Here is a 288,358-nt window from a genome sequence, read left to right on the forward strand (position 1 = left end):
CGATCAGACTGTGTTCCTTGCTGCTCCGCTGCTGCCAAGCGACCGGATCATATCCTGTTTCTACTTCGAGTAGCGCTGGTCCACCTGACGGCGATCCCCTGATGCCGGTGTTATCGATGACAGAAGGGTGCTGCCGGTCTTCTCGCGCAGCAGAAGCAATGACGACAAGGCTATCCGGTTGATCTGTGGTGACAAGATCAGGCAAAATCAGACTGTGTTCTTTGCTGCTCCACTGCTGCCAAGCGACCGCATCATATCCTGTCTCTACTTCGTGTAGCGCTGGTCCACCTGACGGCGATCCCCTGATGCCGGTGTTATCGATGGCACATGGGTGCTGCCGGTCTTCTCTCGCGTCAAGTCGTGCAGCAGAAGCATTGACGACAAGGCTATCCGGTTGATCTGCGGTGACATGATCAGGCACGATCCTACTGTGTGTTTGGCTGCTCTTCGGCTACCAAGTGAAGGGATCATATCCTGTCTCTACTTCGTGTAGCGTTGGTCCACCTGACGGCGATCCCCTGATGCCGGTGTTATCGATGACACATTGGTGCTACCGGTCTTCTCGCGCGCCAACACGCGCAGCAGAAGCATTGACGACAAGGCTATGCGGTTGATCTGCTGTGACAAGATCAGGCACAATCAGACTGTGTTCTTTGCTCCTCCGCTGCTGCCAAGCGACCGGATCATATCCTGTCTCTACTTCGTGTAGCGCTGGACCACCTGATAATGATCCCCTGATGCTGGTGTTATCGATGACAGGTGAGTGCTGCCGGTCTTCTCGCGCGTCAACTCGCGCAGCAGAAGCATTGACGACAAGCCTATACGGTTGAAATACGGTGACAAGATCAGGCACGATCAGACTGTGTTCTTTGCTGCTCCGCTGCTGCCAAGCGCCCGGATCATATCCTGTCTCTACTTCGTGTAGCGCTGGTCCACCTGACGGCGATCTCCTGATGCCGGTGTTATCGATGACACATGGGTGCTACCGGTCTTCTCGCGCGTCAATGCGTGCAGCAGCAGCATTGAAGACAAGGCTATCTTGTTGATCTGCGGTGACAAGATCAGGCACGATCAGACTGTGTTCTTTGCTGCTCCGCTGCTGCCAAGCGACCGGATCATATCCTGTCTCTACTTCGTGTAGCGCTGGTACACCTGACGGCGATCCCCTGATGCCGGTGTTGTCGATGACAGAGGGGTGCTGCCGGTCTTCTCGCGCAGCAGAAGCAATGACGACAAGGCTATCCTGTTGAACTGTGGTAACAAGATAAGGCGCGATCAGACTGGGTTCTTTGCTGTTCCGCTGCTGCCAAGCGACCGGATCATATCCTGTCTCTACTTCGTGTAGCGCTGGTCCACCTGACGGCGATCCCCTGATGCCGGTGTTATCGATGACAGAAGGGTGCTGCCGGTCTTCTCGCGCAGCAGAAGCAATGACGACAAGGCTATCCGGTTGATCTGTGGTGACAAGATCAGGCAAAATCAGACTGTGTTCTTTGCTGCTCCACTGCTGCCAAGCGACCGCATCATATCCTGTCTCTACTTCGTGTAGCGCTGGTCCACCTGACGGCGATCCCCTGATGCCGGTGGTATCGATGGCACATGGGTGCTGCCGGTCTTCTCTCGCGTCAAGTCGTGCAGCAGAAGCATTGACGACAAGGCTATCCGGTTGATCTGCGGTGACATGATCAGGCACGATCCTACTGTGTGTTTGGCTGCTCTTCGGCTACCAAGTGAAGGGATCATATCCTGTCTCTACTTCGTGTAGCGTTGGTCCACCTGACGGCGATCCCCTGATGCCGGTGTTATCGATGACACATTGGTGCTACCGGTCTTCTCGCGCGCCAACACGCGCAGCAGAAGCATTGACGACAAGGCTATGCGGTTGATCTGCTGTGACAAGATCAGGCACAATCAGACTGTGTTCTTTGCTCCTCCGCTGCTGCCAAGCGACCGGATCATATCCTGTCTCTACTTCGTGTAGCGCTGGACCACCTAATAATGATCCCCTGATGCTGGTGTTATCGATGACAGGTGAGTGCTGCCGGTCTTCTCGCGCGTCAACTCGCGCAGCAGAAGCATTGACGACAAGCCTATACGGTTGAAATACGGTGACAAGATCAGGCACGATCAGACTGTGTTCTTTGCTGCTCCGCTGCTGCCAAGCGCCCGGATCATATCCTGTCTCTACTTCGTGTAGCGCTGGTCCACCTGACGGCGATCTCCTGATGCCGGTGTTATCGATGACACATGGGTGCTACCGGTCTTCTCGCGCGTCAATGCGTGCAGCAGCAGCATTGAAGACAAGGCTATCTTGTTGATCTGCGGTGACAAGATCAGGCACGATCAGACTGTGTTCTTTGCTGCTCCGCTGCTGCCAAGCGACCGGATCATATCCTGTCTCTACTTCGTGTAGCGCTGGTACACCTGACGGCGATCCCCTGATGCCGGTGTTGTCGATGACAGAGGGGTGCTGCCGGTCTTCTCGCGCAGCAGAAGCAATGACGACAAGGCTATCCTGTTGAACTGTGGTAACAAGATAAGGCGCGATCAGACTGGGTTCTTTGCTGTTCCGCTGCTGCCAAGCGACCGGATCATATCCTGTCTCTACTTCGTGTAGCGCTGGTCCACCTGACGGCGATCCCCTGATGCCGGTGTTATCGATGACACATGGGTGCTGCCGGACTTCGCTCGCGTCAACTCGTGCAGCACAAGCATTGACGGCAAGGCTATCCGGTTGATCTGCGGTGACATGACCAGGCACGATCCTACTGTGTGTTTGGCTGCTCCTCGGCTACCAAGCGAACGGATCATATCCTGTCTCTACTTCGTGTAGCGTTGGTCCACCTGGCGGCGATCCCCTGATGTGGTTTTATCGATGACAGATGGGTGCTACCGGTCTTCTCGCGCGTACACTCGTGCAGCAGAAGCATTGACGACAAGGCTATCCGGTTGATCTGCGGTGACAAGATCAGGCACGATCAGACTGTGTTCTTTGCTGCTCCGCTGCTGCCAAGTGACCGGATCATATCCTGTCTCTACTTCATGTAGCGCTGGTCCACCTGACGGCGATCCCCTGATGCCGGTGTTATCGATGACACAAGGGTGCTGCCGGTTTTCTCGCGCGTCAACTGGTGCAGCAGAAGCATTGACGTCAAGGCTATCCGGCTGATCTGCGGTGACAAGATCAGGCACGATCCTACTGTGTGTTTTGCTGCTCCTCGGCTGCCAAGCGGACGGATCATATCCGGTCTCTACTTCGTGTAGCGCTGGTCCACCTGACGGCGATCCCCTGATGTCGGTGTTATCGATGACACATGGGTGCTACCGGTCTTCTCGCGCGTCAACGCGTGTAGCAGAAGCATTGACGACAAGGCTGTCTTGTGATCTGCGGTGATTAGATCAGGGACAATCAAACTGTGTTTTTTGCTGCTCCGCTGCTGCCAAGCGACCGGATCATATCCTGTCTCTACTTCGTGTAGCGCTGGTCCGCCTGACGGCGATCTCCTGATGCCGGTGTTATCGATGACAGATGGGTACTGCCGGTCTTCTCGCGCGTCAACTCGTGCATCTGAAGCATTGTCGAGAAGGCTATCCGGTTGATCTGCGGTGAAAATATCAGGCACGATCAGACTGTGTTCTTTGCAGCTCTGTTGCTGCCAAGCGACCGAATAATATCCTGTCTCTACTTCGCATAGCGCTGGTTCGCCTGACGGATATCCCCTGATGCCGGTGTTATCGATGACAGATGGGTGCTGCCGGTCTTCTCGCGCGTAAACTGGCGCAGCAGAAGCAATGACGACAAGGTTATCCGGTTGATCTGCGGTGACAAGATCAGGCACGATCAGACTGTGTTCCTTGCTGCTCCGCTGCTGCCAAGCGACCGGATCATATCCTGTTTCTACTTCGTGTAGGGCTGGTCCACCTGACGGCGATCCCCTGATGCCGGTGTTATCGATGACAGATGGGTGCTGCCGGTCTTCTCGCGCAGCAGAAGCAATGACGACAAGGCTATCCGGTTGATCTGTGGTGACAAGATCAGGCACGATCAGACTGTGTTCTTTGCTGCTCCACTGCTGCCAAGCGACCGCATCATATCCTGTCTCTACTTCGTGTAGCGCTGGTCCACCTGACGGCGATCCCCTGATGCCGGTGTTATCGATGGCACATGGGTGCTGCCGGTCTTCTCGCGCGTCAACTCGCGCAGCAGAAGCATTGACGACAAGGCTACACGGTTGAAATACGGTGACAAGATCAGGCACGATCAGACTGTGTTCTTTGCTGCTCCGCTGCTGCCAAGCGCCCGGATCATATCCTGTCTCTACTTCGTGTAGCGCTGGACCACCTGATAATGATCCCCTGATGCTGGTGTTATCGATGACAGGTGAGTGCTGCCGGTCTTCTCGCGCGTCAACTCGCGCAGCAGAAGCATTGACGACAAGGCTACACGGTTGAAATACGGTGACAAGATCAGGCACGATCAGACTGTGTTCTTTGCTGCTCCGCTGCTGCCAAGCGCCCGGATCATATCCTGTCTCTACTTCGTGTTGCGCTGGTCCACCTGACGGCGATCTCCTGATGCCGGTGCTATCGATGACACATGGGTGCTATCGGTCTTCTCGCGCGTCAATGCGTGCAGCAGCAGCAGCATTGAAGACAAGGCTATCTTGTTGATCTGCGGTGACAAGATCAGGCACGATCAGACTGTGTTCTTTGCTGCTCCGCTGCTGTCAAGCGACCGGATCATATCCTGTCTCTACTTCGTGTAGCGCTGGTACACCTGACGGCGATCCCCTGATGCCGGTGTTATCGATGACACATGGGTGCTACGGGTCTTCTCGCGCGTCAGCGCGTGCAGCAGAAGCATTGGCAACAAGGCTATATTGTAGATCTGCTGTGACAGGAGCAGGCACGATCAGACTGTGTCCTTTGCTACTCCCCTGCTCCGCTGCTGCCAAGCGACCGGATCATATCCTGTCTCTACTTCGTGTAGCGCTGGTCCGCCTGTCGGCAATCCCCTGATGCCGGTGTTATCGATGACACATGGGTGCTGCCGGACTTCGCTCGCGTCAACTCGTGCAGACAAAGTATTGACGGCAAGGCTATCCGGTTGATCTGCGGTGACATGACCAGGCACGATCCTACTGTGTGTTTGGCTGCTCCTCGGCTACCAAGCGAACGGATCATATCCTGTCTCTACTTCGTGTAGCGTTGGTCCACCTCACCGCGATCCCCTGATGCCGGTGTTATCGATGACAAATGGGTGCTACCGGTCTTCTCGCCCGCCAAATCACGCAGCAGAAGCATTGACGACAAGACTATCAGGTTTATCTGCGGGGACAAGATCAGGCACGATCAAACTGTGTTCCTTGCTGCTCCGCTGCTGCAAAGCGACCAGATCATATCCTGTCTCTACTTCGTGCAGCGCTGATCCACCTGGCGGCGATCCCCTGATGTGGTTTTATCGATGACAGATGGGTGCTACCGGTCTTCTCGCGCGTACACTCGTGCAGCAGAAGCATTGACGACAAGGCTATCCGGTTGATCTGCGATGACAAGATCAGGCACGATCAGACTGTGTTCTTTGCTGCTCCGCTGCTGCCAAGTGACCGGATCATATCCTGTCTCTACTTCGTGTAGCGCTGGTCCACCTGACGGCGATCCCCTGATGCCGGTGTTATCGATGACACAAGGGTGCTGCCGGTCTTCTCTCGCGTCAACTGGTGCAGCAGAAGCATTGACGTCAAGGCTATCCGGCTGATCTGCGGTGACAAGATCAGGCACGATCCTACTGTGTGTTTTGCTGCTCCTCGGCTGCCAAGCGGACGGATCATATCCGGTCTCTACTTCGTGTAACGCTGGTCCTCCTGACGGCGATCCCCTGATGTCGGTGTTATCGATGACACATGGGTGCCACCGGTCTTCTCGCGCGTCAACGCGTGTAGCAGAAGCATTGACGACAAGGCTATCTTGTGATCTGCGGTGATAAGATCAGGGACAATCAAACTGTGTTCTTTGCTGCTCCGCTGCTGCCAAGCGAACGGATCATGTCCTGTCTCTACTTCGTGTAGCGCTGGTTCGCCTGACGGCGATCCCCTGATGCCGGTGTTGTCGTTGACAGATGGATGCTGCCGGTCTTCTCGGGCGTCAACGCGTGCAGCAGAAGCATTGACAATAAAGCTATATTGTTGATCTGCGGTGACAAGAGCAAGCACGATCAGACTGTGTTCTTTGCTGCTGCGCTGCTGCCAAGCGACCGGATCATATCCTGTCTCTACTTCACGTAGCGCTGGTGCGCCTGACGGCGATCCCCTGATGCCGGTGTTATCGTTGACAGATGGGTACTGCCGGTCTTCTCGCGCGTCAACGCGTGCAGCAGAAGCATAGAAAACAAAGCTATATTGTTGATCTGCGGTGACAAGAACTGGTACGATCAGACTGCGTTCTTTGCTGCTCCGCTGCTGCCAAGCGACCGGATCATATCCTGTGTCTGCTTCGTGTAGCGCTGGTTCGCCTGACGGCGATCCCCTGATGCCGGTGTTGCTGTTGACATATTGGTGCTGCCGGTCTTCTCGGGCGTCAACGCGTGCAGCAGAAGCATTCACGCCAAAGCTATCATGTTGATCTGCGGTGACAAGATCAGGGACGATCAAACTGTGTTCTTTGCTGCTCCTCTGCTGCCTAGCGACCGGATCATATCCTGTCTCTACTTCGTGTAGCGCTGGTCCGCCTGACGGCGATCCCCTGATGCCGGTGTTATCGATGACAGATGGGTGCTGCCGGTCTGCTCGCGCAGCAGAAGCAATGACGACAAGGCTACCCGGTTGATCTGTGGTGACAAGATCAGGCACGATCAGACTGTGTTCTTTGCTGCTCCGCTGCTGCCAAGCGACCGCATCATATCCTGTATCTACTTCGTGTAGCGCTGGTCCACCTGACGGCGATCCCCTGATGCCGGTGTTATCGATGGCACATGGGTGCTACCGGTCTTCTCGCGCGCCAACTCGCGCAGCAGAAGCATTGACGTCAAGGCTATCCAGTTGATTTGCAGGGACAAGATCAGGCACGATCAAACTGTGTTGCTTGCTGCTCCGCTGCTGCAAAGCGACCAGATCATATCCTGTCTCTACTTCGTGCAGCGCTGGTCCACCTGGCGGCGATCCCCTGATGTGGTTTTATCGATGAGAGATGGGTGCTTCCGGTCTTCTCGCGCGTACACTCGTGCAGCAGAAGCATTGACGACAAGGCTATCCGGTTGATCTGCGGTGACAAGATCCGACACGATCAGGCTGTGTTCATTGCTGCTCCGCTGCTGCCAAGCGACCGGATCATATCCTGTCTCTACTTCGTGTAGCGCTGGACCACCTGACAGCGATCCCCTGATGCTGGTGTTATCGATGACAGATGGGTGCTGCCGGTCCTCTCGCGCGTCAACTCGTGCAGCAGAAGCATTCACGCCAATGCTATCATGTTCATCTGCGGTGACAAGATCAGGCACGGTCAGACTGTGTTCTTTGCTCCTCCGGTGCTGCCAAGCTGCCGGATCATATCCTGTCTCTACTTCGTGTAGCGCTGGACCACCTGACAGCGATCCCCTGATGTGGTTTTATCGATTACAGATGGGCGCTACCGGCCTTCTCGCGCGTACACTCGTGCAGCAGATGCATTGACGTCAAGGCTATCCAGTTGATCTGCGGTGACAAGGTCAGGCACGATCAGACTGTGTTCTTTGGTGCTCCGCTGCTGCCAAGCGACCGGATCATATCCTGTCTCTACTTCTTCTAGCGCTGGACCACCTGACAGCGATCCCCTGATGCTTTTGTTATCGATGACAGATGGGTGCTGCCGGTCTTCTCGCGCGTCAACTCGTGCAGCAGAAGCATTCACGACAAGGCTAACTTGTTGATCTGCGGTGACAAGATCGGACACGATCAGACTGTGTTCTTTGCTGCTCCGCTGCTGCCAAGCGACCGGATCATATCCTGTCTGTACTTCGTGTAGCGCTGGCCCACCTGTCGGCGATCCCCTGATGCCGGTGTTATCGATGACACAAGGGTGCTGCCGGTCTTCTCGCGCGTCAACTGGTGCAGCAGAAGCATTGACGTCAAGGCTATCTTGTGATCTGCGGTGATAAGATCAGGGACGATCAAACTGTGTTCTTTGCTGCTCCGCTGCTGCCAAGCGACCGGATCATATCCTGTGTCTGCTTCGTGTAGCGCTGGTTCGCCTGACGGCGATCCCCTGATGCCGGTGTTGTTGTTGACATATGGGTGCTGCCGGTCTGCTCGGGCGTCAACGCGTGCAGCAGAAGCATTCACGCCAAAGCTATCATGTTGATCTGCGGTGACAAGATCAGGGACGATCAAACTGTGTTCTTTGCTGCTGCTCTGCTGCCTAGCGACCGGATCATATCCTGTCTCTACTTCGTGTAGCGCTGGTCCGCCTGACGGCGATCCCCTGATGCCGGTGTTATCGATGACAGATGGGTACTGCCGGTCTTCTCGCGCGTCAACTCGTGCAGCTGAAGGATTGTCGAGAAGGCTATCCGGTTGATCTGCGGTGAAAATATCAGGCACGATCAGACTGTGTTCTGTGCAGCTCTGCTGCTGCCAAGCGACCGAATAATATCCTGTCTCTACTTCGCGTAGCGCTGGTTCGCCTGGCGGCGATTCCCTGATGCCGGTGTTGTCGTTGACAGATGGGTGCTGCCGGTCTTCTCGGGCGCCAACGCGTGCAGCAGAAGCATTGACAACAAAGCTATATTGTTCATCTGCGGTGACAAGAGCAGGCACCATCATACTGTGTTCTTTGCTGCTCCGCTGCTGCGAAGCGACCGGATCATATCCTGTCTGTACTTCACGTAGCGCTGTTCCGCCTGACGGCGATCCCCTGATGCCGGTGTTATCGTTGACAGATGGGTACTGCCGGTCTTCTCGCGCGTCAACGCGTGCAGCAGAAGCATTGACAACAAAAGCTATATCGTTGATCTGCGGTGACAAGAGCAGGCACGATCAGACTGCGTTCTTTGCTGCTCCGCTGCTGCCAAGCGACCGGATCATATCCTGTCTCTACTTCGTGTAGCGCTGGTCCACCTGACGGCGATTCCCTGATGACGATGTTATCGATGACAGATGGGTGCTGCCGGTCTTCTCGCACGCCAACGCGTGCTGCAGAAGCATTGACGACAAGGCTATCTTGTGATCTGCGGTGATAAGATCAGGGACGATCAAACTGTGTTCTTTGCTGCTCCTCTGCTGCCAAGCGACCGGATCATATCCTGTCTCTACTTCGTGTAGCGCTGGTACGCCTGACTGCGATCCCCTGATGCTGGTGTTATCGATGACAGATGGGTACTGCCGGTCTTCTCGCGCGTCAACTCGTGCAGCTGAAGCACTGTCGAGAAGGCTATCCGGTGGATCTGCGGTGAAAATATCAGGCACGATCAGACTGTGTATTTTTTGCAGCTCTGCTGCTGCCAAGAGACCGAATAATATTCTGTCTCTACTTCGCGTAGCGCTGGTTCGCCTGACGGCGATCCCCTGATGCCGGTGTTGTCGTTGACAGATCGGTGCTGCCGGTCTTCTCGGGCGTCAACGCGTGCAGCAGAAGCATTGACAACAAAGCTATATAATTGATCTGCGGTGACAAGAGCAGGCACGATCATACTGTGTTCTTTCCTGCTCCGCTGCTGCCAAGCGACCGGATCATATCCTGTCTCTACTTCACGTAGCGCTGGTCCGCCTGACGGCGATCCCCTGATGCCGGTGTTATCGTTGACAGATGGGTACTGCCGGTCTTCTCGTGCGTCAACGCGTGCAGCAGAAGCATTGACAACAAAAGCTATATTGTTGATCTGCGGTGACAAGAGCAGGCACGATCAGACTGTGTTCTTTGCTGTTCCGCTGCTGCCAAGCGACCGGATCATATCCTGTCTCTACTTCGTGTAGCGCTGGTCCACCTGACGGCGATCCCCTGATGCCGGTGTTATCGATGACACATGGGTGCTGCCGGTCTTCTCTCACGTCAACTCGTGGAGCAGAAGCATTGACGACAAGGCTATCCGGTTGATCTGCGGTGACATGATCAGGCACGATCCTACTGTGTGTTTGGCTGCTCCTCGGCTACCAAGCGAACGGATCATATCCTGTCTCTACATCGTGTAGCGTTGGTCCACCTGACGGTGATCCCCTGATGCCGGTGTTATCGATGACAAATGGGTTCTACCGGTCTTCTCGCGCGCCAAATCGCGCAGCAGAAGCATTGACGACAAATCTATCAGGTTTATCTGCGGGGACAACATCAGGCACGATCAAACTGTGTTCCTTGCTGCTCCGCTGCTGCAAAGCGACCAGATCATATCCTGTCTCTACTTCGTGCAGCGCTGGTCCACCTGGCGGCGATCCCCTGATGTGGTTTTATCGATGACAGATGGGTGCTACCGGTCTTCTCGCGCGTCAACTCGTGCAGCAGAAGCATTCACGACAAGGCTATCTTGTTGATCTGCGGTGGCAAGATCAGGCACGATCAGACTGTGCTGTTTGCTGCTCCGCTGTTGCCAAGCGACCGGATCATATCCTGTCTCTACTTCGTGTAGCGCTGGTCCACCTGACGGCGATGCCCTGATGCCGGTGTTATCGATGACACAAGGGTGCTGCCGGTCTTCTCGCGCGTCAACGCGTGTAGCCGAAGCATTGACGACAAGGCTATCTTGTGATCTGCGGTGATAGGATCAGGGACAATCAAACTGTGTTCTTTGCTGCTCCGCTGCTGCCAAGCGACCGGATCATGTCCTGTCTCTACTTCGTGTAGCGCTGGTCCGCCTGACGGCGATCCCCTGATGCCGGTGTTATCGATGACAGATGGGTACTGCCGGTCTTCCGCGCGTCAACTCGTGCATCTGAAGCAAAGACGACATGGCTATCCGGTTGATCTGCGGTGAAAATATCAGGCACGATCAGACTGTGTTCTTTTCAGCTCTGCTGCTGCCAAGCGACCGAATAATATCCTGCCTCTACATCGCGTAGCGCTGGTTCGCTTGACGGCGATCCCCTGATGCCGGTGTTGTCGTTGACAGATGGATGCTGCCGGTCTTCTCGGGCGTCAACGCGTGCAGCAGAAGCATTGACAATAAAGCTATATTGTTGATCTGCGGTGACAAGAGCAGGCACGATCAGACTGCGTTCTTTGCTGCTCCGCTGCTGCCAAGCGACCGGATCATATCCTGTCTCTACTTAGTGTAGCGCTGGTCCGCCTGACGGATATCCCCTGATGCCGGTGTTATCGATGACAGATGGGTGCTGCCGGTCTTCTCGCGCGTAAACTCGCGCAGCAGAAGCAAAGACGACATGGCTATCCGGTTGATCTGCGGTGACAAGATCAGGCACGATCAGACTGTGTTCTTTGCTGCTCCGCTGCTGCCAAGCGACCGGATCATATCCTGTTTCTACTTCGTGTAGCGCTGGTCCACCTGACGGCGATCCCCTGATGCCGGTGTTATAGATGACAGATGGGTGCTGCCGGTCTTCTCGCGCAGCAAAAGCAATGACGACAAGGCTATCCGGTTGATCTGTGGTGACAAGATCAGGCACGATCAGACTGTGTTCTTTGCTGCTCCGCTGCTGCCAAGCGACCGCATCATATCCTGTCTCTACTTCGTGTAGCGCTGGTCCACCTGACGGCGATCCCCTGATGCCGGTGTTATCGATGGCACATGGGTGCTGCCGGACTTCTCTCGCGTCAACTCGTGCAGCAGAAGCATTGACGAGAAGGCTATCCAGTTGATCTGCGGTGACATGATCAGGCACGATCCTACTGTGTGTTTGGCTGCTCCTCGGCTACCAAGCGAACGGATCATATCCTGTCTTTACTTCGTGTAGCGTTGGTCCACCTGACGGCGATCTCCTGATGCCGGTGTTATCGATGACACATGGGTGCTACCGGTCTTCTCGCGCGCCAACTCGCGCAGCAGAAGCATTGACGACAAGGCTATCCGGTTGATCTGCGGTGACAAGGTCAGGCACGATCCGACTGTGTTCTTTGGTGCTCCGCTGCTGCCAAGCGACCGGATCATATCCTGTCTCTACTTCGTGTAGCGCTGGACCACCTGACAGCGATCCCCTGATGCTGGTGTTATCGATGACAGATGGGTGCTGCCGGTCTTCTCGCGCGTCAACTCGTGCAGTAGAAGCATTCACGACAAGGCTATCTTGTTGATCTGCGGTGACAAGATCAGGCACGATCAGACTGTGTTCTTTGCTGCTCCGCTGCTGCCAAGCGACCGGATCATATCCTGTCTCTACTTCGTGTAGCGCTGGTCCATCTGACGGCGATCCCCTGATGCCGGTGTTATCGATGACACAAGGGTGGTGCCGGTCTTCTCGCGCGTCAACTGGTGCAGCAGAAGCATTGACGTCAAGGTTATCCGGCTGATCTGCGGTGACAAGATAAGGCACGATCCTACTGTGTGTTTTGCTGCTCCTCGGCTGCCAAGCGGACGGATCATATCCGGTCTCTACTTCGTGTAGCGCTGGACCACCTGACGGCGATCCCCTGATGTCGGTGTTATCGATGACACATGGGTGCTACCGGTCTTCTCGCGCGTCAACGCGTGCAGCAGAAGCATTGACGACAAGGCTATCTTGTGATCTGCGGTGATAAGATCAGGGACGATCAAACTGTGTTCTTTGCTGCTCCGCTGCTGCCAAGCGACCGGATCATATTCTGTGTCTGCTTCGTGTAGCGCTGGTTCGCCTGACGGCGATCCCCTGATGCCGGTGTTGTTGTTGACATATGGGTGCTGCCGGTCTTCTCGGGCGTCAACGCGTGCAGCAGAAGCATTGACGACAAAGCTATATTGTTGATCTGCGGTGACAAGAGCAGGCACGATCAGACTGTGTTCTTTGCTGCTCCGCTGCTGCCAAGCGGCCGGATAGTATCCTGTCTCTACTTCACGTAGCGCTGGTACGCCTGACGGCGATCCCCTGATGCCAGTGTTATCGTTGACAGATGGGTGCTGCCGGTCTACCCGCGCGTCAACTCGTGCGGCAGAAGCATTGACGACAAGGCTATCCGATTGATCTTTGGTGTCAAGATCAGGCACGATTAAACTGTGTTCTATGCTGCTCCGCTGCTGCCAAGCGACCGGATCATATCCTGTCTCTACTTTGTGTGCGCTGGACCACCTGACAGCGATCCTCTGATGTGGTTTTATCGATGACAGATGAGTGCTACCGGTCTTCTCGCGCGTACACTCGTGCGGCAGAAGCATTGACGACAAGGCTATCCGGTTGATCTGCGGTGACAAGATCAGGCACTATCAGGCTGTGTTCTTTGGTGCTCCGCTGCTGCCAAGCGACCGGATCATATCCTGTCTCTACTTCGTGTAGCGCTGGACTACCTGACAGCGATCCCCTGATGCTGGTGTTATCGATGACAGATGGGTGCTGCCGGTCTTCTCGCGCGTCAACTCGTGCAGCAGAAGCATTGACGTCAAGGCTATCCGGCTGATCTGCGGTGACAAGATCAGGCACGATCCTACTGCGTGTTTGCTGCTACTTGGCTGCCAAGCGACCGGATCATATCCTGTCTATACTTCGTGTAGCGCTGGTCCACCTCACGGCGATCCCCTGATGTCGGTGTTATCGATGACACTTGGGTGCTACCGGTCTTCTCGCGCGTCAACGCGTGCAGCAGAAGCATTGACGACCAGGCTATCTTGTGATCTGCGGTGATAAGATCAGGGACGATCAAACTGTGTTCTTTGCTGCTCCTCTGCTGCCAAGCGACCGGATCATATCCAGTCTCTACTTCGTGTAGCGCTGGTCCGCCTGACGGCGATCCCCTGATGCCGATGTTATCGATGACAGATGGGTACTGCCGGTCTTCTCGCGCGTCAACTCGTGCAGCTGAAGCATTGTCGAGAAGGCTATCAGGTTGATCTGCGGTGAAAATATCAGGCACGATCAGACTGTGTTCTTTGCAGCTCTGCTGCTGCCCAGCGACCGAATAATATCCTGTCTCTACTTCGCGTAGCGATGGTTCGCCTGACGGCGATCCCCTGATGCCGGTGTTGTCGTTGACAGATGGGTGCTGCCGGTCTTCTCGCGCGTAAACTCGCGCAGCAGAAGCAATGACGACATGGCTATCCGGTTGATCTGCGGTGACAAGATCAGGCACGATCAGACTGTGTTTTTGCTGCTCCGCTGCTGCCAAGCGACCGGATCATATCCTGTTTCCACTTCGTGTAGCGCTGGTCCACCTGACGGCGATCCCCTGATGCCGGTGTTATCGATGACAGATGGGTGCTGCCGGTCTTCTCGCGCAGCAAAAGCAATGACGACAAGGCTATCCGGTTGACCTGTGGTGACAAGATCAGGCACGATCAGACTGTGTTCTTTGCTGCTCCGCTGCTGCCAAGCGACCGCATCATATCCTGTCTCTACTTCGTGTAGCGCTGGTCTACCTGACGGCGATCCCCTGATGCCGGTGTTATCGATGACACTTGGGTGCTGCCGGTCTTCTCTCGCGTCAACTCGTGCAGCAGAAGCATTGACGACAAGGCTATCCGGTTGATCTGCGCTGACATGATCAGGCACGATCCTACTGTTTGTTTGGCTGCTTCTCGGCTACCAAGCGAACGGATCATATCCTGTCTCTACTTCGTGTAGCGTTGGTCCACCTGACGGCGATCCCCTGATGCCGGTGTTATCGATGACACATGGGTGCTACCGGTCTTCTCGCGCGCCAACTCGCGCAGCAGAAGCATTGACGACAAGGCTATCCAGTTGATCTGCGGTGAAAATATCAGGCACGATCAGACTGTGTTCTTTGCAGCTCTGCTGCTGCCCAGCGACCGAATAATATCCTGTCTCTACTTCGCGTAGCGCTGGTTCGCCTGACGGCGATCCCCTGATGCCGGTGTTGTCGTTGACAGATGGGTGCTGCCGGTCTTCTCGCGCGTAAACTCGCGCAGCAGAAGCAATGACGACATGGCTATCCGGTTGATCTGCGGTGACAAGATCAGGCACGATCAGACTGTGTTTTTGCTGCTCCGCTGCTGCCAAGCGACCGGATCATATCCTGTTTATACTTCGTGTAGCGCTGGTCCACCTGACGGCGATCCCCTGATGCCGGTGTTATCGATGACAGATGGGTGCTGCCGGTCTTCTCGCGCAGCAAAAGCAATGACGACAAGGCTATCCGGTTGACCTGTGGTGACAAGATCAGGCACGATCAGACTGTGTTCTTTGCTGCTCCGCTGCTGCCAAGCGACCGCATCATATCCTGTCTCTACTTCGTGTAGCGCTGGTCTACCTGACGGCGATCCCCTGATGCCGGTGTTATCGATGACACTTGGGTGCTGCCGGTCTTCTCTCGCGTCAACTCGTGCAGCAGAAGCATTGACGACAAGGCTATCCGGTTGATCTGCGCTGACATGATCAGGCACGATCCTACTGTTTGTTTGGCTGCTTCTCGGCTACCAAGCGAACGGATCATATCCTGTCTCTACTTCGTGTAGCGTTGGTCCACCTGACGGCGATCCCCTGATGCCGGTGTTATCGACGACACATGGGTGCTACCGGTCTTCTCGCGCGCCAACTCGCGCAGCAGAAGCATTGACGACAAGGCTATCCAGTTGATTTGCAGGGACAAGATCAGGCACGATCAAACTGTGTTTCTTGCTGCTCCGCTGCTGCAAAGCGACCAGATCATATCCTGTCTCTACTTCGTGTAGCGCTGGACCACCTGACAGCGATCCCCTGATGCTGGTGTTATCGATGACAGATGGGTGCTGCCGGTCTTCTCGCGCGTCAACTCGTGCTGCAGAAGCATTCACGCCAAGGCTCTCATGTTGATCTGCGGTGACAAGATCAGGCACGATCAGACTGTGTTCTTTGCTCCTCCGCTGCTGCCAAGCGACCGGATCATATCCTGTCTCTACTTCGTGTAGCGCTGGACCACCTGACAGCGATCCCCTGATGTGGTTTTATCGATGACAGATGGGTGCTACCGGTATTCTCGCGCGTACACCCGTGCTGCAGAAGCATTGACGACAAGGCTATCCGGTTGATCTGCGGTGACAAGGTCAGGCACGATCAGACTGTGTTCTTTGGTGCTCCGATGCTGCTAAGCGACCGGATCATATCCTGTCTCTACTTCGTGTAGCGCTGGACCACCTGACAGCGATCCCCTGATGCTGGTGCTATCGATGAAAGATGGGTGCTGCCGGTCTTCTCGCGCGTCAACTCGTGCAGCAGAAGCATTCACGACAAGGCTATCTTGTTGATCTGCGGTGACAAGATCAGGCACGATCAGACTGTGTTCTTTGCTGCTCCGCTGCTGCCAAGCGACCGGATCATATCCTGTCTCTACTTCGTGTAGCGCTGGTCCACCTGACGGCGATCCCCTGATGCCGGTGTTATCGATGACACAAGGGTGCTGCCGGTCTTCTCGCGCGTCAACGCGTGCAGCAGAAGCATTGACGACAAGGCTATCTTGTGATCTGCGGTGATAAGATCAGGGACGATCAAACTGTGTTCTTTGCTGCTCCGCTGCTGCCAAGCCACCGAATCCTATCCTGTGTCTGCTTCGTGTAGCTCTGGTTCGCCTGACGGCGATCCCCTGATGCCGGTGTTGTTGTTGACATATGGGTGCTGCCGGGCTTCTCGGGCGTCAACGCGTGCAGCAGAAGCATTGACAACAAAGCTATATTGTGAGATCTGCGGTGACAAGAGCAGGCACGATCAGACTGTGTTCTTTGCTGCTCCGCTGCTGCCAAGCGACCGGATAGTATCCTGTCTCTACTTCACGTAGCGCTGGTCCGCCTGACGGCGATCCCCTGATGCCAGTGTTATCGTTGACAGATGGGTACTGCCGGTCTGCTCGCGCGTCAACGCGTGCAGCAAAAGCATTGACAACAAAGCTATATTGTTGATCTGCGGTGACAAGAGCAGGCACGATCAGACTGCGTTCTTTGCTGCTCCGCTGCTGCCAAGCGACCGGATCATATCTGTCTCTACTTAGTGTAGCGCTGGTCAGCCTAACGGCGATCCCCTGATGCCGGTGTTATCGTTGACAGATGGGTGCTGCCGGTCTTCTCGCGCGTCAACGCGTGCAGCTGAAGCATTGACGACCAGGCTATCTTGTGATCTGCGGTGATAAGATCAGGGATGATCAAACTGTGTTCTTTGCTGCTCCTCTGCTGCCAAGCGACCGCATCATATCCTGTCTCTACTTCATGTAGCGCTGGTCAACCTGACGGCGATCCCCTGATGCCGGTGTTATCGATGACACTTGGGTGCTGCCGGTCTTCTCTCGCGTCAACTCGTGCAGCAGAAGCATTGACGACAAGGCTATCCGGTTGATCTGCGCTGACATGATCAGGCACGATCCTACTGTTTGTTTGGCTGCTTCTCGGCTACCAGCGAACGGATCATATCCTGTCTCTACTTCGTGTAGCGTTGGTCCACCTGACGGCGATCCCCTGATGCCGGTGTTATCGATGACACATGGGTGCTACCGGTCTTCTCGCGCGCCAACTCGCGCAGCAGAAGCATTGACGACAAGGCTATCCAGTTGATTTGCAGGGACAAGATCAGGGACGATCAAACTGTGTTCTTTGCTGCTCCTCTGCTGCCAAGCGACCGGATCATATCCAGTCTCTACTTCGTGTAGCGCTGGTCCGCCTGACGCGATCCCCTGATGCCGATGTTATCGATGACAGATGGGTACTGCCGGTCTTCTCGCGCGTCAACTCGTGCAGCTGAAGCATTGTCGAGAAGACTATCCGGTTGATCTGCGGTGAAAATATCAGGCACGATCAGACTGTGTTCTTTGCAGCTCTGCTGCTGCCCAGCGACCGAATAATATCCTGTCTCTACTTCGCGTAGCGCTGGTTCGCCTGACGGCGATCCCCTGATGCCGGTGTTGTCGTTGACAGATGGGTGCTGCCGGTCTTCTCGCGCGTAAACTCGCGCAGCAGAAGCAATGACGACATGGCTATCCCGGTTGATCTGCGGTGACAAGATCAGGCACGATCAGACTGTGTTTTTGCTGCTCCGCTGCTGCCAAGCGACCGGATCATATCCTGTTTAAACTTCGTGTAGCGCTGGTCCACCTGACGGCGATCCCCTGATGCCGGTGTTATCGATGACAGATGGGTGCTGCCGGTCTTCTCGCGCAGCAAAAGCAATGACGACAAGGCTATCCGGTTGACCTGTGGTGACAAGATCAAGGCACGATCAGACTGTGTTCTTTGCTGCTCCGCTGCTGCCAAGCGACCGCATCATATCCTGTCTCTACTTCGTGTAGCGCTGGTCTACCTGACGGGCGATCCCCTGATGCCGGTGTTATCGATGACACTTGGGTGCTGCCGGTCTTCTCTCGCGTCAACTCGTGCAGCAGAAGCATTGACGACAAGGCTATCCGGTTGATCTGCGCTGACATGATCAGGCACGATCCTACTGTTTGTTTGGCTGCTTCTCGGCTACCAAGCGAACGGATCATATCCTGTCTCTACTTCGTGTAGCGTTGGTCCACCTGACGGCGATCCCCTGATGCCGGTGTTATCGACGACACATGGGTGCTACCGGTCTTCTCGCGCGCCAACTCGCGCAGCAGAAGCATTGACGGACAAGGCTATCCAGTTGATTTGCAGGGACAAGATCAGGCACGATCAAACATGTGTTTCTTGCTGCTCCGCTGCTGCAAAGCGACCAGATCATATAGATCATATCCTGTCTCTACTTCGTGTAGCGCTGGACCACCTGACAGCGATCCCCTGATGCTGGTGTTATCGATGACAGATGGGTGCTGCCGGTCTTCTCGCGCGTCAACTCGTGCTGCAGAAGCATTCACCGCAAGGCTCTCATGTTGATCTGCGGTGACAAGATCAGCACGATCAGACTGTGGTTCTTTGCTCCTCCGCTGCTGCCAAGCGACCGGATCATATCCTGTCTCTACTTCGTGTAGCGCTGGACACCTGACAGCGATCCCCTGATGTGGTTTTATCGATGACAGATGGGTGCTACCGGTATTCTCGCGCGTACACCCGTGCTGCAGAAGCATTGACGACAAGGCTATCCGGTTGATCTGCGGGTGACAAGGTCAGGCACGATCAGACTGTGTTCTTTGGTGCTCCGATGCTGCTAAGCGACCGGATCATATCCTGTCTCTACTTCGTGTAGCGCTGGACCACCTGACAGCGATCCCCTGATGCTGGTGCTATCGATGAAAGATGGGTGCTGCCGGTCTTCTCGTCGCGTCAACTCGTGCAGCAGAAGCATTCACGACAAGGCTATCTTGTTGATCTGCGGTGACAAGATCAGCACGATCAGACTGTGTTCTTTGCTGCTCCGCTGCTGCCAAGCGACCGGATCATATCCTGTCTCTACTTCGTGTAGCGCTGGTCACCTGACGGCGATCCCTGATGCCGGTGTTATCGATGACACAAGGGTGCTGCCGGTCTTCTCGCGCGTCAACGCGTGTGCAGCAGAAGCATTGACGACAAGGCTATCTTGTGATCTGCGGTGATAAGATCAGGGACGATCAAACTGTGTTCTTTGCTGCTCCGCTGCTGCCAAGCCACCGAATCATATCCTGTGTCTGCTTCGTGTAGCTCTGGTTCGCCTGACGGCGATCCCCTGATGCGCGGGTTGTTGTTGACATATGGGTGCTGCCGGGCTTCTCGGGCGTCAACGCGTGCAGCAGAAGCATTGACAACAAAGCTATATTGTGAGATCTGCGGTGACAAGAGCAGGCACGATCAGACTGTGTTCTTTGCTGCTCCGCTGCTGCCAAGCGACCGGATAGTATCCTGTCTCTACTTCACGTAGCGCTGGTCCGCCTGACGGCGATCCCCTGATGCCAGTGTTATCGTTGACAGATGGGTACTGCCGGTCTGCTCGCGCGTCAACGCGTGCAGCAAAAGCATTGACAACAAAGCTATATTGTTGATCTGCGGTGACAAGAGCAGGCACGATCAGACTGCGTTCTTTGCTGCTCCGCTGCTGCCAAGCGACCGGATCATATCCTGTCTCTACTTAGTGTAGCGCTGGTCAGCCTAACGGCGATCCCCTGATGCCGGTGTTATCGTTGACAGATGGGTGCTGCCGGTCTTCTCGCGCGTCAACGCGTGCAGCTGAAGCATTGACGACCAGGCTATCTTGTGATCTGCGGTGATAAGATCAGGGATGATCAAACTGTGTTCTTTGCTGCTCCTCTGCTGCCAAGCGACCGCATCATATCCTGTCTCTACTTCATGTAGCGCTGGTCAACCTGACGGCGATCCCCTGATGCCGGTGTTATCGATGACACTTGGGTGCTGCCGGTCTTCTCTCGCGTCAACTCGTGCAGCAGAAGCATTGACGACAAGGCTATCCGGTTGATCTGCGCTGACATGATCAGGCACGATCCTACTGTTTGTTTGGCTGCTTCTCGGCTACCAAGCGAACGGATCATATCCTGTCTCTACTTCGTGTAGCGTTGGTCCACCTGACGGCGATCCCCTGATGCCGGTGTTATCGATGACACATGGGTGCTACGGTCTTCTCGCGCGCCAACTCGCGCAGCAGAAGCATTGACGACAAGGCTATCCAGTTGATTTGCAGGGACAAGATCAGGGACGATCAAACTGTGTTCTTTGCTGCTCCTCTGCTGCCAAGCGACCGGATCATATCCAGTCTCTACTTCGTGTAGCGCTGGTCCGCCTGACGGCGATCCCCTGATGCCGATGTTATCGATGACAGATGGGTACTGCCGGTCTTCTCGCGCGTCAACTCGTGCAGCTGAAGCATTGTCGAGAAGGCTATCCGGTTGATCTGCGGTGAAAATATCAGGCACGATCAGACTGTGTTCTTTGCAGCTCTGCTGCTGCCCAGCGACCGAATAATATCCTGTCTCTACTTCGCGTAGCGCTGGTTCGCCTGACGGCGATCCCCTGATGCCGGTGTTGTCGTTGACAGATGGGTGCTGCCGGTCTTCTCGCGCGTAAACTCGCGCAGCAGAAGCAATGACGACATGGCTATCCGGTTGATCTGCGGTGCCAAGATCAGGCACGATCAGACTGTGTTTTTGCTGCTCCGCTGCTGCCAAGCGACCGGATCATATCCTGTTTATACTTCGTGTAGCGCTGGTCCACCTGACGGCGATCCCCTGATGCCGGTGTTATCGATGACAGATGGGTGCTGCCGGTCTTCTCGCGCAGCAAAAGCAATGACGACAAGGCTATCCGGTTGACCTGTGGTGACAAGATCAGGCACGATCAGACTGTGTTCTTTGCTGCTCCGCTGCTGCCAAGCGACCGCATCATATCCTGTCTCTACTTCGTGTAGCGCTGGTCTACCTGACGGCGATCCCCTGATGCCGGTGTTATCGATGACACTTGGGTGCTGCCGGTCTTCTCGCGTCAACTCGTGCTGCAGAAGCATTGACGACAAGGCTATCCGGTTGATCTGCGCTGACATGATCAGGCACGATCCTACTGTTTGTTTGGCTGCTTCTCGGCTACCAAGCGAACGGATCATATCCTGTCTCTACTTCGTGTAGCGTTGGTCCACCTGACGGCGATCCCCTGATGCCGGTGTTATCGACGACACATGGGTGCTACCGGTCTTCTCGCGCGCCATCTCGCGCAGCAGAAGCATTGACGACAAGGCTATCCAGTTGATTTGCAGGGACAAGATCAGGCACGATCAAACTGTGTTTCTTGCTGCTCCGCTGCTGCAAAGCGACCAGATCATATCCTGTCTCTACTTCGTGTAGCGCTGGACCACCTGACAGCGATCCCCTGATGCTGGTGTTATCGATGACAGATGGGTGCTGCCGGTCTTCTCGCGCGTCAACTCGTGCTGCAGAAGCATTCACGCCAAGGCTCTCATGTTGATCTGCGGTGACAAGATCAGGCACGATCAGACTGTGTTCTTTGCTCCTCCGCTGCTGCCAAGCGACCGGATCATATCCTGTCTCTACTTCGTGTAGCGCTGGACCACCTGACAGCGATCCCCTGATGTGGTTTTATCGATGACAGATGGGTGCTACCGGTATTCTCGCGCGTACACCCGTGCTGCAGAAGCATTGACGACAAGGCTATCCGGTTGATCTGCGGTGACAAGGTCAGGCACGATCAGACTGTGTTCTTTGGTGCTCCGATGCTGCTAAGCGACGGATCATATCCTGTCTCTACTTCGTGTAGCGCTGGACCACCTGACAGCGATCCCCTGATGCTGGTGCTATCGATGACAGATGGGTGCTGCCGGTCTTCTCGCGCGTCAACTCGTGCAGCAGAAGCATTCACGACAAGGCTATCTTGTTGATCTGCGGTGACAAGATCAGGCACGATCAGACTGTGTTCTTTGCTGCTCCGCTGCTGCCAAGCGACCGGATCATATCCTGTCTCTACTTCGTGTAGCGCTGGTCCACCTGACGGCGATCCCCTGATGCCGGTGTTATCGATGACACAAGGGTGCTGCCGGTCTTCTCGCGCGTCAACGCGTGCAGCAGAAGCATTGACGACAAGGCTATCTTGTGATCTGCGGTGATAAGATCAGGGACGATCAAACTGTGTTCTTTGCTGCTCCGCTGCTGCCAAGCCACCGGATCATATCCTGTGTCTGCTTCGTGTAGCTCTGGTTCGCCTGACGGCGATCCCCTGATGCCGGTGTTGTTGTTGACATATGGGTGCTGCCGGGCTTCTCGGGCGTCAACGCGTGCAGCAGAAGCATTGACAACAAAGCTATATTGTGAGATCTGCGGTGACAAGAGCAGGCACGATCAGACTGTGTTCTTTGCTGCTCCGCTGCTGCCAAGCGACCGGATAGTATCCTGTCTCTACTTCACGTAGCGCTGGTCCGCCTGACGGCGATCCCCTGATGCCAGTGTTATCGTTGACAGATGGGAACTGCCGGGTCTGCTCGCGCGTCAACGCGTGCAGCAAAAGCATTGACAACAAAGCTATATTGTTGATCTGCGGTGACAAGAGCAGGCACGATCAGACTGTCTTCTTTGCTGCTCCGCTGCTGCCAAGCGACCGGATTATTCTTGTCTCCACTTCGCGTAGCGCTGGTTCGCCTGACGGCGATCCCCTGATGCCGGTGTTATCGTTGACAGATGGGTGCTGCCGGTCTACCCGCGCGTCAACTCGTGCAGCAGAAGCGTTGACGACAAGGCTATCCGGTTGATCTGTGGTGACAAGATCAGGCACGATCAGGCTGTGTTCTTTGGTGCTCCGCTGCTGCCAAGCGACCGGATAATATCCGGTCTCTACTTCGTGTAGCGCTGGACTATCTGACAGCGATCCCCTGATGCTGGTGTTATCGATGACAGATGGGTGCTGCCGGTCTTCTCGCGCGTCAACTCGTGCAGCAGAAGCATTGACGTCAAGGCTATCCGGCTGATCTGCGGTGACAAGATCAGGCACGATCCTACTGTGTGTTTTGCGGCTACTTGGCTGCCAAGCGGACGGATCATATCCGGTCTCTACTTCGTGTAGCGCTGGTCCACCTGACGGCGATTCCCTGATGCCGGTGTTATCGATGACACATGGGTGCTACCGGTCTTCTCGCGCGTCAATGCGTGCAGCAGCAGCATTGAAGACAAGGCTATCTTGTTGATCTGCGGGTGACAAGATCAGGCACGATCAGACTGTGTTCTTTGCTGCTCCGCTGCTGCCAAGCGACCGGATCATATCCTGTCTCTACTTCGTGTAGCGCTGATACACCTGACGGCGATCCCTGATGCCGGTGTTGTCGATGACAGAGGGGTGCTGCCGGTCTTCTCGCGCAGCAGAAGCAATGACGACAAGGCTATCCTGTTGAACTGTGGTAACAAGATAAGGCGCGATCAGACTGGGTTCTTTGCTGTTCCGCTGCTGCCAAGCGACCGGATCATATCCTGTCTCTACTTCGTGTAGCGCTGGTCCACCTGACGGCGATCCCCTGATGCCGGTGTTATCGATGACACATGGGTGCTGCCGGACTTCGCTCGCGTCAACTCGTGCAGCACAAGCATTGACGGCAAGGCTATCCGGTTGATCTGCGGTGACATGACCAGGCACGATCCTACTGTGTGTTTGGCTGCTCCTCGGCTACCAAGCGAACGGATCATATCCTGTCTCTACTTCGTGTAGCGTTGGTCCACCTGGCGGCGATCCCCTGATGTGGTTTTATCGATGACAGATGGGTGCTACCGGTCTTCTCGCGCGTACACTCGTGCAGCAGAAGCATTGACGACAAGGCTATCCGGTTGATCTGCGGTGACAAGATCAGGCACGATCAGTCTGTGTTCTTTGCTGCTCCGCTGCTGCCAAGTGACCGGATCATATCCTGTCTCTACTTCATGTAGCGCTGGTCCACCTGACGGCGATCCCCTGATGCCGGTGTTATCGATGACACAAGGGTGCTGCCGGTCTTCTCGCACGTCAACTGGTGCAGCAGAAGCATTGACGTCAAGGCTATCCGGCTGATCTGCGGTGACAAGATCAGGCACCATCCTACTGTGTGTTTTGCTGCTCCTCGGCTGCCAAGCGGACGGATCATATCCGGTCTCTACTTCGTGTAGCGCTGGTCCACCTGACGGCGATCCCCTGATGTCGGTGTTATCGATGACACATGGGTGCTACCGGTCTTCTCGCGCGTCAACGCGTGTAGCAGAAGCATTGACGACAAGGCTGTCTTGTGATCTGCGGTGATTAGATCAGGGACAATCAACTGTGTTTTTTGCTGCTCCGCTGCTGCCAAGCGACCGGATCATGTCCTGTCTCTACTTCGTGTAGCGCTGGTCCGCCTGACGGCGATCCCCTGATGCCGGTGTTATCGATGACAGATGGGTACTGCCGGTCTTCCGCGCGTCAACTCGTGCATCTGAAGCAAAGACGACATGGCTATCCGGTTGATCTGCGGTGAAAATATCAGGCACGATCAGACTGTGTTCTTTTCAGCTCTGCTGCTGCCAAGCGACCGAATAATATCCTGCCTCTACATCGCGTAGCGCTGGTTCGCCTGACGGCGATCCCTGATGCCGGTGTTGTCGTTGACAGATGGATGCTGCCGGTCTTCTCGGGCGTCAACGCGTGCAGCAGAAGCATTGACAATAAAGCTATATTGTTGATCTGCGGTGAAAAGAGCAGGCACGATCAGACTGCGTTCTTTGCTGCTCCGCTGCTGCCAAGCGACCGGATTATATCCTGTCTCTACTTAGTGTAGCGCTGGTCCGCCTGACGGATATCCCCTGATGCCGGTGTTATCGATGACAGATGGGTGCTGCCGGTCTTCTCGCGCGTAAACTCGCGCAGCAGAAGCAAAGACGACATGGCTATCCGGTTGATCTGCGGTGACAAGATCAGGCACGATCAGACTGTGTTCTTTGCTGCTCCGCTGCTGCCAAGCGACCGGATCATATCCTGTTTCTACTTCGTGTAGCGCTGGTCCACCTGACGGCGATCCCCTGATGCCGGTGTTATAGATGACAGATGGGTGCTGCCGGTCTTCTCGCGCAGCAAAAGCAATGACGACAAGGCTATCCGGTTGATCTGTGGTGACAAGATCAGGCACGATCAGACTGTGTTCTTTGCTGCTCCGCTGCTGCCAAGCGACCGCATCATATCCTGTCTCTACTTCGTGTAGCGCTGGTCCACCTGACGGCGATCCCCTGATGCCGGTGTTATCGATGGCACATGGGTGCTGCCGGACTTCTCTCGCGTCAACTCGTGCAGCAGAAGCATTGACGAGAAGGCTATCCAGTTGATCTGCGGTGACATGATCAGGCACGATCCTACTGTGTGTTTGGCTGCTCCTCGGCTACCAAGCGAACGGATCATATCCTGTCTTTACTTCGTGTAGCGTTGGTCCACCTGACGGCGATCTCCTGATGCCGGTGTTATCGATGACACATGGGTGCTACCGGTCTTCTCGCGCGCCAACTCGCGCAGCAGAAGCATTGACGACAAGGCTATCCGGTTGATCTGCGGTGACAAGGTCAGGCACGATCCGACTGTGTTCTTTGGTGCTCCGCTGCTGCCAAGCGACCGGATCATATCCTGTCTCTACTTCGTGTAGCGCTGGACCACCTGACAGCGATCCCCTGATGCTGGTGTTATCGATGACAGATGGGTGCTGCCGGTCTTCTCGCGCGTCAACTCGTGCAGCAGAAGCATTCACGACAAGGCTATCTTGTTGATCTGCGGTGACAAGATCAGGCACGATCAGACTGTGTTCTTTGCTGCTCCGCTGCTGCCAAGCGACCGGATCATATCCTGTCTCTACTTCGTGTAGCGCTGGTCCATCTGACGGCGATCCCCTGATGCCGGTGTTATCGATGACACAAGGGTGGTGCCGGTCTTCTCGCGCGTCAACTGGTGCAGCAGAAGCATTGACGTCAAGGTTATCCGGCTGATCTGCGGTGACAAGATAAGGCACGATCCTACTGTGTGTTTTGCTGCTCCTCGGCTGCCAAGCGGACGGATCATATCCGGTCTCTACTTCGTGTAGCGCTGGTCCACCTGACGGCGATCCCCTGATGTCGGTGTTATCGATGACACATGGGTGCTACCGGTCTTCTCGCGCGTCAACGCGTGCAGCAGAAGCATTGACGACAAGGCTATCTTGTGATCTGCGGTGATAAGATCAGGGACGATCAAACTGTGTTCTTTGCTGCTCCGCTGCTGCCAAGCGACCGGATCATATTCTGTGTCTGCTTCGTGTAGCGCTGGTTCGCCTGACGGCGATCCCCTGATGCCGGTGTTGTTGTTGACATATGGGTGCTGCCGGTCTTCTCGGGCGTCAACGCGTGCAGCAGAAGCATTGACGACAAAGCTATATTGTTGATCTGCGGTGACAAGAGCAGGCACGATCAGACTGTGTTCTTTGCTGCTCCGCTGCTGCCAAGCGGCCGGATAGTATCCTGTCTCTACTTCACGTAGCGCTGGTACGCCTGACGGCGATCCCCTGATGCCAGTGTTATCGTTGACATGTGGGTGCTGCCGGTCTACCCGCGCGTCAACTCGTGCGGCAGAAGCATTGACGACAAGGCTATCCGATTGATCTTTGGTGTCAAGATCAGGCACGATTAAACTGTGTTCTATGCTGCTCCGCTGCTGCCAAGCGACCGGATCATATCCTGTCTCTACTTTGTGTGCGCTGGACCACCTGACAGCGATCCTCTGATGTGGTTTTATCGATGACAGATGAGTGCTACCGGTCTTCTCGCGCGTACACTCGTGCGGCAGAAGCATTGACGACAAGGCTATCCGGTTGATCTGCGGTGACAAGATCAGGCACGATCAGGCTGTGTTCTTTGGTGCTCCGCTGCTGCCAAGCGACCGGATCATATCCTGTCTCTACTTCGTGTAGCGCTGGACTACCTGACAGCGATCCCCTGATGCTGGTGTTATCGATGACAGATGGGTGCTGCCGGTCTTCTCGCGCGTCAACTCGTGCAGCAGAAGCATTGACGTCAAGGCTATCCGGCTGATCTGCGGTGACAAGATCAGGCACGATCCTACTGCCTGTTTTGCTGCTACTTGGCTGCCAAGCGACCGGATCATATCCTGTCTATACTTCGTGTAGCGCTGGTCCACCTCACGGCGATCCCCTGATGTCGGTGTTATCGATGACACTTGGGTGCTACCGGTCTTCTCGCGCGTCAACGCGTGCAGCAGAAGCATTGACGACCAGGCTATCTTGTGATCTGCGGTGATAAGATCAGGGACGATCAAACTGTGTTCTTTGCAGCTCTGCTGCTGCCCAGCGACCGAATAATATCCTGTCTCTACTTCGCGTAGCGCTGGTTCGCCTGACAGCGATCCCCTGATGCCGGTGTTGTCGTTGACAGATGGGTGCTGCCGGTCTTCTCGCGCGTAAACTCGCGCAGCAGAAGCAATGACGACATGGCTATCCGGTTGGTCTGCGGTGACAAGATCAGGCACGATCAGACTGTGTTTTTGCTGCTCCGCTGCTGCCAAGCGACCGGATCATATCCTGTTTCTACTTCGTGTAGCGCTGGTCCACCTGACGGCGATCCCCTGATGCCGGTGTTATCGATGACAGATGGGTGCTGCCGGTCTTCTGGCGCAGCAAAAGCAATGACGACAAGGCTATCCGGTTGACCTGTGGTGACAAGATCAGGCACGATCAGACTGTGTTCTTTGCTGCTCCGCTGCTGCCACGCGACCGCATCATATCCTGTCTCTACTTTGTGTAGCGCTGGTCCACCTGGCGGCGATCCCCTGATGCTGGTTTTATCGGTGGCAGATGGGTGCTGCCGGTCTTTTCGCGCGTCAACTCATGCAGCAGAAGCACTGACGACAAAGCTATCCGGTTGATTAGCGGTGACAAGATCAGGCACGACCAGACTGTTTTTTGCTGCTCCGCTGCTGCCAAGCGACCGCATCATATCCTGTCTCTACTTCGTGTAGCGCTGGTCTACCTGACGGCGATCCCCTGATGCCGGTGTTATCGATGACACTTGGGTGCTGCCGGTCTTCTCTCGCGTCAACTCGTGCAGCAGAAGCATTGACGACAAGGCTATCCGGTTGATCTGCGCTGACATGATCAGGCACGATCCTACTGTTTGTTTGGCTGCTTCTCGGCTACCAAGCGAACGGATCATATCCTGTCTCTACTTCGTGTAGCGTTGGTCCACCTGACGGCGATCCCCTGATGCCGGTGTTATCGATGACACATGGGTGCTACCGGTCTTCTCGCGCGCTACCTCGCGCAGCAGAAGCATTGACGACAAGGCTATCCAGTTGATTTGCAGGGACAAGATCAGGGACGATCAAACTGTGTTCTTTGCTGCTCCTCTGCTGCCAAGCGACCGGATCATATCCAGTCTCTACTTCGTGTAGCGCTGGTCCGCCTGACGGCGATCCCCTGATGCCGATGTTATCGATGACAGATGGGTACTGCCGGTCTTCTCGCGCGTCAACTCGTGCAGCTGAAGCATTGTCGAGAAGGCTATCCGGTTGATCTGCGGTGAAAATATCAGGCACGATCAGACTGTGTTCTTTGCAGCTCTGCTGCTGCCCAGCGACCGAATAATATCCTGTCTCTACTTCGCGTAGCGCTGGTTCGCCTGACGGCGATCCCCTGATGCCGGTGTTGTCGTTGACAGATGGGTGCTGCCGGTCTTCTCGCGCGTAAACTCGCGCTGCAGAAGCAATGACGACATGGCTATCCGGTTGATCTGCGGTGACAAGATCAGGCACGATCAGACTGTGTTTTTGCTGCTCTGCTGCTGCCAAGCGACCGGATCATATCCTGTTTATACTTCGTGTAGCGCTGGTCCACCTGACGGCGATCCCCTGATGCCGGTGTTATCCATGACAGATGGGTGCTGCCGGTCTTCTCGCGCAGCAAAAGCAATGACGACAAGGCTATCCGGTTGACCTGTGGTGACAAGATCAGGCACGATCAGACTGTGTTCTTTGCTGCTCCGCTGCTGCCAAGCGACCGCATCATATCCTGTCTCTACTTCGTGTAGCGCTGGTCTACCTGACGGCGATCCCCTGATGCCGGTGTTATCGATGACACTTGGGTGCTGCCGGTCTTCTCTCGCGTCAACTCGTGCAGCAGAAGCATTGACGACAAGGCTATCCGGTTGATCTGCGCTGACATGATCAGGCACGATCCTACTGTTTGTTTGGCTGCTTCTCGGCTACCAAGCGAACGGATCATATCCTGTCTCTACTTCGTGTAGCGTTGGTCCACCTGACGGCGATCCCCTGATGCCGGTGTTATCGACGACACATGGGTGCTACCGGTCTTCTCGCGCGCCAACTCGCGCAGCAGAAGCATTGACGACAAGGCTATCCAGTTGATTTGCAGGGACAAGATCAGGCACGATCAAACTGTGTTTCTTGCTGCTCCGCTGCTGCAAAGCGACCAGATCATATCCTGTCTCTACTTCGTGTAGCGCTGGACCACCTGACAGCGATCCCCTGATGCTGGTGTTATCGATGACAGATGGGTGCTGCCGGTCTTCTCGCGCGTCAACTCGTGCTGCAGAAGCATTCACGCCAAGGCTCTCATGTTGATCTGCGGTGACAAGATCAGGCACGATCAGACTGTGTTCTTTGCTCCTCCGCTGCTGCCAAGCGACCGGATCATATCCTGTCTCTACTTCGTGTAGCGCTGGACCACCTGACAGCGATCCCCTGATGTGGTTTTATCGATGACAGATGGGTGCTACCGGTATTCTCGCGCGTACACCCGTGCTGCAGAAGCATTGACGACAAGGCTATCCGGTTGATCTGCGGTGACAAGGTCAGGCACGATCAGACTGTGTTCTTTGGTGCTCCGATGCTGCTAAGCGACCGGATCATATCCTGTCTCTACTTCGTGTAGCGCTGGACCACCTGACAGCGATCCCCTGATGCTGGTGCTATCGATGACAGATGGGTGCTGCCGGTCTTCTCGCGCGTCAACTCGTGCAGCGGAAGCATTCACGACAAGGCTATCTTGTTGATCTGCGGTGACAAGATCAGGCACGATCAGACTGTGTTCTTTGCTGCTCCGCTGCTGCCAAGCGACCGGATCATATCCTGTCTCTACTTCGTGTAGCGCTGGTCCACCTGACGGCGATCCCCTGATGCCGGTGTTATCGATGACACAAGGGTGCTGCCGGTCTTCTCGCGCGTCAACGCGTGCAGCAGAAGCATTGACGACAAGGCTATCTTGTGATCTGCGGTGATAAGATCAGGGACGATCAAACTGTGTTCTTTGCTGCTCCGCTGCTGCCAAGCCACCGGATCATATCCTGTGTCTGCTTCGTGTAGCTCTGGTTCGCCTGACGGCGATCCCCTGATGCCGGTGTTGTTGTTGACATATGGGTGCTGCCGGGCTTCTCGGGCGTCAACGCGTGCAGCAGAAGCATTGACAACAAAGCTATATTGTGAGATCTGCGGTGACAAGAGCAGGCACGATGAGACTGTGTTCTTTGCTGCTCCGCTGCTGCCAAGCGACCGGATAGTATCCTGTCTCTACTTCACGTAGCGCTGGTCCGCCTGACGGCGATCCCCTGATGCCAGTGTTATCGTTGACAGATGGGTACTGCCGGTCTGCTCGCGCGCCAACGCGTGCAGCAAAAGCATTGACAACAAAGCTATATTGTTGATCTGCGGTGACAAGAGCAGGCACGATCAGACTGCGTTCTTTGCTGCTCCGCTGCTGCCAAGCGACCGGATCATATCCTGTCTCTACTTAGTGTAGCGCTGGTCAGCCTAACGGCGATCCCCTGATGCCGGTGTTATCGTTGACAGATGGGTGCTGCCGGTCTTCTCGCGCGTCAACGCGTGTAGCAGAAGCATTGACAACAAAGATATATTGTTGATCTGCGGTGACAAGAGCAGGCACGATCAGACTGTCTTCTTTGCTGCTCCGCTGCTGCCAAGCGACCGGATTATTCTTGTCTCCACTTCGCGTAGCGCTGGTTCGCCTGACGGCGATCCCCTGATGCCGGTGTTATCGTTGACAGATGGGTGCTGCCGGTCTACCCGCGCGTCAACTCGTGCAGCAGAAGCGTTGACGACAAGGCTATCCGGTTGATCTTTGGTGTCAAGATCAGGCACGATCAAACTGTGTTCTATGGTGCTCCGCTGCTGCCAAGCGACCGGATCATATCCTGTCTCTACTTCGTGTAGCGCTGGACCACCTGACAGCGATCCTCTGATGTGGTTTATCGATGACAGATGGGTGCTACCGGTCTTCTCGCGCGTACACTCGTGCAGCAGAAGCATTGACGACAAGGCTATCCGGTTGATCTGTGGTGACAAGATCAGGCACGATCAGGCTGTGTTCTTTGGTGCTCCGCTGCTGCCAAGCGACCGGATAATATCCGGTCTCTACTTCGTGTAGCGCTGGACTATCTGACAGCGATCCCCTGATGCTGGTGTTATCGATGACAGATGGGTGCTGCCGGTCTTCTCGCGCGTCAACTCGTGCAGCAGAAGCATTGACGTCAAGGCTATCCGGCTGATCTGCGGTGACAAGATCAGGCACGATCCTACTGTGTGTTTTGCGGCTACTTGGCTGCCAAGCGGACGGATCATATCCGGTCTCTACTTCGTGTAGCGCTGGTCCACCTGACGGCGATTCCCTGATGCCGGTGTTATCGATGACACATGGGTGCTACCGGTCTTCTCGCGCGTCAATGCGTGCAGCAGCAGCATTGAAGACAAGGCTATCTTGTTGATCTGCGGTGACAAGATCAGGCACGATCAGACTGTGTTCTTTGCTGCTCCGCTGCTGCCAAGCGACCGGATCATATCCTGTCTCTACTTCGTGTAGCGCTGGTACACCTGACGGCGATCCCCTGATGCCGGTGTTGTCGATGACAGAGGGGTGCTGCCGGTCTTCTCGCGCAGCAGAAGCAATGACGACAAGGCTATCCTGTTGAACTGTGGTAACAAGATAAGGCGCGATCAGACTGGGTTTTTTGCTGTTCCGCTGCTGCCAAGCGACCGGATCATATCCTGTCTCTACTTCGTGTAGCGCTGGTCCACCTGACGGCGATCCCCTGATGCCGGTGTTATCGATGACACATGGGTGCTGCCGGACTTCGCTCGCGTCAACTCGTGCAGCACAAGCATTGACGGCAAGGCTATCCGGTTGATCTGCGGTGACATGACCAGGCACGATCCTACTGTGTGTTTGGCTGCTCCTCGGCTACCAAGCGAACGGATCATATCCTGTCTCTACTTCGTGTAGCGTTGGTCCACCTGGCGGCGATCCCCTGATGTGGTTTTATCGATGACAGATGGGTGCTACCGGTCTTCTCGCGCGTACACTCGTGCAGCAGAAGCATTGACGACAAGGCTATCCGGTTGATCTGCGGTGACAAGATCAGGCACGATCAGACTGTGTTCTTTGCTGCTCCGCTGCTGCCAAGTGACCGGATCATATCCTGTCTCTACTTCATGTAGCGCTGGTCCACCTGACGGCGATCCCCTGATGCCGGTGTTATCGATGACACAAGGGTGCTGCCGGTCTTCTCGCGCGTCAACTGGTGCAGCAGAAGCATTGACGTCAAGGCTATCCGGCTGATCTGCGGTGACAAGATCAGGCACGATCCTACTGTGTGTTTTGCTGCTCCTCGGCTGCCAAGCGGACGGATCATATCCGGTCTCTACTTCGTGTAGCGCTGGTCCACCTGACGGCGATCCCCTGATGTCGGTGTTATCGATGACACATGGGTGCTACCGGTCTTCTCGCGCGTCAACGCGTGTAGCAGAAGCATTGACGACAAGGCTGTCTTGTGATCTGCGGTGATTAGATGAGGGACAATCAAACTGTGTTTTTTGCTGCTCCGCTGCTGCCAAGCGACCGGATCATATCCTGTCTCTACTTCGTGTAGCGCTGGTCCGCCTGACGGCGATCTCCTGATGCCGGTGTTATCGATGACAGATGGGTACTGCCGGTCTTCTCGCGCGTCAACTCGTGCATCTGAAGCATTGTCGAGAAGGCTATCCGGTTGATCTGCGGTGAAAATATCAGGCACGATCAGACTGTGTTCTTTGCAGCTCTGTTGCTGCCAAGCGACCGAATAATATCCTGTCTCTACTTCGCATAGCGCTGGTTCGCCTGACGGATATCCCCTGATGCCGGTGTTATCGATGACAGATGGGTGCTGCCGGTCTTCTCGCGCGTAAACTGGCGCAGCAGAAGCAATGACGACAAGGTTATCTGGTTGATCTGCGGTGACAAGATCAGGCACGATCAGACTGTGTTCCTTGCTGCTCCGCTGCTGCCAAGCGACCGGATCATATCCTGTTTCTACTTCGTGTAGGGCTGGTCCACCTGACGGCGATCCCCTGATGCCGGTGTTATCGATGACAGATGGGTGCTGCCGGTCTTCTCGCGCAGCAGAAGCAATGACGACAAGGCTATCCGGTTGATCTGTGGTGACAAGATCAGGCACGATCAGACTGTGTTCTTTGCTGCTCCACTGCTGCCAAGCGACCGCATCATATCCTGTCTCTACTTCGTGTAGCGCTGGTCCACCTGACGGCGATCCCCTGATGCCGGTGTTATCGATGGCACATGGGTGCTGCCGGTCTTCTCGCGCGTCAACTCGCGCAGCAGAAGCATTGACGACAAGGCTACACGGTTGAAATACGGTGACAAGATCAGGCACGATCAGACTGTGTTCTTTGCTGCTCCGCTGCTGCCAAGCGCCCGGATAATATCCTGTCTCTACTTCGTGTAGCGCTGGACCACCTGATAATGATCCCCTGATGCTGGTGTTATCGATGACAGGTGAGTGCTGCCGGTCTTCTCGCGCGTCAACTCGCGCAGCAGAAGCATTGACGACAAGGCTACACGGTTGAAATACGGTGACAAGATCAGGCACGATCAGACTGTGTTCTTTGCTGCTCCGCTGCTGCCAAGCGCCCGGATCATATCCTGTCTCTACTTCGTGTAGCGCTGGTCCACCTGACGGCGATCTCCTGATGCCGGTGCTATCGATGACACATGGGTGCTACCGGTCTTCTCGCGCGTCAATGCGTGCAGCAGCAGCATTGAAGACAAGGCTATCTTGTTGATCTGCGGTGACAAGATCAGGCACGATCAGACTGTGTTCTTTGCTGCTCCGCTGCTGTCAAGCGACCGGATCATATCCTGTCTCTACTTCGTGTAGCGCTGGTACACCTGACGGCGATCCCCTGATGCCGGTGTTATCGATGACACATGGGTGCTACGGGTCTTCTCGCGCGTCAGCGCGTGCAGCAGAAGCATTGGCAACAAGGCTATATTGTAGATCTGCTGTGACAGGAGCAGGCACGATCAGACTGTGTCCTTTGCTACTCCGCTGCTCCGCTGCTGCCAAGCGACCGGATCATATCCTGTCTCTACTTCGTGTAGCGCTGGTCCGCCTGTCGGCAATCCCCTGATGCCGGTGTTATCGATGACAGATGTGTGCTGCCGGTCTTCTCGCGCGTAAACTCGCGCAGCAGAAGCAATGACGACAAGGCTATCCGGTTGATCTGCGGTGACAAGATCAGGCACGATCATACTGTGTTCTTTGCTGCTCCGCTGCTGCCAAGCGACCGGATCATATCCTGTCTCTACTTAGTGTAGCGCTGGTCAGCCTAACGGCGATCCCCTGATGCCGGTGTTATCGTTGACAGATGGGTGCTGCCGGTCTTCTCGCGCGTCAACGCGTGTAGCAGAAGCATTGACAACAAAGATATATTGTTGATCTGCGGTGACAAGAGCAGGCACGATCAGACTGTCTTCTTTGCTGCTCCGCTGCTGCCAAGCGACCGGATTATTCTTGTCTCCACTTCGCGTAGCGCTGGTTCGCCTGACGGCGATCCCCTGATGCCGGTGTTATCGTTGACAGATGGGTGCTGCCGGTCTACCCGCGCGTCAACTCGTGCAGCAGAAGCGTTGACGACAAGGCTATCCGGTTGATCTTTGGTGTCAAGATCAGGCACGATCAAACTGTGTTCTATGGTGCTCCGCTGCTGCCAAGCGACCGGATCATATCCTGTCTCTACTTCGTGTAGCGCTGGACCACCTGACAGCGATCCTCTGATGTGGTTTATCGATGACAGATGGGTGCTACCGGTCTTCTCGCGCGTACACTCGTGCAGCAGAAGCATTGACGACAAGGCTATCCGGTTGATCTGTGGTGACAAGATCAGGCACGATCAGGCTGTGTTCTTTGGTGCTCCGCTGCTGCCAAGCGACCGGATAATATCCGGTCTCTACTTCGTGTAGCGCTGGACTATCTGACAGCGATCCCCTGATGCTGGTGTTATCGATGACAGATGGGTGCTGCCGGTCTTCTCGCGCGTCAACTCGTGCAGCAGAAGCATTGACGTCAAGGCTATCCGGCTGATCTGCGGTGACAAGATCAGGCACGATCCTACTGTGTGTTTTGCGGCTACTTGGCTGCCAAGCGGACGGATCATATCCGGTCTCTACTTCGTGTAGCGCTGGTCCACCTGACGGCGATTCCCTGATGCCGGTGTTATCGATGACACATGGGTGCTACCGGTCTTCTCGCGCGTCAATGCGTGCAGCAGCAGCATTGAAGACAAGGCTATCTTGTTGATCTGCGGTGACAAGATCAGGCACGATCAGACTGTGTTCTTTGCTGCTCCGCTGCTGCCAAGCGACCGGATCATATCCTGTCTCTACTTCGTGTAGCGCTGGTACACCTGACGGCGATCCCCTGATGCCGGTGTTGTCGATGACAGAGGGGTGCTGCCGGTCTTCTCGCGCAGCAGAAGCAATGACGACAAGGCTATCCTGTTGAACTGTGGTAACAAGATAAGGCGCGATCAGACTGGGTTCTTTGCTGTTCCGCTGCTGCCAAGCGACCGGATCATATCCTGTCTCTACTTCGTGTAGCGCTGGTCCACCTGACGGCGATCCCCTGATGCCGGTGTTATCGATGACACATGGGTGCTGCCGGACTTCGCTCGCGTCAACTCGTGCAGCACAAGCATTGACGGCAAGGCTATCCGGTTGATCTGCGGTGACATGACCAGGCACGATCCTACTGTGTGTTTGGCTGCTCCTCGGCTACCAAGCGAACGGATCATATCCTGTCTCTACTTCGTGTAGCGTTGGTCCACCTGGCGGCGATCCCCTGATGTGGTTTTATCGATGACAGATGGGTGCTACCGGTCTTCTCGCGCGTACACTCGTGCAGCAGAAGCATTGACGACAAGGCTATCCGGTTGATCTGCGGTGACAAGATCAGGCACGATCAGACTGTGTTCTTTGCTGCTCCGCTGCTGCCAAGTGACCGGATCATATCCTGTCTCTACTTCATGTAGCGCTGGTCCACCTGACGGCGATCCCCTGATGCCGGTGTTATCGATGACACAAGGGTGCTGCCGGTCTTCTCGCGCGTCAACTGGTGCAGCAGAAGCATTGACGTCAAGGCTATCCGGCTGATCTGCGGTGACAAGATCAGGCACGATCCTACTGTGTGTTTTGCTGCTCCTCGGCTGCCAAGCGGACGGATCATATCCGGTCTCTACTTCGTGTAGCGCTGGTCCACCTGACGGCGATCCCCTGATGTCGGTGTTATCGATGACACATGGGTGCTACCGGTCTTCTCGCGCGTCAACGCGTGTAGCAGAAGCATTGACGACAAGGCTGTCTTGTGATCTGCGGTGATTAGATGAGGGACAATCAAACTGTGTTTTTTGCTGCTCCGCTGCTGCCAAGCGACCGGATCATATCCTGTCTCTACTTCGTGTAGCGCTGGTCCGCCTGACGGCGATCTCCTGATGCCGGTGTTATCGATGACAGATGGGTACTGCCGGTCTTCTCGCGCGTCAACTCGTGCATCTGAAGCATTGTCGAGAAGGCTATCCGGTTGATCTGCGGTGAAAATATCAGGCACGATCAGACTGTGTTCTTTGCAGCTCTGTTGCTGCCAAGCGACCGAATAATATCCTGTCTCTACTTCGCATAGCGCTGGTTCGCCTGACGGATATCCCCTGATGCCGGTGTTATCGATGACAGATGGGTGCTGCCGGTCTTCTCGCGCGTAAACTGGCGCAGCAGAAGCAATGACGACAAGGTTATCTGGTTGATCTGCGGTGACAAGATCAGGCACGATCAGACTGTGTTCCTTGCTGCTCCGCTGCTGCCAAGCGACCGGATCATATCCTGTTTCTACTTCGTGTAGGGCTGGTCCACCTGACGGCGATCCCCTGATGCCGGTGTTATCGATGACAGATGGGTGCTGCCGGTCTTCTCGCGCAGCAGAAGCAATGACGACAAGGCTATCCGGTTGATCTGTGGTGACAAGATCAGGCACGATCAGACTGTGTTCTTTGCTGCTCCACTGCTGCCAAGCGACCGCATCATATCCTGTCTCTACTTCGTGTAGCGCTGGTCCACCTGACGGCGATCCCCTGATGCCGGTGTTATCGATGGCACATGGGTGCTGCCGGTCTTCTCGCGCGTCAACTCGCGCAGCAGAAGCATTGACGACAAGGCTACACGGTTGAAATACGGTGACAAGATCAGGCACGATCAGACTGTGTTCTTTGCTGCTCCGCTGCTGCCAAGCGCCCGGATAATATCCTGTCTCTACTTCGTGTAGCGCTGGACCACCTGATAATGATCCCCTGATGCTGGTGTTATCGATGACAGGTGAGTGCTGCCGGTCTTCTCGCGCGTCAACTCGCGCAGCAGAAGCATTGACGACAAGGCTACACGGTTGAAATACGGTGACAAGATCAGGCACGATCAGACTGTGTTCTTTGCTGCTCCGCTGCTGCCAAGCGCCCGGATCATATCCTGTCTCTACTTCGTGTAGCGCTGGTCCACCTGACGGCGATCTCCTGATGCCGGTGCTATCGATGACACATGGGTGCTACCGGTCTTCTCGCGCGTCAATGCGTGCAGCAGCAGCATTGAAGACAAGGCTATCTTGTTGATCTGCGGTGACAAGATCAGGCACGATCAGACTGTGTTCTTTGCTGCTCCGCTGCTGTCAAGCGACCGGATCATATCCTGTCTCTACTTCGTGTAGCGCTGGTACACCTGACGGCGATCCCCTGATGCCGGTGTTATCGATGACACATGGGTGCTACGGGTCTTCTCGCGCGTCAGCGCGTGCAGCAGAAGCATTGGCAACAAGGCTATATTGTAGATCTGCTGTGACAGGAGCAGGCACGATCAGACTGTGTCCTTTGCTACTCCGCTGCTCCGCTGCTGCCAAGCGACCGGATCATATCCTGTCTCTACTTCGTGTAGCGCTGGTCCGCCTGTCGGCAATCCCCTGATGCCGGTGTTATCGATGACAGATGTGTGCTGCCGGTCTTCTCGCGCGTAAACTCGCGCAGCAGAAGCAATGACGACAAGGCTATCCGGTTGATCTGCGGTGACAAGATCAGGCACGATCATACTGTGTTCTTTGCTGCTCCGCTGCTGCCAAGCGACCGGATCATATCCTGTCTCTACTTCGTGTAGCGCTGGTCCACCTGACGGCGATCCCCTGATGCCGGTGTCATCGATGACAGAGGGGTGCTGCCGGTCTTCTCGCGCAGCAGAAGCAATGACGACAAGGCTATCCTGTTGATCTGTGGTAACAAGATAAGGCGCGATCAGACTGTGTTCTTTGCTGTTCCGCTGCTGCCAAGCGACCGGATCATATCCTGTCTCTACTTCGTGTAGCGCTGGTCCACCTGACGGCGATCCCCTGATGCCGGTGTTATCGATGACACATGGGTGCTGCCGGACTTCGCTCGCGTCAACTCGTGCAGCAGAAGCATTGACGGCAAGGCTATCCGGTTGATCTGCGGTGACATGACCAGGCACGATCCTACTGTGTGTTTGGCTGCTCCTCGGCTACCAAGCGAACGGATCATATCCTGTCTCTGCTTCGTGTAGCGTTGGTCCACCTCACCGCGATCCCCTGATGCCGGTGTTATCGATGACAAATGCGTGCTACCGGTCTTCTCGCGCGCCAAATTACGCAGCAGAAGCATTGACGACAAGACTATCAGGTTTATCTGCGGGGACAAGATCAGGCACGATCAAACTGTGTTCCTTGCTGCTCCGCTGCTGCAAAGCGACCGGATCATATCCTGTCTCTACTTCGTGTAGCGCTGGTCCACCTGACGGCGATCCCCTGATGCCGGTGTTATCGATGACACAAGGGTGCTGCCGGTCTTCTCTCGCGTCAACTGGTGCAGCAGAAGCATTGACGTCAAGGCTATCCGGCTGATCTGCGGTGACAAGATCAGGCACGATCCTACTGTGTGTTTTGCTGCTCCTCGGCTGCCAAGCGGACGGATCATATCCGGTCTCTACTTCGTGTAACGCTGGTCCTCCTGACGGCGATCCCCTGATGTCGGTGTTATCGATGACACATGGGTGCCACCGGTCTTCTCGCGCGTCAACGCGTGTAGCAGAAGCATTGACGACAAGGCTATCTTGTGATCTGCGGTGATAAGATCAGGGACAATCAAACTGTGTTCTTTGCTGCTCCGCTGCTGCCAAGCGACCGGATCATGTCCTGTCTCTACTTCGTGTAGCGCTGGTTCGCCTGACGGCGATCCCCTGATGCCGGTGTTGTCGTTGACAGATGGATGCTGCCGGTCTTCTCGGGCGTCAACGCGTGCAGCAGAAGCATTGACAATAAAGCTATATTGTTGATCTGCGGTGACAAGAGCAAGCACGATCAGACTGTGTTCTTTGCTGCTGCGCTGCTGCCAAGCGACCGGATCATATCCTGTCTCTACTTCACGTAGCGCTGGTGCGCCTGACGGCGATCCCCTGATGCCGGTGTTATCGTTGACAGATGGGTACTGCCGGTCTTCTCGCGCGTCAACGCGTGCAGCAGAAGCATAGAAAACAAAGCTATATTGTTGATCTGCGGTGACAAGAACTGGTACGATCAGACTGCGTTCTTTGCTGCTCTGCTGCTTCCAAGCGACCGGATCATTTCCTGTCTCTACTTAGTGTAACGCTGGTCCGCCTGACGGATATCCCCTGATGCCGGTGTTATCGATGACAGATGGGTGCTGCCGGTCTTCTCGCGCGTAAACTCGCGCAGCAGAAGCAATGACGACATGGCTATCCGGATGATCTGCGGTGACAAGATCAGGCACGATCAGACTGTGTTCTTTGCTGCTCCGCTGCTGCCAAGCGACCGGATCATATCCTGTTTCTACTTCGTGTAGCGCTGGTCCACCTGACGGCGATCCCCTGATGCCGGTGTTATCGATGACAGATGCGTGCTGCCGGTCTGCTCGCGCAGCAGAAGCAATGACGACAAGGCTACCCGGTTGATCTGTGGTGACAAGATCAGGCACGATCAGACTGTGTTCTTTGCTGCTCCGCTGCTGCCAAGCGACCGCATCATATCCTGTCTCTACTTCGTGTAGCGCTGGTCGATCCCCTGATGCCGGTGTTATCGATGGCACATGGGTGCTACCGGTCTTCTCGCGCGCCAACTCTCGCAGCAGAAGCATTGACGACAAGGCTATCCAGTTGATTTGCAGGGACAAGATCAGGCACGATCAAACTGTGTTGCTTGCTGCTCCGCTGCTGCAAAGCGACCAGATCATATCCTGTCTCTACTTCGTGCAGCGCTGGTCCACCTGGCGGCGATCCCCTAATGTGGTTTTATCGATGAGAGATGGGTGCTACCGGTCTTCTCGCGCGTACACTCGTGCAGCACAAGCATTGACGACAAGGCTATCCGGTTGATCTGCGGTGACAAGATCCGGCACGATCAGGCTGTGTTCTTTGCTGCTCCGCTGCTGCCAAGCGACCGGATCATATCCTGTCTCTACTTCGTGTAGCGCTGGAAAACCTGACAGTGATCCCCTGATGCTGGTGTTATCGATGACAGGTGAGTGCTGCCGGTCTTCTCGCTCGTCAACGCGTGCAGCAGAAGCATTCACGCCAAGGCTATCATGTTGATCTGCGGTGACAAGATCCGGCACGATCAGACTGTGTTCTTTGCTTCTCCGGTGCTGCCAAGCGACCGGATTATATCCTGTCTCTACTTCGTGTAGCGCTGGACCACCTGACAGCGATCCCCTGATGTGGTTTTATCGATGACAGATGGGCGCTACCGGTCTTCTCGCGCCTAAACTCGTGCAGCAGATGCATTGACGTCAAGGCTATCCGGTTGATCTGCGGTGACAAGGTCAGGCACGATCAGACTGTGTTCTTTGGTGCTCCGCTGCTGCCAAGCGACCGGATCATATCCTGTCTCTACTTCGTCTAGCGCTGGACCACCTGACAGCGATCCCCTGATGCTTTTGTTATCGATGACAGATGGGTGCTGCCGGTCTTCTCGCGCGTCAACTCGTGCAGCAGAAGCATTCACGACAAGGCTATCTTGTTGATCTGCGGTGACAAGATCAGACACGATCAGACTGTGTTCTTTGCTGCTCCGCTGCTGCCAAGCGACCGGATCATATCCTGTCTGTACTTCGTGAAGCGCTGGCCCACCTGTCGGCGATCCCCTGATGCCGGTGTTATCGATGACACAAGGGTGCTGCCGGTCTTCTCGCGCGTCAACTGGTGCAGCAGAAGCATTGACGTCAAGGCTATCCGGCTGATCTGCGGTGACAAGATAAGGCACGATCCTACTGTGTGTTTTGCTGCTCCTCGGCTGCCAAGCGGACGGATCATATCCGGTCTCTACTTCGTGTAGCGCTGGTCCACCTGACGGCGATCCCCTGATGTCGGTGTTATCGATGACACATGGGTGCTACCGGTCTTCTCGCGCGTCAACGCGTGCAGCAGAAGCATTGACGACAAGGCTATCTTGTGATTTGCGGTGATAAGATCAGGGACGATCAAACTGTGTTCTTTGCTGCTCCGCTGCTGCCAAGCGACCGGATCATATCCTGTGTCTGCTTCGTGTAGCGCTGGTTCGCCTGACGGCGATCCCCTGATGCCGGTGTTGCTGTTGACATATGGGTGCTGCCGGTCTTCTCGGGCGTCAACGCGTGCAGCAGAAGCATTCACGCCAAAGCTATCATGTTGATCTGCGGTGACAAGATCAGGGACGATCAAACTGTGTTCTTTGCTGCTCCTCTGCTGCCTAGCGACCGGATCATATCCTGTCTCTACTTCGTGTAGCGCTGGTCCGCCTGACGGCGATCCCCTGATGCCGGTGTTATCGATGACAGATGGGTGCTGCCGGTCTGCTCGCGCAGCAGAAGCAATGACGACAAGGCTACCCGGTTGATCTGTGGTGACAAGATCAGGCACGATCAGACTGTGTTCTTTGCTGCTCCGCTGCTGCCAAGCGACCGCATCATATCCTGTATCTACTTCGTGTAGCGCTGGTCCACCTGACGGCGATCCCCTGATGCCGGTGTTATCGATGGCACATGGGTGCTACCGGTCTTCTCGCGCGCCAACTCGCGCAGCAGAAGCATTGACGTCAAGGCTATCCAGTTGATTTGCAGGGACAAGATCAGGCACGATCAAACTGTGTTGCTTGCTGCTCCGCTGCTGCAAAGCGACCAGATCATATCCTGTCTCTACTTCGTGCAGCGCTGGTCCACCTGGCGGCGATCCCCTGATGTGGTTTTATCGATGAGAGATGGGTGCTTCCGGTCTTCTCGCGCGTACACTCGTGCAGCAGAAGCATTGACGACAAGGCTATCCGGTTGATCTGCGGTGACAAGATCCGACACGATCAGGCTGTGTTCATTGCTGCTCCGCTGCTGCCAAGCGACCGGATCATATCCTGTCTCTACTTCGTGTAGCGCTGGACCACCTGACAGCGATCCCCTGATGCTGGTGTTATCGATGACAGATGGGTGCTGCCGGTCCTCTCGCGCGTCAACTCGTGCAGCAGAAGCATTCACGCCAATGCTATCATGTTCATCTGCGGTGACAAGATCAGGCACGGTCAGACTGTGTTCTTTGCTCCTCCGGTGCTGCCAAGCGACCGGATCATATCCTGTCTCTACTTCGTGTAGCGCTGGACCACCTGACAGCGATCCCCTGATGTGGTTTTATCGATTACAGATGGGCGCTACCGGTCTTCTCGCGCGTACACTCGTGCAGCAGATGCATTGACGTCAAGGCTATCCGGTTGATCTGCGGTGACAAGGTCAGGCACGATCAGACTGTGTTCTTTGGTGCTCCGCTGCTGCCAAGCGACCGGATCATATCCTGTCTCTACTTCGTGTAGCGCTGGTCCACCTGGCGGCGATCCCCTGATGCTGGTGTTATCGATGACAGGTGAGTGCTGCCGGTCTTCTCGCTCGTCAACGCGTGCAGCAGAAGCATTGAAGACAAGGCTATCCTGTTGATTTGCGGTGACAAGATCAGGCACGATCAGTCTGTGTTCTTTGTTGCTCCGCTACTGCCAAGCGACCGGATCAAATCCTGTCATTACTTCGCGTAGCGCTGGGCCAACTGGTGGTGATCCCCGGATGCCTGTGTTATCGATGACAGATGGCTGCTGCCGGTCTTCTCGCCCGTCAATGCTTGCAGCAGAAGCATTGACGACCAGGCTGTCTTGATAATCTGCGGTGACAAGATCAGGCACGATCAGACTGCGTTCTTTGCTGCTCCGCTGCTGCCAAGCGACCGGATCGTATCCTGTCTCTACTTCGTGTAGCTCAGGTCCATCTGGCGGCGATCCCCAGATGCCGGTGTTATCGATGGCACATGGGTGCTGCCGGTCTTCTCTCGCGTCAACTCGTGCAGCAGAAGCATTGACGAGAAGGCTATCCAGTTGATCTGCGGTGACAGGATCAGGCACGATCCTACTGTGTGTTTGGCTGCTCCTCGGCTACCAAGCGAACGGATCATATCCTGTCTTTACTTCGTGTAGCGTTGGTCCACCTGACGGCGATCTCCTGCTGCCGGTGTTATCGATGACACATGGGTGCTACCGGTCTTCTCGCGCGCCAACTCGCGCAGCAGAAGCATTGACGACAAGGCTATTCGGTTGATCTGCGGTGACAAGGTCAGGCACGATCCGACTGTGTTCTTTGGTGCTCCGCTGCTGCCAAGCGACCGGATCATATCCTGTCTCTACTTCGTGTAGCGCTGGACCACCTGACAGCGATCCCCTGATGCTGGTGTTATCGATGACAGATGGGTGCTGCCGGTCTTCTCGCGCGTCAACTCGTGCAGCAGAAGCATTCACGACAAGGCTATCTTGTTGATCTGCGGTGACAAGATCAGGCACGATCAGACTGTGTTCTTTGCTGCTCCGCTGCTGCCAAGCGACCGGATCATATCCTGTCTCTACTTCGTGTAGCGCTGGTCCATCTGACGGCGATCCCCTGATGCCGGTGTTATCGATGACACAAGGGTGGTGCCGGTCTTCTCGCGCGTCAACTGGTGCAGCAGAAGCATTGACGTCAAGGTTATCCGGCTGATCTGCGGTGACAAGATAAGGCACGATCCTACTGTGTGTTTTGCTGCTCCTCGGCTGCCAAGCGGACGGATCATATCCGGTCTCTACTTCGTGTAGCGCTGGTCCACCTGACGGCGATCCCCTGATGTCGGTGTTATCGATGACACATGGGTGCTACCGGTCTTCTCGCGCGTCAACGCGTGCAGCAGAAGCATTGACGACAAGGCTATCTTGTGATCTGCGGTGATAAGATCAGGGACGATCAAACTGTGTTCTTTGCTGCTCCGCTGCTGCCAAGCGACCGGATCATATTCTGTGTCTGCTTCGTGTAGCGCTGGTTCGCCTGACGGCGATCCCCTGATGCCGGTGTTGTTGTTGACATATGGGTGCTGCCGGTCTTCTCGGGCGTCAACGCGTGCAGCAGAAGCATTGACGACAAAGCTATATTGTTGATCTGCGGTGACAAGAGCAGGCACGATCAGACTGTGTTCTTTGCTGCTCCGCTGCTGCCAAGCGGCCGGATAGTATCCTGTCTCTACTTCACGTAGCGCTGGTACGCCTGACGGCGATCCCCTGATGCCAGTGTTATCGTTGACAGATGGGTGCTGCCGGTCTACCCGCGCGTCAACTCGTGCGGCAGAAGCATTGACGACAAGGCTATCCGATTGATCTTTGGTGTCAAGATCAGGCACGATTAAACTGTGTTCTATGCTGCTCCGCTGCTGCCAAGCGACCGGATCATATCCTGTCTCTACTTTGTGTGCGCTGGACCACCTGACAGCGATCCTCTGATGTGGTTTTATCGATGACAGATGAGTGCTACCGGTCTTCTCGCGCGTACACTCGTGCGGCAGAAGCATTGACGACAAGGCTATCCGGTTGATCTGCGGTGACAAGATCAGGCACGATCAGGCTGTGTTCTTTGGTGCTCCGCTGCTGCCAAGCGACCGGATCATATCCTGTCTCTACTTCGTGTAGCGCTGGACTACCTGACAGCGATCCCCTGATGCTGGTGTTATCGATGACAGATGGGTGCTGCCGGTCTTCTCGCGCGTCAACTCGTGCAGCAGAAGCATTGACGTCAAGGCTATCCGGCTGATCTGCGGTGACAAGATCAGGCACGATCCTACTGCGTGTTTTGCTGCTACTTGGCTGCCAAGCGACCGGATCATATCCTGTCTATACTTCGTGTAGCGCTGGTCCACCTCACGGCGATCCCCTGATGTCGGTGTTATCGATGACACTTGGGTGCTACCGGTCTTCTCGCGCGTCAACGCGTGCAGCAGAAGCATTGACGACCAGGCTATCTTGTGATCTGCGGTGATAAGATCAGGGACGATCAAACTGTGTTCTTTGCTGCTCCTCTGCTGCCAAGCGACCGGATCATATCCAGTCTCTACTTCGTGTAGCGCTGGTCCGCCTGACGGCGATCCCCTGATGCCGATGTTATCGATGACAGATGGGTACTGCCGGTCTTCTCGCGCGTCAACTCGTGCAGCTGAAGCATTGTCGAGAAGGCTATCAGGTTGATCTGCGGTGAAAATATCAGGCACGATCAGACTGTGTTCTTTGCAGCTCTGCTGCTGCCCAGCGACCGAATAATATCCTGTCTCTACTTCGCGTAGCGATGGTTCGCCTGACGGCGATCCCCTGATGCCGGTGTTGTCGTTGACAGATGGGTGCTGCCGGTCTTCTCGCGCGTAAACTCGCGCAGCAGAAGCAATGACGACATGGCTATCCGGTTGATCTGCGGTGACAAGATCAGGCACGATCAGACTGTGTTTTTGCTGCTCCGCTGCTGCCAAGCGACCGGATCATATCCTGTTTCTACTTCGTGTAGCGCTGGTCCACCTGACGGCGATCCCCTGATGCCGGTGTTATCGATGACAGATGGGTGCTGCCGGTCTTCTGGCGCAGCAAAAGCAATGACGACAAGGCTATCCGGTTGACCTGTGGTGACGAGATCAGGCACGATCAGACTGTGTTCTTTGCTGCTCCGCTGCTGCCAAGCGACCGCATCATATCCTGTCTCTACTTTGTGTAGCGCTGGTCCACCTGGCGGCGATCCCCTGATGCTGGTTTTATCGGTGGCAGATGGGTGCTGCCGGTTTTTTCGCGCGTCAACTCATGCAGCAGAAGCACTGACGACAAAGCTATCCGGTTGATTAGCGGTGACAAGATCAGGCACGACCAGACTGTTTTTTGCTGCTCCGCTGCTGCCAAGCGACCGCATCATATCCTGTCTCTACTTCGTGTAGCGCTGGTCTACCTGACGGCGATCCCCTGATGCCGGTGTTATCGATGACACTTGGGTGCTGCCGGCCTTCTCTCGCGTCAACTCGTGCAGCAGAAGCATTGACGACAAGGCTATCCGGTTGATCTGCGCTGACATGATCAGGCACGATCCTACTGTTTGTTTGGCTGCTTCTCGGCTACCAAGCGAACGGATCATATCCTGTCTCTACTTCGTGTAGCGTTGGTCCACCTGACGGCGATCCCCTGATGCCGGTGTTATCGATGACACATGGGTGCTACCGGTCTTCTCGCGCGCCAACTCGCGCAGCAGAAGCATTGACGACAAGGCTATCCAGTTGATTTGCAGGGACAAGATCAGGGACGATCAAACTGTGTTCTTTGCTGCTCCTCTGCTGCCAAGCGACCGGATCATATCCAGTCTCTACTTCGTGTAGCGCTGGTCCGCCTGACGGCGATCCCCTGATGCCGATGTTATCGATGACAGATGGGTACTGCCGGTCTTCTCGCGCGTCAACTCGTGCAGCTGAAGCATTGTCGAGAAGGCTCTCCGGTTGATCTGCGGTGAAAATATCAGGAACGATCACACTGTGTTCTTTGCAGCTCTGCTGCTGCCCAGCGACCGAATAATATCCTGTCTCTACTTCGCGTAGCGCTGGTTCGCCTGACGGCGATCCCCTGATGCCGGTGTTGTCGTTGACAGATGGGTGCTGCCGGTCTTCTCGCGCGTAAACTCGTGCAGCAGAACCATTGACGACAAGGCTATCCTGTTGATCTGCGGTGACAAGATCAGGCACGATCAGACTGCGTTCTTTGCTGCTCCACTGCTGCCAAGCGACCGGATCGTATCCTGTCTCTACTTCGTGTAGCTCTGGTCCAACTGGCGGCGATCCCCTGATGCCGGTGTTATCGATGACAGATGGCTGCTGCCGGTCTTCTCGCCCGTCAATGCGTGCAGCAGAAGCATTGACGACCAGGCTATCCTGTTGATCTGCGGTGACAAGATCAGGCACGATCAGACTGCGTTCTTTGCTGCTCCGCTGCTGCCAAGCGACCGGATCGTATCCTGTCTCTACTCCGTGTAGCTCTGGTCCACCTGGCGGCGATCCCCTGATGCCGGTGTTATCGATGACAGATGGGTGCTGCCGGTCTTCTCGCCCGTCAACGCGTGCAGCAGAAGCATCGACGACCAGGCTATCCTGTTGATCTGCGGTGACAAGGTCACGTACAATCAGACTGCGTTCTTTGCTGCTCCGCTGCTGCCAAGCGACCGGATCGTATCCTGTCTCTACTTCGTGTAGCTCTGGTTCAACTGGCGGCGATCCCCTGATGCCGGTGTTATCGATGACAGATGGCTGCTTCCGGTCTTCTCGCCCGTCAATGCTTGCAGCAGAAGCATTGACGACCAGGCTATCTTGATAATCTGCGGTGACAAGATCAGGCACGATCAGACTGCGTTCTTTGCTGCTCCGCTGCTGCCAAGCGACCGGATCGTATCCTGTCTCTACTTCGTGTAGCTCAGGTCCATCTGGCGGCGATCCCCAGATGTGGTTTTATCGATTACAGATGGGCGCTACCGGTCTTCTCGCGCGTACACTCGTGCAGCAGATGCATTGACGTCAAGGCTATCCGGCTGATCTGCGGTGACAAGGTCAGGCACGATCAGACTGTGTTCTTTGGTGCTCCGCTGCTGCCAAGCGACCGGATCATATCCTGTCTCTACTTCGTGTAGCGCTGGTCCACCTGGCGGCGATCCCCTGATGCTGGTGTTATCGATGACAGGTGAGTGCTGCCGGTCTTCTCGCTCGTCAACGCGTGCAGCAGAAGCATTGAAGACAAGGCTATCCTGTTGATCTGCGGTGACAAGATCAGGCACGATCAGTCTGTGTTCTTTGTTGCTCCGCTACTGCCAAGCGACCGGATCAAATCCTGTCATTACTTCGCGTAGCGCTGGGCCAACTGGTGGTGATCCCCGGATGCCTGTGTTATCGATGACAGATGGGTGCTACCGGTATTATCGCGCGGCTACACGTGCAGCAGAACCATCGACGACAAGGCTATCCTGTTGATCTGCGGTGACAAGATCAGGCACGATCAGACTGTTTTCTTTGCTGCTCCGCTACTGCTAAGCGACCGGATCTTATCCTGTCTCTACGTCGTGTAGCCCTGGTCCACCTGGCGGCGATCCCCTGATGCCGGTGTTATCGATGACAGATGGGTGCTGCCGGTCTTCTCGCTCGTCAACGCGTGCAGTAGAAGCATTGAAGACAAGGCTATCCTATTGATATGCGGTGACAAGATCAGGCACGATCAGACTGTTCTCTTTGCTGCTCCGCTACTGCCAAGCGACCGGATCATATCCTGTCTCTACTTCGTGTAGCGCTGGTCCAACTGGTGGTGACCCCCGGATGCCTGTGTTATCGATTACAGATGGGTGCTACCGGTATTATCGCGCGGCTACTCGTGCAGCAGAACCATTGACGACAAGGCTATCCTGTTGATCTGCGGTGACAAGATCAGGCACGATCAGACTGAGTTCCTTGCTTCTCCGCTACTGCTAAGTGACCGGATCTTATCCTCTCTCTACTTCGTGTAGCCCTGGTCCACCTGGCGGCGATCCCCTGATGCCGGTGTTATCGATGACAGATGGCTGCTGCCGGTCTTCTCGCGCGTCAAGTCATGCAGCAGAAGCATTTACGACAAGGCTAACCTGTTGATCTGCGGTGACAAGATCAGGCACGATCAGACTGTGTTCTTTGCTACTCCGCTACTGCCAAGCCACCGGATCATATCCTGTCCCTACTTCGTGAAGGGCTGGTCCAACTGGCGGCGATCACCTGATGCCGGTGTTATCGATAACAGATGGGTTCTGCCGGTCTTCTCGCGCGTCAACTCGCGCAGCAGAATCATTGACGACAAGGCTATCCGTTTGATCTGTGGTGACAAGATCAGGCACGATCAAACTGTATTGTTTGGTGCTCCGCTGCTGTCAAGCGACCGGATAATATCATGCCTCTGCTTCGTGTAGCGCTGGCCCACCTGGCGGCGATCCCCTGATGCCGGCGTTATCGATGACAGATGGTAGCTGCCGGTCTTCTCGCGCGTCAACTTGCGCAGCAGAAGCATTGACGACAAGGCTATCCGGTTGATCTGCGGTGGCAAAAGCAGGCACGATCAAACTGTGTTCTTTGCTGCTCCGCTGCTGCCAAGCGACCGGATCATATCCTGTCTCTACTTCGTGTAGCGCTGGTCCGCCTGACGGCGATCCCCTGATGTCGGTGTCATCGATGACAGATGGGTACTGCCGGTCTTCTCGCGCGTCAACTTGTGCATCAGAAGCATTGACGACAAGGCTATCCGGTTGATCTGCGGTGACAAGATCAGGCACGATCAGACTGTGTTCTTTGCTGCTCCGCTGCTGCCAAGTGACCGGATCATATCCTGTCTCTACTTCGCGTAGCGCTGGTTCGCCTGACGGCGATCCCCTGATGCCGGTGTTATCGATGACAGATGGGTACTGCCGGTCCTCTCGCGCGTCAACTTGCGCAGCAGAAGCATTGACGACAAGGCTATTCGGTTGATTTGCGGTGACAAGATCAGGCACGATCAGACTGTGTTCTTTGCTGCTCCGCTGCTGCCAAGCGACCAGATCATATCCTGTCTCTATTTCGTGTAGCACTGGTCCACCTCATGGCGATCTCCTGATGCCGGTATTATCGATGACACATGAGTGCTGCCGGTCTTCTCGCGCGTCAACTTGTGCAGCAGAAGCATTCACGACAAGGGTATCCGGTTGATATGCGGTGACAAGATCAGGCACGATCAAACGGTGTTCTTTGCTGCTGTGCTGCAGCCAAGCAACCGGATGATATCCTGTCTCCAATTCGTGTAGGGCTGTTCCAATTGACGGCGTTCCCCTGGTGCCGGTGTTATCAATGACACACGGGTGCTGCCGGTCTTCTCGCGCGTTAACTCGTGAAGCAGAAGCGTTGACGACAAGGCTATCTTGTTGATCTGCGGTGACAGTATCAGGCACGATCAGACTGTGTATTTTGCCGTTCCGCTGCTGCCAAGCGACCGGATCATATCCTGTCTCTACTTCATGTAGCGCTGCTCCACCTGATTGCGATCCCCTGATGCCGGTGTTATCGATGACAGATCGGTGCTGCCGGTCTTGCGCGTCAACTCGTGCAGCAGGAGCTTGAATGACAAGGCTATCCGGTTGATTTGCGGTGACAAGATCAGGCACGATCAAACTGTGTTCTTTGCTGCTCCGCTGCTGCCAAGCGACCGGATCATATCCTGTCTCTACTTCGTGTGGCGCTGCTCCACCTGACGGCGATCCCCTGATGCCGGTGTTAACGATGACACATGGGTGCTACCGGTCTTCTCGCGCACCAACTCGCGCAGCAGAAGCATTGACGACAAGGCTATGCGGATGATCTGCGGTGACAAGATCAGGCACGATCAAACTGTGTTCCTTGCTGCGCCGCTGCTGCCAAGCGCCCGGATCATATCCTGTCTCTACTTCGTGTAGCGCTGGTCCACCTGGCGGCGATCCCCTGATGCTGGTGTTATCGATGACAGGTGAGTGCTGCCGGTCTTTTCGCTCGTCAACGCGTGCAGCAGAAGCATTGAAGACAAGGCTATCCTGTTGATCTGCGGTGACAAGATCAGGCACGATCAGTCTGTGTTCTTTGTTGCTCCGCTACTGCCAAGCGACCGGATCAAATCCTGTCTCTACTTCGTGTAGCGCTGGTCCAACTGGTGGTGATCCCCGGATGCCTGTGTTATCGATGACAGATGGGTGCTACCGGTATTATCGCGCGGCTACACGTGCAGCAGAACCATCGACGACAAGGCTATCCTGTTGATCTGCGGTGACAAGATCAGGCACGATCAGACTGTTTTCTTTGCTGCTCCGCTACTGCTAAGCGACCGGATCTTATCCTGTCTCTACGTCGTGTAGCCCTGGTCCACCTGGCGGCGATCCCCTGATGCCGGTGTTATCGATTACAGATGGCTGCTGCCGGTCTTCTCGCGCGTCAACTCATGCAGCAGAAGCATTGACGACAAGGCTAACCTGTTGATCTGCGGTGACAAGATCAGGCATGATCAGAGTGTGTTCTTTGCTACTCCGCTACTGCCAAGCGACCGGATCATATCCTGTCCCTACTTCGTGACGAGCTGTTCCAACTGGCGGCGATCCCGTGATGCCGGTGTTATTAATGACAGTTGGATATTGCCGGTCTTCTCGCGCGTCAATGGGTGCAGCAGAACCATTTACGACAAGGTTATCCGGTTAATCTGCGGTGGCAAGATCAGACACGATCAAACAGTGTTCTTTGCTGCTCCGCTGCTGTAAAGCGACCGGATAATATCCTGCCTCTGCTTCGTGTAGCGCTGGTCCAACTGGCGGCGATCTCCTGATGCCGGTGTTATCGATGACAGATGGGTGCTGCCGGTCTTCTCGCGCGTCAACTCGCTCAGCAGAATCATTGACGACAAGGCTATCCGTTTGATCTGTGGTGACAAGATCAGGCACGATCAAACTGTATTGTTTGTGGCTCCGCTGCTGTCAAGCGACCGGATAATATCATGCCTCTGCTTCGTGTAGCGCTGGCCCACCTGGCGACGATCCCCTGATGCCGGTGTTATTGATGACAGATGGGTGGTGCCGGTCTTCTCGCGCGTCAATTCGCGCAGAAGGAGCATTGACGACAAGGCTATCCGGTTGATCTGCGGTGGCAAGATCAGACACGATCAAACTGTGTTCTTTGCTGCTCCGCTGCTGTCAAGCGACCGGATAATATCCTGCCTCTGCTTCGTGTAGCGCTGGTCCAACTGGCGGCGACCACCTGATGCGGGTGTTATCGATAGCAGATGGGTGTTGCCGGTCTTCTCGCGCGTCAACTCGCGCAGCAGAATCATTGACGACAAGGCTATCCGTTTGATCTGTGGTGACAAGATCAGGCACGATCAAACTGTATTGTTTGCGGCTCCGCTGCTGTCAAGCGACCGGATAATATCATGCCTCTGCTTCGTGTAGCGCTGGCCCACCTGGCGACGATCCCCTGATGCCGGTGTTATCGATGACAGATGGGTGCTGCCGGTCTTCTCGCGCGTCAATTCGCGCAGAAGAAGCATTGACGACAAGGCTATCCGGTTGATCTACGATGACAAGAGCAGGCATGATCAGACTGTGCTCTTTGCTGCTCCGCTGCTGCCAAGCGACCGGATCCTATCCTGTCTCTACATCGTGTAGCGCTGGTCCGCCTGACGGCGATCCCCTCATGTCGGTGTCATCGATGAGAGATGGGTACTGCCGGTCTTCTCTCGCGTCAACTTGTGCATCACAAGCATTGACGACAAGGCTATCCGGTTGATCTGCGGTGACAAGATCAGGCACGATCAGACTTTGTTCTATTTGCTGCTCCGCTGCTGCCAAGCGAACGGATGATATCCAGTCTCTACTTCGTGTAGCGCTGGTCCGCTTGGCGGCGATCCCTTGATGCCGGTGTTATCGATGACACATTGGTGCTGCCGGTCTTTGAGCGCGTCAATTCGTGCAGCAGAAGCATTCACGACAAGGCTATCCGGTTGATTTGCGGTGACAAGATCAGGCACGATCAAACTGTGTTCCTCGCTGCTCCACTGCTGCCAAGCGACCGGATCATATCCTGTCTCTACTTCGTGTAGCGCTGGTCCACCTGGCGGCGATCCCCTGATGTCGGTGTTATCGATGACACATTGGTGCTACCGGTCTTCTCGTGCGTCAACGCGTGCAGCAGAAGCATTGACGACAAGGCTATCTTGTGATCTGCGGTTACAAGATCAGGCACGATCAGACTGTGTTCTTTGCTGCTCCGCTGCTGCCAAGCGTCCGGATCATATCCTGTCTCTACTTCGTGTAGCGCTGGTCCGCCTGACGGCGATCCCCTAATGTCGGTGTTATCGATGACAGATGGGTACTGCCGGTCTTCTCGCGCGTCAACTTGCGCAGCAGAAGAATTGACGACAAGGCTATCAGGTTGATCTGTGGTGACAAGATCAGGCACGATCAGACTGTGTTCTTTGCTGCTCCGCTGCTGCCAAGTGACCGGACCATATCCTGTCTCTACTTCGTGTAGCGCTGGTCCGCCTGACGGCGATCCCCTGATGTCGGTGTTATCGATGACAGATGGGTATTGCCGGTCTTCTCGCGCGTCAACTTGCGCAGCAGAAGCATTGACGAAAAGGCTATCCGGTTGATCTGCGGTGACAAGATCAGGCACGAAAAAACGGTGTTCCTTGCTGCTCCGCTGCTGCCAAGCGACCGGATCATATCCTGCCTCTACTGCCTGTAGCGGTGGTCCACCTGGCGGCGATCCCCTGATGCTGGTGTAATCGATGACAGGTGAGTGCTGCCGGTCTTCTCACGCGTCTACTCGCGCAGCAGAAGCATTGACGACAAGGCTATACGGTTGATATACGGTGACAAGATCATGCACGATCAAACTGTGTTCCTTGCTGCTCCGCTGCTGCCAAGCAACCGGATCATATCCTGTCTCTACTTCGTGTAGCGCTGATCCACCTGGCGGCGATCCCCTGATTGTGGTGTTATCGATGACAGGTGTGTGCTGCCGGTCTTCTCGCGCGTCAACTCGCGCAGCAGAAGCATTGACGACAAGGCTATACGGTTGATATACGGTGACAAGATCAGGCACGATCAGACTGTGTTCTTTGCTGCTCCGCTGCTGCCTAGCGCCCGGATCATATCCTGCCTCTACTTCGTGTATCGCTGGTCCACCTGACGGCGATCCCCTGATGCCGGTGTTATCGATGACACATGGGTGCTACGGGTCTTCTCGCGCGTCAACGCGTGCAGCAGAAGCATTGGCAACAAGGCTATATTGTAGATCTGCGGTGACAGGAGCAGGCACGATCAGACTGTGTTCTTTGCTGCTCCGCTGCTGCCAAGCGACCGGATCATATCCTGTCTCTACTTCGTGTAGCGCTAGTCCGCCTGACGGCAATCCCCTGATGCCGGTGTTATCGATGACAGATGTGTGCAGCCGGTCTTCTCGCGCGTAAACTCGCGCAGCAGAAGCAATGACGACAAGGCTATCCGGTTGATCTGCGGTGACAAGATCAGGCACGATCAGACTGTGTTCTTTGCTGCTCCGCTGCTGCCAAGCGACCGGATCATATCCTGTCTCTACTTCGTGTAGCGCTGGTCCACCAGACGGCGATCCCCTGATGCCGATGTTATCGATGACAGATGGGTGCTGCCGGTCTTCTCGCGCAGCAGAAGCAATGACGAAAAGGCTATCCTCTTGATCTGTGGTAACAAGATCAGGCACTATCAGACTGTGTTCTTTGCTGTTCCGCTGCTGCCAAGCGACCGGATCATATCCTGACTCTACTTCGTGTAGCGCTGGTCCACCTGACGGCGATCCCCTGATGTCGGTGTTATCGATGACACATTGGTGCTACCGGTCTTTACGCGCGTCAATTCGTGCAGCAGAAGCATTCACGACAAGGCTATCCGGTTGATCTGCGGTGACAGTATCAGGCACGATCAGACTGTGTTCTTTGCTTCTCCGCTGCTGCCAAGCGACCGGATCATATCCTGTCTTTACTTCGTGTAGCGCTGCTCCACCTGACGGCGATCCCCTGATGTCGGTGTTATCGATGACACATGGGTGCTACCGGTCTTCTCGCGCGCCAACTCGCAGCAGAAGCATTGACGACAAGGCTATGAGGTTGATCTGCGGTGACAAGATCAGGCACGAAAAAACGGTGTTCCTTGCTGCTCCGCTGCTGCCAAGCGACCGGATCATATCCTGTCTCTACTGCGTGTAGCGCTGGTCCACCTGGCGGCGATCCCCTGATGCTGGTGTAATCGATGACAGGTGAGTGCTGCCGGTCTTCTCACGCGTCTACTCGCGCAGCAGAAGCATTGACGACAAGGCTATACGGTTGATATACGGTGACAAGATCATGCACGATCAAACTGCGTTCCTTTCTGCTCCGCTGCTGCCAAGCGCCCGGATCATATCCTGTCTCTACTTCGTGTAGCGCTGGTCCACCTGACGGCGATCTCCTGATGCCGGTGTTATCGATGACACATGGGTGCTACCGGTCTTCTCGCGCGCCAAATCGCGAAGCAGAAGCATTGACGACAAGACTATCAGGTTTATCTGCGGGGACAAGATCAGGCACGATCAAACTGTGTTCCTTGCTGCTCCGCTGCTGCAAAGCGACCAGATCATATCCTGTCTCTACTTCGTGCAGCGCTGGTCCACCTGGCGGTGATCCCCTGATGTGGTTTTATCGATGACAGATGGGTCCTACCGGTCTTCTCGCGCGTACACTCGTGCAGCAGAAGCTTTGACGACAAGGCTATCCGGTTGATCTGCGGTGACAAGATCCGACACGATCCGACTGTGTCCTTTGCTGCTCCGCTGCTGCCAAGCGACCGGATCATATCCTGTCTCTACTTCGTGTAGCGCTGGACCAACTGACAGCGATCCCCTGATGCTGGTGTTATCGATGACAGATTGGTGCTGCCGGTCTTCTCGCGCGTCAACTCGTGCAGGAGAAGCATTCACGACAAGGCTATCTTGTTGATCTGCGGTGACAAGATCGGGCACGATCAGACTGTGTTCTTTGCTGCTCCGCTGCTGCCAAGCGACCGGATCATATCCTGTCTCTACTTCATGTAGCGCTGGTTCACCTGACGGCGATCCCCTGATGCCGGTGTTATCGATGACAAGGGTGCTGCCGGTTTTCTCGCGCGTCAACTGGTGCAGCAGAAGCATTGACGTCAAGGCTATCCGGCTGATCTGCGGTGACAAGATCAGGCACGATCCTACTGTGTGTTTTGCTGCTCCTCGGCTGCCAAGCGGACGGATCATATCCGGTCTCTACTTCGTGTAGCGCTGGTCCACCTGACGGCGATCCCCTGATGTCGGTATTATCGATGACACATGGGTGCTACCGGTCTTCTCGCGCGTCAACGCGTGTAGCAGAAGCATTGACGACAAGGCTGTCTTGTGATCTGCGGTGATAAGATCAGGGGCAATCAAACTGTGTTTTTTGCTGCTCCGCTGCTGCCAAGCGACCGGATCATATCCTGTCTCTACTTCGTGTAGCGCTGGTCCGCCTGACGGCGATCTCCTGATGCCGGTGTTATCGATGACACATGGGTACTGCCGGTCTTCTCGCGCGGCAACTCGTGCATCTGACGCATTGTCGAGAAGGCTATCCGGTTGATCTGCGGTGAAAATATCAGGCACGATCAGACTGTGTTCTTTGCAGCTCTGTTGCTGCCAAGCGACCGAATAATATCCTGTCTCTACTTCGCATAGCGCTGGTTCGCCTGACGGATATCCCCTGATGCCGGTGTTATCGATGACAGATGGGTGCTGCCGGTCTTCTCGCGCATAAACTCGCGCAGCAGAAGCAATGACGACAAGGTTACCCGGTTGATCTGCGGTGACAAGATCAGGCACGATCAGACTGTGTTCCTTGCTGCTCCGCTGCTGCCAAGCGACCGGATCATATCCTGTTTCTACTTCGTGTAGCGCTGGTCCACCTGACGGCGACTCCTGATGCCGGTGTTATCGATGACAGAAGGGTGCTGCCGGTCTTCTCGCGCAGCAGAAGCAATGACGACAAGGCTATCCGGTTGATCTGTGGTGACAAGATCAGGCACGATCAGACTGTGTTCTTTGCTGCTCCACTGCTGCCAAGCGACCGCATCATATCCTGTCTCTACTTCGTGTAGCGCTGGTCCACCTGACGGCGATCCCCTGATGCCGGTGTTATCGATGGCACATGGGTGCTGCCGGTCTTCTCTCGCGTCAAGTCGTGCAGCAGAAGCATTGACGACAAGGCTATCCGGTTGATCTGCGGTGACATGATCAGGCACGATCCTACTGTGTGTTTGGCTGCTCTTCGGCTACCAAGTGAAGGGATCATATCCTGTCTCTACTTCGTGTAGCGTTGGTCCACCTGACGGCGATCCCCTGATCCCGGTGTTATCGACGACACATTGGTGCTACCGGTCTTCTCGCGCGCCAACACGCGCAGCAGAAGCATTGACGACGTGACAAGATCAGGCACAATCAGACTGTGTTCTTTGCTCCTCCGCTGCTGCCAAGCGACCGGATCATATCCTGTCTCTACTTCGTGTAGCGCTGGACCACCTGATAATGATCCCCTGATGCTGGTGTTATCGATGACAGGTGAGTGCTGCCGGTCTTCTCGCGCGTCAACTCGCGCAGCAGAAGCATTGACGACAAGCCTATACGGTTGAAATACGGTGACAAGATCAGGCACGATCAGACTGTGTTCTTTGCTGCTCCGCTGCTGCCAAGCGCCCGGATCATATCCTGTCTCTACTTCGTGTAGCGCTGGTCCACCTGACGGCGATCTCCTGATGCCGGTGTTATTGATGACACATGGGTGCTACCGGTCTTCTCGCGCGTCAATGCGTGCAGCAGCAGCATTGAAGACAAGGCTATCTTGTTGATCTGCGGTGACAAGATCAGGCACGATCAGACTGTGTTCTTTGCTGCTCCGCTGCTGCCAAGCGACCGGATCATATCCTGTCTCTACTTCGTGTAGCGCTGGTACACCTGACGGCGATCCCCTGATGCCGGTGTTGTCGATGACAGAGGGGTGCTGCCGGTCTTCTCGCGCAGCAGAAGCAATGACGACAAGGCTATCCTGTTGAACTGTGGTAACAAGGGAAGGCGCGATCAGACTGGGTTCTTTGCTGTTCCGCTGCTGCCAAGCGACCGGATCATATCCTGTCTCTACTTCGTGTAGCGCTGGTCCACCTGACGGCGATCCCCTGATGCCGGTGTTATCGATGACACATGGGTGCTGCCGGACTTCGCTCGCGTCAACTCGTGCAGCACAAGCATTGACGGCAAGGCTATCCGGTTGATCTGCGGTGACATGACCAGGCACGATCCTACTGTGTGTTTGGCTGCTCCTCGGCTACCAAGCGAACGGATCATATCCTGTCTCTACTTCGTGTAGCGTTGGTCCACCTGGCGGCGATCCCCTGATGTGGTTTTATCGATGACAAATGGGTGCTACCGGTCTTCTCGCGCGTACACTCGTGCAGCAGAAGCATTGACGACAAGGCTATCCGGTTGATCTGCGGTGACAAGATCAGGCACGATCAGACTGTGTTCTTTGCTGCTCCGCTGCTGCCAAGTGACCGGATCATATCCTGTCTCTACTTCATGTAGCGCTGGTCCACCTGACGGCGATCCCCTGATGCCGGTGTTATCGATGACACAAGGGTGCTGCCGGTCTTCTCGCGCGTCAACTGGTGCAGCAGAAGCATTGACGTCAAGGCTATCCGGCTGATCTGCGGTGACAAGATCAGGCACGATCCTACTGTGTGTTTTGCTGCTCCTCGGCTGCCAAGCGGACGGATCATATCCGGTCTCTACTTCGTGTAGCGCTGGTCCACCTGACGGCGATCCCCTGATGTCGGTGTTATCGATGACACATGGGTGCTACCGGTCTTCTCGCGCGTCAACGCGTGTAGCAGAAGCATTGACGACGAGGCTGTCTTGTGATCTGCGGTGATTAGATCAGGGACAATCAAACTGTGTTTTTTGCTGCTCCGCTGCTGCCAAGCGACCGGATCATATCCTGTCTCTACTTCGTGTAGCGCTGGTCCGCCTGACGGCGATCTCCTGATGCCGGTGTTATCGATGACAGATGGGTACTGCCGGTCTTCTCGCGCGTCAACTCGTGCATCTGAAGCATTGTCGAGAAGGCTATCCGGTTGATCTGCGGTGAAAATATCTGGCACGATCAGACTGTGTTCTTTGCAGCTCTGTTGCTGCCAAGCGACCGAATAATATCCTGTCTCTACTTCGCATAGCGCTGGTTCGCCTGACGGATATCCCCTGATGCCGGTGTTATCGATGACAGATGGGTGCTGCCGGTCTTCTCGCGCGTAAACTGGCGCAGCAGAAGCAATGACGACAAGGTTATCCGGTTGATCTGCGGTGACAAGATCAGGCACGATCAGACTGTGTTCCTTGCTGCTCCGCTGCTGCCAAGCGACCGGATCATATCCTGTTTCTACTTCGTGTAGGGCTGGTTTACCTGACGGCGATCCCCTGATGCCGGTGTTATCGATGACAGATGGGTGCTGCCGGTCTTCTCGCGCAGCAGAAGCAATGACGACAAGGCTATCCGGTTGATCTGTGGTGACAAGATCAGGCACGATCAGACTGTGTTCTTTGCTGCTCCACTGCTGCCAAGCGACCGCATCATATCCTGTCTCTACTTCGTGTAGCGCTGGTCCACTTGACGGCGATCCCCTGATGCCGGTGTTATCGATGGCACATGGGTGCTGCCGGTCTTCTCGCGCGTCAACTCGCGCAGCAGAAGCATTGACGACAAGGCTACACGGTTGAAATACGGTGACAAGATCAGGCACGATCAGACTGTGTTCTTTGCTGCTCCGCTGCTGCCAAGCGACCGGATCATATCCTGTTTCTACTTCGTGTAGCGCTGGTCCACGTGACGGCGACTCCTGATGCCGGTGTTATCGATGACAGAAGGGTGCTGCCGGTCTTCTCGCGCAGCAGAAGCAATGACGACAAGGCTATCCGGTTGATCTGTGGTGACAAGATCAGGCACGATCAGACTGTGTTCTTTGCTGCTCCACTGCTGCCAAGCGACCGCATCATATCCTGTCTCTACTTCGTGTAGCGCTGGTCCACCTGACGGCGATCCCCTGATGCCGGTGTTATCGATGGCACATGGGTGCTGCCGGTCTTCTCTCGCGTCAAGTCGTGCAGCAGAAGCATTGACGACAAGGCTATCCGGTTGATCTGCGGTGACATGATCAGGCACGATCCTACTGTGTGTTTGGCTGCTCTTCGGCTACCAAGTGAAGGGATCATATCCTGTCTCTACTTCGTGTAGCGTTGGTCCACCTGACGGCGATCCCCTGATGCCGGTGTTATCGATGACACATTGGTGCTACCGGTCTTCTCGCGCGCCAACACGCGCAGCAGAAGCATTGACGACAAGGCTATGCGGTTGATCTGCTGTGACAAGATCAGGCACAATCAGACTGTGTTCTTTGCTCCTCCGCTGCTGCCGAGCGACCGGATCATATCCTGTCTCTACTTCGTGTAGCGCTGGACCACCTGATAATGATCCCCTGATGCTGGTGTTATCGATGACAGGTGAGTGCTTCCGGTCTTCTCGCGCGTCAACTCGCGCAGCAGAAGCATTGACGACAAGCCTATACGGTTGAAATACGGTGACAAGATCAGGCACGATCAGACTGTGTTCTTTGCTGCTCCGCTGCTGCCAAGCGCCCGGATCATATCCTGTCTCTACTTCGTGTAGCGCTGGTCCACCTGACGGCGATCTCCTGATGCCGGTGTTATCGATGACACATGGGTGCTACCGGTCTTCTCGCGCGTCAATGCGTGCAGCAGCAGCATTGAAGACAAGGCTATCTTGTTGATCTGCGGTGACAAGATCAGGCACGATCAGACTGTGTTCTTTGCTGCTCCGCTGCTGCCAAGCGACCGGATCATATCCTGTCTCTACTTCGTGTAGCGCTGGTACACCTGACGGCGATCCCCTGATGCCGGTGTTGTCGATGACAGAGGGGTGCTGCCGGTCTTCTCGCGCAGCAGAAGCAATGACGACAAGGCTATCCTGTTGAACTGTGGTAACAAGATAAGGCGCGATCAGACTTGGTTCTTTGCTGTTCCGCTGCTGCCAAGCGACCGGATCATATCCTGTCTCTACTTCGTGTAGCGCTGGTCCACCTGACGGCGATCCCCTGATGCCGGTGTTATCGATGACACAAGGGTGCTGCCGGTCTTCTCGCGGGTCAACTGGTGCAGCAGAAGCATTGACGTCAAGGCTATCCGGCTGATCTGCGGTGACAAGAACAGGCACGATCCTACTGTGTGTTTTGCTGCTCCTCGGCTGCCAAGCGGACGGATCATATCCGGTCTCTACTTCGTGTAGCGCTGGTCCACCTGACGGCGATCCCCTGATGTCGGTGTTATCGATGACACATGGGTGCTACCGGTCTTCTCGCGCGTCAACGCGTGTAGCAGAAGCATTGACGACAAGGCTGTCTTGTGATCTGCGGTGATTAGATCAGGGACAATCAAACTGTGTTTTTTTGCTGCTCCGCTGCTGCCAAGCGACCGGATCATATCCTGTCTCTACTTCGTGTAGCGCTGGTCCGCCTGACGGCGATCTCCTGATGCCGGTGTTATCGATGACAGATGGGTACTGCCGGTCTTCTCGCGCGTCAACTCGTGCATCTGAAGCATTGTCGAGAAGGCTATCCGGTTGATCTGCGGTGAAAATATCAGGCACGATCAGACTGTGTTCTTTGCAGCTCTGTTGCTGCCAAGCGACCGAATAATATCCTGTCTCTACTTCGCATAGCGCTGGTTCGCCTGGCGGATATCCCCTGATGCCGGTGTTATCGATGACAGATGGGTGCTGCCGGTCTTCTCGCGCGTAAACTGGCGCAGCAGAAGCAATGACGACAAGGTTATCCGGTTGATCTGCGGTGACAAGATCAGGCACGATCGGACTGTGTTCCTTGCTGCTCCGCTGCTGCCAAGCGACCGGATCATATCCTGTTTCTACTTCGTGTAGGGCTGGTCCACCTGACGGCGATCCCCTTATGCCGGTGTTATCGATGACAGATGGGTGCTGCCGGTCTTCTCGCGCAGCAGAAGCATTGACGACAAGGCTACACGGTTGAAATACGGTGACAAGATCAGGCACGATCAGACTGTGTTCTTTGCTGCTCCGCTGCTGCCAAGCGCCCGGATCATATCCTGTCTCTACTTCGTGTAGCGCTGGACCACCTGATAATGATCCCCTGATGCTGGTGTTATCGATGACAGGTGAGTGCTGCCGGTCTTCTCGCGCGTCAATGCGTGCAGCAGCAGCATTGATGACAAGGCTATCTTGTTGATCTGCGGTGACAAGATCAGGCACGATCAGACTGTGTTCTTTGCTGCTCCGCTGCTGTCAAGCGACCGGATCATATCCTGTCTCTACTTCGTTTAGCGCTGGTACACCTGACGTCGATCCCCTGATGCCGGTGTTATCGATGACACATGGGTGCTACGGGTCTTCTCGCGCGTCAGCGCGTGCAGCAGAAGCATTGGCAACAAGGCTATATTGTAGATCTGCTGTGACAGGAGCAGGCACGATCAGACTGTGTCCTTTGCTACTCCGCTGCTCCGCTGCTGCCAAGCGACCGGATCATATCCTGTCTCTACTTCGTGTAGCGCTGGTCCGCCTGTCGGCAATCCCCTGATGCCGGTGTTATCGATGACAGATCTGTGCTGCCGGTCTTCTCGCGCGTAAACTCGCGCAGCAGAAGCAATGACGACAAGGCTATCCGGTTGATCTGCGGTGACAAGATCAGGCACGATCATACTGTGTTCTTTGCTGCTCCGCTGCTGCCAAGCGACCGGATCATATCCTGTCTCTACTTCGTGTAGCGCTGGTCCACCTGACGGCGATCCCCTGATGCCGGTGTTATCGATGACACATGGGTGCTGCCGGACTTCGCTCGCGTCAACTCGTGCAGCAGAAGCATTGACGGCAAGGCTATCCGGTTGATCTGCGGTGACATGACCAGGCACGATCCTACTGTGTGTTTGGCTGCTCCTCGGCTACGAAGCGAACGGATCATATCCTGTCTCTACTTCGTGTAGCGTTGGTCCACCTCACCGCGATCCCCTGATGCCGGTGTTATCGATGACAAATGGGTGCTACCGGTCTTCTCGCGCGCCAAATCACGCAGCAGAAGCATTGACGACAAGACTATCAGGTTTATCTGCGGGGACAAGATCAGGCACGATCAAACTGTGTTCCTTGCTGCTCCGCTGCTGCAAAGCGACCAGATCATATCCTGTCTCTACTTCGTGCAGCGCTGATCCACCTGGCGGCGATCCCCTGATGTGGTTTTATCGATGACAGATGGGTGCTACCGGTCTTCTCGCGCGTACACTCGTGCAGCAGAAGCATTGACGACAAGGCTATCCGGTTGATCTGCGGTGACAAGATCAGGCACGATCAGACTGTGTTCTTTGCTGCTCCGCTGCTGCCAAGTGACCGGATCATATCCTGTCTCTACTTCGTGTAGCGCTGGTCCACCTGACGGCGATCCCCTGATGCCGGTGTTATCGATGACACAAGGGTGCTGCCGGTCTTCTCTCGCGTCAACTGGTGCAGCAGAAGCATTGACGTCAAGGCTATCCGGCTGATCTGCGGTGACAAGCTCAGGCACGATCCTACTGTGTGTTTTGCTGCTCCTCGGCTGCCAAGCGGACGGATCATATCCGGTCTCTACTTCGTGTAACGCTGGTCCTCCTGACGGCGATCCCCTGATGTCGGTGTTATCGATGACACATGGGTGCCACCGGTCTTCTCGCGCGTCAACGCGTGTAGCAGAAGCATTGACGACAAGGCTAACTTGTGATCTGCGGTGATAAGATCAGGGACAATCAAACTGTGTTCTTTGCTGCTCCGCTGCTGCCAAGCGACCGGATCATGTCCTGTCTCTACTTCGTGTAGCGCTGGTTCGCCTGACGGCGATCCCCTGATGCCGGTGTTGTCGTTGACAGATGGATGCTGCCGGTCTTCTCGGGCGTCAACGCGTGCAGCAGAAGCATTGACAATAAAGCTATATTGTTGATCTGCGGTGACAAGAGCAAGCACGATCAGACTGTGTTCTTTGCTGCTGCGCTGCTGCCAAGCGACCGGATCATATCCTGTCTCTACTTCACGTAGCGCTGGTGCGCCTGACGGCGATCCCCTGATGCCGGTGTTATCGTTGAGAGATAGGTACTGCCGGTCTTCTCGCGCGTCAACGCGTGCAGCAGAAGCATAGAAAACAAAGCTATATTGTTGATCTGCGGTGACAAGAACTGGTACGATCAGACTGCGTTCTTTGCTGCTCTGCTGCTTCCAAGCGACCGGATCATTTCCTGTCTCTACTTAGTGTAACGCTGGTCCGCCTGACGGATATCCCCTGATGCCGGTGTTATCGATGACAGATGGGTGCTGCCGGTCTTCTCGCGCGTAAACTCGCGCAGCAGAAGCAATGACGACATGGCTATCCGGATGATCTGCGGTGACAAGATCAGGCACGATCAGACTGTGTTCTTTGCTGCTCCGCTGCTGCCAAGCGACCGGATCATATCCTGTTTCTACTTCGTGTAGCGCTGGTCCACCTGACGGCGATCCCCTGATGCCGGTGTTATCTATGACAGATGCGTGCTGCCGGTCTGCTCGCGCAGCAGAAGCAATGACGACAAGGCTACCCGGTTGATCTGTGGTGACAAGATCAGGCACGATCAGACTGTGTTCTTTGCTGCTCCGCTGCTGCCAAGCGACCGCATCATATCCTGTCTCTACTTCGTGTAGCGCTGGTCCACCTGACGGCGATCCCCTGATGCCGGTGTTATCGATGGCACATGGGTGCTACCGGTCTTCTCGCGCGCCAACTCGCGCAGCAGAAGCATTGACGACAAGGCTATCCAGTTGATTTGCAGGGACAAGATCAGGCACGATCAAACTGTGTTGCTTGCTGCTCCGCTGCTGCAAAGCGACCAGATCATATCCTGTCTCTACTTCGTGCAGCGCTGGTCCACCTGGCGGCGATCCCCTGATGTGGTTTTATCGATGAGAGATGGGTGCTTCCGGTCTTCTCGCGCGTACACTCGTGCAGCAGAAGCATTGACGACAAGGCTATCCGGTTGATCTGCGGTGACAAGATCCGACACGATCAGGCTGTGTTCATTGCTGCTCCGCTGCTGCCAAGCGACCGGATCATATCCTGTCTCTACTTCGTGTAGCGCTGGACCACCTGACAGCGATCCCCTGATGCTGGTGTTATCGATGACAGATGGGTGCTGCCGGTCCTCTCGCGCGTCAACTCGTGCAGCAGAAGCATTCACGCCAATGCTATCATGTTCATCTGCGGTGACAAGATCAGGCACGGTCAGACTGTGTTCTTTGCTCCTCCGGTGCTGCCAAGCGACCGGATCATATCCTGTCTCTACTTCGTGTAGCGCTGGACCACCTGACAGCGATCCCCTGATGTGGTTTTATCGATTACAGATGGGCGCTACCGGTCTTCTCGCGCGTACACTCGTGCAGCAGATGCATTGACGTCAAGGCTATCCGGTTGATCTGCGGTGACAAGGTCAGGCACGATCAGACTGTGTTCTTTGGTGCTCCGCTGCTGCCAAGCGACCGGATCATATCCTGTCTCTACTTCGTCTAGCGCTGGACCACCTGACAGCGATCCCCTGATGCTTTTGTTATCGATGACAGATGGGTGCTGCCGGTCTTCTCGCGCGTCAACTCGTGCAGCAGAAGCATTCACGACAAGGCTAACTTGTTGATCTGCGGTGACAAGATCGGACACGATCAGACTGTGTTCTTTGCTGCTCCGCTGCTGCCAAGCGACCGGATCATATCCTGTCTGTACTTCGTGTAGCGCTGGCCCACCTGTCGGCGATCCCCTGATGCCGGTGTTATCGATGACACAAGGGTGCTGCCGGTCTTCTCGCGCGTCAACTGGTGCAGCAGAAGCATTGACGTCAAGGCTATCCGGCTGATCTGCGGTGACAAGATAAGGCACGAACCTACTGTGTGTTTTGCTGCTCCTCGGCTGCCAAGCGGACGGATCATATCCGGTCTCTACTTCGTGTAGCGCTGGTCCACCTGACGGCGATCCCCTGATGCCGGTGTTGTCGTTGACAGATGGGTGCTGCCGGTCTTCTCGGGCGTCAACGCGTGCAGCAGAAGCATTGACAACAAAGCTATATAATTGATCTGCGGTGACAAGAGCAGGCACGATCATACTGTGTTCTTTCCTGCTCCGCTGCTGCCAAGCGACCGGATCATATCCTGTGTCTGCTTCGTGTAGCGCTGGTTCGCCTAACGGCGATCCCCTGATGCCGGTGTTGTTGTTGACATATGGGTGCTGCCGGTCTGCTCGGGCGTCAACGCGTGCAGCAGAAGCATTCACGCCAAAGCTATCATGTTGATCTGCGGTGACAAGATCAGGGACGATCAAACTGTGTTCTTTGCTGCTGCTCTGCTGCCTAGCGACCGGATCATATCCTGTCTCTACTTCGTGTAGCGCTGGTCCGCCTGACGGCGATCCCCTGATGCCGGTGTTATCGATGACAGATGGGTACTGCCGGTCTTCTCGCGCGTCAACTCGTGCAGCTGAAGGATTGTCGAGAAGGCTATCCGGTTGATCTGCGGTGAAAATATCAGGCACGATCAGACTGTGTTCTGTGCAGCTCTGCTGCTGCCAAGCGACCGAATAATATCCTGTCTCTACTTCGCGTAGCGCTGGTTCGCCTGGCGGCGATTCCCTGATGCCGGTGTTGTCGTTGACAGATGGGTGCTGCCGGTCTTCTCGGGCGCCAACGCGTGCAGCAGAAGCATTGACAACAAAGCTATATTGTTCATCTGCGGTGACAAGAGCAGGCACCATCATACTGTGTTCTTTGCTGCTCCGCTGCTGCGAAGCGACCGGATCATATCCTGTCTGTACTTCACGTAGCGCTGGTCCGCCTGACGGCGATCCCCTGATGCCGGTGTTATCGTTGACAGATGGGTACTGCCGGTCTTCTCGCGCGTCAACGCGTGCAGCAGAAGCATTGACAACAAAAGCTATATCGTTGATCTGCGGTGACAAGAGCAGGCACGATCAGACTGCGTTCTTTGCTGCTCCGCTGCTGCCAAGCGACCGGATCATATCCTGTCTCTACTTCGTGTAGCGCTGGTCCACCTGACGGCGATTCCCTGATGACGATGTTATCGATGACAGATGGGTGCTGCCGGTCTTCTCGCGCGCCAACGCGTGCAGCAGAAGCATTGACGACAAGGCTGTCTTGTGATCTGCGGTGATAAGATCAGGGACGATCAAACTGTGTTCTTTGCTGCTCCTCTGCTGCCAAGCGACCGGATCATATCCTGTCTCTACTTCGTGTAGCGCTGGTACGCCTGACTGCGATCCCCTGATGCTGGTGTTATCGATGACAGATGGGTACTGCCGGTCTTCTCGCGCGTCAACTCGTGCAGCTGAAGCACTGTCGAGAAGGCTATCCGGTGGATCTGCGGTGAAAATATCAGGCACGATCAGACTGTGTATTTTTTGCAGCTCTGCTGCTGCCAAGAGACCGAATAATATTCTGTCTCTACTTCGCGTAGCGCTGGTTCGCCTGACGGCGATCCCCTGATGCCGGTGTTGTCGTTGACAGATGGGTGCTGCCGGTCTTCTCGGGCGTCAACGCGTGCAGCAGAAGCATTGACAACAAAGCTATATAATTGATCTGCGGTGACAAGAGCAGGCACGATCATACTGTGTTCTTTCCTGCTCCGCTGCCGCCAAGCGACCGGATCATATCCTGTCTCTACTTCACGTAGCGCTGGTCCGCCTGACGGCGATCCCCTGATGCCGGTGTTATCGTTGACAGATGGGTACTGCCGGTCTTCTCGTGCGTCAACGCGTGCAGCAGAAGCATTGACAACAAAAGCTATATTGTTGATCTGCGGTGACAAGAGCAGGCACGATCAGACTGTGTTCTTTGCTGTTCCGCTGCTGCCAAGCGACCGGATCATATCCTGTCTCTACTTCGTGTAGCGCTGGTCCACCTGACGGCGATCCCCTGATGCCGGTGTTATCGATGACACATGGGTGCTGCCGGTCTTCTCTCACGTCAACTCGTGGAGCAGAAGCATTGACGACAAGGCTATCCGGTTGATCTGCGGTGACATGATCAGGCACGATCCTACTGTGTGTTTGTCTGCTCCTCGGCTACCAAGCGAACGGATCATATCCTGTCTCTACATCGTGTAGCGTTGGTCCACCTGACGGTGATCCCCTGATGCCGGTGTTATCGATGACAAATGGGTTCTACCGGTCTTCTCGCGTGCCAAATCGCGCAGCAAAAGCATTGACGACAAGTCTATCAGGTTTATCTGCGGGGACAAGATCAGGCACGATCAAACTGTGTTCCTTGCTGCTCCGCTGCTGCAAAGCGACCAGATCATATCCTGTCTCTACTTCGTGCAGCGCTGGTCCACCTGGCGGCGATCCCCTGATGTGGTTTTATCGATGACAGATGGGTGCTACCGGTCTTCTCGCGCGTCAACTCGTGCAGCAGAAGCATTCACGACAAGGCTATCTTGTTGATCTGCGGTGGCAAGATCAGGCACGATCAGACTGTGCTGTTTGCTGCTCCGCTGTTGCCAAGCGACCGGATCATATCCTGTCTCTACTTCGTGTAGCGCTGGTCCACCTGACGGCGATGCCCTGATGCCGGTGTTATCGATGACACAAGGGTGCTGCCGGTTTTCTCGCGCGTCAACGCGTGTAGCCGAAGCATTGACGACAAGGCTATCTTGTGATCTGCGGTGATAGGATCAGGGACAATCAAACTGTGTTCTTTGCTGCTCCGCTGCTGCCAAGCGACCGGATCATGTCCTGTCTCTACTTCGTGTAGCGCTGGTCCGCCTGACGGCGATCCCCTGATGCCGGTGTTATCGATGACAGATGGGTACTGCCGGTCTTCCGCGCGTCAACTCGTGCATCTGAAGCAAAGACGACATGGCTATCCGGTTGATCTGCGGTGAAAATATCAGGCACGATCAGACTGTGTTCTTTTCAGCTCTGCTGCTGCCAAGCGACCGAATAATATCCTGCCTCTACATCGCGTAGCGCTGGTTCGCCTGACGGCGATCCCCTGATGCCGGTGTTGTCGTTGACAGATGGATGCTGCCGGTCTTCTCGGGCGTCAACGCGTGCAGCAGAAGCATTGACAATAAAGCTATATTGTTGATCTGCGGTGACAAGAGCAGGCACGATCAGACTGCGTTCTTTGCTGCTCCGCTGCTGCCAAGCGACCGGATCATATCCTGTCTCTACTTAGTGTAGCGCTGGTCCGCCTGACGGATATCCCCTGATGCCGGTGTTATCGATGACAGATGGGTGCTGCCGGTCTTCTCGCGCGTAAACTCGCGCAGCAGAAGCAAAGACGACATGGCTATCCGGTTGATCTGCGGTGACAAGATCAGGCACGATCAGACTGTGTTCTTTGCTGCTCCGCTGCTGCCAAGCGACCGGATCATATCCTGTTTCTACTTCGTGTAGCGCTGGTCCACCTGACGGCGATCCCCTGATGCCGGTGTTATAGATGACAGATGGGTGCTGCCGGTCTTCTCGCGCAGCAAAAGCAATGACGACAAGGCTATCCGGTTGATCTGTGGTGACAAGATCAGGCACGATCAGACTGTGTTCTTTGCTGCTCCGCTGCTGCCAAGCGACCGCATCATATCCTGTCTCTACTTCGTGTAGCGCTGGTCCACCTGACGGCGATCCCCTGATGCCGGTGTTATCGATGGCACATGGGTGCTGCCGGACTTCTCTCGCGTAAACTCGCGCAGCAGAAGCAATGACGACATGGCTATCCGGATGATCTGCGGTGACAAGATCAGGCACGATCAGACTGTGTTCTTTGCTGCTCCGCTGCTGCCAAGCGACCGGATCATATCCTGTTTCTACTTCGTGTAGCGCTGGTCCACCTGACGGCGATCCCCTGATGCCGGTGTTATCTATGACAGATGCGTGCTGCCGGTCTGCTCGCGCAGCAGAAGCAATGACGACAAGGCTACCCGGTTGATCTGTGGTGACAAGATCAGGCACGATCAGACTGTGTTCTTTGCTGCTCCGCTGCTGCCAAGCGACCGCATCATATCCTGTCTCTACTTCGTGTAGCGCTGGTCCACCTGACGGCGATCCCCTGATGCCGGTGTTATCGATGGCACATGGGTGCTACCGGTCTTCTCGCGCGCCAACTCGCGCAGCAGAAGCATTGACGACAAGGCTATCCAGTTGATTTGCAGGGACAAGATCAGGCACGATCAAACTGTGTTGCTTGCTGCTCCGCTGCTGCAAAGCGACCAGATCATATCCTGTCTCTACTTCGTGCAGCGCTGGTCCACCTGGCGGCGATCCCCTGATGTGGTTTTATCGATGAGAGATGGGTGCTTCCGGTCTTCTCGCGCGTACACTCGTGCAGCAGAAGCATTGACGACAAGGCTATCCGGTTGATCTGCGGTGACAAGATCCGACACGATCAGGCTGTGTTCATTGCTGCTCCGCTGCTGCCAAGCGACCGGATCATATCCTGTCTCTACTTCGTGTAGCGCTGGACCACCTGACAGCGATCCCCTGATGCTGGTGTTATCGATGACAGATGGGTGCTGCCGGTCCTCTCGCGCGTCAACTCGTGCAGCAGAAGCATTCACGCCAATGCTATCATGTTCATCTGCGGTGACAAGATCAGGCACGGTCAGACTGTGTTCTTTGCTCCTCCGGTGCTGCCAAGCGACCGGATCATATCCTGTCTCTACTTCGTGTAGCGCTGGACCACCTGACAGCGATCCCCTGATGTGGTTTTATCGATTACAGATGGGCGCTACCGGTCTTCTCGCGCGTACACTCGTGCAGCAGATGCATTGACGTCAAGGCTATCCGGTTGATCTGCGGTGACAAGGTCAGGCACGATCAGACTGTGTTCTTTGGTGCTCCGCTGCTGCCAAGCGACCGGATCATATCCTGTCTCTACTTCGTCTAGCGCTGGACCACCTGACAGCGATCCCCTGATGCTTTTGTTATCGATGACAGATGGGTGCTGCCGGTCTTCTCGCGCGTCAACTCGTGCAGCAGAAGCATTCACGACAAGGCTAACTTGTTGATCTGCGGTGACAAGATCGGACACGATCAGACTGTGTTCTTTGCTGCTCCGCTGCTGCCAAGCGACCGGATCATATCCTGTCTGTACTTCGTGTAGCGCTGGCCCACCTGTCGGCGATCCCCTGATGCCGGTGTTATCGATGACACAAGGGTGCTGCCGGTCTTCTCGCGCGTCAACTGGTGCAGCAGAAGCATTGACGTCAAGGCTATCCGTCTGATCTGCGGTGACAAGATAAGGCACGAACCTACTGTGTGTTTTGCTGCTCCTCGGCTGCCAAGCGGACGGATCATATCCGGTCTCTACTTCGTGTAGCGCTGGTCCACCTGACGGCGATCCCCTGATGCCGGTGTTGTCGTTGACAGATGGGTGCTGCCGGTCTTCTCGGGCGTCAACGCGTGCAGCAGAAGCATTGACAACAAAGCTATATAATTGATCTGCGGTGACAAGAGCAGGCACGATCATACTGTGTTCTTTCCTGCTCCGCTGCTGCCAAGCGACCGGATCATATCCTGTGTCTGCTTCGTGTAGCGCTGGTTCGCCTAACGGCGATCCCCTGATGCCGGTGTTGTTGTTGACATATGGGTGCTGCCGGTCTGCTCGGGCGTCAACGCGTGCAGCAGAAGCATTCACGCCAAAGCTATCATGTTGATCTGCGGTGACAAGATCAGGGACGATCAAACTGTGTTCTTTGCTGCTGCTCTGCTGCCTAGCGACCGGATCATATCCTGTCTCTACTTCGTGTAGCGCTGGTCCGCCTGACGGCGATCCCCTGATGCCGGTGTTATCGATGACAGATGGGTACTGCCGGTCTTCTCGCGCGTCAACTCGTGCAGCTGAAGGATTGTCGAGAAGGCTATCCGGTTGATCTGCGGTGAAAATATCAGGCACGATCAGACTGTGTTCTGTGCAGCTCTGCTGCTGCCAAGCGACCGAATAATATCCTGTCTCTACTTCGCGTAGCGCTGGTTCGCCTGGCGGCGATTCCCTGATGCCGGTGTTGTCGTTGACAGATGGGTGCTGCCGGTCTTCTCGGGCGCCAACGCGTGCAGCAGAAGCATTGACAACAAAGCTATATTGTTCATCTGCGGTGACAAGAGCAGGCACCATCATACTGTGTTCTTTGCTGCTCCGCTGCTGCGAAGCGACCGGATCATATCCTGTCTGTACTTCACGTAGCGCTGGTCCGCCTGACGGCGATCCCCTGATGCCGGTGTTATCGTTGACAGATGGGTACTGCCGGTCTTCTCGCGCGTCAACGCGTGCAGCAGAAGCATTGACAACAAAAGCTATATCGTTGATCTGCGGTGACAAGAGCAGGCACGATCAGACTGCGTTCTTTGCTGCTCCGCTGCTGCCAAGCGACCGGATCATATCCTGTCTCTACTTCGTGTAGCGCTGGTCCACCTGACGGCGATTCCCTGATGACGATGTTATCGATGACAGATGGGTGCTGCCGGTCTTCTCGCGCGCCAACGCGTGCAGCAGAAGCATTGACGACAAGGCTGTCTTGTGATCTGCGGTGATAAGATCAGGGACGATCAAACTGTGTTCTTTGCTGCTCCTCTGCTGCCAAGCGACCGGATCATATCCTGTCTCTACTTCGTGTAGCGCTGGTACGCCTGACTGCGATCCCCTGATGCTGGTGTTATCGATGACAGATGGGTACTGCCGGTCTTCTCGCGCGTCAACTCGTGCAGCTGAAGCACTGTCGAGAAGGCTATCCGGTGGATCTGCGGTGAAAATATCAGGCACGATCAGACTGTGTATTTTTTGCAGCTCTGCTGCTGCCAAGAGACCGAATAATATTCTGTCTCTACTTCGCGTAGCGCTGGTTCGCCTGACGGCGATCCCCTGATGCCGGTGTTGTCGTTGACAGATGGGTGCTGCCGGTCTTCTCGGGCGTCAACGCGTGCAGCAGAAGCATTGACAACAAAGCTATATAATTGATCTGCGGTGACAAGAGCAGGCACGATCATACTGTGTTCTTTCCTGCTCCGCTGCTGCCAAGCGACCGGATCATATCCTGTCTCTACTTCACGTAGCGCTGGTCCGCCTGACGGCGATCCCCTGATGCCGGTGTTATCGTTGACAGATGGGTACTGCCGGTCTTCTCGTGCGTCAACGCGTGCAGCAGAAGCATTGACAACAAAAGCTATATTGTTGATCTGCGGTGACAAGAGCAGGCACGATCAGACTGTGTTCTTTGCTGTTCCGCTGCTGCCAAGCGACCGGATCATATCCTGTCTCTACTTCGTGTAGCGCTGGTCCACCTGACGGCGATCCCCTGATGCCGGTGTTATCGATGACACATGGGTGCTGCCGGTCTTCTCTCACGTCAACTCGTGGAGCAGAAGCATTGACGACAAGGCTATCCGGTTGATCTGCGGTGACATGATCAGGCACGATCCTACTGTGTGTTTGTCTGCTCCTCGGCTACCAAGCGAACGGATCATATCCTGTCTCTACATCGTGTAGCGTTGGTCCACCTGACGGTGATCCCCTGATGCCGGTGTTATCGATGACAAATGGGTTCTACCGGTCTTCTCGCGTGCCAAATCGCGCAGCAAAAGCATTGACGACAAGTCTATCAGGTTTATCTGCGGGGACAAGATCAGGCACGATCAAACTGTGTTCCTTGCTGCTCCGCTGCTGCAAAGCGACCAGATCATATCCTGTCTCTACTTCGTGCAGCGCTGGTCCACCTGGCGGCGATCCCCTGATGTGGTTTTATCGATGACAGATGGGTGCTACCGGTCTTCTCGCGCGTCAACTCGTGCAGCAGAAGCATTCACGACAAGGCTATCTTGTTGATCTGCGGTGGCAAGATCAGGCACGATCAGACTGTGCTGTTTGCTGCTCCGCTGTTGCCAAGCGACCGGATCATATCCTGTCTCTACTTCGTGTAGCGCTGGTCCACCTGACGGCGATGCCCTGATGCCGGTGTTATCGATGACACAAGGGTGCTGCCGGTTTTCTCGCGCGTCAACGCGTGTAGCCGAAGCATTGACGACAAGGCTATCTTGTGATCTGCGGTGATAGGATCAGGGACAATCAAACTGTGTTCTTTGCTGCTCCGCTGCTGCCAAGCGACCGGATCATGTCCTGTCTCTACTTCGTGTAGCGCTGGTCCGCCTGACGGCGATCCCCTGATGCCGGTGTTATCGATGACAGATGGGTACTGCCGGTCTTCCGCGCGTCAACTCGTGCATCTGAAGCAAAGACGACATGGCTATCCGGTTGATCTGCGGTGAAAATATCAGGCACGATCAGACTGTGTTCTTTTCAGCTCTGCTGCTGCCAAGCGACCGAATAATATCCTGCCTCTACATCGCGTAGCGCTGGTTCGCCTGACGGCGATCCCCTGATGCCGGTGTTGTCGTTGACAGATGGATGCTGCCGGTCTTCTCGGGCGTCAACGCGTGCAGCAGAAGCATTGACAATAAAGCTATATTGTTGATCTGCGGTGACAAGAGCAGGCACGATCAGACTGCGTTCTTTGCTGCTCCGCTGCTGCCAAGCGACCGGATCATATCCTGTCTCTACTTAGTGTAGCGCTGGTCCGCCTGACGGATATCCCCTGATGCCGGTGTTATCGATGACAGATGGGTGCTGCCGGTCTTCTCGCGCGTAAACTCGCGCAGCAGAAGCAAAGACGACATGGCTATCCGGTTGATCTGCGGTGACAAGATCAGGCACGATCAGACTGTGTTCTTTGCTGCTCCGCTGCTGCCAAGCGACCGGATCATATCCTGTTTCTACTTCGTGTAGCGCTGGTCCACCTGACGGCGATCCCCTGATGCCGGTGTTATAGATGACAGATGGGTGCTGCCGGTCTTCTCGCGCAGCAAAAGCAATGACGACAAGGCTATCCGGTTGATCTGTGGTGACAAGATCAGGCACGATCAGACTGTGTTCTTTGCTGCTCCGCTGCTGCCAAGCGACCGCATCATATCCTGTCTCTACTTCGTGTAGCGCTGGTCCACCTGACGGCGATCCCCTGATGCCGGTGTTATCGATGGCACATGGGTGCTGCCGGACTTCTCTCGCGTAAACTCGCGCAGCAGAAGCAATGACGACATGGCTATCCGGATGATCTGCGGTGACAAGATCAGGCACGATCAGACTGTGTTCTTTGCTGCTCCGCTGCTGCCAAGCGACCGGATCATATCCTGTTTCTACTTCGTGTAGCGCTGGTCCACCTGACGGCGATCCCCTGATGCCGGTGTTATCTATGACAGATGCGTGCTGCCGGTCTGCTCGCGCAGCAGAAGCAATGACGACAAGGCTACCCGGTTGATCTGTGGTGACAAGATCAGGCACGATCAGACTGTGTTCTTTGCTGCTCCGCTGCTGCCAAGCGACCGCATCATATCCTGTCTCTACTTCGTGTAGCGCTGGTCCACCTGACGGCGATCCCCTGATGCCGGTGTTATCGATGGCACATGGGTGCTACCGGTCTTCTCGCGCGCCAACTCGCGCAGCAGAAGCATTGACGACAAGGCTATCCAGTTGATTTGCAGGGACAAGATCAGGCACGATCAAACTGTGTTGCTTGCTGCTCCGCTGCTGCAAAGCGACCAGATCATATCCTGTCTCTACTTCGTGCAGCGCTGGTCCACCTGGCGGCGATCCCCTGATGTGGTTTTATCGATGAGAGATGGGTGCTTCCGGTCTTCTCGCGCGTACACTCGTGCAGCAGAAGCATTGACGACAAGGCTATCCGGTTGATCTGCGGTGACAAGATCCGACACGATCAGGCTGTGTTCATTGCTGCTCCGCTGCTGCCAAGCGACCGGATCATATCCTGTCTCTACTTCGTGTAGCGCTGGACCACCTGACAGCGATCCCCTGATGCTGGTGTTATCGATGACAGATGGGTGCTGCCGGTCCTCTCGCGCGTCAACTCGTGCAGCAGAAGCATTCACGCCAATGCTATCATGTTCATCTGCGGTGACAAGATCAGGCACGGTCAGACTGTGTTCTTTGCTCCTCCGGTGCTGCCAAGCGACCGGATCATATCCTGTCTCTACTTCGTGTAGCGCTGGACCACCTGACAGCGATCCCCTGATGTGGTTTTATCGATTACAGATGGGCGCTACCGGTCTTCTCGCGCGTACACTCGTGCAGCAGATGCATTGACGTCAAGGCTATCCGGTTGATCTGCGGTGACAAGGTCAGGCACGATCAGACTGTGTTCTTTGGTGCTCCGCTGCTGCCAAGCGACCGGATCATATCCTGTCTCTACTTCGTCTAGCGCTGGACCACCTGACAGCGATCCCCTGATGCTTTTGTTATCGATGACAGATGGGTGCTGCCGGTCTTCTCGCGCGTCAACTCGTGCAGCAGAAGCATTCACGACAAGGCTAACTTGTTGATCTGCGGTGACAAGATCGGACACGATCAGACTGTGTTCTTTGCTGCTCCGCTGCTGCCAAGCGACCGGATCATATCCTGTCTGTACTTCGTGTAGCGCTGGCCCACCTGTCGGCGATCCCCTGATGCCGGTGTTATCGATGACACAAGGGTGCTGCCGGTCTTCTCGCGCGTCAACTGGTGCAGCAGAAGCATTGACGTCAAGGCTATCCGTCTGATCTGCGGTGACAAGATAAGGCACGAACCTACTGTGTGTTTTGCTGCTCCTCGGCTGCCAAGCGGACGGATCATATCCGGTCTCTACTTCGTGTAGCGCTGGTCCACCTGACGGCGATCCCCTGATGCCGGTGTTGTCGTTGACAGATGGGTGCTGCCGGTCTTCTCGGGCGTCAACGCGTGCAGCAGAAGCATTGACAACAAAGCTATATAATTGATCTGCGGTGACAAGAGCAGGCACGATCATACTGTGTTCTTTCCTGCTCCGCTGCTGCCAAGCGACCGGATCATATCCTGTGTCTGCTTCGTGTAGCGCTGGTTCGCCTAACGGCGATCCCCTGATGCCGGTGTTGTTGTTGACATATGGGTGCTGCCGGTCTGCTCGGGCGTCAACGCGTGCAGCAGAAGCATTCACGCCAAAGCTATCATGTTGATCTGCGGTGACAAGATCAGGGACGATCAAACTGTGTTCTTTGCTGCTGCTCTGCTGCCTAGCGACCGGATCATATCCTGTCTCTACTTCGTGTAGCGCTGGTCCGCCTGACGGCGATCCCCTGATGCCGGTGTTATCGATGACAGATGGGTACTGCCGGTCTTCTCGCGCGTCAACTCGTGCAGCTGAAGGATTGTCGAGAAGGCTATCCGGTTGATCTGCGGTGAAAATATCAGGCACGATCAGACTGTGTTCTGTGCAGCTCTGCTGCTGCCAAGCGACCGAATAATATCCTGTCTCTACTTCGCGTAGCGCTGGTTCGCCTGGCGGCGATTCCCTGATGCCGGTGTTGTCGTTGACAGATGGGTGCTGCCGGTCTTCTCGGGCGCCAACGCGTGCAGCAGAAGCATTGACAACAAAGCTATATTGTTCATCTGCGGTGACAAGAGCAGGCACCATCATACTGTGTTCTTTGCTGCTCCGCTGCTGCGAAGCGACCGGATCATATCCTGTCTGTACTTCACGTAGCGCTGGTCCGCCTGACGGCGATCCCCTGATGCCGGTGTTATCGTTGACAGATGGGTACTGCCGGTCTTCTCGCGCGTCAACGCGTGCAGCAGAAGCATTGACAACAAAAGCTATATCGTTGATCTGCGGTGACAAGAGCAGGCACGATCAGACTGCGTTCTTTGCTGCTCCGCTGCTGCCAAGCGACCGGATCATATCCTGTCTCTACTTCGTGTAGCGCTGGTCCACCTGACGGCGATTCCCTGATGACGATGTTATCGATGACAGATGGGTGCTGCCGGTCTTCTCGCGCGCCAACGCGTGCAGCAGAAGCATTGACGACAAGGCTGTCTTGTGATCTGCGGTGATAAGATCAGGGACGATCAAACTGTGTTCTTTGCTGCTCCTCTGCTGCCAAGCGACCGGATCATATCCTGTCTCTACTTCGTGTAGCGCTGGTACGCCTGACTGCGATCCCCTGATGCTGGTGTTATCGATGACAGATGGGTACTGCCGGTCTTCTCGCGCGTCAACTCGTGCAGCTGAAGCACTGTCGAGAAGGCTATCCGGTGGATCTGCGGTGAAAATATCAGGCACGATCAGACTGTGTATTTTTTGCAGCTCTGCTGCTGCCAAGAGACCGAATAATATTCTGTCTCTACTTCGCGTAGCGCTGGTTCGCCTGACGGCGATCCCCTGATGCCGGTGTTGTCGTTGACAGATGGGTGCTGCCGGTCTTCTCGGGCGTCAACGCGTGCAGCAGAAGCATTGACAACAAAGCTATATAATTGATCTGCGGTGACAAGAGCAGGCACGATCATACTGTGTTCTTTCCTGCTCCGCTGCTGCCAAGCGACCGGATCATATCCTGTCTCTACTTCACGTAGCGCTGGTCCGCCTGACGGCGATCCCCTGATGCCGGTGTTATCGTTGACAGATGGGTACTGCCGGTCTTCTCGTGCGTCAACGCGTGCAGCAGAAGCATTGACAACAAAAGCTATATTGTTGATCTGCGGTGACAAGAGCAGGCACGATCAGACTGTGTTCTTTGCTGTTCCGCTGCTGCCAAGCGACCGGATCATATCCTGTCTCTACTTCGTGTAGCGCTGGTCCACCTGACGGCGATCCCCTGATGCCGGTGTTATCGATGACACATGGGTGCTGCCGGTCTTCTCTCACGTCAACTCGTGGAGCAGAAGCATTGACGACAAGGCTATCCGGTTGATCTGCGGTGACATGATCAGGCACGATCCTACTGTGTGTTTGTCTGCTCCTCGGCTACCAAGCGAACGGATCATATCCTGTCTCTACATCGTGTAGCGTTGGTCCACCTGACGGTGATCCCCTGATGCCGGTGTTATCGATGACAAATGGGTTCTACCGGTCTTCTCGCGTGCCAAATCGCGCAGCAAAAGCATTGACGACAAGTCTATCAGGTTTATCTGCGGGGACAAGATCAGGCACGATCAAACTGTGTTCCTTGCTGCTCCGCTGCTGCAAAGCGACCAGATCATATCCTGTCTCTACTTCGTGCAGCGCTGGTCCACCTGGCGGCGATCCCCTGATGTGGTTTTATCGATGACAGATGGGTGCTACCGGTCTTCTCGCGCGTCAACTCGTGCAGCAGAAGCATTCACGACAAGGCTATCTTGTTGATCTGCGGTGGCAAGATCAGGCACGATCAGACTGTGCTGTTTGCTGCTCCGCTGTTGCCAAGCGACCGGATCATATCCTGTCTCTACTTCGTGTAGCGCTGGTCCACCTGACGGCGATGCCCTGATGCCGGTGTTATCGATGACACAAGGGTGCTGCCGGTTTTCTCGCGCGTCAACGCGTGTAGCCGAAGCATTGACGACAAGGCTATCTTGTGATCTGCGGTGATAGGATCAGGGACAATCAAACTGTGTTCTTTGCTGCTCCGCTGCTGCCAAGCGACCGGATCATGTCCTGTCTCTACTTCGTGTAGCGCTGGTCCGCCTGACGGCGATCCCCTGATGCCGGTGTTATCGATGACAGATGGGTACTGCCGGTCTTCCGCGCGTCAACTCGTGCATCTGAAGCAAAGACGACATGGCTATCCGGTTGATCTGCGGTGAAAATATCAGGCACGATCAGACTGTGTTCTTTTCAGCTCTGCTGCTGCCAAGCGACCGAATAATATCCTGCCTCTACATCGCGTAGCGCTGGTTCGCCTGACGGCGATCCCCTGATGCCGGTGTTGTCGTTGACAGATGGATGCTGCCGGTCTTCTCGGGCGTCAACGCGTGCAGCAGAAGCATTGACAATAAAGCTATATTGTTGATCTGCGGTGACAAGAGCAGGCACGATCAGACTGCGTTCTTTGCTGCTCCGCTGCTGCCAAGCGACCGGATCATATCCTGTCTCTACTTAGTGTAGCGCTGGTCCGCCTGACGGATATCCCCTGATGCCGGTGTTATCGATGACAGATGGGTGCTGCCGGTCTTCTCGCGCGTAAACTCGCGCAGCAGAAGCAAAGACGACATGGCTATCCGGTTGATCTGCGGTGACAAGATCAGGCACGATCAGACTGTGTTCTTTGCTGCTCCGCTGCTGCCAAGCGACCGGATCATATCCTGTTTCTACTTCGTGTAGCGCTGGTCCACCTGACGGCGATCCCCTGATGCCGGTGTTATAGATGACAGATGGGTGCTGCCGGTCTTCTCGCGCAGCAAAAGCAATGACGACAAGGCTATCCGGTTGATCTGTGGTGACAAGATCAGGCACGATCAGACTGTGTTCTTTGCTGCTCCGCTGCTGCCAAGCGACCGCATCATATCCTGTCTCTACTTCGTGTAGCGCTGGTCCACCTGACGGCGATCCCCTGATGCCGGTGTTATCGATGGCACATGGGTGCTGCCGGACTTCTCTCGCGTCAACTCGTGCAGCAGAAGCATTGAGGAGAAGGCTATCCAGTTGATCTGCGGTGACATGATCAGGCACGATCCTACTGTGTGTTTGGCTGCTCCTCGGCTACCAAGCGAACGGATCATATCCTGTCTTTACTTCGTGTAGCGTTGGTCCACCTGACGGCGATCTCCTGATGCCGGTGTTATCGATGACACATGGGTGATACCGGTCTTCTCGCGCGCCAACTCGCGCAGCAGAAGCATTGACGACAAGGCTATCCGGTTGATCTGCGGTGACAAGGTCAGGCACGATCCGACTGTGTTCTTTGGTGCTCCGCTGCTGCCAAGCGACCGGATCATATCCTGTCTTTACTTCGTGTAGCGTTGGTCCACCTGACGGCGATCCCCTGATGTCGGTGTTATCGATGACACATGGGTGCTACCGGTCTTCTCGCGCGTCAACGCGTGCAGCAGAAGCATTGACGACAAGGCTATCTTGTGATTTGCGGTGATAAGATCAGGGACGATCAAACTGTGTTCTTTGCTGCTCCGCTGCTGCCAAGCGACCGGATCATATCCTGTGTCTGCTTCGTGTAGCGCTGGTTCGCCTGACGGCGATCCCCTGATGCCGGTGTTGCTGTTGACATATGGGTGCTGCCGGTCTTCTCGGGCGTCAACGCGTGCAGCAGAAGCATTCACGCCAAAGCTATCATGTTGATCTGCGGTGACAAGATCAGGGACGATCAAACTGTGTTCTTTGCTGCTCCTCTGCTGCCTAGCGACCGGATCATATCCTGTCTCTACTTCGTGTAGCGCTGGTCCGCCTGACGGCGATCCCCTGATGCCGGTGTTATCGATGACAGATGGGTGCTGCCGGTCTGCTCGCGCAGCAGAAGCAATGACGACAAGGCTACCCGGTTGATCTGTGGTGACAAGATCAGGCACGATCAGACTGTGTTCTTTGCTGCTCCGCTGCTGCCAAGCGACCGCATCATATCCTGTATCTACTTCGTGTAGCGCTGGTCCACCTGACGGCGATCCCCTGATGCCGGTGTTATCGATGGCACATGGGTGCTACCGGTCTTCTCGCGCGCCAACTCGCGCAGCAGAAGCATTGAAGTCAAGGCTATCCAGTTGATTTGCAGGGACAAGATCAGGCACGATCAAACTGTGTTGCTTGCTGCTCCGCTGCTGCAAAGCGACCAGATCATATCCTGTCTCTACTTCGTGCAGCGCTGGTCCACCTGGCGGCGATCCCCTGATGTGGTTTTATCGATGAGAGATGGGTGCTTCCGGTCTTCTCGCGCGTACACTCGTGCAGCAGAAGCATTGACGACAAGGCTATCCGGTTGATCTGCGGTGACAAGATCCGACACGATCAGGCTGTGTTCATTGCTGCTCCGCTGCTGCCAAGCGACCGGATCATATCCTGTCTCTACTTCGTGTAGCGCTGGACCACCTGACAGCGATCCCCTGATGCTGGTGTTATCGATGACAGATGGGTGCTGCCGGTCCTCTCGCGCGTCAACTCGTGCAGCAGAAGCATTCACGCCAATGCTATCATGTTCATCTGCGGTGACAAGATCAGGCACGGTCAGACTGTGTTCTTTGCTCCTCCGGTGCTGCCAAGCGACCGGATCATATCCTGTCTCTACTTCGTGTAGCGCTGGACCACCTGACAGCGATCCCCTGATGTGGTTTTATCGATTACAGATGGGCGCTACCGGTCTTCTCGCGCGTACACTCGTGCAGCAGATGCATTGACGTCAAGGCTATCCGGTTGATCTGCGGTGACAAGGTCAGGCACGATCAGACTGTGTTCTTTGGTGCTCCGCTGCTGCCAAGCGACCGGATCATATCCTGTCTCTACTTCGTCTAGCGCTGGACCACCTGACAGCGATCCCCTGATGCTTTTGTTATCGATGACAGATGGGTGCTGCCGGTCTTCTCGCGCGTCAACTCGTGCAGCAGAAGCATTCACGACAAGGCTAACTTGTTGATCTGCGGTGACAAGATCGGACACGATCAGACTGTGTTCTTTGCTGCTCCGCTGCTGCCAAGCGACCGGATCATATCCGGTCTCTACTTCGTGTAGCGCTGGTCCACCTGACGGCGATCCCCTGATGTCGGTGTTATCGATGACACATGGGTGCTACCGGTCTTCTCGCGCGTCAACGCGTGCAGCAGAAGCATTGACGACAAGGCTATCTTGTGATCTGCGGTGATAAGATCAGGGACGATCAAACTGTGTTCTTTGCTGCTCCGCTGCTGCCAAGCGACCGGATCATATCCTGTGTCTGCTTCGTGTAGCGCTGGTTCGCCTAACGGCGATCCCCTGATGCCGGTGTTGTTGTTGACATATGGGTGCTGCCGGTCTGCTCGGGCGTCAACGCGTGCAGCAGAAGCATTCACGCCAAAGCTATCATGTTGATCTGCGGTGACAAGATCAGGGACGATCAAACTGTGTTCTTTGCTGCTGCTCTGCTGCCTAGCGACCGGATCATATCCTGTCTCTACTTCGTGTAGCGCTGGTCCGCCTGACGGCGATCCCCTGATGCCGGTGTTATCGATGACAGATGGGTACTGCCGGTCTTCTCGCGCGTCAACTCGTGCAGCTGAAGGATTGTCGAGAAGGCTATCCGGTTGATCTGCGGTGAAAATATCAGGCACGATCAGACTGTGTTCTGTGCAGCTCTGCTGCTGCCAAGCGACCGAATAATATCCTGTCTCTACTTCGCGTAGCGCTGGTTCGCCTGGCGGCGATTCCCTGATGCCGGTGTTGTCGTTGACAGATGGGTGCTGCCGGTCTTCTCGGGCGCCAACGCGTGCAGCAGAAGCATTGACAACAAAGCTATATTGTTCATCTGCGGTGACAAGAGCAGGCACCATCATACTGTGTTCTTTGCTGCTCCGCTGCTGCGAAGCGACCGGATCATATCCTGTCTGTACTTCACGTAGCGCTGGTCCGCCTGACGGCGATCCCCTGATGCCGGTGTTATCGTTGACAGATGGGTACTGCCGGTCTTCTCGCGCGTCAACGCGTGCAGCAGAAGCATTGACAACAAAAGCTATATCGTTGATCTGCGGTGACAAGAGCAGGCACGATCAGACTGCGTTCTTTGCTGCTCCGCTGCTGCCAAGCGACCGGATCATATCCTGTCTCTACTTCGTGTAGCGCTGGTCCACCTGACGGCGATTCCCTGATGACGATGTTATCGATGACAGATGGGTGCTGCCGGTCTTCTCGCGCGCCAACGCGTGCAGCAGAAGCATTGACGACAAGGCTATCTTGTGATCTGCGGTGATAAGATCAGGGACGATCAAACTGTGTTCTTTGCTGCTCCTCTGCTGCCAAGCGACCGGATCATATCCTGTCTCTACTTCGTGTAGCGCTGGTACGCCTGACTGCGATCCCCTGATGCTGGTGTTATCGATGACAGATGGGTACTGCCGGTCTTCTCGCGCGTCAACTCGTGCAGCTGAAGCACTGTCGAGAAGGCTATCCGGTGGATCTGCGGTGAAAATATCAGGCACGATCAGACTGTGTATTTTTTGCAGCTCTGCTGCTGCCAAGAGACCGAATAATATTCTGTCTCTACTTCGCGTAGCGCTGGTTCGCCTGACGGCGATCCCCTGATGCCGGTGTTGTCGTTGACAGATGGGTGCTGCCGGTCTTCTCGGGCGTCAACGCGTGCAGCAGAAGCATTGACAACAAAGCTATATAATTGATCTGCGGTGACAAGAGCAGGCACGATCATACTGTGTTCTTTCCTGCTCCGCTGCTGCCAAGCGACCGGATCATATCCTGTCTCTACTTCACGTAGCGCTGGTCCGCCTGACGGCGATCCCCTGATGCCGGTGTTATCGTTGACAGATGGGTACTGCCGGTCTTCTCGTGCGTCAACGCGTGCAGCAGAAGCATTGACAACAAAAGCTATATTGTTGATCTGCGGTGACAAGAGCAGGCACGATCAGACTGTGTTCTTTGCTGTTCCGCTGCTGCCAAGCGACCGGATCATATCCTGTCTCTACTTCGTGTAGCGCTGGTCCACCTGACGGCGATCCCCTGATGCCGGTGTTATCGATGACACATGGGTGCTGCCGGTCTTCTCTCACGTCAACTCGTGGAGCAGAAGCATTGACGACAAGGCTATCCGGTTGATCTGCGGTGACATGATCAGGCACGATCAGACTGTGCTGTTTGCTGCTCCGCTGTTGCCAAGCGACCGGATCAAATCCTGTCTCTACTTCGTGTAGCGCTGGTCCACCTGACGGCGATGCCCTGATGCCGGTGTTATCGATGACACAAGGGTGCTGCCGGTTTTCTCGCGCGTCAACGCGTGTAGCCGAAGCATTGACGACAAGGCTATCTTGTGATCTGCGGTGATAGGATCAGGGACAATCAAACTGTGTTCTTTGCTGCTCCGCTGCTGCCAAGCGACCGGATCATGTCCTGTCTCTACTTCGTGTAGCGCTGGTCCGCCTGACGGCGATCCCCTGATGCCGGTGTTATCGATGACAGATGGGTACTGCCGGTCTTCCGCGCGTCAACTCGTGCATCTGAAGCAAAGACGACATGGCTATCCGGTTGATCTGCGGTGAAAATATCAGGCACGATCAGACTGTGTTCTTTTCAGCTCTGCTGCTGCCAAGCGACCGAATAATATCCTGCCTCTACATCGCGTAGCGCTGGTTCGCCTGACGGCGATCCCCTGATGCCGGTGTTGTCGTTGACAGATGGATGCTGCCGGTCTTCTCGGGCGTCAACGCGTGCAGCAGAAGCATTGACAATAAAGCTATATTGTTGATCTGCGGTGACAAGAGCAGGCACGATCAGACTGCGTTCTTTGCTGCTCCGCTGCTGCCAAGCGACCGGATCATATCCTGTCTCTACTTAGTGTAGCGCTGGTCCGCCTGACGGATATCCCCTGATGCCGGTGTTATCGATGACAGATGGGTGCTGCCGGTCTTCTCGCGCGTAAACTCGCGCAGCAGAAGCAAAGACGACATGGCTATCCGGTTGATCTGCGGTGACAAGATCAGGCACGATCAGACTGTGTTCTTTGCTGCTCCGCTGCTGCCAAGCGACCGGATCATATCCTGTTTCTACTTCGTGTAGCGCTGGTCCACCTGACGGCGATCCCCTGATGCCGGTGTTATAGATGACAGATGGGTGCTGCCGGTCTTCTCGCGCAGCAAAAGCAATGACGACAAGGCTATCCGGTTGATCTGTGGTGACAAGATCAGGCACGATCAGACTGTGTTCTTTGCTGCTCCGCTGCTGCCAAGCGACCGCATCATATCCTGTCTCTACTTCGTGTAGCGCTGGTCCACCTGACGGCGATCCCCTGATGCCGGTGTTATCGATGGCACATGGGTGCTGCCGGACTTCTCTCGCGTCAACTCGTGCAGCAGAAGCATTGAGGAGAAGGCTATCCAGTTGATCTGCGGTGACATGATCAGGCACGATCCTACTGTGTGTTTGGCTGCTCCTCGGCTACCAAGCGAACGGATCATATCCTGTCTTTACTTCGTGTAGCGTTGGTCCACCTGACGGCGATCTCCTGATGCCGGTGTTATCGATGACACATGGGTGATACCGGTCTTCTCGCGCGCCAACTCGCGCAGCAGAAGCATTGACGACAAGGCTATCCGGTTGATCTGCGGTGACAAGGTCAGGCACGATCCGACTGTGTTCTTTGGTGCTCCGCTGCTGCCAAGCGACCGGATCATATCCTGTCTCTACTTCGTGTAGCGCTGGACCACCTGACAGCGATCCCCTGATGCTGGTGTTATCGATGACAGATGGGTGCTGCCGGTCTTCTCGCGCGTCAACTCGTGCAGCAGAAGCATTCACGACAAGGCTATCTTGTTGATCTGCGGTGACAAGATCAGGCACGATCAGACTGTGTTCTTTGCTGCTCCGCTGCTGCCAAGCGACCGAATCATATCCTGTCTCTACTTCGTGTAGCGCTGGTCCATCTGACGGCGATCCCCTGATGCCGGTGTTATCGATGACACAAGGGTGGTGCCGGTCTTCTCGCGCGTCAACTGGTGCAGCAGAAGCATTGACGTCAAGGTTATCCGGCTGATCTGCGGTGACAAGATAAGGCACGATCCTACTGTGTGTTTTGCTGCTCCTCGGCTGCCAAGCGGACGGATCATATCCGGTCTCTACTTCGTGTAGCTCTGGTCCACCTGACGGCGATCCCCTGATGTCGGTGTTATCGATGACACATGGGTGCTACCGGTCTTCTCGCGCGTCAACGCGTGCAGCAGAAGCATTGACGACAAGGCTATCTTGTGATATGCGGTGATAAGATCAGGGACGATCAAACTGTGTTCTTTGCTGCTCCGCTGCTGCCAAGCGACCGGATCATATTCTGTGTCTGCTTCGTGTAGCGCTGGTTCGCCTGACGGCGATCCCCTGATGCCGGTGTTGTTGTTGACATATGGGTGCTGCCGGTCTTCTCGGGCGTCAACGCGTGCAGCAGAAGCATTGACGACAAAGCTATATTGTTGATCTGCGGTGACAAGAGCAGGCACGATCAGACTGTGTTCTTTGCTGCTCCGCTGCTGCCAAGCGGCCGGATAGTATCCTGTCTCTACTTCACGTAGCGCTGGTACGCCTGACGGCGATCCCCTGATGCCAGTGTTATCGTTGACAGATGGGTGCTGCCGGTCTACCCACGCGTCAACTCGTGCGGCAGAAGCATTGACGACAAGGCTATCCGATTGATCTTTGGTGTCAAGATCAGGCACGATTAAACTGTGTTCTATGCTGCTCCGCTGCTGCCAAGCGACCGGATCATATCCTGTCTCTACATTGTGTGCGCTGGACCACCTGACAGCGATCCTCTGATGTGGTTTTATCGATGACAGATGAGTGCTACCGGTCTTCTCGCGCGTACACTCGTGCGGCAGAAGCATTGACGACAAGGCTATCCGGTTGATCTGCGGTGACAAGATCAGGCACGATCAGGCTGTGTTCTTTGGTGCTCCGCTGCTGCCAAGCGACCGGATCATATCCTGTCTCTACTTCGTGTAGCGCTGGACTACCTGACAGCGATCCCCTGAAGCTGGTGTTATCGATGACAGATGGGTGCTGCCGGTCTTCTCGCGCGTCAACTCGTGCAGCAGAAGCATTGACGTCAAGGCTATCCGGCTGATCTGCGGTGACAAGATCAGGCACGATCCTACTGCGTGTTTTGCTGCTACTTGGCTGCCAAGCGACCGGATCATATCCTGTCTATACTTCGTGTAGCGCTGGTCCACCTCACGGCGATCCCCTGATGTCGGTGTTATCGATGACACTTGGGTGCTACTGGTCTTCTCGCGCGTCAACGCGTGCAGCAGAAGCATTGACGACCAGGCTATCTTGTGATCTGCGGTGATAAGATCAGGGACGATCAAACTGTGTTCTTTGCTGCTCCTCTGCTGCCAAGCGACCGGATCATATCCAGTCTCTACTTCGTGTAGCGCTGGTCCGCCTGACGGCGATCCCCTGATGCCGATGTTATCGATGACAGATGGGTACTGCCGGTCTTCTCGCGCGTCAACTCGTGCAGCTGAAGCATTGTCGAGAAGGCTATCAGGTTGATCTGCGGTGAAAATATCAGGCACGATCAGACTGTGTTCTTTGCAGCTCTGCTGCTGCCCAGCGACCGAATAATATCCTGTCTCTACTTCGCGTAGCGCTGGTTCGCCTGACGGCGATCCCCTGATGCCGGTGTTGTCGTTGACAGATGGGTGCTGTCGGTCTTCTCGCGCGTAAACTCGCGCAGCAGAAGCAATGACGACATGGCTATCCGGTTGATCTGCGGTGACAAGATCAGGCACGATCAGACTGTGTTTTTGCTGCTCCGCTGCTGCCAAGCGACCGGATCATATCCTGTTTCTACTTCGTGTAGCGCTGGTCCACCTGACGGCGATCCCCTAATGCCGGTGTTATCGATGACAGATGGGTGCTGCCGGTCTTCTGGCGCAGCAAAAGCAATGACGACAAGGCTATCCGGTTGACCTGTGGTGACAAGATCAGGCACGATCAGACTGTGTTCTTTGCTGCTCCGCTGCTGCCAAGCGACCGCATCATATCCTGTCTCTACTTCGTGTAGCGCTGGTCCACCTGACGGCGATCCCCTGATGCCGGTGTTATCGATGACACATGGGTGCTGCCGGTCTTCTCTCACGTCAACTCGTGGAGCAGAAGCATTGACGACAAGGCTATCCGGTTGATCTGCGGTGACATGATCAGGCACGATCCTACTGTGTGTTTGTCTGCTCCTCGGCTACCAAGCGAACGGATCATATCCTGTCTTTACATCGTGTAGCGTTGGTCCACCTGACGGTGATCCCCTGATGCCGGTGTTATCGATGACAAATGGGTTCTACCGGTCTTCTCGCGTGCCAAATCGCGCAGCAGAAGCATTGACGACAAGTCTATCAGGTTTATCTGCGGGGACAAGATCAGGCACGATCAAACTGTGTTCCTTGCTGCTCCGCTGCTGCAAAGCGACCAGATCATATCCTGTCTCTACTTCGTGCAGCGCTGGTCCACCTGGCGGCGATCCCCTGATGTGGTTTTATCGATGACAGATGGGTGCTACCGGTCTTCTCGCGCGTCAACTCGTGCAGCAGAAGCATTCACGACAAGGCTATCTTGTTGATCTGCGGTGGCAAGATCAGGCACGATCAGACTGTGCTGTTTGCTGCTCCGCTGTTGCCAAGCGACCGGATCATATCCTGTCTCTACTTCGTGTAGCGCTGGTCCACCTGACGGCGATGCCCTGATGCCGGTGTTATCGATGACACAAGGGTGCTGCCGGTTTTCTCGCGCGTCAACGCGTGTAGCCGAAGCATTGACGACAAGGCTATCTTGTGATCTGCGGTGATAGGATCAGGGACAATCAAACTGTGTTCTTTGCTGCTCCGCTGCTGCCAAGCGACCGGATCATGTCCTGTCTCTACTTCGTGTAGCGCTGGTCCGCCTGACGGCGATCCCCTGATGCCGGTGTTATCGATGACAGATGGGTACTGCCGGTCTTCCGCGCGTCAACTCGTGCATCTGAAGCAAAGACGACATGGCTATCCGGTTGATCTGCGGTGAAAATATCAGGCACGATCAGACTGTGTTCTTTTCAGCTCTGCTGCTGCCAAGCGACCGAATAATATCCTGCCTCTACATCGCGTAGCGCTGGTTCGCCTGACGGCGATCCCCTGATGCCGGTGTTGTCGTTGACAGATGGATGCTGCCGGTCTTCTCGGGCGTCAACGCGTGCAGCAGAAGCATTGACAATAAAGCTATATTGTTGATCTGCGGTGACAAGAGCAGGCACGATCAGACTGCGTTCTTTGCTGCTCCGCTGCTGCCAAGCGACCGGATCATATCCTGTCTCTACTTAGTGTAGCGCTGGTCCGCCTGACGGATATCCCCTGATGCCGGTGTTATCGATGACAGATGGGTGCTGCCGGTCTTCTCGCGCGTAAACTCGCGCAGCAGAAGCAAAGACGACATGGCTATCCGGTTGATCTGCGGTGACAAGATCAGGCACGATCAGACTGTGTTCTTTGCTGCTCCGCTGCTGCCAAGCGACCGGATCATATCCTGTTTCTACTTCGTGTAGCGCTGGTCCACCTGACGGCGATCCCCTGATGCCGGTGTTATAGATGACAGATGGGTGCTGCCGGTCTTCTCGCGCAGCAAAAGCAATGACGACAAGGCTATCCGGTTGATCTGTGGTGACAAGATCAGGCATGATCAGACTGTGTTCTTTGCTGCTCCGCTGCTGCCAAGCGACCGCATCATATCCTGTCTCTACTTCGTGTAGCGCTGGTCCACCTGACGGCGATCCCCTGATGCCGGTGTTATCGATGGCACATGGGTGCTGCCGGACTTCTCTCGCGTCAACTCGTGCAGCAGAAGCATTGAGGAGAAGGCTATCCAGTTGATCTGCGGTGACATGATCAGGCACGATCCTACTGTGTGTTTGGCTGCTCCTCGGCTACCAAGCGAACGGATCATATCCTGTCTTTACTTCGTGTAGCGTTGGTCCACCTGACGGCGATCTCCTGATGCCGGTGTTATCGATGACACATGGGTGATACCGGTCTTCTCGCGCGCCAACTCGCGCAGCAGAAGCATTGACGACAAGGCTATCCGGTTGATCTGCGGTGACAAGGTCAGGCACGATCCGACTGTGTTCTTTGGTGCTCCGCTGCTGCCAAGCGACCGGATCATATCCTGTCTCTACTTCGTGTAGCGCTGGACCACCTGACAGCGATCCCCTGATGCTGGTGTTATCGATGACAGATGGGTGCTGCCGGTCTTCTCGCGCGTCAACTCGTGCAGCAGAAGCATTCACGACAAGGCTATCTTGTTGATCTGCGGTGACAAGATCAGGCACGATCAGACTGTGTTCTTTGCTGCTCCGCTGCTGCCAAGCGACCGGATCATATCCTGTCTCTACTTCGTGTAGCGCTGGTCCATCTGACGGCGATCCCCTGATGCCGGTGTTATCGATGACACAAGGGTGGTGCCGGTCTTCTCGCGCGTCAACTGGTGCAGCAGAAGCATTGACGTCAAGGTTATCCGGCTGATCTGCGGTGACAAGATAAGGCACGATCCTACTGTGTGTTTTGCTGCTCCTCGGCTGCCAAGCGGACGGATCATATCCGGTCTCTACTTCGTGTAGCTCTGGTCCACCTGACGGCGATCCCCTGATGTCGGTGTTATCGATGACACATGGGTGCTACCGGTCTTCTCGCGCGTCAACGCGTGCAGCAGAAGCATTGACGACAAGGCTATCTTGTGATCTGCGGTGATAAGATCAGGGACGATCAAACTGTGTTCTTTGCTGCTCCGCTGCTGCCAAGCGACCGGATCATATTCTGTGTCTGCTTCGTGTAGCGCTGGTTCGCCTGACGGCGATCCCCTGATGCCGGTGTTGTTGTTGACATATGGGTGCTGCCGGTCTTCTCGGGCGTCAACGCGTGCAGCAGAAGCATTGACGACAAAGCTATATTGTTGATCTGCGGTGACAAGAGCAGGCACGATCAGACTGTGTTCTTTGCTGCTCCGCTGCTGCCAAGCGGCCGGATAGTATCCTGTCTCTACTTCACGTAGCGCTGGTACGCCTGACGGCGATCCCCTGATGCCAGTGTTATCGTTGACAGATGGGTGCTGCCGGTCTACCCACGCGTCAACTCGTGCGGCAGAAGCATTGACGACAAGGCTATCCGATTGATCTTTGGTGTCAAGATCAGGCACGATTAAACTGTGTTCTATGCTGCTCCGCTGCTGCCAAGCGACCGGATCATATCCTGTCTCTACATTGTGTGCGCTGGACCACCTGACAGCGATCCTCTGATGTGGTTTTATCGATGACAGATGAGTGCTACCGGTCTTCTCGCGCGTACACTCGTGCGGCAGAAGCATTGACGACAAGGCTATCCGGTTGATCTGCGGTGACAAGATCAGGCACGATCAGGCTGTGTTCTTTGGTGCTCCGCTGCTGCCAAGCGACCGGATCATATCCTGTCTCTACTTCGTGTAGCGCTGGACTACCTGACAGCGATCCCCTGAAGCTGGTGTTATCGATGACAGATGGGTGCTGCCGGTCTTCTCGCGCGTCAACTCGTGCAGCAGAAGCATTGACGTCAAGGCTATCCGGCTGATCTGCGGTGACAAGATCAGGCACGATCCTACTGCGTGTTTTGCTGCTACTTGGCTGCCAAGCGACCGGATCATATCCTGTCTATACTTCGTGTAGCGCTGGTCCACCTCACGGCGATCCCCTGATGTCGGTGTTATCGATGACACTTGGGTGCTACTGGTCTTCTCGCGCGTCAACGCGTGCAGCAGAAGCATTGACGACCAGGCTATCTTGTGATCTGCGGTGATAAGATCAGGGACGATCAAACTGTGTTCTTTGCTGCTCCTCTGCTGCCAAGCGACCGGATCATATCCAGTCTCTACTTCGTGTAGCGCTGGTCCGCCTGACGGCGATCCCCTGATGCCGATGTTATCGATGACAGATGGGTACTGCCGGTCTTCTCGCGCGTCAACTCGTGCAGCTGAAGCATTGTCGAGAAGGCTATCAGGTTGATCTGCGGTGAAAATATCAGGCACGATCAGACTGTGTTCTTTGCAGCTCTGCTGCTGCCCAGCGACCGAATAATATCCTGTCTCTACTTCGCGTAGCGCTGGTTCGCCTGACGGCGATCCCCTGATGCCGGTGTTGTCGTTGACAGATGGGTGCTGTCGGTCTTCTCGCGCGTAAACTCGCGCAGCAGAAGCAATGACGACATGGCTATCCGGTTGATCTGCGGTGACAAGATCAGGCACGATCAGACTGTGTTTTTGCTGCTCCGCTGCTGCCAAGCGACCGGATCATATCCTGTTTCTACTTCGTGTAGCGCTGGTCCACCTGACGGCGATCCCCTAATGCCGGTGTTATCGATGACAGATGGGTGCTGCCGGTCTTCTGGCGCAGCAAAAGCAATGACGACAAGGCTATCCGGTTGACCTGTGGTGACAAGATCAGGCACGATCAGACTGTGTTCTTTGCTGCTCCGCTGCTGCCAAGCGACCGCATCATATCCTGTCTCTACTTTGTGTAGCGCTGGTCCACCTGGCGGCGATCCCCTGATGCTGGTTTTATCGGTGGCAGATGGGTGCTGCCGGTCTTTTCGCGCGTCAACTCATGCAGCAGAAGCACTGACGACAAAGCTATCCGGTTGATTAGCGGTGACAAGATCAGGCACGACCAGACTGTTTTTTGCTGCTCCGCTGCTGCCAAGCGACCGCATCATATCCTGTCTCTACTTCGTGTAGCGCTGGTCTACCTGACGGCGATCCCCTGATGCCGGTGTTATCGATGACACTTCGGTGCTGCCGGTCTTCTCTCGCGTCAACTCGTGCAGCAGAAGCATTGACGACAAGGCTATCCGGTTGATCTGCGCTGACATGATCAGGCACGATCCTACTGTTTGTTTGGCTGCTTCTCGGCTACCAAGCGAACGGATCATATCCTGTCTCTACTTCGTGTAGCGTTGGTCCACCTGACGGCGATCCCCTGATGCCGGTGTTATCGATGACACATGGGTGCTACCGGTCTTCTCGCGCGTCAACGCGTGCAGCAGAAGCATTGACGACAAGGCTATCTTGTGATCTGCGGTGATAAGATCAGGGACGATCAAAATGTGTTCTTTGCTGCTCCGCTGCTGCCAAGCGACCGGATCATATTCTGTGTCTGCTTCGTGTAGCGCTGGTTCGCCTGACGGCGATCCCCTGATGCCGGTGTTGTTGTTGACATATGGGTGCTGCCGGTCTTCTCGGGCGTCAACGCGTGCAGCAGAAGCATTGACGACAAAGCTATATTGTTGATCTGCGGTGACAAGAGCAGGCACGATCAGACTGTGTTCTTTGCTGCTCCGCTGCTGCCAAGCGGCCGGATAGTATCCTGTCTCTACTTCACGTAGCGCTGGTACGCCTGACGGCGATCCCCTGATGCCAGTGTTATCGTTGACAGATGGGTGCTGCCGGTCTACCCGCGCGTCAACTCGTGCGGCAGAAGCATTGACGACAAGGCTATCCGATTGATCTTTGGTGTCAAGATCAGGCACGATTAAACTGTGTTCTATGCTGCTCCGCTGCTGCCAAGCGACCGGATCATATCCTGTCTCTACTTTGTGTGCGCTGGACCACCTGACAGCGATCCTCTGATGTGGTTTTATCGATGACAGATGAGTGCTACCGGTCTTCTCGCGCGTACACTCGTGCGGCAGAAGCATTGACGACAAGGCTATCCGGTTGATCTGCGGTGACAAGATCAGGCACGATCAGGCTGTGTTCTTTGGTGCTCCGCTGCTGCCAAGCGACCGGATCATATCCTGTCTCTACTTCGTGTAGCGCTGGACTACCTGACAGCGATCCCCTGATGCTGGTGTTATCGATGACAGATGGGTGCTGCCGGTCTTCTCGCGCGTCAACTCGTGCAGCAGAAGCATTGACGTCAAGGCTATCCGGCTGATCTGCGGTGACAAGATCAGGCACGATCCTACTGCGTGTTTTGCTGCTACTTGGCTGCCAAGCGACCGGATCATATCCTGTCTATACTTCGTGTAGCGCTGGTCCACCTCACGGCGATCCCCTGATGTCGGTGTTATCGATGACACTTGGGTGCTACCGGTCTTCTCGCGCGTCAACGCGTGCAGCAGAAGCATTGACGACCAGGCTATCTTGTGATCTGCGGTGATAAGATCAGGGACGATCAAACTGTGTTCTTTGCTGCTCCTCTGCTGCCAAGCGACCGGATCATATCCAGTCTCTACTTCGTGTAGCGCTGGTCCGCCTGGCGGCGATCCCCTGATGCCGATGTTATCGATGACAGATTGGTACTGCCGGTCTTCTCGCGCGTCAACTCGTGCAGCTGAAGCATTGTCGAGAAGGCTATCAGGTTGATCTGCGGTGAAAATATCAGGCACGATCAGACTGTGTTCTTTGCAGCTCTGCTGCTGCCCAGCGACCGAATAATATCCTGTCTCTACTTCGCGTAGCGCTGGTTCGCCTGACGGCGATCCCCTGATGCCGGTGTTGTCGTTGACAGATGGGTGCTGCCGGTCTTCTCGCGCGTAAACTCGCGCAGCAGAAGCAATGACGACATGGCTATCCGGTTGATCTGCGGTGACAAGATCAGGCACGATCAGACTGTGTTTTTGCTGCTCCGCTGCTGCCAAGCGACCGGATCATATCCTGTTTCTACTTCGTGTAGCGCTGGTCCACCTGACGGCGATCCCCTGATGCCGGTGTTATCGATGACAGATGGGTGCTGCCGGTCTTCTGGCGCAGCAAAAGCAATGACGACAAGGCTATCCGGTTGACCTGTGGTGACAAGATCAGGCACGATCAGACTGTGTTCTTTGCTGCTCCGCTGCTGCCAAGCGACCGCATCATATCCTGTCTCTACTTTGTGTAGCGCTGGTCCACCTGGCGGCGATCCCCTGATGCTGGTTTTATCGGTGGCAGATGGGTGCTGCCGGTCTTTTCGCGCGTCAACTCATGCAGCAGAAGCACTGACGACAAAGCTATCCGGTTGATTAGCGGTGACAAGATCAGGCACGACCAGACTGTTTTTTGCTGCTCCGCTGCTGCCAAGCGACCGCATCATATCCTGTCTCTACTTCGTGTAGCGCTGGTCTACCTGACGGCGATCCCCTGATGCCGGTGTTATCGATGACACTTGGGTGCTGCCGGTCTTCTCTCGCGTCAACTCGTGCAGCAGAAGCATTGACGACAAGGCTATCCGGTTGATCTGCGCTGACATGATCAGGCACGATCCTACTGTTTGTTTGGCTGCTTCTCGGCTACCAAGCGAACGGATCATATCCTGTCTCTACTTCGTGTAGCGTTGGTCCACCTGACGGCGATCCCCTGATGCCGGTGTTATCGATGACACATGGGTGCTACCGGTCTTCTCGCGCGCCAACTCGCGCAGCAGAAGCATTGACGACAAGGCTATCCAGTTGATTTGCAGGGACAAGATCAGGGACGATCAAACTGTGTTCTTTGCTGCTCCTCTGCTGCCAAGCGACCGGATCATATCCAGTCTCTACTTCGTGTAGCGCTGGTCCGCCTGACGGCGATCCCCTGATGCCGATGTTATCGATGACAGATGGGTACTGCCGGTCTTCTCGCGCGTCAACTCGTGCAGCTGAAGCATTGTCGAGAAGGCTATCCGGTTGATCTGCGGTGAAAATATCAGGCACGATCAGACTGTGTTCTTTGCAGCTCTGCTGCTGCCCAGCGACCGAATAATATCCTGTCTCTACTTCGCGTAGCGCTGGTTCGCCTGACGGCGATCCCCTGATGCCGGTGTTGTCGTTGACAGATGGGTGCTGCCGGTCTTCTCGCGCGTAAACTCGCGCAGCAGAAGCAATGACGACATGGCTATCCGGTTGATCTGCGGTGACAAGATCAGGCACGATCAGACTGTGTTTTTGCTGCTCCGCTGCTGCCAAGCGACCGGATCATATCCTGTTTATACTTCGTGTAGCGCTGGTCCACCTGACGGCGATCCCCTGATGCCGGTGTTATCGATGACAGATGGGTGCTGCCGGTCTTCTCGCGCAGCAAAAGCAATGACGACAAGGCTATCCGGTTGACCTGTGGTGACAAGATCAGGCACGATCAGACTGTGTTCTTTGCTGCTCCGCTGCTGCCAAGCGACCGCATCATATCCTGTCTCTACTTCGTGTAGCGCTGGACTACCTGACGGCGATCCCCTGATGCCGGTGTTATCGATGACACTTGGGTGCTGCCGGTCTTCTCTCGCGTCAACTCGTGCAGCAGAAGCATTGACGACAAGGCTATTCGGTTGATCTGCGCTGACATGATCAGGCACGATCCTACTGTTTGTTTGGCTGCTTCTCGGCTACCAAGCGAACGGATCATATCCTGTCTCTACTTCGTGTAGCGTTGGTCCACCTGACGGCGATCCCCTGATGCCGGTGTTATCGACGACACATGGGTGCTACCGGTCTTCTCGCGCGCCAACTCGCGCAGCAGAAGCATTGACGACAAGGCTATCCAGTTGATTTGCAGGGACAAGATCAGGCACGATCAAACTGTGTTTCTTGCTGCTCCGCTGCTGCAAAGCGACCAGATCATATCCTGTCTCTACTTCGTGTAGCGCTGGACTACCTGACAGCGATCCCCTGATGCGGGTGTTATCGATGACAGATGGGTGCTGCCGGTCTTCTCGCGCGTCAACTCGTGCTGCAGAAGCATTCACGCCAAGGCTCTCATGTTGATCTGCGGTGACAAGATCAGGCACGATCAGACTGTGTTCTTTGCTCCTCCGCTGCTGCCAAGCGACCGGATCATATCCTGTCTCTACTTCGTGTAGCGCTGGACCACCTGACAGCGATCCCCTGATGTGGTTTTATCGATGACAGATGGGTGCTACCGGTATTCTCGCGCGTACACCCGTGCTGCAGAAGCATTGACGACAAGGCTATCCGGTTGATCTGCGGTGACAAGGTCAGGCACGATCAGACTGTGTTCTTTGGTGCTCCGATGCTGCTAAGCGACCGGATCATATCCTGTCTCTACTTCGTGTAGCGCTGGACCACCTGACAGCGATCCCCTGATGCTGGTGCTATCGATGACAGATGGGTGCTGCCGGTCTTCTCGCGCGTCAACTCGTGCAGCAGAAGCATTCACGACAAGGCTATCTTGTTGATCTGCGGTGACAAGATCAGGCACGATCAGACTGTGTTCTTTGCTGCTCCGCTGCTGCCAAGCGACCGGATCATATCCTGTCTCTACTTCGTGTAGCGCTGGTCCACCTGACGGCGATCCCCTGATGCCGGTGTTATCGATGACACAAGGGTGCTGCCGGTCTTCTCGCGCGTCAACGCGTGCAGCAGAAGCATTGACGACAAGGCTATCTTGTGATCTGCGGTGATAAGATCAGGGACGATCAAACTGTGTTCTTTGCTGCTCCGCTGCTGCCAAGCCACCGGATCATATCCTGTGTCTGCTTCGTGTAGCTCTGGTTCGCCTGACGGCGATCCCCTGATGCCGGTGTTGTTGTTGACATATGGGTGCTGCCGGGTTTCTCGGGCGTCAACGCGTGCAGCAGAAGCATTGACAACAAAGCTATATTGTGAGATCTGCGGTGACAAGAGCAGGCACGATCAGACTGTGTTCTTTGCTGCTCCGCTGCTGCCAAGCGACCGGATAGTATCCTGTCTCTACTTCACGTAGCGCTGGTCCGCCTGACGGCGATCCCCTGATGCCAGTGTTATCGTTGACAGATGGGTACTGCCGGTCTGCTCGCGCGTCAACGCGTGCAGCAAAAGCATTGACAACAAAGCTATATTGTTGATCTGCGGTGACAAGAGCAGGCACGATCAGACTGCGTTCTTTGCTGCTCCGCTGCTGCCAAGCGACCGGATCATATCCTGTCTCTACTTAGTGTAGCGCTGGTCAGCCTAACGGCGAACCCCTGATGCCGGTGTTATCGTTGACAGATGGGTGCTGCCGGTCTTCTCGCGCGTCAACGCGTGTAGCAGAAGCATTGACAACAAAGATATATTGTTGATCTGCGGTGACAAGAGCAGGCACGATCAGACTGTCTTCTTTGCTGCTCCGCTGCTGCCAAGCGACCGGATTATTCTTGTCTCCACTTCGCGTAGCGCTGGTTCGCCTGACGGCGATCCCCTGATGCCGGTGTTATCGTTGACAGATGGGTGCTGCCGGTCTACCCGCGCGTCAACTCGTGCAGCAGAAGCGTTGACGACAAGGCTATCCGGTTGATCTTTGGTGTCAAGATCAGGCACGATCAAACTGTGTTCTATGCTGCTCCGCTGCTGCCAAGTGACCGGATCATATCCTGTCTCTACTTCGTGTAGCGCTGGACCACCTGACAGCGATCCTCTGATGTGGTTTTATCGATGACAGATGGGTGCTACCGGTCTTCTCGCGCGTACACTCGTGCAGCAGAAGCATTGACGACAAGGCTATCCGGTTGATCTGTGGTGACAAGATCAGGCACGATCAGGCTGTGTTCTTTGGTGCTCCGCTGCTGCCAAGCGACCGGATAATATCCGGTCTCTACTTCGTGTAGCGCTGGACTATCTGACAGCGATCCCCTGATGCTGGTGTTATCGATGACAGATGGGTGCTGCCGCTCTTCTCGCGCGTCAACTCGTGCAGCAGAAGCATTGACGTCAAGGCTATACGGCTGATCTGCGGTGACAAGATCAGGCACGATCATACTGTGTGTTTTGCGGCTACTTGGCTGCCAAGCGGACGGATCATATCCGGTCTCTACTTCGTGTAGCGCTGGTCCACCTGACGGCGATTCCCTGATGCCGGTGTTATCGATGACACATGGGTGCTACCGGTCTTCTCGCGCGTCAATGCGTGCAGCAGCAGCATTGAAGACAAGGCTATCTTGTTGATCTGCGGTGACAAGATCAGGCACGATCAGACTGTGTTCTTTGCTGCTCCGCTGCTGCCAAGCGACCGGATCATATCCTGTCTCTACTTCGTGTAGCGCTGGTACACCTGACGGCGATCCCCTGATGCCGGTGTTGTCGATGACAGAGGGGTGCTGCCGGTCTTCTCGCGCAGCAGAAGCAATGACGACAAGGCTATCCTGTTGAACTGTGGTAACAAGATAAGGCGCGATCAGACTGGGTTCTTTGCTGTTCCGCTGCTGCCAAGCGACCGGATCATATCCTGTCTCTACTTCGTGTAGCGCTGGTCCACCTGACGGCGATCCCCTGATGCCGGTGTTATCGATGACACATGGGTGCTGCCGGACTTCGCTCGCGTCAACTCGTGCAGCACAAGCATTGACGGCAAGGCTATCCGGTTGATCTGCGGTGACATGACCAGGCACGATCCTACTGTGTGTTTGGCTGCTCCTCGGCTACCAAGCGAACGGATCATATCCTGTCTCTACTTCGTGTAGCGTTGGTCCACCTGGCGGCGATCCCCTGATGTGGTTTTATCGATGACAGATGGGTGCTACCGCTCCTCTCGCGCGTACACTCGTGCAGCAGAAGCATTGACGACAAGGCTATCCGGTTGATCTGCGGTGACAAGATCAGGCACGATCAGACTGTGTTCTTTGCTGCTCCGCTGCTGCCAAGTGACCGGATCATATCCTGTCTCTACTTCATGTAGCGCTGGTCCACCTGACGGCGATCCCCTGATGCCGGTGTTATCGATGACACAAGGGTGCTGCCGGTCTTCTCGCGCGTCAACTGGTGCAGCAGAAGCATTGACGTCTAGGCTATCCGGCTGATCTGCGGTGACAAGATCAGGCACGATCCTACTGTGTGTTTTGCTGCTCCTCGGCTGCCAAGCGGACGGATCATATCCGGTCTCTACTTCGTGTAGCGCTGGTCCACCTGACGGCGATCCCCTGATGTCGGTGTTATCGATGACACATGGGTGCTACCGGTCTTCTCGCGCGTCAACGCGTGTAGCAGAAGCATTGACGACAAGGCTGTCTTGTGATCTGCGGTGATTAGATCAGGGACAATCAAACTGTGTTTTTTGCTGCTCTGCTGCTGCCAAGCGACCGGATCATATCCTGTCTCTACTTCGTGTAGCGCTGGTCCGCCTGACGGCGATCTCCTGATGCCGGTGTTATCGATGACAGATGGGTACTGCCGGTCTTCTCGCGCGTCAACTCGTGCATCTGAAGCATTGTCGAGAAGGCTATCCGGTTGATCTGCGGTGAAAATATCAGGCACGATCAGACTGTGTTCTTTGCAGCTCTGTTGCTGCCAAGCGACCGAATAATATCCTGTCTCTACTTCGCATAGCGCTGGTTCGCCTGACGGATATCCCCTGATGCCGGTGTTATCGATGACAGATGGGTGCTGCCGGTCTTCTTGCGCGTAAACTGGCGCAGCAGAAGCAATGACGACAATGTTATCCGGTTGATCTGCGGTGACAAGATCAGGCACGATCAGACTGTGTTCCTTGCTGCTCCGCTGCTGCCAAGCGACCGGATCATATCCTGTTTCTACTTCGTGTAGGGCTGGTCCACCTGACGGCGATCCCCTGATGCCGGTGTTATCGATGACAGATGGGTGCTGCCGGTCTTCTCGCGCAGCAGAAGCAATGACGACAAGGCTATCCGGTTGATCTGTGGTGACAAGATCAGGCACGATCAGACTGTGTTCTTTGCTGCTCCACTGCTGCCAAGCGACCGCATCATATCCTGTCTCTACTTCGTGTAGCGCTGGTCCACCTGACGGCGATCCCCTGATGCCGGTGTTATCGATGGCACATGGGTGCTGCCGGTCTTCTCGCGCGTCAACTCGCGCAGCAGAAGCATTGACGACAAGGCTACACGGTTGAAATACGGTGACAAGATCAGGCACGATCAGACTGTGTTCTTTGCTGCTCCGCTGCTGCCAAGCGCCCGGATCATATCCTGTCTCTACTTCGTGTAGCGCTGGACCACCTGATAATGATCCCCTGATGCTGGTGTTATCGATGACAGGTGAGTGCTGCCGGTCTTCTCGCGCGTCAACTCGCGCAGCAGAAGCATTGACGACAAGGCTACACGGTTGAAATACGGTGACAAGATCAGGCACGATCAGACTGTGTTCTTTGCTGCTCCGCTGCTGCCAAGCGCCCGGATCATATCCTGTCTCTACTTCGTGTAGCGCTGGTCCACCTGACGGCGATCTCCTGATGCCGGTGCTATCGATGACACATGGGTGCTACCGGTCTTCTCGCGCGTCAATGCGTGCAGCAGCAGCATTGAAGACAAGGCTATCTTGTTGATCTGCGGTGACAAGATCAGGCACGATCAGACTGTGTTCTTTGCTGCTCCTCTGCTGTCAAGCGACCGGATCATATCCTGTCTCTACTTCGTGTAGCGCTGGTACACCTGACGGCGATCCCCTGATGCCGGTGTTATCGATGACACATGGGTGCTACGGGTCTTCTCGCGCGTCAGCGCGTGCAGCAGAAGCATTGGCAACAAGGCTATATTGTAGATCTGCTGCGACAGGAGCAGGCACGATCAGACTGTGTCCTTTGCTACTCCGCTGCTCCGCTGCTGCCAAGCGACCGGATCATATCCTGTCTCTACTTCGTGTAGCGCTGGTCCACCTGACGGCGATCCCCTGATGCCGGTGTTATCGATGACACATGGGTGCTGCCGGACTTCGCTCGCGTCAACTCGTGCAGCAGAAGCATTGACGGCAAGGCTATCCGGTTGATCTGCGGTGACATGACCAGGCACGATCCTACTGTGTGTTTGGCTGCTCCTCGGCTACCAAGCGAACGGATCATATCCTGTCTCTACTTCGTGTAGCGTTGGTCCACCTCACCGCGATCCCCTGATGCCGGTGTTATCGATGACAAATGGGTGCTACCGGTCTTCTCGCGCGCCAAATCACGCAGCAGAAGCATTGACGACAAGACTATCAGGTTTATCTGCGGGGACAAGATCAGGCACGATCAAACTGTGTTCCTTGCTGCTCCGCTGCTGCAAAGCGACCAGATCATATCCTGTCTCTACTTCGTGCAGCGCTGATCCACCTGGCGGCGATCCCCTGATGTGGTTTTATCGATGACAGATGGGTGCTACCGGTCTTCTCGCGCGTACACTCGTGCAGCAGAAGCATTGACGACAAGGCTATCCGGTTGATCTGCGGTGACAAGATCAGGCACGATCAGACTGTGTTCTTTGCTGCTCCGCTGCTGCCAAGTGACCGGATCATATCCTGTCTCTACTTCGTGTAGCGCTGGTTCGCCTGACGGCGATCCCCTGATGTCGGTGTTATCGATGACACATGGGTGCCACCGGTCTTCTCGCGCGTCAACGCGTGTAGCAGAAGCATTGACGACAAGGCTATCTTGTGATCTGCGGTGATAAGATCAGGGACAATCAAACTGTGTTCTTTGCTGCTCCGCTGCTGCCAAGCGACCGGATCATGTCCTGTCTCTACTTCGTGTAGCGCTGGTTCGCCTGACGGCGATCCCCTGATGCCGGTGTTGTAGTTGACAGATGGATGCTGCCGGTCTTCTCGGGCGTCAACGCGTGCAGCAGAAGCATTGACAATAAAGCTATATTGTTGATCTGCGGTGACAAGAGCAAGCACGATCAGACTGTGTTCTTTGCTGCTGCGCTGCTGCCAAGCGACCGGATCATATCCTGTCTCTACTTCACGTAGCGCTGGTGCGCCTGACGGCGATCCCCTGATGCCGGTGTTATCGTTGACAGATGGGTACTGCCGGTCTTCTCGCGCGTCAACGCGTGCAGCAGAAGCATAGAAAACAAAGCTATATTGTTGATCTGCGGTGACAAGAACTGGTACGATCAGACTGCGTTCTTTGCTGCTCCGCTGCTGCCAAGCGACCGGATCATATCCTGTTTCTACTTCGTGTAGCGCTGGTCCACCTGACGGCGATCCCCTGATGCCGGTGTTATCGATGACAGATGCGTGCTGCCGGTCTGCTCGCGCAGCAGAAGCAATGACGACAAGGCTACCCGGTTGATCTGTGGTGACAAGATCAGGCACGATCAGACTGTGTTCTTTGCTGCTCCGCTGCTGCCAAGCGACCGCATCATATCCTGTCTCTACTTCGTGTAGCGCTGGTCCACCTGACGGCGATCCCCTGATGCCGGTGTTATCGATGGCACATGGGTGCTACCGGTCTTCTCGCGCGCCAACTCGCGCAGCAGAAGCATTGACGACAAGGCTATCCAGTTGATTTGCAGGGACAAGATCAGGCACGATCAAACTGTGTTGCTTGCTGCTCCGCTGCTGCAAAGCGACCAGATCATATCCTGTCTCTACTTCGTGCAGCGCTGGTCCACCTGGCGGCGATCCCCTAATGTGGTTTTATCGATGAGAGATGGGTGCTACCGGTCTTCTCGCGCGTACACTCGTGCAGCAGAAGCATTGACGACAAGGCTATCCGGTTGATCTGCGGTGACAAGATCCGACACGATCAGGCTGTGTTCTTTGCTGCTCCGCTGCTGCCAAGCGACCGGATCATATCCTGTCTCTACTTCGTGTAGCGCTGGAAAACCTGACAGTGATCCCCTGATGCTGGTGTTATCGATGACAGATGGGTGCTGCCGGTCTTCTCGCGCGTCAACTCGTGCAGCAGAAGCATTCAGGCCAAGGCTATCATGTTGATCTGCGGTGACAAGATCCGGCACGATCAGACTGTGTTCTTTGCTCCTCCGGTGCTGCCAAGCGACCGGATTATATCCTGTCTCTACTTCGTGTAGCGCTGGACCACCTGACAGCGATCCCCTGATGTGGTTTTATCGATGACAGATGGGCGCTACCGGTCTTCTCGCGCCTAAACTCGTGCAGCAGATGCATTGACGACAAGGCTATCTTGTGATCTGCGGTGACAAGATAAGGCACGAACCTACTGTGTGTTTTGCTGCTCCTCGGCTGCCAAGCGGACGGATCATATCCGGTCTCTACTTCGTGTAGCGCTGGTCCACCTGACGGCGATCCCCTGATGTCGGTGTTATCGATGACACATGGGTGCTACCGGTCTTCTCGCGCGTCAACGCGTGCAGCAGAAGCATTGACGACAAGGCTATCTTGTGATCTGCGGTGATAAGATCAGGGACGATCAAACTGTGTTCTTTGCTGCTGCTCTGCTGCCAAGCGACCGAATAATATCCTGTCTCTACTTCGCGTAGCGCTGGTTCGCCTGGCGGCGATTCCCTGATGCCGGTGTTGTCGTTGACAGATGGGTGCTGCCGGTCTTCTCGGGCGCCAACGCGTGCAGCAGATGCATTGACGACAAGGCTATCTTGTGATCTGCGGTGACAAGATAAGGCACGAACCTACTATGTGTTTTGCTGCTCCTCGGCTGCCAAGCGGACGGATCATATCCGGTCTCTACTTCGTGTAGCGCTGGTCCACCTGACGGCGATCCCCTGATGTCGGTGTTATCGATGACACATGGGTGCTACCGGTCTTCTCGCGCGTCAACGCGTGCAGCAGAAGCATTGACGACAAGGCTATCTTGTGATCTGCGGTGATAAGATCAGGGACGATCAAACTGTGTTCTTTGCTGCTGCTCTGCTGCCAAGCGACCGAATAATATCCTGTCTCTGCTTCGCGTAGCGCTGGTTCGCCTGGCGGCGATTCCCTGATGCCGGTGTTGTCGTTGACAGATGGGTGCTGCCGGTCTTCTCGGGCGCCAACGCGTGCAGCAGAAGCATTGACAACAAAGCTATATTGTTCATCTGCGGTGACAAGAGCAGGCACCATCATACTGTGTTCTTTGCTGCTCCGCTGCTGCGAAGCGACCGGATTATATCCTGTCTGTACTTCACGTAGCGCTGGTCCGCCTGACGGCGATCCCCTGATGCCGGTGTTATCGTTGACAGATGGGTACTGCCGGTCTTCTCGCGCGTCAACGCGTGCAGCAGAAGCATTGACAACAAAAGCTATATCGTTGATCTGCGGTGACAAGAGCAGGCACGATCAGACTGCGTTCTTTGCTGCTCCGCTGCTGCTAAGCGACCGGATCATATCCTGTCTCTACTTCGTGTAGCGCTGGTCCACCTGACGGCGATTCCCTGATGACGATGTTATCGATGACAGATGGGTGCTGCCGGTCTTCTCGCGCGCCAACGCGTGCAGCAGAAGCATTGACGACAAGGCTATCTTGTGATCTGCGGTGATAAGATCAGGGACGATCAAACTGTGTTCTTTGCTGCTCCTCTGCTGCCAAGCGACCGGATCATATCCTGTCTCTACTTCGTGTAGCGCTGGTACGCCTGACTGCGATCCCCTGATGCTGGTGTTATCGATGACAGATGGGTACTGCCGGTCTTCTCGCGCGTCAACTCGTGCAGCTGAAGCACTGTCTAGAAGGCTATCCGGTGGATCTGCGGTGAAAATATCAGGCACGATCAGACTGTATTTTTTGCAGCTCTGCTGCTGCCAAGAGACCGAATAATATTCTGTCTCTACTTCGCGTAGCGCTGGTTCGCCTGACGGCGATCCCCTGATGCCGGTGTTGTCGTTGACAGATGGGTGCTACCGGTCTTCTCGCGCGTCAACTCGTGCAGCAGAAGCATTCACGACAAGGCTATCTTGTTGATCTGCGGTGGCAAGATCAGGCACGATCAGACTGTGCTGTTTGCTGCTCCGCTGTTGCCAAGCGACCGGATCATATCCTGTCTCTACTTCGTGTAGCGCTGGTCCACCTGACGGCGATGCCCTGATGCCGGTGTTATCGATGACACAAGGGTGCTGCCGGTCTTCTCGCGCGTCAACGCGTGTAGCCGAAGCATTGACGACAAGGCTATCTTGTGATCTGCGGTGATAGGATCAGGGACAATCAAACTGTGTTCTTTGCTGCTCCGCTGCTGCCAAGCGACCGGATCATGTCCTGTCTCTACTTCGTGTAGCGCTGGTCCGCCTCACGGCGATCCCCTGATGCCGGTGTTATCGATGACAGATGGGTACTGCCGGTCTTCCGCGCGTCAACTCGTGCATCTGAAGCAAAGACGACATGGCTATCCGGTTGATCTGCGGTGAAAATATCAGGCACGATCAGACTGTGTTCTTTTCAGCTCTGCTGCTGCCAAGCGACCGAATAATATCCTGCCTCTACATCGCGTAGCGCTGGTTCGCCTGACGGCGATCCCCTGATGACGGTGTTGTCGTTGACAGATGGATGCTGCCGGTCTTCTCGGGCGTCAACGCGTGCAGCAGAAGCATTGACAATAAAGCTATATTGTTGATCTGCGGTGACAAGAGCAGGCACGATCAGACTGCGTTCTTTGCTGCTCCGCTGCTGCCAAGCGACCGGATCATATCCTGCTCTACTTAGTGTAGCGCTGGTCCGCCTGACGGATATCCCCTGATGCCGGTGTTATCGATGACAGATGGGTGCTGCCGGTCTTCTCGCGCGTAAACTCGCGCAGCAGAAGCAAAGACGACATGGCTATCCGGTTGATCTGCGGTGACAAGATCAGGCACGATCAGACTGTGTTCTTTGCTGCTCCGCTGCTGCCAAGCGACCGGATCATATCCTGTTTCTACTTCGTGTAGCGCTGGTCCACCTGACGGCGATCCCCTGATGCCGGTGTTATAGATGACAGATGGGTGCTGCCGGTCTTCTCGCGCAGCAAAAGCAATGACGACAAGGCTATCCGGTTGATCTGTGGTGACAAGATCAGGCACGATCAGACTGTGTTCTTTGCTGCTCCGCTGCTGCCAAGCGACCGCATCATATCCTGTCTCTACTTCGTGTAGCGCTGGTCCACCTGACGGCGATCCCCTGATGCCGGTGTTATCGATGGCACATGGGTGCTGCCGGACTTCTCTCGCGTCAACTCGTGCAGCAGAAGCATTGACGACAAGGCTATCCAGTTGATCTGCGGTGACATGATCAGGCACGATCCTACTGTGTGTTTGGCTGCTCCTCGGCTACCAAGCGAACGGATCATATCCTGTCTTTACTTCGTGTAGCGTTGGTCCACCTGACGGCGATCTCCTGATGCCGGTGTTATCGATGACACATGGGTGCTACCGGTCTTCTCGCGCGCCAACTCGCGCAGCAGAAGCATTGACGACAAGGCTATCCGGTTGATCTGCGGTGACAAGGTCAGGCACGATCCGACTGTGTTCTTTGGTGCTCCGCTGCTGCCAAGCGACCGGATCATATCCTGTCTCTACTTCGTGTAGCGCTGGACCACCTGACAGCGATCCCCTGATGCTGGTGTTATCGATGACAGATGGGTGCTGCCGGTCTTCTCGCGCGTCAACTCGTGCAGCAGAAGCATTCACGACAAGGCTATCTTGTTGATCTGCGGTGACAAGATCAGGCACGATCAGACTGTGTTCTTTGCTGCTCCGCTGCTGCCAAGCGACCGGATCATATCCTGTCTCTACTTCGTGTAGCGCTGGTCCATCTGACGGCGATCCCCTGATGCCGGTGTTATCGATGACACAAGGGTGGTGCCGGTCTTCTCGCGCGTCAACGCGTGCAGCAGAAGCATTGACGACCAGGCTATCTTGTGATCTGCGGTGATAAGATCAGGGACGATCAAACTGTGTTCTTTGCTGCTCCTCTGCTGCCAAGCGACCGGATCATATCCAGTCTCTACTTCGTGTAGCGCTGGTCCGCCTGACGGCGATCCCCTGATGCCGATGTTATCGATGACAGATGGGTACTGCCGGTCTTCTCGCGCGTCAACTCGTGCAGCTGAAGCATTGTCGAGAAGGCTATCAGGTTGATCTGCGGTGAAAATATCAGGCACGATCAGACTGTGTTCTTTGCAGCTCTGCTGCTGCCCAGCGACCGAATAATATCCTGTCTCTACTTCGCGTAGCGCTAGTTCGCCTGACGGCGATCCCCTGATGCCGGTGTTGTCGTTGACAGATGGGTGCTGCCGGTCTTCTCGCGCGTAAACTCGCGCAGCAGAAGCAATGACGACATGGCTATCCGGTTGATCTGCGGTGACAAGATCAGGCACGATCAGACTGTGTTTTTGCTGCTCCGCTGCTGCCAAGCGACCGGATCATATCCTGTTTCTACTTCGTGTAGCGCTGGTCCACCTGACGGCGATCCCCTGATGCCGGTGTTATCGATGACAGATGGGTGCTGCCGGTCTTCTGGCGCAGCAAAAGCAATGACGACAAGGCTATCCGGTTGACCTGTGGTGACAAGATCAGGCACGATCAGACTGTGTTCTTTGCTGCTCCGCTGCTGCCAAGCGACCGCATCATATCCTGTCTCTACTTTGTGTAGCGCTGGTCCACCTGGCGGCGATCCCCTGATGCTGGTTTTATCGGTGGCAGATGGGTGCTGCCGGTCTTTTCGCGCGTCAACTCATGCAGCAGAAGCACTGACGACAAAGCTATCCGGTTGATTAGCGGTGACAAGATCAGGCACGACCAGACTGTTTTTTGCTGCTCCGCTGCTGCCAAGCGACCGCATCATATCCTGTCTCTACTTCGTGTAGCGCTGGTCTACCTGACGGCGATCCCCTGATGCCGGTGTTATCGATGACACTTGGGTGCTGCCGGTCTTCTCTCGCGTCAACTCGTGCAGCAGAAGCATTGACGACAAGGCTATCCGGTTGATCTGCGCTGACATGATCAGGCACGATCCTACTGTTTGTTTGGCTGCTTCTCGGCTACCAAGCGAACGGATCATATCCTGTCTCTACTTCGTGTAGCGTTGGTCCACCTGACGGCGATCCCCTGATGCCGGTGTTATCGATGACACATGGGTGCTACCGGTCTTCTCGCGCGCCAACTCGCGCAGCAGAAGCATTGACGACAAGGCTATCCAGTTGATTTGCAGGGACAAGATCAGGGACGATCAAACTGTGTTCTTTGCTCCTCCGCTGCTGCCAAGCGACCGGATCATATCCTGTCTCTACTTCGTGTAGCGCTGGACCACCTGACAGCGATCCCCTGATGTGGTTTTATCGATGACAGATGGGTGCTACCGGTATTCTCGCGCGTACACCCGTGCTGCAGAAGCATTGACGACAAGGCTATCCGGTTGATCTGCGGTGACAAGGTCAGGCACGATCAGACTGTGTTCTTTGGTGCTCCGATGCTGCTAAGCGACCGGATCATATCCTGTCTCTACTTCGTGTAGCGCTGGACCACCTGACAGCGATCCCCTGATGCTGGTGCTATCGATGACAGATGGGTGCTGCCGGTCTTCTCGCGCGTCAACTCGTGCAGCAGAAGCATTCACGACAAGGCTATTTTGTTGATCTGCGGTGACAAGATCAGGCACGATGAGACTGTGTTCTTTGCTGCTCCGCTGCTGCCAAGCGACCGGATCATATCCTGTCTCTACTTCGTGTAGCGCTGGTCCACCTGACGGCGATCCCCTGATGCCGGTGTTATCGATGACATAAGGGTGCTGCCGGTCTTCTCGCGCGTCAACGCGTGCAGCAGAAGCATTGACGACAAGGCTATCTTGTGATCTGCGGTGATAAGATCAGGGACGATCAAACTGTGTTCTTTGCTGCTCCGCTGCTGCCAAGCCACCGGATCATATCCTGTGTCTGCTTCGTGTAGCTCTGGTTCGCCTGACGGCGATCCCCTGATGCCGGTGTTGTTGTTGACATATGGGTGCTGCCGGGCTTCTCGGGCGTCAACGCGTGCAGCAGAAGCATTGACAACAAAGCTATATTGTGAGATCTGCGGTGACAAGAGCAGGCACGATCAGACTGTGTTCTTTGCTGCTCCGCTGCTGCCAAGCGACCGGATAGTATCCTGTCTCTACTTCACGTAGCGCTGGTCCGCCTGACGGCGATCCCCTGATGTCAGTGTTATCGTTGACAGATGGGTACTGCCGGTCTGCTCGCGCGTCAACGCGTGCAGCAAAAGCATTGACAACAAAGCTATATTGTTGATCTGCGGTGACAAGAGCAGGCACGATCAGACTGCGTTCTTTGCTGCTCCGCTGCTGCCAAGCGACCGGATCATATCCTGTCTCTACTTAGTGTAGCGCTGGTCAGCCTAACGGCGATCCCCTGATGCCGGTGTTATCGTTGACAGATGGGTGCTGCCGGTCTTCTCGCGCGTCAACGCGTGTAGCAGAAGCATTGACAACAAAGATATATTGTTGATCTGCGGTGACAAGAGCAGGCACGATCAGACTGTCTCCTTTGCTGCTCCGCTGCTGCCAAGCGACCGGATTATTCTTGTCTCCACTTCGCGTAGCGCTGGTTCGCCTGACGGCGATCCCATGATGCCGGTGTTATCGTTGACAGATGGGTGCTGCCGGTCTACCCGCGCGTCAACTCGTGCAGCAGAAGCGTTGACGACAAGGCTATCCGGTTGATCTTTGGTGTCAAGATCAGGCACGATCAAACTGTGTTCTATGCTGCTCCGCTGCTGCCAAGCGACCGGATCATATCCTGTCTCTACTTCGTGTAGCGCTGGACCACCTGACAGCGATCCTCTGATGTGGTTTTATCGATGACAGATGGGTGCTACCGGTCTTCTCGCGCGTACACTCGTGCAGCAGAAGCATTGACGACAAGGCTATCCGGTTGATCTGTGGTGACAAGATCAGGCACAATCAGGCTGTGTTCTTTGGTGCTCCGATGCTGCTAAGCGACCGGATCATATCCTGTCTCTACTTCGTGTAGCGCTGGACCACGCGACAGCGATCCCCTGATGCTGGTGCTATCGATGACAGATGGGTGCTGCCGGTCTTCTCGCGCGTCAACTCGTGCAGCAGAAGCATTCACGACAAGGCTATCTTGTTGATCTGCGGTGACAAGATCAGGCACGATCAGACTGTGTTCTTTGCTGCACCGCTGCTGCCAAGCGACCGGATCATATCCTGTCTCTACTTCGTGTAGCGCTGGTCCACCTGACGGCGATCCCCTGATGCCGGTGTTATCGATGACATAAGGGTGCTGCCGGTCTTCTCGCGCGTCAACGCGTGCAGCAGAAGCATTGACGACAAGGCTATCTTGTGATCTGCGGTGATAAGATCAGGGACGATCAAACTGTGTTCTTTGCTGCTCCGCTGCTGCCAAGCCACCGGATCATATCCTGTGTCTGCTTCGTGTAGCTCTGGTTCGCCTGACGGCGATCCCCTGATGCCGGTGTTGTTGTTGACATATGGGTGCTGCCGGGCTTCTCGGGCGTCAACGCGTGCAGCAGAAGCATTGACAACAAAGCTATATTGTGAGATCTGCGGTGACAAGAGCAGGCACGATCAGACTGTGTTCTTTGCTGCTCCGCTGCTGCCAAGCGACCGGATAGTATCCTGTCTCTACTTCACGTAGCGCTGGTCCGCCTGACGGCGATCCCCTGATGCCAGTGTTATCGTTGACAGATGGGTACTGCCGGTCTGCTCGCGCGTCAACGCGTGCAGCAAAAGCATTGACAACAAAGCTATATTGTTGATCTGCGGTGACAAGAGCAGGCACGATCAGACTGCGTTCTTTGCTGCTCCGCTGCTGCCAAGCGACCGGATCATATCCTGTCTCTACTTAGTGTAGCGCTGGTCAGCCTAACGGCGATCCCCTGATGCCGGTGTTATCGTTGACAGATGGGTGCTGCCGGTCTTCTCGCGCGTCAACGCGTGTAGCAGAAGCATTGACAACAAAGATATATTGTTGATCTGCGGTGACAAGAGCAGGCACTATCAGACTGTCTCCTTTGCTGCTCCGCTGCTGCCAAGCGACCGGATTATTCTTGTCTCCACTTCGCGTAGCGCTGGTTCGCCTGACGGCGATCCCATGATGCCGGTGTTATCGTTGACAGATGGGTGCTGCCGGTCTACCCGCGCGTCAACTCGTGCAGCAGAAGCGTTGACGACAAGGCTATCCGGTTGATCTTTGGTGTCAAGATCAGGCACGATCAAACTGTGTTCTATGCTGCTCCGCTGCTGCCAAGCGACCGGATCATATCCTGTCTCTACTTCGTGTAGCGCTGGACCACCTGACAGCGATCCTCTGATGTGGTTTTATCGATGACAGATGGGTGCTACCGGTCTTCTCGCGCGTACACTCGTGCAGCAGAAGCATTGACGACAAGGCTATCCGGTTGATCTGTGGTGACAAGATCAGGCACGATCAGGCTGTGTTCTTTGGTGCTCCGATGCTGCTAAGCGACCGGATCATATCCTGTCTCTACTTCGTGTAGCGCTGGACCACCTGACAGCGATCCCCTGATGCTGGTGCTATCTATGACAGATGGGTGCTGCCGGTCTTCTCGCGCGTCAACTCGTGCAGCAGAAGCATTCACGACAAGGCTATCTTGTTGATCTGCGGTGACAAGATCAGGCACGATCAGACTGTGTTCTTTGCTGCTCCGCTGCTGCCAAGCGACCGGATCATATCCTGTCTCTACTTCGTGTAGCGCTGGTCCACCTGACGGCGATCCCCTGATGCCGGTGTTATCGATGACATAAGGGTGCTGCCGGTCTTCTCGCGCGTCAACGCGTGCAGCAGAAGCATTGACGACAAGGCTATCTTGTGATCTGCGGTGATAAGATCAGGGACGATCAAACTGTGTTCTTTGCTGCTCCGCTGCTGCCAAGCCACCGGATCATATCCTGTGTCTGCTTCGTGTAGCTCTGGTTCGCCTGACGGCGATCCCCTGATGCCGGTGTTGTTGTTGACATATGGGTGCTGCCGGGCTTCTCGGGCGTCAACGCGTGCAGCAGAAGCATTGACAACAAAGCTATATTGTGAGATCTGCGGTGACAAGAGCAGGCACGATCAGACTGTGTTCTTTGCTGCTCCGCTGCTGCCAAGCGACCGGATAGTATCCTGTCTCTACTTCACGTAGCGCTGGTCCGCCTGACGGCGATCCCCTGATGCCAGTGTTATCGTTGACAGATGGGTACTGCCGGTCTGCTCGCGCGTCAACGCGTGCAGCAAAAGCATTGACAACAAAGCTATATTGTTGATCTGCGGTGACAAGAGCAGGCACGATCAGACTGCGTTCTTTGCTGCTCCGCTGCTGCCAAGCGACCGGATCATATCCTGTCTCTACTTAGTGTAGCGCTGGTCAGCCTAACGGCGATCCCCTGATGCCGGTGTTATCGTTGACAGATGGGTGCTGCCGGTCTTCTCGCGCGTCAACGCGTGTAGCAGAAGCATTGACAACAAAGATATATTGTTGATCTGCGGTGACAAGAGCAGGCACGATCAGACTGTCTTCTTTGCTGCTCCGCTGCTGCCAAGCGACCGGATTATTCTTGTCTCCACTTCGCGTAGCGCTGGTTCGCCTGACGGCGATCCCCTGATGCCGGTGTTATCGTTGACAGATGGGTGCTGCCGGTCTACCCGCGCGTCAACTCGTGCAGCAGAAGCGTTGACGACAAGGCTATCCGGTTGATCTTTGGTGTCAAGATCAGGCACGATCAAACTGTGTTCTATGCTGCTCCGCTGCTGCCAAGCGACCGGATCATATCCTGTCTCTACTTCGTGTAGCGCTGGACCACCTGACAGCGATCCCCTGATGCTGGTGTTATCGATGACAGATGGGTGCTGCCGGTCTTCTTGCGCGTCAACTCGTGCAGCAGAAGCATTGACGTCAAGGCTATCCGGCTGATCTGCGGTGACAAGATCAGGCACGATCCTACTGTGTGTTTTGCGGCTACTTGGCTGCCAAGCGGACGGATCATATCCGGTCTCTACTTCGTGTAGCGCTGGTCCACCTGACGGCGATTCCCTGATGCCGGTGTTATCGATGACACATGGGTGCTACCGGCCTTCTCGCGCACCAACTCGTGCAGCAGAAGCATTCACGACAAGGCTATCCGGTTCATCTGCGGTGTCAAGATCCGGCACGATCAAACTGTGTTCTATGCTGCTATGCTGCTGCCAAGCGACCGGATCATATCCTGTGTCAACTTCGTGTAGCGCTGGTCCACCTGGCGGCGGTCCCCTGATGCTGGTGTTATCGATGACAGATCGGTGCTGCCTGTCTTCTTGCGCGTCAACTCGGGCAGCAGAAGCATTGACGACAAGGCTATCCGTTTGATCTGCGGTGACAAGATCAGGCACGATCAAACTGTGTTCCTTGCTGCTCCACTGCTGCCAAGCGACCGGATCATATCCCGTCTCTACTGCCTGTAGCGCTGGTCCACCTGGCGGCGATCCCCTGATGCTGGTGTTATCGATGACAGATGTGTACTGCCGGTCTTCTCGCGCGTCAACTCGTGCAGCTGAAGCATTGTCGAGAAGGCTATCCGGTGGATCTGCGGTGAAAATATCAGGCACGATCAGACTGTGTATTTTTTGCAGCTCTGCTGCTGCCAAGAGACTGAATCATATCCTGTCTCTACTTCGCGTAGCGCTGGTTCGCCTTACGGCGGTCCCCTGATGCCGGTGTTGTCGTTAACAGATGGGTGCTGCCGGTCTTCTCGGGCGTCAACGCGTGCAGCAGAAGCATTGACAACAAATCTATATTGTTGATCTGCGGTGACAAGAGCAGGCACGATCAGACTGTCTTCTTTGCTGCTCCGCTGCTGCCAAGCGACCGGATTATTCCTGTCTCTACTTCGCGTAGCGCTGGTTCGCCTAACGGCGATCCCCTGATGCTGGTGTTATCGTTGACAGATGGGTGCTGCCGGTCTTCCCGCGCGTCAACTCGTGCAGCAGAAGCATTGACGACAAGGCTATCCGGTTGATCTGCGGTGTCAAGATCAGGCACGATCAAACTGTGTTCTATGCTGCTCCGCTGCTGCCAAGCGACCGGATCATATCCTGTCTCAACTTCGTGTAGCGCTGGTCCACCTGGCGGCGGTCCCCTGATGCTGGTGTTATCGATGACAGATCGGTTCTGCCTGTCTTCTTGCGCGTCAACTCGGGCAGCAGAAGCATGAACGATAAGTCTATCCGGTTGATTTGCGGTGACAAGATCAGGCACGATCAAACTGTGTTCTTTGCTGCTTAGCTGCTGCCAAGCGACTGGATCATATCCTGTCTCTACTTCGTGAAGCGCTGGTCCACCTGACAGCGATCTCCTGATGCCGGTGTTATCTATGACACATGGGTGCTACCGGTCTTCTCGCGCGTCAACGCGTGCAGCAGCAGCATTGACGACAAGGCTGTCTTGTTGATCAGCGTTGACAAGATCAGGCACGATCCTACTGTGTGTTTTGCTGTTCCTCGGCTGCCAGGCGACCTGATCATATCCTGTCTCTACTTCGTGTAGCGCTGGACCACCTGACAGCGATCCTCTGATGCCGGTGTTATCTATGACACATGGGTGCTACCGGTCTTCTCGCGCGTCAACGCGTGCAGCAGCAGCATTGACGACAAGGCTATCTTGTTGATCAGCGGTGACAAGATAAGGAACGATCAGACTGTGTTCGTTGCTTCTCCACTGCTGCCAAGCGACCGGATCATATCCTGTCTCTACTTTGTGTAGCGCTGGTCCACCTGGCGGCGATCCCCTGATGCTAGTTTTATCGGTGGCAGATGGGTGCTGCCGATCTTCTCGCGCGTCAACTCATGCAGCAGAAGCATTGACGACAAAGCTATCCGGTTGATTAGCGGTGACAAGATCAGGCACGATCAGACTGTTTTTTGCTGCTCCTCAGCAGCTAAGCGACCGGATCATATCCTGTCTATACTTCGTGTAGCGCTGGTCCACCTGACGGCGATTCCCTGATGCCGGTGTTATCGAAGGCGCATGGGTGCTACCGGCCTTCTCGCGCACCAACTCGCGCAGCAGAAGCATTGACGACCAGGCTATCTTGTGATCTGCGGTGATAAGATCAGGGACGATCAAACTGTGTTCTTTGCTGCTCCTCTGCTGAAAAGCGACCGGATCATATCCTGTCTCTACTTCGTGTAGCGCTGGTCCGCCTAACGGCGATCCCCTGATGCCGATGTTATCGATGACAGATGGGTACTGCCGGTCTTCTCGCGCGTCAACGCGTGCAGGAGAAGCATTGACAACAAAAGCTATATTGTTGATCTACGGTGACAAGAGCAGGCACGATCAGACTGCGTTCTTTGCTGCTCCGCTGCTGCCAAGCGACCGGATTATTCCTGTCTCTACTTCGCGTAGCGCTGGTTCGCCTAACGGCGATCCCCTGATGCTGGTGTTACCGTTGACAGATGGGTGCTGCCGGTCTTCCCGCGCGTCAACTCGTGCAGCAGAAGCATTCACGACAAGGCTATCCGGTTCATCTGCGGTGTCAAGATCCGGCACGATCCAACTGTGTTCTATGCTGCTCCGCTGCTGCCAAGCGACCGGATCATATCCTGTGTCAACTTCGTGTAGCGGTGGTCCACCTGGCGGCGGTCCCCTGATGCTGGTGTTATCGATGACAGATCGGTGCTGCCTGCCTTCTTGCGCGTCAACTCGGGCAGCAGAAGCATGAAAGATAAGTCTATCCGGTTGATTTGCGGTGACAAGATCAGGCACGATCAAACTGTGTTCTTTGCTGCTCCGCTGCTGCCAAGCGACCGGATCATATCCTGTCTCTACTTCGTGAAGCGCTGGCTCACCTGACAGCGATTCCCTGATGCCGGTGCTATCTATGACACATGGGTGCTACCGGTCTTCTCGCGCGTCAACGCGTGCAGCAGAAGCATTGACAACAAAGCTATATTGTTGTCTGCGGTGACAAGAGCAGGCACGATCTTACTGTGTTCTTTGCTGCTCCGCTGCTGCCAAGCGACCGGATCATATCCTGTCTCTACTTCACGTAGCGCTGGTCCGCCTGACGGCGATCCCCTGATGCCGGTGTTATCGTTGACAGATGGGTACTGCCGGTCTTCTCGCGCGTCAACGCGTGCAGCAGAAGCATTGACAACAAAAGCTATAATGTTGATCTGCGGTGACAAGAGCAGGCACGATCAGACTGCGTTCTTTGCTGCTCCGCTGCTGCCAAGCGTCCGGATCATATCCTGTCTATACTTCGTGTAGCGCTGGTCCACCTGACGGCGATTCCCTGATGCCGGTGTTATCGATGACACATGGGTGCTACCGGTGTTCTCGCGCACCAACTCGCGCAGCAGAAACATTGACGACAAGGCTATCCGTTTGATCTGCGGTGACTAGATCACGCACGATCAAACTGTGTTCCTATCTGCTCCACTGCTGCCAAGCGACCGGATCATATCCTGTCTCTACTTCCTGTAGCGCTGGTCCACCTGACTTCGATCCCCTGATGTCGGTGTTATCGATTCCACATGGGTGCTACCGGTCTTCTCGCGCGTCAACGCGTGCAGCAGAAGCATTGACGACCAGGCTATTTTGTGATCTGCGGTGATAAGATCAGGGACGATCAGACCGTGTTCTTTGCTGCTCCTCTGCTGCCAAGCGACCGGATCATATCCTGTCTCTACTTCGTGTAGCGCTGGTCCGCCTGACGGCGATCCCCTGATGCCGTTGTTATCGATGACAGATGGGTACTGCCGGTCTTCTCGCGCGTCATCTCGTGCAGCTGAAGCATTGTCGAGAAGGCTATCCGGTTGATCTGCGGTGAAAATATCAGGCACGATCAGACTGTTCTTTGCAGCTCTGCTGCTGCCAAGGGACCGAATAACAACCTGTCTCTACTTCGCGTAGCGCTGGTTCGCCTGACGGCGATCCCCTGATGCCGGTTTTGTCGTTGACAGATGGGTGCTGCCGGTCTCCTCGGGCGTCAACGCATGCAGCAGAAGCATTGACAACAAAGCTATATTGTTGATCTGCGGTGACAAGAGCAGGCACCATCATACTGTGTTCTTTGCTGCTCCGCTGCTGCCAAGCGACCGGATCATATCCTGCCTCTACTTCACGTAGCGCTGGTCCGCCTGACGGCGATTCCCTGATGCCGGTGTTATCGTTGACAGATGGGTACTGCCGGTCTTCTCCCGCGTCAACGCGTGCAGCAGAAGCATTGACAACAAAAGCTATATCGTTGACCTGCGGTGACAAGAGCAGGCACGATCACACTGCATTCTTTGCTGCTCCGCTGCTGCCAAGCGACCAGATTATTCGTGTCTCTACTTCGCGTAGCGCTGGATCGCCTAACGGCGATCCCCTGATGCTGGTGTTATCGTTGACAGATGGATGCTGCCGGTCTTCCCGCGCGTCAACTCGTGCGGCAGAAGCATTGACGACAAGGCTATCCGATTGATCTTTGGTGTCAAGATCAGGCACGATTAAACTGTGTTCTATGCTGCTCCGCTGCTGCCAAGCGACCGGATCATATCCTGTCTCTACTTTGTGTGCGCTGGTCCACCTCACGGCGATCCCCTGATGTCGGTGTTATCGATGACACTTGGGTGCTACCGGTCTTCTCGCGCGTCAACGCGTGCAGCAGAAGCATTGACGACCAGACTATCTTGTGATCTGCGGTGATAAGATCAGGGACGATCAAACTGTGTTCTTTGCTGCTCCTCTGCTGCCAAGCGACCGGATCATATCCTGTCTCTACTTCGTGTAGCGCTGGTCCGCCTGACGGCGATCCCCTGATGCCGATGTTATCGATGACAGATGGGTACTGCCGGTCTTCTCGCGCGTCAACTCGTGCAGCTGAAGCATTGTCGAGAAGGCTATCAGGTTGATCTGCGGTGAAAATATCAGGCACGATCAGACTGTGTTCTTTGCAGCTCTGCTGCTGCCCAGCGACCGAATAATATCCTGTCTCTACTTCGCGTAGCGCTGGTTCGCCTGACGGCGATCCCCTGATGCCGGTGTTGTCGTTGACAGATGAGTGCTGCCGGTCTTCTCGCGCGTAAACTCGCGCAGCAGAAGCAATGACGACATGGCTATCCGGTTGATCTGCGGTGACAAGATCAGGCACGATCAGACTGTGTTTTTGCTGCTCCGCTGCTGCCAAGCGACCGGATCATATCCTGTTTCTACTTCGTGTAGCGCTGGTCCACCTGACGGCGATCCCCTGATGCCGGTGTTATCGATGACAGATGGGTGCTGCCGGTCTTCTGGCGCAGCAAAAGCAATGACGACAAGGCTATCCGGTTGACCTGTGGTGACAAGATCAGGCACGATCAGACTGTGTTCTTTGCTGCTCCGCTGCTGCCAAGCGACCGCATCATATCCTGTCTCTACTTTGTGTAGCGCTGGTCCACCTGGCGGCGATCCCCTGATGCTGGTTTTATCGGTGGCAGATGGGTGCTGCCGGTCTTTTCGCGCGTCAACTCATGCAGCAGAAGCACTGACGACAAAGCTATCCGGTTGATTAGCGGTGACAAGATCAGGCACGACCAGACTGTTTTTTGCTGCTCCGCTGCTGCCAAGCGACCGCATCATATCCTGTCTCTACTTCGTGTAGCGCTGGTCTACCTGACGGCGATCCCCTGATGCCGGTGTTATCGATGACACTTGGGTGCTGCCGGTCTTCTCTCGCGTCAACTCGTGCAGCAGAAGCATTGACGACAAGGCTATCCGGTTGATCTGCGCTGACATGATCAGGCACGATCCTACTGTTTGTTTGGCTGCTTCTCGGCTACCAAGCGAACGGATCATATCCTGTCTCTACTTCGTGTAGCGTTGGTCCACCTGACGGCGATCCCCTGATGCCGGTGTTATCGATGACACATGGGTGCTACCGGTCTTCTCGCGCGCCAACTCGCGCAGCAGAAGCATTGACGACAAGGCTATCCAGTTGATTTGCAGGGACAAGATCAGGGACGATCAAACTGTGTTCTTTGCTCCTCCGCTGCTGCCAAGCGACCGGATCATATCCTGTCTCTACTTCGTGTAGCGCTGGACCACCTGACAGCGATCCCCTGATGTGGTTTTATCGATGACAGATGGGTGCTACCGGTATTCTCGCGCGTACACCCGTGCTGCAGAAGCATTGACGACAAGGCTATCCGGTTGATCTGCGGTGACAAGGTCAGGCACGATCAGACTGTGTTCTTTGGTGCTCCGATGCTGCTAAGCGACCGGATCATATCCTGTCTCTACTTCGTGTAGCGCTGGACCACCTGACAGCGATCCCCTGATGCTGGTGCTATCGATGACAGATGGGTGCTGCCGGTCTTCTCGCGCGTCAACTCGTGCAGCAGAAGCATTCACGACAAGGCTATTTTGTTGATCTGCGGTGACAAGATCAGGCACGATCAGACTGTGTTCTTTGCTGCTCCGCTGCTGCCAAGCGACCGAATCATATCCTGTCTCTACTTCGTGTAGCGCTGGTCCACCTGACGGCGATCCCCTGATGCCGGTGTTATCGATGACATAAGGGTGCTGCCGGTCTTCTCGCGCGTCAACGCGTGCAGCAGAAGCATTGACGACAAGGCTATCTTGTGATCTGCGGTGATAAGATCAGGGACGATCAAACTGTGTTCTTTGCTGCTCCGCTGCTGCCAAGCCACCGGATCATATCCTGTGTCTGCTTCGTGTAGCTCTGGTTCGCCTGACGGCGATCCCCTGATGCCGGTGTTGTTGTTGACATATGGGTGCTGCCGGGCTTCTCGGGCGTCAACGCGTGCAGCAGAAGCATTGACAACAAAGCTATATTGTGAGATCTGCGGTGACAAGAGCAGGCACGATCAGACTGTGTTCTTTGCTGCTCCGCTGCTGCCAAGCGACCGGATAGTATCCTGTCTCTACTTCACGTAGCGCTGGTCCGCCTGACGGCGATCCCCTGATGCCAGTGTTATCGTTGACAGATGGGTACTGCCGGTCTGCTCGCGCGTCAACGCGTGCAGCAAAAGCATTGACAACAAAGCTATATTGTTGATCTGCGGTGACAAGAGCAGGCACGATCAGACTGCGTTCTTTGCTGCTCCGCTGCTGCCAAGCGACCAGATTATTCCTGTCTCTACTTCGCGTAGCGCTGGATCGCCTAACGGCGATCCCCTGATGCTGGTGTTATCGTTGACAGATGGATGCTGCCGGTCTTCCCGCGCGTCAACTCGTGCGGCAGAAGCATTGACGACAAGGCTATCCGATTGATCTTTGGTGTCAAGATCAGGCACGATTAAACTGTGTTCTATGCTGCTCCGCTGCTGCCAAGCGACCGGATCATATCCTGTCTCTACTTTGTGTGCGCTGGTCCACCTCACGGCGATCCCCTGATGTCGGTGTTATCGATGACACTTGGGTGCTACCGGTCTTCTCGCGCGTCAACGCGTGCAGCAGAAGCATTGACGACCAGACTATCTTGTGATCTGCGGTGATAAGATCAGGGACGATCAAACTGTGTTCTTTGCTGCTCCTCTGCTGCCAAGCGACCGGATCATATCCTGTCTCTACTTCGTGTAGCGCTGGTCCGCCTGACGGCGATCCCCTGATGCCGATGTTATCGATGACAGATGGGTACTGCCGGTCTTCTCGCGCGTCAACTCGTGCAGCTGAAGCATTGTCGAGAAGGCTATCAGGTTGATCTGCGGTGAAAATATCAGGCACGATCAGACTGTGTTCTTTGCAGCTCTGCTGCTGCCCAGCGACCGAATAATATCCTGTCTCTACTTCGCGTAGCGCTGGTTCGCCTGACGGCGATCCCCTGATGCCGGTGTTGTCGTTGACAGATGGGTGCTGCCGGTCTTCTCGCGCGTAAACTCGCGCAGCAGAAGCAATGACGACATGGCTATCCGGTTGATCTGCGGTGACAAGATCAGGCACGATCAGACTGTGTTTTTGCTGCTCCGCTGCTGCCAAGCGACCGGATCATATCCTGTTTCTACTTCGTGTAGCGCTGGTCCACCTGACAGCGATCCCCTGATGCCGGTGTTATCGATGACAGATGGGTGCTGCCGGTCTTCTGGCGCAGCAAAAGCAATGACGACAAGGCTATCCGGTTGACCTGTGGTGACAAGATCAGGCACGATCAGACTGTGTTCTTTGCTGCTCCGCTGCTGCCAAGCGACCGCATCATATCCTGTCTCTACTTTGTGTAGCGCTGGTCCACCTGGCGGCGATCCCCTGATGCTGGTTTTATCGGTGGCAGATGGGTGCTGCCGGTCTTTTCGCGCGTCAACTCATGCAGCAGAAGCACTGACGACAAAGCTATCCGGTTGATTAGCGGTGACAAGATCAGGCACGACCAGACTGTTTTTTGCTGCTCCGCTGCTGCCAAGCGACCGCATCATATCCTGTCTCTACTTCGTGTAGCGCTGGTCTACCTGACGGCGATCCCCTGATGCCGGTGTTATCGATGACAGTTGGGTGCTGCCGGTCTTCTCTCGCGTCAACTCGTGCAGCAGAAGCATTGACGACAAGGCTATCCGGTTGATCTGCGCTGACATGATCAGGCACGATCCTACTGTTTGTTTGGCTGCTTCTCGGCTACCAAGCGAACGGATCATATCCTGTCTCTACTTCGTGTAGCGTTGGTCCACCTGACGGCGATCCCCTGATGCCGGTGTTATCGATGACACATGGGTGCTACCGGTCTTCTCGCGCGCCAACTCGCGCAGCAGAAGCATTGACGACAAGGCTATCCAGTTGATTTGCAGGGACAAGATCAGGGACGATCAAACTGTGTTCTTTGCTCCTCCGCTGCTGCCAAGCGACCGGATCATATCCTGTCTCTACTTCGTGTAGCGCTGGACCACCTGACAGCGATCCCCTGATGTGGTTTTATCGATGACAGATGGGTGCTACCGGTATTCTCGCGCGTACACCCGTGCTGCAGAAGCATTGACGACAAGGCTATCCGGTTGATCTGCGGTGACAAGGTCAGGCACGATCAGACTGTGTTCTTTGGTGCTCCGATGCTGCTAAGCGACCGGATCATATCCTGTCTCTACTTCGTGTAGCGCTGGACCACCTGACAGCGATCCCCTGATGCTGGTGCTATCGATGACAGATGGGTGCTGCCGGTCTTCTCGCGCGTCAACTCGTGCAGCAGAAGCATTCACGACAAGGCTATTTTGTTGATCTGCGGTGACAAGATCAGGCACGATCAGACTGTGTTCTTTGCTGCTCCGCTGCTGCCAAGCGACCGGATCATATCCTGTCTCTACTTCGTGTAGCGCTGGTCCACCTGACGGCGATCCCCTGATGCCGGTGTTATCGATGACATAAGGGTGCTGCCGGTCTTCTCGCGCGTCAACGCGTACAGCAGAAGCATTGACGACAAGGCTATCTTGTGATCTGCGGTGATAAGATCAGGGACGATCAAACTGTGTTCTTTGCTGCTCCGCTGCTGCCAAGCCACCGGATCATATCCTGTGTCTGCTTCGTGTAGCTCTGGTTCGCCTGACGGCGATCCCCTGATGCCGGTGTTGTTGTTGACATATGGGTGCTGCCGGGCTTCTCGGGCGTCAACGCGTGCAGCAGAAGCATTGACAACAAAGCTATATTGTGAGATCTGCGGTGACAAGAGCAGGCACGATCAGACTGTGTTCTTTGCTGCTCCGCTGCTGCCAAGCGACCGGATAGTATCCTGTCTCTATTTCACGTAGCGCTGGTCCGCCTGACGGCGATCCCCTGATGCCAGTGTTATCGTTGACAGATGGGTACTGCCGGTCTGCTCGCGCGTCAACGCGTGCAGCAAAAGCATTGACAACAAAGCTATATTGTTGATCTGCGGTGACAAGAGCAGGCACGATCAGACTGCGTTCTTTGCTGCTCCGCTGCTGCCAAGCGACCGGATCATATCCTGTCTCTACTTAGTGTAGCGCTGGTCAGCCTAACGGCGATCCCCTGATGCCGGTGTTATCGTTGACAGATGGGTGCTGCCGGTCTTCTCGCGCGTCAACGCGTGTAGCAGAAGCATTGACAACAAAGATATATTGTTGATCTGCGGTGACAAGAGCAGGCACGATCAGACTGTCTTCTTTGCTGCTCCGCTGCTGCCAAGCGACCGGATTATTCTTGTCTCCACTTCGCGTAGCGCTGGTTCGCCTGACGGCGATCCCATGATGCCGGTGTTATCGTTGACAGATGGGTGCTGCCGGTCTACCCGCGCGTCAACTCGTGCAGCAGAAGCGTTGACGACAAGGCTATCCGGTTGATCTTTGGTGTCAAGATCAGGCACGATCAAACTGTGTTCTATGCTGCTCCGCTGCTGCCAAGCGACCGGATCATATCCTGTCTCTACTTCGTGTAGCGCTGGACCACCTGACAGCGATCCTCTGATGTGGTTTTATCGATGACAGATGGGTGCTACCGGTCTTCTCGCGCGTACACTCGTGCAGCAGAAGCATTGACGACAAGGCTATCCGGTTGATCTGTGGTGACAAGATCAGGCACAATCAGGCTGTGTTCTTTGGTGCTCCGATGCTGCTAAGCGACCGGATCATATCCTGTCTCTACTTCGTGTAGCGCTGGACCACCTGACAGCGATCCCCTGATGCTGGTGCTATCGATGACAGATGGGTGCTACCGGTCTTCTCGCGCGTCAACGCGTGCAGCAGCAGCATTGACGACAAGGCTGTCTTGTTGATCAGCGTTGACAAGATCAGGCACGATCCTACTGTGTGTTTTGCTGTTCCTCGGCTGCCAGGCGACCTGATCATATCCTGTCTCTACTTCGTGTAGCGCTGGACCACCTGACAGCGATCCTCTGATGCCGGTGTTATCTATGACACATGGGTGCTACCGGTCTTCTCGCGCGTCAACGCGTGCAGCAGCAGCATTGACGACAAGGCTATCTTGTTGATCAGCGGTGACAAGATAAGGAACGATCAGACTGTGTTCGTTGCTTCTCCACTGCTGCCAAGCGACCGGATCATATCCTGTCTCTACTTTGTGTAGCGCTGGTCCACCTGGCGGCGATCCCCTGATGCTGGTTTTATCGGTGGCAGATGGGTGCTGCCGATCTTCTCGCGCGTCAACTCATGCAGCAGAAGCATTGACGACAAAGCTATCCGGTTGATTAGCGGTGACAAGATCAGGCACGATCAGACTGTTTTTTGCTGCTCCTCAGCAGCTAAGCGACCGGATCATATCCTGTCTATACTTCGTGTAGCGCTGGTCCACCTGACGGCGATTCCCTGATGCCGGTGTTATCGAAGGCGCATGGGTGCTACCGGCCTTCTCGCGCACCAACTCGCGCAGCAGAAGCATTGACGACCAGGCTATCTTGTGATCTGCGGTGATAAGATCAGGGACGATCAAACTGTGTTCTTTGCTGCTCCTCTGCTGAAAAGCGACCGGATCATATCCTGTCTCTACTTCGTGTAGCGCTGGTCCGCCTAACGGCGATCCCCTGATGCCGATGTTATCGATGACAGATGGGTACTGCCGGTCTTCTCGCGCGTCAACGCGTGCAGGAGAAGCATTGACAACAAAAGCTATATTGTTGATCTACGGTGACAAGAGCAGGCACGATCAGACTGCGTTCTTTGCTGCTCCGCTGCTGCCAAGCGACCGGATTATTCCTGTCTCTACTTCGCGTAGCGCTGGTTCGCCTAACGGCGATCCCCTGATGCTGGTGTTACCGTTGACAGATGGGTGCTGCCGGTCTTCCCGCGCGTCAACTCGTGCAGCAGAAGCATTCACGACAAGGCTATCCGGTTCATCTGCGGTGTCAAGATCCGGCACGATCCAACTGTGTTCTATGCTGCTCCGCTGCTGCCAAGCGACCGGATCATATCCTGTGTCAACTTCGTGTAGCGGTGGTCCACCTGGCGGCGGTCCCCTGATGCTGGTGTTATCGATGACAGATCGGTGCTGCCTGCCTTCTTGCGCGTCAACTCGGGCAGCAGAAGCATGAAAGATAAGTCTATCCGGTTGATTTGCGGTGACAAGATCAGGCACGATCAAACTGTGTTCTTTGCTGCTCCGCTGCTGCCAAGCGACCGGATCATATCCTGTCTCTACTTCGTGAAGCGCTGGCTCACCTGACAGCGATTCCCTGATGCCGGTGCTATCTATGACACATGGGTGCTACCGGTCTTCTCGCGCGTCAACGCGTGCAGCAGAAGCATTGACAACAAAGCTATATTGTTGTCTGCGGTGACAAGAGCAGGCACGATCTTACTGTGTTCTTTGCTGCTCCGCTGCTGCCAAGCGACCGGATCATATCCTGTCTCTACTTCACGTAGCGCTGGTCCGCCTGACGGCGATCCCCTGATGCCGGTGTTATCGTTGACAGATGGGTACTGCCGGTCTTCTCGCGCGTCAACGCGTGCAGCAGAAGCATTGACAACAAAAGCTATAATGTTGATCTGCGGTGACAAGAGCAGGCACGATCAGACTGCGTTCTTTGCTGCTCCGCTGCTGCCAAGCGTCCGGATCATATCCTGTCTATACTTCGTGTAGCGCTGGTCCACCTGACGGCGATTCCCTGATGCCGGTGTTATCGATGACACATGGGTGCTACCGGTCTTCTCGCGCACCAACTCGCGCAGCAGAAACATTGACGACAAGGCTATCCGTTTGATCTGCGGTGACTAGATCACGCACGATCAAACTGTGTTCCTATCTGCTCCACTGCTGCCAAGCGACCGGATCATATCCTGTCTCTACTTCCTGTAGCGCTGGTCCACCTGACTTCGATCCCCTGATGTCGGTGTTATCGATTCCACATGGGTGCTACCGGTCTTCTCGCGCGTCAACGCGTGCAGCAGAAGCATTGACGACCAGGCTATTTTGTGATCTGCGGTGATAAGATCAGGGACGATCAGACCGTGTTCTTTGCTGCTCCTCTGCTGCCAAGCGACCGGATCATATCCTGTCTCTACTTCGTGTAGCGCTGGTCCGCCTGACGGCGATCCCCTGATGCCGTTGTTATCGATGACAGATGGGTACTGCCGGTCTTCTCGCGCGTCATCTCGTGCAGCTGAAGCATTGTCGAGAAGGCTATCCGGTTGATCTGCGGTGAAAATATCTGGCACGATCAGACTGTGTTCTTTGCAGCTCTGTTGCTGCCAAGCGACCGAATAATATCCTGTCTCTACTTCGCATAGCGCTGGTTCGCCTGACGGATATCCCCTGATGCCGGTGTTATCGATGACAGATGGGTGCTGCCGGTCTTCTCGCGCGTAAACTGGCGCAGCAGAAGCAATGACGACAAGGTTATCCGGTTGATCTGCGGTGACAAGATCAGGCACGATCAGACTGTGTTCCTTGCTGCTCCGCTGCTGCCAAGCGACCGGATCATATCCTGTTTCTACTTCGTGTAGGGCTGGTCCACCTGACGGATATCCCCTGATGCCGGTGTTATCGATGACAGATGGGTGCTGCCGGTCTTCTCGCGCGTAAACTGGCGCAGCAGAAGCAATGACGACAAGGTTATCCGGTTGATCTGTGGTGACAAGATCAGGCACGATCAGACTGTGTTCTTTGCTGCTCCACTGCTGCCAAGCGACCGCATCATATCCTGTCTCTACTTCGTGTAGCGCTGGTCCACCTGACGGCGATCCCCTGATGCCGGTGTTATCGATGGCACATGGGTGCTGCCGGTCTTCTCGCGCGTCAACTCGCGCAGCAGAAGCATTGACGACAAGGCTACACGGTTGAAATACGGTGACAAGATCAGGCACGATCAGACTGTGTTCTTTGCTGCTCCGCTGCTGCCAAGCGACCGGATCATATCCTGTTTCTACTTCGTGTAGCGCTGGTCCACGTGACGGCGACTCCTGATGCCGGTGTTATCGATGACAGAAGGGTGCTGCCGGTCTTCTCGCGCAGCAGAAGCAATGACGACAAGGCTATCCGGTTGATCTGTGGTGACAAGATCAGGCACGATCAGACTGTGTTCTTTGCTGCTCCACTGCTGCCAAGCGACCGCATCATATCCTGTCTCTACTTCGTGTAGCGCTGGTCCACCTGACGGCGATCCCCTGATGCCGGTGTTATCGATGGCACATGGGTGCTGCCGGTCTTCTCTCGCGTCAAGTCGTGCAGCAGAAGCATTGACGACAAGGCTATCCGGTTGATCTGCGGTGACATGATCAGGCACGATCCTACTGTGTGTTTGGCTGCTCTTCGGCTACCAAGTGAAGGGATCATATCCTGTCTCTACTTCGTGTAGCGTTGGTCCACCTGACGGCGATCCCCTGATGCCGGTGTTATCGATGACACATTGGTGCTACCGGTCTTCTCGCGCGCCAACACGCGCAGCAGAAGCATTGACGACAAGGCTATGCGGTTGATCTGCTGTGACAAGATCAGGCACAATCAGACTGTGTTCTTTGCTCCTCCGCTGCTGCCGAGCGACCGGATCATAACCTGTCTCTACTTCGTGTAGCGCTGGACCACCTGATAATGATCCCCTGATGCTGGTGTTATCGATGACAGGTGAGTGCTGCCGGTCTTCTCGCGCGTCAACTCGCGCAGCAGAAGCATTGACGACAAGCCTATACGGTTGAAATACGGTGACAAGATCAGGCACGATCAGACTGTGTTCTTTGCTGCTCCGCTGCTGCCAAGCGCCCGGATCATATCCTGTCTCTACTTCGTGTAGCGCTGGTCCACCTGACGGCGATCTCCTGATGCCGGTGTTATCGATGACACATGGGTGCTACCGGTCTTCTCGCGCGTCAATGCGTGCAGCAGCAGCATTGAAGACAAGGCTATCTTGTTGATCTGCGGTGACAAGATCAGGCACGATCAGACTGTGTTCTTTGCTGCTCCGCTGCTGCCAAGCGACCGGATCATATCCTGTCTCTACTTCGTGTAGCGCTGGTACACCTGACGGCGATCCCCTGATGCCGGTGTTGTCGATGACAGAGGGGTGCTGCCGGTCTTCTCGCGCAGCAGAAGCAATGACGACAAGGCTATCCTGTTGAACTGTGGTAACAAGATAAGGCGCGATCAGACTTGGTTCTTTGCTGTTCCGCTGCTGCCAAGCGACCGGATCATATCCTGTCTCTACTTCGTGTAGCGCTGGTCCACCTGACGGCGATCCCCTGATGCCGGTGTTATCGATGACACATGGGTGCTGCCGGACTGCGCTCGCGTCAACTCGTGCAGCACAAGCATTGACGGCAAGGCTATCCGGTTGATCTGCGGTGACATGACCAGGCACGATCCTACTGTGTGTTTGGCTGCTCCTCGGCTACCAAGCGAACGGATCATATCCTGTCTCTACTTCGTGTAGCGTTGGTCCACCTGGCGGCGATCCCCTGATGTGGTTTTATCGATGACAGATGGGTGCTACCGGTCTTCTCGCGCGTACACTCGTGCAGCAGAAGCATTGACGACAAGGCTATCCGGTTGATCTGCGGTGACAAGATCAGGCACGATCAGACTGTGTTCTTTGCTGCTCCGCTGCTGCCAAGTGACCGGATCATATCCTGTCTCTACTTCATGTAGCGCTGGTCCACCTGACGGCGATCCCCTGATGCCGGTGTTATCGATGACACAAGGGTGCTGCCGGTCTTCTCGCGCGTCAACTGGTGCAGCAGAAGCATTGACGTCAAGGCTATCCGGCTGATCTGCGGTGACAAGAACAGGCACGATCCTACTGTGTGTTTTGCTGCTCCTCGGCTGCCAAGCGGACGGATCATATCCGGTCTCTACTTCGTGTAGCGCTGGTCCACCTGACGGCGATCCCCTGATGTCGGTGTTATCGATGACACATGGGTGCTACCGGTCTTCTCGCGCGTCAACGCGTGTAGCAGAAGCATTGACGACAAGGCTGTCTTGTGATCTGCGGTGATTAGATCAGGGACAATCAAACTGTGTTTTTTGCTGCTCCGCTGCTGCCAAGCGACCGGATCATATCCTGTCTCTACTTCGTGTAGCGCTGGTCCGCCTGACGGCGATCTCCTGATGCCGGTGTTATCGATGACAGATGGGTACTGCCGGTCTTCTCGCGCGTCAACTCGTGCATCTGAAGCATTGTCGAGAAGGCTATCCGGTTGATCTGCGGTGAAAATATCAGGCACGATCAGACTGTGTTCTTTGCAGCTCTGTTGCTGCCAAGCGACCGAATAATATCCTGTCTCTACTTCGCATAGCGCTGGTTCGCCTGGCGGATATCCCCTGATGCCGGTGTTATCGATGACAGATGGGTGCTGCCGGTCTTCTCGCGCGTAAACTGGCGCAGCAGAAGCAATGACGACAAGGTTATCCGGTTGATCTGCGGTGACAAGATCAGGCACGATCGGACTGTGTTCCTTGCTGCTCCGCTGCTGCCAAGCGACCGGATCATATCCTGTTTCTACTTCGTGTAGGGCTGGTCCACCTGACGGCGATCCCCTTATGCCGGTGTTATCGATGACAGATGGGTGCTGCCGGTCTTCTCGCGCAGCAGAAGCATTGACGACAAGGCTACACGGTTGAAATACGGTGACAAGATCAGGCACGATCAGACTGTGTTCTTTGCTGCTCCGCTGCTGCCAAGCGCCCGGATCATATCCTGTCTCTACTTCGTGTAGCGCTGGACCACCTGATAATGATCCCCTGATGCTGGTGTTATCGATGACAGGTGAGTGCTGCCGGTCTTCTCGCGCGTCAATGCGTGCAGCAGCAGCATTGATGACAAGGCTATCTTGTTGATCTGCGGTGACAAGATCAGGCACGATCAGACTGTGTTCTTTGCTGCTCCGCTGCTGTCAAGCGACCGGATCATATCCTGTCTCTACTTCGTTTAGCGCTGGTACACCTGACGTCGATCCCCTGATGCCGGTGTTATCGATGACACATGGGTGCTACGGGTCTTCTCGCGCGTCAGCGCGTGCAGCAGAAGCATTGGCAACAAGGCTATATTGTAGATCTGCTGTGACAGGAGCAGGCACGATCAGACTGTGTCCTTTGCTACTCCGCTGCTCCGCTGCTGCCAAGCGACCGGATCATATCCTGTCTCTACTTCGTGTAGCGCTGGTCCGCCTGTCGGCAATCCCCTGATGCCGGTGTTATCGATGACAGATCTGTGCTGCCGGTCTTCTCGCGCGTAAACTCGCGCAGCAGAAGCAATGACGACAAGGCTATCCGGTTGATCTGCGGTGACAAGATCAGGCACGATCATACTGTGTTCTTTGCTGCTCCGCTGCTGCCAAGCGACCGGATCATATCCTGTCTCTACTTCGTGTAGCGCTGGTCCACCTGACGGTGATCCCCTGATGCCGGTGTCATCGATGACAGAGGGGTGCTGCCGGTCTTCTCGCGCAGCAGAAGCAATGACAAGGCTATCCTGTTGATCTGTGGTAACAAGATAAGGCGCGATCAGACTGTGTTCTTTGCTGTTCCGCTGCTGCCAAGCGACCGGATCATATCCTGTCTCTACTTCGTGTAGCGCTGGTCCACCTGACGGCGATCCCCTGATGCCGGTGTTATCGATGACACATGGGTGCTGCCGGACTTCGCTCGCGTCAACTCGTGCAGCAGAAGCATTGACGGCAAGGCTATCCGGTTGATCTGCGGTGACATGACCAGGCACGATCCTACTGTGTGTTTGGCTGCTCCTCGGCTACCAAGCGAACGGATCATATCTTGTCTCTACTTCGTGTAGCGTTGGTCCACCTCACCGCGATCCCCTGATGCCGGTGTTATCGATGACAAATGGGTGCTACCGGTCTTCTCGCGCGCCAAATCACGCAGCAGAAGCATTGACGACAAGACTATCAGGTTTATCTGCGGGGACAAGATCAGGCACGATCAAACTGTGTTCCTTGCTGCTCCGCTGCTGCAAAGCGACCAGATCATATCCTGTCTCTACTTCGTGCAGCGCTGATCCACCTGGCGGCGATCCCCTGATGTGGTTTTATCGATGACAGATGGGTGCTACCGGTCTTCTCGCGCGTACACTCGTGCAGCAGAAGCATTGACGACAAGGCTATCCGGTTGATCTGCGGTGACAAGATCAGGCACGATCAGACTGTGTTCTTTGCTGCTCCGCTGCTGCCAAGTGACCGGATCATATCCTGTCTCTACTTCGTGTAGCGCTGGTCCACCTGACGGCGATCCCCTGATGCCGGTGTTATCGATGACACAAGGGTGCTGCCGGTCTTCTCTCGCGTCAACTGGTGCAGCAGAAGCATTGACGTCAAGGCTATCCGGCTGATCTGCGGTGACAAGATCAGGCACGAACCTACTGTGTGTTTTGCTGCTCCTCGGCTGCCAAGCGGACGGATCATATCCGGTCTCTACTTCGTGTAACGCTGGTCCTCCTGACGGCGATCCCCTGATGTCGGTGTTATCGATGACACATGGGTGCCACCGGTCTTCTCGCGCGTCAACGCGTGTAGCAGAAGCATTGACGACAAGGCTAACTTGTGATCTGCGGTGATAAGATCAGGGACAATCAAACTGTGTTCTTTGCTGCTCCGCTGCTGCCAAGCGACCGGATCATGTCCTGTCTCTACTTCGTGTAGCGCTGGTTCGCCTGACGGCGATCCCCTGATGCCGGTGTTGTCGTTGACAGATGGATGCTGCCGGTCTTCTCGGGCGTCAACGCGTGCAGCAGAAGCATTGACAATAAAGCTATATTGTTGATCTGCGGTGACAAGAGCAAGCACGATCAGACTGTGTTCTTTGCTGCTGCGCTGCTGCCAAGCGACCGGATCATATCCTGTCTCTACTTCACGTAGCGCTGGTGCGCCTGACGGCGATCCCCTGATGCCGGTGTTATCGTTGAGAGATGGGTACTGCCGGTCTTCTCGCGCGTCAACGCGTGCAGCAGAAGCATAGAAAACAAAGCTATATTGTTGATCTGCGGTGACAAGAACTGGTACGATCAGACTGCGTTCTTTGCTGCTCTGCTGCTTCCAAGCGACCGGATCATTTCCTGTCTCTACTTAGTGTAACGCTGGTCCGCCTGACGGATATCCCCTGATGCCGGTGTTATCGATGACAGATGGGTGCTGCCGGTATTCTCGCGCGTAAACTCGCGCAGCAGAAGCAATGACGACATGGCTATCCGGATGATCTGCGGTGACAAGATCAGGCACGATCAGACTGTGTTCTTTGCTGCTCCGCTGCTGCCAAGCGACCGGATCATATCCTGTTTCTACTTCGTGTAGCGCTGGTCCACCTGACGGCGATCCCCTGATGCCGGTGTTATCGATGACAGATGCGTGCTGCCGGTCTGCTCGCGCAGCAGAAGCAATGACGACAAGGCTACCCGGTTGATCTGTGGTGACAAGATCAGGCACGATCAGACTGTGTTCTTTGCTGCTCCGCTGCTGCCAAGCGACCGCATCATATCCTGTCTCTACTTCGTGTAGCGCTGGTCCACCTGACGGCGATCCCCTGATGCCGGTGTTATCGATGGCACATGGGTGCTACCGGTCTTCTCGCGCGCCAACTCGCGCAGCAGAAGCATTGACGACAAGGCTATCCAGTTGATTTGCAGGGACAAGATCAGGCACGATCAAACTGTGTTGCTTGCTGCTCCGCTGCTGCAAAGCGACCAGATCATATCCTGTCTCTACTTCGTGCAGCGCTGGTCCACCTGGCGGCGATCCCCTAATGTGGTTTTATCGATGAGAGATGGGTGCTACCGGTCTTCTCGCGCGTACACTCGTGCAGCAGAAGCATTGACGACAAGGCTATCCGGTTGATCTGCGGTGACAAGATCCGACACGATCAGGCTGTGTTCTTTGCTGCTCCGCTGCTGCCAAGCGACCGGATCATATCCTGTCTCTACTTCGTGTAGCGCTGGAAAACCTGACAGTGATCCCCTGATGCTGGTGTTATCGATGACAGATGGGTGCTGCCGGTCTTCTCGCGCGTCAACTCGTGCAGCAGAAGCATTCACGCCAAGGCTCTCATGTTGATCTGCGGTGACAAGATCCGGCACGATCAGACTGTGTTCTTTGCTCCTCCGGTGCTGCCAAGCGACCGGATTATATCCTGTCTCTACTTCGTGTAGCGCTGGACCACCTGACAGCGATCCCCTGATGTGGTTTTATCGATGACAGATGGGCGCTACCGGTCTTCTCGCGCCTAAATTCGTGCAGCAGATGCATTGACGTCAAGGCTATCCGGTTGATCTGCGGTGACAAGGTCAGGCACGATCAGACTGTGTTCTTTGGTGCTCCGCTGCTGCCAAGCGACCGGATCATATCCTGTCTCTACTTCGTCTAGCGCTGGACCACCTGACAGCGATCCCCTGATGCTTTTGTTATCGATGACAGATGGGTGCTGCCGGTCTTCTCGCGCGTCAACTCGTGCAGCAGAAGCATTCACGACAAGGCTATCTTGTTGATCTGCGGTGACAAGATCAGACACGATCAGACTGTGTTCTTTGCTGCTCCGCTGCTGCCAAGCGACCGGATCATATCCTGTCTGTACTTCGTGTAGCGCTGGCCCACCTGTCGGCGATCCCCTGATGCCGGTGTTATCGATGACACAAGGGTGCTGCCGGTCTTCTCGCGCGTCAACTGGTGCAGCAGAAGCATTGACGTCAAGGCTATCCGGCTGATCTGTGGTGACAAGATAAGGCACGATCCTACTGTGTGTTTTGCTGCTCCTCGGCTGCCAAGCGGACGGATCATATCCGGTCTCTACTTCGTGTAGCGCTGGTCCACCTGACGGCGATCCCCTGATGTCGGTGTTATCGATGACACATGGGTGCTACCGGTCTTCTCGCGCGTCAACGCGTGCAGCAGAAGCATTGACGACAAGGCTATCTTGTGATTTGCGGTGATAAGATCAGGGACGATCAAACTGTGTTCTTTGCTGCTCCGCTGCTGCCAAGCGACCGGATCATATCCTGTGTCTGCTTCGTGTAGCGCTGGTTCGCCTGACGGCGATCCCCTGATGCCGGTGTTGCTGTTGACATATGGGTGCTGCCGGTCTTCTCGGGCGTCAACGCGTGCAGCAGAAGCATTCACGCCAAAGCTATCATGTTGATCTGCGGTGACAAGATCAGGGACGATCAAACTGTGTTCTTTGCTGCTCCTCTGCTGCCTAGCGACCGGATCATATCCTGTCTCTACTTCGTGTAGCGCTGGTCCGCCTGACGGCGATCCCCTGATGCCGGTGTTATCGATGACAGATGGGTGCTGCCGGTCTGCTCGCGCAGCAGAAGCAATGACGACAAGGCTACCCGGTTGATCTGTGGTGACAAGATCAGGCACGATCAGACTGTGTTTTTTGCTGCTCCGCTGCTGCCAAGCGACCGCATCATATCCTGTATCTACTTCGTGTAGCGCTGGTCCACCTGACGGCGATCCCCTGATGCCGGTGTTATCGATGGCACATGGGTGCTACCGGTCTTCTCGCGCGCCAACTCGCGCAGCAGAAGCATTGAAGTCAAGGCTATCCAGTTGATTTGCAGGGACAAGATCAGGCACGATCAAACTGTGTTGCTTGCTGCTCCGCTGCTGCAAAGCGACCAGATCATATCCTGTCTCTACTTCGTGCAGCGCTGGTCCACCTGGCGGCGATCCCCTGATGTGGTTTTATCGATGAGAGATGGGTGCTTCCGGTCTTCTCGCGCGTACACTCGTGCAGCAGAAGCATTGACGACAAGGCTATCCGGTTGATCTGCGGTGACAAGATCCGACACGATCAGGCTGTGTTCATTGCTGCTCCGCTGCTGCCAAGCGACCGGATCATATCCTGTCTCTACTTCGTGTAGCGCTGGACCACCTGACAGCGATCCCCTGATGCTGGTGTTATCGATGACAGATGGGTGCTGCCGGTCCTCTCGCGCGTCAACTCGTGCAGCAGAAGCATTCACGCCAATGCTATCATGTTCATCTGCGGTGACAAGATCAGGCACGGTCAGACTGTGTTCTTTGCTCCTCCGGTGCTGCCAAGCGACCGGATCATATCCTGTCTCTACTTCGTGTAGCGCTGGACCACCTGACAGCGATCCCCTGATGTGGTTTTATCGATTACAGATGGGCGCTACCGGTCTTCTCGCGCGTACACTCGTGCAGCAGATGCATTGACGTCAAGGCTATCCGGTTGATCTGCGGTGACAAGGTCAGGCACGATCAGACTGTGTTCTTTGGTGCTCCGCTGCTGCCAAGCGACCGGATCATATCCTGTCTCTACTTCGTCTAGCGCTGGACCACCTGACAGCGATCCCCTGATGCTTTTGTTATCGATGACAGATGGGTGCTGCCGGTCTTCTCGCGCGTCAACTCGTGCAGCAGAAGCATTCACGACAAGGCTAACTTGTTGATCTGCGGTGACAAGATCGGACACGATCAGACTGTGTTCTTTGCTGCTCCGCTGCTGCCAAGCGACCGGATCATATCCTGTCTGTACTTCGTGTAGCGCTGGCCCACCTGTCGGCGATCCCCTGATGCCGGTGTTATCGATGACACAAGGGTGCTGCCGGTCTTCTCGCGCGTCAACTGGTGCAGCAGAAGCATTGACGTCAAGGCTATCCGGCTGATCTGCGGTGACAAGATAAGGCACGAACCTACTGTGTGTTTTGCTGCTCCTCGGCTGCCAAGCGGACGGATCATATCCGGTCTCTACTTCGTGTAGCGCTGGTCCACCTGACGGCGATCCCCTGATGTCGGTGTTATCGATGACACATGGGTGCTACCGGTCTTCTCGCGCGTCAACGCGTGCAGCAGAAGCATTGACGACAAGGCTATCTTGTGATCTGCGGTGATAAGATCAGGGACGATCAAACTGTGTTCTTTGCTGCTCCGCTGCTGCCAAGCGACCGGATCATATCCTGTGTCTGCTTCGTGTAGCGCTGGTTCGCCTAACGGCGATCCCCTGATGCCGGTGTTGTTGTTGACATATGGGTGCTGCCGGTCTGCTCGGGCGTCAACGCGTGCAGCAGAAGCATTCACGCCAAAGCTATATAATTGATCTGCGGTGACAAGAGCAGGCACGATCATACTGTGTTCTTTCCTGCTCCGCTGCTGCCAAGCGACCGGATCATATCCTGTCTCTACTTCACGTAGCGCTGGTCCGCCTGACGGCGATCCCCTGATGCCGGTGTTATCGTTGACAGATGGGTACTGCCGGTCTTCTCGCGCGTCAACGCGTGCAGCAGAAGCATTGACAACAAAAGCTATATTGTTGATCTGCGGTGACAAGAGCAGGCACGATCAGACTGTGTTCTTTGCTGTTCCGCTGCTGCCAAGCGACCGGATCATATCCTGTCTCTACTTCGTGTAGCGCTGGTCCACCTGACGGCGATCCCCTGATGCCGGTGTTATCGATGACACATGGGTGCTGCCGGTCTTCTCTCACGTCAACTCGTGGAGCAGAAGCATTGACGACAAGGCTATCCGGTTGATCTGCGGTGACATGATCAGGCACGATCCTACTGTGTGTTTGTCTGCTCCTCGGCTACCAAGCGAACGGATCATATCCTGTCTCTACATCGTGTAGCGTTGGTCCACCTGACGGTGATCCCCTGATGCCGGTGTTATCGATGACAAATGGGTTCTACCGGTCTTCTCGCGTGCCAAATCGCGCAGCAGAAGCATTGACGACAAGTCTATCAGGTTTATCTGCGGGGACAAGATCAGGCACGATCAAACTGTGTTCCTTGCTGCTCCGCTGCTGCAAAGCGACCAGATCATATCCTGTCTCTACTTCGTGCAGCGCTGGTCCACCTGGCGGCGATCCCCTGATGTGGTTTTATCGATGACAGATGGGTGCTACCGGTCTTCTCGCGCGTCAACTCGTGCAGCAGAAGCATTCACGACAAGGCTATCTTGTGGATCTGCGGTGGCAAGATCAGGCACGATCAGACTGTGCTGTTTGCTGCTCCGCTGTTGCCAAGCGACCGGATCATATCCTGTCTCTACTTCGTGTAGCGCTGGTCCACCTGACGGCGATGCCCTGATGCCGGTGTTATCGATGACACAAGGGTGCTGCCGGTTTTCTCGCGCGTCAACGCGTGTAGCCGAAGCATTGACGACAAGGCTATCTTGTGATCTGCGGTGATAGGATCAGGGACAATCAAACTGTGTTCTTTGCTGCTCCGCTGCTGCCAAGCGACCGGATCATGTCCTGTCTCTACTTCGTGTAGCGCTGGTCCGCCTGACGGCGATCCCCTGATGCCGGTGTTATCGATGACAGATGGGTACTGCCGGTCTTCCGCGCGTCAACTCGTGCATCTGAAGCAAAGACGACATGGCTATCCGGTTGATCTGCGGTGAAAATATCAGGCACGATCAGACTGTGTTCTTTTCAGCTCAGCTGCTGCCAAGCGACCGAATAATATCCTGCCTCTACATCGCGTAGCGCTGGTTCGCCTGACGGCGATCCCCTGATGCCGGTGTTGTCGTTGACAGATGGATGCTGCCGGTCTTCTCGGGCGTCAACGCGTGCAGCAGAAGCATTGACAATAAAGCTATATTGTTGATCTGCGGTGACAAGAGCAGGCACGATCAGACTGCGTTCTTTGCTGCTCCGCTGCTGCCAAGCGACCGGATCATATCCTGTCTCTACTTAGTGTAGCGCTGGTCCGCCTGACGGATATCCCCTGATGCCGGTGTTATCGATGACAGATGGGTGCTGCCGGTCTTCTCGCGCGTAAACTCGCGCAGCAGAAGCAAAGACGACATGGCTATCCGGTTGATCTGCGGTGACAAGATCAGGCACGATCAGACTGTGTTCTTTGCTGCTCCGCTGCTGCCAAGCGACCGGATCATATCCTGTTTCTACTTCGTGTAGCGCTGGTCCACCTGACGGCGATCCCCTGATGCCGGTGTTATAGATGACAGATGGGTGCTGCCGGTCTTCTCGCGCAGCAAAAGCAATGACGACAAGGCTATCCGGTTGATCTGTGGTGACAAGATCAGGCACGATCAGACTGTGTTCTTTGCTGCTCCGCTGCTGCCAAGCGACCGCATCATATCCTGTCTCTACTTCGTGTAGCGCTGGTCCATCTGACGGCGATCCCCTGATGCCGGTGTTATCGATGACACAAGGGTGGTGCCGGTCTTCTCGCGCGTCAACTGGTGCAGCAGAAGCATTGACGTCAAGGTTATCCGGCTGATCTGCGGTGACAAGATAAGGCACGATCCTACTGTGTGTTTTGCTGCTCCTCGGCTGCCAAGCGGACGGATCATATCCGGTCTCTACTTCGTGTAGCTCTGGTCCACCTGACGGCGATCCCCTGATGTCGGTGTTATCGATGACACATGGGTGCTACCGGTCTTCTCGCGCGTCAACGCGTGCAGCAGAAGCATTGACGACAAGGCTATCTTGTGATCTGCGGTGATAAGATCAGGGACGATCAAACTGTGTTCTTTGCTGCTCCGCTGCTGCCAAGCGACCGGATCATATTCTGTGTCTGCTTCGTGTAGCGCTGGTTCGCCTGACGGCGATCCCCTGATGCCGGTGTTGTTGTTGACATATGGGTGCTGCCGGTCTTCTCGGGCGTCAACGCGTGCAGCAGAAGCATTGACGACAAAGCTATATTGTTGATCTGCGGTGACAAGAGCAGGCACGATCAGACTGTGTTCTTTGCTGCTCCGCTGCTGCCAAGCGGCCGGATAGTATCCTGTCTCTACTTCACGTAGCGCTGGTACGCCTGACGGCGATCCCCTGATGCCAGTGTTATCGTTGACAGATGGGTGCTGCCGGTCTACCCACGCGTCAACTCGTGCGGCAGAAGCATTGACGACAAGGCTATCCGATTGATCTTTGGTGTCAAGATCAGGCACGATTAAACTGTGTTCTATGCTGCTCCGCTGCTGCCAAGCGACCGGATCATATCCTGTCTCTACATTGTGTGCGCTGGACCACCTGACAGCGATCCTCTGATGTGGTTTTATCGATGACAGATGAGTGCTACCGGTCTTCTCGCGCGCACACTCGTGCGGCAGAAGCATTGACGACATGGCTATCCTGTTGATCTGCGGTGACAAGATCAGGCACGATCAGGCTGTGTTCTTTGGTGCTCCGCTGCTGCCAAGCGACCGGATCATATCCTGTCTCTACTTCGTGTAGCGCTGGACTACCTGACAGCGATCCCCTGAAGCTGGTGTTATCGATGACAGATGGGTGCTGCCGGTCTTCTCGCGCGTCAACTCGTGCAGCAGAAGCATTGACGTCAAGGCTATCCGGCTGATCTGCGGTGACAAGATCAGGCACGATCCTACTGCGTGTTTTGCTGCTACTTGGCTGCCAAGCGACCGGATCATATCCTGTCTATACTTCGTGTAGCGCTGGTCCACCTCACGGCGATCCCCTGATGTCGGTGTTATCGATGACACTTGGGTGCTACTGGTCTTCTCGCGCGTCAACGCGTGCAGCAGAAGCATTGACGACCAGGCTATCTTGTGATCTGCGGTGATAAGATCAGGGACGATCAAACTGTGTTCTTTGCTGCTCCTCTGCTGCCAAGCGACCGGATCATATCCAGTCTCTACTTCGTGTAGCGCTGGTCCGCCTGACGGCGATCCCCTGATGCCGATGTTATCGATGACAGATGGGTACTGCCGGTCTTCTCGCGCGTCAACTCGTGCAGCTGAAGCATTGTCGAGAAGGCTATCAGGTTGATCTGCGGTGAAAATATCAGGCACGATCAGACTGTGTTCTTTGCAGCTCTGCTGCTGCCCAGCGACCGAATAATATCCTGTCTCTACTTCGCGTAGCGCTGGTTCGCCTGACGGCGATCCCCTGATGCCGGTGTTGTCGTTGACAGATGGGTGCTGTCGGTCTTCTCGCGCGTAAACTCGCGCAGCAGAAGCAATGACGACATGGCTATCCGGTTGATCTGCGGTGACAAGATCAGGCACGATCAGACTGTGTTTTTGCTGCTCCGCTGCTGCCAAGCGACCGGATCATATCCTGTTTCTACTTCGTGTAGCGCTGGTCCACCTGACGGCGATCCCCTAATGCCGGTGTTATCGATGACAGATGGGTGCTGCCGGTCTTTTGGCGCAGCAAAAGCAATGACGACAAGGCTATCCGGTTGACCTGTGGTGACAAGATCAGGCACGATCAGACTGTGTTCTTTGCTGCTCCGCTGCTGCCAAGCGACCGCATCATATCCTGTCTCTACTTTGTGTAGCGCTGGTCCACCTGGCGGCGATCCCCTGATGCTGGTTTTATCGGTGGCAGATGGGTGCTGCCGGTCTTTTCGCGCGTCAACTCATGCAGCAGAAGCACTGACGACAAAGCTATCCGGTTGATTAGCGGTGACAAGATCAGGCACGACCAGACTGTTTTTTGCTGCTCCGCTGCTGCCAAGCGACCGCATCATATCCTGTCTCTACTTCGTGTAGCGCTGGTCTACCTGACGGCGATCCCCTGATGCCGGTGTTATCGATGACACTTCGGTGCTGCCGGTCTTCTCTCGCGTCAACTCGTGCAGCAGAAGCATTGACGACAAGGCTATCCGGTTGATCTGCGCTGACATGATCAGGCACGATCCTACTGTTTGTTTGGCTGCTTCTCGGCTACCAAGCGAACGGATCATATCCTGTCTCTACTTCGTGTAGCGTTGGTCCACCTGACGGCGATCCCCTGATGCCGGTGTTATCGATGACACATGGGTGCTACCGGTCTTCTCGCGCGTCAACGCGTGCAGCAGAAGCATTGACGACAAGGCTATCTTGTGATCTGCGGTGATAAGATCAGGGACGATCAAACTGTGTTCTTTGCTGCTCCGCTGCTGCCAAGCGACCGGATCATATTCTGTGTCTGCTTCGTGTAGCGCTGGTTCGCCTGACGGCGATCCCCTGATGCCGGTGTTGTTGTTGACATATGGGTGCTGCCGGTCTTCTCGGGCGTCAACGCGTGCAGCAGAAGCATTGACGACAAAGCTATATTGTTGATCTGCGGTGACAAGAGCAGGCACGATCAGACTGTGTTCTTTGCTGCTCCGCTGCTGCCAAGCGGCCGGATAGTATCCTGTCTCTACTTCACGTAGCGCTGGTACGCCTGACGGCGATCCCCTGATGCCAGTGTTATCGTTGACAGATGGGTGCTGCCGGTCTACCCGCGCGTCAACTCGTGCGGCAGAAGCATTGACGACAAGGCTATCCGATTGATCTTTGGTGTCAAGATCAGGCACGATTAAACTGTGTTCTATGCTGCTCCGCTGCTGCCAAGCGACCGGATCATATCCTGTCTCTACTTTGTGTGCGCTGGACCACCTGACAGCGATCCTCTGATGTGGTTTTATCGATGACAGATGAGTGCTACCGGTCTTCTCGCGCGTACACTCGTGCGGCAGAAGCATTGACGACAAGGCTATCCGGTTGATCTGCGGTGACAAGATCAGGCACGATCAGGCTGTGTTCTTTGGTGCTCCGCTGCTGCCAAGCGACCGGATCATATCCTGTCTCTACTTCGTGTAGCGCTGGACTACCTGACAGCGATCCCCTGATGCTGGTGTTATCGATGACAGATGGGTGCTGCCGGTCTTCTCGCGCGTCAACTCGTGCAGCAGAAGCATTGACGTCAAGGCTATCCGGCTGATCTGCGGTGACAAGATCAGGCACGATCCTACTGCGTGTTTTGCTGCTACTTGGCTGCCAAGCGACCGGATCATATCCTGTCTATACTTCGTGTAGCGCTGGTCCACCTCACGGCGATCCCCTGATGTCGGTGTTATCGATGACACTTGGGTGCTACCGGTCTTCTCGCGCGTCAACGCGTGCAGCAGAAGCATTGACGACCAGGCTATCTTGTGATCTGCGGTGATAAGATCAGGGACGATCAAACTGTGTTCTTTGCTGCTCCTCTGCTGCCAAGCGACCGGATCATATCCAGTCTCTACTTCGTGTAGCGCTGGTCCGCCTGGCGGCGATCCCCTGATGCCGATGTTATCGATGACAGATTGGTACTGCCGGTCTTCTCGCGCGTCAACTCGTGCAGCTGAAGCATTGTCGAGAAGGCTATCAGGTTGATCTGCGGTGAAAATATCAGGCACGATCAGACTGTGTTCTTTGCAGCTCTGCTGCTGCCCAGCGACCGAATAATATCCTGTCTCTACTTCGCGTAGCGCTGGTTCGCCTGACGGCGATCCCCTGATGCCGGTGTTGTTGACAGATGGGTGCTGCCGGTCTTCTCGCGCGTAAACTCGCGCAGCAGAAGCAATGACGACATGGCTATCCGGTTGATCTGCGGTGACAAGATCAGGCACGATCAGACTGTGTTTTTGCTGCTCCGCTGCTGCCAAGCGACCGGATCATATCCTGTTTCTACTTCGTGTAGCGCTGGTCCACCTGACGGCGATCCCCTGATGCCGGTGTTATCGATGACAGATGGGTGCTGCCGGTCTTCTGGCGCAGCAAAAGCAATGACGACAAGGCTATCCGGTTGACCTGTGGTGACAAGATCAGGCACGATCAGACTGTGTTCTTTGCTGCTCCGCTGCTGCCAAGCGACCGCATCATATCCTGTCTCTACTTTTTGTAGCGCTGGTCCACCTGGCGGCGATCCCCTGATGCTGGTTTTATCGGTGGCAGATGGGTGCTGCCGGTCTTTTCGCGCGTCAACTCATGCAGCAGAAGCACTGACGACAAAGCTATCCGGTTGATTAGCGGTGACAAGATCAGGCACGACCAGACTGTTTTTTGCTGCTCCGCTGCTGCCAAGCGACCGCATCATATCCTGTCTCTACTTCGTGTAGCGCTGGTCTACCTGACGGCGATCCCCTGATGCCGGTGTTATCGATGACACTTGGGTGCTGCCGGTCTTCTCTCGCGTCAACTCGTGCAGCAGAAGCATTGACGACAAGGCTATCCGGTTGATCTGCGCTGACATGATCAGGCACGATCCTACTGTTTGTTTGGCTGCTTCTCGGCTACCAAGCGAACGGATCATATCCTGTCTCTACTTCGTGTAGCGTTGGTCCACCTGACGGCGATCCCCTGATGCCGGTGTTATCGATGACACATGGGTGCTACCGGTCTTCTCGCGCGCCAACTCGCGCAGCAGAAGCATTGACGACAAGGCTATCCAGTTGATTTGCAGGGACAAGATCAGGGACGATCAAACTGTGTTCTTTGCTGCTCCTCTGCTGCCAAGCGACCGGATCATATCCAGTCTCTACTTCGTGTAGCGCTGGTCCGCCTGACGGCGATCCCCTGATGCCGATGTTATCGATGACAGATGGGTACTGCCGGTCTTCTCGCGCGTCAACTCGTGCAGCTGAAGCATTGTCGAGAAGGCTATCCGGTTGATCTGCGGTGAAAATATCAGGCACGATCAGACTGTGTTCTTTGCAGCTCTGCTGCTGCCCAGCGACCGAATAATATCCTGTCTCTACTTCGCGTAGCGCTGGTTCGCCTGACGGCGATCCCCTGATGCCGGTGTTGTCGTTGACAGATGGGTGCTGCCGGTCTTCTCGCGCGAAAACTCGCGCAGCAGAAGCAATGACGACATGGCTATCCGGTTGATCTGCGGTGACAAGATCAGGCACGATCAGACTGTGTTTTTGCTGCTCCGCTGCTGCCAAGCGACCGGATCATATCCTGTTTATACTTCGTGTAGCGCTGGTCCACCTGACGGCGATCCCCTGATGCCGGTGTTATCGATGACAGATGGGTGCTGCCGGTCTTCTCGCGCAGCAAAAGCAATGACGACAAGGCTATCCGGTTGACCTGTGGTGACAAGATCAGGCACGATCAGACTGTGTTCTTTGCTGCTCCGCTGCTGCCAAGCGACCGCATCATATCCTGTCTCTACTTCGTGTAGCGCTGGTCTACCTGACGGCGATCCCCTGATGCCGGTGTTATCGATGACACTTGGGTGCTGCCGGTCTTCTCTCGCGTCAACTCGTGCAGCAGAAGCATTGACGACAAGGCTATTCGGTTGATCTGCGCTGACATGATCAGGCACGATCCTACTGTTTGTTTGGCTGCTTCTCGGCTACCAAGCGAACGGATCATATCCTGTCTCTACTTCGTGTAGCGTTGGTCCACCTGACGGCGATCCCCTGATGCCGGTGTTATCGACGACACATGGGTGCTACCGGTCTTCTCGCGCGCCAACTCGCGCAGCAGAAGCATTGACGACAAGGCTATCCAGTTGATTTGCAGGGACAAGATCAGGCACGATCAAACTGTGTTTCTTGCTGCTCCGCTGCTGCAAAGCGACCAGATCATATCCTGTCTCTACTTCGTGTAGCGCTGGACCACCTGACAGCGATCCCCTGATGCTGGTGTTATCGATGACAGATGGGTGCTGCCGGTCTTCTCGCGCGTCAACTCGTGCTGCAGAAGCATTCACGCCAAGGCTCTCATGTTGATCTGCGGTGACAAGATCAGGCACGATCAGACTGTGTTCTTTGCTCCTCCGCTGCTGCCAAGCGACCGGATCATATCCTGTCTCTACTTCGTGTAGCGCTGGACCACCTGACAGCGATCCCCTGATGTGGTTTTATCGATGACAGATGGGTGCTACCGGTATTCTCGCGCGTACACCCGTGCTGCAGAAGCATTGACGACAAGGCTATCCGGTTGATCTGCGGTGACAAGGTCAGGCACGATCAGACTGTGTTCTTTGGTGCTCCGATGCTGCTAAGCGACCGGATCATATCCTGTCTCTACTTCGTGTAGCGCTGGACCACCTGACAGCGATCCCCTGATGCTGGTGCTATCGATGACAGATGGGTGCTGCCGGTCTTCTCGCGCGTCAACTCGTGCAGCAGAAGCATTCACGACAAGGCTATCTTGTTGATCTGCGGTGACAAGATCAGGCACGATCAGACTGTGTTCTTTGCTGCTCCGCTGCTGCCAAGCGACCGGATCATATCCTGTCTCTACTTCGTGTAGCGCTGGTCCACCTGACGGCGATCCCCTGATGCCGGTGTTATCGATGACACAAGGGTGCTGCCGGTCTTCTCGCGCGTCAACGCGTGCAGCAGAAGCATTGACGACAAGGCTATCTTGTGATCTGCGGTGATAAGATCAGGGACGATCAAACTGTGTTCTTTGCTGCTCCGCTGCTGCCAAGCCACCGGATCATATCCTGTGTCTGCTTCGTGTAGCTCTGGTTCGCCTGACGGCAATCCCCTGATGCCGGTGTTGTTGTTGACATATGGGTGCTGCCGGGCTTCTCGGGCGTCAACGCCTGCAGCAGAAGCATTGACAACAAAGCTATATTGTGAGATCTGCGGTGACAAGAGCAGGCACGATCAGACTGTGTTCTTTGCTGCTCCGCTGCTGCCAAGCGACCGGATAGTATCCTGTCTCTACTTCACGTAGCGCTGGTCCGCCTGACGGCGATCCCCTGATGCCAGTGTTATCGTTGACAGATGGGTACTGCCGGTCTGCTCGCGCGTCAACGCGTGCAGCAAAAGCATTGACAACAAAGCTATATTGTTGATCTGCGGTGACAAGAGCAGGCACGATCAGACTGCGTTCTTTGCTGCTCCGCTGCTGCCAAGCGACCGGATCATATCCTGTCTCTACTTAGTGTAGCGCTGGTCAGCCTAACGGCGAACCCCTGATGCCGGTGTTATCGTTGACAGATGGGTGCTGCCGGTCTTCTCGCGCGTCAACGCGTGTAGCAGAAGCATTGACAACAAAGATATATTGTTGATCTGCGGTGACAAGAGCAGGCACGATCAGACTGTCTTCTTTGCTGCTCCGCTGCTGCCAAGCGACCGGATTATTCTTGTCTCCACTTCGCGTAGCGCTGGTTCGCCTGACGGCGATCCCCTGATGCCGGTGTTATCGTTGACAGATGGGTGCTGCCGGTCTACCCGCGCGTCAACTCGTGCAGCAGAAGCGTTGACGACAAGGCTATCCGGTTGATCTTTGGTGTCAAGATCAGGCACGATCAAACTGTGTTCTATGCTGCTCCGCTGCTGCCAAGTGACCGGATCATATCCTGTCTCTACTTCGTGTAGCGCTGGACCACCTGACAGCGATCCTCTGATGTGGTTTTATCGATGACAGATGGGTGCTACCGGTCTTCTCGCGCGTACACTCGTGCAGCAGAAGCATTGACGACAAGGCTATCCGGTTGATCTGTGGTGACAAGATCAGGCACGATCCTACTGTGTGTTTTGCGGCTACTTGGCTGCCAAGCGGACGGATCATATCCGGTCTCTACTTCGTGTAGCGCTGGTCCACCTGACGGCGATTCCCTGATGCCGGTGTTATCGATGACACATGGGTGCTACCGGTCTTCTCGCGCGTCAATGCGTGCAGCAGCAGCATTGAAGACAAGGCTATCTTGTTGATCTGCGGTGACAAGATCAGGCACGATCAGACTGTGTTCTTTGCTGCTCCGCTGCTGCCAAGCGACCGGATCATATCCTGTCTCTACTTCGTGTAGCGCTGGTACACCTGACGGCGATCCCCTGATGCCGGTGTTGTCGATGACAGAGGGGTGCTGCCGGTCTTCTCGCGCAGCAGAAGCAATGACGACAAGGCTATCCTGTTGAACTGTGGTAACAAGATAAGGCGCGATCAGACTGGGTTCTTTGCTGTTCCGCTGCTGCCAAGCGACCGGATCATATCCTGTCTCTACTTCGTGTAGCGCTGGTCCACCTGACGGCGATCCCCTGATGCCGGTGTTATCGATGACACATGGGTGCTGCCGGACTTCGCTCGCGTCAACTCGTGCAGCACAAGCATTGACGGCAAGGCTATCCGGTTGATCTGCGGTGACATGACCAGGCACGATCCTACTGTGTGTTTGGCTGCTCCTCGGCTACCAAGCGAACGGATCATATCCTGTCTCTACTTCGTGTAGCGTTGGTCCACCTGGCGGCGATCCCCTGATGTGGTTTTATCGATGACAGATGGGTGCTACCGCTCTTCTCGCGCGTACACTCGTGCAGCAGAAGCATTGACGACAAGGCTATCCGGTTGATCTGCGGTGACAAGATCAGGCACGATCAGACTGTGTTCTTTGCTGCTCCGCTGCTGCCAAGTGACCGGATCATATCCTGTCTCTACTTCATGTAGCGCTGGTCCACCTGACGGCGATCCCCTGATGCCGGTGTTATCGATGACACAAGGGTGCTGCCGGTCTTCTCGCGCGTCAACTGGTGCAGCAGAAGCATTGACGTCTAGGCTATCCGGCTGATCTGCGGTGACAAGATCAGGCACGATCCTACTGTGTGTTTTGCTGCTCCTCGGCTGCCAAGCGGACGGATCATATCCGGTCTCTACTTCGTGTAGCGCTGGTCCACCTGTCGGCGATCCCCTGATGTCGGTGTTATCGATGACACATGGGTGCTACCGGTCTTCTCGCGCGTCAACGCGTGTAGCAGAAGCATTGACGACAAGGCTGTCTTGTGATCTGCGGTGATTAGATCAGGGACAATCAAACTGTGATTTTTGCTGCTCCGCTGCTGCCAAGCGACCGGATCATATCCTGTCTCTACTTCGTGTAGCGCTGGTCCGCCTGACGGCGATCTCCTGATGCCGGTGTTATCGATGACAGATGGGTACTGCCGGTCTTCTCGCGCGTCAACTCGTGCATCTGAAGCATTGTCGAGAAGGCTATCCGGTTGATCTGCGGTGAAAATATCAGGCACGATCAGACTGTGTTCTTTGCAGCTCTGTTGCTGCCAAGCGACCGAATAATATCCTGTCTCTACTTCGCATAGCGCTGGTTCGCCTGACGGATATCCCCTGATGCCGGTGTTATCGATGACAGATGGGTGCTGCCGGTCTTCTTGCGCGTAAACTGGCGCAGCAGAAGCAATGACGACAATGTTATCCGGTTGATCTGCGGTGACAAGATCAGGCACGATCAGACTGTGTTCCTTGCTGCTCCGCTGCTGCCAAGCGACCGGATCATATCCTGTTTCTACTTCGTGTAGGGCTGGTCCACCTGACGGCGATCCCCTGATGCCGGTGTTATCGATGACAGATGGGTGCTGCCGGTCTTCTCGCGCAGCAGAAGCAATGACGACAAGGCTATCCGGTTGATCTGTGGTGACAAGATCAGGCACGATCAGACTGTGTTCTTTGCTGCTCCACTGCTGCCAAGCGACCGCATCATATCCTGTCTCTACTTCGGTGTAGCGCTGGTCCACCTGACGGCGATCCCCTGATGCCGGTGTTATCGATGGCACATGGGTGCTGCCGGTCTTCTCGCGCGTCAACTCGCGCAGCAGAAGCATTGACGACAAGGCTACACGGTTGAAATACGGTGACAAGATCAGGCACGATCAGACTGTGTTCTTTGCTGCTCCGCTGCTGCCAAGCGCCCGGATCATATCCTGTCTCTACTTCGTGTAGCGCTGGACCACCTGATAATGATCCCCTGATGCTGGTGTTATCGATGACAGGTGAGTGCTGCCGGTCTTCTCGCGCGTCAACTCGCGCAGCAGAAGCATTGACGACAAGGCTACACGGTTGAAATACGGTGACAAGATCAGGCACGATCAGACTGTGTTCTTTGCTGCTCCGCTGCTGCCAAGCGCCCGGATCATATCCTGTCTCTACTTCGTGTAGCGCTGGTCCACCTGACGGCGATCTCCTGATGCCGGTGCTATCGATGACACATGGGTGCTACCGGTCTTCTCGCGCGTCAATGCGTGCAGCAGCAGCATTGAAGACAAGGCTATCTTGTTGATCTGCGGTGACAAGATCAGGCACGATCAGACTGTGTTCTTTGCTGCTCCGCTGCTGTCAAGCGACCGGATCATATCCTGTCTCTACTTCGTGTAGCGCTGGTACACCTGACGGCGATCCCCTGATGCCGGTGTTATCGATGACACATGGGTGCTACGGGTCTTCTCGCGCGTCAGCGCGTGCAGCAGAAGCATTGGCAACAAGGCTATATTGTAGATCTGCTGTGACAGGAGCAGGCACGATCAGACTGTGTCCTTTGCTACTCCGCTGCTCCGCTGCTGCCAAGCGACCGGATCATATCCTGTCTCTACTTCGTGTAGCGCTGGTCCGACTGTCGGCAATCCCCTGATGCCGGTGTTATCGATGACAGATGTGTGCTGCCTGTCTTCTCGCGCGTAAACTCGCGCAGCAGAAGCAATGACGACAAGGCTATCCGGTTGATCTGCGGTGACAAGATCAGGCACGATCATACTGTGTTCTTTGCTGCTCCGCTGCTGCCAAGCGACCGGATCATATCCTGTCTCTACTTCGTGTAGCGCTGGTCCACCTGACGGCGATCCCCTGATGCCGGTGTCATCGATGACAGAGGGGTGCTGCCGGTCTTCTCGCGCAGCAGAAGCAATGACGACAAGGCTATCCTGTTGATCTGTGGTAACAAGATAAGGCGCGATCAGACTGTGTTCTTTGCTGTTCCGCTGCTGCCAAGCGACCGGATCATATCCTGTCTCTACTTCGTGTAGCGCTGGTCCACCTGACGGCGATCCCCTGATGCCGGTGTTATCGATGACACATGGGTGCTGCCGGACTTCGCTCGCGTCAACTCGTGCAGCAGAAGCATTGACGGCAAGGCTATCCGGTTGATCTGCGGTGACATGACCAGGCACGATCCTACTGTGTGTTTGGCTGCTCCTCGGCTACCAAGCGAACGGATCATATCCTGTCTCTACTTCGTGTAGCGTTGGTCCACCTCACCGCGATCCCCTGATGCCGGTGTTATCGATGACAAATGGGTGCTACCGGTCTTCTCGCGCGCCAAATCACGCAGCAGAAGCATTGACGACAAGACTATCAGGTTTATCTGCGGGGACAAGATCAGGCACGATCAAACTGTGTTCCTTGCTGCTCCGCTGCTGCAAAGCGACCAGATCATATCCTGTCTCTACTTCGTGCAGCGCTGATCCACCTGGCGGCGATCCCCTGATGTGGTTTTATCGATGACAGATGGGTGCTACCGGTCTTCTCGCGCGTACACTCGTGCAGCAGAAGCATTGACGACAAGGCTATCCGGTTGATCTGCGGTGACAAGATCAGGCACGATCAGACTGTGTTCTTTGCTGCTCCGCTGCTGCCAAGTGACCGGATCATATCCTGTCTCTACTTCGTGTAGCGCTGGTCCACCTGACGGCGATCCCCTGATGCCGGTGTTATCGATGACACAAGGGTGCTGCCGGTCTTCTCTCGCGTCAACTGGTGCAGCAGAAGCATTGACGTCAAGGCTATCCGGCTGATCTGCGGTGACAAGATCAGGCACGATCCTACTGTGTGTTTTGCTGCTCCTCGGCTGCCAAGCGGACGGATCATATCCGGTCTCTACTTCGTGTAACGCTGGTCCTCCTGACGGCGATCCCCTGATGTCGGTGTTATCGATGACACATGGGTGCCACCGGTCTTCTCGCGCGTCAACGCGTGTAGCAGAAGCATTGACGACAAGGCTATCTTGTGATCTGCGGTGATAAGATCAGGGACAATCAAACTGTGTTCTTTGCTGCTCCGCTGCTGCCAAGCGACCGGATCATGTCCTGTCTCTACTTCGTGTAGCGCTGGTTCGCCTGACGGCGATCCCCTGATGCCGGTGTTGTAGTTGACAGATGGATGCTGCCGGTCTTCTCGGGCGTCAACGCGTGCAGCAGAAGCATTGACAATAAAGCTATATTGTTGATCTGCGGTGACAAGAGCAAGCACGATCAGACTGTGTTCTTTGCTGCTGCGCTGCTGCCAAGCGACCGGATCATATCCTGTCTCTACTTCACGTAGCGCTGGTGCGCCTGACGGCGATCCCCTAATGCCGGTGTTATCGTTGACAGATGGGTACTGCCGGTCTTCTCGCGCGTCAACGCGTGCAGCAGAAGCATAGAAAACAAAGCTATATTGTTGATCTGCGGTGACAAGAACTGGTACGATCAGACTGCGTTCTTTGCTGCTCTGCTGCTTCCAAGCGACCGGATCATTTCCTGTCTCTACTTAGTGTAACGCTGGTCCGCCTGACGGATATCCCCTGATGCCGGTGTTATCGATGACAGATGGGTGCTGCCGGTCTTCTCGCGCGTAAACTCGCGCAGCAGAAGCAATGACGACATGGCTATCCGGATGACCTGCGGTGACAAGATCAGGCACGATCAGACTGTGTTCTTTGCTGCTCCGCTGCTGCCAAGCGACCGGATCATATCCTGTTTCTACTTCGTGTAGCGCTGGTCCACCTGACGGCGATCCCCTGATGCCGGTGTTATCGATGACAGATGCGTGCTGCCGGTCTGCTCGCGCAGCAGAAGCAATGACGACAAGGCTACCCGGTTGATCTGTGGTGACAAGATCAGGCACGATCAGACTGTGTTCTTTGCTGCTCCGCTGCTGCCAAGCGACCGCATCATATCCTGTCTCTACTTCGTGTAGCGCTGGTCCACCTGACGGCGATCCCCTGATGCCGGTGTTATCGATGGCACATTGGTGCTACCGGTCTTCTCGCGCGCCAACTCGCGCAGCAGAAGCATTGACGACAAGGCTATCCAGTTGATTTGCAGGGACAAGATCAGGCACGATCAAACTGTGTTGCTTGCTGCTCCGCTGCTGCAAAGCGACCAGATCATATCCTGTCTCTACTTCGTGCAGCGCTGGTCCACCTGGCGGCGATCCCCTAATGTGGTTTTATCGATGAGAGATGGGTGCTACCGGTCTTCTCGCGCGTACACTCGTGCAGCAGAAGCATTGACGACAAGGCTATCCGGTTGATCTGCGGTGACAAGATCCGACACGATCAGGCTGTGTTCTTTGCTGCTCCGCTGCTGCCAAGCGACCGGATCATATCCTGTCTCTACTTCGTGTAGCGCTGGAAAACCTGACAGTGATCCCCTGATGCTGGTGTTATCGATGACAGATGGGTGCTGCCGGTCTTCTCGCGCGTCAACTCGTGCAGCAGAAGCATTCACGCCAAGGCTATCATGTTGATCTGCGGTGACAAGATCCGGCACGATCAGACTGTGTTCTTTGCTCCTCCGGTGCTGCCAAGCGACCGGATTATATCCTGTCTCTACTTCGTGTAGCGCTGGACCACCTGACAGCGATCCCCTGATGTGGTTTTATCGATGACAGATGGGCGCTACCGGTCTTCTCGCGCCTAAACTCGTGCAGCAGATGCATTGACGACAAGGCTATCTTGTGATCTGCGGTGACAAGATAAGGCACGAACCTACTGTGTGTTTTGCTGCTCCTCGGCTGCCAAGCGGACGGATCATATCCGGTCTCTACTTCGTGTAGCGCTGGTCCACCTGACGGCGATCCCCTGATGTCGGTGTTATCGATGACACATGGGTGCTACCGGTCTTCTCGCGCGTCAACGCGTGCAGCAGAAGCATTGACGACAAGGCTATCTTGTGATCTGCGGTGATAAGATCAGGGACGATCAAACTGTGTTCTTTGCTGCTGCTCTGCTGCCAAGCGACCGAATAATATCCTGTCTCTACTTCGCGTAGCGCTGGTTCGCCTGGCGGCGATTCCCTGATGCCGGTGTTGTCGTTGACAGATGGGTGCTGCCGGTCTTCTCGGGCGCCAACGCGTGCAGCAGAAGCATTGACAACAAAGCTATATTGTTCATCTGCGGTGACAAGAGCAGGCACCATCATACTGTGTTCTTTGCTGCTCCGCTGCTGCGAAGCGACCGGATTATATCCTGTCTGTACTTCACGTAGCGCTGGTCCGCCTGACGGCGATCCCCTGATGCCGGTGTTATCGTTGACAGATGGGTACTGCCGGTCTTCTCGCGCGTCAACGCGTGCAGCAGAAGCATTGACAACAAAAGCTATATCGTTGATCTGCGGTGACAAGAGCAGGCACGATCAGACTGCGTTCTTTGCTGCTCCGCTGCTGCCAAGCGACCGGATCATATCCTGTCTCTACTTCATGTAGCGCTGGTCCACCTGACGGCGATTCCCTGATGACGATGTTATCGATGACAGATGGGTGCTGCCGGTCTTCTCGCGCGCCAACGCGTGCAGCAGAAGCATTGACGACAAGGCTATCTTGTGATCTGCGGTGATAAGATCAGGGACGATCAAACTGTGTTCTTTGCTGCTCCTCTGCTGCCAAGCGACCGGATCATATCCTGTCTCTACTTCGTGTAGCGCTGGTACGCCTGACTGCGATCCCCTGATGCTGGTGTTATCGATGACAGATGGGTACTGCCGGTCTTCTCGCGCGTCAACTCGTGCAGCTGAAGCACTGTCGAGAAGGCTATCCGGTGGATCTGCGGTGAAAATATCAGGCACGATCAGACTGTGTATTTTTTGCAGCTCTGCTGCTGCCAAGAGACCGAATAATATTCTGTCTCTACTTCGCGTAGCGCTGGTTCGCCTGACGGCGATCCCCTGATGCCGGTGTTGTCGTTGACAGATGGGTGCTACCGGTCTTCTCGCGCGTCAACTCGTGCAGCAGAAGCATTCACGACAAGGCTATCTTGTTGATCTGCGGTGGCAAGATCAGGCACGATCAGACTGTGCTGTTTGCTGCTCCGCTGTTGCCAAGCGACCGGATCATATCCTGTCTCTACTTCGTGTAGCGCTGGTCCACCTGACGGCGATGCCCTGATGCCGGTGTTATCGATGACACAAGGGTGCTGCCGGTCTTCTCGCGCGTCAACGCGTGTAGCCGAAGCATTGACGACAAGGCTATCTTGTGATCTGCGGTGATAGGATCAGGGACAATCAAACTGTGTTCTTTGCTGCTCCGCTGCTGCCAAGCGACCGGATCATGTCCTGTCTCTACTTCGTGTAGCGCTGGTCCGCCTCACGGCGATCCCCTGATGCCGGTGTTATCGATGACAGATGGGTACTGCCGGTCTTCCGCGCGTCAACTCGTGCATCTGAAGCAAAGACGACATGGCTATCCGGTTGATCTGCGGTGAAAATATCAGGCACGATCAGACTGTGTTCTTTTCAGCTCTGCTGCTGCCAAGCGACCGAATAATATCCTGCCTCTACATCGCGTAGCGCTGGTTCGCCTGACGGCGATCCCCTGATGACGGTGTTGTCGTTGACAGATGGATGCTGCCGGTCTTCTCGGGCGTCAACGCGTGCAGAAGAAGCATTGACAATAAAGCTATATTGTTGATCTGCGGTGACAAGAGCAGGCACGATCAGACTGCGTTCTTTGCTGCTCCGCTGCTGCCAAGCGACCGGATCATATCCTGCTCTACTTAGTGTAGCGCTGGTCCGCCTGACGGATATCCCCTGATGCCGGTGTTATCGATGACAGATGGGTGCTGCCGGTCTTCTCGCGCGTAAACTCGCGCAGCAGAAGCAAAGACGACATGGCTATCCGGTTGATCTGCGGTGACAAGATCAGGCACGATCAGACTGTGTTCTTTGCTGCTCCGCTGCTGCCAAGCGACCGGATCATATCCTGTTTCTACTTCGTGTAGCGCTGGTCCACCTGACGGCGATCCCCTGATGCCGGTGTTATAGATGACAGATGGGTGCTGCCGGTCTTCTCGCGCAGCAAAAGCAATGACGACAAGGCTATCCGGTTGATCTGTGGTGACAAGATCAGGCACGATCAGACTGTGTTCTTTGCTGCTCCGCTGCTGCCAAGCGACCGCATCATATCCTGTCTCTACTTCGTGTAGCGCTGGTCCACCTGACGGCGATCCCCTGATGCCGGTGTTATCGATGGCACATGGGTGCTGCCGGACTTCTCTCGCGTCAACTCGTGCAGCAGAAGCATTGACGACAAGGCTATCCAGTTGATCTGCGGTGACATGATCAGGCACGATCCTACTGTGTGTTTGGCTGCTCCTCGGCTACCAAGCGAACGGATCATATCCTGTCTTTACTTCGTGTAGCGTTGGTCCACCTGACGGCGATCTCCTGATGCCGGTGTTATCGATGACACATGGGTGCTACCGGTCTTCTCGCGCGCCAACTCGCGCAGCAGAAGCATTGACGACAAGGCTATCCGGTTGATCTGCGGTGACAAGGTCAGGCACGATCCGACTGTGTTCTTTGGTGCTCCGCTGCTGCCAAGCGACCGGATCATATCCTGTCTCTACTTCGTGTAGCGCTGGACCACCTGACAGCGATCCCCTGATGCTGGTGTTATCGATGACAGATGGGTGCTGCCGGTCTTCTCGCGCGTCAACTCGTGCAGCAGAAGCATTCACGACAAGGCTATCTTGTTGATCTGCGGTGACAAGATCAGGCACGATCAGACTGTGTTCTTTGCTGCTCCGCTGCTGCCAAGCGACCGGATCATATCCTGTCTCTACTTCGTGTAGCGCTGGTCCATCTGACGGCGATCCCCTGATGCCGGTGTTATCGATGACACAAGGGTGGTGCCGGTCTTCTCGCGCGTCAACTGGTGCAGCAGAAGCATTGACGTCAAGGTTATCCGGCTGATCTGCGGTGACAAGATAAGGCACGATCCTACTGTGTGTTTTGCTGCTCCTCGGCTGCCAAGCGGACGGATCATATCCGGTCTCTACTTCGTGTAGCGCTGGTCCACCTGACGGCGATCCCCTGATGTCGGTGTTATCGATGACACATGGGTGCTACCGGTCTTCTCGCGCGTCAACGCGTGCAGCAGAAGCATTGACGACAAGGCTATCTTGTGATCTGCGGTGATAAGATCAGGGACGATCAAACTGTGTTCTTTGCTGCTGCTCTGCTGCCAAGCGACCGAATAATATCCTGTCTCTACTTCGCGTAGCGCTGGTTCGCCTGGCGGCGATTCCCTGATGCCGGTGTTGTCGTTGACAGATGGGTGCTGCCGGTCTTCTCGGGCGCCAACGCGTGCAGCAGAAGCATTGACAACAAAGCTATATTGTTCATCTGCGGTGACAAGAGCAGGCACCATCATACTGTGTTCTTTGCTGCTCCGCTGCTGCGAAGCGACCGGATTATATCCTGTCTGTACTTCACGTAGCGCTGGTCCGCCTGACGGCGATCCCCTGATGCCGGTGTTATCGTTGACAGATGGGTACTGCCGGTCTTCTCGCGCGTCAACGCGTGCAGCAGAAGCATTGACAACAAAAGCTATATCGTTGATCTGCGGTGACAAGAGCAGGCACGATCAGACTGCGTTCTTTGCTGCTCCGCTGCTGCCAAGCGACCGGATCATATCCTGTCTCTACTTCGTGTAGCGCTGGTCCACCTGACAGCGATCCCCTGATGCTGGTGTTATCGATGACAGATGGGTGCTGCCGGTCTTCTCGCGCGTCAACTCGTGCAGCAGAAGCATTCACGACAAGGCTATCTTGTTGATCTGCGGTGATAAGATCAGGGACGATCAAACTGTGTTCTTTGCTGCTCCTCTGCTGCCAAGCGACCGGATCATATCCTGTCTCTACTTCGTGTAGCGCTGGTCCATCTGACGGCGATCCCCTGATGCCGGTGTTATCGATGACACAAGGGTGGTGCCGGTCTTCTCGCGCGTCAACTGGTGCAGCAGAAGCATTGACGTCAAGGTTATCCGGCTGATCTGCGGTGACAAGATAAGGCACGATCCTACTGTGTGTTTTGCTGCTCCTCGGCTGCCAAGCGGACGGATCATATCCGGTCTCTACTTCGTGTAGCGCTGGTCCACCTGACGGCGATCCCCTGATGTCGGTGTTATCGATGACACATGGGTGCTACCGGTCTTCTCGCGCGTCAACGCGTGCAGCAGAAGCATTGACGACAAGGCTATCTTGTGATCTGCGGTGATAAGATCAGGGACGATCAAACTGTGTTCTTTGCTGCTCCACTGCTGCCAAGCGACCGGATCATATTCTGTGTCTGCTTCGTGTAGCGCTGGTTCGCCTGACGGCGATCCCCTGATGCCGGTGTTGTTGTTGACATATGGGTGCTGCCGGTCTTCTCGGGCGTCAACGCGTGCAGCAGAAGCATTGACGACAAGGCTATCCAGTTGATCTGCGGTGACATGATCAGGCACGATCCTACTGTGTGTTTGGCTGCTCCTCGGCTACCAAGCGAACGGATCATATCCTGTCTTTACTTCGTGTAGCGTTGGTCCACCTGACGGCGATCTCCTGATGCCGGTGTTATCGATGACACATGGGTGCTACCGGTCTTCTCGCGCGCCAACTCGCGCAGCAGAAGCATTGACGACAAGGCTATCCGGTTGATCTGCGGTGACAAGGTCAGGCACGATCCGACTGTGTTCTTTGGTGCTCCGCTGCTGCCAAGCGACCGGATCATATCCTGTCTCTACTTCGTGTAGCGCTGGACCACCTGACAGCGATCCCCTGATGCTGGTGTTATCGATGACAGATGGGTGCTGCCGGTCTTCTCGCGCGTCAACTCGTGCAGCAGAAGCATTCACGACAAGGCTATCTTGTTGATCTGCGGTGACAAGATCAGGCACGATCAGACTGTGTTCTTTGCTGCTCCGCTGCTGCCAAGCGACCGGATCATATCCTGTCTCTACTTCGTGTAGCGCTGGTCCATCTGACGGCGATCCCCTGATGCCGGTGTTATCGATGACACAAGGGTGGTGCCGGTCTTCTCGCGCGTCAACTGGTGCAGCAGAAGCATTGACGTCAAGGTTATCCGGCTGATCTGCGGTGACAAGATAAGGCACGATCCTACTGTGTGTTTTGCTGCTCCTCGGCTGCCAAGCGGACGGATCATATCCGGTCTCTACTTCGTGTAGCGCTGGTCCACCTGACGGCGATCCCCTGATGTCGGTGTTATCGATGACACATGGGTGCTACCGGTCTTCTCGCGCGTCAACGCGTGCAGCAGAAGCATTGACGACAAGGCTATCTTGTGATCTGCGGTGATAAGATCAGGGACGATCAAACTGTGTTCTTTGCTGCTCCACTGCTGCCAAGCGACCGGATCATATTCTGTGTCTGCTTCGTGTAGCGCTGGTTCGCCTGACGGCGATCCCCTGATGCCGGTGTTGTTGTTGACATATGGGTGCTGCCGGTCTTCTCGGGCGTCAACGCGTGCAGCAGAAGCATTGACGACAAAGCTATACTGTTGATCTGCGGTGACAAGAGCAGGCACGATCAGACTGTGTTCTTTGCTGCTCCGCTGCTGCCAAGCGGCCGGATAGTATCCTGTCTCTACTTCACGTAGCGCTGGTACGCCTGACGGCGATCCCCTGATGCCAGTGTTATCGTTGACAGATGGGTGCTGCCGGTCTACCCGCGCGTCAACTCGTGCGGCAGAAGCATTGACGACAAGGCTATCCGATTGATCTTTGGTGTCAAGATCAGGCACGATTAAACTGTGTTCTATGCTGCTCCGCTGCTGCCAAGCGACCGGATCATATCCTGTCTCTACTTTGTGTGCGCTGGTCCACCTCACGGCGATCCCCTGATGCCGGTGTTATCGATGACAGATGGGTGCTGCCGGTCTTCTGGCGCAGCAAAAGCAATGACGACAAGGCTATCCGGTTGACCTGTGGTGACAAGATCAGGCACGATCAGACTGTGTTCTTTGCTGCTCCGCTGCTGCCAAGCGACCGCATCATATCCTGTCTCTACTTTGTGTAGCGCTGGTCCACCTGGCGGCGATCCCCTGATGCTGGTTTTATCGGTGGCAGATGGGTGCTGCCGGTCTTTTCGCGCGTCAACTCATGCAGCAGAAGCACTGACGACAAAGCTATCCGGTTGATTAGCGATGAAAAGATCAGGCACGACCAGACTGTTTTTTTGCTGCTCCGCTGCTGCCAAGCGACCGCATCATATCCTGTCTCTACTTCGTGTAGCGCTGGTCTACCTGACGGCGATCCCCTGATGCCGGTGTTATCGATGACACTTGGGTGCTGCCGGTCTTCTCTCGCGTCAACTCGTGCAGCAGAAGCATTGACGACAAGGCTATCCGGTTGATCTGCGCTGACATGATCAGGCACGATCCTACTGTTTGTTTGGCTGCTTCTCAGCTACCAAGCGAACGGATCATATCCTGTCTCTACTTCGTGTAGCGTTGGTCCACCTGACGGCGATCCCCTGATGCCGGTGTTATCGATGACACATGGGTGCTACCGGTCTTCTCGCGCGCCAACTCGCGCAGCAGAAGCATTGACGACAAGGCTATCCAGTTGATTTGCAGGGACAAGATCAGGGACGATCAAACTGTGTTCTTTGCTCCTCCGCTGCTGCCAAGCGACCGGATCATATCCTGTCTCTACTTCGTGTAGCGCTGGACCACCTGACAGCGATCCCCTGATGTGGTTTTATCGATGACAGATGGGTGCTACCGGTATTCTCGCGCGTACACCCGTGCTGCAGAAGCATTGACGACAAGGCTATCCGGTTGATCTGCGGTGACAAGGTCAGGCACGATCAGACTGTGTTCTTTGGTACTCCGATGCTGCTAAGCGACCGGATCATATCCTGTCTCTACTTCGTGTAGCGCTGGACCACCTGACAGCGATCCCCTGATGCTGGTGCTATCGATGACAGATGGGTGCTGCCGGTCTTCTCGCGCGTCAACTCGTGCAGCAGAAGCATTCACGACAAGGCTATTTTGTTGATCTGCGGTGACAAGATCAGGCACGATCAGACTGTGTTCTTTGCTGCTCCGCTGCTGCCAAGCGACCGGATCATATCCTGTCTCTACTTCGTGTAGCGCTGGTCCACCTGACGGCGATCCCCTGATGCCGGTGTTATCGATGACATAAGGGTGCTGCCGGTCTTCTCGCGCGTCAACGCGTGCAGCAGAAGCATTGACGACAAGGCTATCTTGTGATCTGCGGTGATAAGATCAGGGACGATCAAACTGTGTTCTTTGCTGCTCCGCTGCTGCCAAGCCACCGGATCATATCCTGTGTCTGCTTCGTGTAGCTCTGGTTCGCCTGACGGCGATCCCCTGATGCCGGTGTTGTTGTTGACATATGGGTGCTGCCGGGCTTCTCGGGCGTCAACGCGTGCAGCAGAAGCATTGACAACAAAGCTATATTGTGAGATCTGCGGTGACAAGAGCAGGCACGATCAGACTGTGTTCTTTGCTGCTCCGCTGCTGCCAAGCGACCGGATAGTATCCTGTCTCTACTTCACGTAGCGCTGGTCCGCCTGACGGCGATCCCCTGATGCCAGTGTTATCGTTGACAGATGGGTACTGCCGGTCTGCTCGCGCGTCAACGCGTGCAGCAAAAGCATTGACAACAAAGCTATATTGTTGATCTGCGGTGACAAGAGCAGGCACGATCAGACTGCGTTCTTTGCTGCTCCGCTGCTGCCAAGCGACCGGATCATATCCTGTCTCTACTTAGTGTAGCGCTGGTCAGCCTAACGGCGATCCCCTGATGCCGGTGTTATCGTTGACAGATGGGTGCTGCCGGTCTTCTCGCGCGTCAACGCGTGTAGCAGAAGCATTGACAACAAAGATATATTGTTGATCTGCGGTGACAAGAGCAGGCACGATCAGACTGTCTTCTTTGCTGCTCCGCTGCTGCCAAGCGACCGGATTATTCTTGTCTCCACTTCGCGTAGCGCTGGTTCGCCTGACGGCGATCCCCTGATGCCGGTGTTATCGTTGACAGATGGGTGCTGCCGGTCTACCCGCGCGTCAACTCGTGCAGCAGAAGCGTTGACGACAAGGCTATCCGGTTGATCTTTGGTGTCAAGATCAGGCACGATCAAACTGTGTTCTATGCTGCTCCGCTGCTGCCAAGCGACCGGATCATATCCTGTCTCTACTTCGTGTAGCGCTGGACCACCTGACAGCGATCCTCTGATGTGGTTTTATCGATGACAGATGGGTGCTACCGGTCTTCTCGCGCGTACACTCGTGCAGCAGAAGCATTGACGACAAGGCTATCCGGTTGATCTGTGGTGACAAGATCAGGCACGATCAGGCTGTGTTCTTTGGTGCTCCGCTGCTGCCAAGCGACCGGATAATATCCGGTCTCTACTTCGTGTAGCGCTGGACTATCTGACAGCGATCCCCTGATGCTGGTGTTATCGATGACAGATGGGTGCTGCCGGTCTTCTCGCGCGTCAACTCGTGCAGCAGAAGCATTGACGTCAAGGCTATCCGGCTGATCTGCGGTGACAAGATCAGGCACGATCCTACTGTGTGTTTTGCGGCTACTTGGCTGCCAAGCGGACGGATCATATCCGGTCTCTACTTCGTGTAGCGCTGGTCCACCTGACGGCGATTCCCTGATGCCGGTGTTATCGATGACACATGGGTGCTACCGGCCTTCTCGCGCACCAACTCGTGCAGCAGAAGCATTCACGACAAGGCTATCCGGTTCATCTGCGGTGTCAAGATCCGGCACGATCAAACTGTGTTCTATGCTGCTATGCTGCTGCCAAGCGACCGGATCATATCCTGTGTCAACTTCGTGTAGCGCTGGTCCACCTGGCGGCGGTCCCCTGATGCTGGTGTTATCGATGACAGATCGGTGCTGCCTGTCTTCTTGCGCGTCAACTCGGGCAGCAGAAGCATTGACGACAAGGCTATCCGTTTGATCTGCGGTGACAAGATCAGGCACGATCAAACTGTGTTCCTTGCTGCTCCACTGCTGCCAAGCGACCGGATCATATCCCGTCTCTACTGCCTGTAGCGCTGGTCCACCTGGCGGCGATCCCCTGATGCTGGTGTTATCGATGACAGATGTGTACTGCCGGTCTTCTCGCGCGTCAACTCGTGCAGCTGAAGCATTGTCGAGAAGGCTATCCGGTGGATCTGCGGTGAAAATATCAGGCACGATCAGACTGTGTATTTTTTGCAGCTCTGCTGCTGCCAAGAGACTGAATCATATCCTGTCTCTACTTCGCGTAGCGCTGGTTCGCCTTACGGCGGTCCCCTGATGCCGGTGTTGTCGTTAACAGATGGGTGCTGCCGGTCTTCTCGGGCGTCAACGCGTGCAGCAGAAGCATTGACAACAAATCTATATTGTTGATCTGCGGTGACAAGAGCAGGCACGATCAGACTGTCTTCTTTGCTGCTCCGCTGCTGCCAAGCGACCGGATTATTCCTGTCTCTACTTCGCGTAGCGCTGGTTCGCCTAACGGCGATCCCCTGATGCTGGTGTTATCGTTGACAGATGGGTGCTGCCGGTCTTCCCGCGCGTCAACTCGTGCAGCAGAAGCATTGACGACAAGGCTATCCGGTTGATCTGCGGTGTCAAGATCAGGCACGATCAAACTGTGTTCTATGCTGCTCCGCTGCTGCCAAGCGACCGGATCATATCCTGTCTCAACTTCGTGTAGCGCTGGTCCACCTGGCGGCGGTCCCCTGATGCTGGTGTTATCGATGACAGATCGGTTCTGCCTGTCTTCTTGCGCGTCAACTCGGGCAGCAGAAGCATGAACGATAAGTCTATCCGGTTGATTTGCGGTGACAAGATCAGGCACGATCAAACTGTGTTCTTTGCTGCTTAGCTGCTGCCAAGCGACTGGATCATATCCTGTCTCTACTTCGTGAAGCGCTGGTCCACCTGACAGCGATCTCCTGATGCCGGTGTTATCTATGACACATGGGTGCTACCGGTCTTCTCGCGCGTCAACGCGTGCAGCAGCAGCATTGACGACAAGGCTGTCTTGTTGATCAGCGTTGACAAGATCAGGCACGATCCTACTGTGTGTTTTGCTGTTCCTCGGCTGCCAGGCGACCTGATCATATCCTGTCTCTACTTCGTGTAGCGCTGGACCACCTGACAGCGATCCTCTGATGCCGGTGTTATCTATGACACATGGGTGCTACCGGTCTTCTCGCGCGTCAACGCGTGCAGCAGCAGCATTGACGACAAGGCTATCTTGTTGATCAGCGGTGACAAGATAAGGAACGATCAGACTGTGTTCGTTGCTTCTCCACTGCTGCCAAGCGACCGGATCATATCCTGTCTCTACTTTGTGTAGCGCTGGTCCACCTGGCGGCGATCCCCTGATGCTGGTTTTATCGGTGGCAGATGGGTGCTGCCGATCTTCTCGCGCGTCAACTCATGCAGCAGAAGCATTGACGACAAAGCTATCCGGTTGATTAGCGGTGACAAGATCAGGCACGATCAGACTGTTTTTTGCTGCTCCTCAGCAGCTAAGCGACCGGATCATATCCTGTCTATACTTCGTGTAGCGCTGGTCCACCTGACGGCGATTCCCTGATGCCGGTGTTATCGAAGGCGCATGGGTGCTACCGGCCTTCTCGCGCACCAACTCGCGCAGCAGAAGCATTGACGACCAGGCTATCTTGTGATCTGCGGTGATAAGATCAGGGACGATCAAACTGTGTTCTTTGCTGCTCCTCTGCTGAAAAGCGACCGGATCATATCCTGTCTCTACTTCGTGTAGCGCTGGTCCGCCTAACGGCGATCCCCTGATGCCGATGTTATCGATGACAGATGGGTACTGCCGGTCTTCTCGCGCGTCAACGCGTGCAGGAGAAGCATTGACAACAAAAGCTATATTGTTGATCTACGGTGACAAGAGCAGGCACGATCAGACTGCGTTCTTTGCTGCTCCGCTGCTGCCAAGCGACCGGATTATTCCTGTCTCTACTTCGCGTAGCGCTGGTTCGCCTAACGGCGATCCCCTGATGCTGGTGTTACCGTTGACAGATGGGTGCTGCCGGTCTTCCCGCGCGTCAACTCGTGCAGCAGAAGCATTCACGACAAGGCTATCCGGTTCATCTGCGGTGTCAAGATCCGGCACGATCCAACTGTGTTCTATGCTGCTCCGCTGCTGCCAAGCGACCGGATCATATCCTGTGTCAACTTCGTGTAGCGGTGGTCCACCTGGCGGCGGTCCCCTGATGCTGGTGTTATCGATGACAGATCGGTGCTGCCTGCCTTCTTGCGCGTCAACTCGGGCAGCAGAAGCATGAAAGATAAGTCTATCCGGTTGATTTGCGGTGACAAGATCAGGCACGATCAAACTGTGTTCTTTGCTGCTCCGCTGCTGCCAAGCGACCGGATCATATCCTGTCTCTACTTCGTGAAGCGCTGGCTCACCTGACAGCGATTCCCTGATGCCGGTGCTATCTATGACACATGGGTGCTACCGGTCTTCTCGCGCGTCAACGCGTGCAGCAGAAGCATTGACAACAAAGCTATATTGTTGTCTGCGGTGACAAGAGCAGGCACGATCTTACTGTGTTCTTTGCTGCTCCGCTGCAGCCAAGCGACCGGATCATATCCTGTCTCTACTTCACGTAGCGCTGGTCCGCCTGACGGCGATCCCCTGATGCCGGTGTTATCGTTGACAGATGGGTACTGCCGGTCTTCTCGCGCGTCAACGCGTGCAGCAGAAGCATTGACAACAAAAGCTATAATGTTGATCTGCGGTGACAAGAGCAGGCACGATCAGACTGCGTTCTTTGCTGCTCCGCTGCTGCCAAGCGTCCGGATCATATCCTGTCTATACTTCGTGTAGCGCTGGTCCACCTGACGGCGATTCCCTGATGCCGGTGTTATCGATGACACATGGGTGCTACCGGTCTTCTCGCGCACCAACTCGCGCAGCAGAAACATTGACGACAAGGCTATCCGTTTGATCTGCGGTGACTAGATCACGCACGATCAAACTGTGTTCCTATCTGCTCCACTGCTGCCAAGCGACCGGATCATATCCTGTCTCTACTTCCTGTAGCGCTGGTCCACCTGACTTCGATCCCCTGATGTCGGTGTTATCGATTCCACATGGGTGCTACCGGTCTTCTCGCGCGTCAACGCGTGCAGCAGAAGCATTGACGACCAGGCTATTTTGTGATCTGCGGTGATAAGATCAGGGACGATCAGACCGTGTTCTTTGCTGCTCCTCTGCTGCCAAGCGACCGGATCATATCCTGTCTCTACTTCGTGTAGCGCTGGTCCGCCTGACGGCGATCCCCTGATGCCGTTGTTATCGATGACAGATGGGTACTGCCGGTCTTCTCGCGCGTCATCTCGTGCAGCTGAAGCATTGTCGAGAAGGCTATCCGGTTGATCTGCGGTGAAAATATCAGGCACGATCAGACTGTTCTTTGCAGCTCTGCTGCTGCCAAGGGACCGAATAACAACCTGTCTCTACTTCGCGTAGCGCTGGTTCGCCTGACGGCGATCCCCTGATGCCGGTTTTGTCGTTGACAGATGGGTGCTGCCGGTCTCCTCGGGCGTCAACGCATGCAGCAGAAGCATTGACAACAAAGCTATATTGTTGATCTGCGGTGACAAGAGCAAACACCATCATACTGTGTTCTTTGCTGCTCCGCTGCTGCCAAGCGACCGGATCATATCCTGTCTCTACTTCACGTAGCGCTGGTCCGCCTGACGGCGATTCCCTGATGCCGGTGTTATCGTTGACAGATGGGTACTGCCGGTCTTCTCCCGCGTCAACGCGTGCAGCAGAAGCATTGACAACAAAAGCTATATCGTTGACCTGCGGTGACAAGAGCAGGCACGATCACACTGCGTTCTTTGCTGCTCCGCTGCTGCCAAGCGACCAGATTATTCCTGTCTCTACTTCGCGTAGCGCTGGATCGCCTAACGGCGATCCCCTGATGCTGGTGTTATCGTTGACAGATGGATGCTGCCGGTCTTCCCGCGCGTCAATTCGTGCAAGCAGAAGCATTGACGACAATGCTATCGGGTTGATTTGCGGTGACAAGATCAGGCACGATCAAACTGTGGTCTTTGCTGCTCCGCCGCTGCCAAGCGACCGGATCATATCCTGTCTCTATTTCGTGTAGCGCTGGACCACCTGACAGCGATCCCTTGATGCCGGTGTTATCTATGACACATGGGTGCTACCGGTCTTCTCGCGCGTCAACGCGTGCAGCAGCAGCATTGACGACAAGGCTATCTTGTTGATCTGCGGTGACAAGATCAGGCACGATCAAATTGTGTTCTTTGCTGCTCCGCTGCTGCCAAGCGACCGGATCATATCCTGTCTCTACTTCGTGTAGCGCTGGCGCACCTGGCGGCGATCCCCTGATGCTGGTGTTATTGGTGACAGATGGGTGCTGCCGGTCTTCTCGCGCGTCAACTCATGCAGCAGAAGCATTGACGACAAAGCTATCCGGTTGATTAGCGGTGACAAGATCAGGGACGATCAGACTGTTTTTTGCCGCTCCGCTGCAGCCAAGCGACCGGATCATATTCTGTCTATACTTCGTGTAGCGCTGGTCCACCTGACGGCGATTCCCTGATGCCGGTGTTATCGATGACACATGGGTGCTACCGGTCTTCTCGCGCACCAACTCGCGCAGCAGAAGCATTGACGACAAAGCTATCCGTTTGATATGCGGTGACAAGATCAGGCACGATCAAACTGTGTTCCTTGCTGCTCCACTGCTGCAAAGCGACCGGATCATATCCTGTCTCTACTTCCTGTAGCGCTGGTGCACCTGGCGGCGATCCCCTGATTTTGGTGTTATCGATGACAGATGGGTGCTACCGGTCTTCTCGCGCTCACACTCGTGCAGCAGAAGCATTGACAACAAAAGCTATATCGTTGATCTGCGGTGACAAGAGCAGGCACGATCACACTGCGTTCTTTGCTGCTCCGCTGCTGCCAAGCGACCAGATTATTCCTGTCTCTACTTCGCGTAGCGCTGGATCGCCTAACGGCGATCCCCTGATGCTGGTGTTATCGTTGACAGATGGGTGCTGCCGGTCTTCCCGCGCGTCAACTCGTGCAGCAGAAGCATTCACGACAAGGCTATCCGGTTGATCTGCGGTGTAAAGATCAGGCACGATCAAACTGTGTTCTTTGCTGCTCCGCTGCTGCCAAGCGACCGGATCATATCCTGTCTCTACTTAGTGTAGCGCTGGTCCGCCTAACGGCGATCCCCTGATGCCGGTGTTATCGTTGACAGATGGGTGCGACCGGTCTTCTCGCGCGTCAACGCGTGCAGCAGAAGCATTGACAACAAAGCTATATTGTTGATCTGCGGTGACAAGAGCAGGCACGATCAGACTGTCTTCTTTGCTGCTCCGCTGCTGCCAAGCGACCGGATTATTCCTGTCTCTACTTCGCGTAGCGCTGGTTCGCCTAATGGCGATTCCCTGATGCCGGTGTTATCGTGGACAGATGGGTGCTGCCGGTCTTTCCGCGCGTCACCTCGTGCAGCAGAAGCATTGACAATGCTATTCGGTTGATCTGCGGTGTCAAGATCAGGCACGATCAGACTGTTTTTTGCCGCTCCGCTGCAGCCAAGCGACCGGATCATATCCTGTCTCTACCTCACGTAGCGCTGGTCCGCCTGAAGGCGATCCCCTGATGCCGGTGTTAACGTTGATAGATGGGTGCTACCGGTTTTCTCAGGCGTCAACTCGTGCAGGAGAAGCATTGACGACAAGGCTATCCGGTTGATCCGCGGTGACAAGATCAGGCACGATCAGACTGTGTTTTCTGCTGCTCCGCTGCTGCCAAGTGACCGCATCATATCCTGTCTCTACTTCGTGTAGCGGTGGTCCACCTGACGGCGATCCCCTGATGTCGGTGTTATCGATGACACATGAGTGCTACCGGTCTTCTCGCGCGTCAACGCGTGCAGCAGAAGCATTGACGACCAGGCTATCTTGTGATCTGCGGTGATAAGATCAGGGAAGATCAAACTGTGTTCTATGCTGCTCTGCTGCCAAGCGACCGGATCATATCCTGTCTCAACTTCGTGTAGCGCTGGTCCACCTGGCGGCGGTCCCCTGATGCTGGTGTTATCGATGACAGATCGGTGCTGCCTGTCTTCTTGCGCGTCAACTCGGGCAGCAGAAGCATGAACGATAAGGCTATCTGGTTGATCTGCGGTGAGAAGATCAGGCACGATCCTACTGTGTGTTTTGCTGCTCCTCGGCTGTCAAGCGACCGGATCATATCCTGTCTCTACTTGGTGTAGCGCTGGACCACCTGACAGCGATCCCCTGATGCGGGTGTTATCTATGGCACATGGGTGCTACCGGTCTTCTCGCGCGTCAACGCGTGCAGCAGCAGCATTGACGACAAGGCTATCTTGTTGATCTGCGGTGACAAGATAAGGCACGATCAGACTGTGTTCTGTGCTGCTCCGCTGCTGCCAAGCGACCGGATCATATCCTGTCTCTACTTCGTGTAGCGCTGGTCCACCTGGCGGCGATCCCCTGATGCTGGTGTTATCGGTGGCAGATGGGTGCTGCCGGTCTTCTCGCGCGTCAACTCATGCAGCAGAAGCATTGACGACAAAGCTATCCGGTTGATTAGCGGTGACAAGATCAGGCACGATCAGACTGTTTTTTGCCGCTCCGCTGCAGCCAAGCGACCGGATCATATCCTGTCTATACTTCGTGTAGCGCTGGTCCACCTGACGGCGATTCCCTGATGCCGGTGTTATCGATGACACATGGGTGCTACCGGTCTTCTCGCGCACCAACTCGCGCAGCAGAAGCATGACGACAGAAGACAAGAAAGAAGAGACAGGAGAAGAAGGAAGTAAGGAAAGGAAGAAGAAGGAAGAAAGAAGAAGAGACAAGAAGAGAAAAGAAAGAGAAGAAAAGGACAGGACGAAAGAAGCATTGACGAGTCGGCGATCCCCTGATTCTGGTGTTATCGATGACAGATGGGTGCTACCGGTCTTCTCGCGCTCACACTCGTGCAGCAGAAGCATTGACGACAAGGCTATCCGGTTGATCTGTGGTGACAAGATCAGGCACGATCAGACTGTGTTCTTTGCTGTTCCGCTGCTGCCAAGCGACCGGTTCATATCCTGTCTAAATTTCGTGTAGCGCTGGACCACCTGACAGCAATCCCCTGATGCCGGTGTTATCGATGACACATGGGTACTACAAGTCTTCTCGCGCGTCAACGCGTGCAGCAGAAGCGTTGACAACAAGGCGATCTTGTTGATCAGAGGTGACAAGAGCAGGCACGATAAGACTGTGTTCTTTGCTGGTCCGCTGCTGCCAAGCGACCGTATCATATCCTGTCTCTACTTCGTGTAGCGCTGGTCCACCTGACGGCGATCCCCTGATGCCGGTGTTGTCGATGACAGATGGGTGCTGCCGGTTTTCTCAGGCGTCAACTCGTGCAGGAGAAGCATTGACGACAAGGCTATCCGGTTGATCCGCGGTGACAAGATCAGGCACGATCAGACTGTGTTTTCTGCTGCTCCGCTGCTGCCAAGTGACCGCATCATATCCTGTCTCTACTTCGTGTAGCGGTGGTCCACCTGACGGCGATCCCCTGATGCCGGTGTTATCGATGACACATGGGTGGTACCGGTCTTCTCGCGCGTCAACGCGTGCAGCAGAAGCATTGACGACAAGGCTATCTTGTGATCTGCGGTGACAAGATCAGGGACGATCAAACTGTGTTCTTTGCTGGTCCGCTGCTGCCAAGCGACCGGATAATATCCTGTCTCTACTTCGCTTAGCGCTGGTTCGCCTGACGGCGATCCCTTGATGCCGCTGTTGTTGTTTACAGATGGGTGCTGCCGGTCTTCTCGGGCGTCAACGCGTGCAACAGAAGCATTGACAACAAAGCTATATTGTTGATCTGCGGTGACAAGAGCAGGCCCTATCAGACTGCGTTCTTTGCTGCTCCGCTGCTGCCAAGCGACCGGATCATATCCTGTCTCTACCTCACGTAGCGCTGGTCCGCCTGAAGGCGATCCCCTGATGCCGGTGGTAACGTTGATAGATGGGTGCTGCCGGTGTTCTCGCGCGTCAGTGCGTGCAGTAGAAGCATTGACAACAAAGATATATTGTTGATCTGCGGTGACAAGTGCAGGCAGGATCAGACTGCGTTCTTTGCTGCTCCGCTGCTGCCAAGCGACCGGATCATATCCTGTCTCTACTTATTGTAGCGCTGGTCCGCCTAAAGGCGATCCCCTGATGCCGGTGTTATCGTTGACTTATGGGTGCTGCCGGTCTTCTCGCGCGTCAGCGCGCGCAGCAGAAGCATTGACAACAAAGCTATATTGTTGATCTGCGGTGACATGAGGAGGCCCTATCAGACCGTGTTCTTTGCTGCTCCGCTGCTGCCAAACGACCGGATTATTCCTGTCTCTACTTCGTGTAGCGCTGGCCCGCCTGACGGCAATTCCCTGATGCCGGTGTTATCGATGGCACGTGGGTGCTGCCGGTCTTCTCGCGCGTCAACTCGTGCAGCAGAAGCATTGACGTCAAGGCTATCCGGCTTATCTGCGGTGACAAGATCAGGCACGATCCTACTGTGTGTTTTGCTGGTCCTCGGCTGCCAAGCGGACAGATAATATTTTGTCTCTACTTCGTGTAACGCTGGTCCAGCTGGCAGCGATCCCGTGATGCTGATGTTATCGATGACAGATTGGTGCTGCCGGTCTTCTCGCGCGTCAACGCGTGCAGCAGCAGCATTTACAACAAGGCTATCTTGTTGATCTGCGGTGACAGGATCAGGCACGATCTGACTGTGTTTTTTGCCGCTCCGCTGCCGCAAAGCGACCGGATCATATCCTGTCTATACTTCGTGTAGCGCTGGTCCACCTGACGGCGATCCCCTGATGCCGGTGTTATCGATGAAAGATGGGTGCTGCCGGTCTTCTCGCGCGTTAATCGCGCAGCAGAAGCAATGACGACAAGGCTATCCGGTTGATCTGCGGTGACAAGATCAGGCACGACCAGACTGTGTTCTTTGCTGCTCCTCGGCTGCCAAGCGGACGGATCATATCCTGTCTCTACTTCGTGTAGCGCTGTATCACCTGACATCGATCCCCTGATGTCGGTATTATCGATGACACATGGGTGCTACCGGTCTTCTCGCGCGTCAACGCGTGCAGCAGAAACATTGACGACAAGGCTATCTTGTGATCTGTGGTGACAAGGTCAGGAACGATCAAACTGTGTTCTTTGCTTCTCCGCTGCTGCCAAGCGACCGGATCATATATTGTCTCTACCTCGTGTAGCGCTGGTCCGCCTGACGGCGATCCCCTGATGCCGGTGTTATCGATGACAGATGGGTACTGCCGGTCTTCTCGCGCGTCAACTCGTGCATCAGAAGCATTGTCGAGAAGGCTATCCGGTTGATCTGCGGTGAAAAGAGCAGGCACGATCAGACTGTGTTCTTTGTTGCTCCGCTGCTGCCAAGCGACCGGATCATATCCTGTCTCTACTTCACGTAGCGCTGGTCCGCCTGACGGCGATCCCCTGATGCCGGTGTTATCGTTGACAGATGGGTTCTGCCGGTCTTCTCGCGCGTCAACGCGTGCAGCAGAAGCATTGACAACAAAGCTATATTGTTGATCTGCGGTGACAAGAGCAGGTACTTTGAGACCGTGTTCCTTGCTGCTCCGCTGCTGCCAAGTGACCGGATTATTCCTGTCTCTACTTCGCGTAGCGCTGGTTCGCCAAACGGCGATCCCCTGATGCTGGTGTTATCGTTGACAGATGGGTGCTGCCGGTCTCCGCGCTTTAATTCGAGCAGCAGAAGCATTGACGACAAGGCTATCCGGTTGATCTGCGGTGTCAAGATCAGGCACGATCAAACTGTGTTCTTTGCTGCTCCGCTGCTGCCAAGCGACCGGATCATATCCTGCCTCTACTTCGTGTAGCGCTGGTCCACCTGACGGCGATTCCCTGATGCCGGTGTTATCGATGACACACAGGTGCTGCCGGTCTACTCGCGCGTCAACTCATGCAGCAGAAGCATTGACGTCAAGGCTATCCGGCTGATCTGCGGTGACAAGATCAGGCACGATCCTACTGTGTGTTTTGCTGCTCCTCGGCTGCCAAGCGGACAGATGATATCCTGTCTCTACTTCGTGTAACGCTGGTCCACCTGGCTGCGATCCCCTGGTGCTGATGTTATCGATGACAGATTGGTGCTGCCGGTCTTCTCGCGCGTCAACTCATGTAGCAGAAGCATTGACGACAAGGCTATCCGGTTGATAAGCGGTGACAAGATCAGGCACGATCAGACTGTGTTTTTTGCCGCTCCGCTGCCGCCAAGAGACCGGATCATATCCTGTCTATACTTCGTGTAGCGCTGGTCCACCTGACGGCGATCCCCTGATGCCGGTGTTATCGATGACAGATGGGTGCTGCCGGTCTTCTCGCGCGTTATTCGCGCAGCAGAAGCAATGACGACAAGGCTATCCGTTTGATCTGCGGTGACAAGATCAGGCACGTTCAAACTGTGTTCCTTGCTGCTACACTGCTGCCAAGCGACCGGATCATATCCTGTCTCTACTTCCTGTAGCGCTGGTCCACCTGGCGGCGATCCCCCGATGCCGGTGTTATCGATGACAGATGGGTGCTGCCGGTCTTCTCGCGCGTCAACTCATGTAGCAGAAGCATTGACGACAAGGCTATCCGGTTGATCAGCGGTGACAAGATCAGGCACGATCAGACTGTGTTTTTTGCCGACCCGCTGCTGCCAAGCGACCGTGTCATATCCTGTCTCTACTTCGTGTAGCGCTGGTCCACCTGACGGCAATCCCCTGATGACGGTGTTATCGTTGACATATGGGTGCTGCCGGTCTTCTCGGGCGTCAACGCGTGCAACAGAAGCATTGACAACAAAGCTATATTGTTGATCTGCGGTGACAAGAGCAGGCACGATCAGACTGTGTTCTTTGCTGCTCCGCTGCTGCCAAGCGACATGATCATATCCTGTCTCTACCTCACGTAGCGCTGGTCCGCCTGACGGCGATCCCCTGATGCCGGTGTTAACGTTGATAGATGGGTGCTGCCGGTCTTCTCGCGCGTCAACGCGTGCCGCAGAAACATTGACGACAAGGCTATCTTGTGATCTGTGGTGACAAGGTCAGGAACGATCAAACTGTGTTCTTTGCTGCTCCGCTGCTGCCAAGCGACCGGATCATATCCTGCCTCTACTTCGTGTAGCGCTGGTCCACCTCACGGCAATCCCCTGATGCCGGTGTTATCGATGACACACGTGTGCTGCCGGTCTACTCGCGCGTCAACTCGTGCAGCAGAAGCATTGACGTCAAGGCTATCCCGCTGATCTGCGGTGACAAGGTCAGGCACGATCCTACTGTGTGTTTTGCTGCTCCTCGGCTGCCAAGCGGACAGATGATATCCTGTCTCTACTTCGTGTAACGCTGGTCCACCTGGCTGCGATCCCCTGGTGCTGATGTTATCGATGACAGATTGGTGCTGCAGGTCTTCTCGCGCGTCAACGTGTGAATCAGCAGCATTGACGACAAGGCTATATTGTTGATCTGCGGTGACAAGATCAGGCACGATCTGACAGTGTTCTTTGCTGCTCCGCTGCTGCCAAGCGACCGGATCATATCCTGTCTCTACTTCGTGTAGCGCTGCTCCACCTGACGGCGATCCCCTGATGCCGGTGTTATCGATGACACATGGGTGCTACCGGTCTTCTCACGCGTCAACTCTTGCAGCAGAAGCAGTGACGACAAGGCTATTCGTTTGATCTGCGGTGACAAGATCAGGCACGATCAAACTGTGTTCCTTGCTGCTACACTGCTGCCAAGCGACCGGATCATATCCTGTCTCTACTTCCTGTAGCGCTGGTCCAACTGGCGGTGATCCCCCGATGCCGGTGTTATCGATGACAGATGGGTGCTGCCGGTCTTCTCGCGCGTCAACTCATGTAGCAGAAGCATTGACGACAAGGCTATCCGGTTGATCAGCGGTGACAAGATCAGCCACGATCAGACTGTGTTTTTTGCCGACCCGCTGCTGCCAAGCGACCGTGTCATAACCTGTCTCTACTTCGTGTAGCGCCGGTCCACCTGACGGCAATCCCCTGATGACGGTGTTATCGTTGACATATGGGTGCTGCCGGTCTTCTCGGGCGTCAACGCGTGCAACAGAAGCATTGACAACAAAGCTATATTGTTGATCTGCGGTGACAAGAGCAGACACGATCAGACTGTGTTCTTTGCTGCTCCGCTGCTGCCAAGCGGCCGGATCATATCCTGTCTCTACCTCACGTAGCGCTGGTCCGCCTGACGGCGATCCCCTGATGCCGGTGTTAACGTTGATAGATGGGTGCTGCCGGTGTTCTCGCGCGTCAGCGCGTGCAGCAGAAGCATTGACAACAAAGCTAAATTTTTGATCTGCGGTGACAAGAGCAGGCAGGATCAGACTGCGTTCTTTGCTGCTCCGCTGCTGCCAAGCGACCGGATCATATCCTGTCTCTACTTATTATAGCGCTGGTCCGCCTAACGGCGATCCCCTGATGCCGGTGTTATCGTTGACTTATGGGTGCTGCCGGTCTTCTCGCGCGTCAGCGCGCGCAGCAGAAGCAATGACAACAAAGCTATATTGTTGATCAGCGGTGACAAGAGCAGGCCCTATCAGACCGTGTTCTTTGCTGCTCCGCTGCTGCCAAACGACCGGATTATTCCTGTCTCTACTTCGTGTAGCGCTGGTCCGCCTGACGGCGATTCCCTGATGCCGGTGTTATCGATGACACGTGGGTGCTGCCGGTCTTCTCACGCGTCAACTCGTGCAGCAGAAGCATTGACGACAAGGCTATCCGGCTGATCTGCGGTGACAAGATCAGGCACGATCCTACTGTGTGTTTTGCTGCTCCTGGGCTGCCAAGCGGACGGATCATATCCTGTCTCTACTTCGTGTAGCGCTGTTTCACCTGACACCGATCCCCTGATGTCGGTATTATCGATGACACATGGGTGCTACCGGTCTTCTCGCGCGTCAACGCGTGCAGCGGAAACATTGACGACAAGGCTATCTTGTGATCTGTGGTGACAAGATCAGGAACGATCAAACTGTGTTCTTTGCTGCTCCGCTGCTGCCAAGCGACCGGATCATATCTTGTCTCTACTTCGTGTAGCGCTGGTCCGCCTGACGGCGATCCCCTGATGCCGGTGTTATCGATGACAGATGGGTACTGCCGGTCTTCTCGCGCGTCAACTCGTGCATCAGAAGCATTGTCGAGAAGGCTATCCGGTTGATCTGCGGTGAAAAGATCAGGCACGATCAGACTGTGTTCTTTGTTGCTCCGCTGCTGCCAAGCGACCGGATCATATCCTGTCTCTACTTCACGTAGCCCTGGTCCGCCTGACGGCAATCCCCTGATGCCGGTGTTATCGTTGACAGATGGCTGCTGCCGGTCTTCTTGCGCGTCAACGCGTGCAGCAGAAGCATTGACAACAAAGCTATATTGTTGATCTGCGGTGACAAGAGCAGGCACTATCAGACCGTGTTCCTTGCTGCTCCGCTGCTGCCAAGTGACCGGATTATTCCTGTCTTTACTTCGCGTAGCGCTGGTTCGCCAAACGGCGATCCCCTGATGCTGGTGTTATCGTTGACAGATGGGTGCTGCCGGTCTCCGCGCTTTAACTCGTGCAGCAGAAGCATTGACGACAAGGCTATCCGGTTGATCTGCGGTGTCAAGATCAGGCACGATCAAACTGTTCTTTGCTGCTCCGCTGCGGCCAAGCGACCGGATCATACCCTGCTCTACTTAGTGCAGCGCTGGTCCGCCTAACGGCGATCCCCTGATGCCGGTCTTATCGATGACACACGGGTGCTGCCGGTCTACTCGCGCGTCAACTCGTGCAGCAGAAGCATTGACGTCAAGGCTATCCGGCTGATCTGCGGTGACAAGATCAGGCACGATCCTACTGTGTGTTTTGCTCCTCGGCTGCCAAGCGGACAGATGATATCCTGTCTCTACTTCGTGTAACGCTGGTCCACCTGGCTGCGATCCCCTGGTGCTGATGTTATCGATGACAGATTGGTGCGGCCGGTCTTCTCGCGCGTCAACGCGTGAAGCAGCAGCATTGACGACAAGGCTATCTTGTTGATCTGCGGTGACAAGATCAGGCACGATCTGACAGTGTTCTTTGCTGCTCCGCTGCTGCCAAGCGACCGGATCAAATCCTGTCTCCACTTCGTGTAGCGCTGGTCCACCTGACGGCGATCCCCTGATGCCGGTGTTATCGATGACACATGGGTGCTACCGGTCTTCTCACGCGTCAACTCGTGCAGCAGAAGCATTGACGACAAGGCTATCCGGTTGATCTGCGTGACAAGATCAGGCACGATCAAACTGTGTTCTTGGCTGCTCCGCTGCTGCCAAGCGACCGGATCATATCCTGTCTCTACTTCGTGTAGCGCTGGTCCACCTGGCGGCAATCCCCCGATGCTGGTGTTATCGATGACAGATGGGTGCTGCCGGTCTTCTCGCGCGTCAACTCATGTAGCAGAAGCATTGACGACAAGGCTATCCGGTTGATTAGCGGTGACACGATCAGGCACGATCAGACTGTGTTTTTCGCCGCTCCGCTGCCGCCAAGAGACCGGATCATATCCTGTCTATACTTCGTGTAGCGCTGGTCCACCTGACGGCGATCATCTGATGCCGGTGTTATCGATGACAGATGGGTGCTGCCGGACTTCTCGCGCGTTATTCGCGCGGCAGAAGCAATGACGACAAGGCTATCCGGTTAATCAGCGGTGACAAGAACAGGCACGATCAGACTGTGTTCTTTGCTGCTCCGCTGTTGCCAAGCGACCGGATCATATCCTGTCTCTACTTCGTTTAGGGGTGGTCCACCTGACGGCGATCCCCTGATGCCGGTGTTATCGATGACACATGGGTGCCACCGGTCTTCTCGCGCGCCAACTCGCGCAGCAGAAGCATTGACGACAAGGCTATCCGTTTGATCTGCGGTGACAAGATCAGGCACGATCAAACTGTGTTCCTTGCTGCTACACTGCTGCCAAGCGACCGGATCATATCCTGTCTCTACTTCCTGTAGCGCTGGTCCACCTGGCGGCGATCCCCTGATGCCGGTGTTATCGATGACAGATGGGTGCTGCCGGTCTTCTCGCGCGTCCACTCGTGCAGCAGAAGCATTGACAACAAGGCTATTCGTTTGATCTGCGGTGACAAGATCAAGCACGATCAGACTGTGTTCTTTGCTGGTCCGCTGCTGCCAAGCGACCGGATCATATCCTGTCTCTACCTCGTGTAGCGCTGGTCCACCTGGCGGCGATCCCCTGATGCTGGTGTTATCGATGACAGATGGGTGCTGCCGGTCTTCTCGCGCGTCAACTCATGTAGCAGAAGCATTGACGACAAGGCTATCCGGTTGATCAAAGGTGACAAGATCAGGCACGATCAGACTGTGTTTTTTGCCGACCCGCTGCTGCCAAGCGACCGTGCCATATCCTGTCTCTACTTCGTGTAGCGCTGGTCCACCTGACGGCAATCCCCTGATGACGGTGTTATCGTTGCCATATGGGTGCTGCCGGTCATCTCGCGCGTCAACGCGCGCAGCCGAAGCACTGACAACAAAGCTATATTGTTGATCTGCGGTGACAAGAGCAGGCCCTATCATTCCGTGTTCTTTGCTGCTCCGCTGCTGCCAAACGACCGGATTATTCCTGTCTCTAAACGAACGTCTTGCTGGGCAAGTTGGTACATCTTTGGATTACAGGCGCGAAAACAGACAGACCACAAGGTAGATAAACGGGACGGAGCGCCACTCACAACTGATTTATTCGAAGGCACGACAAACATATATATACCAGCTGACAAGCAAGGAATACTATCATGTTCCAATCTGATATGACAGCGAACGCGTGAAAAAATCGTTCTCTGCCCTATACAACGATATGGACGTGTCGCTGACGCACATGCTTCTTTTCTTAGCAATAAAGAATGCTTCGATTAATTCCCTGGCTTTTGTGTCATTACTTCTTGATAAAATTCGCACACCAGAAAAACATGGCTCACAAGAGCGTGACGGGCAAGACCTTATATGCTTAGGCAAATTTGGCCCATCCTTATTTTGCTCCACATTTCTTTCATGTTCCCTGATTCGCTCATTAACGCAGCGTCCAGTTTGCTCCATATAGGAGCGGCCGCACGAGAGGGGGATTTCATAGACCAGACATTCGGTGCACTTCATAAACGATCGCCCATGTTTGGTGCCACACCCTCTCTCATCATTTCGTTCTCTTTCCATGCGAGAACAAAGGCTTCCGAGCTTTTTTGGGGCTGAAAAGACAAGCGGCACACCATGCTTGCTCGCGACCTTTTTCAAATTGTGGGATAACTTGTGCACATAGGGCACCACCACAGGTCGCAGCACCTCTTCTCGAGGGACATCTTGGCCAGCTCTCACAGCCTTTCATTTTATTTTCTGTAGTAGGCTTTCTGCGACCGCCGTTACGAGCGAACCAGGGAACCCGGCTGAAGACAGCCTAGCCAATTGGTTTTGGAAGCCAATTGGTTTTGGGTGCTGCCGGTCTTCTCGCGCGTCAACTGATGTAGCAGAACCATTGACGACAAGGCTATCCGGTTGATCCGCGGTGACAAGATCAGGCACGATCAGACTGTGTTTTTTGCTGCTCCTCGGCTGCCAAGCGAGCGTATTATATCCTGTCTCTACTTCGTGTAGCGCTGGTCCACCTGACGGCGATCCCCTGATGCCGGTGTTATCGATGACACATGGGTGCTACCGGTCTTCTCGCGCGTGCACTCGTGCAGCAGAAGCATCGACGACAAGTCTATCCGGTTGATCTGCGAAGACAAGATCAGGCACGATCAGTCTGTGTGTTTTGCTGCTCCTCGGCTGCCAAGCGAGCGTATTATATCCTGTCTCTACTTCGTGTAGCGCTGGACCATCTGACGGCGATTCCCTGACGCCGGTGTTATCGATGACACATGGGTGCATCCGGTCTTCTCGCGCGTCAACTCGTGCAGCCGAAGCATTGACGACAAGGCTATCTTGTTGATCTGCGGTGACAAGATCAGGCACGATCAGACTGTGTTCCTTGCTGCTCCGCTGCTGCCAAGCGATCGGATCATATCCTGCTCTACTTAGTGTAGCGCTGAAACGCCTAACGGCGATCCCCTGATGCCGGTGTTATCGTTGACAGATGGGTGCTGTCGGTCTTCTCGCGCGTCAACGCGTGCAGCAGAAGCATTGACAACAAAGCTATATTGTTGATCTGCGGTGACAAGAGCAGGCACGATCAGACTGTGTTCTTTGCTGCTCCGCTGCTGCCAAGCGACCGGATTATTCCTGTCTCTACTTCGCGTAGCGCTGGTTCGCCTAACGGCGATCCCCGGATGCCGGTGTTATCGTTGACAGATGGGTGCTGCCGGTCTTCTCGCGCGTCAACTCCTGCAGCAGAAGCATTGACGTCAAGGCTATCCGGCTGATCTGCGGTGACAAGATCAGGCACGATCCTACTGTGTGCTTTGCTGCTCCTCGGCTGCCAAGCGGACAGATCATATCCTGTCTCTACTTCGTGTAACGCTGGTCCACCTGGAAGCGATCCCCTGATGCTGATGTTATCGATGACAGATTGGTGCTGCCGGTCTTCTTGCGCGTCAACGCGTGCAGCAGCAGCATTGACGACAAGGCTATCTTGTTGATCTGCGGTGACAAGATCAGGCACGATCAGACAGTGTTCATTCCTGCTCCGCTGCTGCCAAGCGACCGGATCATATCCTGTCTCTACTTCGTGTAGCGCTCGTCCACCTGACGGCGATCCCCTGATGCCGGTGTTATCGATGACACATGGGTGCTACCGGTCTTCTCACGCGTCAACTCGTGCAGCAGAAGCATTGACGACAAAGCTATCCGGTTGATTAGCAGTGACAAGATCAGGCATGATCAGACTGTGTTTTTAGCCACTCCGCTGACGCCAAGCGACAGGATCATATCCTGTCTATACTTCGTGTAGCGCTGGTCCACCTGACGGCGATCCCCTCACGCCGGTGTTATCGATGACAGATGGGTGCTGCCGGTCTTCTCGCGCGTCCACTCGTGCAGCAGAAGCATTGACAACACGGCTATCCGTTTGATCTGCGGTGACAAAATCAAGCACGATCAGACTGTTCTTTGCTGGTCCGCTGCTGCCAAGCGACCGGATCATATCCTGTCTCTACTTCGTGTAGCGCTGGTCCACCTGACGGCGATCCCCTGATGCTAATGTTATCGATGACAGATGGGTGCTGCCGGTCTTGTCGCGCGTTATTCGCGCAGCACAAGCAATGACGACAAGGCTATCTTGTTGATCTGCGGTGACAAGATCAGGCACGATCTGACAGTGTTCTTTGCTGCTCCGCTGCTGCCAAGCGACCGGTTCATATCCTGTCTCTACTTCGTGTAGCGCTGGTCCACCTGACGGCGATCCCCTGATGCCGGTGTTATCGATGACACATGGGTGCTACCGGTCTTCTCACGCGTCAAATCGTGCAGCAGAAGCATTGACGACAAGGCTATCCGTTTGACCTGCGGTGACAAGATCATGCACGATCAAACTGTGTTCCTTGCTGTTACACTGCTGCCAAGCGACCGGATCATATCCTGTCTCTACTTCCTGTAGCGCTGGTCCACCTGGCGGCGATCCCCCGATGCCGGTGTTATCGATGACAGATGGGTGCTGCCGGTCTTCTCGCGCGTCCACTCGTGCAGCAGAAGCATTGACAACAAGGCTATCCGTTTGATCTGCGGTGACAAAATCAAGCACGATCAGACTGTTCTTTGCTGGTCCGCTGCTGCCAAGCGACCGGATCATATCCTGTCTCTACTTCGTGTAGCGCTGGTCCACCTGGCGGCGATCCCCTGATGCTGGTGTTATCGATGACAGATGGGTGCTGCCGGTCTTCTCGCGCGTCAACTCATGTAGCAGAAGCATTGACGACAAGGCTATCCGGTTGATCAGCGGTGACAAGATCAGGCACGATCAGACTGTGTTTTTTGCCGACCCGCTGCTGCCAAACGACCGTGTCATATCCTGTCTCTACTTCGTGTAGCGCTGGTCCACCTGACGGCAATCCCCTGATGACGGTGTTATCGTTGACATATGGGTGCTGCCGGTCTTCTCGGGCGTCAACGCGTGCAACAGAAGCATTGACAACAAAGCTATATTGTTGATCTGCGGTGACAAGAGCAGGCACGATCAGACTGTGTTCTTTGCTGCTCCGCTGCTGCCAAGCGACCGGATCATATCCTGTCTCTACCTCACGTAGCTCTGGTCGGCCTAACGGCGATCCCCTGATGCCGGTGTTATCGTTGACTTATGGGTGCTGCCGGTCTTCTCGCGCGTCAGCGCGCGCAGCAGAAGCAATGACAACAAAGCTATATTGTTGATCGGCGGTGACAAGAGCAGGCCCTATCAGACCGTGTTCTTTGCTGCTCCGCTGCTGCCAAACGACCGGATTATTCCTGTCTCTACTTCGTGTAGCGCTGGTCCGCCTGACGGCGATTCCCTGATGCCGGTATTATCGATGACACGTGGGTGCTGCCGGTCTTCTCGCGCGTCAACTCGTGCAGCAGAAGCATTGACGTCAAGGCTATCTTGTTGATCTGTGGTGACAAGAGCAGGCACGATCAGACTGCGTTCTTTGCTGGTCCGCTGCTGCCAAGTGACCGGATCATATCCTGTCTCTACTTCGTGTAGCGCTGCTTCGCGTGACGGCGATCCCCTGATGCCGGTGTTATCGATGACAGATGGGTGCTGCCGGACTTTTCGCGGGTCAACTCGTGCAGCAGAAGCATTGACGACAAGGCTATCCGGCTGATCGGCGGGGACAAGATCAGGCACGATCCTACTGTGTGTTTTGCTGCTCCTCGGCTGCCAAGCGGACGGATCATATCCTGTCTCTACTTGGTGTAGCGCTGTTTCACCTGACACCGATCCCCTGATGTCGGTATTATCGATGACACATGGGTGCTACCGGTCTTCTCGCGCGTCAACGCGTGCAGCGGAAACATTGACAAGGCTATCTTGTGATCTGTGGTGACAAGGTCAGGAACGATCAAACTTTGTTCTTTGCTGCTCCGCTGCTGCCAAGCGACCGGATCATATCTTGTCTCTACTTCGTGTAGCGCTGGTCCGCCTGACGGCGATCCCCTGATGCCGGTGTTATCGATGACAGATGGGTACTGCCGGTCTTCTCGCGCGTCAACTCGTGCATCAGAAGCATTGTCGAGAAGGCTATCCGGTTGATCTGCGGTGAAAAGATCAGGCACGATCAGACTGTGTTCTTTGCAGCTCTGCTGCTGCCAAGCTTCCGGATAATATCCTGTCTCTACTTCTCGTAGCGCTGGTTCGCCTGACGGCGATCCCCTGATGCCGGTTTTGTCGTTGACAGATGGGTGCTGCCGGTCTTCTCGGGCGTCAACGCGTGCAACAGAAGCATTGACAACAAATCTATATTGTTGATCTGCGGTGACAAGAGCAGGCACGATCAGACTGTGTTCTTTGTTGCTCCGCTGCTGCCAAGCGACCGGATCATATCCTGTCTCTACTTCGTGTAGCGCTGGTCCACCTCACGGCAATCCCCTGATGCCGGTGTTATCGATGACACACGTGTGCTGCCGGTCTACTCGCGCGTCAACTCGTGCAGCAGAAGCATTGACGTCAAGGCTATCCGGCTGATCTGCGGTGACAAGGTCAGGCACGATCCTACTGTGTGTTTTGCTGCTCCTCGGCTGCCAAGCGGACAGATGATATCCTGTCTCTACTTCGTGTAACGCTGGTCCACCTGGCTGCGATCTCCTGGTGCTGATGTTATCGATGACAGATTGGTGCTGCCGGTCTTCTCGCGCGTCAACGCGTGAAGCAGCAGCATTGACGACAAGGCTATATTGTTGATCTGCGGTGACAAGATCAGGCACGATCTGACAGTGTTCTTTGCTGCTCCGCTGCTGCCAAGCGACCGGATCATATCCTGTCTCTACTTCGTGTAGCGCTGCTCCACCTGACGGCGATGCCCTGATGCCGGTGTTATCGATGACAGATGGGTGCTGCCGGTCTTCTCGCGCGTCAACTCGTGCAGCTGAAGGATTGTCGAGAAGGCTATCCGGTTGATCTGCGGTGAAAATATCAGGCACGATCAGACTGTGTTCTTTGCAGCTCTGCTGCTGCCAAGCGACCGAATAATATCCTGTCTCTACTTCGCGTAGCGCTGGTTCGCCTGGCGGCGATTCCCTGATGCCGGTGTTGTCGTTGACAGATGTGTGCTGCCGGTCTTCTCGGGCGCCAACGCGTGCAGCAGAAGCATTGACAACAAAGCTATATTGTTGATCTGCGGTGACAAGAGCAGGCACCATCATACTGTGTTCTTTGCTGCTCCGCTGCTGCGAAGCGACCGGATCATATCCTGTCTCTACTTCACGTAGCGCTGGTCCGCCTGACGGCGATCCCCTGATGCCGGAGTTATCGTTGACAGATGGGTACTGCCGGTCTTCTCGCACGTCAACGCGTGCAGCAGAAGCATTGACAACAAAAGCTATATCGTTGATCTGCGGTGACAAGAGCAGGCACGATCAGACTGCGTTCTTTGCTGCTCCGCTGCTGCCAAGCGACCGGATCATATCCTGTCTCTACTTCGTGTAGCGCTGGTCCACCTGACGGCGATTCCCTGATGCCGATGTTATCGATGACAGATGGGTGCTGCCGGTCTTCTCGCGCAGCAGAAGCAATGACGACAAGGCTATCCTGTTGATCTGTGGTGATAAGATCAGGGACGATCAAACTGTGTTCTTTGCTGCTCCTCTGCTGCCAAGCGACCGGATCATATCCTGTCTCTACTTCGTGTAGCGCTGGTCCGCCTGACTGCGATCCCCTGATGCTGGTGTTATCGATGACAGATGGGTACTGCCGGTCTTCTCGCGCGTCAACTCGTGCAGCTGAAGCACTGTCGAGAAGGCTATCCGGTGGATCTGCGGTGAAAATATCAGGCACGATCAGACTGTGTATTTTTTGCAGCTCTGCTGCTGCCAAGAGACCGAATAATATTCTGTCTCTACTTTGCGTAGCGCTGGTTCGCCTGACGGCGATCCCCTGATGCCGGTGTTGTCGTTGACAGATGGGTGCTGCCGGTCTTCTCGTGCGTCAACGCGTGCAGCAGAAGCATTGACAACAAAAGCTATATTGTTGATCTGCGGTGACAAGAGCAGGCACGATCAGACTGTGTTCTTTGCTGTTCCGCTGCTGCCAAGCGACCGGATCATATCCTGTCTCTACTTCGTGTAGCGCTGGTCCACCTGACGGCGATCCCCTGATGCCGGTGTTATCGATGACACATGGGTGCTGCCGGTCTTCTCTCACGTCAACTCGTGGAGCAGAAGCATTGACGACAAGGCTATCCGGTTGATCTGCGGTGACATGATCAGGCACGATCCTACTGTGTGTTTGGCTGCTCCTCGGCTACCAAGCGAACGGATCATATCCTGTCTCTACATCGTGTAGCGTTGGTCCACCTGACGGCGATCCACTGATGCCGGTGTTATCGATGACAAATGGGTTCTACCGGTCTTCTCGCGCGCCAAATCGCGCAGCAGAAGCATTGACGACAAGTGTATCAGGTTTATCTGCGGGGACAAGATCAGGCACGATCAAACTGTGTTCCTTGCTGCTCCGCTGCTGCAAAGCGACCAGATCATATCCTGTCTCTACTTCGTGCAGCGCTGGTCCACCTGGCGGCGATCCCCTGATGTGGTTTTATCGATGACAGATGGGTGCTACCGGTCTTCTCGCGCGTACACTCGTGCAGCAGAAGCATTCACGACAAGGTTATCCGGTTCGTCTGCGGTGACAAGTTCCGACACGATCCGACTGTGTTCTTTGCTGCTCCGCTGCTGCCAAGCGACCGGACCTTATCCTGTCTCTACTTCGTGTAGCGCTGGACCAACTGACAGCGATCCCCTGATGCTGGTGTTATCGATGACAGATGGGTGCTGCCGGTCTTCTCGCGCGTCAACTCGTGCAGCAGAAGCATTCACGACAAGGCTATCTTGTTGATCTGCGGTGGCAAGATCAGGCACGATCAGACTGTGCTGTTTGCTGCTCCGCTGTTGCCAAGCGACCGGATCATATCCTGTCTCTACTTCGTGTAGCACTGGTCCACCTAACGGCGATGCCCTGATGCCGGTGTTATCGATGACACAAGGGTGCTGCCGGTCTTCTTGCGCGTCAACGCGTGTAGCCGAAGCATTGACGACAAGGCTATCTTGTGATCTGCGGTGATAGGATCAGGGACAATCAAACTGTGTTCTTTGCTGCTCCGCTGCTGCCAAGCGACCGGATCATGTCCTGTCTCTACTTCGTGTAGCGCTGGTCCGCCTGACGGCGATCCCCTGATGCCGGTGTTATCGATGACAGATGGGTACTGCCGGTCTTCTGCGCGTCAACTCGTGCATCTGAAGCAAAGACGACATGGCTATCCGGTTGATCTGCGGTGAAAATATCAGGCACGATCAGACTGTGTTCTTTTCAGCTCTGCTGCTGCCAAGCGACCGAATAATATCCTGCCTCTACATCGCGTAGCGCTGGTTCGCCTGACGGCGATCCCCTGATGCCGGTGTTGTCGTTGACAGATGGATGCTGCCGGTCTTCTCGGGCGTCAACGCGTGCAGCAGAAGCATTGACAATAAAGCTATATTGTTGATCTGCGGTGACAAGAGCAGGCACGATCAGACTTTCTTTGCTGCTCCGCTGCTGCCAAGCTACCGGATCATATCCTGTCTCTACATCACGTAGCGCTGGTGCGCCTGACGGCGATCCCCTGATGCCGGTGTTATCGTTGACAGATGGGTACTGCCGGTCTTCTCGCGCGTAAACTCGCGCAGCAGAAGCAAAGACGACATGGCTATCCGGTTGATCTGCGGTGACAAGATCAGGCACGATCAGACTGTGTTCTTTGCTGCTCCGCTGCTGCCAAGCGACCGGATCATATCCTGTTTCTACTTCGTGTAGCGCTGGTCCACCTGACGGCGATCCCCTGATGCCGGTGTTATAGATGACAGATGGGTGCTGCCGGTCTTCTCGCGCAGCAAAAGCAATGACGACAAGGCTATCCGGTTGATCTGTGGTGACAAGATCAGGCACGATCAGACTGTGTTCTTTGCTGCTCCGCTGCTGCCAAGCGACCGCATCATATCCTGTCTCTACTTCGTGTAGCGCTGGTCCACCTGACGGCGATCCCCTGATGCCGGTGTTATCGATGGCACATGGGTGCTGCCGGACTTCTCTCGCGTCAACTCGTGCAGCAGAAGCATTGACGACAAGGCTATCCAGTTGATCTGCGGTGACATGATCAGGCACGATCCTACTGTGTGTTTGGCTGCTCCTCGGCTACCAAGCGAACGGATCATATCCTGTCTTTACTTCGTGTAGCGTTGGTCCACCTGACGGCGATTTCCTGATGCCGGTGTTATCGATGACACATGGGTGCTACCGGTCTTCTCGCGCGCCAACTCGCGCACCAGAAGCATTGACGACAAGGCTATCCAGTTGATTTGCAGGGACAAGATTAGGCACGATCAAACTGTGTTCCTTGCTGCTCCGCTGCTGCAAAGCGACCAGATCATATCTTGTCTCTACTTCGTGTAGCGCTGGACCACCTGACAGCGATCCCCTGATGCTGGTGTTATCGAGGACAATGGGTGCTGCCGGTCTTCTCGCGCGTCAACTCGTGCAGCAGAAGCATTCACGCCAAGGCTATCATGTTGATCTGCGGTGACAAGATCAGGCACGATCAGACTGTGTGTTTGGCTGCTCCTCGGCTACCAAGCGAACGGATCATATCCTGTCTCTACTTAGTGTAGCGCTGGTCCGCCTGACGGATATCCCCTGATGCCGGTGTTATCGATGACAGATGGGTGCTGCCGGTCTTCTCGCGCGTAAACTCGCGCAGCAGAAGCAAAGACGACATGGCTATCCGGTTGATCTGCGGTGACAAGATCAGGCACGATCAGACTGTGTTCTTTGCTGCTCCGCTGCTGCCAAGCGACCGGATCATATCCTGTCTCTACTTCGTGTAGCGCTGGTCCACCTGACGGCGATCCCCTGATGCCGGTGTTATCGATGACACAAGGGTGGTGCCGGTCTTCTCGCGCGTCAACTGGTGCAGCAGAAGCATTGACGTCAAGGTTATCCGGCTGATCTGCGGTGACAAGATAAGGCACGATCCTACTGTGTGTTTTGCTGCTCCTCGGCTGCCAAGCGGACGGATCATATCCGGTCTCTACTTCGTGTAGCGCTGGTCCACCTGACAGCGATCCCCTGATGTCGGTGTTATCGATGACACATGGGTGCTACCGGTCTTCTCGCGCGTCAACGCGTGCAGCAGAAGCATTGACGACAAGGCTATCTTGTGATCTGCGGTGATAAGATCAGGCACGATCAGACTGTGTTCCTTGCTGCTCCGCTGCTGCCAAGCGATCGGATCATATCCTGTCTCTACTTCCTGTAGCGCTGGTCCAACTGGCGGCGATCCCCCGATGCCGGTGTTATCGATGACAGATGGGTGCTGCCGGTCTTCTCGCGCGTCAACTCATGTAGCAGAAGCATTGACAACAAAGCTATATAATTGATCTGCGGTGACAAGAGCAGGCATGATCATACTGTGTTCTTTCCTGCTCCGCTGCTGCCAGGCGACCGGATCATATCCTGTCTCTACTTCACGTAGCGCTGGTCCGCCTGACGGCGATCCCCTGATGCCGGTGTTATCGTTGACAGATGGGTACTGCCGGTCTTCTCGTGCGTCAACGCGTGCAGCAGAAGCATTGACAACAAAAGCTATATTGTTGATCTGCGGTGACAAGAGCAGGCACGATCAGACTGTGTTCTTTGCTGTTCCGCTGCTGCCAAGCGACCGGATCATATCCTGTCTCTACTTCGTGTAGCGCTGGTCCACCTGACGGCGATCCCCTGATGCCGGTGTTATCGATGACAAATGGGTTCTACCGGTCTTCTCGCGCGCCAAATCGCGCAGCAGAAGCATTGACGACAAGTCTATCAGGTTTATCTGCGGGGACAAGATCAGGCACGATCAAACTGTGTTCCTTGCTGCTCCGCTGCTGCAAAGCGACCAGATCATATCCTGTCTCTACTTCGTGCAGCGCTGGTCCACCTGGCGGCGATCCCCTGATGTGGTTTTATCGATGACAGATGGGTGCTACCGGTCTTCTCGCGCGTACACTCGTGCAGCAGAAGCATTCACGACAAGGTTATCCGGTTCGTCTGCGGTGACAAGTTCCGACACGATCCGACTGTGTTCTTTGCTGCTCCGCTGCTGCCAAGCGACCGGACCTTATCCTGTCTCTACTTCGTGTAGCGCTGGACCAACTGACAGCGATCCCCTGATGCTGGTGTTATCGATGACAGATGGGTGCTGCCGGTCTTCTCGCGCGTCAACTCGTGCAGCAGAAGCATTCACGACAAGGCTATCTTGTTGATCTGCGGTGGCAAGATCAGGCACGATCAGACTGTGCTGTTTGCTGCTCCGCTGTTGCCAAGCGACCGGATCATATCCTGTCTCTACTTCGTGTAGCGCTGGTCCACCTGACGGCGATGCCCTGATGCCGGTGTTATCGATGACACAAGGGTGCTGCCGGTCTTCTCGCGCGTCAACGCGTGTAGCCGAAGCATTGACGACAATGCTATCTTGTGATCTGCGGTGATAGGATCAGGGACAATCAAACTGTGTTCTTTGCTGCTCCGCTGCTGCCAAGCGACCGGATCATGTCCTGTCTCTACTTCGTGTAGCGCTGGTCCGCCTGACGGCGATCCCCTGATGCCGGTGTTATCGATGACAGATGGGTACTGCCGGTCTTCCGCGCGTCAACTCGTGCATCTGAAGCAAAGACGACATGGCTATCCGGTTGATCTGCGGTGAAAATATCAGGCACGATCAGACTGTGTTCTTTTCAGCTCTGCTGCTGCCAAGCGACCGAATAATATCCTGCCTCTACATCGCGTAGCGCTGGTTCGCCTGACGGCGATCCCCTGATGCCGGTGTTGTCGTTGACAGATGGATGCTGCCGGTCTTCTCGGGCGTCAACGCGTGCAGCAGATGCATTGACAATAAAGCTATATTGTTGATCTGCGGTGACAAGAGCAGGCACGATCAGACTTTCTTTGCTGCTCCGCTGCTGCCAAGCTACCGGATCATATCCTGTCTCTACTTCACGTAGCGCTGGTGCGCCTGACGGCGATCCCCTGATGCCGGTGTTATCGTTGACAGATGGGTACTGCCGGTCTTCTCGCGCGTCAACGCGTGCAGCAGAAGCATAGACAAGAAAGCTCTATTGTTGATCTGCGGTGACAAGAGCAGGCACGATCAGACTGCGTTCTTTGCTGCTCCGCTGCTGCCAAGCGACCGGATCATATCCTGTCTCTACTTAGTGTAGCGCTGGTCCGCCTGACGGATATCCCCTGATGCCGGTGTTATCGATGACAGATGGGTGCTGCCGGTCTTCTCGCGCGTAAACTCGCGCAGCAGAAGCAAAGACGACATGGCTATCCGGTTGATCTGCGGTGACAAGATCAGGCACGATCAGACTGTGTTCTTTGCTGCTCCGCTGCTGCCAAGCGACCGGATCATATCCTGTTTCTACTTCGTGTAGCGCTGGTCCACCTGACGGCGATCCCCTGATGCCGGTGTTATAGATGACAGATGGGTGCTGCCGGTCTTCTCGCGCAGCAAAAGCAATGACGACAAGGCTATCCGGTTGATCTGTGGTGACAAGATCAGGCACGATCAGACTGTGTTCTTTGCTGCTCCGCTGCTGCCAAGCGACCGCATCATATCCTGTCTCTACTTCGTGTAGCGCTGGTCCACCTGACGGCGATCCCCTGATGCCGGTGTTATCGATGGCACATGGGTGCTGCCGGACTTCTCTCGCGTCAACTCGTGCAGCAGAAGCATTGACGACAAGGCTATCCAGTTGATCTGCGGTGACATGATCAGGCACGATCCTACTGTGTGTTTGGCTGCTCCTCGGCTACCAAGCGAACGGATCATATCCCGTCTTTACTTCGAGTAGCGTTGGTCCACCTGACGGCGATTTCCTGATGCTGGTGTTATCGATGACACATGGGTGCTACCGGTCTTCTCGCGCGCCAACTCGCGCAGCAGAAGCATTGACGACAAGGCTATCCAGTTGATTTGCAGGGACAAGATCAGGCACGATCAAACTGTGTTCCTTGCTGCTCCGCTGCTGCAAAGCGACCAGATCATATCTTGTCTCTACTTCGTGTAGCGCTGGACCACCTGACAGCGATCCCCTGATGCTGGTGTTATCGATGACAGATGGGTGCTGCCGGTCTTCTCGCGCGTCAACTCGTGCAGCAGAAGCATTCACGCCAAGGCTATCATGTTGATCTGCGGTGACAAGATCAGGCACGATCAGACTGTGTTCTTTGCTCCTCCGCTGCTGCCAAGCGACCGGATCATATCCTATCTCTACTTCGTGCAGCGCTGGACCACCTGACAGCGATCCCCTGATGTGGTTTTATCGATGGCAGATGGGTGCTACCGGTCTTCTCGCGCGTACACCCGTGCAGCAGAAGCATTGACGACAAGGCTATCCGGTTGATCTGCGGTGACAAGGTCAGGCACGATCCGACTGTGTTCTTTGGTGCTCCGATGCTGCCAAGCGACCGGATCATATCCTGTCTCTACTTCGTGTAGCGCTGGTCCACCTGACGGCGATCCCCTGATGCCGGTGTTATCGATGACACAAGGGTGGTGCCGGTCTTCTCGCGCGTCAACTGGTGCAGCAGAAGCATTGACGTCAAGGTTATCCGGCTGATCTGCGGTGACAAGATAAGGCACGATCCTACTGTGTGTTTTGCTGCTCCTCGGCTGCCAAGCGGACGGATCATATCCGGTCTCTACTTCGTGTAGCGCTGGTCCACCTGACGGCGATCCCCTGATGTCGGTGTTATCGATGACACATGGGTGCTACCGGTCTTCTCGCGCGTCAACGCGTGCAGCAGAAGCATTGACGACAAGGCTATCTTGTGATCTGCGGTGATAAGATCAGGCACGATCAGACTGTGTTCCTTGCTGCTCCGCTGCTGCCAAGCGATCGGATCATATCCTGTCTCTACTTCCTGTAGCGCTGGTCCAACTGGCGGCGATCCCCCGATGCCGGTGTTATCGATGACAGATGGGTGCTGCCGGTCTTCTCGCGCGTCAACTCATGTAGCAGAAGCATTGACAACAAAGCTATATAATTGATCTGCGGTGACAAGAGCAGGCACGATCATACTGTGTACTTTCCTGCTCCGCTGCTGCCAAGCGACCGGATCATATCCTGTCTCTACTTCACGTAGCGCTGGTCCGCCTGACGGCGATCCCCTGATGCCGGTGTTATCGTTGACAGATGGGTACTGCCGGTCTTCTCGTGCGTCAACGCGTGCAGCAGAAGCATTGACAACAAAAGCTATATTGTTGATCTGCGGTGACAAGAGCAGGCACGATCAGACTGTGTTCTTTGCTGTTCCGCTGCTGCCAAGCGACCGGATCATATCCTGTCTCTACTTCGTGTAGCGCTGGTCCACCTGACGGCGATCCCCTGATGCCGGTGTTATCGATGACACATGGGTGCTGCCGGTCTTCTCTCACGTCAACTCGTGGAGCAGAAGCATTGACGACAAGGCTATCCGGTTGATCTGCGGTGACATGATCAGGCACGATCCTACTGTGTGTTTGGCTGCTCCTCGGCTACCAAGCGAAAGGATCATATCCTGTCTCTACATCGTGTAGCGTTGGTCCACCTGACGGCGATCCCCTGATGCCGGTGTTATCGATGACAAATGGGTTCTACCGGTCTTCTCGCGCGCCAAATCGCGCAGCAGAAGCATTGACGACAAGTCTATCAGGTTTATCTGCGGGGACAAGATCAGGCACGATCCGACTGTGTTCTTTGCTGCTCCGCTGCTGCCAAGCGACCGGACCTTATCCTGTCTCTACTTCGTGTAGCGCTGGACCAACTGACAGCGATCCCCTGATGCTGGTGTTATCGATGACAGATGGGTGCTGCCGGTCTTCTCGCGCGTCAACTCGTGCAGCAGAAGCATTCACGACAAGGCTATCTTGTTGATCTGCGGTGGCAAGATCAGGCACGATCAGACTGTGCTGTTTGCTGCTCCGCTGTTGAAAAAGCGACCGGATCATAACCTGTCTCTACTTCGTGTAGCGCTGGACCACCTGACAGCGATCCCCTGATGCTGGTGTTATCGATGACAGATGGGTGCTGCCGGTCTTCTCGCGCGTCAACTCGTGCAGCAGAAGCATTCACGCCAAGGCTATCATGTTGATCTGCGGTGACAAGATCAGGCACGATCAGACTGTGTTCTTTGCTCCTCCCCTGCTGCCAAGCGACCGGATCATATCCTATCTCTACTTCGTGCAGCGCTGGACCACCTGACAGCGATCCCCTGATGTGGTTTTATCGATGACAGATGGGTGCTACCGGTCTTCTCGCGCGTACACCCGTGCAGCAGAAGCATTGACGACAAGGCTATCCGGTTGATCTGCGGTGACAAGGTCAGGCACGATCCGACTGTGTTCTTTGGTGCTCCGATGCTGCCAAGCGACCGGATCATATCCTGTCTCTACTTCGTGTAGCGCTGGTCCACCTGACGGCGATCCCCTGATGCCGGTGTTATCGATGACACAAGGGTGGTGCCGGTCTTCTCGCGCGTCAACTGGTGCAGCAGAAGCATTGACGTCAAGGTTATCCGGCTGATCTGCGGTGACAAGATAAGGCACGATCCTACTGTGTGTTTTGCTGCTCCTCGGCTGCCAAGCGGACGGATCATATCCGGTCTCTACTTCGTGTAGCGCTGGTCCACCTGACGGCGATCCCCTGATGTCGGTGTTATCGATGACACATGGGTGCTACCGGTCTTCTCGCGCGTCAACGCGTGCAGCAGAAGCATTGACGACAAGGCTATCTTGTGATCTGCGGTGATAAGATCAGGCACGATCAGACTGTGTTCCCTGCTGCTCCGCTGCTGCCAAGCGATCGGATCATATCCTGTCTCTACTTCCTGTAGCGCTGGTCCAACTGGCGGCGATCCCCCGATGCCGGTGTTATCGATGACAGATGGGTGCTGCCGGTCTTCTCGCGCGTAAACTCATGTAGCAGAAGCATTGACAACAAAGCTATATAATTGATCTGCGGTGACAAGAGCAGGCACGATCATACTGTGTTCTTTCCTGCTCCGCTGCTGCCAAGCGACCGGATCATATCCTGTCTCTACTTCACGTAGCGCTGGTCCGCCTGACGGCGATCCCCTGATGCCGGTGTTATCGTTGACAGATGGGTACTGCCGGTCTTCTCGTGCGTCAACGCGTGCAGCAGAAGCATTGACAACAAAAGCTATATTGTTGATCTGCGGTGACAAGATTAGGCACGATCAGACTGTGTTCTTTGCTGTTCCGCTGCTGCCAAGCGACCGGATCATATCCTGTCTCTACTTCGTGTAGCGCTGGTCCACCTGACGGCGATCCCCTGATGCCGGTGTTATCGATGACACATGGGTGCTGCCGGTCTTCTCTCACGTCAACTCGTGGAGCAGAAGCATTGACGACAAGGCTATCCGGTTGATCTGCGGTGACATGATCAGGCACGATCAAACTGTGTTCCTTGCTGCTCCGCTGCTGCAAAGCGACCAGATCATATCCTGTCTCTATTTCGTGCAGCGCTGGTCCACTTGGCGGCGATCCCCTGATGTGGTTTTATTGATGACAGATGGGTGCTACCGGTCTTCTCGCGCGTACACTCGTGCAGCAGAAGCATTCACGACAACGTTATCCGGTTCGTCTGCGGTGACAAGTTCCGACACGATCCGACTGTGTTCTTTGCTGCTCCGCTGCTGCCAAGCGACCGGACCTTATCCTGTCTCTACTTCGTGTAGCGCTGGACCAACTGACAGCGATCCCCTGATGCTGGTGTTATCGATGACAGATGGGTGCTGCCGGTCTTCTCGCGCGTCAACTCGTGCAGCAGAAGCATTCACGACAAGGCTATCTTGTTGATCTGCGGTGGCAAGATCAGGCACGATCAGACTGTGCTGTTTGCTGCTCCGCTGTTGCCAAGCGACCGGATCATATCCTGTCTCTACTTCGTGTAGCGCTGGTCCACCTGACGGCGATGCCCTGATGCCGGTGTTATCGATGACACAAGGGTGCTGCCGGTCTTCTCGCGCGTCAACGCGTGTAGCCGAAGCATTGACGACAAGGCTATCTTGTGATCTGCGGTGATAGGATCAGGGACAATCAAACTGTGTTCTTTGCTGCTCCGCTGCTGCCAAGCGACCGGATCATGTCCTGTCTCTACTTCGTGTAGCGCTGGTCCGCCTGACGGCGATCCCCTGATGCCGGTGTTATCGATGACAGATGGGTACTGCCGGTCTTCCGCGCGTCAACTCGTGCATCTGAAGCAAAGACGACATGGCTATCCAGTTGATTTGCGGTGAAAATATCAGGCACGATCAGACTGTGTTCTTTTCAGCTCTGCTGCTGCCAAGCGACCGAATAATATCCTGCCTCTACATCGCGTAGCGCTGGTTCGCCTGACGGCGATCCCCTGATGCCGGTGTTGTCGTTGACAGATGGATGCTGCCGGTCTTCTCGGGCGTCAACGCGTGCAGCAGAAGCATTGACAATAAAGCTATATTGTTGATCTGCGGTGACAAGAGCAGGCACGATCAGACTTTCTTTGCTGCTCCGCTGCTGCCAAGCTACCGGATCATATCCTGTCTCTACTTCACGGAGCGCTGGTGCGCCTGACGGCGATCCCCTGATGCCGGTGTTATCGTTGACAGATGGGTACTGCCGGTCTTCTCGCGCGTCAACGCGTGCAGCAGAAGCATAGACAACAAAGCTCTATTGTTGATCTGCGGTGACAAGAGCAGGCACGATCAGACTGCGTTCTTTGCTGCTCCGCTGCTGCCAAGCGACCGGATCATATCCTGTCTCTACTTAGTGTAGCGCTGGTCCGCCTGACGGATATCCCCTGATGCCGGTGTTATCGATGACAGATGGGTGCTGCCGGTCTTCTCGCGCGTAAACTCGCGCAGCAGAAGCAAAGACGACATGGCTATCCGGTTGATCTTCGGTGACAAGATCAGGCACGATCAGACTGTGTTCTTTGCTGCTCCGCTGCTGCCAAGCGACCGGATCATATCCTGTTTCTACTTCGTGTAGCGCTGGTCCACCTGACGGCGATCCCCTGATGCCGGTGTTATAGATGACAGATGGGTGCTGCCGGTCTTCTCGCGCAGCAAAAGCAATGACGACAAGGCTGTCCGGTTGATCTGTGGTGACAAGATCAGGCACGATCAGACTGTGTTCTTTGCTGCTCCGCTGCTGCCAAGCGACCGCATCATATCCTGTCTCTACTTCGTGTAGCGCTGGTCCACCTGACGGCGATCCCCTGATGCCGGTGTTATCGATGGCACATGGGTGCTGCCGGACTTCTCTCGCGTCAACTCGTGCAGCAGAAGCATTGACGACAAGGCTATCCAGTTGATCTGCGGTGACATGATCAGGCACGATCCTACTGTGTGTTTGGCTGCTCCTCGGCTACCAAGCGAACGGATCATATCCTGTCTTTACTTCGTGTAGCGTTAGTCCACCTGACGGCGATCTCCTGATGCCGGTGTTATCGATGACACATGGGTGCTACCGGTCTTCTCGCGCGCCAACTCGCGCAGCAGAAGCATTGACGACAAGGCTATCCAGTTGATTTGCAGGGACAAGATCAGGCACGATCAAACTGTGTTCCTTGCTGTTCCGCTGCTGCAAAGCGACCAGATCATATCTTGTCTCTACTTCGTGTAGCGCTGGACCACCTGACAGCGATCCCCTGATGCTGGTGTTATCGATGACAGATGGGTGCTGCCGGTCTTCTCGCTCGTCAACTCGTGCAGCAGAAGCACTCACGCCAAGGCTATCATGTTGATCTGCGGTGACAAGGTCAGGCACGATCCGACTGTGTTCTTTGGTGCTCCGATGCTGCCAAGCGACCGGATCATATCCTGTCTCTACTTCGTGTAGCGCTGGACCACCTGACAGCGATCCCCTGATGTGGTTTTATCGATGACAGATGGGTGCTACCGGTCTTCTCGCGCGTACACCCGTGCAGCAGAAGCATTGACGACAAGGCTATCCGGTTGATCTGCGGTGACAAGGTCAGGCACGATCCGACTGTGTTCTTTGGTGGTCCGATGCTGCCAAGCGACCGGATCATATCCTGTCTCTACTTCGTGTAGCGCTGGACCACCTGACAGCGATCCCCTGATGCCGGTGTTATCGATGACAGATGGGTGCTGCCGGTCTTCTCGCGCGTCAACTCTTGCAGCAGAAGCATTCACAAGGCTATCTTGTTGATCTGCGGTGACAAGATCAGGCACGATCAGACTGTGTTCTTTGCTGCTCCGCTGCTGCCAAGCGACCGGATCATATCCTGTCTCTACTTCGTGTAGCGCTGGTCCACCTGACGGCGATCCCCTGATGCCGGTGTTATCGATGACACAAGTGTGGTGCCGGTCTTCTCGCGCGTCAACTGGTGCAGCAGAAGCATTGACGTCAAGGTTATCCGGCTGATCTGCGGTGACAAGATAAGGCACGATCCTACTGTGTGTTTTGCTGCTCCTCGGCTGCCAAGCGGACGGATCATATCCGGTCTCTACTTCGTGTAGCGCTGGTCCACCTGACGGCGATCCCCTGATGTCGGTGTTATCGATGACACATGGGTGCTACCGGTCTTCTCGCGCGTCAACGCGTGCAGCAGAAGCATTGACGACAAGGCTATCTTGTGATCTGCGGTGATAAGATCAGGGACGATCAAACTGTGTTCTTTGCTGCTCCGCTGCTGCCAAGCGACCGGATCATAATCTGTGTCTGCTTCGTGTAGCGCTGGTTCGCCTGACGGCGATCCCCTGATGCCGGTGTTGTTGTGGACATATGGGTACTGCCGGTCTTCTCGGGCGTCAACGCGTGCAGCAGAAGCATTGACGACAAAGCTATATTGTTGATCTGCGGTGACAAGAGCAGGCACGATCAGACTGTGTTCTTTGCTGCTCCGCTGCTGCCAAGCGACCGGATAGTATCCTGTCTCTACTTCAGGTAGCGCTGGTACGCCTGACGGCGATCCCCTGATGCCAGTGTTATCGTTGACAGATGGGTGCTGCCGGTCTACCCGCGCGTCAACTCGTGCGGCAGAAGCATTGACGACAAGGCTATCCGATTGATCTTTGGTGTCAAGATCAGGCACGATTAAACTGTGTTCTATGCTGCTCCGCTGCTGCCAAGCGACCGGATCATATCCTGTCTCTACTTTGTGTGCGCTGGACCACCTGACAGCGATCCTCTGATGTGGTTTTATCGATGACAGATGAGTGCTACCGGTCTTCTCGCGCGTACACTCGTGCGGCAGAAGCATTGACGACAAGGCTATCCGGTTGATCTGCGGTGACAAGATCAGGCACGGTCAGGCTGTGTTCTTTGGTGCTCCGCTGCTGCCAAGCGACCGGATCATATCCTGTCTCTACTTCGTGTAGCGCTGGACTACCTGACAGCGATCCCCTGATGCTGGTGTTATCGATGACAGATGGGTGCTGCCGGTCTTCTCGCGCGTCAACTCTTGCAGCAGAAGCATTGACGTCAAGGCTATCCGGCTGATCTGCGGTGACAAGATCAGGCACGATCCTACTGTGTGTTTTGCTGCTACTTGGCTGCCAAGCGACCGGATCATATCCTGTCTATACTTCGTGTAGCGCTGGTCCACCTGACGGCGATCCCCTGATGTCGGTGTTATCGATGACACTTGGGTGCTACCGGTCTTCTCGCGCGTCAACGCGTGCAGCAGAAGCATTGACGACCAGGCTATCTTGTGATCTGCGGTGATAAGATCAGGGACGATCAAACTGTGTTCTTTGCTGCTCCTCTGCTGCCAAGCGACCGGATCATATCCAGTCTCTACTTCGTGTAGCGCTGGTCCGCCTGACGGCGATCCCCTGATGCCGATGTTATCGATGACAGATGGGTACTGCCGGTCTTCTCGCGCGTCAACTCGTGCAGCTGAAGCATTGTCGAGAAGGCTATCAGGTTGATCTGCGGTGAAAATATCAGGCACGATCAGACTGTGTTCTTTGCAGGTCTGCTGCTGCCCAGCGACCGAATAATATCCTGTCTCTACTTCGCGTAGCGCTGGTTCGCCTCACGGCGATCCCCTGATGCCGGTGTTGTCGTTGACAGATGGGTGCTGCCGGTCTTCTCGCGCGTAAACTCGCGCAGCAGAAGCAATGACGACATGGCTATCCGGTTGATCTGCGGTGACAAGATCAGGCACGATCAGACTGTGTTTTTGCTGCTCCGCTGCTGCCAAGCGACCGGATCATATCCTGTTTCTACTTCGTGTAGCGCTGGTCCACCTGACGGCGATCCCCTGATGCCGGTGTTATCGATGACAGATGGGTGCTGCCGGTCTTCTGGCGCAGCAAAAGCAATGACGACAAGGCTATCCGGTTGACCTGTGGTGACAAGATCAGGCACGATCAGACTGTGTTCTTTGCTGCTCCGCTGCTGCCAAGCGACCGCATCATATCCTGTCTCTACTTTGTGTAGCGCTGGTCCACCTGGCGGCGATCCCCTGATGCTGGTTTTATCGGTGGCAGATGGGTGCTGCCGGTCTTCTCGCGCGTCAACTCATGCAGCAGAAGCACTGACGACAAAGCTATCCGGTTGATTAGCGGTGACATGATCAGGCACGATCCTACTGTTTGTTTGGCTGCTTCTCGGCTACCAAGCGAACGGATCATATCCTGTCTCTACTTCGTGTAGCGTTGGTCCACCTGACGGCGATCCCCTGATGCCGGTGTTATCGATGACACATGGGTGCTACCGGTCTTCTCGCGCGCCAACTCGCGCAGCAGAAGCATTGACGACAAGGCTATCCAGTTGATTTGCAGGGACAAGATCAGGGACGATCAAACTGTGTTCTTTGCTGCTCCTCTGCTGCCAAGCGACCGGATCATATCCAGTCTCTACTTCGTGTAGCGCTGGTCCGCCTGACGGCGATCCCCTGATGCCGATGTTATCGATGACAGATGGGTACTGCCGGTCTTCTCGCGCGTCAACTCGTGCAGCTGAAGCATTGTCGAGAAGGCTATCCGGTTGATCTGCGGTGAAAATATCAGGCACGATCAGACTGTGTTCTTTGCAGCTCTGCTACTGCCCAGCGACCGAATAATATCCTGTCTCTACTTCGCGTAGCACTGGTTCGCCTGACGGCGATCCCCTGATGCCGGTGATGTCGTTGACAGATGGGTGCTGCCGGTCTTCTCGCGCGTAAATTCGCGCAGCAGAAGCAATGACGACATGGCTATCCGGTTGATCTGCGGTGACAAGATCAGGCACGATCAGACTGTGTATTTGCTGCTCCGCTGCTGCCAAGCGACCGGATCATATCCTGTTTCTACTTCGCGTAGCGCTGGTCCACCTGACGGCGATCCCCTGATGCCGGTGTTATCGATGACAGATGGGTGCTGCCGGTCTTCTCGCGCAGCAAAAGCAATGACGACAAGGCTATCCGGTTGACCTGTGGTGACAAGATCAGGCACGATCAGACTGTGTTCTTTGCTGCTCCGCTGCTGCCAAGCAACCGCATCATATCCTGTCTCTACTTCGTGTAGCGCTGGTCTACCTGACGGCGATCCCCTGATGCCGGTGTTATCGATGACACTTGGGTGCTGCCGGTCTTTTCTCGCGTCAACTCGTGCAGCAGAAGCATTGACGACAAGGCTATCCGGTTGATCTGCGCTGACATGATCAGGCACGATCCTACTGTTTGTTTGGCTGCTTCTCGGCTACCAAGCTAACGGATCATATCCTGTCTCTACTTCGTGTAGCGTTGGTCCACCTGACGGCGATCCCCTGATGCCGGTGTTATCGATGACACATGGGTGCTACCGGTCTTCTCGCGCGCCAACTCGCGCAGCAGAAGCATTGACGACAAGGCTATCCAGTTGATTTGCAGGGACAAGATCAGGCACGATCAAACTGTGTTTCTTGCTGCTCCGCTGCTGCAAAGCGACCAGATCATATCCTGTCTCTACTTCGTGTAGCGCTGGACCACCTGACAGCGATCCCCTGATGCTGGTGTTATCGATGACAGATGGGTGCTGCCGGTCTTCTCGCGCGTCATCTCGTGCAGCAGAAGCATTCACGCCAAGGCTCTCATGTTGATCTGCGGTGACAAGATCAGGCACGATCAGATTGTGTTCTTTGCTCCTCCGCTGCTGCCCAGCGACCGGATCATATCCTGTCTCTACTTCGTGTAGCGCTGGACCACCTGACAGCGATCCCCTGATGTGGTTTTATCGATGACAGATGGGTGCTACCGGTATTCTCGCGCGTACACCCGTGCAGCAGAAGCATTGACGACAAGGCTATCCGGTTGATCTGCGGTGACAAGGTCAGGCACGATCAGACTTTGTTCTTTGGTGCTCCGATGCTGCTAAGCGACCGGATCATATCCTGTCTCTACTTCGTGTAGCGCTGGACCACCTGACAGCGATCCCCTGATGCTGGTGCTATCGATGACAGATGGGTGCAGCCGGTATTCTCGCGCGTCAACTCGTGCAGCAGAAGCATTCACGACAAGGCTATCTTGTTGATCTGCGGTGACAAGATCAGGCACGATCAGACTGTGTTCTTTGCTGCTCCGCTGCTGCCAAGCGACCGGATCATATCCTGTCTCTACTTCGTGTAGCGCTGGTCCACCTGACGGCGATCCCCTGATGCCAGTGTTATCGTTGACAGATGGGTACTGCCGGTCTGCTCGCGCGTCAACGCGTGCAGCAGAAGCATTGACAACAAAGCTATATTGTTGATCTGCGGTGACAAGAGCAGGCACGATCAGACTGCGTTCTTTGCTGCTCCCCTGCTGCCAAGCGACCGGATCATATCCTGTCTCTACTTAGTGTAGCGCTGGTCAGCCTAACGGCGATCCCCTGATGCCGGTGTTATCGTTGATAGATGGGTGCTGCCGGTCTTCTCGCGCGTGAACGCGTGTAGCAGAAGCATTGACAACAAAGATATATTGTTGATCTGCAGTGACAAGAGCAGGCACGATCAGACTGTCTTCTTTGCTGCTCCGCTGCTGCCAAGCGACCGGATTATTCCTGTCTCCACTTCGCGTAGCGCTGGTTCGCCTGACGGCGATCCCCTGATGCCGGTGTTATCGTTGACAGATGGGTGCTGCCGGTCTACCCGCGCGTCAACTCGTGCAGCAGAAGCATTGACGACAAGGCTATCCGGTTGATCTTTGGTGTCAAGATCAGGCACGATCAAACTGTGTTCTATGCTGCTCCGCTGCTGCCAAGCGACCGGATCATATCCTGTCTCTACTTCGTGTAGCGCTGGACCACCTGACGGCGATCCTCTGATGTGGTTTTATCGATGACAGATGGGTGCTACCGGTCTTCTCGCGCGTACACTCGTGCAGCAGAAGCATTGACGACAAGGCTATCCGGTTGATCTGTGGTGACAAGATCAGGCACGATCAGGCTGTGTTCTTTGGTGCTCCGCTGCTGCCAAGCGACCGGATAATATCCTGTCTCTACTTCGTGTAGCGCTGGACTATCTGACAGCGATCCCCTGATGCTGGTGTTATCGATGACAGATGGGTGCTGCCGGTCTTCTCGCGCGTCAACTCGTGCAGCAGAAGCATTGACGTCAAGGCTATCCGGCTCATCTGCGGTGACAAGATCAGGCACGATCCTACTGTGTGTTTTGCGGCTACTTGGCTGCCAAGCGGACGGATCATATCCAGTCTCTACTTCGTGTAGCGCTGGTCCACCTGACGGCGATTCCCTGATGCCGGTGTTATCGATGACACATGGGTGCTACCGGTCTTCTCGCGCACCAACTCGTGCAGCAGAAGCATTCACGACAAGGCTATCCGGTTCATCTGCGGTGTCAAGATCCGGCACGATCAAACTGTGTTTTATGCTGCTCTGCTGCTGCCAAGCGACCGGATCATATCCTGTGTCAACTTCGTGTAGCGCTGGTCCACCTGGCGGCGGTCCCCTGATGCTGGTGTTATCGATGACAGATCGGTGCTGCCTGTCTTCTTGCGCGTCAACTCGGGCGGCAGAAGCATGAACGATGAGTCTATCTGGTTGATTTGCGGTGACAAGATCAGGCACGATCAAACTTTGTTCTTTGCTGCTCCGCTGCTGCCAAGCGACCGGATCATATCCTGTCCCTACTTCGTGAAGCGCTGGTCCACCCGACAGCGATCCCCTGATGCCGGTGTTTTCTATGACACATGGGTGCTACCGGTCTTCTCGCGCGTCAACGCGTGTAGCAGCAGCATTGACGACAAGGCTATCTTGTTGATCAGCGCGGACAAGATAAGGCACGATCAGACTGTGTTCGTTGCTGCTCCGATGCTGCCAAGCGACCGGATCATATCCTGTCTCTACTTTGTGTAGCGCTGGTCCACCTGGCGGCGATTCCCTGATGCCGGTGTTATCGATGACACATGGGTGCTACCGGTCTTCTCGCGCACCAACTCGCGCAGCAGAAGCATTGACGACAAGGCTATCCGTTTGATCTGCGGTGACAAGATCAGGCACGATCAAACTGTGTTCCTTGCTGCTCCACTGCTGCCAAGCGACCGGATCATATCCTGTCTCTACTTCCTGTAGCGCTGGTCCACCTGGCGGCGATCCCCTGATGCTGGTGTTATCGATGACAGATGTGTACTGCCGGTCTTCTCGCGCGTCAACTCGTGCAGCTGAAGCATTGTCGAGAAGGCTATCCGGTGGATCTGCGGTGAAAATATCAGGCACGATCAGACTGTGTATTTTTTGCAGCTCTGCTGCTGCCAAGAGACTGAATCATATCCTGTCTCTACTTCGCGTAGCGCTGGTTCGCCTTACGGCGATCCGCTGATGCCGGTGTTGTCGTTAACAGATGGGTGCTGCCGGTCTTCTCGGGCGTCAACGCGTGCAGCAGAAGCATTGACAACAAAGCGATATTGTTGATCTGCAGTGACAAGAGCAGGCACAATCAAACTGTGTTCTATGCTGCTCCGCTGCTGCCAAGCGACCGGATCATATCCTGTCTCAACTTCGTGTAGCGCTGGTCCACCTGGCGGCGGTCCCCTGATGCTGGTGTTATCGATGACAGATCGGTGCTGCCTGTCTTCATGCGCGTCAACTCGGGCAGCAGAAGCATGAACGATAAGTCTATCCGGTTGATTTGCGGTGACAAGATCAGGCACGATCAAACTGTGTTCTTTGCTGCTTAGCTGCTGCCAAGCGACTGGATCATATCCTGTCTCTACTTCGTGAAGCGCTGGTCCATCTGGCGGCGATCCCCTAATGCTGGTGTTATCGATGACACATGGGTGCTACCGGTCTTCTCGCGCGTCAACGCGTGCAGCAGCAGCATTGACGACAAGGCTGTCTTGTTGATCAGCGTTGACAAGATCAGGCACGATCCTACTGTGTGTTTTGCTGCTCCTCGGCTGCCAGGCGACCTGATCATATCCTGTCTCTACTTCGTGTAGCGCTGGTCCACCTGACGGCGATTCCCTGATGCCGGTGTTATCGAAGACGCATGGGTGCTACCGGCCTTCTCGCGCACCAACTCGCGCAGCAGAAGCATTGACGACCAGGCTATCTTGTGATCTGCGGTGATAAGATCAGGGACGATCAAACTGTGTTCCTTGCTGCTCCTCTGCTGAAAAGCGACCGGATCATATCCTGTCTCTACTTCGTGTAGCGCTGGTCCGCCTAACGGCGATCCCCTGATGCCGATGTTATCGATGACAGATGGGTACTGCCGGTCTTCTCGCGCGTCAACGCGTGCAGGAGAAGCATTGACAACAAAAGCTATATTGTTGATCTACGGTGACAAGAGCAGGCACGATCAGACTGCGTTCTTTGCTGCTCCGCTGCTGCCAAGCGACCGGATTATTCCTGTCTCTACTTCGCGTAGCGCTGGTTCGCCTAACGGCGATCCCCTGATGCTGGTGTTACCGTTGACAGATGGGTGCTGCCGGTCTTCCCGCGCGTCAACTCGTACAGCAGAAGCATTCACGACAAGGCTATCCGGTTCATCTGCGGTGTCAAGATCCGGCACGATCCAACTGTGTTCTATGCTGCTCCGCTGCTGCCAAGCGACCGGATCATATCCTGTGTCAACTTCGTGTAGCGGTGGTCCACCTGGCGGCGGTCCCCTGATGCTGGTGTTATCGATGACAGATCGGTGCTGCCTGCCTTCTTGCGCGTCAACTCGGGCAGCAGAAGCATGAACGATACGTCTATCCGGTTGATTTGCGGTGACAAGATCAGGCACGATCAAACTGTGTTCTTTGCTGCTCCGCTGCTGCCAAGCGACCGGATCATATCCTGTCTCTACTTCGTGAAGCGCTGGCTCACCTGACAGCGATCCCCTGATGCCGGTGTTATCTATGACACATGGGTGCTACCGGTCTTCTCGCGCGTCAACGCGTGCAGCAGAAGCATTGACAACAAAGCTATATTGTTGTCTGCGGTGACAAGAGCAGGCACGATCTTACTGTGTTCTTTGCTGCTCCGCTGCTTCCAAGCGACCGGATCATATCCTGTCTCTACTTCGTGTAGCGCTGGTCCACCTGACGGCGATCCCCTGATGCCAGTGTTATCGTTGACAGATGGGTACTGCCGGTCTGCTCGCGCGTCAACGCGTGCAGCAGAAGCATTGACAAGAAAGCTATATTGTTGATCTGCGGTGACAAGAGCAGGCACGATCAGACTGCGTTCTTTGCTGCTCCGCTGCTGCCAAGCGACCGGATCATATCCTGTCTCTACTTAGTGTAGCGCTGGTCAGCCTAACGGCGATCCCCTGATGCCGGTGTTATCGTTGACAGATGGGTGCTGCCGGTCTTCTCGCGCGTGAACGCGTGTAGCAGAAGCATTGACAACAAAGATATATTGTTGATCTGCGGTGACAAGAGCAGGCACGATCAGACTGTCTTCTTTGCTGCTCCGCTGCTGCCAAGCGACCGGATTATTCCTGTCTCCACTTCGCGTAGCGCTGGTTCGCCTGACGGCGATCCCCTGATGCCGGTGTTATCGTTGACAGATGGGTGCTGCCGGTCTACCCGCGCGTCAACTCGTGCAGCAGAAGCATTGACGACAAGGCTATCCGGTTGATCTTTGGTGTCAAGATCAGGCACGATCAAACTGTGTTCTATGCTGCTCCGCTGCTGCCAAGCGACCGGATCATATCCTGTCTCTACTTCGTGTAGCGCTGGACCACCTGACAGCGATCCTCTGATGTGGTTTTATCGATGACAGATGGGTGCTACCGGTCTTCTCGCGCGTACACTCGTGCAGCAGAAGCATTGACGACAAATCTATCCGGTTGATCTGTGGTGACAAGATCAGGCACGATCAGGCTGTGTTCTTTGGTGCTCCGCTGCTGCCAAGCGACCGGATAATATCCTGTCTCTACTTCGTGTAGCGCTGGACTATCTGACAGCGATCCCCTGATGCTGGTGTTATCGATGACAGATGGGTGCTGCCGGTCTTCTCGCGCGTCAACTCGTGCAGCAGAAGCATTGACGTCAAGGCTATCCGGCTCATCTGCGGTGACAAGATCAGGCACGATCCTACTGTGTGTTTTGCGGCTACTTGGCTGCCAAGCGGACGGATCATATCCAGTCTCTACTTCGTGTAGCGCTGGTCCACCTGACGGCGATTCCCTGATGCCGGTGTTATCGATGACACATGGGTGCTACCGGTCTTCTCGCGCGTCAACGCGTGCAGCAGAAGCATTGACAACAAAGCTATATTGTTGTCTGCGGTGACAAGAGCAGGCACGATCTTACTGTGTTCTTTGCTGCTCCGCTGCTTCCAAGCGACCGGATCATATCCTGTCTCTACTTCGTGTAGCGCTGGTCCACCTGACGGCGGTCCCCTGATGCTGGTGTTATCGATGACAGATCGGTGCTGCCTGTCTTCTTGCGCGTCAACTCGGGCGGCAGAAGCATGAACGATGAGTCTATCTGGTTGATTTGCGGTGACAAGATCAGGCACGATCAAACTTTGTTCTTTGCTGCTCCGCTGCTGCCAAGCGACCGGATCATATCCTGTCCCTACTTCGTGAAGCGCTGGTCCACCCGACAGCGATCCCCTGATGCCGGTGTTTTCTATGACACATGGGTGCTACCGGTCTTCTCGCGCGTCAACGCGTGTAGCAGCAGCATTGACGACAAGGCTATCTTGTTGATCAGCGCGGACAAGATAAGGCACGATCAGACTGTGTTCGTTGCTGCTCCGATGCTGCCAAGCGACCGGATCATATCCTGTCTCTACTTTGTGTAGCGCTGGTCCACCTGGCGGCGATTCCCTGATGCCGGTGTTATCGATGACACATGGGTGCTACCGGTCTTCTCGCGCACCAACTCGCGCAGCAGAAGCATTGACGACAAGGCTATCCGTTTGATCTGCGGTGACAAGATCAGGCACGATCAAACTGTGTTCCTTGCTGCTCCACTGCTGCCAAGCGACCGGATCATATCCTGTCTCTACTTCCTGTAGCGCTGGTCCACCTGGCGGCGATCCCCTGATGCTGGTGTTATCGATGACAGATGTGTACTGCCGGTCTTCTCGCGCGTCAACTCGTGCAGCTGAAGCATTGTCGAGAAGGCTATCCGGTGGATCTGCGGTGAAAATATCAGGCACGATCAGACTGTGTATTTTTTGCAGCTCTGCTGCTGCCAAGAGACTGAATCATATCCTGTCTCTACTTCGCGTAGCGCTGGTTCGCCTTACGGCGATCCGCTGATGCCGGTGTTGTCGTTAACAGATGGGTGCTGCCGGTCTTCTCGGGCGTCAACGCGTGCAGCAGAAGCATTGACAACAAAGCGATATTGTTGATCTGCAGTGACAAGAGCAGGCACAATCAAACTGTGTTCTATGCTGCTCCGCTGCTGCCAAGCGACCGGATCATATCCTGTCTCAACTTCGTGTAGCGCTGGTCCACCTGGCGGCGGTCCCCTGATGCTGGTGTTATCGATGACAGATCGGTGCTGCCTGTCTTCATGCGCGTCAACTCGGGCAGCAGAAGCATGAACGATAAGTCTATCCGGTTGATTTGCGGTGACAAGATCAGGCACGATCAAACTGTGTTCTTTGCTGCTTAGCTGCTGCCAAGCGACTGGATCATATCCTGTCTCTACTTCGTGAAGCGCTGGTCCATCTGGCGGCGATCCCCTAATGCTGGTGTTATCGATGACACATGGGTGCTACCGGTCTTCTCGCGCGTCAACGCGTGCAGCAGCAGCATTGACGACAAGGCTGTCTTGTTGATCAGCGTTGACAAGATCAGGCACGATCCTACTGTGTGTTTTGCTGCTCCTCGGCTGCCAGGCGACCTGATCATATCCTGTCTCTACTTCGTGTAGCGCTGGTCCACCTGACGGCGATTCCCTGATGCCGGTGTTATCGAAGACGCATGGGTGCTACCGGCCTTCTCGCGCACCAACTCGCGCAGCAGAAGCATTGACGACCAGGCTATCTTGTGATCTGCGGTGATAAGATCAGGGACGATCAAACTGTGTTCCTTGCTGCTCCTCTGCTGAAAAGCGACCGGATCATATCCTGTCTCTACTTCGTGTAGCGCTGGTCCGCCTAACGGCGATCCCCTGATGCCGATGTTATCGATGACAGATGGGTACTGCCGGTCTTCTCGCGCGTCAACGCGTGCAGGAGAAGCATTGACAACAAAAGCTATATTGTTGATCTACGGTGACAAGAGCAGGCACGATCAGACTGCGTTCTTTGCTGCTCCGCTGCTGCCAAGCGACCGGATTATTCCTGTCTCTACTTCGCGTAGCGCTGGTTCGCCTAACGGCGATCCCCTGATGCTGGTGTTACCGTTGACAGATGGGTGCTGCCGGTCTTCCCGCGCGTCAACTCGTACAGCAGAAGCATTCACGACAAGGCTATCCGGTTCATCTGCGGTGTCAAGATCCGGCACGATCCAACTGTGTTCTATGCTGCTCCGCTGCTGCCAAGCGACCGGATCATATCCTGTGTCAACTTCGTGTAGCGGTGGTCCACCTGGCGGCGGTCCCCTGATGCTGGTGTTATCGATGACAGATCGGTGCTGCCTGCCTTCTTGCGCGTCAACTCGGGCAGCAGAAGCATGAACGATACGTCTATCCGGTTGATTTGCGGTGACAAGATCAGGCACGATCAAACTGTGTTCTTTGCTGCTCCGCTGCTGCCAAGCGACCGGATCATATCCTGTCTCTACTTCGTGAAGCGCTGGCTCACCTGACAGCGATCCCCTGATGCCGGTGTTATCTATGACACATGGGTGCTACCGGTCTTCTCGCGCGTCAACGCGTGCAGCAGAAGCATTGACAACAAAGCTATATTGTTGTCTGCGGTGACAAGAGCAGGCACGATCTTACTGTGTTCTTTGCTGCTCCGCTGCTTCCAAGCGACCGGATCATATCCTGTCTCTACTTCGTGTAGCGCTGGTCCACCTGACGGCGATCCCCTGATGCCAGTGTTATCGTTGACAGATGGGTACTGCCGGTCTGCTCGCGCGTCAACGCGTGCAGCAGAAGCATTGACAAGAAAGCTATATTGTTGATCTGCGGTGACAAGAGCAGGCACGATCAGACTGCGTTCTTTGCTGCTCCGCTGCTGCCAAGCGACCGGATCATATCCTGTCTCTACTTAGTGTAGCGCTGGTCAGCCTAACGGCGATCCCCTGATGCCGGTGTTATCGTTGACAGATGGGTGCTGCCGGTCTTCTCGCGCGTGAACGCGTGTAGCAGAAGCATTGACAACAAAGATATATTGTTGATCTGCGGTGACAAGAGCAGGCACGATCAGACTGTCTTCTTTGCTGCTCCGCTGCTGCCAAGCGACCGGATTATTCCTGTCTCCACTTCGCGTAGCGCTGGTTCGCCTGACGGCGATCCCCTGATGCCGGTGTTATCGTTGACAGATGGGTGCTGCCGGTCTACCCGCGCGTCAACTCGTGCAGCAGAAGCATTGACGACAAGGCTATCCGGTTGATCTTTGGTGTCAAGATCAGGCACGATCAAACTGTGTTCTATGCTGCTCCGCTGCTGCCAAGCGACCGGATCATATCCTGTCTCTACTTCGTGTAGCGCTGGACCACCTGACAGCGATCCTCTGATGTGGTTTTATCGATGACAGATGGGTGCTACCGGTCTTCTCGCGCGTACACTCGTGCAGCAGAAGCATTGACGACAAATCTATCCGGTTGATCTGTGGTGACAAGATCAGGCACGATCAGGCTGTGTTCTTTGGTGCTCCGCTGCTGCCAAGCGACCGGATAATATCCTGTCTCTACTTCGTGTAGCGCTGGACTATCTGACAGCGATCCCCTGATGCTGGTGTTATCGATGACAGATGGGTGCTGCCGGTCTTCTCGCGCGTCAACTCGTGCAGCAGAAGCATTGACGTCAAGGCTATCCGGCTCATCTGCGGTGACAAGATCAGGCACGATCCTACTGTGTGTTTTGCGGCTACTTGGCTGCCAAGCGGACGGATCATATCCAGTCTCTACTTCGTGTAGCGCTGGTCCACCTGACGGCGATTCCCTGATGCCGGTGTTATCGATGACACATGGGTGCTACCGGTCTTCTCGCGCACCAACTCGTGCAGCAGAAGCATTCACGACAAGGCTATCCGGTTCATCTGCGGTGTCAAGATCCGGCACGATCAAACTGTGTTTTATGCTGCTCTGCTGCTGCCAAGCGACCGGATCATATCCTGTGTCAACTTCGTGTAGCGCTGGTCCACCTGGCGGCGGTCCCCTGATGCTGGTGTTATCGATGACAGATCGGTGCTGCCTGTCTTCTTGCGCGTCAACTCGGGCGGCAGAAGCATGAACGATGAGTCTATCTGGTTGATTTGCGGTGACAAGATCAGGCACGATCAAACTGTGTTCTTTGCTGCTCCGCTGCTGCCAAGCGACCGGATCATATCCTGTCCCTACTTCGTGAAGCGCTGGTCCACCCGACAGCGATCCCCTGATGCCGGTGTTTTCTATGACACATGGGTGCTACCGGTCTTCTCGCGCGTCAACGCGTGCAGCAGCAGCATTGACGACAAGGCTATCTTGTTGATCAGCGCGGACAAGATAAGGCACGATCAGACTGTGTTCGTTGCTGCTCCGATGCTGCCAAGCGACCGGATCATATCCTGTCTCTACTTTGTGTAGCGCTGGTCCACCTGGCGGCGACTCCCTGATGCCGGTGTTATCGATGACACATGGGTGCTACCGGTCTTCTCGCGCACCAACTCGCGCAGCAGAAGCATTGACGACAAGGCTATCCGTTTGATCTGCGGTGACAAGATCAGGCACGATCAAACTGTGTTCCTTGCTGCTCCACTGCTGCCAAGCGACCGGATCATATCCTGTCTCTACTTCCTGTAGCGCTGGTCCACCTGGCGGCGATCCCCTGATGCTGGTGTTATCGATGACAGATGTGTACTGCCGGTCTTCTCGCGCGTCAACTCGTGCAGCTGAAGCATTGTCGAGAAGGCTATCCGGTGGATCTGCGGTGAAAATATCAGGCACGATCAGACTGTGTATTTTTTGCAGCTCTGCTGCTGCCAAGAGACTGAATCATATCCTGTCTCTACTTCGCGTAGCGCTGGTTCGCCTTACGGCGATCCCCTGATGCCGGTGTTGTCGTTAACAGATGGGTGCTGCCGGTCTTCTCGGGCGTCAACGCGTGCAGCAGAAGCATTGACAACAAAGCTATATTGTTGATCTGCAGTGACAAGAGCAGGCACGATCAGACTGTCTTCTTTGGTGCTCCGCTGCTGCCAAGCGACCGGATTATTCCTGTCTCTACTTCGCGTAGCGCTGGTTCGCCTAACGGCGATCCCCTGATGCCGGTGTTATCGTTGACAGATGGGTGCTGCCGGTCTTCCCGCGCGTCAACTCGTGCAGCAGAAGCATTGACAACAAGGCTATCCGGTTGATCTGCGGTGTCATGATCAGGCACAATCAAACTGTGTTCTATGCTGCTCCGCTGCTGCCAAGCGACCGGATCATATCCTGTCTCAACTTCGTGTAGCGCTGGTCCACCTGGCGGCGGTCCCCTGATGCTGGTGTTATCGATGACAGATCGGTGCTGCCTGTCTTCATGCGCGTCAACTCGGGCAGCAGAAGCATGAACGATAAGTCTATCCGGTTGATTTGCGGTGACAAGATCAGGCACGATCAAACTGTGTTCTTTGCTGCTTAGCTGCTGCCAAGCGACTGGATCATATCCTGTCTCTACTTCGTGAAGCGCTGGTCCATCTGGCGGCGATCCCCTAATGCTGGTGTTATCGATGACACATGGGTGCTACCGGTCTTCTCGCGCGTCAACGCGTGCAGCAGCAGCATTGACGACAAGGCTGTCTTGTTGATCAGCGTTGACAAGATCAGGCACGATCCTACTGTGTGTTTTGCTGCTCCTCGGCTGCCAGGCGACCTGATCATATCCTGTCTCTACTTCGTGTAGCGCTGGTCCACCTGACGGCGATTCCCTGATGCCGGTGTTATCGAAGACGCATGGGTGCTACCGGCCTTCTCGCGCACCAACTCGCGCAGCAGAAGCATTGACGACCAGGCTATCTTGTGATCTGCGGTGATAAGATCAGGGACGATCAAACTGTGTTCCTTGCTGCTCCTCTGCTGAAAAGCGACCGGATCATATCCTGTCTCTACTTCGTGTAGCGCTGGTCCGCCTAACGGCGATCCCCTGATGCCGATGTTATCGATGACAGATGGGTACTGCCGGTCTTCTCGCGCGTCAACGCGTGCAGGAGAAGCATTGACAACAAAAGCTATATTGTTGATCTACGGTGACAAGAGCAGGCACGATCAGACTGCGTTCTTTGCTGCTCCGCTGCTGCCAAGCGACCGGATTATTCCTGTCTCTACTTCGCGTAGCGCTGGTTCGCCTAACGGCGATCCCCTGATGCTGGTGTTACCGTTGACAGATGGGTGCTGCCGGTCTTCCCGCGCGTCAACTCGTACAGCAGAAGCATTCACGACAAGGCTATCCGGTTCATCTGCGGTGTCAAGATCCGGCACGATCCAACTGTGTTCTATGCTGCTCCGCTGCTGCCAAGCGACCGGATCATATCCTGTGTCAACTTCGTGTAGCGGTGGTCCACCTGGCGGCGGTCCCCTGATGCTGGTGTTATCGATGACAGATCGGTGCTGCCTGCCTTCTTGCGCGTCAACTCGGGCAGCTGAAGCATTGTCGAGAAGGCTATCCGGTTGATCTGCGGTGAAAATATCAGGCACGATCAGACTGTTCTTTGCAGCTCTGCTGCTGCCAAGCGACCGAATAATAACCTGTCTCTACTTCGCGTAGCGCTGGTTCGCCTGACGGCGATCCCATGATGCCGGTGTTGTCGTTGACAGATGGGTGCTGCCGGTCTCCTCGGGCGTCAACGCATGCAGCAGAAGCATTGACAACAAAGCTATATTGTTGATCTGCGGTGACAAGAGCAGGCACCATCATACTGTGTTCTTTGCTGCTCCGCTGCTGCCAAGCGACCGGATCATATCCTGTCTCTACTTCACATAGCGCTGGTCCGCCTGACGGCGATTCCCTGATGCCGGTGTTATCGTTGACAGATGGGTACTGCCGGTATTCTCCCGCGTCAACGCGTGCAGCAGAAGCATTGACAACAAAAGCTATATCGTTGACCTGCGGTGACAAGAGCAGGCACGATCACACTGCTTTCTTTGCTGCTCCGCTGCTGCCAAGCGACCAGATTATTCCTGTCTCTACTTCGCGTAGCGCTGGATCGCCTAACGGCGATCCCCTGATGCTGGTGTTATCGTTGACAGATGGATGCTGCCGGTCTTCCCGCGCGTCAATTCGTGCAAGCAGAAGCATTGACGACAATGCTATCGGGTTGATTTGCGGTGACAAGATCAGGCACGATCAAACTGTGGTCTTTGCTGCTCCGCCGCTGCCAAGCGACCGGATCATATCCTGTCTCTATTTCGTGTAGCGCTGGACCACCTGAGCGCCCGTGCTCGTCTTGTCTGTTCTCGTCCCGTCCTTTGCGCTAAAAATATGCCTGGAAAATCCGAACACCTGACAGCGATCCCCTGATGCCGGTGTTATCAATGACACATGGGTGCTACCGGTCTTCTCGCGCGTCAACGCGTGCAGCAGCAGCATTGACGACAAGGCTATCCGTTTGATATGCGGTGACAAGATCAGGCACGATCAAACTGTGTTCCTTGCTGCTCCACTGCTGCAAAGCGACCGGATCATATTCTGTCTATACTTCGTGTAGCGCTGGTCCACCTGACGGCGATTCCCTGATGCCGGTGTTATCGATGACACATGGGTGCTACCGGTCTTCTCGCGCACCAACTCGCGCAGCAGAAGCATTGACGACAAGGCTATCCGTTTGATATGCGGTGACAAGATCAGGCACGATCAAACTGTGTTCCTTGCTGCTCCACTGCTGCAAAGCGACCGGATCATATCCCGTCTCTGCTTCCTGTAGCGCTGGTACACCTGGCGGCGATCCCCTGATTCTGGTGTTATCGATAACAGATGGGTGCTACCGGTCTTCTCGCGCTCACACTCGTGCAGCAGAAGCATTGACGGCAAGGCTATCCGGTTGATCTGCGGTGACAAGATCAGGCACAATCAGACTGTGTTCTTTGCTGTTCCGCTGCTGCCAAGCGACCGGATCATATCCTGTCTCTACTTCGTGTAGCGCTGGACCACCTGACAGCGATCCCCTGATGCCGGTGTTATCGATGACACATGGGTACTACCAGTCTTCTCGCGCGTCAGCGCGTGCAGCAGAAGCATTGACAACAAGGCTATCTTGTTGATCAGCGGTGACAAGACCAGGCACGATCAGACTGTGTTCTTTGCTGCTCCGCTGCTGCCAAGCGACCGGATCATATCCGGTCTCTACTTCGTGTAGCGCTGGTCCACCTGACGGCGATCCCCTGATGTCGGTGTTATCGATGACACATGGGTGCTACCGGTCTTCTCGCGCGCCAACGCGTGCAGCAGAAGCATTGACGACAAGGCTATCTTGTGATCTGCGGTGATAAGATCAGTGACGATCAAACTGTGTTCTTTGCTGCTCCGCTGCTGCCAAGCGACCGGATCATATCCTGTCTCTACTTAGTGTAGCGCTGGTCCGCCTAACGGCGATCCCCTGATGCCGGTGATATCGTTGACATATGGGTGCTACCGGTCTTCTCGCGCGTCAACGCGTGCAGCAGAAGCATTGACAACAAAGCTATAATGTTGATCTGCGGTGACAAGAGCAGGCACGATCAGACTGTCTTCTTTGCTGCTCCGCTGCTGCGAAGCGACCGGATTATTCCTGTCTCTACTTTGCGTAGCGCTGGTTCGCCTAACGGCGATCCCCTGATGCCGGTGTTATCGTTGACAGATGGGTGCTGCCGGTCTTCCCGCGCGTCATCTCGTGCAGCAGAAGCATTGACGACAAGGCTATCCGGTTGATCTGCGGTGTCAAGATCAGGCACGATCAAACTGTGTTCTATGCTGCTCCGCTGCTGCCAAGCGACCGGATCATATCCTGTCTCAACTTCGTGTAGCGCTGGTCCACCTGGCGGCGATCCCCTGATGCTGGTGTTATCGGTGGCAGATGGGTGCTGCCGGTCTTCTCGCGCGTCAACTCATGCAGCAGAAGCATTGACGACAAAGCTATCCGGTTGATTAGCGGTGACAAGATCAGGCACGATCAGACTGTTTTTTGCCGCTCCGCTGCAGCCAAGCGACCGGATCATATCCTGTCTATACTTCGTGTAGCGCTGGTCCACCTGACGGCGATTCCCTGATGCCGGTGTTATCGATGACACATGGGTGCTACCGGTCTCCTCGCGCGTCAACGCGTGCAGCAGAGGCGTTGACAACAAGGCGATCTTGTTGATCAGGGGTGACAAGAGCAGGCACGATCAGACTGTGTTCTTTGCTGGTCCGCTGCTGCCAAGCGACCGTATCATATCCTGTCTCTACTTTGCGTAGCGCTGGTTCGCCTAACGGCGATCCCCTGATGCCGGTGTTATCTTTGACAGATGGGTGCTGCCGGTCTTCCCGCGCGTCATCTCGCGCAGCAGAAGCATTGACGACAAGGCTGTCCGTTTGATCTGCGGTGACAAGATCAGGCGCGATCAAACTGTGTTCCTATCTGCTCCACTGCTGCCAAGCGACCGGATCATATCCTGTCTCTACTTCCTGTAGCGCTGGTCCACCTGGCGGCGATCCCCTTATTCTGGTGTTATCGATGACAGATGGGTGCTACCGGTCTTCTCGCGCTCACACTCGTGCAGCAGAAGCATTGACGACAAGGCTATCCGGTTGATCTGTGGTGACATGATCAGGCACGATCAGACTGTGTTCTTTGCTGTTCCGCTGCTGCCAAGCGACCGGATCATATCCTGTCTAAATTTCGTGTAGCGCTGGACCACCTGACAGCGATCCCCTGATGCCGGTGTTATCGATGACACATGGGTACTACAAGTCTTCTCGCGCGTCAACGCGTGCAGCAGAAGCGTTGACAACAAGGCGATCTTGTTGATCAGGGGTGACAAGAGCAGGCACGATCAGACTGTGTTCTTTGCTGGTCCGCTGCTGCCAAGCGACCGTATCATATCCTGTCTCTACTTCGTGTAGCGCTGGTCCACCTGACGGCGATCCCCTGATGCCGGTGTTGCCGATGACAGATGGGTGCTGCCGGTTTTCTCAGGCGTCAACTCGTGCAGGAGAAGCATTGACGACAAGGCTATCCGGTTGATCCGCGCTGACAAGATCAGTCACGATCAGACTGTGTTTTCTGCTGCTCCGCTGCTGCCAAGTGACCGGATCATATCCTGTCTCTACTTCGTGTAGCGGTGGTCCACCTGACGGCGATCCCCTGATGTCGGTGTTATCGATGAGACATGGGTGGTACCGGTCTTCTCACGCGTCAACGCGTGCAGCAGAAGCATTGACGACAAGGCTATCTTGTGATCTGCGGTGACAAGATCAGGGACGATCAAACTGTGTTCTTTGCTGGTCCGCTGCTGCCAAGCGACCGTATCATATCCTGTCTCTACTTCGTGTAGCGCTGGACCAACTGACAGCGATCCCCTGATGCTGGTGTTATCGATGACAGATGGGTGCTGCCGGTCTTCTCGCGCGTCAACTCGTGCAGCAGAAGCATTCACGACAAGGCTATCTTGTTGATCTGCGGTGGCAAGATCAGGCACGATCAGACTGTGCTGTTTGCTGCTCCGCTGTTGCCAAGCGACCGGATCATATCCTGTCTCTACTTCGTGTAGCGGTGGTCCACCTGACGGCGATCCCCTGATGTCGGTGTTATCGATGAGACATGGGTGGTACCGGTCTTCTCACGCGTCAACGCGTGCAGCAGAAGCATTGACGACAAGGCTATCTTGTGATCTGCGGTGACAAGATCAGGGACGATCAAACTGTGTTCTTTGCTGGTCCGCTGCTGCCAAGCGACCGGATAATATCCTGTCTCTACTTCGCTTAGCGCTGGTTCGCCTGACGGCGATCCCTTGATGCCGCTGTTGTTGTTTACAGATGGGTGCTGCCGGTCTTCTCGGGCGTCAACGCGTGCAACAGAAGCATTGACAACAAAGCTATATTGTTGATCTGCGGTGACAAGAGCAGGCACGATCAGACTGCGTTCTTTGCTGCTCCGCTGCTGCCAAGCGACCGGATCATATCCTGTCTCTACCTCACGTAGCGCTGGTCCGCCTGAAGGCGATCTCCTGATGCCGGTGTTAACGTTGATAGATGGGTGCTGCCGGTGTTCTCGCGCGTCAGTGCGTGCAGCAGAAGCATTGACAACAAAGCTATATTGTTGATCTGCGGTGACAAGTGCAGGCAGGATCAGACTGCGTTCTTTGCTGCTCCACTGCTGCCAAGCGACCGGATCATATCCTGTCTCTACTTATTGTAGCGCTGGTCCGCCTAACGGCGATCCCCTGATGCCGGTGTTATCGTTGACTTATGGGTGCTGCCGGTCTTCTCGCGCGTCAGCGCGCGCAGCAGAAGCATTGACAACAAAGCTATATTGTTGATCTGCGGTGACATGAGGAGGCCCTATCAGACCGTGTTCTTTGCTGCTCCGCTGCTGCCAAACGACCGGATTATTCCTGTCTCTACTTCGTGTAGCGCTGGCCCGCCTGACGGCGATTCCCTGATGCCGGTGTTATCGATGACACGTGGGTGCTGCCGGTCTTCTCGCGCGTCAACTCGTGCAGCAGAAGCATTGACGTCAAGGCTATCCGGCTTATCTGCGGTGACAAGATCAGGCACGATCCTACTGTGTGTTTTGCTGGTCCTCGGCTGCCAAGCGGACAGATAATATTTTGTCTCTACTTCGTGTAACGCTGGTCCAGCTGGCAGCGATCCCGTGATGCTGATGTTATCGATGACAGATTGGTGCTGCCGGTCTTCTCGCGCGTCAACGCGTGCAGCAGCAGCATTTACGACAAGGCTATCTTGTTGATCTGCGGTGACAGGATCAGGCACGATCAGACTGTGTTTTTTGCCGCTCCGCTGCCGCCAAGCGACCGGATCATATCCTGTCTATACTTCGTGTAGCGCTGGTCCACCTGACGGCGATCCCCTGATGCCGGTGTTATCGATGAAAGATGGGTGCTGCCGGTCTTCTCGCGCGTTAATCGCGCAGCAGAAGCAATGACGACAAGGCTATCCGGTTGATCTGCGGTGACAAGATCAGGCACGACCAGACTGTGTTCTTTGCTGCTCCTCGGCTGCCACGCGGACGGATCATATCCTGTCTCTACTTCGTGTAGCGCTGTATCACCTGACACCGATCCCCTGATGTCGGTATTATCGATGACACATGGGTGCTACCGGTCTTCTCGCGCGTCAACGCGTGCAGCAGAAACATTGACGACAAGGCTATCTTGTGATCTGTGGTGACAAGGTCAGGAACGATCAAACTGTGTTCTTTGCTTCTCCGCTGCTGCCAAGCGACCGGATCATATCTTGTCTCTACCTCGTGTAGCGCTGGTCCGCCTGACGGCGATCACCTGGTGCCGGTGTTATCGATGACAGATGGGTACTGCCGGTCTTCTCGCGCGTCAACTCGTGCATCAGAAGCATTGTCGAGAAGGCTATCCGGTTGATCTGCGGTGAAAAGATCAGGCACGATCAGGCTGTGTTCTTTGCAGCTCTGCTGCTGCCAAGCGACCGGATAATATCCTGTCTCTACTTCTCGTAGCGCTGGTTCGCCTGACGGCGATCCCTTGATGCCGGTGTTGTCGTTGACAGATGGGTGCTGCCGGTCTTCTCGGGCGTCAACGCGTGCAACAGAAGCATTGACAACAAATCTATATTGTTGATCTGCGGTGACAAGAGCAGGCACGATCAGACTGTGTTCTTTGTTGCTCCGCTGCTGCCAAGCGACCGGATCATATCCTGTCTCTACTTCACGTAGCGCTGGTCCGCCTGACGGCGATCCCCTGATGCCGGTGTTATCGTTGACAGATGGGTTCTGCCGGTCTTCTCGCGCGTCAACGCGTGCAGCAGAAGCATTGACAACAAAGCTATATTGTTGATCTGCGGTGACAAGAGCAGGCACTATGAGACCGTGTTCCTTGCTGCTCCGCTGCTGCCAAGTGACCGGATTATTCCTGTCTCTACTTCGCGTAGCGCTGGTTCGCCAAACGGCGATCCCCTGATGCTGGTGTTATCGTTGACAGATGGGTGCTGCCGGTCTCCGCGCTTTAATTCGAGCAGCAGAAGCATTGACGACAAGGCTATCCGGTTGATCTGCGGTGTCAAGATCAGGCACGATCAAACTGTGTTCTTTGTTGCTCCGCTGCTGCCAAGCGACCGGATCATATCCTGCCTCTACTTCGTGTAGCGCTGGTCCACCTGACGGCGATTCCCTGATGCCGGTGTTATCGATGACACACGGGTGCTGCCGGTCTACTCGCGCGTCAACTCGTGCAGCAGAAGCATTGACGTCAAGGCTATCCGGTTGATCAGCGGTGACAAGATCAGGCACGATCAGACTGTGTTTTTTGCCGACCCGCTGCTGCCAAGCGACCGTGTCATATCCTGTCTCTACTTCGTGTAGCGCTGGTCCACCTGACGGCAATCCCCTGATGACGGTGTTATCGTTGACATATGGGTGCTGCCGGTCTTCTCGGGCGTCAACGCGTGCAACAGAAGCATTGACTACAAAGCTATATTGTTGATCTGCGGTGACAAGAGCAGGCACGATCAGACTGTGTTCTTTGCTGCTCCGCTGCTGCCAAGCGACGGGATCATATCCTGTCTCTACCTCACGTAGCGCTGGTCCGCCTGACGGCGATCCCCTGATGCCGGTGTTAACGTTGATAGATGGGTGCTGCCGGTGTTCTCGCGCGTCAGCGAGTGCAGCAGAAGCATTGACAACAAAGCTATATTTTTGACCTGCGGTGACATGTGCAGGCAGGATCAGACTGCGTTCTTTGCTGCTCCGCTGCTGCCAAACGACCGGATTATTCCTGTCTCTACTTCGTGTAGCGCTGGTCCGCCTGACGGCGATTCCCTGATGCCGGTGTTATCGATGATACATGGGTGCTACCGGTCTTCTCGCGCACCAACTCGCGCAGCAGAAGCATTGACGACAAGGCTATCCGTTTGATCTGCGGTGACAAGATCAGGCACGATCAGACTGTGTTCTTTGCTGTTCCGCTGCTGCCAAGCGACCGGATCATATCCTGTCTAAATTTCGTGTAGCACTGGACCACCTGACAGCGATCCCCTGATGAAGGTGTTATCGATGACACATGGGTACTACAAGTCTTCTCGCGCGTCAACGCGTGCAGCAGAAGCATTGACAACAAGGCGATCTTGTTGATCAGAGGTGACAAGAGCAGGCACGATCCGACTGTGTTCTTTGCTGGTCCGCTGCTGCCAAGCGACCGTATCATATCCTGTCTCTACTTCGTGTAGCGCTGGTCCACCTGACGGCGATCCCCTGATGCCGGTGTTGTCGATGACAGATGGGTGCTGCCGGTTTTCTCAGGCGTCAACTCGTGCAGGAGAAACATTGACGACAAGGCTATCCGGTTGATCCGCGGTGACAAGATCAGGCACGATCAGACTGTGTTTTTTGCTGCTCCGCTGCTGCCAAGTGACCGCATCATATCCTGTGTCTACTTCGTGTAGCGGTGGTCCACCTGACGGCGATCCCCTGATGTCGGTGTTATCGATGACACATGGGTGGTACCGGTCTTCTCGCGCGTCAACGCGTGCAGCAGAAGCATTGACGACAAGGCTATCTTGTGATCTGCGGTGACAAGATCAGGGACGATCAAACTGTGTTCTTTGCTGGTCCGCTGCTGCCAAGCGACCGGATAATATCCTGTCTCTACTTCGCGTAGCGCTGGTTCGCCTCACGGCGATCCCTTGATGCCGGTGTTGTCGTTGACAGATGGGTGCTGCCGGTCTTCTCGGGCGTCAACGCGTGCAACAGAAGCATTGACAACAAAGCTATATTGTTGATCTGCGGTGACAAGAGCAGGCACGATCAGACTGTGTTCTTTGCTGCTCCGCTGCTGCCAAGCGACATGATCATATCCTGCCTCTACTTCGTGTAGCGCTGGTCCACCTCACGGCAATCCCCTGATGCCGGTGTTATCGATGACACACGTGTGCTGCCGGTCTACTCGCGCGTCAACTCGTGCAGCAGAAGCATTGACGTCAAGGCTATCCCGCTGATCTGCGGTGACAAGGTCAGGCACGATCCTACTGTGTGTTTTGCTGCTCCTCGGCTGCCAAGCGGACAGATGATATCCTGTCTCTACTTCGTGTAACGCTGGTCCACCTGGCTGCGATCCCCTGGCGCTGATGTTATCGATGACAGATTGGTGCTGCCGGTCTTCTCGCGCGTCAACGCGTGAAGCAGCAGCATTGACGACAAGGCTATATTGTTGATCTGCGGTGACAAGATCAGGCACGATCTGACAGTGTTCTTTGCTGCTCCGCTGCTGCCAAGCGACCGGATCATATCCTGTCTCTACTTCGTGTAGCGCTGCTCCACCTGACGGCGATCCCCTGATGCCGGTGTTATCGATGACACATGGGTGCTACCGGTCTTCTCACGCGTCAACTCGTGCAGCAGAAGCAGTGACGACAAGGCTATCCGTTTGATCTGCGGTGACAAGATCAGGCACGATCAAACTGTGTTCCTTGCTGCTACACTGCTGCCAAGCGACCAGATCATATCCTGTCTCTACTTCCTGTAGCGCTGGTCCAACTGGCGGCGATCCCCCGATGCCGGTGTTATCGATGACAGATGGGTGCTGCCGGTCTTCTCGCGCGTCAACTCATGTAGCAGAAGCATTGACGACAAGGCTATCCGGTTGATCAGCGGTGACAAGATCAGGCACGATCAGACTGTGTTTTTTGCCGACCCGCTGCTGCCAAGCGACCGTGTCATAACCTGTCTCTACTTCGTGTAGCGCCGGTCCACCTGACGGCAATCCCCTGATGACGGTGTTATCGTTGACATATGTGTGCTGCCGTCTTCTCGGGCGTCAACGCGTGCAACAGAAGCATTGACAACAAAGCTATATTGCTGATCTGCGGTGACAAGAGCAGGCACGATCAGACTGTGTTCTTTGCTGCTCCGCTGCTGCCAAGCGACCGGATCATATCCTGTCTCTACCTCACGTAGCGCTGGTCCGCCTGACGGCGATCCCCTGATGCCGGTGTTAACGTTGATAGATGGGTGCTGCCGGTGATCTCGCGCGTCAGCGCGTGCAGCAGAAGCATTGACAACAAAGCTATATTTTTGATCTGCGGTGACAAGAGCAGGCAGGATCAGACTGCGTTCTTTGCTGCTCCTCTTCTGCCAAGCGACCGGATCATATCCTGTCTCTACTTATTATAGCGCTGGTCCGCCTAACGGCGATCCCCTGATGCCGGTGTTATCGTTGACTTATGGGTGCTGCCGGTCTTCTCGCGCGTCAGCGCGCGCAGCAGAAGCAATGACAGCAAAGCTATATTGTTGATCTGCGGTGACAAGAGCAGGCCCTATCAGACCGTGTTCTTTGCTGCTCCGCTGCTGCCAAACGACCGGATTATTCCTGTCTCTACTTCGTGTAGCGCTGGTCCGCCTGACGGCGATTCCCTGATGCCGGTGTTATCGATGACACGTGGGTGCTGCCGGTCTTCTCGCGCGTCAACTCGTGCAGCAGAAGCATTGACGTCAAGGCTATCTTGTTGATCTGCGGTGACAAGCGCAGGCACGATCAGACTGTGTTCTTTGCTGGTCCGCTGCTGCCAAGTGACCGGATCATATCCTGTCTCTACTTCGTGTAGCGCTGCTTCGCGTGACGGCGATCCCCTCATGCCGGTGTTATCGATGACAGATGGGTGCTGCCGGACTTTTCGCGGGTCAACTCGTGCAGCTGAAGCATTGACGACAAGGCTATCCGGCTGATCTGCGGTGACAAGATCAGGCACGATCCTACTGTGTGTTTTGCTGCTCCTCGGCTGCCAAGCGGACGGATCATATCCTGTCTCTACTTCGTGTAGCGCTGTTTCACCTGACACCGATCCCCTGATGTCGGTATTATCGATGACACATTGGTGCTACCGGTCTTCTCGCGCGTCAACGCGTGCAGCGGAAACATTGACAACAAGGGTATCTTGTGATCTGTGGTGACAAGGTCAGGAACGATCAAACTGTGTTCTTTGCTGCTCCGCTGCTGCCAAGCGACCGGATCATATCTTGTCTCTACTTCGTGTAGCGCTGGTCCGCCTGACGGCGATCCCCTGATGCCGGTGTTATCGATGACAGATGGGTACTGCCGGTCTTCTCGCGCGTCAACTCGTGCATCAGAAGCATTGTCGAGAAGGCTATCCGGTTGATCTGCGGTGAAAAGATCAGGCACGATCAGACTGTGTTCTTTGCAGCTCTGCTGCTGCCAAGCGACCGGATAATATCCTGTCTCTACTTCTCGTAGCGCTGGTTCGCCTGACGGCGATCCCCTGATGCCGGTGTTGTCGTTGACAGATGGGTGCTGCCGGTCTTCTCGGGCGTCAACGCGTGCAACAGAAGCATTGACAACAAATCTATATTGTTGATCTGCGGTGACAAGAGCAGGCACGATCAGACTGTGTTCTTTGTTGCTCCGCTGCTGCCAAGCGACCGGATCATATCCTGTCTCTACTTCACGTAGCGCTGGTCCGCCTGACGGCAATCCCCTGATGCCGGTGTTATCGTTGACAGATGGCTGCTGCCGGTCTTCTCGCGCGTCAACGCGTGCAGCAGAAGCATTGACAACAAAGCTATATTGTTGATCTGCGGTGACAAGAGCAGGCACTATCAGACCGTGTTCCTTGCTGCTCCGCTGCTGCCAAGTGACCGGATTATTCCTGTCTTTACTTCGCGTAGCGCTGGTTCGCCAAACGGCGATCCCCTGATGCTGGTGTTATCGTTGACAGATGGGTGCTGCCGGTCTCCGCGCTTTAACTCGTGCAGCAGAAGCATTGACGACAAGGCTATCCGGTTGATCTGCGGTGTCAAGATCAGGCACGATCAAACTGTTCTTTGCTGCTCCGCTGCTGCCAAGCGACCGGATCATACCCTGCTCTACTTAGTGTAGCGCTGGTCCGCCTAACGGCGATCCCCTGATGCCGGTGTTATCGTTGACAGATGGGTGCTGTCGGTCTTCTCGTGCGGCAGCGCGTGCCGCAGAAGCATTGACAACAAAGCTATATTGTTGATCTGTGGTGACAAGAGCAGGCACGATCAGACTGTGTTCTTTGCTGCTCCGCTGCTGCCAAGCGACCGGATTATTCCTGGCTCTACTTCGCGTAGCGCTGGTTCGCCTAACGGCGATCCCCTGATGCCGGTGTTATCGTTGACAGATGGGTGCTGCCGGTCTTCCCGCGCGTCAACTCGTGCAGCAGAAGCATTGACGACAAGGCTATCCGGTTGATCTGCGGTGTCAAGATCAGGCACGATCAAACTGTGTTCTTTGCTGCTCCGCTGCTGCCAAGCGACCGGATCATATCCTGCCTCTACTTCGTGTAGCGGTGGTCCACCTGAAGGCGATCCCCTGATGCCGGTCTTATCGATGACACACGGGCGCGGCCGGTCTACTCGCGCGTCAACTCGTGCAGCAGAAGCATTGACGTCAAGGCTATCCGGCTGATCTGCGGTGACAAGATCAGGCACGATCCTACTGTGTGTTTTGCTCCTCGGCTGCCAAGCGGACAGATGATATCCTGTCTCTACTTCGTGTAACGCTGGTCAACCTGTCTGCGATCCCCTGGTGCTGATGTTATCGATGACAGATTGGTGCTGCCGGTCTTCTCGCGCGTCAACGCGTGAAGCAGCAGCATTGACGACAAGGCTATCTTGTTGATCTGCGGTGACAAGATCAGGCACGATCTGACAGTGTTCTTGGCTGCTCCGCTGCTGCCAAGCGACCGGATCATATCCTGTCTCTACTTCGTTTAGCGCTGGTCCACCTGGCGGCAATCCCCTGATTCTGGTGTTATCGATGACAGACGGGTGCTGCCGGTCTTCTCGCGCGTCAACTCATGTAGCAGAAGCATTGACGACAAGGCTATCCGGTTGATTAGCGGTGACACGATCAGGCACGATCAGACTGTGTTTTTCGCCGCTCCGCTGCCGCCAAGAGACCGGATCATATCCTGTCTATACTTCGTGTAGCGCTGGTCCACCTGACGGCGATCATCTGATGCCGGTGTTATCGATGACAGATGGGTGCTGCCGGACTTCTCGCGCGTTATTCGCGCGGCAGAAGCAATGACGACAAGGCTATCCGGTTAATCTGCGGTGACAAGAACAGGCACGATCAGACTGTGTTCTTTGCTGCTCCGGTGCTGCCAAGCGACCGGATCATATCCTGTCTCTACTTCTTTAGGGGTGGTCCACCTGACGGCGATCCCCTGATGCCGGTGTTATCGATGACACATGGGTGCCACCGGTCTTCTCGCCCGCCAACTCGCGCAGCAGAAGCATTGACGACAAGGCTATCCGTTTGATCTGCGCTGACAAGATCAGGCACGATCAAACTGTGTTCCTTGCTGCTACACTGCTGCCAAGCGACCGGATCATATCCTGTCTCTACTTCCAGTAGCGCTGGTCCACCTGGCGGCGATCCCCTGATGCCGGTGTTATCGATGACAGATGGGTGCTGCCGGTCTTCTCGCGCGTCCACTCGTGCAGCAGAAGCATTGACAACAAGGCTATTCGTTTGATCTGCGGTGACAAGATCAAGCACGATCAGACTGTGTTCTTTGCTTGTCCGCTGCTGCCAAGCGACCGGATCATATCCTGTCTCTACCTCGTGTAGCGCTGGTCCACCTGGCGGCGATCCCCTGATGCTGGTGTTATCGATGACAGATGGGTGCTGCCGGTCTTCTCGCGCGTCAATTCATGTAGCAGAAGCATTGACGACAAGGCTATCCGGTTGATCAGCGGTGACAAGATCAGGCACGATCAGACTGTGTTTTTTGCCGACCCGCTGCTGCCAAGCGACCGTGTCATATCCTGTCTCTACTTCGTGTAGCGCTGGTCCACCTGACGGCAATCCCCTGATGACGGTGTTATCGTTGACATATGGGTGCTGCCGGTCTTCTCGCGCGTCAACGCGCGCAGCCGAAGCACTGACAACAAAGCTATATTGTTGATCTGCGGTGACAAGAGCAGGCCCTATCATTCCGTGTTCTTTGCTGCTCCGCTGCTGCCAAACGACCGGATTATTCCTGTCTCTAAAAGAACGTCTTGCTGGGCAAGTTGGTACATCTTTGGATTACAGGCGCGAAAACAGACAGACCACAAGGTAGATAAACGGGACGGAGCGCCACTCACAACTGATTTATTCGAAGGCACGACAAACATATATATACCAGCTGACACGCAAGGAATACTATCATGTTCCAATCTGATATGACAGCGAACGCGTGAAAAAATCGTTCTCTGCCCTATACAACGATATGGACGTGTCGCTGACGCACATGCTTCTTTTCTTAGCAATAAAGAATGCTTCGATTAATTCCCTGGCTTTTGTGTCATTACTTCTTGATAAAATTCGCACACCAGAAAAACATGGCTCACAAGAGCGTGACGGGCAAGACCTTATATGCTTAGGCAAATTTGGCCCATCCTTATTTTTCTCCACATTTCTTTCATGTTCCCTGATTCGCTCATTAACGCAGCGTCCAGTTTGCTCTATATAGGAGCGGCCGCACGAGAGGGGGATTTCATAGACCAGACTTTCGGTGCACTTCATAAACGATCGCCCATGTTTGGCGCCACACCCTCTCTCATCATTTCGTTCTCTTTCCATGCGAGAACAAAGGCTTCCGAGCTTTTTTGGGGCTGAAAAGACAAGTGGCACACCATGCTTGCTCGCGACCTTTTTCAAATTGTGGGATAACTTGTGCATATAGGGCACCACCACAGGTCGCAGCACCTCTTCTCGAGGGACATCTTGGCCAGCTCTCACAGCCTTTCTTTTTATTTTCTGTAGTAGGCTTTCTGCGACCGCCGTTACGAGCGAACCAGGGAACCCGGCTGAAGACAGCCTAGCCAATTGGTTTTGGAAGCTTAGTTGCATCTTGTGAGAGCATGATTTTCTAATAGCGGATTCGAGGCAGAGTGTAGCAATCCCTCTTTTTATTAGCGTGGAGTGAGCAGAATCATATGGCAGAAGCCCCTTTTTTGCGCGCGGAGCATAAGCCCAACAAATCTGTTCCTTCCAAAAATCAAAACTAACATCTAAAAACTGTAAAACATTACCTTCAGGAACTTCACAAGTAAAACTTAAGCCATTTCCATTTTGTCTAAATAAGGATAACACATCACGCACACTTTCTTCGAAGTTTAAACTTCCGTCCTTGGTAAGAATGATTAAAAAGTCGTCCACATATCTGAACACTTTAAAAACTTTGCTAACTGGTAAAACCTGGTTCAAAACTTGATCCATTTGGGAAAGAAAAATATTACACAAAACCGGTGCAACACAGGAGCCTATACATATGCCAGCTTTTTGCAGAAAACACTGCTCGTCAAAGGTTACGAAGGTAGACTGTAAATCAAACTGTAAAAGGTTTAAAAAGTCATCGATGAATACACCCGCAGTATTTTGAAAGGAAATAGGGTCTTTACTTTCAATGCAATCTCTGACAGCAGTAAACAAGGCTTCGTGAGGAACAGAATAAAATAAATCCACAACATCTACCGAAAAGGCGCGTCCAACATCACGATGCGATTCAAAGAATTCACACACTTGATCGGACTTTTTGGTAAGAAAGGGGTCTTCTATATCAAGCTTACCCAACTTATCTAACAAGAACCGGCTAAGCAGACTCTGCCATGACCCCTTTTCAGTAACGATAGTTCTAAAGGGCATACCTTGCTTGTGCGTTTTTACTAAAAAGAACACTTTTAATGCATTATTGCATTTGGCAATCTGTTTGCTCAACCGGACTAAACCGAGCTGCTCACACATTGCAACAGCTCTGTTCTTAACTTTTGTCGCTTTCACTTTGACAGGCGAAAAATTCTTATCAATTGCCCGGGTTGCTCTTTCCGAGAAATTATTTTTCGATAGAACTACAAATCCACCTTCTTTATCTGCTTGTAAAAGCTTTAGGTTATTGTTCTTAAAGAAAGACACAATAGCTCGGGGTGAAGTTCCCTTATGACGAACAGGTACCCGGTTACAGGATTTAAGCAGGCAGTCCACGCCCTCAAGTAGACACTTTTCATGCTCCTCTGGATTGGCCTTACTGGCGATTCGACGATTGATGGCTATCAGTTCTTGAGGCGGCACTTGTGGTTCCAGTCCAAACTTGGGCCCCTTTTGAAGCACTGATGACACTTCCTCAGGCAGATGAATGTCCCCCACAACCACTAAACCTCCCCCACAATTCTTCTTCTTCGTACTTCTTTCCTTTAGCAGCTTGTCTAACATGCACACCCAAAGCTGTTCAGTCATTTGGGAAGCTAACGTCTTCACGGAGCGAAGATTTCTGTCAGCGAGCCAGGTAGGATATTGCTTTTGGCAGGATACACGTAGAAGATCATTTAGCAGGCGGATTTGACGCCATAACTCAGACCTGAGGATCTTACTTATCCGCTTCACATGCCCCCAGGAGGGTAGAATAGGCCGGAAAAGGGCACTTACTTCAGCAGGCACCAGTCCATTCTTGATACAAAAGGCAATATTCCTTGCACGACAGGTGGTAGCCACGGAACATGAAATCCATTGGTCAATAAAACATGGAGACGACACACACACAGACAGGCTATAGCTTAAAAGAACGTCTTGCTGGCAAAGTTGGTACATCTTTGAATTACATCTGCCTGAGGAAGTGTCATCAGTGCTTCAAAAGGGGCCCAAGTTTGGACTGGAACCACAAGTGCCGCCTCAAGAACTGATAGCCATCAATCGTCGAATCGCCAGTAAGGCCCATCCAGAGGAGCATGAAAAGTGTCTACTTGAAGGCGTGGACTGCCTGCTTAAATCCTGTAACCAGGTACCTGTTCGTCATAAGGGAACCACCCCGAGCTATTGTGTCTTTCTTTAAGAACAATAACCTAAAGCTTTTACAAGCAGATAAAGAAGGTGGATTTGTAGTTCTATCGGAAAATAATTTCTCGGAAAGAGCAACTCGGGCAATTGATAAGAATTTTTCGCCTGTCAAAGTGAAAGCGACAAAAGTTAAGAACAGAGCTGTTGCATTGTGTGAGCAGCTCGGTTTAGTCCGGTTGAGCAAACAGATTGCCAAATGCAAGAATAATGCATTAAAAGTGTTCTTTTCAGTAAAAACGCACAAGCAAGGTATGCCCTTTAGAACTATCGTTACTGAAAAGGGGTCATGGCAGAGGCTGCTTAGCCGGTTCTTGTTAGATAAGTTGGGTAAGCTTGATATAGAAGACCCCTTTCTTACCAAAAAGTCCGATCAAGTGTGTGAATTCTTTGAATCGCATCGTGATGTTGGACGCGCCTTTTCGGTAGATGTTGTGGATTTATTTTATTCTGTTCCTCTCGAAGCCTTGTTTACTGCTGTCAGAGATTGCATTGAAAGTAAAGACCCTATTTCCTTTCAAAATACTGCGAGTGTATCCATCGATGACTTTTTAACCCTTTTACAGTTTTATTTACAGTCTACCTTCGTAACCTTTGACGAGCAGTGTTTTCTGCAAAAAGCTGGCATATGTATAGGCTCCTGTGTTGCACCGGTTTTGTGTAATATTTTTCTTTCCCAAATGAATCAAGTTTTGAACCAGGTTTTACCAGCTAGCAATGTTTTTAAAGCGTTCAGATATGTGGACGACTTTTTAATCATTCTTACCAAGGACGGAAGTTTAAACTTCGAAGAAAGTGTGCGTGATGTGTTATCCTTATTTAGACAAAATGGAAATGGCTTAAGTTTTACTTGTGAAGTTCCTGAAGGTAATGTTTTACAGTTTTTAATTGTTAGTTTTCATTTTTGTGAGGAACAGGTTGGTTGGGCTTATGCTCCGCGCGCAAAAAAGGGGCTTCTGCCATATGATTCTGCTCACTCCAAGCTAATAAAAAGGGGGATTGCTACACTCTGCCTCGAATCCGCTATTAGAAAATCATGCTCTCACAAGATGCAACTAAGCTTCCAAAACCAATTGGCTAGGCTGTCTTCAGCCGGGTTCCCTGGTTCGCTCGAAACGGCGTTCTCAGAAAGCCTACTACAGAAAATAAAAAGAAAGGCTGTGAGAGCTGGCCAATATGTCCCTCGAGAAGAGGTGGTGCGACCTGTGGTGGTGCCCTATGTGCACAAGTTATCCCACAATTTGAAAAAGGTCGCGAGCAAGCATGGTGTGCCGCATGTCTTTTCAGCCCCAAAAAAGCTCGGAAGCCTTTGTTCTCGCATGGAAAGAGAACGAAATGATGAGAGAGGGTGTGGCACCAAACATGGGCGATCGTTTATGAAGTGCACCGAAGGTCTGGTCTACGAAATCCCCCTCTCGTGCGGCCGCTCCTATATAGGGCAAACTGGACGCTGCGTTAATGAGCGAATCAGGGAACATGAAAGAAATGTGGAGCAAAATAAGGAAGGGCACAGTTTGCCTAAGCATATAAGGTCTTGCCCGTCACGCTCTTGTCAGCCATGTTTTTCTGGTGTGCGAATTTTATCAAGAAGTAAAGACACAAAAGCCAGGGAATTAATCGAAGCATTCTTTATTGCTAAGAAAAGAAGCATGTGCGTCAGCGACACGTCCATATCGTTGTATAGGGCAGAGAACGATTTTTTCACGCGTTCGCTGTCATATCAGATTGGAACATGATAGTATTCCTTGCGTGTCAGCTGTATATATATGTTTGTCGTGCCTTCGAATAAATCAGTTGTGAGTGGCGCTCCGTCCCGTTTATCTACCTTGTGGTGTGTCTGTTTTTGCGCCTGTAATCCAAAAATTCCTGTCTCTACTTCGTGTAGCGCTGGTCCCCCTGACGGCGATCCCCTGATGCCGGTGTTATCGATGACACATGGGTGCTGCCGGTCTTCTCGCGCGTCAACTCGTGCAGCAGAAGCATTGACGTCAAGGCTATCCGGCTGATCTGAGGTGACAAGATCAGGCACGATCCTACTGTGTGTTTTGCTGGTCCTCGGCTGCCAAGCGGACAGATCATATTCTGTCTCTACTTCGTGTAACGCTGGTCCACCTGGCAGCGATCCCGTGATGCTGATGTTATCGATGACAGATTGGTGCTGCCGGTCTTCTCGCGCGTCAACGCGCGCAGCAGCAGCATTTACGACAAGGCTATCTTGTTGATCTGCGGTGACAGGATCAGGCACGATCAGACTGTGTTCTTTGCTGCTCCGCTGCTACCAAGCGACCGGATCATATCCTGTCTCTACTCCGTGTAGCGCTGGTCCACCTGACGTAGATCCCCTTATGTCGGTGTTATCGATGACACATGGGTGCTACCGGTCTTCTCACGCGTCAACTCGTGCAGCAGAAGCATTGACGACAAGGCTATCTGGTTGATCTGCGGTGACAAGATCAGGCACGATCAGACTGTGTTTTTTGCCGCTCCGCTGCCGCCAAGCGACCGGATTATTCCTGTCTCTACTTCGCGTAGCGCTGGTTCGCATAACGGCGATCCCCTGATGCCGGTGTTATCGTTGACAGATGGGTGCTGCCGGTCTTCCCGCGCGTAAACTCTTGCAGCAGAAGCATTGACGACAAGGCTATCCGGTTGATCTGCGGTGTCAAGATCAGGCACGATCAAACTGTGTTCTTTGCTGCTCCGCTGCTGCCAAGCGACCGGATCATATCCTGTCTCTACTTCGTGTAGCGCTGGTCCACCTGACGGCGATCCCCTGATACCGGTGTTATCGATGACACATGGGTGCTGCCGGTCTTCTCGCGCGTCAACTCGTGCAGCAGAAGCATTGACGTCAAGGCTATCCGGCTGATCTACGGTGACAAGATCAGGCACGATCCTACTGTGTGTTTTGCTGCTCCACTGCTACCAAGCGACCGGATCATATCCTGTCTCTGCTTCGTGTAGCGCTGGTCCACCTGGCGGCGATCCCCTGATTTTGGAGTTATCGATGACAGATGGGTGCTACCGGTCTTCTCGCGCGTGCACTCGTGCAGCAGAAGCATTGACGACAAGTCTATCCGGTTGATCTGCGGTGACAAGATCAGGCACGATCAGACTGTGTTCATTGCTGGTCCGCTGCTGCCAAGCTACCGGATCATATCCTGTCTCTACTTCGTGTAGCGCTGGTTCACGTGACGGCGATCCCCTGATGCCGGTGTTATCGATGACAGATGGGTGCTGCCGGTCTTCTCGCGCGTCAACTGATGTAGCAGAACCATTGACGACAAGGCTATCCGGTTGATCCGCGGTGACAAGATCAGGCACGATCAGACTGTGTTTTTTGCAGCTCCGCTGCTGCCAAGCGACTGGATCATATCCGGTCTCTACTTCGTGTAGCGCTGGTCCACCTGACGGCGATCCCCTGATGCCGGTGTTATCGATGACACATGGGTGCTACCGGTCTTCTTGCGCGTGCACTCGTGCAGCAGAAGCATTGACGACAAGTCTATCCGGTTGATCTGCGAAGACAAGATCAGGCACGATCAGTCTGTGTGTTTTGCTGCTCCTCGGCTGCCAAGCGACCGTATCATATCCTGTCTCTACTTCGTGTAGCGCTGGACCATCTGACGGCGATTCCCTGATGCCGGTGTTATCGATGACACATGGGTGCATCCGGTCTTCTCGCGCGTCAACTCGTGCAGCAGAAGCATTGACGACAAGGCTATCTTGTTGATCTGCGGTGACAAGATCAGGCACGATCAGACTGTGTTCCTTGCTGCTCTGCTGCTGCCAAGCGATCGGATCATATCCTGCTCTACTTAGTGTAGCGCTGAAACGCCTAACGGCGATCCCCTGATGCTGGTGTTATCGTTGACAGATGGGTGCTGTCGGTCTTCTCGCGCGTCAACGCGTGCAGCAGAAGCATTGACAACAAAGCTATATTGTTGATCTGCGGTGACAAGAGCAGGCACGATCAGACTGTGTTCTTTGCTGCTCCGCTGCTGCCCAGCGACCGGATTATTCCTGTCTATACTTCGCGTAGCGCTGGTTCGCCTAACGGCGATCCCCGGATGCCGGTGTTATCGTTGACAGATGGGTGCTGCCGGTCTTCCTGCGCGTCAACTCGTGCAGCAGAAGCATTGACGACAAGGCTATCCGGTTGATCTGCGGTGTCAAGATAAGGCACGATCAAACTGTGTTCTTTGCTGCTCCGCTGCTGCCAAGCGACAGGATCATATCCTGTCTCTACTTCGTGGAGCGCTGGTCCACCTGACGGCGATCCCCTGATGCCGGTGTTATCGATGACACATGGGTGCTACCGGTCTTCTCACGCGTCAACTCGTGCAGCAGAAGCATTGACGACAAAGCTATCCGGTTGATTATCGGTGACAAGATCAGGCATGATCAGACTGTGTTTTTAGCCACTCCGCTGACGCCAAGCGACCGGATCATATCCTGTCTATACTTCGTGTAGCGCTGGTCCACCTGACGGCGATCCCCTGACGCCGGTGTTATCGATGACAGATGGGTGCTGCCGGTCTTGTCGCGCGTTATTCGCGCAGCACAAGCAATGACGACAAGGCTATCCGGTTGATCTGCGGTGACAAGATCAGGCACGATCAGACTGTGTTCTTTGCTGCTCCACTGCTGCCAAGGACCGGATCATATCCTGTCTCTACTTCGTGTAGGGATGGTCCACCTGACGGCGATCCCCTTATGCCGGTGTTATCGATGACACATGGGTGCTACCGGTCTTCTCACGCGTCAACATGCGCAGCAGAAGCATTGACGACTAGGCTATCCGTTTGATCTGCGGTGACAAGATCAGGCACGATCTAACTGTGTTCCTTGCTGCTCCGCTGCTGCCAAGCGACCGGATCATATCCTGTCTCTACTTCGTGTAGCGCTGGTCCACCTGGCGGCGATCCCCTGATTCTGGAGTTATCGATGACATATGGGTGCTACCGGTCTTCTCGCGCGTGCACTCGTGCAGCAGAAGCATTGACGACAAGTCTATCCGGTTGATCTGCGGTGACAAGATCAGGCACGATCAGACTGTGTTCATTGCTGGTCCGCTGCTGCCAAGCTAACGGATCATATCCTGTCTCTACATCGTGTAGCGCTGGTTCACGTGACGGCGATCCCCTGATGCCATGGTTATCGATGACAGATGGGTGCTGCCGGTCTTCTCGCGGGTCAACTTGTGCGGCAGAAGCATTGAGGACAAGGCTATCCGGTTGATCTGCGGAGACAAGATCAAGCACGATCAAACTGTGTTTTTTGCTTCTTCGCTGCTGCCAAGCGACCGGATCATATCCTGTCTCTACTTCATGTAGCGCTGGTCCGCCTGGCGGCGATCCCCTGATGCTGGTGTTATCGATGACAGATGGGTGCTGCCGGTCTTCTCGCGCGTCAACTCATGTAGCAGAACCTATGACGACAAGGCTATCCGGTTGATCCGCGGTGACAAGATCAGGCACGATCAGACTGTGTTCATTGCTGGTCCGCTGCTGCCAAGCTACCGGATCATATCCTGTCTCTACATCGTGTAGCGCTGGTTCACGTGACGGCGATCCCCTGATGCCAGGGTTATCGATGACAGATGGGTGCTGCCGGTCTTCTCGCGGGTCAACTTGTGCGGCAGAAGCATTGAGGACAAGGCTATCCGGTTGATCTGCGGAGACAAGATCAAGCACGATCAAACTGTGTTTTTTGCTTCTTCGCTGCTGCCAAGCGACCGGATCATATCCTGTCTCTACTTCATGTAGCGCTGGTCCGCCTGGCGGCGATCCCCTGATGCTGGTGTTATCGATGACAGATGGGTGCTGCCGGTCTTCTCGCGCGTCAACTCATGTAGCAGAACCTATGACGACAAGGCTATCCGGTTGATCCGCGGTGACAAGATCAGGCACGATAACTGTGTTTTTGCCGCTCCGCTGCTGCCAAGCGACCGTATCATATCCTGTCTCTACTTCGTTTAGCGCTGGTCCACCTGACGGCGATCCCCTGATGCCGGTGTTATCGTTGAGAGATGGGTGCTGCCGGTCTTCTCGCGCGTCAACTCGTGCAGCAGAAGCATTGACGACAAGGCTATCCGGCTGATCTGCGGTGACAAGATCAGGCACAATCCTACTGTGTGTTTTGCTGCTCCTCGGCTGCCAAGCGGACAGATCATATCCTGTCTCTACTTCGTGTAACGCTTTTCCACCTGGCAGCGATACCCTGATGCTGATGTTATCGATGACAGATTGGTGCTGCCGGTCTTCTCGCGTGTCAACGCGTGCAGCAGCAGCATTGACGACAAGGCTATCTTGTTGATCTGCGGTGACAAGATCAGGCACGATCAGACTGTGTTTTTAGCCGCTCCGCTGACGCCAAGCGACCGGATCATATCCTGTCTCTACTTCGTGTATTGATGGTCCACCTGACGGCGATCCCCTTATGCAGGTGTTATCGATGACTCATGGGTGCTAGCGGTCTTCTCACGCGTCAACATGCGCAGCAGAAGCATTGACGACAAGGCTATCCGTTTGATCTGCGGTGACAAGATCAGGCACGATCAAACTGTGTTCCTTGCTGCTCCGCTGCTGCCAAGCGACCGGATCATATCCTGTCTCTACTTCGTGTAGCGCTGGTCCACCTGGCGGCGATCCCCTGATTCTGGAGTTGTCGATGACATATGGGTGCTACTGGTCTTCTCGCGCGTGCACTCGTGCAGCAGAAGCATTGACGACAAGTCTATCCGGTTGATCTGCGGTGACAAGATCAGGCACGATCAGACTGTGTTCATTGCTGGTCCGCTGCTGCCAAGCTACCGGATCATATCCGGTCTCTACTTCGTGTAGCGCTCGTTCACGTGGCGGCGATCCCCTGATGCCGGGTTTATCGATGACAGATGGGTGCTGCCGGTCTTCTCGTGGGTCAACTTGTGCAGCAGAAGCATTGAGGACAAGGCTATCTGGTTGATCCTCGGTGATAAGATCAAGCACGATCAAACTGTGTTCTTTGCTTCTTCGCTGCTGCCAAGCGACCGGATCATATCCTGTCTCTACTTCGTGTAGCGCTGGCCCACCTGACGGCGATTCTCTGATTCCGGTGTTATCGATGACACATGGGTGCTACTGGTCTTCTCGCGCACCAACTCGCGCAGCAGAAGCATTGACGACAAGGCTATCCGTTTGATCTGCGGTGACAAGATCAGGCACTATCAAACTGTGTTCCTTGCTGCTCCACTGCTGCCAAGCGACGGGATCATATCCTGTCTCTACTTCCTGTAGCGCTGGTCCACCTGGCGGCGATCGCCTGGTTCTGGTGCTATCGATGACAGATGGGTGCTACCGGTCTTCTCGCGCTCACACTCGTGCAGCAGAAGCATTGACGACAAGGCTATCCGGTTGATCTGCGGTGACAAGATCAGGCACGATCTGACAGTGTTCTTTGCTGCTCCGCTGCTGCCAAGCGACCGGATCATATCCTGTCTCTACTTCGTGTAGCGCTGCTCCACCTGACGGCGATCCCCTGATGCCGGTGTTATCGATGACAGATGGGTGCTACCGGTCTTCTGGCGCTCACACTCGTGCAGCAGAAGCATTGACGACAAGGCTATCCGGTTGATCTGCGGTGACAAGATCAGGCACAATCAGACTGTGTTCTTTGCTGTTCCGCTGCTGCCAAGCGACCGGATCATAACCTGTCTCTACTACGTGTAGCACTGGTCCGCCTGACTGCGATCCCCTGATGCTGGTGTTATCGATGACAGATGGGTACTGCCGGTCTTCTCGCGCGTCAACTCGTGCAGCTGAAGCATTGTCGAGAAGGCTATCCGGTGGATCTGCGGTGAAAATATCAGGCACGATCAGACTGTGTTCGTTGCTGCTCCGCTGCTGCCAAGCGACCGGATCATATCCTGTCTCTACTTTGTGTAGCGCTGGTCCACCTGGCGGCGATCCCCTGATGCTGGTTTTATCGGTGGCAGATGGGTGATGCCGGTCTTCTCGCGCGTCAACTCATGCAGCAGAAGCATTGACGACAAAGCTATCCGGTTGGTTAGCGGTGACAACATCAGGCACGATCAGTCTGTTTTTTGCTGCTCCTCTGCAGCCAAGCGACCGGATCATATCCAGTCTCTACTTCGTGTAGCGCTGATCCACATGACGGCGATCCCCTGATGCCGGTGTTATCGATGACACATGGGTGCTGCCGGTCTTCTCGCGCGTCAACTCGTGCAACAGAAGCATTGACGTTAAGGCTATCCTGCTGATCTGCGGTGACAAGGTCAGGCACGATCCTAATGTGTGTTTTGCAGCTCCTCGGCTGCCAAGCGGACAGATCATATCCTGTCTCTACTTCGTGTAACGCTGGTCCAGCTGGCAGCGATCCCCTGATGCTGATGTTATCGATGACAGATTGGTGCTGCCGGTCTTCTCGCGCGTCAACGCGTGCAGCAGCAGCATTGACGACAAGGCTATCTTGTTGATCTGCGGTGACAAGATCAGGCACGATCAGATTGTGTTCTTTGCTGCTCCGCTGCTGCCAAGCGACCGGATCGTATCCTGTCTCTACTTCGTGCAGCGCTGGTCCACCTGACGGCGATCCCCTGATGCCGGTGTTAACGATGGCACATGGGTGCTACCGGTCTTCTCGCGCGTCAACTCATGCAGCAGAAGCATTGACGACAAAGCTATCCGGTTGATTAGCGGTGACAAGATCAGTCACGATCATACTGTGTTTTTTGCCGCTCCGCTGCCGCCAAGCGACCGGATCATATCCTGTATATACTTCGTTTAGCGCTGGTCCACCTGACGGCGATCCCCTGATGCCGGTGTTAACGATGACAGATGGGTGCTGCCGGTCTTCTCGCGCGTAACTCGCGCAGCAGAAACAATGACGACAAGGCTATCCGGTTGATCTGCGGTGACAAGATCAGGCACGATCAGACTGTGTTCTTCGCTGCTCCGCTGCTGCCAAGCGACCAGATCATATCCTGTCTCTACTTCGTGTAGGGGTGGTCCACCTGACGGCGATCCCCTGATGCCGGTGTTATCGATGACACATGGGTGCTACCGGTCTTCTCGCGCGCCAACTCGCGCAGCAGAAGCATTGACGACAAGGCTATCAGTTTGATCTGCGGTGACAAGATCAGGCACGATCAAACTGTGTTCCTTGCTGCTCTACTGCTGCCAAGCGACCGGATTATAACCTGTCTCTACTTCGTGTAGCGCTGGTCCACCTGGCGGCGATCCCCTGATTCTGGTGTTATCGAAGACAGATGGGTGCTACCGGTCTTCTCGCGCGTCAACTCGCGCAGCAGAATCATTGACGACAAGGCTATCCGGTTGATCTGCGGTGGCAAGAGCAGGCACGATCAAACTGTGTTCTTTGCTGCTCCGCTGCTGCCAAGCGACCGGATCATATCCTGTCTCTACTTCGTGTAGCGCTGGACCACCTGGCGGCGATCCCCTGGTTCTGGTGTTATCGATGACAGATGGGTGCTACCGGTCTTCTCAGGCGTCAACTCGTGCAGCAGAAGCATTGACGACAAGGCTGTCTTGTCGATCTGCGGTGACAAGATCAGGCACGATCGGACTGTGTTCTTTGCTGCTCCGCTGCTGCCAAGCGACCGGATCATATCCTGTCTATACTTCGTGTAGCGCTGGTCCACCTGACGGCGATCCCCTGATGCCGGTGTTATCGATGACACATGGGTGCTGCCGGTCTTCTCGCGCGTCAACTCGTGCAGCAGAAGCATTGACGTCGAGGCTATCCTGCTGATCTGCGGTGACAAGGTCAGGCACGATCCTAGTGTTTGTTTTGCTGCTCCTCGGCTGCCAAGCGGACAGATCATATCCTGTCTCTACTTCATGTAACGCTGGTCCAGCTGGCAGCGATCCCCTGATGCTGATGTTATCGATGACAGATTGGTGCTGCCGGTCTTCTCGCGAGTCAACGCATGCAGCAGCAGCATTGACGACAGGGCTATCTTGTTGATCTGCGGTCACAAGATAAGGCACGATCAGACTGTGTTCTTTGCCGCTCCGCTGCAGCCAAGCGACCGGATCATATCCTGTCTATACTTCGTGTAGCGCTGGACCACCTGACGGCGATTCCCTGATGCCGTTGTTATCGATGACACATGGGTGCTACCGGTCTTCTCGCGCACCAACTCGCGCAGCAGAAGCATTGACGACAAGGCTATCCGTTTGATCTGCGGTGCAAGATCAGGCACGATCAAACTGTGTTCCCTGCTGCTCCACTGCTGCCAAACGACCGGTTCATATCCTGTCTCTACTTCCTGTAGCGCTGGTCCTCCTGGCGGCGATCCCCTGATTCTGGTGTTATCGTTGACAGATGGGTGCTACCGGTCTTCTCGCGCTCACACTCGTGCAGCAGAAGTATTGACGACAAGGCTATCCGGTTGACCTGCGCTGACAAGATCAGGCACAATCAGACTGTGTTCTTTGCTGTTCCGCTGCTGCCAAGCGACCGGATCATATCCTGTCTCTACTTCGTGTAGCGCTGGACCACCTGACAGTGATCCCCTGATGCCGGTGTTATCGATGACACATGGGTGCTACCGGTCTTCTCTCGCGCCAACACGTGCAGCAGAAGCATTGACGACAAGGCTATCTTGTGATCTGCGGTGATAAGATCAGCGACGATCAAACTGTGTTCTTTGCTGCTCCTCTACTGCCAAGCGACCGGATCATATCCTGTCTACTTCGTGTAGCGCTGGTCCGCCTGACTGCGATCCCCTGATGCTGGTGTTATCGATGACAGATGGGTACTGCCGGTCTTCTCGCGCGTCAACTCGTGCAGCTGAAGCACTGTCGAGAAGGCTATCCGGTGGATCTGCGGTGAAAATATCAGGCACGATCAGACTGTGTATTTTTTGCAGCTCTGCTGCTGCCAAGAGACCGAATAATATCCTGTCTCTACTTCGCGTGGCGCTGGTTCGCCTGACGGCGATCCCCTGATGCCGGTGTTGTCGTTGACAGATGGGTGCTGCCGGTCTTCTCGGGCGTCAGCGCGTGCAGCAGAAACATTGACAACAACGCTATATAATTGATCTGCGGTGACAAGAGCAGGCACGATCATACTATGTTCTTTGCTGCTCCGCTGCCGCCAAGCGACCGGATCATATCCTGTCTGTACTTCACGTAGCGCTGGTCCGCCTGCCGGCGATCCCCTGATGCCGGTGCTATCGATGACACATGGGTGCGGCCGGTCTTCTCTCGCGTCAACTCGTGCAGCAGAAGCATTGACGACAAGGCTATCCGGTTGATCTGCGGTGACATGATCAGGCACGATCCTACTGTGTGTTTGGCTGCTCCTCGGCTACCAAGCGAACGGATCATATGCTGTCTCTACTTCGTGTAGCGTTGGTCCACCAGACGGCGATCCCCTGATGCCGGTGTTATCGATGACAGATGGGTGCTGCCGGTCTTCTCTCGCGTCAACTCGTGCAGCAGAAGCATTGACGACAAGGCTATCCGGTTGATCTGCGGTGACATGATCAGGCACGATCCTAATGTGTGTTTGGCTGCTCCTCGGCTGCCAAGCGGACGGATCATATCCGGTCTCTACTTCGTGTAGCGCTGGTCCACCTGACGGCGATCCCCTGATGTCGGTGTTATCGATGACACATGGGTGCTACCGGTCTTCTCGCGCGTCAACGCGTGCAGCAGAAGCATTGACGACAAGGCTATCTTGTGATCTTCGTTGATAAGATCAGGGACGATCAAGCTGCGTTCTTTGCTGCTCCTCTGCTGCCAAGCGACCGGATCATATCCTGTCTCTACTTCGTGTAGCGCTGGTCCGCCTGACGGCGATCCCCTGATGCCTGTGTAATCGATGACAGATGGGTACTGCCGGTCTTCTCGCGCGTCAACTCGTGCAGCTGAAGCATTGTCGAGAAGGCTATCCGGTTGATCTGCTGTGAAAATATCAGGCACGATCAGACTGTGTTCTTTGCAGCTCTGCTGCTGCCAAGCGACCGAATAATATCCTGTCTCTACTTCGCGTAGCGCTGGTTCGCCTGACGGCGATTCCCTGATGCCGGTGTTGTCGTTGACAGATGCGTGCTGCCGGTCTTCTCGGGCGTCAAAGCGTGCAGCAGAAGCATTGACGACAAAGCTATATTGTTGATCTGCGGTGACAAGAGCAGGCACCATCATACTGTGTTCTTTGCTGCTCCGCTGCTGCCAAGCGACCGGATCATATCCGGTCTCTACTTCACGTAGCGCTGGTTCTCCTAACTGCGATCCCCTGATGCTGGTGTTATCATTGAGAGATGGGTGCTGCCGGTCTTCCCGCGCGTCAACTCGTGCAGCAGAAGCATTGACGACAATGCTATCGGGTTGATTTGCGGTGACAAGATCAGGCACGATCAGACTGTTTTTTGCCGCTCCGCTGCAGCCAAGCGACCGGATCATATCCTGTCTATACTTCGTGTAGCGCTGGTCCACCTGACGGCGATTTCCTGATTCCGGTGTTATCGATGACACATGGGTGCTACTGGTCTTCTCGCGCACCAACTCGCGCAGCAGAAGCATTGACGACAAGGCTATCCGTTTGATCTGCGGTGACAACATCAGGCACTATCAAACTGTGTTCCTTGCTGCTCCACTGCTGCCAAGCGACCGGATCATATCCTGTCTCTACTTCCTGTAGCGCTGGTACACCTGGCGGCGATCCCCAGATTCTGGTGTTATCGATGACAGATGGGTGCTACCGGTCTTCTCGCGCTCACACTCGTGCAGCAGAAGCATTGACGACAAGGCTATCCGGTTGATCTGCGGTGACAAGATCAGGCACAATCAGACTGTGTTCTTTGCTGTTCCGCTGCTGCCAAGCGACCGGATCATATCCTGTCTCTACTTCGTGTAGCGCTGGACCACCTGACAGCGATCCCCTGATGCCGGTGTTATCGATGACACATGGGTGCTACCGGTCTTCTCGCGCGCCAACGCGTGCAGCAGAAGCATTGACGACAAAGCTATCCGGTTGATTAGCGGTGACAAGATCAGTCACGATCAGACTGTGTTTTTTGCCGCTCCGCTGCCGCCAAGCGACCGGATCATATCCTGTATATACTTCGTTTAGCGCTGGTCCACCTGACGGCGATCCCCTGATGCCGGTGTTATCGATGACAGATGGGTGCTGCCGGTCTTCTCGCGCGTAACTCGCGCAGCAGAAGCAATGACGACAAGGCTATCCGGTTGATCTGCGGTGACAAGATCAGGCACGATCAGACTGTGTTCTTCGCTGCTCCGCTGCTGCCAAGCGACCGGATCATATCCTGTCTCTACTTCGTGTAGGGGTGGTCCACCTGACGGCGATCCCCTGATGCCGGTGTTATCGATGACACATGGGTGCTACCGGTCTTCTCGCGCGCCAACTCGCGCAGCAGAAGCATTGACGACAAGGCTATGAGTTTGATCTGCGGTGACAAGATCAGGCACGATCAAACTGTGTTCCTTGCTGCTCTACTGCTGCCAAGCGACCGGATCATAACCTGTGTCTACTTCGTGTAGCGCTGGTCCACCTGGCGGCGATCCCCTGATTCTGGTGTTATCGATGACAGATGGGTGCTACCGGTCTTCTCGCGCGTACACTCGTGCAGCAGAAGCACTGACGACAAGGCTATCCGGTTGATCTGTGGTGAGAAGATCAGGCACGATCAGATTGTGTTCTTTGCTGCTCCGCTGCTGCCAAGCGACCGGATCATATCCTGTCTCTACTTCGTGTAGCGCTGGACCACCTGACAGCGATCCCCGGATGCCGGTGTTGGCGATGACAGATGGGTGCTGCCGGTCTTCTCAGGCGTCAACTCGTGCAGCAGAAGCATTGACGACAAGGCTGTCTTGTCGATCTGCGGTGACAAGATCAAGCACGATCGGACTGTGTTCTTTGCTGCTCCGCTGCTGCCAAGCGACCGGATTATATCCTGTCTATACTTCGTGTAGCGCTGGTCCACCTGACGGCGATCCCCTGATGCCGGTGTTATCGATGACACATGGGTGCTGCCGGTCTTCTCGCGCGTCAACTCGTGCAGCAGAAGCATTGACGTCAAGGCTATCCTGCTGATCTGCGGTGACAAGGTCAGGCACGATCCTAGTGTTTGTTTTGCTGCTCCTCGGCTGCCAAGCGGACAGATCATATCCTGTGTCTACTTCGTGTAACGCTGGTCCAGCTGGCAGCGATCCCCTGATGCTGATGTTATCGATGACAGATTGGTGCTGCCGGTCTTCTCGCGAGTCAACGCATGCAGCAGCAGCATTGACGACAGGGCTATCTTGTTGATCTGCGGTCACAAGATCAGGCACGATCAGACTGTGTTCTTTGCCGCTCCGCTGCAGCCAAGCGACCGGATCATATCCTGTCTATACTTCGTGTAGCGCTGGACCACCTGACGGCGATCCCCTGATTCTGGTGTTATCGTTGACAGATGGGTGCTACCGGTCTTCTCGCGCTCACACTCGTGCAGCAGAAGTATTGACGACAAGGCTATCCGGTTGATCTGCGCTGACAAGATCAGGCACAATCAGACTGTGTTCTTTGCTGTTCCGCTGCTGCCAAGCGACCGGATCATATCCTGTCTCTACTTCGTGTAGCGCTGGACCACCTGACAGTGATCCCCTGATGCCGGTGTTATCGATGACACATGGGTGCTACCGGTCTTCTCTCGCGCCAACGCGTGCAGCAGAAGCATTGACGACAAGGCTATCTTGTGATCTGCGGTGATAAGATCAGCGACGATCAAACTGTGTTCTTTGCTGCTCCTCTACTGCCAGGCGACCGGATCATATCCTGTCTACTTCGTGTAGGGCTGGTCCGCCTGACTGCGATCCCCTGATGCTGGTGTTATCGATGACAGATGGGTACTGGCGGTCTTCTCGCGCGTCAACTCGTGCAGCTGAAGCACTGTCGAGAAGGCTATCCGGTGGATCTGCGGTGAAAATATCAGGCACGATCAGACTGTGTATTTTTTGCAGCTCTGCTGCTGCCAAGAGACCGAATAATATCCTGTCTCTACTTCGCGTGGCGCTGGTTCGCCTGACGGCGATCCCCTGATGCCGGTGTTGTCGTTGACAGATAGGTGCTGCCGGTCTTCTCGGGCGTCAGCGCGTGCAGCAGAAACATTGACAACAACGCTATATAAATGATCTGCGGTGACAAGAGCAGGCACGATCATACTGTGTTCTTTGCTGCTCCGCTGCTGCCAAGCGACCGGATCATATCCTGTCTCTACTTCACGTAGCGCTGGTCCGCCTGACGGCGATCCCCTGATGCCGGTGTTATCGATGACACATGGGTGCGGCCGGTCTTCTCTCGCGTCAACTCGTGCAGCAGAAGCATTGACGACAAGGCTATCCGGTTGATCTGCGGTGACATGATCAGGCACGATCCTACTGTGTGTTTGGCTGCTCCTCGGCTACCAAGCGAACGGATCATATGCTCTCTATACTTCGTGTAGCGTTGGTCCACCAGACGGCGATCCCCTGATGCCGGTGTTATCGATGACAGATGGGTGCTGCCGGTCTTCTCTCGCGTCAACTCGTGCAGCAGAAGCATTGACGACAAGGCTATCCGGTTGATCTGCGGTGACATGATCAGGCACGATCCTACTGTGTGTTTGGCTGCTCCTCGGCTACCAAGCGTACGGATCATATGCTGTCTCTACTTCGTGTAGCGTTGGTCCACCTGACGGCGATCCCCTGATGCCGGTGTTATCGATGACAGATGGGTGCTACCGTTCTTCTCGCGCGCCAAATCGCGCAGCAGGAGCATTGACGACAAAGCTATCCGGTTGATTAGCGGTGACAAGATCAGGCACGATCCTAGTGTGTGTTTTGCCGCTCCGCTGCCGCCAAGCGACCGGATCATATCCTGTATATACTTCGTTTAGCGCTGGTCCACCTGACGGCGATCCCTTGATTTCGGTGTTATCGATGACAGATGGGTGCTGCCGGTCTTCCCGCGCGTAACTCGCGCAGCAGAAGCAATGACGACAAGGCTATCCGGTTGATCTGCGGTGACAAGATCAGGCACGATCAGACCGTGTTCTTTGCTGCTCCGCTGCTGCCAAGCGACCGGATCATATCCTGTCTCTACTTCGTGTAGGGGTGGTCCACCTGACGGCGATCCCCTGACGCCGGTGTTATCGATGACACATGGGTGCTACCGGTCTTCTCGCGCGCCAACTCGCGCAGCAGATGCATTGACGACAAGGCTATCAGTTTGATCTGCGGTGACAAGATCAGGAACGATCAAACTGTGTTCCTTGCTGCTCTACTGCTGCCAAGCGACCGGATCATATCCTGTCTCTACTTCGTGTAGCGCTGGTCCACCTGGCGGCGATCCCCTGATTCTGGTGTTATCGATGACAGATGGATGCTACCGGTCTTCTCGCGCGTACACTCGTGCAGCAGAAGCATTGACGACAAGGCTCTCCGGTTGATCTGTGGTGAGAAGATCAGGCGCGATCAGATTGTGTTCTTTGCTGCTCCGCTGCTGCCAAGCGACCGGATCATATCCTGTCTCTACTTCGTGTAGCGCTGGACCACCTGAGAGCGATCCCCGGATGCCGGTGTTATCGATGACACATGGGTGCTGCCGGTCTTCTCGCGCGTCAACTCGTGCAGCAGAAGCATTGACGTCAAGGCTATCCTGCTGATCTGCGGTGACAAGGTCAGGCACGATCCTAGTGTTTGTTTTGCTGCTCCTCGGCTGCCAAGCGGACAGATCATATCCTGTCTCTACCTCGTGTAACGCTGGTCCAATTGACAGCGATCCCCTGATGCTGATGTTATCGATGACAGATTGGTGCTGCCGGTCTTCTCGCGCGTCAACGCGTGCAGCAGCAGCATTGACGACCGGGCTATCTTGTTGATCTTCGGTCACAAGATCAGGCACGATCAGACTGTGTTCTTTGCCGCTCCGCTGCAGCCAAGCGACCGGATCATATCATGTCTATACTTCGTGTAGCGCTGGACCACCTGACGGCGATTTCCTGATGCCGGTGTTATCGATGACACATGGGTGCTACCGGTCTTCTCGCGCACCAACTCGCGCAGCAGAAGCATTGACGACAAGGCTATCCATTTGATCTGCAGTGACCAGATCAGGCACGATCAAACTGTGTTCCTTGCTGCTCCACTGCTGCCAAGCGACCGGATCATATCCTGCCTCTACTTCCTGTAGCGCTGGTCCACCTGGCGGCGATCCCCTGATTCTGGTGTTATCGATGACAGATGGGTGCTACCGGTCTTCTCGCGCTCACACTCGTGCAGCAGAAGCATGGACGACAAGGCTATCCGGTTGATCTGCGGTGACAAAATCAGGCACAATCAGACTGTGTTGTTTGCTGTTCCGCTGCTGCCAAGAGACCGAATAATATCATGTCTCTACTTCGCGTAGCGCTGGTTCGCCTGACGGCGATCCCCTGATGCCGGTGTTGTTGTTGACTGATGGGTGCTGCCGGTCTTCTCGGGCGTCAACGCGTGCAGCAGAAGCATTGACAACAAAGCTATATAATTGATCTGCGGTGACAAGAGCAGGCACGATCATACTGTGTTCTTTGCTGCTCCGCTGCTGCCAAGCGACCGGATCATATCCTGTCTCTACTTCCTGTAGCGCTGGTCCACCTGGCGGCGATCCCCTGATTCTGGTGTTATCGATGACAGATGGGTGCTGCCGGTCTTCCCGCGCGTCAACTCGTGCAGCAGAAGCATTCACGACAAGGCTATCCGGTTCATCTGCGGTGTCAAGATCAGGCACGATCGAAGTGTGTTCTATGCTGCTCCGCTGCTGCCAAGCGACCGGATCATATCCTGTCTCAACTTCGTGTAGCGCTGGTCCACCTGGCGGCGGTCCCCTGATGCTGGTGTTATCGATGACAGATCGGTGCTGCCTGTCTTCTTGCGCGTCAACTCGGGCAGCAGAAGCATGAACGATAAGTCTATCCGGTTGATTTTGCGGTGATAAGATCAGGCACGATCAAACTGTGTTCTTTGCTGCTTAGCTGCTGCCAAGCGACCGGATCATATCCTGTCTCTACTTTGTGAAGCGCTGGTCCACCTGACAGCGATCCCCTGATGCCGGTGTTATCTATGACACATGGGTGCTACCGGTCTTCTCGCGCGTCAACGCGTGCAGCAGCAGCATTGACGACAAGGCTGTCTTGTTGATCAGCGGTGACAAGATCAGGCACGATCCTACTGTGTGTTTTGCTGCTCCTCGGCTGCTAAGAGACCGGATCATATCCTGTCTCTACTTCGTGTAGCGCTGGACCACCTGACAGCGATCCCCTGATACCGGTGTTATCTATGACACATGGGTGCTACCGGTCTTCTCGCGCGTCAACGCGTGCAGCAGCAGCATTGATGACAAGGCTATCTTGTTGATCAGCGGTGACAAGATAAGGCACGATCAGACTGTGTTCGTTGCTGCTCCGCTGCTGCCAAGCGACCGCATCGTATCCTGTCTCTACTTCGTGCAGCGCTGGTCCACCTGACGGCGATCCCCTGATGCCGGTGTTAACGATGGCACATGGGTGCTACCGGTCTTCTCGCGCGTCAACTCATGCAGCAGAAGCATTGACGACAAAGCTATCCGGTTGATTAGCGGTGACAAGATCAGTCACGATCAGACTGTGTTTTTTGCCGCTCCGCTGCCGCCAAGCGACCGGATCATATCCGGTCTTCTCACGCGTCAACTCGTGCAGCAGAAGCATTGACGACAAAGCTATCTGGTTGATTTGCGGTGACAAGATCAGGCATGATCAAACTGTGTTCTCTGCTGCTACGCTGCTGACAAGCGACCGGATCATATCCTGTCTCTACTTCGTGTAGCGCTGGTCCACCTGGTGGCGATCCCCTGATGCTGGTGTTATCGATGACACATGGGTGCTACCGGTGTTCTCGCGCGTCAACTCATGTAGCAGAAGCATTGACGACAAGGCTATCCGGTTGATCAGCGGTGACAAGATCAGGCACGATCAGACTGTGTTTTTTGCCACTCCGCTGCTGCCAAGCGACCGTATCATATCCTGTTGCTACTTCGAGTAGCGCTGGTTCGCGTGACGGCGATCCCCTGATGCCGGTGTTATCGATGACAGATGGGTGCTGCCGGTCTTCTCGCGCGTCAACTCGTGCAGCAGAAGCATTGACAACAAGGCTATCCGGTTGATCTGCGGTGACAAGATCAGGTTCGATCAGACTGGGTTCTTTGCTGCTCCGCTGCTGCCAAGCGACCGGATCATATCCTGTCTCTACTTCGCGTAGCGCTGGTCCACCTGGCAGCGATTCCCTGATGCCGGTGTTGTCGATGACAGATGGGTGCTGCCGGTCGTCTCGCGCGTCCACTCATGTAGCAGAAGCATTGACGACAAGGCTATACGGTTGATCTGCGGTGACAAGATCAGGCACGATCAAACTGTGTTTTTTGCCGCTCCGCTGCTGCCAAGCGACCGGATCATATCCTGTCTCTACTTCCTGTAGCGCTGGTCCACCTGACGGCGATCCCCTGATGCCGGTGTTATCGATGACAAATGGGTGCTGCAGGTCTTCTCGCGCGTCAACTCTTGCAACAGAAGCATTGACGACAAGGCTATCCGGTTGATCCGCGGTGACAAGATCAGGCACGATCAGACTGTGTTTTTTGCCGCCCCGCTGCCGCCAAGCGAGCGTTTCATATCCTGTCTCTACTTCGTGTAACGCTGGTCCACCTGACGGCGATTCCTGTTGCCGGTGTTATCGATGACAGATGGGTGCTGCCGGTCTTCTCGCGCGTCAACTCGCGCAGAAGAAGCATTGACGACAAGACTGTCCGGTTGATCTGCGGTGACAAGATCAGGCACGATCAGACTGAGTTCTTTACTGCTACTCTGCTGCCAAGCGATCGGGTCACATCCTGTCTCTAATTCGTGTAGCGCTGGTCCACCTGACGGCGATCCCTTGATGACGGTGTTATCGATGACACATGGGTGCTGCCGGTCTTCTCGCGCGTCAGCTCGCGCAGCAGAATCATTGACGACAAGGCTATCCGGTTGTTGTGCGGTGACAAGATCAGGCATGATCAAACTGTGTTGTTTGCTGCTACGCTGCTGACAAGCGACCGAATCATATCCTGTCTCTACTTCGTGTAGCGCTGGTCCACCTGGCGGCGATCCCCTGATGCCGGTATTGTCGATGACAGATGGGTGCTGCCGGTCTTCTCACGCGTAAACTCCTGCAGCGGAAGCATTGACGACAAGGCTATCCGGTTGATTTGCGGTGAAAGATCAGGCATGATCAAACTGTGTTCTTTGCTGCTAGGCTGCTGACAAGCGACCGGATCATATCCTGTCTCTACTTCGTGTAGTGGTGGACCACCTGGCGGCGATCCCCTGATGCTGGTGTTATTGATGACAGATGGCTACTGCCGGTCTTCTCGCGCGTCAACTCGCGCAGCAGAAGCATTGACGACAAGGCTATCCGGTTGATCTGCGGTGACAAGATCAGGTTCGACCAGACTGGGTTCTTTGCTGCTCCGCTGCTGCCAAGCGACCGGATCATATCCTGTCTCTACTTCGCGTAGCGCTGGACCACCTGGCGGCGATCCCCTGATGCCGGTGTTGTCGATGACAGATGGGTGCTGCCGGTCTTCTCACGCGTCAACTCGTGCAGCAGAAGCATTGACGACAAAGCTATCTGATTGATTTGCGGTGACAAGATCAGGCATGATCAAACTGTGTTCTCTGCTGCTACGCTGCTGACAAGCGACCGGATCATATCCTGTCTCTACTTCGTGTAGCGCTGGTCCACCTGGTGGCGATCCCCTGATGCTGGTGTTATCGATGAAAGATGGGTGCTTCCGGTGTTCTCGCGCGTCAACTCATGTAGCAGAAGCATTGACAACAAGGCTATCCGGTTGATCAGCGGTGACAAGGTCAGGCACGATCAGACTGTGTTTTTTCCGCCCCGCTGCTGCCAAGCGACCGTATCATATCCTGTCTCTACTTCATGTAGCGCTGGTCCACCTGACGGCGATCCCCTGATGCCGGTGTTATCGATGACAGATGGGTGCTGCCGGTCTTCTCGCGCGTCAACTCGCGCAGAAGAAGCATTGACGTCAAGGCTATCCGGTTGATCTGCGGTGACAAGATCAGGCACGATCAGACTGAGTTATTTGCTGCTCCGCTGCTGCCAAGCGACCGGATCATATCCTGTCTCTACTTCGTGTAGCGCTGGTCCACCTGACGGCGATCCCCTGATGCCGGTGTTATCGATGACACATGGGTGCTACCGGTGTTCTCGCGCGTCAACTCATGTAGCAGAAGCATTGACGACAAGGCTATCCGCTTGATCAGCGGTGACAAGATCAGGCACGATCAGACTGTGTTTTTTGCCACTCCGCTGCTGCCAAGCGACCGTATCATATCCTGTTGCTACTTCGTGTAGCGCTGGTTCGCGTGACGGCGATCCCCTGATGCCGGTGTTATCGATGACAGATGGGTGCTGCCGGTCTTCTCGCGCGTCAACTCGTGCAGCAGAAGCATTGACAACAAGGCTATCCGGTTGATCTGCGGTGACCAGATCAGGCACGATCAAACTGTGTTTTTTGCCGCTCCGCTGCTGCCAAGCGACCGGATCATATCCTGTCTCTACTTCCTGTAGCGCTGGTCCACCTGGCGGCGATCCCCTGATGCCGGTGTTGTCGATGACAGATGGGTGCTGCCGGTCGTCTCGCGCGTCAACTCATGTAGCAGAAGCATTGACGACAAGGCTATTCGGTTGATCTGCGGTGACAAGATCAGGCACGATCAAACTGTGTTCTTTGCTGCTACGCTGCTGCCAAGCGACCGTATCATATCCTGTCTCTACTTCGTGTAGCGCTGGTCCACCTGACGGCGATCCCCTAATGCCGGTGTTATCGATGACACATGGGTGCTACCGGTGTTCTCGCGCGTCAACGCGTGCAGCAGAAGCATCGACGACAAGGCTGTCGTGTTGATCTGCGGTGACAAGATCAGGCACGATCGGACTGTGTTCTTTGATGCTCCGCGGCTGCCAAGAGACCGGATCATATCCTGTCTCTACTTCCTGTAGCACTGGTCCACCTGACGGAGATCCTCTGATGCCGGTGCTATCGACGACACATGGGTGATACCGGTCTTCTCGCGCGTCAACGCGTGCAGCAGAAGCATTGGCGACAAGGCTATCCTGTTAATCTGCGGTGACAAGATCAAGCACAATCAGACTGTGTTTTTTGCCGCTCAGCTGCTGCCAAGCGACCGTATCATATCCTGTCTCTACTTCGTGTAGCGCTGGTTCGCGTGACGGCGATCCCCTGACGCCCGTGTTATCGATGACAGATGGGTGCTGCCGGTCGTCTCGCGCGTCAACTCATGTAGCAGAAGCATTGACGACAGGGCTATTCGGTTGATCTGCGGTGACAAGATCAGGGACGATCAAACTGTGTTTTTTGCCGCTCCGCTGCTGCCAAGCGACCGGATCATATCCTGTCTCTACTTCGTGTAGCGCTGGTCCACCTGACGGCGATCCCCTGATGCCGGTGTTATCGATGACAAATGGGTGCTGCAGGTCTTCTCGCGCGTCAGCTCGCGCAGCAGAAGCATTGACGACAAGGCTATCCGGTTGATGTGCGGTGACAAGATCAGGCATGATCAAACTGTGTTCTTTGCTGCTACGCTGCTGACAAGCGACCGAATCATATCCTGTCTCTACTTCGGGTAGCGCTGGTCCACCTGGCGGCGATCCCCTGACGCTGGTGTTATCGATGACAGATGGGTGCTTCCGGTGTTCTCGCGCGTCAACTCTTGTAGCAGAAGCATTGACGACAAGGCTATCCGGTTGATCAGCGGTGACAAGATCAGGCACGATCAGACTGTGTTTTTTGCCGCCCCGCTGCTGCCAAGCGACCGTACCACATCCTGTCTCTACTTCGTGTAGCGCTGGTCCACCTGACGGCGATCCCCTGATGCCGGTGTTATCGATGACACATGGGTGCTACCGGTGTTCTCGCGCGTCAACGCGTGCAGCAGAAGCATCGACGACAAGGCTGTCTTGTTGATCTGCGGTGACAAGATCAGGCACGATCGGACTGTGTTCTTTGATGCTCCGCGGCTGCCAAGAGACCGGATCATATCCTGTCTCTACTTCGTGTAGCACTGGTCCACCTGACGGCGATCCTCTGATGCCGGTGTTATCGATGATACATGGGTGATACCGGTCTTCTCGCGCGTCAACGCGTGCAGCAGAAGCATTGACAACAAGGCTATCTGTTTGATCTGCGGTGACAAGATCAAGCAGGACCAGACTGTGTTCTTTGCTGGTCCGCTGCTGCCAAGCGACCGGATCATATCCTGTCTCTACTTCGTGTAGCGCTGGTCCACCTGGCGGCGATCCCCTGATGCTGGTGTTTCGATGACAGATGGGTGCTGCCGGTCTTCTCGCGCGTCAACTCGCGCAGAAGAAGCAATGACGACAAGGCTATCCGGTTGATCTGCGGTGACAAGATCAGGCACGATCAGACTGACTTCTTTGCTGCTCCGCTGCTGCCAAGCGACCGGATCATATCCTGTCTCTACTTCGTGTAGCGCTGGTCCACCTGACGGCGATCCCTTGATGACGGTGTTATCGATGACACATGGGTGCTGCCGGTCTTCTCGCGCGTCAGCTCGCGCAGCAGAAGCATTGACGACAAGGCTATCCGGTTGATTTGCGGTGACAAGATCAGGCATGATCAAACTTTGTGCTTTGCTGCTACGCTGCTGACAAGCGACCGGATCATATCCTGTCTCTACTTCGTGTAGCGCTGGTCCACCTGGCGGCTATCCCCTGATGCCGGTGTTGTCGATGACAGATGGGTTCTGCTGGTCTTCTCACGCGTCAACTCGTGCAGCAGAAGCATTGACGACAAGGCTATCTGGTTGATTTGCGGTGACAAGATCAGGCATGATCAAACTGTGTTCTTTGCTGCTACGCTGCTGCCAAGCGACCGTATCATATCCTGTCTCTACTTCGTGTAGCGCTGGTCCACCTGACGGCGATGCCCTAATGCCGGTGTTATCGATGACACATGGGTGCTACCGGTGTTCTCGCGCGTCAACGCGTGCAGCAGAAGCATCGACGACAAGGCTGTCGTGTTGATCTGCGGTGACAAGATCAGGCACGATCGGACTGTGTTCTTTGATGCTCCGCGGCTGCCAAGAGACCGGATCATATCCTGTCTCTACTTCCTGTAGCACTGGTCCACCTGACGGAGATCCTCTGATGCCGGTGCTATCGATGACACATGGGTGATACCGGTCTTCTCGCGCGTCAACGCGTGCAGCAGAAGCATTGGCGACAAGGCTATCCTGTTAATCTGCGGTGACAAGATCAAGCACAATCAGACTGTGTTTTTTGCCGCTCAGCTGCTGCCAAGCGACCGTATCATATCCTGTCTCTACTTCGTGTAGCGCTGGTTCGCGTGACGGCGATCCCCTGATGCCCGTGTTATCGATGACAGATGGGTGCTGCCGGTCGTCTCGCGCGTCAACTCATGTAGCAGAAGCATTGACGACAGGGCTATTCGGTTGACCTGCGGTGACAAGATCAGGGACGATCAAACTGTGTTTTTTGCCGCTCCGCTGCTGCCAAGCGACCGGATCATATCCTGTCTCTACTTCGTGTAGCGCTGGTCCACCTGACGGCGATCCCCTGATGCCGGTGTTATCGATGACAAATGGGTGCTGCAGGTCTTCTCGCGCGTCAACTCATGCAACAGAAGCATTGACGACAAGGCTATCCGGTTGATCCGCGGTGACGAGATCAGGCACGATCAGGCTGTGTTTTTTGCCGCCCCGCTGCCGCCAAGCGACCGTTTCATATCCTGTCTCTACTTCGTGTAGCGCTGGTCCACCTGACGGCGATTCCTGTTGCCGGTGTTATCGATGACAGATGGGTGCTGCCGGTCTTCTCGCGCGTCAACTCGCGCAGAAGAAGCATTTACGACAAGACTGTCCGGTTGATCTGCGGTGACAGGATCAGGCACGATCAGACTGGGTTCTTTGCTGCTCCGCTGCTGCCAAGCGATCGGGTCACATCCTGTCTCTACTTCGTGTAGCGCTGGTCCACCTGACGGCGATTCCTTGATGACGGTGTTATCGATGACACATGGGTGCTGCCGGATTTCTCGCGCGTCAGCTCGCGCAGCAGAAGCATTGAGGACAAGGCTATCCGGTTGTTGTGCGGTGACAAGATCAGGCATGATCAAACTGTGTTGTTTGCTGCTACGCTGCTGACAAGCGACCGAATCATATCCTGTCTCTACTTCGTGTAGCGCTGGTCCACCTGGCGGCGATCCCCTGATGCCGGTATTGTCAATGACAGATGGGTGCTGCCGGTCTTCTCACGCGTAAACTCTTGCAGCAGAAGCATTGACGACAAGGCTATCCGGTTGATTTGCGGTGAAAGATCAGGCATGATCAAACTGTGTTCTTTGCTGCTACGCTGCTGACAAGCGACCGGATCATATCCTGTCGCTACTTCGTGTAGTGGTGGACCACATGGCGGCGATCCCAGGATGCTGGTGTTATTGATGACGGATGGCTACTGCCGGTCTTCTCGCGCGTCAACTCGCGCAGCAGAAGCATTGACGACAAGGCTATCCGGTTGATCTGCGGTGACAAGATCAGGTTCGATCAGACTGGGTTCTTAGCTGCTCCGCTGCTGCCAAGCGACCGGATCATATCCTGTCTCTACTTCGCGTAGCGCTGGTCCACCTGGCGGCGATCCCCTGATGCCGGTGTTGTCGATGACAGATGGGTGCTGCCGGTCTTCTCACGCGTCAACTCGTGCAGCAGAAGCATTGACGACAAAGCTATCTGGTTGATTTGCGGTGACAAGATCAGGCATGATCAAACTGTGTTCTCTGCTGCTACGCTGCTGACAAGCGACCGGATCATATCCTGTCTCTACTTCGTGTAGCGCTGGTCCACCTGGTGGCGATCCCCTGATGCTGGTGTTATCGATGACACATGGGTGCTACCGGTGTTCTCGCTTGTCAACTCATGTAGCAGAAGCAGTGACGACAAGGCTATCCGGTTGATCAGCGGTGACAAGATCAGGCACGATCAGACTGTGTTTTTTGCCACTACGCTGCTGCCAAGCGACCGTATCATATCCTGTTGCTACTTCGTGTAGCGCTGGTTCGCGTGACGGCGATCCCCTGATGCCGGTGTTATCGATGACAGATGGGTGCTGCCGGTCTTCTCGCGCGTCAACTCGTGCAGCAGAAGCATTGACAACAAGGCTATCCGGTTGATCTGCGGTGACAAGATCAGGTTCGATCAGACTGGGTTCTTTGCTGCTCCGCTGCTGCCAAGCGACCGGATCATATCCTGTCTCTACTTCGCGTAGCGCTGGTCCACCTGGCAGCGATCCCCTGATGCCGGTGTTGTCGATGACAGATGGGTGCTGCCGGTCGTCTCGCGCGTCCACTCATGTAGCAGAAGCATTGACGACAAGGCTATTCGGTTGATCTGCGGTGACAAGATCAGGCACGATCAAACTGTGTTTTTTGCCGCTCCGCTGCTGCCAAGCGACCGGATCATATCCTGTCTCTACTTCCTGTAGCGCTGGTCCACCTGACGGCGATCCCCTGATGCTGGTGTTATCGATGACAAATGGGTGCTGCAGGTCTTCTCGCGCGTCAACTCTTGCAACAGAAGCATTGACGACAAGGCTATCCGGTTGATCCGCGGTGACAAGATCAGGCACGATCAGACTGTGTTTTTTGCCGCCCCGCTGCCGCCAAGCGAGCGTTTCATATCCTGTCTCTACTTCGTGTAACGCTGGTCCACCTGACGGCGATTCCTGTTGCCGGTGTTATCGATGACAGATGGGTGCTGCCGGTCTTCTCGCGCGTCAACTCGCGCAGAAGAAGCATTGACGACAAGACTGTCCGGTTGATCTGCGGTGACAAGATCAGGCACGATCAGACTGAGTTCTTTGCTGCTACTCTGCTGCCAAGCGACCGGATCATATCCTGTCTCTACTTCGCGTAGCGCTGGTCCACCTGGCGGCGATCCCCTGATGCCGGTGTTGTCGATGACAGATGGGTGCTGCCGGTCGTCTCGCGCGTCAACTCATGTAGCAGAAGCATTGACGACAAGGCTATTCGGTTGATCTGCGGTGACAAGATCAGGCACGATCAAACTGTGTTTTTTGTCGCTCCGCTGCTGCCAAGCGACCGGATCATATCCTGTCTCTACTTCCTGTAGCGCTGGTCCACCTGACGGCGATCCCCTGATGCCGGTGTTATCGATGACAAATGGGTGCTGCAGGTCTTCTCGCGCGTCAACTCATGCAACAGAAGCATTGACGACAAGGCTATCCGGTTGATCCGCGGTGACAAGATCAGGCACGATCAGACTGTGTTTTTTGCCACTCCGCTGCTGCCAAGCGACCGTATCATATCCTGTTGCTACTTCGTGTAGCGCTGGTTCGCGTGACGGCGATCCCCTGATGCCGGTGTTATCGAAGACAGATGGGTGCTGCCGGTCTTCTCGCGCGTCAACTCGTGCAGCAGAAGCATTGACAACAAGGCTATCCGGTTGATCTGCGGTGACCAGATCAGGCACGATCAAACTGTGTTTTTTGCCGCTCCGCTGCTGCCAAGCGACCGGATCATATCCTGTCTCTACTTCCTGTAGCGCTGGTCCACCTGGCGGCGATCCCCTGATGCCGGTGTTGTCGATGACAGATGGGTGCTGCCGGTCGTCTCGCGCGTCAACTCATGTAGCAGAAGCATTGACGACAAGGCTATGCGGTTGATCTGCGGTGACAAGATCAGGCACGATCAAACTGTGTTTTTTGCCGCTCCGCTGCTGCCAAGCGACCGGATCATATCCTGTCTCTACTTCCTGTAGCGCTGGTCCACCTGACGGCGATCCCCTGATGCCGGTGTTATCGATGACAAATGGGTGCTGCAGGTCTTCTCGCGCGTCAACTCGCGCAGAAGAAGCATTGACGACAAGACTGTCCGGTTGATCTGCGGTGACAAGATCAGGCACGATCAGACTGGGTTCTTTGCTGCTCCGCTGCTGCCAAGCGACCGGATCATATCCTGTCTCTACTTCGCGTAGCGCTGGTCCACCTGGCGGCGATCCCCTGATGCCGGTGTTGTCGATGACAGATGGGTGCTGCCGGTCGTCTCGCGCGTCAACTCATGTAGCAGAAGCATTGACGACAAGGCTATTCGGTTGATCTGCGGTGACAAGATCAGGCACGATCAAACTGTGTTTTTTGTCGCTCCGCTGCTGCCAAGCGACCGGATCATATCCTGTCTCTACTTCCTGTAGCGCTGGTCCACCTGACGGCGATCCCCTGATGCCGGTGTTATCGATGACAAATGGGTGCTGCAGGTCTTCTCGCGCGTCAACTCATGCAACAGAAGCATTGACGACAAGGCTATCCGGTTGATCCGCGGTGACAAGATCAGGCACGATCAGACTGTGTTTTTTGCCGCCCCGCTGCCGCCAAGCGACCGTTTCATATCCTGTCTCTACTTCGTGTAACGCTGGTCCACCTGACGGCGATTCCTGTTGCCGGTGTTATCGATGACAGATGGGTGCTGCCGGTCTTCTCGCGCGTCAACTCGCGCAGAAGAAGCATTGACGACAAGACTGTCCGGTTGATCTGCGGTGACAAGATCAGGCACGATCAGACTGGGTTCTTTGCTGCTCCGCTGCTGCCAAGCGATCGGGTCACATCCTGTCTCTACTTCGTGTAGCGCTGGTCCACCTGACGGCGATTCCTTGATGACGGTGTTATCGATGACACATGGGTGCTGCCGGTCTTCTCGCGAGTCAGCTCGCGCAGCAGAAGCATTGACGACAAGGCTATCCGGTTGTTGTGCGGTGACAAGATCAGGCATGATCAAACTGTGTTGTTTGCTGCTACGCTGCTGACAAGCGAACGAATCATATCCTGTCTCTACTTCGTGTAGCGCTGGTCCACCTGGCGGCGATCCCCTGATGCCGGTATTGTCGATGACAGATGGGTGCTGCCGGTCTTCTCACGCGTAAACTCTTGCAGCAGAAGCATTGACGACAAGGCTATCCGGTTGATTTGCGGTGAAAGATCAGGCATGATCAAACTGTGTTCTTTGCTGCTACGCTGCTGACAAGCGACCGGATCATATCCTGTCTCTACTTCGTGTAGTGGTGGACCACCTGGCGGCGATCCCAGGATGCTGGTGTTATTGATGACAGGTGGGTGCTGCCGGTCTTCTCGCGCGTCATCTCGCGCAGCAGAAGCATTGACGACAAGGCTATCCGGTTGATCCGCGGTGACAAGATCAGGCACGATAAGACTGTGTTTTTGCCGCTCAGCTGCTGCCAAGCGACCGTATCATATCCTGTCTCTACTTCGTGTAGCGCTGGTTCGCGTGACGGCGATCCCCTGATGCCGGTGTTATCGATGACAGATGGGTGCTGCCGGTCGTCTCGCGCGTCAACTCATGTAGCAGAAGCATTGACGACAAGGCTATCCGGTTGATCAGCGGTGACAAGGTCAGGCACGATCAGACAGTGTTTTTGCCGCCCCGCTGCTGCCAAGCGGCCGTATCATATCCTGTCTCTACTTCGTGTAGCGCTGGTTCGCGTGACGGCGATCCCCTGATGCCGGTGTTATCGATGACAGATGGGTGCTGCCGGTCTTCTCGCGCGTCATCTCGTGCAGCAGAAGCATTGACAACAAGGCTATCCGTTTGATCTGCGGTGACAAGATCAAGCACGATCAGACTGTGTTCTTTGCTGGTCCGCTGCTGCCAAGCGACCGGATCATATCCTGTCTCTACTTCGTGTAGCGCTGGTCCACCTGGCGGCGATCCCCTGATGCTGGTGTTATCGATGACAGATGGGTGCTTCCGGTGTTCTCGCGCGTCAACTCTTGTAGCAGAAGCATATACGACAAGGCTATCCGGTTGATCAGCGGTGACAAGATCAGTCACGACCAGACTGTGTTTTTTGCCGCCCCGCTGCTGCCAAGCGACCGTATCATATCCTGTCTCTACTTCGTATATCGCTGGTTCGCGTGACGGCGATCCCCTGATGCCCGTGTTATCGATGACAGATGGGTGCTGCCGGTCGTCTCGCGCGTCAACTCGCGCAGAAGAAGCATTGACGACAAGGCTATCCGGTTGATCTGTGGTGACAAGATCAGGCACGATCAGACTGACTTCTTTGCTGCTCCGCTGCTGCCAAGAGAGCGGATCATATCCTGTCTCTACTTCGTGTAGAGCTGGTCCACCTGACGGCGATCCCTTGATGCCGGTGTTGTCGATGACAGATGGGTGCTGCCGGTCTTCTCGCGCGTAAACTCTTGCAGCAGAAGCATTGACGACAAGGCTATCCGGTTGATTTGCGGTGACAAGATAAGGCATGTTCAAACTGTGTTCTTTGCTGCTACGCTGCTGACAAGCGAATGGATCATATCCTGTCTCTACTTCGTGTAGCGCTGGTCCACCTGACGGCGATGCCCTAATGCCGGTGTTATCGATGACACATGGGTGCTACCGGTGTTCTCGCGCGTCAACGCGTGCAGCAGAAGCATCGACGACAAGGCTGTCGTGTTGATCTGCGGTGACAAGATCAGGCACGATCGGACTGTGTTCTTTGATGCTCCGCGGCTGCCAAGAGACCGGATCATATCCTGTCTCTACTTCCTGTAGCACTGGTCCACCTGACGGAGATCCTCTGATGCCGGTGCTATCGATGACACATGGGTGATACCGGTCTTCTCGCGCGTCAACGCGTGCAGCAGAAGCATTGGCGACAAGGCTATCCTGTTAATCTGCGGTGACAAGATCAAGCACAATCAGACTGTGTTTTTTGCCGCTCAGCTGCTGCCAAGCGACCGTATCATATCCTGTCTCTACTTCGTGTAGCGCTGGTTCGCGTGACGGCGATCCCCTGATGCCCGTGTTATCGATGACAGATGGGTGCTGCCGGTCGTCTCGCGCGTCAACTCATGTAGCAGAAGCATTGACGACAGGGCTATTCGGTTGATCTGCGGTGACAAGATCAGGGACGATCAAACTGTGTTTTTTGCCGCTCCGCTGCTGCCAGGCGACCGGATCATATCCTGTCTCTACTTCGTGTAGCGCTGGTCCACCTGACGGCGATCCCCTGATGCCGGTGTTATCGATGACAAATGGGTGCTGCAGGTCTTCTCGCGCGTCAGCTCGCGCAGCAGAAGCATTGACGACAAGGCTATCCGGTTGATGTGCGGTGACAAGATCAGGCATGATCAAACTGTGTTCTTTGCTGCTACGCTGCTGACAAGCGACCGAATCATATCCTGTCTCTACTTCGGGTAGCGCTGGTCCACCTGGCGGCGATCCCCTGATGCTGGTGTTATCGATGACAGATGGGTGCTTCCGGTGTTCTCGCGCGTCAACTCTTGTAGCAGAAGCATTGACGACAAGGCTATCCGGTTGATCAGCGGTGACAAGATCAGGCACGATCAGACTGTGTTTTTTGCCGCCCCGCTGCTGCCAAGCGACCGTACCATATCCTGTCTCTACTTCGTGTAGCGCTGGTCCACCTGACGGCGATCCCCTGATGCCGGTGTTATCGATGACACATGGGTGCTACCGGTGTTCTCGCGCGTCAACGCGTGCAGCAGAAGCATCGACGACAAGGCTGTCTTGTTGATCTGCGGTGACAAGATCAGGCACGATCGGACTGTGTTCTTTGATGCTCCGCGGCTGCCAAGAGACCGGATCATATCCTGTCTCTACTTCGTGTAGCACTGGTCCACCTGACGGCGATCCTCTGATGCCGGTGTTATCGATGATACATGGGTGATACCGGTCTTCTCGCGCGTCAACGCGTGCAGCAGAAGCATTGACAACAAGGCTATCTGTTTGATCTGCGGTGACAAGATCAAGCAGGACCAGACTGTGTTCTTTGCTGGTCCGCTGCTGCCAAGCGACCGGATCATATCCTGTCTCTACTTCGTGTAGCGCTGGTCCACCTGGCGGCGATCCCCTGATGCTGGTGTTTCGATGACAGATGGGTGCTGCCGGTCTTCTCGCGCGTCAACTCGCGCAGAAGAAGCAATGACGACAAGGCTATCCGGTTGATCTGCGGTGACAAGATCAGGCACGATCAGACTGACTTCTTTGCTGCTCCGCTGCTGCCAAGCGACCGGATCATATCCTGTCTCTACTTCGTGTAGCGCTGGTCCGCCTGACGGCGATCCCTTGATGACGGTGTTATCGATGACACATGGGTGCTGCCGGTCTTCTCGCGCGTCAGCTCGCGCAGCAGAAGCATTGACGACAAGGCTATCCGGTTGATTTGCGGTGACAAGATCAGGCATGATCAAACTTTGTGCTTTGCTGCTACGCTGCTGACAAGCGACCGGATCATATCCTGTCTCTACTTCGTGTAGCGCTGGTCCACCTGGCGGCTATCCCCTGATGCCGGTATTGTCGATGACAGATGGGTTCTGCTGTTCTTCTCACGCGTCAACTCGTGCAGCAGAAGCATTGACGACAAGGCTATCTGGTTGATTTGCGGTGACAAGATCAGGCATGATCAAACTGTGTTCTTTGCTGCTACGCTGCTGCCAAGCGACCGTATCATATCCTGTCTCTACTTCGTGTAGCGCTGGTCCACCTGACGGCGATGCCCTAATGCCGGTGTTATCGATGACACATGGGTGCTACCGGTGTTCTCGCGCGTCAACGCGTGCAGCAGAAGCATCGACGACAAGGCTGTCGTGTTGATCTGCGGTGACAAGATCAGGCACGATCGGACTGTGTTCTTTGATGCTCCGCGGCTGCCAAGAGACCGGATCATATCCTGTCTCTACTTCCTGTAGCACTGGTCCACCTGACGGAGATCCTCTGATACCGGTGCTATCGATGACACATGGGTGATACCGGTCTTCTCGCGCGTCAACGCGTGCAGCAGAAGCATTGGCGACAAGGCTATCCTGTTAATCTGCGGTGACAAGATCAAGCACAATCAGACTGTGTTTTTTGCCGCTCAGCTGCTGCCAAGCGACCGTATCATATCCTGTCTCTACTTCGTGTAGCGCTGGTTCGCGTGACGGCGATCCCCTGATGCCCGTGTTATCGATGACAGATGGGTGCTGCAGGTCTTCTCGCGCGTCAACTCATGCAACAGAAGCATTGACGACAAGGCTATCCGGTTGATCCGCGGTGACAAGATCAGGCACGATCAGGCTGTGTTTTTTGCCGCCCCGCTGCCGCCAAGCGACCGTTTCATATCCTGTCTCTACTTCGTGTAGCGCTGGTCCACCTGACGGCGATTCCTGTTGCCGGTGTTATCGATGACAGATGGGTGCTGCCGGTCTTCTCGCGCGTCAACTCGCGCAGAAGAAGCATTGACGACAAGACTGTCCGGTTGATCTGCGGTGACAAGATCAGGCACGATCAGACTGGGTTCTTTGCTGCTCCGCTGCTGCCAAGCGATCGGGTCACATCCTGTCTCTACTTCGTGTAGCGCTGGTCCACCTGACGGCGATTCCTTGATGACGGTGTTATCGATGACACATGGGTGCTGCCGGTCTTCTCGCGCGTCAGCTCGCGCAGCAGAAGCATTCACGACAAGGCTATCCGGTTGTTGTGCGGTGACAAGATCAGGCATGATCAAACTGTGTTGTTTGCTGCTACGCTGCTGACAAGCGACCGAATCATATCCTGTCTCTACTTCGTGTAGCGCTGGTCCACCTGGCGGCGATCCCCTGATGCCGGTATTGTCGATGACAGATGGGTGCTGCCGGTCTTCTCACGCGTAAACTCTTGCAGCAGAAGCATTGACGACAAGGCTATCCGGTTGATTTGCGGTGAAAGATCAGGCATGATCAAACTGTGTTCTTTGCTGCTACGCTGCTGACAAGCGACCGGATCATATCCTGTCGCTACTTCGTGTAGTGGTGGACCACCTGGCGGCGATCCCAGGATGCTGGTGTTATTGATGACGGATGGCTACTGCCGGTCTTCTCGCGCGTCAACTCGCGCAGCAGAAGCATTGACGACAAGGCTATCCGTTTGATCTGCGGTGACAAGATCAGGTTCGATCAGACTGGGTTCTTTGCTGCTCCGCTGCTTCCAAGCGACCGGATCATATCCTGTCTCTACTTCGCGTAGCGCTGGTCCACCTGGCGGCGATCCCCTGATGCCGGTGTTGTCGATGACAGATGGGTGCTGCCGGTCTTCTCACGCGTCAACTCGTGCAGCAGAAGCATTGACGACAAAGCTATCTGGTTGAATTGCGGTGACAAGATCAGGCATGATCAAACTGTGTTCTCTGCTGCTACGCTGCTGACAAGCGACCGGATCATATCCTGTCTCTACTTCGTGTAGCGCTGGTCCACCTGGTGGCGATCCCCTGATGCTGGTGTTATCGATGAAAGATGGGTGCTTCCGGTGTTCTCGCGCGACAACTCATGTAGCAGAAGCATTGACAACAAGGCTATCCGGTTGATCAGCGGTGACAAGATCAGGCACGATCAGACTGTTTTTTCCGCCCCGCTGCTGCCAAGCGACCGTATCATATCCTGTCTCTACTTCATGTAGCGCTGGTCCACCCGACGGCGATCCCCTGATGCCGGTGTTATCGATGACAGATGGGTGCTGCCGGTCTTCTCGCGCGTCAACTCGCGCAGAAGAAGCATTGACGACAAGGCTATCCGGTTGATCTGCGGTGACAAGATCAGGCACGATCAGACTGAGTTCTTTGCTGCTCCGCTGCTGCCAAGCGACCGGATCATATCCTGTCTCTACTTCGTGTAGCGCTGGTCCACCTGACGGCGATCCCCTGATGCCGGTGTTATCGATGACACATGGGTGCTACCGGTGTTCTCGCGCGTCAACTCATGTAGCAGAAGCATTGACGACAAGGCTATCCGGTTGATCAGCGGTGACAAGATCAGGCACGATCAGACTGTGTTTTTTGCCACTCCGCTGCTGCCAAGCGACCGTATCATATCCTGTTGCTACTTCGTGTAGCGCTGGTTCGCGTGACGGCGATCCCCTGATGCCGGTGTTATCGATGACAGATGGGTGCTGCCGGTCTTCTCGCGCGTCAACTCGTGCAGCAGAAGCATTGACAACAAGGCTATCCGGTTGATCTGCGGTGACAAGATCAGGTTCGATCAGACTGGGTTCTTTGCTGCTCCGCTGCTGCCAAGCGACCGGATCATATCCTGTCTCTACTTCGCGTAGCGCTGGTCCACCTGGCGGCGATCCCCTGATGCCGGTGTTGTCGATGACAGATGGGTGCTGCCGGTCTTCTCACGCGTCAACTCGTGCAGCAGAAGCATTGACGACAAAGCTATCTGGTTGATTTGCGGTGACAAGATCAGGCATGATCAAACTGTGTTCTCTGCTGCTACGCTGCTGACAAGCGACCGGATCATATCCTGTCTCTACTTCGTGTAGCGCTGGTCCACCTGGTGGCGATCCCCTGATGCTGGTGTTATCGATGAAAGATGGGTGCTTCCGGTGTTCTCGCGCGTCAACTCATGTAGCAGAAGCATTGACAACAAGGCCATCCGGTTGATCAGCGGTGACAAGGTCAGGCACGATCAGACTGTGTTTTTTCCGCCTTGCTGCTGCCAAGCGACCGTATCATATTCTGTCTCTACTTCATGTAGCGCTGGTCCACCTGACGGCGATCCCCTGATGCCGGTGTTATCGATGACAGATGGGTGCTGCCGGTCTTCTCGCGCGTCAACTCGCGCAGAAGAAGCATTGACGTCAAGGCTATCCGGTTGATCTGCGGTGACAAGATCAGGCACGATCAGACTGAGTTCTTTGCTGCTCCGCTGCTGCCAAGCGACCGGATCATATCCTGTCTCTACTTCGTGTAGCGCTGGTCCACCTGACGGCGATCCCCTGATGCCGGTGTTATCGATGACACATGGGTGCTACCGGTGTTCTCGCGCGTCAACTCATGTAGCAGAAGCATTGACGACAAGGCTATCCGGTTGATCAGCGGTGACAAGATCAGGCACGATCAGACTGTGTTTTTTGCCACTCCGCTGCTGCCAAGCGACCGTATCATATCCTGTTGCTACTTCGTGTAGCGCTGGTTCGCGTGACGGCGATCCCCTGATGCCGGTGTTATCGATGACAGATGGGTGCTGCCGGTCTTCTCGCGCGTCAACTCGTGCAGCAGAAGCATTGACAACAAGGTAATCGGTTGATCTGCGGTGACAAGATCAGGTTCGATCAGACTGGGTTCTTTGCTGCTCCGCTGCTGCCAAGCGACCGGATCATATCCTGTCTCTACTTCGCGTAGCGCTGGTCCACCTGGCGGCGATCCCCTGATGCCGGTGTTGTCGATGACAGATGGGTGCTGCCGGTCGTCTCGCGCGTCAACTCATGTAGCAGAAGCATTGACGACAAGGCTATTCGGTTGATCTGCGGTGACAAGATCAGGCACGATCAAACTGTGTTTTTTGCCGCTCCGCTGCTTCCAAGCGACCGGATCATATCCTGTCTCTACTTCCTGTAGCGCTGGTCCACCTGACGGCGATCCCCTGATGCCGGTGTTATCGATGACAAATGGGTGCTGCAGGTCTTCTCGCGCGTCAACTCATGCAACAGAAGCATTGAGGACAAGGCTATCCGGTTGATCCGCGGTGACAAGATCAGGCACGATCAGACTGTGTTTTTTGCCGCCCCGCTGCCGCCAAGCGACCGTTTCATATCCTGTCTCTACTTCGTGTAACGCTGGTCCACCTGACGGCGATTCCTGTTGCCGGTGTTATCGATGACAGATGGGTGCTGCCGGTCTTCTCGCGCGTCAACTCGCGCAGAAGAAGCATTGACAACAAGACTGTCCGGTTGATCTGCGGTGACAAGATCAGGTACGATCAAACTGTGTTCTCTGCTGCTCCGCGGCTTCCAAGCGACCGGATCATATCCTGTCTCTACTTCGTGCAGCGCTGGTCCATCTGGCGGCGATCCCCTAATGCTGGTGTTATCGTTGACAGATGGCTACTGCCGGTCTTCTCGCGCGTCATCGCGCGCAGCAGAAGCATTGACGACAAGGCTATCCGGTTTATCTGCGGTGAGAAGATCAGGCACGATAAGACTGTGTTTTTTGCCGCTCCGCTGCTGCCAAGCGACCGGATCATATCCTCTCTCTACTTCGTGTAGCGCTGGTCCACCTGACGGCGATCTCCTGATGCCGGTGTTATCGATGAAAAATGGGTGCTGCCGGACTTCTCGCGCGTCAACTCATGCAACAGAAGCATTGACGACAAGGCTATCCGGTTGATCTTCGGTTTCAACATCAGGTTCGATAAGACTGGGATCTTTGCTGCTCCGCTGCTGCCAAGCGACCGGATCATATCCTGTCTCTACTTCGTGTAGCGCTGGTCTACCTGGCGGCGATCCCCTGATGCTGGTGTTATCGATGACAGATGGGTGCTGCCGGTGTTCTCGCGCGTCAACTCATGTAGCAGAAGCATTGACGACAAGGCTATCCGGTTGATCTGCGGTGACAAGATCAAGCACGATCAGACAGTGTTTTTTGCCACCCCGCTGCTGCCAAGCGACCGTATCATATCCTGTCTCTACTTCGTGTAGCGCTGGTTCGCGTGACGGCGATCCCCTGATGCCGGTGTTATCGATGACAGATGGGTGCTTCCGGTCTTCTCGCGCGTCAAGTCGTGCAGCAGAAGCATTGACAGCAAGGCTATCCGGTTGATCTGCGGTGACAAGATCAAGCACGATCAGACAGTGTTTTTTGCCACCCCGCTGCTACCAAGCGGCCGTATAATATCCTGTCTCTACTTCGTGTAGCGGTGGTCCACCTGACGGTGATCCCCTGATGCCGGTGTTATCGAATACACATGGGTGCTACCGGTCTTCTCGCGCGCCAACTCGCGCAGCAGAAGCATTGACGACAAGGCTATCCGTTTGATCTGCGGTGACAAGATCAAGCACGATCAAACTGTGTTCCTTGCTGCTCCGCTGCTGCCAAGCAACCGGATATTATCCTCTCTCTACTTCGTGTTGCGCTGGTCCACCTGGCGGCTATCCCCTGATGCTGGTGTTATCGATGACAGATGGGTGCTGCCGGTGTTCTCGCGCGTCAACTCGTGCAGCAGAAGCATTGACGACAAGGCTATCCGGTTGATTTGCGGTGACAAGATCAGGCATGATCAAACTGTGTTCTTTGCTGCTCCGCTGCTGCCAAGCGAACGGATCATATCCTGTCTCTACTTTGTGAAGCGCTGGTCCGTCTGACGGCGATCCCCTGAGGCTGGTGTTATCGATGACAGATGGGTGCTGCCGGTCTTCTCGCGAGTCAACTCGTGTAGCAGAAGCATTGACGACAAGGCTATCCGGTTGATCCGCGGTGACAAGATCAGGCACGATGAGACAGTTTTTGCCGCTCCACTGCTGCCAAGCGACCGTATCATATCCTGTCTCTACTTCGTGCAGCGCAGGTCCACCTGACGGCGATCCCCTGATACCGGTGTTATCGATGACAGATGGGTGCTGCCGGTCTTCTCGCGCGTCAACGCTTGCAGCAGAAGCTTTGACGACAAGGCTATCCTGTTGATCTGCGGTTACAAGATCAAATACGATCAAACTGTGTTCTTTGCTGCTCCGCTGCTGCCAAGCGACCGGATCATATCCTGTCTTTATTTCGTGCAGCGCTGATCCATCTGGCGGCGATCCCGTAAGGCTGGTGTTATCGATGACACATGGGTGCTACCGGTCTTCTCGTGCTTCAACGCGTGCAGCAGAAGCATCGACGACAAGGCTGTCTTGTTGATCATGTACCGGCCTCCTAATGAAACCGTAGATGTGTTTCTGGATTTTCTTGAAAATGTGCTAGAATACTGTGCAGACATTGGCAAGCATGTTGTTTTATGTGGAGACTTAAATATATAATTTGCCTCTCCTCAGCCTAACAAACAAAAGCTTGAGGATATCTTCCTTTGCTTCGGATGTGAAAACCTGATTCATGTACCGACTAGAGTAACAGAAATATCTGCGTCCTCACTGGACATGTGTTTTACAAATTATGATATGAATGACCTAGAAGCTGGAGTATTATCATATGAAATAAGTGGTCACCTACCAATATTTTTATTTCTGAACCACATTAAATCTAGGGAACCTCAAAAATACCACCTCTAAAACCATAAAATATAGGAATTTTTGTGCAGAAAAGGTAACACTTTTTCAGAACTTACTAGCAGAAACAAGCTGGGAACAAGTATATTCTTCAGCCGATCCTGTTCTAGCGTATGATATCTTTGTCAGCGAAATTAAAAAGCAATACGAACTTGCATTTCCTGTCGATGAATTTCGAAAAATAAAAAAGGCAAGGAAATCCTGGATAAACGCTGCCCTTGTTAGAAGAATAAAGAAACGTGACAAGATGTTCGCCCTATTTATCAAAACCAGGGATCCAAATACTCTTACTCAGTTCAAGAAATTCAGAAATAAACTTAATTTTGATATCAAACGTTCGCGAGCCATGTATTACGAAAACAAATTCACTGCGATTAATAACAATCCCAAAAAAGTTTGAGAGAGAGAGAGAGACTCTTTAACGAAGAAACAAAGAATTTAGCCGGCTTTTCAATATCGCTGGCATGCTACTCTGCGTAGGGAGAAGAATTTGGGAGATAAAGACTGAAGGAGAGCAGCGTGGAAGAAGTGGAAAAAAAAAACGAAGATAAAATGCATCCATGAAATGGGTACTAAGGATGCAGTGGCGAGTATTGATGTAACCTAGGGAATGATGGAGTGCATAGTCCGACGAATGGGCTGACGAAGTTCACTGCACGAAGAATGCATGAAGGTAACCTGCAAGTGAATTTAGAGCTTATCGAGATGTCCAATGTCTTTTAAATATGTAAAAAGAAAGTTCATTGCAAGTCTATGTTGCCTGAAGCAGGCTAAGGGGCCTAAAACTTTGTCCATTCTTAGGGGCACTGGGCAGAGCTTCTGCATGCAATGTTCTTAGTACGCACGCTCGTTAGCATACGCAGGGCACTCAAGCAGGATATGTTCCACAGTTTCTATCGAAGCACAGTTGTCACAATGCGGACTGTTCATTTGTCCAAAACGGTATCGTAGGCCATTTGTATATGCAGCATTCAGACGAAGTCGGTGATAAAGTGTTTCGAGTTGTCGAGGAATTCTGGGTGAGAGTCTTGATCTAAGATGTGGGTCGATTGAGTGAAGAAATTTTTATTTATTTAGCAAATACTGCCGGCCTGTGTTACAGGCCTTAGGCAGGAGTGGGGTACAAACATATTGATAAAAATAACAAGTACATTGCAAAAGAAGCAGATAGCGAACAGAGCAAAAACCTGTAAATACAACACAAAATCGATTACAAAGACATAGAACATATAATGACATCGATCCTGGCAGCAAACGAAGGCATCGGACTTGGCCCAAAACAAGGATACATAAGAGCCCTATACATCCTTCAGAGCTTGTAAAAATAAATCCACCGATTCGCAATTGACAACATCAGCAGGTAAACCATTCCACTTATTGATAGTATGGGGAAAGAACGAATACTTAAATACATTAGTTTTGCATGAAAACGCGGCAACTTTCTTAGTATGGTAAGAGCGTGTAGGGTGTCGAGATGTGTGCTCAACTAAAATTCCTTCCTCTATTGTTAGTTTATTGTGATAATACAAGTAGAATAACTTTTATTTTTCTCGATGACGACGCATGGCCAGGTGTTCAAGACCTGCGGTTTGCAGTAGGGCTGTTGGGGAAATATTCCAACTGTAACAATTAAAGATTGGTACTGATGTGTCGGCAAACTCCAAAGCCGATACGTTTCTTCGTACGCAAAACTTTTAGCCATTTGGGACGCATCAGATTTCGTGAGAAAACTTCGAATGTATCTCTGATGTTGATTGCCCTTACGGGCCGCTTCATCTGCTTTTTCATTAGCCATAATGCCACAGTGAGCAGGTACCCACTGAAATGTTATGCAGTTGCCTGCGGCAATAGCTAAATGATGGATATACCCAATGTCCAGGGAAACTGGCTGGTGATTCGTTTTCTTCAGCAGGTTGGCCAGGATCTGCAGAGATGCTTTTGAATCAGTGAATATAACCCAACGGCCGGCGGTTCGGCGCAGGATGTAAGAAACAGCTTCCTTAATGCCGTGAAGCTCAGCTGTTGTAGAGGAGGTCCTCCGCTGCAGCCGGTAAGAAAGGGCATGCCCTGTTGAGGGCACATAAAGGCCACAAGAAGAAGTTTCTTTAGTAGTTGAACCATCGGTGAAGATATGGGTGTGCTGCGTATATTCTTCGATTAGAGAAGGCGCGAGTAGCTTGCAGAAGTGCTGCCTGTGGCATGCGGCTCTTTGCATTCACACCTGGAACAGACTTCTTCGCCTTTAGAGGAGAGAGTGTCCATGGAGGAAAGGCGAGAGGTAGTAGTTTCTGAGGCTGATTAACAGTAGGAAGGGGCAGGAGCTGCACTGCCTGGCCAAAGCTAGAGTTGCTGTGAGTTAGGTGGACACAGTGTAGGAAGTGCTTCTTTCCTTGCAGGACATGACGGAGATGGGTACGCATAGTTTCCTGGGCGGCAATTACCTCTAGTGGGAGACATCCTGCCTCCGCTACTGTTCCTGATGCAGAGGAACCCTTTGGGAGGCCAAGACATATTCACAGGCAGTTGTTCCGTGTGGCATTGAGAGTCTTATTCCTTGATGTAGATAATCTTTGAAGCACTGGTAGACAGTAGCGCAAGGTTCTTTCAACGTAGGCTTTTTCAAGCAGAAGCATTGATCGGCAGTTGCTTCCCCACCTTGTTCCCGCCATGAACCTGAACACTTGCGATGCTGCAGTAATCCTCGCACGGTGTTTTTTGGTCTTAGGTGACCATGACAGATTATAGTCGATTACAACACCCAGGAATCGGTGAGATCGTACATATGGCAGCGATCGTCCGCCTAGGAGCAGCGGATATCGGGTCATCGTTTTTCTTGTAAACGCCATTGCAACACTTTTCTGGCGAGAGACGAAGACCTCTGGAAGCCAGGTATATCGAAACGTGCAATAGTGCTCTCTGAAGACGTTGCTGAGTAATATAGCGCGAACGTGACGCAGCCCAGATGCAGATATCATCAGCGTAAATTGTTATGCGGCCCCTCGCGGAAGGTGTCTTCTTATGTGAATAAGGACAACATTGAACAGGAGAGGGCTGAGCACCGCTCCGTGTGGTACGCCCCTCTCCACTGCGTGAAAGCATGTTGGACCGTTTGTAGTGGTAATAAAAATTTGTCGTTCTTCTAAATAATGCCCAATCCACTTGTATAGCCTTCCTCCAAGGCCAAGACTGCCAAAGGCTGCGAGAATTGCATGGTGAAAGACGGAGTCAAAAGCGGCCTTGATGTCTAGGAAAACGGCTGTTGGGATGTACCCAGCATGAAGGTACTCCTCAATTGATGAGACGAGGGCGATGATATTGTCAGTCGCAGACCTGTTTTGACGGATCCCGTTCATTTCTTGGGGGAACTCATTTCGGCTTTCTAGGAATCAAGTTATGCGCTTGCAGATCCTGCGCTCCATGAGCTTACCTACGCAGCTCAGTAGGGCAATGGGGCGGAATGATGCGTAGCTTGTTGGCTGCTTACAGCGTTTCAAAACGGGCACGATTTTCGCCAGCTTCCATTCCGTGGGGACCTCACCAGCCATCCAGGAAGAATTGTAATACTCCAGGAGTCGAAGACGGGAGGTGTGGGGTAGCTTTGCAATGGCGTCATAGGTCACCTCATCATGACCCGGAGACGTGTGCCTGTTTCTCTCCGCGATAGCTGCGGATAGTTCTTCCATTGTGAAAGGCAGGTCTAACGCTGGCACTGCCGCCTTTGGTATGCCTGTTTGGCCATCTGCGGAGAGTGTCGAATGCCCTGACCCTGCCGACAGCAGCTTGCAGTATTCTTCTGAGACTTCTTTTATAGATTTTTGTTCGTGAAGGGAGAGTGCAGCGAAGAGGTAGAGTTGTTGAAGTAGCGTGCGCATACCTCTAACTATCCGCCAAATATTGGTTACTGGTTCGCGCACATCCAGCGTAGAACAAAAGTCACGCCACTTTTGCCGACTGAGTTTATCCATGTAGCGTCGAATGTGACGTTGTGCCCGTCGGCATGCACGTAGGTCATCGAGGCTTTTTGTGCGCAGAGCTTTCCTTTCAGCTCGCCTGCGTACCGCGCAAAGCCTTTGGAATGTGTCATCATTTGAAGGTAGGTTACCATTTTTAGCTGTAAGTTGTGTACTCGCCCTCAGGCAATACGCAATTGTCGATGCTAATTCCTCATTGCGAGTTGCCGCAGTAACTCCTCTGCTTACAGCGTCCTTGTATGCGTCCCAGTCTGTAGATTTTATAAGGAATTTCTTTTGGGTTCCTCTGCGCATGGAAAGCCGATATGAGGATTGGGTAATGGTCGCTTCCACGTGTCTCCAAATCAGTGCACCAGCCAAAGTTGTGGGCGAATGAACTTGTGACAAATGTCACGTCGATGCTGCTGGTAGTCGTCGGGCCTCGGAGGTAGGTGATGCTGCCGTCATTTAATGGCTGAACTGAATGCTTGGAGAGAAGTTGTACAAGCTTGGCACCTCGGGCACATTATGTGAGCTGCCCCAAATTTCATTATGAGCATTGAAGTCTCCGCAAATAATATGTGGAGAGGGCGTCCTTGCTATGAAGTCTTTAAGTCTCAAAGCATCAAATGGCGTGCCTGGCTCAAGATATACTCCAATCAGAGTGTACTGTTGTCCGGAAATGACTGTGACAGCGCATATGTATTGATTGTCGCTGTGAGGCGGGACATCAACCGGTGAGACCGGGATATCCTTGCGAAAGCCTATCCGCAATCTGCTGACGTTATCTGGTCGTTGTGAATGATGGAAATAGTATCCATTGAGTCGGAAAGTTTTCTCTACGCGTGATTCACAGATGACTATGAAGGGGAAGCGGTACGCTCGCACGAGCTGTCGGAAATCTGAGAGTTTAGAGCGTAGCCCGCGAGCGTTCCACTGGAAAATGGTGCATGTACGAAAGATGTTGTGGATTGCCAGCTGCGGTGAAGTTCTTGCTGTGGAAGCCATGATTACTGAAGTGTGGTATTACGCCCCTGCGGAGCGTAGGAGACCGAGACCAACGGCTCCATTGCAAGGACAGCTTCTACTTCTGGGAGTCTTCCTGACGACGGGTTTGCACGGATAAGAGCCTTGATGGCTGCAAACAGCATCGGAATCAGTAGGCATGTGACATCTTGTTCAGAGCTTCCGGTTTGCTGCCTGCCGCTGATCTTGTCATGTTGTGGCGCCCTAGGGTCAGAGCAAGCGACGCTGTTTGTCGGGTCTTGTGTAGTGCGTTGCAGTAGCTTTGATGAAGGAGAAGAGCCAACGGACTTCCCACGCTTCTTTTTTACCGCACCTGCGTAGGTCTTGTCAGCTGCTCTGCCACGCTGTGTTGACTGATTCTCGGAAAGAGCTGCCGTAGTCGTGAAAACCACGTCGGGGTTAGGTGGTGGCTCTTGGCGCTTAGGGGGTTTCCCTTGTGTTTGCTCTGCCGTGCGAGCAACTGTGGCTGCTTTCTTTTTATAACACCCTCCATAGGAAGCAGGGTGTGGGCCACCGCAGTTAGCGCATTTAGGTTGCGCTCTCGAAGTGCATTCTTTTTGCGAGTGGGGGCCAGCACACACTTTGCAGCGCACGGGGCCGTTACAGTGTCTTGATATGTGGCCATGCCTCTGACATTTATAGCACTGAGTTGCTGCTCCGACGTATTCAGTTACAGGGTAACTACAGAACCCCAGCGTTACTCGTTTTGGTAGCGGCGCATCTTTTGCGAATTCCAATATAACTGTGCGACGGCGTACCGCTTTTATCTTTCCACCATCCTCAGGAGTGTAGGCGATTAGCCTCCTTGCTGAGAGGACACCTTGGTCGCGTAGATATTCCTGCAGATCTTCGTCTGTGTAGGTAACAGGTATATCTTGTATTTTGCCATAGCTTGCCATGTAAGAGTAGGGGACTCTGGCCTCTACAGCCACTCCAGCCAGCTTAGTTACCGTGAGCAGACGGTTGGCGGCGGGCAGCGTCGATACTGTAACCATCAGGCTCCCATCCTTGTGAATGCGATGGCTGAGGACTTTTTCTTGAGCCGATGCTACAACCGCCGAAGCCACAATGTTGGGGTTGGCATTCCATAGGGTTCCTCCTTCCTCAGTGGGCCTGGAAACTACAGTAACACCGGTAGCTTTTTCTTGTACGATACAACTGTAAATGATGCTTGGTCCATGTCCTCTGGATGGTCGGTCAGAGGCTCGTTGCTGGCTTGGTCGTTTGGACCACCGTAAATAATTTGATGTCTAAGGGTGAGAGAAGGGACCTTACCGAATTGACAATTGAAGGTGTGTCCTACACAGGGACCCCGCTGGCAAACAAACTTAATGATCACTTTTTAGCTGCTGGGGCTCCCAATCCCAACATAGCCCCTTCAGGCGCGAATTAAGAAAAAACAACCGCAAAATTTTAAATCCTTTATAAATAGTCTAAGAAATCACCCAAAACGAGTGTTAAGATTAAAAATTTGTTTATTTTACATACAAAAATTTTTCTTGCTGTGTACAATTGTGCACATGGCGCCTCAAGACCGAAAAATAGGTCAACTACCGGTTCTTGTAGAAACCGTGATTTTCGTGTGTGCTAAACCGTTAACAAGTATTTTAGAGTGCTTTTCTCAAGCCTCTCCACTTGAGTGCTCCGATCCCACCTCAGTTTTTGTGGTGGAATTCGTAGTAGCAATCTTTTGCTGAGCAGAGGCAAAGAAAAACTCCGCACTTGCGACAACAAATGCGTGATTTGGAAGCACAGCCTGTGTTTCGGCACCTTTGTGGAAAGTTAGCAGTCGTGTGCATTGGCCAGTGGTTGGTACCGTCCAATCTCGTTGTGTTCGTTGGCATGGGCGTACCGCCGTGTGACTGCCAAGCGGGCTTTGGAGTGGAGGTGCTTGGTCTCCCCCGCCTGGGTGGTGCACTCTTGTTGCTTGCAATCAAGCTCCTCGCAATATCCGATTGGAATGCCATCACATCCTTCATTTCTTTTCTGGGGAGTGTCTCTTCATTCGCATTGCGGATGTACTCGATCCAGCTGTTGCAAACAGCAAATGAAATGAAGTGAGAAATGACCCTTACTGGCCACTTTTTTGTCCTTGTGTAGAGAGGATACAAGGACATCAAGAAATCGAGCTTGTCGACGCCACCCATAAATTTGTTGTATTCAGCGATTACTTGCGGGCAGTCTATGTCGACATCTTCTTTTGCTGATTCACTCCATCGTTCTACCTTTGTGAGATTACCCAGTCCTACAAGTGTGGAGGCCATGTTAACGGGACCATTGTCATGCCACCGCACTATGACTACGTCCTCTTCTTCTGTAATCCTGAAATCGTGACTTCCACGCCCTTCCTTCTTCAATTCCTTGTCACTTTTCAGCTCGCAGCCAAGAACCCTTTTCGACCTGATCGTGCCAGAGGCCAAAATACCCAGCAATTTGAGCTCTCGAAACAGTGGCACTGACGAAAAGTAATTATCCATAAAACATCTGATGTTCTGGCCGCGAGGAAGGTGCTCTACTAGACGCATTACCACAGATCCTCCAAGGCCCAAGTATGAATGGTCTGTGCTCACACCAGTGCCTTTACCTTGGTAGAACTCGAAATCGTGAGCCATGCCATCTGAACTGCAGCGTACGAACACTTTGATGCCTTCAGGATTGGGCTTGTTTTTTACGAATTGTTTTGCAGGGACCCTCCCTGTAAAAGGCACCATCTGCTCATCAATGCTGGCCTCTTCGAGCGGTTCCAAATTCAAGCATCGACTTCTCACTGCATCAAGAATTGGGGTCACTTTCCAAAACTTGTTATTAGTAGATTCCCTTGGAGCATTTGAGTCAGTCACGTGTAGCGCTGCTCGAAGCTTGAAGAATCGCTTGCAGGTCATTGCTTCAGCAATGGTGGGTATTTTTGTGTCCTCTTGCCAATACATGCGCACTCGAGGAAATTTGAGGAGTGCCATGCGCATCATAATGCCAAAAAAAACTTTGATCTCCTCTGGTGTGGCATTCAGCTCAGCTCCGTCTCTCTGTAGAGCATACATGTTGGTGTAATGAGCCAGATCAACAAAAACCGTTTCTGTAAAGTACTTGCCAAAGTACTCAAGCGGCTCTAAGGGAGCTGATCCGCCTCTGGGGACAAAGGAGCATGCAGTGTTCTGCGGCGAGAAGCCTTTCCTAATCCACTTCACTTGCGTTTTCTTTCTTTTGGGCGGAAGTCGCGTAACATTCTCTTTCTCATCCTCGTCACTGCTGCTGACGCTATGGTGTGCCGCCACAGGCTCTTCACTTGAAGTTTAATATGAAAAAAAAATAAATATCAGCAACGATTAGGATTGTTTTAATTTTTTTTTAACTTGGAAAACTGCTCATACAGCGAATGACAAGAGAAATACAGGTAACATTGAACTATGCGAACTAAAAGTTTCGGCTAAATAAATTTCAGTTAAGCATAAGTAGCTAAAAAATACTCACCACAATTCCGGCACATTCTTCAACTTCATCATCAGAGAAATCACCATCCGACACATCTCCGTCCGCTATTCTCGCCAAAAGCGCTTGAGCCGACGAAGTTGATGCTTTTTGTCGGCCAAGAGAATGTTCTCGAAGACCTAAAATACACGAAATGAGTGTTTAGTACACAACGAAAAGTTGAAGACTCAAAGCAGAGACGAAAAAAGATTATGTGATGAAGCATTCCTGAGGCGCCATGTGTACGATTGTACACACACATCTTTCCTAACGTGGCGTAGCTCAGTCTCTAGCACAAACCGCAAAAACTGCGTGTCAGCATAAGAACTGAACTTTATATATAAGCTGATCGAAATTTTATCTTGATAGAGATTTTTGCTATGCGATAACAAAAAAAAGTTCCAATGCACTCACGAGCAGATCCACAAAACGTGCCGGCGTCCATCTTGATGAGTTGTTTGCACTTCAACTTCATCGTACTGAAACCAGATGGCGCTGGTTGTCCACTCGGGAAGCGTGTACAAATGTGCACACCGCGTTTCAAGCCGGTTGAAGTAATACGCTGCGCGCGGCGCGCCTCAAAAGTTGGTGTGTACAATTGTACACGCCGCCGCTGAAGGGAATAGACAATAATATTCCGCATAAAACACATGAAATGAATATTCAGGGACTCGATTTTCCTGGTTCCTACTACTTTAGAAGAAATTTGTGCCATTATACGACACCTAAGTAATAATAAATCTTCTGGAATAGATGATCTCAGGGTCCAACCCATAAATTCAGTAGTACAGCATATCAGCAGTCCGCTTTCTCACATATGTAATTTAATCCTTTCTACTGGGGTGTTCCCTCATGAGCTAAAGATTGCGAAAGTGTCAGTAATTTTTAAAGGAGGAAACGAAAACGACTCAAATTATTACCGACCAATATCGGTTTTGCCAGCCTTTTCAAAAATTATGGAGCAGATTATTTACATTCGCTTATTAAATTTTTGTAAACAAGAAGGTATATTTGTAGAACAACAATATGGCTTTCAGAAAGACAAGTCCACTGAAAAAGCGTTACTTAATACTAAAGATAAAATAATAAGAAACTTTGAGCAAAAATAACAATAGGACTTTTCCTTGACTTCAAGAAAGCGTTTGATTCCATCAAACACAATATATTGTTGCAAAAGTTATACAACTATGGAATCAGAGGAATTGCATTTGACTTAATAGAAAGCTACCTAAATAGTCGACAACAATACGTGCAGATAAACCAGGCAAAATCATGTCTAGGAACAATAAAATACGGGGTCCCACAAGGCTCCATCTAAGGGCCCTTACTGTTTTTGTTTTATATTAATGACATTATCGATATTCCACTCACGCCAGATATAATCCTGTATGCAGACGATACTAATGTATTTTTTTTTCTGGAACAGACTTAGGAATGCTTGAAAGGCAAACAAACAGCTGGCTAAACAACCTATCACAATGGCTTAACATTAATCAATTAGCCTTGAACACTAATAAATCAAAGTACATTATTTTCCGTCCAAGAAATAAAGCCATCAATAGAGAACCTATTATACAATTTCTTGGGGAACACCTAGAACGAGTAAACTCTCACAAATTTCTGGGGGTTAGTTTTCAAGAAAATTTGAGCTGGTCTCTGCACATAGAAAAAATACAAAAAGATATTTCCAGATCAATCGGAATTATCTTCAAAGTAAAGAACTTACTACCACTGTGGTTAAAAAAGCAGTTGTATTTTAGTCTAGTTTTTTCTCGTTTGCAATATTGTATTCTTGTATGAGGAACTACGACAAAAGCAAACATGGAAAACCTGCTTATACTACAAAAACGAGTCATACGATTAATAGAAAACTCTCCATATAGAGCCCCCTCAGCCCCACGTTTCGAAAAACATCAGATATTAACTATCACGAATATCATGAACAAAAGAGTAGCTTTGAAAATATATGATCGAATAAAAATGGACCCGGCTGGGTTCTCGCAAACTTTCTTCTTTAGAGACCACGACCATAACCCTCGGCATATGACCTGTAGAAAAGAACTTGTGCGTACGAACTACGGTACACAAACGCTAAAATATCGAATCGCTGATCTTCTAAATAAGTACCCGGGTATTATAGAAACCATTCACAACAGTCGTTCCACGAAAGCATTTAGCAAAAAGTTAACCCACTTCTTTTTGTGACATAGCAATGGCTTACTTTTTCTGCACATATCTCCCTACATTAAAAAAAGAAAAATTCATGTTTTTATTAGAAAAGAAAACGTTACTTTGGCCGGCCTAGTTAAGCTCTTCTTGCATTTTGTTATATTCAGTAATGACACAGGTGATAGAAGAGGAGGACGAAGGGAACTCAGGCGATAGAAGCAGAGGACGAAGAAAATCTTCTTCCTGCTCGTGCTCGCTCTACCGGCTGTGTAGCTCCTTTGTCCCCGAGTGTTTTTGGTGTACTATTCGTTTCAAATCTGGTGGAGGCAGTGCTGGGTACGCTTCCAGACCCGCGCAGCCCACCTGTGATCACGGATCTCACCCCGGTCCACCAGCGCCGCGGCCGCCGCCTGCGAGGAGAGTCCCCAGAGTTCGGACCCCTTCCGGCAGCCACCAGGACGACACAGCCTCGGACGTCGGAGGAGCCAGCTGCCATGTCAACTGAGAGTAGGCTCTCAGCTCACATCCTGTGCCAGCAGCCACGAACACCCCCGTCGTTTCATGGCGACGTGTTCGCGGACGCCGAGGACTGGCTCGAGACATTCGAGCGTGTCGCCCGTTACAACGGGTGGAGCGATGAGCGGAAGCTCCACAACGTGTATTTCGCTCTCGAAGAGTCGGCGCGGACATGGTTCGAAAACCATGAGGCTTCGTTTCCATCCTGGGAGGCCTTCTGCCGCAACCTGCTCGCCACTTTTCCAAACGCCGACCGCCGGGAGCGAGCTGAAGCTGCGCTACAGACGCGCAACCAGCGCCCGAACGAGAGTGTCCGCATGTTCTTTGAGGACATGACCTGCCTTTTCAAGCGCGCGGACCCCTCTATGTCGGAAGGCAAGAAGCTTCGCCATTTAATGCGTGGTGTCAAGCAGGAGCTATTCGCGGGACTCGTGCGCAGCCCACCGCGCACTGTGGCCGAGTTTCTCAGCGAGGCGGCCATCATGGAGAAGACTCTACAGCAACGAGCCCGCCAATACAATCGTGACGTCAACGCCTTCGGGCCAGACACCTGTTCTATGCATCTCGGAAGCGCCCCGGACGACTTACGCGAACTCATCCGTTCCGTCGTCCGGGAGGAACTCCAAGCCCTTCGGACGCCTTCTAACATGCCATCCTTTACGTCGCTGACTGACGTCGTCCGCGACGAGGTGCGCCTCGCAGCCCAACAACAAGCATCTGAGGTACCCCTCCAGCTTGACGCAAGACCCACGTACGCGTCTGTACTCCGTCAAGCTCCGACGTCGGGCTACACCATCAATGCCGCGGCTCCATCAGTGCGGCCACGGGGTCCCCCTCATGACCCCGCTCTGCCAGTCTACGAGCGGACGCGTAAGAGTCAAGTGTGGCGGGCACCAGACCGGCGGCCCCTCTGTTATCATTGTGGCGAGGCGGGTCACCTCTATAGGGCGTGCCCGTACCGCCTCGTGGGCCTGCGGGGTTTTGCCCCGGACGACCCCTGCCCTCGCAATGACGAAAGGCCACTTGAGATAGCCTCTCACCTATTGGAGCGGCAGAATCTCGTCACATCTGGTCGCCGCGGGTCTCGATCACCGTCCCCAATGCGCTACCGTTCTCCAAGTCCCCGCGGAGCGCAAAGCTATTCCGGACGCCGTTCGCCCAGCCCACGCCGGGAAAACTAATGCCGGCGGCCTCCGGAGGCAAGGCCGCTGCTGTAGGGAAATGTGAAGATCCTCCGCCACCATTACGCCGATACGCCATTTCGCCGGGGGCAGGTAGCGACAGCATCCGACACGCTACCTCCGATTTGTACGTAACAATTGATGGAGTCGACGTCTCCGCCTTACTCGACTCCGGTGCCGATTACTCCGTAATGAGCCGTGCCCTCGCCCAAGAATAAAAGAAAGTTTTGACGCGATGGTCTGGGCCGAGCATTCGTACTGCTGAGAGTCACCTGATTACCCCTGCTGGCAAGTGTACTGCAAGGGTCGGCATCCGTGGTTTTCTGTACGTCTGTGAATTCGTGGTACTGTCCGAGTGTTCGAGGGACTTGATCCTGGGCCTCGACTTTCTGCAGACGAACGGCGCTGTCATTGATCTGAACGAAGCCCCGATCACGTTCTCGACGAAACAGGCCGTGGCGCATACCGACAGAGATCCGGGAATCAACGCTCTGCGTATAGTCGACGATGACGTGATGGTGCCACCACGGTCTAGCGTGCTGGTTCTCGTGAGACATGACTTGTTCCACGATTACGAGGGTATCGCGGATAGCCACCTCCCGCTGCTGCTCGCGAAGGGAATAGCCGTCGCTCGAGGCCTCGTCCAGTTGCATAACGGTTGTACTAGTGTCCTACTCACGAACTTCGCCAACGAGGTTCAGCACCTCGCCAGGGACACGGCTGTTGCCTTACTTCACGAAGTTACTCTGTTGCCTGATTTATGCGCCGTCGGGGCCAGCCCTCAAGACGAGGCCGCATTATGCCACGCCCTGCAGACCGTGAAAATCAACCCGGACTTGGCACCTGAGCAGAAGAATCTTCTGTCTGCTCTTCTAGCAGATTTTGCAGATTGCTTCGTCCCCAGCTCCAGGGTCGGTCGTACACCTGTCGCCAAGCATCGCATCATCACAGACGAGGCCACGCCGCCTGTATGCCAGCGCCCATACCGTGTTTCTCCTAAGGAAAGCGAAGCCATTAAAACGCAAGTCGAGGAAATGCTTGCAGACGATGTTGTTCAGCCGCCAACAAGCCCATGGGCGTCGCCCATGGTCCTCGTCAAAAAGAAAGACGGCACCTTGAGATTCTGTGTTGATTACCGGAAACTAAACAACGTGACCAAAAAGGACGTTTATCCGCTTCCCAGGATTGACGATGCCCTCGACCGATTACGTGACGCCAGGTTCTTCTCCTCATTAGATCTCAAAAGCGGATACTGGCAGATAGAGGTGGACCAGAGAGACCGAGAGAAGACGGTTTTCGTGACTCCAGACGGTTTATACGAGTTCAAGGTGCTCCCGTTTGGTCTTTTCTCGGCACCGGCCACGTTCCAGCGTATGATGGACACCGTTTTATCCGGTCTGAAGTGGCAGTCTTGCTTGGTGTACTTGGACGACGTCGTCATTTTCTCGCCTACCTTTGATCAACACTTGGACCGGCTGCGCATCGTGCCTCGAGCCCTGAAATGCGCGCAACTAACGATCAAGCCCGAGAAATGTCATTTTGGTTTCAAGGAACTTCGCTTCCTTGGCCATGTTGTCAGCGCACAAGGCGTTCTCCCGGACCCCGACAAGACTGCTGCCGTCTCCACTTTTCCGCGTCCAACCGACAAGAAGGCACTTCGACGTTTTCTGGGCCTCTGTTCTTACTACCGACGCTTTGTGCCCGATTTCTCCAGAATAGCTGACCCGTTGAGAGCACTGACTAGAGACGAAATACCCTTTCTGTGGGGAAGCGACCAAGAAGAAGCTTTTCAGGAGCTCCGCAACCGCCTACACAGCCCCCCGATATTCGCCCATTTCGATGAAGACGCCGCCACCGACATACACACCGATGCCAGCAATGTTGGCCTTGGAGCGGTACTTATCCAGTGGCAGGACGGCGTGGAACGCGTTATCGCTTACGCGAGCCGAACACTTTCGCGATCGGAGGCGAACTATTCGACGACAGAGAAAGAATGGCTTGCGGTGATCTGGGCCATCAGCAAGTTTCGTCCATAACTGTATGGACGACCCTTCCGTGTTGTCAGCGACCATCACTCGTTATGCTGGCTGGCAAGCCTTAAAGATCCGTCCGGCCGGTTGGCTAGGTGGAGCCTCCGTTTGCAAGAGTACGACGTGACTGTCGTTTACAAGTCGGGCCGGCAGCACCAAGATGCGGATTGCTTATCACGCGCGCCCGTGGACCACGCTCCGCAAGAAATCACCGAAGATCTTCCTTTCATTTGTGCTCTTAGCCCATCCCATGTGGCTCAGCTTCAACGAACGGACCCGGAGCTAGCGCCGCTCATCGAGCACCTGGAAGGTCACAGTGGTCGGGTTCCGCGTGTTTTTTGTCGTGGCCTGCAATCCTTCACCATGCGAAATGGCGTTCTCTACAAGCGCAACTTTGGAAAGTCCACCGAAACGTTTTACTCGTGGTGCCCACCCAGTTACGACCTGATATCTTGAGCGCTTGTCACGACGAGCCGTCCGCCGGCCACTTGGGAGTCAGTCGCACGCTGTCAAGGATTCGGGAGAAGTACTATTGGCCCAAATTACTTCCATCAGTGCAGACCTACGTGCGAACCTGCCGCGACTGCCAACGCCGGAAGTCTCCACCCATGAAACCAGCCGGATTTCTTCAGCCAATAGCGCCACCGAAGATCCCTTTTCAACAAGTTGGAATGGATCTCCTTGGCCCCTTCCCGAAGTCATCCACTGGAAAACGGTGGATCGCTGTTGTGACGGACTACTTGACACGTTATGCTGAGACCACGTCGCTTGCGAGCGGAACTGCTGCCGAAGTAGCCGAGTTTTTTCTCCACAGCATCGTCCTGCGTCATTGCGCCCCTGCGGTCATTATTACTGACCGTGGGGCAGCTTTCACAGCCCGCCTAACCCAGGCTGTGCTGAAACTGACGCACACCAGCCATAGACGTGCGACGGCGTACCACCCGCAGACCAATGGCTTGCTGGAACGGCTCAACAGAACTCTGGCCGACATGCTTTCCATGTACGTGGATATAGAGCATAAAACCTGGGACCAAATTCTGCCATACGCTACATTCGCTTACAATACGGCACTGCAGGAGACAACGCGGCTCACTCCCTTCCAGCTTGTCTTCGGCCGTCGAGTTACTACTACGCTGGATGCTATGCTGCCTGTTGACCCCCACTGCGAGAGTGACCCTGACCTCGACATCGCCACTTTTGTGCAGCGTGCGGAAGAAGCGCGGCAACTGGCAAGGCAGCGCATACACCGTCAGCAGCAACTAGACGCCGGCCGCTACAACCAGGGACGGCGCTTCGTTGCCTACGAGCCAGGCGACTATGTGTGGATTTGGACGCCCGTTCGTCACCGCGGGCTGTCTGAAAAATTACTCCGTCGATACTTCGGCCCATACCGTGTCCTCCGCCGCATTAGCGACGTCACCTACGAAGTTCAACCCGCCACCCAAGCCAGCTCATCCCACAGACGCAAGCTTACTGACGTTGAGCACGTCGTTCGTAAGAAGCCGTACCACGACCGACCACCCGATTGAACTTGAGGCTGACCGCTGTGCCCTGTTCTATGTTGTGATCCTCGTGCCTCACCCTAGCACGCTCGCTTTCTGCTCGTCACTCTATCGCACGATGGCCGCATCGGAGCGATGCTGCAGGGGAGGGGGGGGAGGGGGAGCAATGACACAGGTGATAGAAGAGGAGGACGAAGGGAACTCAGCCGATAGAAGCAGAGGACGAAGAAAATCTTCTTCCTGCTCGTGCTCGCTCTACCGGCTGTGTAGCTCCTTGGCCCCCGAGTGTTTTTGGTGTACTATTCGTTACAATATTTAGTCACACCGATATTTGTATTTCATGTGCAATTTTGTGCAACAATGTTGACTCGCGAATATACTTTTTACAGGATTTCTTAATTGTGTACCTTAAATGAATATGTGCTGTATTTTTTTCTTTTTCGATGTTTTCGTGTATAAAGTTATAAGCAAAGTCTCTTTGGTGTTATGATCTGATTTTCTTTAGTTAAGCCTGCCCACTGCTCAGTTGTAGAGTGTAAAGGGGGCGGACGCTTCGTCAGGCAACTTTTGATTGCCTTTTTGTTCGCCTCCTCGGCAACCAAGTGTTGTTGAAATAAATCTGAAATCTGAATCTGAATCTGCGGTGACGAGATCAGGCACGATCGGACTGTGTTCTTTGATGCTCCGCGGCTGCCAAGAGACCGGATCATATCCGGTCTCTACTTCGTGTAGCGGTGGTCCACCTGACGGTGATCCCCTGATGCCGGTGTTATCGATGACACATGGGTGCTACCGGTTTCTCGCGCGCCAACTCGCGCAGCAGAAGCATTGACGACAAGGCTATCCGTTTGATCTGCGGTGACAAGATCAAGCATGATCAAACTGTGTTCCTTGCTGCTCCGCTGCTGCCAAGCGACCGGATAATATCCTGTCTCTACTTCGTGTAGCGCTGGTCCACCTGGCGGTGATCCCCTGATGCTGGTGTTATCGATGACAGATGGGTGCTGCCGGTCTTCTCGCGCGTCAACTCGTGCAGCAGAAGCATTGACGACAAGGCTATCCGGTTGATTTGCGGTGACAAGATCAGGCATGATCAAACTGTGTTCTTTGCTGCTGCGCTGCTGCCAAGCGACAGGATCATATCCTGTCTCTACTTCGTGTAGCGCTGGTCCACCTGGCGGCGATCCCCTGATGCCGGTGTTGTCGATGACAGATGGGTGCTGCCGGTCTTCTCAGGTGTCAACTCGTGCAGCAGAAGCACTGACGACAAGGCTATCCGGTTGATCTGCGGTGACAAGATCAGGCACGATCAGTCTGTGTTCTTTGCTCCTCCGCTGCTGCCAAGCCACCGGATCATTTCCTCTCTCTACTTCCCGTAGCGCTGCTCCACCTGGCGGCGATCTCCTGATGCAGGTGTTATCGATGACAGGTGCAGCCGGTCTTCTCGCGCGTCAACGCGTGCAGCAGAAGCATTGACGACAAGGCTATCTTGTTGATCATCGGTGACAAGGTCAGGCACGATCCTACTTTGTGTTTTGCTGCGCCGCTGCTGCCAAGCGACAGGATCATATCCTGTCTCTACTTCGTGTAGCGCTGGTCCTCCTGACGGCGATCCCCTGATGCCGGTGTTATCGATGACACATGGGTGCTGCCGGTCTTCTCGCACGTCAGCTCGTGCAGCAAAAGCATTGATGACAAGGTTATCCGGTTGATCTGCGGTGACAAGGTCAGGCACGATCCTACTTTGTGTTTTGCTGCTCCGCGGCTGCCAAGCGACAGGATCATATCCTGTCTCTTCTTCGTGTAGCGCTGGTCCACCTGGCGGTGATCCCCTGATACTTGTGGGGTCGATGACAGATGGGTGCTACCGGTCCTCTCGCGCGTCAACTCGCGCAGCAGAAGCAGTAACGACGGGGCTATCCGGTTGATCTGCGGTGACAAGATCAGGCACGATCAGACTGTGTTCTTTGCAGCTCCGCTGCTGCCAAGCGACTGGATCATATCATGTCTCTACTTCGTGTAGCGCTGGTCCACTTGGCGGCGATCCCCTGATGCTGGTGTTATCGATGACGGATGGGTGCTGCCGGTCTTCTCGCGCGTCAACTCATGAAGCAGAATCATTGACGACAAGGCTATCCGGTTGATCTACGGTGACAAGATCAGGCACGATCCCACCGTGTTTTTAGCCGCTCCGCTGCTGCCAAGCGACCGGATCATATCCTGTCTCTACTTCGTGTAGCGCTGGTCCACTTGGCGGCGATCCCCTGATGCTGGTGTTATCGATGACAGATGGGTGCTGCCGGTCTTCTCGCGCGTCAACTCGCGCAGCAGAAGCATTGACGACATGGCTATCCGGTTGATCTGCGGTGACAAAATCAGGCACGATCAGACTGTGTTCTTTGCTTCTCCGCTGCTGCCAAGCGACCGGATCATATTCTGTCTCTACTTCGTGTAGCGCTGGTCCACTTGGCGGCGATCCCCTGATGCTGGTGTTATCGATGACGGATTGGTGCTGCCGGTCTTCTCGCGCGTCAACTCATGAAGCAGAATCATTGACGACAAGGCTATCCGGTTGATCTACGCTGACAAGATCAGGCACGATCCTACTGTGTGTTTTGCTGCTCCGCTGCTGCCAAGCGACCGGAACATATCCTGTCTCTACTTCGTGTAGCGCTGGTCCACCTGGCGGCGATCCCCCGATCCTGGTGTTATCGATGACAGATGGGTGCTGCCGGTCTTCTCGCGCGTCAACTCGCGCAGCAGAAGCATTGACGACATGGCTATCCGGTTGATCTGCGGTGACAAAACCAGGCACGATCAGACTGTGTTCTTTGCTTCTCCGCTGCTGCCAAGCGACCGGATCATATCCTGTCTCTACTTCGTGTAGCGCTGGTCCACTTGGCGGCGATCCCCTGATGCTGGTGTTATCGATGACGGATGGGTGCTGCCGGTCTTCTCGCGCGTCAACTCATGAAGCAGAATCATTGACGACAAGGCTATCCGGTTGATCTACGGTGACAACATCAGGCCCGATCCTACAGTGTTTTTTGCCGCTCCGCTGCTGCCAAGCGACCGGATCATATCCTGTCCCTACTTCGTGTTGCAGTGGTCCACCTGGCGGCGATCCCCTGATGCTGGTGTTATCGATGACAGATGGGTGCAGCCGGTCTTCTCGCGCGTCAACGCGTGCAGCAGAAGCAATGACGACAAGGCTATCTTGTTGATCATCGGTGACAAGATCAGGCACGATCAGTCTGTGTTCTTTGCTGCTCCGCTTCTGCCAAGCCACCGGATCAT

This window comes from Amblyomma americanum, chromosome 2, assembly GCF_052857255.1.
Source record: "Amblyomma americanum isolate KBUSLIRL-KWMA chromosome 2, ASM5285725v1, whole genome shotgun sequence".
NCBI classification, from domain to species: Eukaryota; Metazoa; Arthropoda; class Arachnida; order Ixodida; family Ixodidae; genus Amblyomma; species Amblyomma americanum.